Source organism: Lepisosteus platostomus, unplaced genomic scaffold, assembly GCF_059453375.1.
Source record: "Lepisosteus platostomus isolate fLepPlt1 unplaced genomic scaffold, fLepPlt1.hap1 Scaffold_46_H1, whole genome shotgun sequence".
Taxonomy (NCBI): domain Eukaryota; kingdom Metazoa; phylum Chordata; class Actinopteri; order Semionotiformes; family Lepisosteidae; genus Lepisosteus; species Lepisosteus platostomus.
Window position 1 is genome coordinate 391,034 of NW_028291666.1, and position 273,967 is coordinate 665,000.

General features: G+C 47.2%; 89 non-coding genes and 2 pseudogenes across 89 annotated transcripts; 43 read left to right on the forward strand and 48 right to left on the reverse strand.

Moving 5' to 3' along the window:
- The first annotated feature begins 11,941 nt into the window (after nt 1-11,941).
- Nucleotides 11,942-12,023, forward strand: trnas-aga (transfer RNA serine (anticodon AGA)). Its single transcript has one exon. It is a non-coding gene; the product is annotated as a tRNA-Ser (tRNA).
- A 213-nt stretch (nt 12,024-12,236) lies between these two features.
- trnag-gcc (transfer RNA glycine (anticodon GCC)) lies at nt 12,237-12,307 on the forward strand. The gene has a single exon. It is a non-coding gene; the product is annotated as a tRNA-Gly (tRNA).
- Nucleotides 12,308-17,431: 5,124 nt separating this feature from the next.
- Nucleotides 17,432-17,573, reverse strand: LOC148633634 (U4 spliceosomal RNA). The gene has a single exon (XR_015933932.1). It is a non-coding gene; the product is annotated as a U4 spliceosomal RNA (small nuclear RNA).
- A 1,292-nt stretch (nt 17,574-18,865) lies between these two features.
- LOC148633635 (5S ribosomal RNA) lies at nt 18,866-18,984 on the forward strand. Its single transcript, XR_015933896.1, has one exon. It is a non-coding gene; the product is annotated as a 5S ribosomal RNA (ribosomal RNA).
- Nucleotides 18,985-19,621: 637 nt separating this feature from the next.
- LOC148633636 (U1 spliceosomal RNA) lies at nt 19,622-19,785 on the reverse strand. The gene has a single exon (XR_015933891.1). It is a non-coding gene; the product is annotated as a U1 spliceosomal RNA (small nuclear RNA).
- Nucleotides 19,786-21,591: 1,806 nt separating this feature from the next.
- On the forward strand, nt 21,592-21,710 carry LOC148633637 (5S ribosomal RNA). Its single transcript, XR_015933903.1, has one exon. It is a non-coding gene; the product is annotated as a 5S ribosomal RNA (ribosomal RNA).
- Nucleotides 21,711-22,347: 637 nt separating this feature from the next.
- On the reverse strand, nt 22,348-22,511 carry LOC148633638 (U1 spliceosomal RNA). Its single transcript, XR_015933904.1, has one exon. It is a non-coding gene; the product is annotated as a U1 spliceosomal RNA (small nuclear RNA).
- Nucleotides 22,512-24,318: 1,807 nt separating this feature from the next.
- LOC148633639 (5S ribosomal RNA) lies at nt 24,319-24,437 on the forward strand. Its single transcript, XR_015933894.1, has one exon. It is a non-coding gene; the product is annotated as a 5S ribosomal RNA (ribosomal RNA).
- Nucleotides 24,438-30,469: 6,032 nt separating this feature from the next.
- LOC148633640 (U5 spliceosomal RNA) lies at nt 30,470-30,586 on the forward strand. Its single transcript, XR_015933911.1, has one exon. It is a non-coding gene; the product is annotated as a U5 spliceosomal RNA (small nuclear RNA).
- Nucleotides 30,587-31,074: 488 nt separating this feature from the next.
- On the reverse strand, nt 31,075-31,145 carry trnag-gcc (transfer RNA glycine (anticodon GCC)). The gene has a single exon. It is a non-coding gene; the product is annotated as a tRNA-Gly (tRNA).
- A 3,838-nt stretch (nt 31,146-34,983) lies between these two features.
- Nucleotides 34,984-35,054, reverse strand: trnag-gcc (transfer RNA glycine (anticodon GCC)). Its single transcript has one exon. It is a non-coding gene; the product is annotated as a tRNA-Gly (tRNA).
- A 957-nt stretch (nt 35,055-36,011) lies between these two features.
- trnas-cga (transfer RNA serine (anticodon CGA)) lies at nt 36,012-36,093 on the reverse strand. Its single transcript has one exon. It is a non-coding gene; the product is annotated as a tRNA-Ser (tRNA).
- A 5,767-nt stretch (nt 36,094-41,860) lies between these two features.
- On the reverse strand, nt 41,861-42,002 carry LOC148633644 (U4 spliceosomal RNA). The gene has a single exon (XR_015933935.1). It is a non-coding gene; the product is annotated as a U4 spliceosomal RNA (small nuclear RNA).
- Nucleotides 42,003-42,732: 730 nt separating this feature from the next.
- trnas-cga (transfer RNA serine (anticodon CGA)) lies at nt 42,733-42,814 on the reverse strand. The gene has a single exon. It is a non-coding gene; the product is annotated as a tRNA-Ser (tRNA).
- An 8,128-nt stretch (nt 42,815-50,942) lies between these two features.
- trnas-uga (transfer RNA serine (anticodon UGA)) lies at nt 50,943-51,024 on the forward strand. Its single transcript has one exon. It is a non-coding gene; the product is annotated as a tRNA-Ser (tRNA).
- A 1,562-nt stretch (nt 51,025-52,586) lies between these two features.
- On the reverse strand, nt 52,587-52,659 carry trnar-ucg (transfer RNA arginine (anticodon UCG)). The gene has a single exon. It is a non-coding gene; the product is annotated as a tRNA-Arg (tRNA).
- Nucleotides 52,660-61,610: 8,951 nt separating this feature from the next.
- On the reverse strand, nt 61,611-61,724 carry LOC148633648 (U5 spliceosomal RNA). The gene has a single exon (XR_015933908.1). It is a non-coding gene; the product is annotated as a U5 spliceosomal RNA (small nuclear RNA).
- Nucleotides 61,725-69,888: 8,164 nt separating this feature from the next.
- trnag-ucc (transfer RNA glycine (anticodon UCC)) lies at nt 69,889-69,960 on the forward strand. Its single transcript has one exon. It is a non-coding gene; the product is annotated as a tRNA-Gly (tRNA).
- An 833-nt stretch (nt 69,961-70,793) lies between these two features.
- Nucleotides 70,794-70,935, reverse strand: LOC148633650 (U4 spliceosomal RNA). The gene has a single exon (XR_015933929.1). It is a non-coding gene; the product is annotated as a U4 spliceosomal RNA (small nuclear RNA).
- Nucleotides 70,936-75,644: 4,709 nt separating this feature from the next.
- On the reverse strand, nt 75,645-75,717 carry trnak-cuu (transfer RNA lysine (anticodon CUU)). Its single transcript has one exon. It is a non-coding gene; the product is annotated as a tRNA-Lys (tRNA).
- A 1,430-nt stretch (nt 75,718-77,147) lies between these two features.
- On the forward strand, nt 77,148-77,220 carry trnav-aac (transfer RNA valine (anticodon AAC)). The gene has a single exon. It is a non-coding gene; the product is annotated as a tRNA-Val (tRNA).
- A 2,852-nt stretch (nt 77,221-80,072) lies between these two features.
- On the forward strand, nt 80,073-80,146 carry trnat-agu (transfer RNA threonine (anticodon AGU)). The gene has a single exon. It is a non-coding gene; the product is annotated as a tRNA-Thr (tRNA).
- Nucleotides 80,147-86,072: 5,926 nt separating this feature from the next.
- On the forward strand, nt 86,073-86,144 carry trnad-guc (transfer RNA aspartic acid (anticodon GUC)). The gene has a single exon. It is a non-coding gene; the product is annotated as a tRNA-Asp (tRNA).
- A 634-nt stretch (nt 86,145-86,778) lies between these two features.
- Nucleotides 86,779-86,851, reverse strand: trnav-cac (transfer RNA valine (anticodon CAC)). Its single transcript has one exon. It is a non-coding gene; the product is annotated as a tRNA-Val (tRNA).
- Nucleotides 86,852-87,302: 451 nt separating this feature from the next.
- Nucleotides 87,303-87,374, reverse strand: trnae-uuc (transfer RNA glutamic acid (anticodon UUC)). The gene has a single exon. It is a non-coding gene; the product is annotated as a tRNA-Glu (tRNA).
- A 201-nt stretch (nt 87,375-87,575) lies between these two features.
- trnah-gug (transfer RNA histidin (anticodon GUG)) lies at nt 87,576-87,647 on the forward strand. Its single transcript has one exon. It is a non-coding gene; the product is annotated as a tRNA-His (tRNA).
- A 574-nt stretch (nt 87,648-88,221) lies between these two features.
- Nucleotides 88,222-88,294, reverse strand: trnav-aac (transfer RNA valine (anticodon AAC)). Its single transcript has one exon. It is a non-coding gene; the product is annotated as a tRNA-Val (tRNA).
- A 1,197-nt stretch (nt 88,295-89,491) lies between these two features.
- trnad-guc (transfer RNA aspartic acid (anticodon GUC)) lies at nt 89,492-89,563 on the forward strand. The gene has a single exon. It is a non-coding gene; the product is annotated as a tRNA-Asp (tRNA).
- Nucleotides 89,564-90,197: 634 nt separating this feature from the next.
- Nucleotides 90,198-90,270, reverse strand: trnav-cac (transfer RNA valine (anticodon CAC)). Its single transcript has one exon. It is a non-coding gene; the product is annotated as a tRNA-Val (tRNA).
- Nucleotides 90,271-90,721: 451 nt separating this feature from the next.
- On the reverse strand, nt 90,722-90,793 carry trnae-uuc (transfer RNA glutamic acid (anticodon UUC)). The gene has a single exon. It is a non-coding gene; the product is annotated as a tRNA-Glu (tRNA).
- Nucleotides 90,794-90,994: 201 nt separating this feature from the next.
- trnah-gug (transfer RNA histidin (anticodon GUG)) lies at nt 90,995-91,066 on the forward strand. Its single transcript has one exon. It is a non-coding gene; the product is annotated as a tRNA-His (tRNA).
- Nucleotides 91,067-92,882: 1,816 nt separating this feature from the next.
- On the forward strand, nt 92,883-92,954 carry trnad-guc (transfer RNA aspartic acid (anticodon GUC)). The gene has a single exon. It is a non-coding gene; the product is annotated as a tRNA-Asp (tRNA).
- Nucleotides 92,955-94,099: 1,145 nt separating this feature from the next.
- Nucleotides 94,100-94,171, reverse strand: trnae-uuc (transfer RNA glutamic acid (anticodon UUC)). The gene has a single exon. It is a non-coding gene; the product is annotated as a tRNA-Glu (tRNA).
- Nucleotides 94,172-94,372: 201 nt separating this feature from the next.
- On the forward strand, nt 94,373-94,444 carry trnah-gug (transfer RNA histidin (anticodon GUG)). Its single transcript has one exon. It is a non-coding gene; the product is annotated as a tRNA-His (tRNA).
- Nucleotides 94,445-97,510: 3,066 nt separating this feature from the next.
- trnae-uuc (transfer RNA glutamic acid (anticodon UUC)) lies at nt 97,511-97,582 on the reverse strand. Its single transcript has one exon. It is a non-coding gene; the product is annotated as a tRNA-Glu (tRNA).
- A 2,354-nt stretch (nt 97,583-99,936) lies between these two features.
- trnam-cau (transfer RNA methionine (anticodon CAU)) lies at nt 99,937-100,009 on the forward strand. The gene has a single exon. It is a non-coding gene; the product is annotated as a tRNA-Met (tRNA).
- A 6,253-nt stretch (nt 100,010-106,262) lies between these two features.
- On the reverse strand, nt 106,263-106,344 carry trnaf-aaa (transfer RNA phenylalanine (anticodon AAA)). The gene has a single exon. It is a non-coding gene; the product is annotated as a tRNA-Phe (tRNA).
- A 9,168-nt stretch (nt 106,345-115,512) lies between these two features.
- trnar-ccu (transfer RNA arginine (anticodon CCU)) lies at nt 115,513-115,585 on the reverse strand. Its single transcript has one exon. It is a non-coding gene; the product is annotated as a tRNA-Arg (tRNA).
- Nucleotides 115,586-116,882: 1,297 nt separating this feature from the next.
- On the forward strand, nt 116,883-116,999 carry LOC148633670 (U5 spliceosomal RNA). The gene has a single exon (XR_015933920.1). It is a non-coding gene; the product is annotated as a U5 spliceosomal RNA (small nuclear RNA).
- A 230-nt stretch (nt 117,000-117,229) lies between these two features.
- On the forward strand, nt 117,230-117,309 carry LOC148633671 (U4 spliceosomal RNA; annotated as a pseudogene).
- A 6,320-nt stretch (nt 117,310-123,629) lies between these two features.
- On the forward strand, nt 123,630-123,711 carry trnas-aga (transfer RNA serine (anticodon AGA)). Its single transcript has one exon. It is a non-coding gene; the product is annotated as a tRNA-Ser (tRNA).
- A 214-nt stretch (nt 123,712-123,925) lies between these two features.
- On the forward strand, nt 123,926-123,996 carry trnag-gcc (transfer RNA glycine (anticodon GCC)). Its single transcript has one exon. It is a non-coding gene; the product is annotated as a tRNA-Gly (tRNA).
- Nucleotides 123,997-124,553: 557 nt separating this feature from the next.
- Nucleotides 124,554-124,627, forward strand: trnai-aau (transfer RNA isoleucine (anticodon AAU)). Its single transcript has one exon. It is a non-coding gene; the product is annotated as a tRNA-Ile (tRNA).
- A 211-nt stretch (nt 124,628-124,838) lies between these two features.
- Nucleotides 124,839-124,957, reverse strand: LOC148633675 (5S ribosomal RNA). Its single transcript, XR_015933901.1, has one exon. It is a non-coding gene; the product is annotated as a 5S ribosomal RNA (ribosomal RNA).
- A 12,349-nt stretch (nt 124,958-137,306) lies between these two features.
- trnag-gcc (transfer RNA glycine (anticodon GCC)) lies at nt 137,307-137,377 on the reverse strand. The gene has a single exon. It is a non-coding gene; the product is annotated as a tRNA-Gly (tRNA).
- Nucleotides 137,378-144,184: 6,807 nt separating this feature from the next.
- LOC148633677 (U4 spliceosomal RNA) lies at nt 144,185-144,326 on the reverse strand. Its single transcript, XR_015933937.1, has one exon. It is a non-coding gene; the product is annotated as a U4 spliceosomal RNA (small nuclear RNA).
- A 730-nt stretch (nt 144,327-145,056) lies between these two features.
- trnas-cga (transfer RNA serine (anticodon CGA)) lies at nt 145,057-145,138 on the reverse strand. Its single transcript has one exon. It is a non-coding gene; the product is annotated as a tRNA-Ser (tRNA).
- An 8,123-nt stretch (nt 145,139-153,261) lies between these two features.
- On the forward strand, nt 153,262-153,343 carry trnas-uga (transfer RNA serine (anticodon UGA)). Its single transcript has one exon. It is a non-coding gene; the product is annotated as a tRNA-Ser (tRNA).
- A 1,562-nt stretch (nt 153,344-154,905) lies between these two features.
- On the reverse strand, nt 154,906-154,978 carry trnar-ucg (transfer RNA arginine (anticodon UCG)). The gene has a single exon. It is a non-coding gene; the product is annotated as a tRNA-Arg (tRNA).
- An 8,951-nt stretch (nt 154,979-163,929) lies between these two features.
- Nucleotides 163,930-164,043, reverse strand: LOC148633681 (U5 spliceosomal RNA). The gene has a single exon (XR_015933909.1). It is a non-coding gene; the product is annotated as a U5 spliceosomal RNA (small nuclear RNA).
- An 8,164-nt stretch (nt 164,044-172,207) lies between these two features.
- Nucleotides 172,208-172,279, forward strand: trnag-ucc (transfer RNA glycine (anticodon UCC)). The gene has a single exon. It is a non-coding gene; the product is annotated as a tRNA-Gly (tRNA).
- An 833-nt stretch (nt 172,280-173,112) lies between these two features.
- On the reverse strand, nt 173,113-173,254 carry LOC148633683 (U4 spliceosomal RNA). The gene has a single exon (XR_015933930.1). It is a non-coding gene; the product is annotated as a U4 spliceosomal RNA (small nuclear RNA).
- A 4,709-nt stretch (nt 173,255-177,963) lies between these two features.
- Nucleotides 177,964-178,036, reverse strand: trnak-cuu (transfer RNA lysine (anticodon CUU)). Its single transcript has one exon. It is a non-coding gene; the product is annotated as a tRNA-Lys (tRNA).
- Nucleotides 178,037-179,466: 1,430 nt separating this feature from the next.
- Nucleotides 179,467-179,539, forward strand: trnav-aac (transfer RNA valine (anticodon AAC)). The gene has a single exon. It is a non-coding gene; the product is annotated as a tRNA-Val (tRNA).
- A 2,852-nt stretch (nt 179,540-182,391) lies between these two features.
- trnat-agu (transfer RNA threonine (anticodon AGU)) lies at nt 182,392-182,465 on the forward strand. Its single transcript has one exon. It is a non-coding gene; the product is annotated as a tRNA-Thr (tRNA).
- A 5,926-nt stretch (nt 182,466-188,391) lies between these two features.
- trnad-guc (transfer RNA aspartic acid (anticodon GUC)) lies at nt 188,392-188,463 on the forward strand. The gene has a single exon. It is a non-coding gene; the product is annotated as a tRNA-Asp (tRNA).
- Nucleotides 188,464-189,097: 634 nt separating this feature from the next.
- Nucleotides 189,098-189,170, reverse strand: trnav-cac (transfer RNA valine (anticodon CAC)). The gene has a single exon. It is a non-coding gene; the product is annotated as a tRNA-Val (tRNA).
- A 451-nt stretch (nt 189,171-189,621) lies between these two features.
- On the reverse strand, nt 189,622-189,693 carry trnae-uuc (transfer RNA glutamic acid (anticodon UUC)). Its single transcript has one exon. It is a non-coding gene; the product is annotated as a tRNA-Glu (tRNA).
- Nucleotides 189,694-189,894: 201 nt separating this feature from the next.
- On the forward strand, nt 189,895-189,966 carry trnah-gug (transfer RNA histidin (anticodon GUG)). Its single transcript has one exon. It is a non-coding gene; the product is annotated as a tRNA-His (tRNA).
- A 574-nt stretch (nt 189,967-190,540) lies between these two features.
- trnav-aac (transfer RNA valine (anticodon AAC)) lies at nt 190,541-190,613 on the reverse strand. The gene has a single exon. It is a non-coding gene; the product is annotated as a tRNA-Val (tRNA).
- Nucleotides 190,614-191,810: 1,197 nt separating this feature from the next.
- On the forward strand, nt 191,811-191,882 carry trnad-guc (transfer RNA aspartic acid (anticodon GUC)). Its single transcript has one exon. It is a non-coding gene; the product is annotated as a tRNA-Asp (tRNA).
- Nucleotides 191,883-193,040: 1,158 nt separating this feature from the next.
- trnae-uuc (transfer RNA glutamic acid (anticodon UUC)) lies at nt 193,041-193,112 on the reverse strand. The gene has a single exon. It is a non-coding gene; the product is annotated as a tRNA-Glu (tRNA).
- A 201-nt stretch (nt 193,113-193,313) lies between these two features.
- On the forward strand, nt 193,314-193,385 carry trnah-gug (transfer RNA histidin (anticodon GUG)). The gene has a single exon. It is a non-coding gene; the product is annotated as a tRNA-His (tRNA).
- A 1,816-nt stretch (nt 193,386-195,201) lies between these two features.
- trnad-guc (transfer RNA aspartic acid (anticodon GUC)) lies at nt 195,202-195,273 on the forward strand. Its single transcript has one exon. It is a non-coding gene; the product is annotated as a tRNA-Asp (tRNA).
- A 1,158-nt stretch (nt 195,274-196,431) lies between these two features.
- Nucleotides 196,432-196,503, reverse strand: trnae-uuc (transfer RNA glutamic acid (anticodon UUC)). The gene has a single exon. It is a non-coding gene; the product is annotated as a tRNA-Glu (tRNA).
- An 847-nt stretch (nt 196,504-197,350) lies between these two features.
- On the reverse strand, nt 197,351-197,423 carry trnav-aac (transfer RNA valine (anticodon AAC)). The gene has a single exon. It is a non-coding gene; the product is annotated as a tRNA-Val (tRNA).
- Nucleotides 197,424-198,620: 1,197 nt separating this feature from the next.
- On the forward strand, nt 198,621-198,692 carry trnad-guc (transfer RNA aspartic acid (anticodon GUC)). Its single transcript has one exon. It is a non-coding gene; the product is annotated as a tRNA-Asp (tRNA).
- A 634-nt stretch (nt 198,693-199,326) lies between these two features.
- Nucleotides 199,327-199,399, reverse strand: trnav-cac (transfer RNA valine (anticodon CAC)). Its single transcript has one exon. It is a non-coding gene; the product is annotated as a tRNA-Val (tRNA).
- Nucleotides 199,400-199,850: 451 nt separating this feature from the next.
- On the reverse strand, nt 199,851-199,922 carry trnae-uuc (transfer RNA glutamic acid (anticodon UUC)). Its single transcript has one exon. It is a non-coding gene; the product is annotated as a tRNA-Glu (tRNA).
- Nucleotides 199,923-200,123: 201 nt separating this feature from the next.
- trnah-gug (transfer RNA histidin (anticodon GUG)) lies at nt 200,124-200,195 on the forward strand. Its single transcript has one exon. It is a non-coding gene; the product is annotated as a tRNA-His (tRNA).
- A 1,816-nt stretch (nt 200,196-202,011) lies between these two features.
- On the forward strand, nt 202,012-202,083 carry trnad-guc (transfer RNA aspartic acid (anticodon GUC)). The gene has a single exon. It is a non-coding gene; the product is annotated as a tRNA-Asp (tRNA).
- Nucleotides 202,084-203,241: 1,158 nt separating this feature from the next.
- On the reverse strand, nt 203,242-203,313 carry trnae-uuc (transfer RNA glutamic acid (anticodon UUC)). The gene has a single exon. It is a non-coding gene; the product is annotated as a tRNA-Glu (tRNA).
- Nucleotides 203,314-205,667: 2,354 nt separating this feature from the next.
- On the forward strand, nt 205,668-205,740 carry trnam-cau (transfer RNA methionine (anticodon CAU)). Its single transcript has one exon. It is a non-coding gene; the product is annotated as a tRNA-Met (tRNA).
- A 6,253-nt stretch (nt 205,741-211,993) lies between these two features.
- trnaf-aaa (transfer RNA phenylalanine (anticodon AAA)) lies at nt 211,994-212,075 on the reverse strand. Its single transcript has one exon. It is a non-coding gene; the product is annotated as a tRNA-Phe (tRNA).
- Nucleotides 212,076-216,337: 4,262 nt separating this feature from the next.
- trnar-acg (transfer RNA arginine (anticodon ACG)) lies at nt 216,338-216,410 on the reverse strand. Its single transcript has one exon. It is a non-coding gene; the product is annotated as a tRNA-Arg (tRNA).
- Nucleotides 216,411-222,330: 5,920 nt separating this feature from the next.
- On the reverse strand, nt 222,331-222,403 carry trnar-ccu (transfer RNA arginine (anticodon CCU)). Its single transcript has one exon. It is a non-coding gene; the product is annotated as a tRNA-Arg (tRNA).
- Nucleotides 222,404-223,700: 1,297 nt separating this feature from the next.
- Nucleotides 223,701-223,817, forward strand: LOC148633708 (U5 spliceosomal RNA). The gene has a single exon (XR_015933921.1). It is a non-coding gene; the product is annotated as a U5 spliceosomal RNA (small nuclear RNA).
- Nucleotides 223,818-224,047: 230 nt separating this feature from the next.
- Nucleotides 224,048-224,127, forward strand: LOC148633709 (U4 spliceosomal RNA; annotated as a pseudogene).
- Nucleotides 224,128-230,447: 6,320 nt separating this feature from the next.
- Nucleotides 230,448-230,529, forward strand: trnas-aga (transfer RNA serine (anticodon AGA)). The gene has a single exon. It is a non-coding gene; the product is annotated as a tRNA-Ser (tRNA).
- Nucleotides 230,530-230,743: 214 nt separating this feature from the next.
- trnag-gcc (transfer RNA glycine (anticodon GCC)) lies at nt 230,744-230,814 on the forward strand. The gene has a single exon. It is a non-coding gene; the product is annotated as a tRNA-Gly (tRNA).
- A 557-nt stretch (nt 230,815-231,371) lies between these two features.
- trnai-aau (transfer RNA isoleucine (anticodon AAU)) lies at nt 231,372-231,445 on the forward strand. The gene has a single exon. It is a non-coding gene; the product is annotated as a tRNA-Ile (tRNA).
- Nucleotides 231,446-231,656: 211 nt separating this feature from the next.
- Nucleotides 231,657-231,775, reverse strand: LOC148633713 (5S ribosomal RNA). Its single transcript, XR_015933902.1, has one exon. It is a non-coding gene; the product is annotated as a 5S ribosomal RNA (ribosomal RNA).
- Nucleotides 231,776-234,720: 2,945 nt separating this feature from the next.
- trnag-gcc (transfer RNA glycine (anticodon GCC)) lies at nt 234,721-234,791 on the reverse strand. Its single transcript has one exon. It is a non-coding gene; the product is annotated as a tRNA-Gly (tRNA).
- A 2,196-nt stretch (nt 234,792-236,987) lies between these two features.
- On the reverse strand, nt 236,988-237,058 carry trnag-gcc (transfer RNA glycine (anticodon GCC)). Its single transcript has one exon. It is a non-coding gene; the product is annotated as a tRNA-Gly (tRNA).
- Nucleotides 237,059-249,465: 12,407 nt separating this feature from the next.
- trnas-uga (transfer RNA serine (anticodon UGA)) lies at nt 249,466-249,547 on the forward strand. The gene has a single exon. It is a non-coding gene; the product is annotated as a tRNA-Ser (tRNA).
- Nucleotides 249,548-251,109: 1,562 nt separating this feature from the next.
- Nucleotides 251,110-251,182, reverse strand: trnar-ucg (transfer RNA arginine (anticodon UCG)). Its single transcript has one exon. It is a non-coding gene; the product is annotated as a tRNA-Arg (tRNA).
- A 6,869-nt stretch (nt 251,183-258,051) lies between these two features.
- On the reverse strand, nt 258,052-258,165 carry LOC148633718 (U5 spliceosomal RNA). Its single transcript, XR_015933910.1, has one exon. It is a non-coding gene; the product is annotated as a U5 spliceosomal RNA (small nuclear RNA).
- An 8,164-nt stretch (nt 258,166-266,329) lies between these two features.
- trnag-ucc (transfer RNA glycine (anticodon UCC)) lies at nt 266,330-266,401 on the forward strand. Its single transcript has one exon. It is a non-coding gene; the product is annotated as a tRNA-Gly (tRNA).
- An 833-nt stretch (nt 266,402-267,234) lies between these two features.
- LOC148633720 (U4 spliceosomal RNA) lies at nt 267,235-267,376 on the reverse strand. The gene has a single exon (XR_015933931.1). It is a non-coding gene; the product is annotated as a U4 spliceosomal RNA (small nuclear RNA).
- Nucleotides 267,377-272,085: 4,709 nt separating this feature from the next.
- On the reverse strand, nt 272,086-272,158 carry trnak-cuu (transfer RNA lysine (anticodon CUU)). Its single transcript has one exon. It is a non-coding gene; the product is annotated as a tRNA-Lys (tRNA).
- A 1,430-nt stretch (nt 272,159-273,588) lies between these two features.
- Nucleotides 273,589-273,661, forward strand: trnav-aac (transfer RNA valine (anticodon AAC)). The gene has a single exon. It is a non-coding gene; the product is annotated as a tRNA-Val (tRNA).
- Nucleotides 273,662-273,967: the final 306 nt, after the last annotated feature.

Below are 273,967 nucleotides of genomic sequence, written 5' to 3' on the forward strand. Positions count from 1 at the left end.
ATTCCTAGACTTAGATAATGTCTCCTACCGTGTTTATACATACTCCAGATGTTATTCATCCTGTTTGTATCCAACGCTGGTTCCGGTATGAATTCTCGAGGAGTAATGTGGACATTTAAGATTAATGTTCTAATGGCAAGGGACATCACTTAACTCTGTTTTGTTTTGAAGGCAACAACGCCTCAGGACCTCGTGACCTTCAAAAAGGGGGGATATGTAGCGGCGAGGCTTATTAATAAGGCAGAATTAAGTGTTCTGAGCCTTCCCAAATGAGGCCCCATTTCTCTGTTCATCTCTGTGGTGCAGCCACAGAGAAACTGTTCTGCAGGGTGATTTAAGGTCCTAGGACAGCTCCCAAAGGGGGATGCACTTAGCTAAGCCTGGCTATCATGATCAATGGTCATCCATTGGCGCCTATCTGTCTAGGGAGTGCCAGTTGGACATCTGGACTGCATTACTAAGTGTCAGGACTAAGTGACTCATATCTCACCTTGATCAATCAATCAGGGACTGGTAGGGCCGAGTAACCCACGTGGGACTCTGATGCCCATGGAACTTTCAGCCAATCAATGAGCTGAAGTTCCTCCAGGTAAAAACAGGCAACACAGAGAGCCTGTGAGATTCAGTAAGATTCAGAAGGGAGGATTCAGAGGATTCTGTGGACAATTCTAAAGGGAATTCAAAGGAGAATTCCAGGGCAGGACGGCCCAGGAGCAGAAGGCTCCCAAGGGCAGGACATTCTCGCAGCGTGCCTCCTGACCATCCTGAGACTCAGCCCGGACAACCACGGAACGGCCAGTGTGTACGAGTGCCAGAACTTTCCTTTGTTCTAAGAGTCTAGAGCGGAGGTTGCCAGAGAATAACCAGAGGATCCACCCGAGGTTAGCACCAGCAGCAGGCCTTGTGAACAGGTCAGAACTGTGGACAGCTGAATCACTATTCAGAACTAGCTCTTCATCAGAAACGAACCGGTCCTCTTCCTGACTTGCTGGGACCCACAGTCATCTTTTCTCCTGTGCACAAACTTTGCTAGTTAAAGCCAACAGTGAGCATCAGCAGTGCAGCGTCGCAAGCCGCACAGCACAGCCTGGCACGGAGCCAGAGAGCGCGGATTGGACAGCAACAGCCTGCAACTGTTTCTTTGTGCCCGCAGGAAGATCTGAATCCCCAAAGATTGGATGAGTATTCAACTTCAATGCATTACAGCTCGAGAATTCAATTGTTATCCCAACCAGTTGATATCAATTTAATTCCTAAGAGTTATGTACTTGTTTGAGTATCTAATGTAGAAGTTATAACCAAGTTCATTAACGAAACGGTCTTAATGAATGATATACTGAACGTATGTCCTCTTGATATGTGTAACACTTCGTAACTGACTGAATATATATCTTTTGTATTCTGATAACCCTCTTGATAAGATCTGTTAGGTTTACATGCATATTTTATGTATTAATAAATGTATCCTCGTGTATTAGTACCTGTGTGTGCGCGTTGTTTGAGTTGTATCACATGGTTGGATTGTAAAGCTATCAAAAGAATCAACTTTGTGATTTACTGCTACAATTAATAATTGTCTCAGTAAATGCCCAAACCCTACAGAACTGGTGCCTTCAGAGAGCCACTACATTTAATTTTGCTATGGCAACATTACATATTTGGCGTCCCTGAGCCGGTTTTCTTACATGTGAAAATAACATTTTAGCATCATATTATTACATACAGGTCTCTAGCTTCAACACAGTGATATATATATATACTCAGTGATTTATTGGTACATGCCCAGGTCAATAATCAGAATGAGGATTTATTTCCAGACGGGCTACAGGTAGTGTTGTGAAATACTTCAACACACTGGATCGCAGATTTAGACCCCCTGCACTCTTACTCCTTAAAAGACAAAGAAATGAAGATATGTAGCAATTACATTGCAGCAGGGCTGACAGTGACTTAATGCTTATACTAGTGGACTTCTGGTACCTTTAGGGTACGGTGTTCCCTGAAGGGCTCTCAAACCCCGCATTTCAGATGCCTAGCTGTTTCGCTGATGTGTTGCACCTCAGAATCACTTTTAAACCTTACCTCTGGTATCTTTAATCCCTATTGCTCAACGCATGGTGAAAGTATTGCATAAATGTGTCTGAAAATGAGCAATGGGCACCTGAGAGACTCATTTGCCTGTTTCACAAATGATCATATTTGACTAGAGATTCTGTTTGGGATTCAGTTGTGCATTCTGACAGCAATCGCTTTCAAAAAACGATACATTCTGGATGAGGTCAAGGTGCAGGAACACTGTATTTAGGATGTGTTTGCACTTATTCTGTGTCTCTAGCTTCAACACAGCGATATATGTATATGCTCACTGATTTTTTGGTACATGCCCAGGGCAATAATCATTATGAGGATTTATTTCCATATGTGCTAGAGGTAGTGTTGTGAAATTCTTCAACACACTGGATCGCAGGTTTAAACCCCCTGCACTCTTACTCCTTAAATACCAACAAATGCAGATATGTAGCAATCATATTGTAGCGGACACTCATTTGCCTGTTTCACAAATGATCATATTTTACTAGAGATTCTGTTTGGGATACGGATGTGCATTCTGACAACAATCTCTTTCAAAATATGATTTTACCTTATCGCAGCTTTGCCCTTCTTGCCTCTTTGGAAAATATCTCCATCTTGTGGTCGTTGTTGGTAATGTCTAGACAATATCTCCATCTTGTGGTCGTTGTTGGTAATGTCTAGACAACATCTCCATCTTGTGGTCGTTGTTGGTAATGTCTTCTTATGCCCTTTTTTATTTTAATTCTCTATTAGTTGATTCTAGTATCTCTACAATGGAGCTGAAAATTTTCCAGAAAGTGGTTGCAAGCCCGATATCATGCGAAGAAACTTCAGGATTCGGGGATCAGTCAATGGATTTTCTTCAAAGTTGGATTTTTGCACTCTGTGGACCAAGAGATGTTGTTCTATAATGTTTTTTTTTTTCAAATTTAAAAATATCATTTTTTCATGGAGCTTTGAATGGGATGGATTCACCCTCCTTTAGCCAGGACAGAGCTCCAGGAGCCTGGGTAGGATTCTAGCTTTCTCCCCTTGCAGGCACCTGGCACAGAAGACAATATTTTTTTCCTTAAAATCTTTTTTTTGTGTGTTCCTTGTTGTTCCAAACTTAATTTTAATCACTTTTAATTAGAGATTTTATTAAAAATAGTGCAATAAATGACTAATTTCACAAAAATTAATGTAATATAAAACGGATGTTTTCAACTTTATTGTAGTGTTTTAGAAACTAATATGTCTTCAAAAATGGTTGTTTTTCACTCCTATGAATGAAAACTGTTGTTATATGATGTTTTTTTTTTTCAAATTTTAAATGATCATTTTTTCATGGAGCTTTGAAGGGGATGGATTCACCCTCCTTTAGCCAGGACAGAGCTCCAGGAGCCTGGGTAGGATTCTAGCTTTCTCCCCTTGCAGGCACCTGGCACAGAAGACATCATTTTTTTCCTTAAAATCTTTTTTTTTTGTGTTCCTTGTTGCTCCAAACTTAATTCTATTCACTTTTAATTAGAGATTATATTAAAAATAGTGCAATAAATGACTAATTTCACTAAAAATACTAAAAGTAATATAAAACGGATGTTTTTAACTTTATTGTAGTGTTTTAGAAACTAATATGTCTTCAAAAATGGTTATTTTTCACTCCTAGGAATGAAAGCTGTTGTTATATGATGTTTATTTTCAAATTTTGAAAAAGCAAAGGATTCTAGCTTTCTCCCCTTGCAGGCATCGGACACAGAGAACCTCATGGTTTTCCTAAAAATCATTTTTTATGTTCCCTGGTGTTCCAAACTTAGTTTTAATCCATTTTAATTTGTTATGTTACAAACAGGGTAATAAAGTCTTAATTGGACTATAACTAATGTCATATTGTCTGCTACAAAACTGATATTTTCAGCTCTATTGTAGAGATTCTAGAATCAACTAATAAAGAATTGAAATAAAAAAGGGCATAAGAAGACATTACCAACAACGACCACATGATGGAGATATTGTCTAGACATTACCAACAACGACCACAAGATGGAGATATTGTCTAAACACTACCAACAACGACCACAAGATGGAGATATTTTCCAAAGAGGCAAGAGGGGCAAAGCTGCGATAAGGTAAAATCATTTTTTGAAAGAGATTGTTGTCAGAATGCACATCCGTATCCCAAACAGAATCTCTAGTAAAATATGATCATTTGTGAAACAGGCAAATGAGTGTCCGCTACAATATGATTGCTACATATCTGCATTTGTTGGTATTTAAGGAGTAAGAGTGCAGGTTTAAACCTGCGATCCAGTGTGTTGAAGAATTTCACAACACTACCTCTAGCACATATGGAAATAAATCCTCATAATGATTATTGCCCTGGGCATGTACCAAAAAATCAGTGAGCATATATATATATATCACTGGGTTGAAGCTAGAAACACAGAATAACTGCAAACACATCCTAAATACAGTGTTCCAGCACCTTTGACCTCATCCAGAACGTATCATTTCTTGAAAGGGATTGCTGTCCGAATGCACATCTGAATCCCAAACAGAATCTCTAGTAAAATACGATCATTTGTGAAACAGGCAAATGACTGTCTCAGGGGCCCATTTCTCATTGTCAGACACATGTATGCAATGCTTTCACTGTGCATTGAGCAATAGGGATCAAAAACACAGCAGGTAAGGTTAGAAGTCATGTTCTATGATCATTTCTTTCAGCATTAGGGACTAAATATACTAAACGTATGATGCTAAAATGTTATTTTTACATATATTAATGTAATAAATGATTGCTTATGCTTTATAAACAAATCTAATTATAATAAAAGCTTAAGTTTTGTATTTATCTTGTACCATAGAACATGATTTTCTTTGTATTTCAAGCCCACAAAGTGTCCAAATGATGAACCTTTGACCTCATCCAGAACGTATCATTTCTTGAAAGGGATTGCTGTCCGAATGCACATCTGAATCCCAAACAGAATCTCTAGTAAAATACGATCATTTGTGAAACAGGCAAATGACTGTCTCAGGGGCCCATTTCTCATTGTCAGACACATGTATGCAATGCTTTCACTGTGCATTGAGCAATAGGGATCAAAAACAGAATGGAAACAGACATGGAAACCAACAAGGATGGGATTTGAACCCATGCGTGCAAAGCACAATGGACTAGCAATCCATCGCCTTAACCACTCGGCCACCTCGTCAACAAAACTGGGCTGTCCCAACTGGGTTGGCGCGCTCCAGATGATCTTTTTCTTTTTTTTCCCTCGTACTCGAGGGTCATTTTCCTGTTCCACATGCGATTTCAACATTTTCCTTGGGAGATGTCAAGCCAGCAAGCCACTGCTGTGGTTCAGTGGCCAGCTTGGAGTTCAGTGGCCCTGTTGTACACAGAAAGCACATTGAGCTCCTTGGACATGAAAAGTTCCAGATAAAAGCCATTTGTCATCCTTTCTCTTGGTGTCGATGTTGCTATTGTATGTAAAGGTGGCAACTTGCTCAGCGAGCAGGCGGAGCACACACCGAATGCAGATGTGTCTGAGTGGTGTGTCCAAGTGGCTGCAAAAGGACAGCACTCCCGGGGTGCTGTGGCTTAGTTGGTTAAAGCGCCTGTCTAGTAAACAGGAGACCCTGGGTCTGAATCCCAGTGGATAACTGCCTGCGGCTAGACTTAATTAAATGCAAGTATTCATTTCCTGTCTTTAACACGACTTGTTTTTCTTAAAATGGATGCAACTTGCAAAACATGAAATACAAACCTTGCTAATCAGCGCTAGCAGCTGGCAAAAAAAAAAGAAGTCAGCAATGTTTTTTTTCTTTAACCTTAACCCTGCTAATGGAGAAGAGTTAAACGACCGAGTCTATGCAGCTTAAACGGTGCGCACGTCGGGTTCTTAGCTGAAAGGGTGGTAAATCACGCTCACCCCACTCCTTAATCTTTTAAAGAGGATACAAAATTGAACCTAGTCGCCACATCACATACATCCTGTTCAATGATAAAAAGGTAACATCTATCCTCGCTCCAGAGTAAATCTCACGTTGAGGGCATATTTTTTTTTTCACTTTACCGTGAATCGGGCTCGGCTGCACAGAGGAGAGAGCAGAGCAATGAGGTCACGGGGACAGGGGAGTCACACGCTGGCGGTTTGAATACGCGGAAGATCACTGAGGGATCCACAGTATATGGACCCTCCGTGCGCAATCAGTCCGCACTCCGAACTCTGAATCCTGCCATCCGAGTTAAGATCTCGGCAGAACCTGAAGCGCAGTTCCTTCTTAAAACGTAATCTGGTGAGCATTTCTAGAATCGTACTTGTATAGATGCAGCCTTTAATGTGTTGCTAGGTTAAAATTGATGACTTCTTGTATTTCAATAGGCAACTGCCCTCTTGATTTCAGATTGAATTTCTTTATTACAGGGGCGCTTTTATGATGACAGAGTCATGTTCAGGTACTTTGCTTGATGGAGGAAGCTCATTTCGGACTCTGTGATCTGCTCACCTGGAAAGGTCTGCTGTACTACTACAAGAGAGAAGTAGAGTCTGGAAGAAGGGACAATTTTATGATGCTTTGGAAGGTAGTTTTTTTTTTCTTTGAAATCGAAATGAATCAGAATATCAGAGCAAAAGACAAACTCTTGGTTTGGTTTAAAGAGATATGGTTTTAAAACAGACAAAATGTAGAAAACAGGTGTTTCTCACTTTTGGAAAAGAATGGACCGGGGGTATTTTACTAGTTGCAGTGCTGAGCTCACCGGGTTGCAGTCCTGCAGTGTTGCACCAGGGTCAGTGGTGCAATGGATAACACGTCTGACTACGGATCAGGAGATTGTAGGTTCGACTTCTGCCTGGCTCGGGTCGTTTTTAAACGCATCAGGCTACTCCCTAAGTAGCCTGTGCTACTTACTGTATTGTAATCGTACCCAGTAAGAGATTTCCTTCATGTAAATGAACTGCACCTGACAGCTTTAGAAAAACACCTGGGCTCAGTACGGTGCTGAGAGCTCAGCGTTGCTGTTGTTCTAATTAGCACGCACTGCATCGGCTATGAACCCGAACTTTTCAATTATTCCGATCAGTAAGTCAACACGTAGTCCACATGAAAGGTAGAAATATTCTCTTGTCTGTCTCTTGTTTGTATAGAACTGAATGTCCCTGACAATGTACTGTTAGTTTTAATTGAAGAACGGCATTTGTGTTCAAATATACCAGACAAGTTTACGTAACTGCTCATGCGACACTCAGTTGTAATTAGTCAAGAAATAAAGTCGAACAACAGCTGCGGGTTTGATTCTGAACGTATGAGATTGCAGCGCCTTTTACTTCCATTGACAAATGATAGAGATTCGAAGAGAGATCCTTCAGACCAACAAGCAAACCCACGGCTATTTCGGTTTTCTATCTAGGCAACGTTGGTGTCTGCGATAGGATACATGAAAGCGTGATGCAATTTCTGTGGCTACATTTGTTGCACATCATGCACAGTAAGAGTGTTTCTAACACCAAATAAAAAGTCAACAATTAGCGATCACGCCTTCTCCTCAGTTAACCCACTGAAACCCTTGCTGTTAACAGTTCTTTAATGCGTGCTTTACGAGCACCTACATATCGTGTCGGTTCTTTCAGCTTTATTCATTAGGTTTTCAAAGGCATAAGTAGAGCACCAGAGGTGCGATCGCAGAATGTGTGGTAATCTGAAGACCTGCTTTCCATGGCAGCGGGTCCAAGCGATTTAGCATTTTTATAGTACCGGGAAAGGAGAAGCGGCACTTTGCCTTTGCCGCGCAGGCACAAGGCGACGTGCGGCAGACGCCGGAGTCGGCAAGTTCCGAACCTGCGCGGGGAAGCCCCAACGCATTTCGAGTCCATCGCCTTAACCACTCGGCCGTGACAAAAGCGAGCTCGCTGCCGCCGCATTCCTCCTATAATCTAACACGGAGTGCGAAGTCGCTGCGGAAACCTTTTTAAAGTCGCTCTCCGTTAAAAAAAAAAATACCTTTCACAAGATTCGTGCCGGCAGACAGACATGCCTCAGAGGGTTTAAGGCTGGCTTCACGTTCAAATGATGAAGTCCCCCAGTCCGGATGTCAAAATGCAACTTTGGCAGACAGAAAAAACATCAACAAACCACAAATGTGGACAAGGATTTTACAAGCTGCACCACACTGCACTTTCCAAAGCATTTACATTCGTGTTAGACGCAGGAATTGCCTTTGATTTGCGCGCTTACGAACGCCATGGAAAACGAAACAAAACTAAAGCCCTCAGCTCCTGCACTTGATTATAATGCCGTTACGTGTCGAAGCAGGAATTTACGTCATCCTACCACTGCAACACGGGGAATAGAGGGAAATGAGAACAATCTACGAATTGTCTCTAAACAGTCCCTACAGTTGTAAGACGCCTGGAAGCGTGCACCCCCATCATTAATCTTTGCGCATCTGTGCAAGGTAAACTCTGGAGCAGTCTCTGAAACGGCTCAAAGGAAACACGTGATTGATTCCATGTGCATCTGGGGTTCATTTCTTATTTACATTTAATTCAAGGGAAAGGCTTGGGTCAGTTTCAGACGGCCTCCAACAGCGAGATTCAAGCGTCCCACCTTCAGCCCAATCTGCGCCGCCAGAACGCCAATGGCTCCTCTGGTCTCCGGGGTGCGGTTGTGACTCCGTAACCTAAAGTGTTGGTGGCAGACAAATGGAGACTAACAGGTGATGTCCTAGGACATGACTACATTGTGACACTCGGTGGGGATGGTGACCATTGCTTGGAAAAGAGTGCGAGGCCCCTTTAGAAAAACATTTTGTTAACAGGCATTCTGCCTCAGCCTAAACACCTATAGCTTGCAAAGCACATGCTATTAGACAGGCACCTCTGCAAGACCTTAAGAGTCTCTTAAACTAGTGATAGAAAGGTGTTCCCAATAGGCGATGTTCGGCTTTCAAATCATCTCTCCGTGGAAGCGCCGAGATGCAGCTGTTTAAGGCTTAGAAGCAGCTGACTGTTTCACTACCTAGCTGATCACTGTCAGTCAGGGAGCTCAGAGGTGAAAAGCCTGTCTGAGAGACAATTGGTCGTCGATCAGTTCAATATGTTCCGTACCAGCTCGGCGCACCTGAGATCATCTTGGTAGCCGTGTAGCTCAGATGAGTGAGAGCGTGTGTGTGTGTACCACCGTGATTGGATGCCGGTCCTTCTCAGGTCACAGTAAACCTTCTGCTGCCTAACTTCCCTAATTTTGGGGATCCCTTTGAAAAAGCAAAGGAAAAAAAAAACTGGCTCTCATCAGCGTGATTGACCCTCCCCAGTGTGCCCCAGTGGCCTAATGGCTAAGACACTGGCCTCCTAAAACAGCGATTGTGGGTTTGAGTCCCATCTGGGGTGCTCCTGTCCCATTTTGAGCGTACAAATGTCCTTGTGATTTGCAAAGCTACAACCCCACCTTACTCAGTGAGCGTCTCTGCTTTTCTCTCACATACAGTTGGGAGAAAAACTTTTGTAAACAGCCCTTCGGAATGATGTGGATTTCTGCATGAATGGCTCCTAACATGTGATCTTATCTTTATCTAAGTCATAATAATTAATAAAGAGAGTCTGATTTCACAAACAACACACGCCCAACATTTGACATTGCTGTTTCTTTATTGACCAAATGGTTTAAACAATCAAGGTCATTGATGGAAAAAGTATGTGAACCCTTATATTAAGGAGCTAGTGGAACCTCCTTTATGACAAAAACCTCAATCCCCACTTTCTGTAGCGGCTGGTCAGACCTGAGCAGCGGTTAGGAAGTATTTTGGCCTATTCCTCTATGCAAAACTGTTTCAGTTCATGTATATTTTTGGGATGTCTTGCGCTGAACGGCCTGCTTCAGATCACGCCACAGCACTTCAATGGGATTGGGGTCAGGACTCTTACTTGGCCATCCCAAAATATGGAATTTCTTCTGTTTCAGCCACTCTGTTGTTGATGTACTCCTTTGTTTTTGTCATGCTGCATGACCCAGCGTCTTTCGAGTTTTAGATCACAGGCAGACACCCTGACATTCTGCTGTAGAATTTCCTGATACATCTTGGAATTCATCGGTCCCTCGATGATTGCAAGCCGTACAGCCTCCGCCATGCTTCCCAGGTGGGATGAGGTTTTGGAGTTGGTATACAGTGTTTTGTTATCTCCAAACATAACGCTGTGCACATTTACCAACAAGTTCAACTTTTGTCACGTCTGTCCACAGAACATTGTTCCAGGACTTGCTGTGGAACATCCATGTGGTCTTTAGCAAACTTGAGAGGGGCAGTGGTGGTTTTTTTTGGGGGGAGAGCAGTGGTTTCCTCCGTGGTGACCTCGCATGATCACCACTCAGATTTCTGTTCAGATTTCTTCTTATGGTGGACTCATGGACACAGACGTAAGACAAAGTCAACCACCTGTTCGCTAGATCCCATACCCACTCAGCTAGTCAAAGATTCCCTCGAAGGACTGGCAGGACCTATAATTAGTATGATGAATGCATCGCTTGCGTCAGGCGTTGTACCTGATCAATTTAAGGTAGCGGTTGTTAGACCGCTCCTTAAGAAGTCAAATTTGGATCCACAAGTTCTTAACAACTACAGGCCTGTCTCAAAGGTCCCATTTCAATCTAAAAGTTTTGAGAGAATAGTTGTTGCCCAACGTCAATCGTATCTGGATTCAAATAATATACTTGAGAAATTTCAGTCTGGTTTCTGAAACAGCATTAACAAGAGCCTTAAATGATATTCTCTTAGCTACTGATGCGCGGAATGCAACAGTGCTAGGTTGCAACAGTGCTAGGAATGCAAACGTTAGGTTGCGCTTCTTCATGCTGCATGGTCGGCATGAGTGGAGCTTTTTAAACGTCTGTACTTAGTGCGCCTCATAAGAAATCGTTTGTCCCCGTTCAAAAGAGATTGTGCGATGTCCTGCAGCGTTCGCAAAGCAAACCTTTGACAGTTTGAAAAGAGGAATTTATTCTGCTTCCTGTGCGTGCAGTAGTTACAAAGTTGAACGTCTTTACACGATCTGCTGCAGTTTTCAGTGGGCGGGCTTTGTCAGATGGCTTGGAAAAACGCACTGTGTTTCGGCTCGGGAAACATCATGAGCAGTGTCCTGCATGTTTTCTGTGTATAGCTGTCTTTTAACGCATACAGAATTCATTCGAAATCATTGATTTCTCCAATTAACAAAGGTCCCTTAAAGGATGAGTCAAAGTAACGTCTAATCGGATTAGTTTCCTTAGAGCTGGTTTAGAGTTTGCTCAAGAGTTTACCTTTCACAGATGCGCAAAGAAGAATGTTGGCGGTGCACGCTTCAAGCCGCCTTACAGCTGTAGGGAGTGATTCGAGACGATTCGTGGCGTGTGCTCGTTCCCATATACCGTACACCCCGGGGTGCAGTGCTAGGATGACGTATAATACCGCTTGGGCAAGTAACGGCGTTATACGCAAGTGCGGGACGTGAGGGTTTTCGTTTGTTCGTTTTGTTTTGCTCTGCTTTGCTTTGTTTTGCTTTCCATCGCGTTGGTAAGAGCGTAAATAAAAAGGTGATTCCTGCGTCTACCACTAATGTAAGAGCTATTTCAAGTGCGACGTGGTGCGGCTTTTCAAATGCTTGTGGGCATTTCTCTGTTGTTGATTCTTTTTTTGTGTGTAACAAAGTGGCATTTTCATGTCCGGACGGGGAGACTTTATCATTCCGACATGAAGCCACCCTTAAGTCCTCTGAGGCGTGTCTGTCTGCAAGGCTTGTATTTTGGAAATGTTTTTTTGAAACGGAGAACGACTTTGAAATAGGCTTCCGCCGGCGCCTCGCGATCCAGGTAAGATTGTAGCAAGAACGCAGCGGCAGTGGGGCTTGCTGTAGTCGTGGCCGAGTGGTTAAGGCGATGGACTAGAAATCCATTGGGGTCTCCCCGCGCATGTTCGAATCCTGCCGACTACGTTATCCGCCTCCAGGCGGTGTGTTTCGGCGCAAGCAAAGAAGCGCGCCTCTTTGCTGTTCCTGGTGGTTTTAAAACGCCCAATCGCTTGTACCCGCTGCCTTGGAAATAAGTTCTTCAGCGTCCGCGAATGGCATTTTGCAGCTGGAAGCAGATGTCGACGCGTTTTGCACAGAGCACCAAAAAAGCGTCTTTTTTGAAGGCCCAGGCACTGAGCATTGGTGGTTCAGTGGTAGAATTCTCGCCTGCCATGCGGGAGGCTCGGGTTCGATTCCCGGCCAATGCAGTGGCTTTTGCAGCGAGCGGCTCCATCACTTGCATCCCCTTGCAACTCGCAACTCAAAAAACCCACTGAAGCTAAGCAGGTGTGAGCCAGGTCAGTACCCGGATGAGGGTGAGCTACAGGGGAAAACAAAGCTTCCAGCTGGAAGCGGTGTTAATGGTGCCGGCGGTGGGGCGCTCACCCTGAGGTCTGTGCGGGTCCCAATGCCCCAGTATAGTGACGGAGATGCTGTGTTGTAAAAGGGCGCTGTCTTTTGGATGAGATGTAAAACCGAGGTCACAGCGCTCTGTGGTCATTCAAAATGACCACCAAAACCTTTGACAAAAGCTCTTGGTAATTGATGGTCTTCAATAATGCTTCTCCTTTAGGTACATTTTAAATCAGCTGAAAAATGCTGTGAAATGGGGGGGCACTTCAGGCCAGTGTAGGATTTGGGTTACAAGAACCATGAAACTGCACGAGAAAGCCCGTACACTGAATTACATGGCTTTCTATTCAAAGGAGGACAAAAGAAATTCCCTGAGTTTGATTTTTTGCAGCACAGAGAGGAGCACTGTCGTGAGGCCGGTTAGCTCAGTTGGTTAGAGCGTGGTGCTAATAACGCCAAGGTCGCGGGTTTGACCCTGTACGGGCCAAGTCTAGGTCCAGGTCCCTGTTTGTGAAACAGGCAAATGACTGTCTCAGGGGCCCATTCCTCATTCTCAAGACACATGTATGCAGTATGTACACCGTGCATTGAGCAACAGGGACTGAATACACCACAGGTAAGGTTAGAAGTCATTCTGAGGTGCCACATGTGAGGGATACAGCTAGGCATCCGAAATGTAGGGTTTGAGACCCTTCAGGAGTACTGCATCCTTTGAGACAGACCCGTGCATGTTAAACAAATGATCATTTCTTTCGGCATTAGGGACTAAATATACTAAACATATGATGCTAAAATGTTATTTTCACATATATTAATGTAATAAATGATTGCTTATGCTTTATAAACAAATCTAATTAAAATAAAAGCTTAAGTTTTGTATTTATCTTGTACCATAGAACATGATTTTCTTTGTATTTCAAGCCCACAAAGTGTCCAAATGACGCACTACATGATATAAGGAAGATTATCACATGCATATCGGTATTATCTTTCTTATGAAAATGCATTCCTTTCATTACCTTTTACTTTTTAAAATGAACTCAAATTGAGTATAATGTAATAATTTAAGTAGAATAGATAGTAATAATATAATGATCCAGTGTTTTGCACTACTTCACTGCTTCACTGCTCTATGCCATCTGGAAATAAATCCTCAGACTGCTTACTGCCCTGGGCATGTACCAATAAATTAAAGGAGCACATCTGTTTATCACTGCGTTGAAGCAGGAGACACACAGTCTCTGCAAACACATCCTAGATACAGTGTTCCAGCACCTTTGACCTCATCCAGAACGTATCATTTCTTGAAACGGATTGCTGTCCGAATGCACATCTGAATCCCAAACAGAATCTCTAGTAAAATACGATCATTTGTGAAACAGGCAAATGACTGTCTCAGGGGCCCATTCCTCATTGTCAGACACATGTATGGAATGCTTTCACCGTGCATTGAGCAATAGGGATTAAAAACACCGCAGGTAAGGTTAGATGTCATGTTCTATGATCATTTCTTTCAGCATTAGGGACTAAATATACTAAATGTATGATGCTAAAATGTTATTTTCACATATATTAATGTAATAAATGATTGCTTATGCTTCATAAACAAATCTAATTAAAATAAAAGCTTAAGTTTTGTATTTATCTTGTACCATAGAACATGATTTGCTTTGTATTTCAAGCCCACAAAGTGTCCAAATGTTCTATGATCATTTCTTTCAGCATTAGGGACTAAATATACCAAACGTATGATGCTAAAATCCTGAAAAAAGGATGTGCTCCATCTCGTCAGTAGATTGGATTCCAAAACTGATTTGGGTCAATATACATTACCTTTGAAATTAAAGTACAGTCTACTGTAGGGAACCATCAACTTAGAAAGCATTGGCCTTCCCTGGGGGTCAGGTAGGTGCAAAAGATAAACCTTTATCCTATCTTTATCTTAAGATAAGCGGCCAAGCAGTATTTTTCCAAGTTTCACCAAGCACATCATGTTGCCATAGTAGACAAAGTTCTATAAAATGTTAAATAACTTTTAAAAAAAGCATCTTGGTCTTACAGTACTGTACAAGGTGAATTAAACTGTCCCTGGTAATAAAAAGTAATTAGAAGAATCTCAGAAACTTTATCTCTAGAAACATTAGCTGTTTTATATCATGTAATTTAGTGTGATGTTGTCAGAATTCAAGGACATTATCACACACAGAAATTGGTTCAGTTAAATCTAAAAAACACAGCTAAACATGGGTTTAAATGTAACAGAAGTCTTACCTCTTGTCAAAAGATTTAATTCAAGAAGCGATGTAATAAATGATTGCTTATGCTTTATAAAGAAATCTAATTAAAATAAAAGCTTAAGTTTTGTATTTATCTTGTACCATAGAACATGATTTTCTTTGTATTTCAAGCCCACAAAGTGTCCAAATGATGCACTACATGATATAAGGAAGATTATCACATGCATATCGGTATTATCTTTCTTATGAAAATGCATTCCTTTCATTACCTTTTACTTTTTAAAATGAACTCAAATTGTGTATAATGTAATAATTTAAGTAGAATAGATTCAGGTAGGAAATATAGAGTCATGATGTTTATGGCTGACATCATTTCACATGGGTGAATTTTAAGCTAAGAAATAAAAACATTTACAATGAAGATACCATTGCTTAATTTTAAATGCCTTTAAAAAATAAATACCTCCTGAGAATAATTTGCCACTCCCAGATCCTTGGTAAGCTACTGTTTGAATCCAATCAGGAGAGGAGCATCCAGGGAGTGCTTTCTATAGAGTCCAGCTTGGGCCACTCTCTTCCGGCCTGCTGATACTTTTTAACTACTCAGGGCCTGTAAGGATATAAAACACCGGTTTAAACATTTTATACCTATAAGACAAATTAGAATTTTAGAAAAAATAGATACATCTGAAAAATAAAAAGTCTTACTGCTGATAGAGTTCTTCAGAGCTCACATCTTCCCCTTCCTTATCCGCTTCTGTTTCAGTTTCTAGAGCAGCCTCTGGCATCTCTTCCTCCTGGACAGCGGCCTCTTGCTCAGGGCCGCTGGAATGCAGGTAGATTCTTTTCAACATGCTTTTACATAATATGTTGTAACAATGATTTCAAAAAGAAACTACAGAAGCCTTACAGATTAAAAATATCTCACCTTGCCAATGTGTCTTCAGGCTTCCCATGTACAAAAAGGCCCAAGGACTCTAGCAGTCTTACAACCACTATCCTGTTTGCCTCACCAGACACGATCTCTATTCTGTGGTAATCCACGATGACCCCGTTCTTCAGGTGATTCATCATGTCCTCCCTCGCCTGTTGAGAGGCCATCCTGATCTTTTCTGCCGTGGCGTGCTTCATACACGCCCTCTTCAAGTGAGCAGGAAGCTGATCAAGAGTATTCAGGCACATCTTGCACACCAGGGGAATCCTCGCGGGTTTCCTTTGAAAATAAATAATACCATCTGTGTATAGAAACAAGCTAAGACTGATTTCTTAAATTATCCTTAATTTTCTCTCTCATAGTTTGAGCATAAATATTTTATTGCATTTATATAAGAATTGCTCATTGCTCCTAAATAAATAATGGTTTCATAAAAAAGTGAACACTTACTTGGTCTCAGTCACAGACTTTCCAATAGAAGCCATTGTGGAGTTCAGCAACTGCAGGTCCTAGAAGTGGGGAAGGAATTTTAAAAGAGAAATTGAATTACAATACAGAAGGAATGGCTGAGGGATCACTGAAATATATATATACAAATTCCAAAGACTGAGTCCATATAGAAACAACTACCTTTCATTTTCAGTATAAGAAAAAAAAAACATTATCTTCCAAAGCATCATAAAATTGTCCCTTCTTCCAGACTCTACTTCTCTCTTGTAGTAGTATAGCAGACCTTTCCAGGTGAGCAGATCACAGAGTCCGAAATGAGCTTCCTCCATCAAGCAAAGTACCTGAACATGACACTGTCTTCATAAAAGCGCCCCTGTAATAAAGAAATTAAATCCGAAATCAAGAGGGCAGTTGCCTACTGAAATACAAGAAGTCATCAATTTTAACCTAGCAACACATTAAAGGCTGCATCTATACAAGTACGATTCTAGAAATGCTCACCAGATTACGTTTTAAGAAGGAACTGCGCCTCAGGTTCCGCCGAGATCTTAACTCGGATGGCAGGATTCAGAGTCCGGAGTGCGGACTGATGGCGCACGGAGGGTCCATATACTGTGGATCCCTCAGTGATCTTCCGCGTATTCAAACCGCCAGCGTGTGACTCCCCTGTCCCCGTGACCTCATTGCTCTGCTCTCTCCTCTGTGCAGCTGAGCCTGACTCACGGTAAAATGGAAAAAAATATGCCCTCGACGTGAGACCCTTGTTAATTGGAGAAATCAATGATTTCGAATGAATTCTGTATGCGTTAAAAGACAGCTATACACAGAAAACATGCAGGACACTGCTCATGATGTTTCCCGAGCCGAAACACAGTGCGTTTTTCCAAGCCATTTGACAAAGCCCACCCACTGAAAACTGCAGCAGATCGTGTAAAGACGTTCAACTTTGTAACTACTGCACGCACAGGAAGCAGAATAAATTCCTCTTTTCAAACTGTCAAAGGTTTGCTTTGCGAACGCTGCAGGACATCGCACAATCTCTTTTGAATGGGGACAAACGATTTCTTATGGGGCGCAGTAAGTACAGACGTTTAAAATGCTCCACTCATGCCGACGATGCAGCATGAAGAAGCGCAACCTAACGTTTGACAGACAAAAGCCAGGCGCCGCTACGAGCAATATGAAATCATACTGACAGCACACGGCGTATCGCGCTGACACAAAAGTAATCTCGACAGACGCTGTTCTCTGCATAAAGCTGAAAGAGCTAAAGAGCATTTCTGTTGACACGTAACAAGCTCGTTTCTTTCTACCATGATATCACCGTGACCAAATCTGTCTTTAAACACCTTGCTCAGTCTCTGACGAGACTGTCAAAAATTGCTTTCGCCGATTGTATTGCAAACCGGCGGAAGCGGGGTATTGGGAAAAGTTTTCAACTAGCAATAATCGCGCCTCGGCTAAACCTCACAGGCTACGATACTACCACTGCGCAAAGCTGACGGTTGCCAGGCAACCGCGGGGATCCTATGGAAATCGTTATCGATCGTGTCATGGCATGTCGTTGCTATAACGCTTCATATTTGTCGTCTTCTTCTTCTTCTAGCTTGAGGTTTTGAAGAATTTCATGACAGACAAGGGCTCCGTTGGGAACAAAGGGCGTTGTGAGAAAACCGTTGCTTATTTTCAGCAGCAGAAATACAACCCTTTAAATACAAGATGACAGAACAATGACGAAGGGCGTGCCGGGAGGAACTCATGCACTACAGAGGAAAGGGGGCGGGCACGTACAGTTCACATTCAAGCCACAAGTACTCTTCTTGGATGTTGCACAAACAAATCCTAACGTCTTGAAAGCATTGCAGCATGTTTGTGTCCCACTTCCCGTGGCTTCGGGACGACTGACAAGAACGGACAAACACAATCTGTGGCGTTTAGCGTGACATAGTCTTGCAGGCATCGTGCTGTCTCACTGCAATACTATACCGCTGGAGGAAACAGTCCATCTGGCCATGAAACTCATTTGAACGTCTAGCTACAGCAACTAAGAATATCATGATTTATTCAGGATGTGTGGAATCAGCACATCCCGGAGACAGCTTCCGAAATCGTGAGCATTCTCTGGTGGTAGGGGCGTTCAAGATGGCGCTCAGGTGGGAGGTAAAGTTTAGTGGTTGGGGAGTTTTTTTGAGTTTTTCATGACCTGAATGTTAATTTTTGCTTTTTTTGACTACAGAAAAATAAGGACTTAACACTAGTTGTTTAAACTTCAGTTATAATTGAAAGAAAAAAAAACGATTTTTTTTTAGGTTTAAAAAGTCCGATATGAGTAACACTGGGAAAAGAAAAGAGAGTGCTGGGTCTTCGAAGGAGAACTCTAAGATACCTCAATCGTATATGTATAGCACTACAAAAAAATCGATGGCAACTAAAGGGAAAAGTGAAGCAGCTGCAGGGGCAGCAAGAGGGCGGAGGCGCCGCGCGCCCGGCCGACATGTTGGACCGGTGCGCTTTATGTGCTGAAATAAACACGCGACAGCCCCGAAATGTTTCCAGAGTGCTGTGCACTGAAGACTTGCCTGGTGCTCCTCCGTGCAGATTGTTTGTCCTCCTCCAGTGCGGGACGAGCCAACACAAGGGAGCGCATTCGCCAACATCCAGGCACGCAATGCGATTTGGAAAGCAGCTCCTTTCCAAAGAGTTGCACACGAACGATCCTTCAGTCCCGCTTGGGGGGCACGGAGCCCCCGCCACACACAGCTTCAAGTAGCGAGTCAGGCGACAGCGCTTTCGCTTACGGCCACACCACCCTGAACACGCCTGATCTCGTCTGATCTCGGAAGCTAAGCAGGGTCGGGCCTGGTTAGTACTTGGATGGGAGACTGCCTGGGAATACCAGGTGCTGTAAGCTTTTGCTCTCCCGGCCAGCAGGGGTCGCCGTTGGTGCCGTAGGCTTTGGGAGGAAAACCTGCAGGATGGAAAGGTGAGCTATAGCCTCATCTCTAGAGATGTTTTGTTGCTGTGGCATGTGTGTGACCCATATTCAAAAAAAAAAAACCCGTCTGTAAAACGAATATCGAAGCTGCCTCTAAATCTGCAAATGAAGATGAGTCGATAAACCACTCGTTTTTCGTATAACTAGACATATATTCATTTGTTACCGATTTCATTCATTGAGCACGGATACAATAGAGGTACAGCCATTCACTGTTTGACATGTCTGCACTGGTACAGAACCGAGCAATCAGAAAACGGGTGAAACTGTCTTTAGACTCAGCATACAGTACCAAGGCCCCCCATGACCAAATAAAGGCTAACCTCGATAATCAGCCTAAAGAACGCAGACTACAGCAAAACGACTGACTTTGAAAAGGGAATGAACGTCCGGAAGGAGTAGTGGAACTAGCTTGAGATGCTTTTCCGGACCCCTAACTAAAAGCCAGCGAGAACCAGCAGCGGCGTCCACTCCTGTCGAACCGGGATCCTTCCGCAGCCACGCAGCTCGTGGTGTCCTAACCCTCCCGTATCTGATTTTGGACCAAGCACATCAGGGGAGTGCGCGAACGCAGTCCCCCACTACCAGAAATTATGCAGTCGAGATTCCCACATTTGGGGAATTCGCAGGGGTCAGCACAGCCGGAGTGCAATGGCCGAGCCTCGCCCTGGGTGAACCTCTTTCTTGATCAAGGTATCTCCCCTGCCAGGTAAGTATGAGTTGTACAGGCCCTGCAAGCGGCCCGCACCCACAGCACAAATCGCACAGCCTAGGCCACCTCCTCGCCCCGCACGCCACCGCCTCCTGCTGGGCCCACTCTTTCGCACACTCACACGCCACACTAACACTCAAAAGTGTGGGCAAAACGAGAAAACGAGCGCGCCGTTTCCTACACATCTGCAGTCGCCGTTGCGCATTCGCAGCATGTCCCGGGATGCAATTCGGCCTCATTTGCATAACTCCAGACCGGCAGATCGCCACGCAAGCTCGCGACGTGCGCCTGCCACACACCGAACAAACCTTTTCAGCAATTTCCAAAAAACGGGCCTGCTCGCCTGCCCACAAGGCTCCGTCTCTTACCTGCTCTCCTGAGCCTGCTGCCTTCTGTGCTTTTCTCTCGGCACCGCTGCAGTGCACACAACTCCTGCAGCGGGAGGGGGGGAGAAAGTTCCCGCGCTCCGCCGCAGGGAAGGCTCGCTCCGTGCGCACACGTCCTTTCGATGCCAGTCCAACAAGTGCTCCGCATTAGCTGCGTCGGGGCTCCGGCGTGTCGCACCTCACCTCACCTCGCACTGCCCCCTCCTTGAATGTCTGCCGCTGGGCATGCCCCGTTCTCCTCCGCCTTATCTTATCGCGTGTGAGCACCGACAATGGCCACAATGCCGGGGAATGGCACCTGTAAAGTGTTAATTGGGGCACAGGAACAGCCCGTCTCGTCTCGGGGGGGCCGGCTTCAGAGACAATACAGCAAACACAGCGGGGCGGGGGAAGAACACGACACCACACATGCGGGTACATTCAGCTCCGGCGGGAACGAGACATTTGTCGGTCTTTTCAAGTGCCGAGAGCCGAGCAATCCTTCACTTGTATCGTTTCTCCCCGGTGACTAGATCTGGCCCTGCGACTCTCGACTGGGCTCACCCCCGGGGCAGCCCAGCAGGTGTCAGCCTGGCCGGCACCCGGATGGGAGATTCCCCCCCGGAAAAGCTCCGGTTGCTGCTGGTCCTGCAAGAGGTGTGACTGGGACCAGTAGGGAGCGCTCACCCTGCGGGCTGTGTGGCTCTCTTACGCCCCAGCCTCCTGATGGGGACACTCTGCTGCACAAACAGGCGCCGTCCTTCGGGGGAGGCGTCAAACCGAGGTCCCGACCCTCCTTGGCCATTAGGAAACCCCAGGGCGTCTCTCAAAAAGAGACGCCGGGGGTGTCCCTCTGGTGTTAGTGCTCCCCTTTACCCATCAGTCGGGGTCTCCTCCTAATCCCCGTCTCACCTGTAACAATCAATGACGAGGCCCCCCTGTCCGTGAGATTTAGTACTCGCGCAAGAGACCGGGGGCAGAGCGCGAACGCGGTCCCCCGCCCCCCACAAAGTGCGCGCTCCGGGTTCCCTCTCGGGGCCCTGCAACACAGCGGAAGGGCAGCGAGAAGGAGCCTCTTGCTCTGACGCCGCAAGGCCACAAGAGGGCGGAGGCGCCGCGCGCCCGGCCGACGTGTTGGACCGGTGCGCTTTACGTGCTGAAATAAACACGCGAAAGCCCTGAAATGTTTCCAGAGTGCTGTGCACTGGAGGTTTTTGTCTGGTGAAGACTTGCCTGGTGCTCCTCCGTGCAGATTGTTTGTCCTCCTCCAGTGTGGGACGAGCCAACACAAGGGAGCGCATTCGCCAACATCCAGGCACGCAATGCGATTTGGAAAGCAGCTCCTTTCCAAAGAGTTGCACACGAACGATCCTTCAGTCCCACTCGGGGGGCACGGAGCTCCTGCCACACACAGCTTTAAGTAGCGAGTCAGGCGCCGGGGCTTTCGCTTACGGCCACACCACCCTGAACACGCCTGATCTCGTCTGATCTCGGAAGCTAAGCAGGGTCAGGCCTGGTTAGTACTTGGATAGGAGACCGCCTGGGAATACCAGGTGCTGTAAGCTTTTGCTCTCCCGGCCAGCAGGGGTCGCCGTTGGTGCCGTAGGCTTTGGGAGGAAAACCTGCAGGATGGAAAGGTGATCTATAGCCTCATCTCTAGAGATGTTTTGTTGCTGTGGCATGTGTGTGACCCATATTCAAAAAAAAAAAACCCATCTGTAAAACGAATATCGAAGCTGCCTCTAAATCTGCAAATGAAGATGAGTCGATAAACCACTCGTTTTTCGTATAACTAGACATATATTCATTTGTTACCGATTTCATTCATTGAGCACAGATACAATAGAGGTACAGCCATTCACTGTTTGACATGTCTGCACTGGTACAGAACCGAGCAATCAGAAAACGGGTGAAACTGTCTTTAGACTCAGCATACAGTACCGAGGCCCCCCATGACCAAATAAAGGCTAACCTCGATAATCAGCCTTAAGAACGCAGACTACAGCAAAACGACTGACTTTGAAAAGGGAATGAATGTCCGGAAGGAGTAGTGGAACTAGCTTGAGATGCTTCTCCGGACCCCTAACTAAAAGCCAGCAAGAACCAGCAGCGGCGTCCACTCCTGTCGAACCGCGATCCTTCCGCAGCCACGCAGCTCGTGGTGTCCTAACCCTCCCGTATCTAATTTTGGACCAAGCACATCAGGGGAGAGCACGAACGCAGTCCCCCACTACCAGAAATTATGCAGTCGAGATTCCCACATTTGGGGAATTCGCAGGGGTCAGCACAGCCGGAGTGCAATGGCCGAGCCTCGCCCTGGGTGAACCTCCTTCTTGATCAAGGTATCTCCCCTGCCAGGTAAGTATGAGTTAAACAGGCCCCTGCAAGCGGCCCGCACCCACAGCACAAATCGCGCAGCCTAGGCCACCTCCTCGCCCCGCACGCCACCGCCTCCTGCTAGGCCCACTCTTTCACACACTCACACGCCACACTAACACTCAAAAGTGTGGGCAAAACGAGAAAACGAGCGCGCCGTTTCCTACACATCTGCAGTCGCCGTTGCGCATTCGCAGCATGTCCCGGGATGCAATTCGGCCTCATTTGCATAACTCCAGACCGGCAGATCGCCACGCAAGCTCGCGACGTGCGCCTGCCACACACCGAACAAACCTTTTCAGCAATTTCCAAAAAACGGGCCTGCTCGCCTGCCCACAAGGCTCCGTCTCTTACCTGCTCTCCAGAGCCTGCTGCCTTCTGTGCTTTTCTCTCGGCACCGCTGCAGTGCACACAACTCCTGCAGCGGGAGGGGGGGAGAAAGTTCCCGCGCTCCGCCGCAGGGAAGGCTCGCTCCGTGCGCACACGTCCTTTCGATGCCACTCCAACAAGTGCTCCGCATTAGCTGCGTCGGGGCTCCGGCGTGTCGCACCTTACCTCACCTCGCACTGCCCCCTCCTTGAATGTCTGCCGCTGGGCATGCCCCGCTCTCCTCCGCCTTATCTTATCGCGTGTGAGCACCGACAATGGCCACAATGCCGGGGAATGGCACCTGTAAAGTGTTAATTGGGGCACAGGAACAGCCCGTCTCGTCTCGGGGGGGCCGGCTTCAGAGACAATACAGCAAACACAGCGGGGCGGGGGAAGAAGACGACACCACACATGCGGGTACATTCAGCTCCGGCGGGAACGAGACATTTGTCGGTCTTTTCAAATGCCGAGAGCCGAGCAATCCTTCACTTGTATCGTTTCTCCCCGGTGACTAGATCTGGCCCTGCGACTCTCGACTGGGCTCACCCCCGGGGCACCCCAGCAGGTGTGAGCCTGTCCGGCACCCGGATGGGAGATTCCCCCCCGGAAAAGCTCCGGTTGCTGCTGCTCCTGCAAGAGGTGTGACTGGGACCAGTAGGGAGCGCTCACCCTGTGGGCTGTGTGGCTCTCTTACGCCCCAGCTTCCTGATGCCGACACTCTGCTGCACAAACAGGCGCCGTCCTTCGGGGGAGGCGTCAAACCGAGGTCCCGACCCTCCTTGGCCAATAGGAAACCCCAGGGCGTCTCTCAAAAAGAGACGCCGGGGGTGTCCCTCTGGTGTTAGTGCTTCCCTTTACCCATCAGTCGGGGTCTCCTCCTAATCCCCGTCTCACCTGTAACAATCAATGACGAGGCCCCCCTGTCCGTGAGATTTAGTACTCGCGCAAGAGACCGGGGGCAGAGCGCGAACGCGGTCCCCCGCCCCCCACAAAGTGCGCGCTCCGGGTTCCCTCTCGGGGCCCTGCAACACAGCGGAAGGGCAGCGAGAAGGAGCCTCTTGCTCTGACGCTGCAAGGCCACAAGAGGGCGGAGGCGCCACGCGCCCGGCCGACGTGTTGGACCGGTGCGCTTTACGTGCTGAAATAAACACGCGAAAGCCCCGAAATGTTTCCAGAGTGCTGTGCACTGGAGGTTTTTGTCTGGTGAAGACTTGCCTGGTGCTCCTCCGTGCAGATTGTTTGTCCTCCTCCAGTGCGGGACGAGCCAACACAAGGGAGCGCATTCGCCAACATCCAGGCACGCAATGCGATTTGGAAAGCAGCTCCTTTCCAAAGAGTTGCACACGAACGATCCTTCAGTCCCGCTCGGGGGGCACGGAGCCCCCGCCACACACAGCTTCAAGTAGCGAGTCAGGCGGTGGGGCTTTTGCTTACGGCCACACCACCCTGAACACACCTGATCTCGTCTGATCTCGGAAGCTAAGCAGGGTTGGGCCTGGTTAGTACTTGAATGGGAGACCGCCTGGGAATACCAGGTGCTGTAAGCTTTTGCTCTCCCGGCCAGCAGGGGTCGCCGTTGGTGCCGTAGGCTTTGGGAGGAAAACCTGCAGGATGGAAAGGTGATCTATAGCCTCATCTCTAGAGATGTTTTGTTGCTGTGGCATGTGTGTGACCCATATTCAAAAAAAAAAACCCGTCTGTTAAACGAATATCGAAGCTGCCTCTAAATCTGCAAATGAAGATGAGTCGATAAACCACTCGTTTTTCGTATAACTAGACATATATTCATTTGTTACCGATTTCATTCATTGAGCACGGATACAATAGAGGTACAGCCATTCACTGTTTGACATGTCTGCACTGGTACAGAACCGAGCAATCAGAAAACGGGTGAAACTGTCTTTAGACTCAGCATACAGTACCGAGGCCCCCCATGACCAAATAAAGGCTAACCTCGATAATCAGCCTAAAGAACGCAGACTACAGCAAAACGACTGACTTTGAAAAGGGAATGAACGTCCGGAAGGAGTAGTGGAACTAGCTTGAGATGCTTCTCCGGACCCCTAACTAAAAGCCAGCGAGAACCAGCAGCGGCGTCCACTCCTGTCGAACCGGGATCCTTCCGCAGCCACGCAGCTCGTGGTGTCCTAACGCAGTCCCCCACTACCAGAAATTATGCAGTCGAGATTCCCACATTTGGGGAATTCGCAGGGGTCAGCACAGCCGGAGTGCAATGGCCGAGCCTCGCCCTGGGTGAACCGATTTTGATTTTTCGATTTTTAAGAACTTTATTTTCTTTTCACAATAAAATACAGGACATCACAAATCAGAAAGCTTTACATTAATATACATACTTAAAACAGTGTATATGATCACATCTCATTACATTTTGACACGGTAACAGTTACATAGTAACAATTTCTTTTTTTCTGATGCAAATCACATTCTTTACTTAAACATGATAATGTTTTTCACAGTCTCTTGAGATATTGACCTATGCTCTCTATTTCCCACAGATTTTCTGCTTCCTCCCTCCCTTCTCTCCACAGATCTCTGAGGTAATAGTTCTCTCGGGTGATGAACAGGGCCAGGCTACCTGCTGCCTTGACTGGGACCTCGATGCCTTTGAACAGCCCCATGTTCCTCAGTCTCCACAGGGCGACTTTCCCACTGTTCACCACGGCCCAGATCCTGTCAAACACGTCAGGAGGAAGTTTGACAGGAGAGATGCCGTATATGACGAAAGCAGCGGTCAGGGTAAATTGGGGCGAGAGTGCCTGCAACCAATCTTCAAACTGTGCCCAGAAGGCCTTAGCAAAAAAACAGGACCACAGGAGATGGGTCACAGTCTCCTCCTCGCCGCAGCCCACCCTAATGCAGCGAGGGCTGGGGGTGAGGCCCCTACGGTACAAGAAAGTTCGTACCGGTAAGCACTGGTGGACGACACTCCAGGCTAAATCTCTGTGAATGTTGCACAGAAACTTAGAGGATGTGTGTTTCCACACCTTCCTTGTTTGGGCTGATGTTAAAATGCCCACAGGGGTGTGCCTATTATTCTGGGGTGCAACGAAATCTTCCAGTTTTTGGACGCTGACATCTCGGAGGGGAATATGGCCAATTGGGTGAGATCTTAGAAAACTTTTAACTGTCCCATAAATTGCAGGGCATGTGTCAGAGAGTGGGACATCCAGCTTGGGTCTGACACCCCACACTCTGAACACCTCCCTACCTACCCAGAGCCTGGAAAAATAAGTCCAGGTACGCGCTGCAGGTGCTGTTGCAAAGCCTCTCAGCACAGAGGCCAGGAAAATGCACAGCAGCTTCGTAGCAATATCTGGGACAGACTTCCCCCCTGAGGGTAGCGGCCTGTACATTATTTCCCTTCTGAGTCTTTCCTGCTTCCCACCCCATAGAAATTGAAACATCAATCTCCTCAGCACCGCCGCAACACGGTGTGGGATTGGGAAGGTAGAAGCCAGAAAAATCAAGACAGGCAAGAGCTCGGCTTTGATGACCAGCAGCTTCCCTGTCATGGTGAGGTCTCGGTCCTTCCATTGCATCAGTTTTTTGTTTAAGATTGGCAATTTGTTCTGCCAATTTACTGTTCCCATCTCTTCTCCAAAATACACCCCCAGGACCTTAATTCTCTTCTCTTGCAGCCTGAGATCATGTCCTTCTTTTGGCTCCCTCCAGTTCTGATAAAAAATCTCACTCTTAGATTTGTTAATTTTTGCAGAGGAAGCCAAGGAGAAACGATCACAGCACTGCAGAGCTCTGCTAATTGAGGCATTGTCAGAGAGGAGCAGGGTGACGTCATCCATGTATAGAGATGTCTTTACCTCTCCTCCCCCACTTCCAGGCACTGGTATCCCATTAATGGCCTGATCCTGGCGCAAGGCACAGGCTAAGGGCTCCATAGCCAAAACGAATAACAAGGGGGATAATGGGCAGCCCTGCCTCACCCCTGAACAGACTTCAAAGGGGCGTGATCTATTGCCATTAACCATTACTCTGCTGTTGCTACCTGTGTACAGCAGGTTAATCCACTTTCTCATGATGGGGCCAAACTTCATGTGCTCAAGTACCGATGTTAAGTACTGCCGGTTTAGGCGGTCAAAGGCCTTTTCTAGGTCTACACCTAAAATGCACAGAGGGAAGGAGCGATCCTCTGAGTACAGACAGACATCCCTCAACAAGGAAAGGTTGTCGCTCATCAGGCGTCCTGCTATCCCACAAGTCTGTTCTTTCCCTACCAGTGAGGCCACTACATTTTGTAGGCGCAGGAAAAGGGCTTTGGACAGGATCTTAGTGTCCACGCCTAACAGGCTGAGGGGTCTCCAGTTCTTTATGTCATTCTTTGCTCCTTTCTTAAACAAGAGAGAGATAGTGCCTTCTCTTAAGGAGTCAGGCAGCAATTCTGTCTTATAGCTTTCCTCGAATAGGAGCAGTAGCGGATCCTGAAGCAGATCCCAAAAGGTGCAATAAAATTCTTTAGGGAGCCCGTCAGCACCCGGAGTTTTCCCCTTCTGTAAGCTCTCCATAGCCTGTCTCAGCTCTTCTACTGTCAAATCCCTCTCAAGTACTTCCCTATCTTCTTCACTCAAAACGTTTTCTAGCTTTGAGGTAAAAAAATGAATTTCTTCATCCTTTACCTCTGTAGAGCTGTACAGTCTTGAGTAGAAGGCCTCGGTGCAGGAGAGGATAGCACTCGGCTCTGTTCTCTCTCGTCCCTCCTCATCAACTACACTTTCCATGACAGACTTGGAGCCTACCACTTTCCTGAAAAAGAGGCAAGTACACTTCTCATTTTCTTCCAAGAACTGCACTCTGCTTCTTAACAGCACTCTTCGACTACTTTCTTCGGCTATGCTCCGGATGTCCTTTTTTAAAAGGGTGATATCCTCAAGCACATCGAAGCCACTGTGCAGCATCGTGTAGAGACGCTGCAGCTGCCTCTGTTTCCTGGCTAGCACTCCTCTCCGTCTGGCAGCAGCCTTCCTTCCCTCAGCCATGAAAAAGACCTTTGTCCTCATCTTCACCTCCTCCCACCACTCTCCTACTGACCCGTACAGACACTGCAAGGACAGCCACTGTGATAGTTTCTCCTTGTAGCGGGATACTACCCCCTCGTTCTCTAGCAGCTTTGTGTTGAGTTTCCAGAGGCCTGGGCCAAAGACAGTCCCGCCCTGGAGTTCCACTCTACACCCTAAAGTCTGATGATCTGAGAAGAAGACAGGCTGAAGAGTGACCCCAACAACTTTCACTCTCTCTGAGACAAAGCAAGAGTCAATTCTGGAGCTGCTATTCCTCCCTGACCATGTATATCCTGCTGTTGTGGGATATATACATCTATATGTGTCTGAGAGTTTAAAGTCTTGAACTAAGTTTTGCAGGGCCAGTGAGCTGGAATCCAATTTTATCGGAGAGCTAGACTGCCTGTCTGTGTGCTCTAAGATACAATTAAAATCCCCTCCCACTATCACGTCTGTGCTACTTAACAATAGGGGAGAGAGTGCCTTGAGTAGCTCCACCCTTCCTCCCACGTCAGTAGGACAATACACATTGATTAGCCGCAGGTTAACGGTCCCCCATTCCACATCCACACACAGCAACCTGCCATCTATGACCCTCTGAATACTTTTCAATTTGAAAGCCCATCCTTTGAAAAGAATGGCCACGCCAGAGGCTCTGTTGTTATTGTCCCCTGACCAAACAGAAGGCCCTTTATCCCACCTATCTTCAAAGCTTTTATACCTCTCTTGATAGGCTAAAGCACACTCCTGCAACATCAACACATCTCCCTCTCTCTGCTGGAGGTAATCAAAGACACACTGGCATTTAACTCTGTCATTGATACCTCTGGTGTTAAGAGAAATTATGTTTAGAGCCATATTACATAAGAAAGTGGAACCAGTCTTTACAAAACACATTTCTCTTCGGTCTCACCTGTTACCTTCTTCTTTTTTCTTTTTCTTCTTACCAATTTCCTGCCAGCCATCCTCTGAATGAGCCTTCATCAGGGTGGCAGCAGTAAAAGCGTTCACGGAGTCCATTTCAAGGAAGGGGGTAGAGGGAGGGGTGGAGGGGTTCCAGCTGTCCCCATCGCCATGCTCTCCTTCCTCCTCGCTCGGGGAGAAAACAGAGTCATTTTTCCTTTTCCTCAAGTCCAGCTCCTGGGAGCACTGAGGGGAAAGGGGTGCAGCCGATGCACCAGTCTCCTCTTCCCCCTCACCCACCAGCTGTTGCAGATCCTCCGTGACGGACTGGATGGAGGAGAGGAGGGCATCTGTAGCACTTGCAGAGTCTGAGAAAAGCAGCTCCGCTGAATCCTGGGTATCGTCGCTGGACCCGCTCCACTGGTGGGGGCCCCGCACTGGCCCTCGTTCTGAGGAGCAGGAGTGGGGGAGGGGTCCTCGCTGTTCTCGGGGGTTTTCAAACCCTTGTGCTTGTCTGGTGCAGTCTGCGGTTGTGGGAGCGTAGTGGATTTCTCTTCCACCGGCCCCGGAGCCACAGCAGGACTGATCCTGGCTGGAGGCTGAGACTCTTTGTCCAACAAGGGTTCTTTGTTTGACTTGTTGTTTGCTTTGGCTTTTCGGGCCGGTTTGGCTGAAACAAGCACTGCCTCATCCTTTCTCATTTTGAGTTTATTGGCGTAGGCGTGAGGGCAGTTCTTAAAAACGTGTCCTTCCGAGCCACATAAATTGCACTTTGGCAGCATTGAACAGTCAGAGGCTAAATGTCCCTGTTTGCCACAAGTCTTGCAGCATTTCACAGTGCAGGACGATGCCAGGTGTCCCACAGCACCACAGTGCCGACACACCTTTGGTTGTCCCACATAAAAAACATAGCCATTGCAGGCGCCCAGCCGGATTGTAGAGGGCAGGTGCCTTAAGCCTCCATTTACATTGTCCGGTAGCAAGCGAACCTCAAATTTTCTTGCTCCTGTTTTTATACCGTCAACATCTCTAACCTCAGTTCCATGGTGGACAGTGCAGTACTGCTTAAGCCAGGTGTGAATGTCCTCCGTCTTTGCCATTTCCGAGAACATAACAACATGCACCGTTTTCCTCTCTCTCTGTGTCAGAGGCTGCAAGTTGATCTTCTCAAGGGCAGGAACTTTCCCTCTTTTTGCCTCAAACACATCCACACATTGTTCAAACAGAGAATAGGTAGCAAAAACAACCTCAAATGCTTTCTGACCTGGGAGAGCGAAGATGAAATACAAGTGCCGAGGTTCAAAGCCAAGTTCCTTCTGTAACACTTTTCTGCTGAACTGCATACGATCCATGAAGAGGTCATCCAAAAGCTCAAAACGTACAGCATTCTTACGGGATCCAAAGGTTGCCATCTCAAACTGCAAAACAAACACTGCTTCCACAAAACAAGAAAACAATCCAACTACTCCAACTACAGGCTGATCAAGGTATCTCCCCTGCCAGGTAAGCCGAGAGCTCCAGGCGATGAGCCCGGAGCTGAACGGGCCCCACTGGCTCGTTTGTAAGGCCAGGTGCATTGCCAACCACGACCGGCAGGGCAGAGGACTTGAAGGCGGCCTGGGCTCCTGCAGCTGTCCAGCCACGCACTCTGGTTTCTCTTCATCTCGTACAAATCTTTTGCCTTTTACTAAAGATTTCCATGGAGAGGAGCATGAATGAGTTCCATACAATTTTTGTGCTTCCCTGCCTTCGGGTGGGGCGCAGCTGGGCTGGTCAAAGAGAGAAAACAAAACCACTCACAATCGCTCTTACAATGCAGTAAGTACCACAGGCTACTTAAACACATGAATGCAAAACAGCATTTTTCAGCTGATTTAAAATGTACCTAAAGGAGAAGCATTATTGAAGACCATCAATTACCAAGAGCTTTTGTCAAAGGTTTTGGTGGTCATTTTGAATGACCACAGAGCGCTGTGACCTCGTTTTTACATCTCATCCAAAAGACAGCGCCCTTTTACAACACAGCATCTCCGTCACTATACTGGGGCATTGGGACCCGCACAGACCTCAGGGTGAGCGACCCACCGCCGGCACCATTAACACTGCTTCCAGCTGGAAGCTTTGTTTTTCCCTGTAGCTCACCCTCATCCGGGTACTGACCTGGCTCACACCTGCTTAGCTTCAGTGGGTTTTCAGTTGCGAGTTGCAAGGGGATGCAAGTGATGGAGCCGCTCGCTGCAAAAGCCACTGCATTGGCCGGGAATCGAACCCGAGCCTCCCGCATGGCAGGCGAGAATTCTACCACTGAACCACCAATGCTCAGTGTCTGGGCCTTCAAAAAAGACGCTTTTTTGGTGCTCTGTGCAAAACACATTGACATCTGCTTCCAGCTGCAAAATGCCATTCGCGGACGCTGAAGAACTTATTTCCAATGCAGCGGGTACAAGCGATTGGGCGTTTTAAAACCACCAGGAACAGCAAAGAGGCGCGCTTCTTTGCTTGTGCCGAAACACACCGACTGGAGGCGGACAACGTAGTCGGCAGAATTGGAACCAGCGCGGGGAAACCCCGATGGATTTCTAGTCCATCGCCTTAACCACTCGGCCACGACTACAGCAAGCCCCACCGCCGCTGCGTTCTTGCTACAATCTTACCTGGATCGCGAGGCGCCAGCGGAAGCCTATATCAAAGTCGTTCTCCGTTTCAAAAAAACATTTCCAAAATACAAGCCTTGCAGACAGACACGCCTCAGAGGACTTAAGGGTGGCTTCATGTCGGAATGATAAAGTCTCCCCGTCCGGACATGAAAATGCCACTTTGTTACACACAAAAAAAGAATCAACAACAGAGAAATGCCCACAAGCATTTGAAAAGCCGCACCACGTCGCACTTGAAATAGCTCTTACATTAGTGGTAGACACAGGAATCGCCTTTTTATTTACGCTCTTACCAACGCGATGGAAAGCAAAACAAAGCAAAGCAGAGCAAAACAAAACGAACAAACGAAAACCCTCACGTCCCGCACTCGCATATAACGCTGTTACGTGCCCAAGCGGTATTGTACGTCATCCTAGCACTGCACCCCGGGTCGTACGGTATATGGGAACGAGCACACGCCACGAATCGTCTCGAATCACTCCCTACAGCTGTAAGGCACCTTGAAGCGTGCACCCCCAACATTCTTCTTTGCGCATCTGTGAAAGGTAAACTCTTGAGCAAACTCAGAACCAGCTCTAAGGAAACTAATCCGATTAGACGTTACTTTGACTCATCTTTTTAAGCTCAGTGCTGGATTGCTCAAACTCCAGCTAGGGTTAGGGTTAGCATTCCCACGCTACTTAGACACTTTGTTTACGCTCAGTGCTGGATTTTGGGAACTTCAGGACGAGTGGGAATTTTCTCCTATCTGTCAATTCTGTATTGTTTTGGAGACTCTTGGCTGCCTATGTTGTACAGTGCAGCGTGAAGGAAACATTTTCCAAAACTGTCAGCTCAAAAGTTGTAAGAAAACCTCTCCAGCTGCTTTAACTCTTCATTTTCGTCATTTAATGTGACACTCGATGTACAGTGCCTTGCGAAAGTATTCGGCCCCCTTGAACTTTTCAACCTTTTGCCACATTTCAGGCTTCAAACATAAAGATATAAATTTTTTATTTTATGTGAAGAATCACCAACAAGTGGGACACAATTGTGAAGTGGAACGAAATCTATTGGATTTTTGAAACTTTTTTAACTAATAAAAAAATGAAAAGTGGGGCGTGCAAAATTATTCGGCCCCCTTGCGTTAATACTTTGTAGAGCCACCTTTTGCTGCGATTACAGCTGCAAGTCGCTTGGGGTATGTCTCTATCAGTTTTGCACATCGAGAGACTGAAATTCTTGCCCATTCTTCCTTGCAAAACAGCTCGAGCTCAGTGAGGTTGGATGGAGAGCGTTTGTGAACAGCAGTTTTCAGCTCTTTCCACAGATTCTCGATTGGATTCAGGTCTGGACTTTGACTTGGCCATTCAAACACCTGGATACGTTTATTTGTGAACCATTCCTTTGTAGATTTTGCTGTATGTTTGGGATCATTGTCTTGTTGGAAGATAAATCTCCGTCCCAGTTTCAGGTCTTTTGCAGACTCCAACAGGTTTTCATCCAGAATGGTCCTGTATTTGCCTGCATCCATCTTCCCCTCAATTTTAACCATCTTCCCTGTCCCTGCTGAAGAAAAGCAGGCCCAAACCATGATGCTGCCACCACCATGTTTGACAGTGGGGATGGTGTGTTGAGGGTGATGAGCTGTGTTGCTTTTACGCCAAACATATCGTTTTGCATTGTGGGCAAAAAGTTCGATTTTGGTTTCATCTGACCAGAGCACCTTCTTCCACATGTTTGGGGTGTCTCCCAGGTGGCTTGTGGCAAACTTTAGACGAGACTTTTTATGGATATCTTTGAGAAATGGCTTTCTTCTTGCCACTCTTCCATAAAGGCCAGATTTGTGCAGTGTAAGACTGATTGTTGTCCTATGGACAGACTCTCCCACCTCAGCTGTAGTTCTCTGCAGTTCATCCAGAGTGATCATGGGCCTCTTGGCTGCATCTCTGATCAGTCTTCTCCTTGTCTGAGCTGAAAGTTTAGAGGGACGGCCAGGTCTTGGTAGATTTGCAGTGGTCTGATACTCCTTCCATTTCAAGATGATCGCTTGCACAGTGCTCCTTGGGATGTTTGAAGCTTGGGAAATCTTTTTGTATCCAAATCCGGCTTTAAACTTCTCCACAACAGTATTACGGACCTGCCTGGTGTGTTCCTTGGTCTTCATGATGCTCTCTGCGCTTTCAACAGAACCTTGAGACTATCACAGAGCAGGTGCATTTATACAGAGACTTGATTACACACAGGTGGATTCTATTTATCACCATCAGTCATTTAGGACAACATTGGATCATTCAGAGATCCTCGCTGAACTTCTGGAGTGAGTTTGCTGCACTGAAAGTAAAGGGGCCGAATAATTTTGCACGCCCCACTTTTCATTTTTTTATTAGTTAAAAAAGTTTCAAAAATCCAATAGATTTCGTTCCACTTCACAATTGTGTCCCACTTGTTGGTGATTCTTCACATAAAATAAAAAATTTATATCTTTATGTTTGAAGCCTGAAATGTGGCAAAAGGTTGAAAAGTTCAAGGGGGCCGAATACTTTCGCAAGGCACTGTATAACTGGAGCCTCACATATGCAAATGGTGAGGCTCCAGTTCGACACCCAGTTCGACACCACTTTACAGTATATGACAAAAGCATGGCAGACTGTGCCGGACCGGCAGATAAGTTCCGCTTATTTTTACCATATTAAACATTGGAAATCCTCCCACTTGCATTTGTGACACTTGATTTTGGCTCCACCTAAGACACTCTTAAATCTTCAAACACTTTTCTCTTCTCCTGCAACACTCTTGTCTGTCAGCACTATGTGGCAGCGTTGCATGACAACCCCTCTCACCACGGAAAGGAACCTAACAGCTTCGGTAAGAGAGAAGAAAAGGACCTGGCCCGTACGAGGCTCAAACCCATGACCTTGGCGTTATTAGCACCACGCTCTAACCAACTGAGCTAACCAGCCTCATAACAGTGCTCCTCTCTGTGCTGCAAGAAATCGAACTCAGGGAATTTCTTTTGTCCTCCTTTGAATAGAAAGCCGTGTAATTCAGTGTACGGGCTTTCTCGCGCAGTTTCATGGTTCTTGTAACCCAAATCCTACACTGGCCTGAAGTGCCCCCCCATTTCACAGCATTTTTCAGCTGATTTAAAATGTACCTAAAGGAGAAGCATTATTGAAGACCATCAATTACCAAGAGCTTTTGTCAAAGGTTTTGGTGGTCATTTTGAATGACCACAGAGCGCTGTGACCTCGGTTTTACATCTCATCCAAAAGACAGCGCCCTTTTACAACACAGCATCTCCATCACTATACTGGGGCATTGGGACCCACACAGACCTCAGGGTGAGCGCCCCCCCGCCGGCACCATTAACACCGCTTCCAGCTGGAAGCTTTGTTTTTCCCTGTAGCTCACCCTCATCTGGGTACTGACCTGGCTCACACCTGCTTAGCTTCAGTGGGTTTTCAGTTGCGAGTTGCAAGGGGATGCAAGTGATGGAGACGCTCGCTGCAAAAGCCACTGCATTGGCCGGGAATCGAACCCGACCCTCCCGCGTGGCAGGCGAGAATTCTACCACTGAACCACCAATGCTCAGTGCCTGGGCCTTCAAAAAAGACGCTTTTTTGGTGCTCTGTGCAAAACGCGTCGACATCTGCTTCCAGCTGCAAAATGCCATTCGCGGACGCTGAAGAACTTATTTCCAAGGCAGCGGGTACAAGCGATTGGGCGTTTTAAAACCACCAGGAACACCAAACAGGCGCGCTTCTTTGCTTGCGCCGAAACACAACGACAGGAGGTGGACAACGTAGTCGGCAGGATTCGAACCTCTTTCTGTCTATTATATACTAAATATTCTCGTCTGTCTCTTGTTTGTATAGAACTGAATGTCCCTGACAATGTACTGTTAGTTTTAATTGAAGAACCGCATTTGTGTTCAAATATATCAGACAAGTTTACGTAACTGCTCATGCGACACTCAGTTGTAATTAGTCAAGAAATAAAGTCGAACAACAGCTGCGGGTTTGATTCTGAACGTATCAGATTGCAGCACCTTTTACTTCAATTGACAAATGATAGAGATTCGAAGAGAGATCCTTCCGACCAGCAAGCAAACCCACGGCTATTTCGGTTTTATATCTAGGCAACGTTGGTGTCTGCAATAGCATACATGAAAGCGTGATGCAATTTCTGTGGCTACATTTGTTGCACGTCATGCACAGTAAGAGTGTTTCTAACACCAAATAAAAAGTCAACAATTAGCGATCACGCCTTCTCCTCAGTTAACCCACTGAAACCCTTGCTGTTAACAGTTCTTTAATGCGTGCTTTACGAGCACCTACATATTGTGTCGGTTCTTTCAGTTTTATTCTTTAGGTTTTCAAAGGCATAAGTAGAACACCAGAGGTGCGAACGCAAGATGTGTGGTTATCTGAAGAACTCATTTCCATGGCAGCGGGGCCAAGCAATTCAGCGTTTTTATAGTACCAGGAAAGGAGAAGCAGCACTTCGCCTTTGCCGCGCAGGCACAAGGAGACGTGCGGCAGATGCCATAGTCGGCAGGATTCCAAACTGCGCGGGGAGTCCCCAATGGATTTCGAGTCCATCGCCTTAACCACTCGGCCACGACTACAGCGAGTTCGCCATCGCCGCATTCCTCCTTTAATCTAACACGGCGTGCGACGTGGCTGCGGAAACCTTTTCAAAGTCGCTCTCCGTTAAAAAAAATAAATACCTTTGACAAAATACGTGCCGGCAGACAGACACGCCTCAGAGGGTTTAAGGCTGGCTTCACGTTCAAATGATAAAGTCTCCCCGTCCGGATGTCAAAATGCAGCTGAAAAGTATTGCATGTTCATGTGTATTGCATGTGAAAGTATTGCATAATTGTGTCTGAAAATGAGCAATGGGCACCTGAGAGACTCATTTGCCTGTTTCACAAATGATCATATTTGACTAGAGATTCTGTTTGGGATTCAGTTGTGCATTCTGACAGCAATCCCTTTCAAAAAATGATACATTCTGGATGAGGTCAAAGGTGCAGGAACACTGTATTTAGGATGTGTTTGCACTTATTCTGTGTCTCTAGCTTCAACACAGTGATATATATATATATGCTCAGTGATTTTTTGGTACATGCCCAGGGCAATAATCATTATGAGGATTTATTTCCAGATGTGCTAGGGGTAGTGTTGTGAAATACTTCAACACACTGGATTGCAGGTTTAGACCCCCTGCACTCTTACTCCTTAAAAACCTGAAGCGTCTGGTGTCTCGCCGACGTCGAAAACCCCCCTCAGGCTGTACTCATACTCGGCTAACTGCTGTGGAACCCTGCGTGAGCAGCCGCTGCGCCACGGTGACGGCTGGCGACCCACGGATGCCCCACTATCGGCCGGCTCCAGCCCCGGCTGGTCCTCTAGAGCCTCCCCACACGGCTCCTCCTCCCGGGTCGGTAGGGGGCCAGGCGGTCTCGGTGCAGGACCACCACTCTCCCCCGTGTTTGCAACCGGACATGGTAGCAGACCTCGCCCACCACCCAGAGTACCTCAGCGGGCCCCTCCCACGACGGCGCCAGCTTAGGGCTGAGGCATTTGCGGCGGCACGGGTTGTACACCCAAACCGAGTCCCCGGGCTGGAAGGCAGGCCCCCTGCAGCGCAGGTCGTAGTGCCGCTTCTACCGGACCCCCGCCTGTGTCAAGTGGGTCCGTGCAAAGCTGTGCACCTGCTGCATCCGCTGCCGCAGGTCCCACTCGTAGTCCGGTCCAGCCAGCGGTGCCGACCCGTCTCCGGGCAGCGGGCCGTAGACCAGGTCCACCGGGGTTCACATTTCCCGGCCCAGCATGAGCGAGGCCGGGGTGCACCCGGTGGATTCCTGGACCGCGGTCCGATACGCCCAGAGCGCAAGGGGGAGGTGGCGGTCCCAGTCCCGTTGGTGCCGGGACACCAGGGTGGCCAGCTGGGTGGTGAGGGTACGATTAAACCGCTCCACCAACCCGTTGCTCTGGGGATGCAGCGGTGTGGTCCGCGTCTTGTGATCCCCAGGCGCTGGCACACTCTGGCGAAGACCTGGGACTCGACGTTACGCCCCTGGTCACTATGTAACTCCTCCGGCACCCCCAGCCTGGCAAACATCCCCTCCAGCAGTGCATCGGCCACCATGGGGGCACTCTAGTCCGGTAGGGCGAAGGCCTCCAGCCACTTCATAAAATAATCCATGGCCACCAAGACGTAGAGGTTCCCGGCCTCGGTGCGCAGAAACGGGCCCAAAACGTCCACCCACACCCGCTCCATAGGAGCCCCCGCCTGGTGTTGTTGGAGGGGGGCCCGAGACCGCTCGGGGGGACCCTTCTGCGCCACGCACACTGCACACGTTCGGCAGTACCGCTCCACGTCCCGGTGGCAAAGACCCCAATAAAAATGGCCTCGGAGGCGCTGCAGGGTATTTTTACCGCCGAAGTGCCCCACGCCCGGCTGGCCATGCACTGCTCGGAGCACCGCCCCGCGGAGCGACCAAGGCAACATCAGCTGCCACCGTACCTCGCCACTGGAGGGTACCCGCCACCCCCGGCACAGCACCCCGTCCTTTACCTCCAAGGCCTCCCACAGGATGCACAGGGCCTTGACAGACTTTGGGTGTGGGGCGAGCTTCTCTCGCTTAGGCCGCACTCCGGCTACCACTCCCAGCATGCCCAGCGGTACTACGAGTGCCTGGGGGAGCTTCCTCCTCACCACCAGGCGAGGGCGTTACAATACATAGAATATGCATGTAAAACGAACAGATCTTATCGAGAGGGTTATCAGAATACAAAAGGTATATATTCAGTCAGTTACAAAGTGTTACACATATCAAGAGGACATACGTTCAGTATATCATTCATTTAGACCATTTCATAAATGAACCTGGTTATAACTTCTACATTAGATACTGAAAACAAGTACATAACTCTTAGGAATTAAATTGATATCAACTGGTTGGGATAACAATTGAATTCTCGAGCAGTAATGCAGTGAAGTTGAATACTCATCCAATCTCTGGGGATTCAGATCTCCTGCGGGCACAAAGAAGCAGTTGCAGGCTTGTTGTTGTCCAATCCACGCTCTCTGTCTAGGTGCCAGGCTGTGCTGTGCGGGTTGCGACGGTGCGCTGCTGATGCTCACTGACCGGCTAGTTAGTGTTGGCTTTAACTAGCAAAGTTTGTGCACAGGAGAAAAGATGACTGTGGGTCCCAGCAAGTCAAGAAGAAGACCGGTTCGTTCCTGATGAAGAGCTAGTTCTGAATAGTGATTCAACTGTCCACAGTTCCGACCTGTTCTCGAGGCCTGCTGCTGGTGCTAACCTCGGGTGGATCCTCTGGTTATTCTCTGGCAACCTCCGCTCTAGACCCTTAGAACAAAGGAAAGTTCTGGCACTCGGACACACTGGCCGTTCCGTGGTTGTCCGGGCTGAGTCTCAGGATGGTCAGGAGGCGCGCTGTGAGAATGTCCTGCCCTTGAGAGCCTTCTGCTCCTGGGCTGTCCTGCCCTGGAATTCTCCTTTGAATTCCCTTTAGAAAACTCCACAGAATTCTCTACTGAATTCCCACTGAATCTCTCAGGCTCTCTGTGTTGCCTGTTTTTACCTGGAGGAACTTCAGCTCGTTGATTGGCTGAAAGTTCCATGGGCATCAGAGTCCCACGTGGGTTACTCGGCCCTACCAGTCCCTGATTGGTTGATCAAGGTGAGATATGAGTCACTTACTCCTGACACTTAGGAATGCAGTCCAGATGTCCATCTGGCACTCCCTAGACAGATAGGCACCAATGGATGACCATTGATCATGATAGCCAGGCTTAGCTAAGTGCATCCCCCTTTGGGAGCTGTCCCTTATCAAGGGAAACCTTAAATCAGCCTGCATGAATAGTTTCTCTGTGGCTGCACCACAGAGATGAACAGAGAGATAAGGCCTAATTTGGGAAAGCTCAGAAACACTTAATTCTTTCTTATTAATAAGCATCGCCGCTACACCGCCCAAAGCACTTCTAAAACAGGAGATTCGCGTTTGGGAATGCGCCCTGCCCTACAAATAAAACAGGTCTACGGGTCTGAAACCTGCTCCACGGAAAACAGCTCTGTTGCACTTTTGATCAAAGGGAGATTCGCTGTTCTTACTTTTTGATGACATAACACCCAAAGGGGCTTCTTTGGAGCTGGATTCCAACCAGCATCCTTAAGTTTCTTGGCAGTATCCTTTACAGTCCTCTGTTCGGTCGACAAGGGACTGAAGGGGGCAGCTTTCCTCACACATACAGTGCAATGTACTGTAGTGTTCCCGTTCATCGAATTCGCAGTTCTGCATCAGACCTCTAACTCGTTTCCTTAGCTTGGATTTAAGCCACGAAGCAGGCTTCTACTGTATAAACGTCTAGGGGAATCACAAACTATTTGAGAGGCCATCATCCCAGGGGGAACTGACAAAGTCTATCCCTAAACACCTAGCGCAGTCTCTCGAGAGACTGTCAAAAATCGCTTTCTCCGTTTGCGTTGCAAGTAAGTGAAAACGCGGTCTCAACCCAGAGCCACTTGGCAGCAGCGGCACGTAAATACTGTCACTGCTCGATACCAACGTTAGCCTACTATACCATGTTCAGCCACCGCTAGAAAATGTACGGCTCTAGAACCGGAGCAAACAACAGGATGGCCAACGTCAAACATGGAGAGCGACGAGAAAGGGATTCGAACCAATGCGTGCAGAGCACAATGGATCAGCAGTCCATCTCCTTAACCACTCGGCCACCTCGTCGAGGAAGCTAGGCTGTCCGGACATGGCTTGGCGCACTACAGATGATCTTTGTCTTTTTTTTCCCTTGTACTCGAGGGTCATTTTCCTGTTCCACATGCGATTTCAACATTTTCCTTGGGAGATGTCAAGCCAGCAAGCCACTGCTGTGGTTCAGTGGCCAGTGTGCAGTTCAGTGGCCCTGTTGTACACAGAAAGCACATTGAGCTCCTTGGACATGAAAAGTTCCAGATAAAAGCCATTTGTCATCCTTTCTCTTGGTGTCGATGTTGCTATTGTATGTAAAGGTGGCAACTTGCTCCGCGAGCAGGCGGAGCACACACCGAATGCAGATGTGTCTGAGTGGTGTGTCCAAGTGGCTGCAAAAGGACAGTGCTCCCGGGGTGCCGTGGCTTAGTTGGTTAAAGCACTTGTCTAGTAAACAGGAGACCCTGGGTCTGAATCCCAGTGGTGCCTTTTTTGTTCCGTCTTCTCGAACAGAACGGGTCATTATGGACAACCGCCTACGGCTAGACTTAATTAAATGCAAGTATTCATTTCCTGTCTTTAACGCGACTTTTTTTTTCATAAAATGGATGCAACTTGCAAAACATGAAATACAAACCTTGCTAATCAGCGCTAGCGGCTGGCAAAAAAAAAAGAAGTCAGCAATGTTTTTTTTTCTTTAACCTTAACCCTGCTAATGGAGAAGAGTTAAACGGCCGAGTCTAGGCAGCTTAAACGGTGCGCACGTCGGGTACTTTGCTGAAAGGTTGGTAAATCACGCTCAACCCAGTCCTTTATCTTTTAAAGAGGATACAAAATTGAACCTAGTCACCACATCACATACATCCTGTTCAATGATAAAAAGGTAACATCTATCCTCGCTCCAGAGTAAATCTCACGTTGAGGGCATATTTTTTTTCACTTAAACCGTGAGTCGGGCTCGGCTGCACAGAGGACAGAGCAGAGCAATGAGGTCACGGGGACAGGGGAGTCACACGCTGGCGGTTTGAATACGCGGAAGATCACTGAGGGATCCACAGTATATGGACCCTCTGTGCGCCATCAGTCCGCACTTCGGACTCTGAATCCTTTCCCCGGAGTAAATCTGTTACATTGAAAGAATGCTTCTCGCAGGTTAAAAGAGGGACCCTTGTTAATTGGAGAAATCAATGATTTCGAATGAATTCTGTATGCTTTAAAAGACAGCTATACACAGAAAACATGCAGGACACTGGTCATGATGTTTCCCGAGCCGAAACACTCTTTTCAAACTGTCAAAGGTTTGCTTTGCGAACGCTGCAGGACATCGCACAATCTCTTTTGAACGGGGACAAACGATTTCTTAGGGGGCGCAGTAAGTACAGACGTTTAAAAAGCTCCACTCATGCCGACGATGCAGCATGAAAAAGCGCAACCTAACGTTTGACAGACATAAGCCGGGGGCCGCTACGAGCAATACGAAATCAAACTGACAGCACACGGCGTTTCGCGCTGACTCAAAAGTGATCTCGACAGACGCTGTTCTCTGCATAACGCTGAAAGAGCTAAAGAGCGTTTCTGTTGAGACGTAACAAGCTCGTTTTTTTCTACCATGATGTCACCATGACAAAATCTGTCTTTAAACACCTTGCTCAGTCTCTGACGAGACTGTCAAAAATTGCTTTCGCCGATTGTATTGCAAACCGGTGGAAGCGGGGTATTGGGAAAAGTTTTCAACTAGCAAGAATCGCGCCTCGGCTAAACCTCACAGGCTACGATACTGCCACTGCGCAAAGCTGACGGTTGCCAGGCAACCGCGGGGATCCTATGGAAATCGTTATCGATCGTCTCATGGCATGTCGTTGCTGTAACGCTTCATATTTGTCGTCTTCTTCTTCTTCTAGCTTGAGGTTTTGAAGAATTTCATGACAGACAAGGGCTCCGTCGGGAACAAAGGGCGTTGTGAGAAAACCGTTGCTTATTTTCAGCAGCAGAAATACAACCCTTTAAATACAAGATGACAGAACAATGACGAAGGGCATGCCGGGAGGAACTCATGCACTACAGAGGAAAGGGGGCGGGCACGTACAGTTCACATTCAAGCCACAAGTACTCTTCTCGGATGTTGCACAAACAAATCCTAACGTCATGAAAGCGTGATGCAATTTCTGTGGCTACATTTGTTGCACGTCATGCACAGTAAGAGTGTTTCTAACACCAAATAAAAAGTCAACAATTAGCGATCACGCCTTCTCCTCAGTTAACCCACTGAAACCCTTGCTGTTAACAGTTCTTTACTGCGTGCTTTACGAGCACCTACATATCATGTCGGTTCTTTCAGCTTTATTCATTAGGTTTTCAAAGGCATAAGTAGAGCACCAGAGGTGCGAACGCAAAATGTGTGGTTATCTGAAGAATTGATTTCCATGGCAGCGGGGCCAAGCGATTTAGCATTTCTATAGTACCAGGAAAGGAGAAGCGGCCCTTCGCCTTTGTCGCGCAGGCACAAGGCGACATGCGGCAGACGCCGTAGTCGGCAGGATTCGAACCTGCGCAGGGAGTCCCCAACGGATTTCGAGTCCATCGCCTTAACCACTCGGCCACGACTACAGCGAGCTCGCCGCCGCCGCATTCCTCCTATAATCTAACACGGAGTGCGAGGTGGCTGCGGAAACTTTTTCAAAGTCGCTCTCCGTTAAAAAAACAAAATACCTTTCACAAAATACGTGCCGGCAGACAGACACGCCTCAGAGGGTTTAAGGCTGGCTTCACGTTCAAATGCTAAAGTCTCCCCGTCCGGATGTCAAAATGCAACTTTGGCAGACAGAAAAAACATCAACAAACCACAAATGTGGACAAGGATTTTACAAGCTGCACCACACTGCACTTTCAAAAGCATTTACATTCCTATTAGACGCAGGAATTTCCTTTGATTTGCGCGCTTACGAACGCCATGGAAAACGAAACAAAACAAAAGCCCTCAGCTCCTGCACTTGATTATAATGCCATTACGTGTCGAAGCAGTAATTTACGTCATCCTACCACTGCAACACGGGGAATAGAGGGAAATGAGCACACGCTACGAATCGTCTCAATCACTCCCTAGAGTCGTTAGGCGCATTGAAGGGTGCACCCCCATCATTAATCGTTGCGCCTCTGTGAAAGGAAAGCTCTTGGGCAGTCTTTGAAACAGCTCGGATGAAACACTTGATTGCTTCCATGTGCACCTGGAGCCCATTTCTTATTTTCACTTCACGCCGCCCAAAGCATTTCTAAAACAGGAGATTCGCATTTGGGAATGTGCCCTGCCCTACAAATAAAACAGGTCTACGGGTCTGAAACCTGCTCCACAGAAAACAGTTCTGTTGCGCTTTTGATCAAAGGGAGATTCGCTGTTCTACTTTTTGATGACATAACACCCAAAGGGGCTTCGCTGGAGCTGGGATGGGATTTGAACCCATGCGTGCAGAGCACAATGGATTAGCAGTCCATCGCCTTAACCACTCGGCCACCTCGTCGACAAAAGTGGGCCGTCCGGACATGGGTTGGCGCGCTCCAGATGATCTTTTTCTTTTTTTTCCCTCGTACTCGAGGGTCATTTTCCTGTTCCACATGCGATTTCAACATTTTCCTTGGGAGATGTCAAGCCAGCAAGCCACTGCTGTGGTTCAGTGGCCAGTGTGGAGATCAGTGGCCCTGTTGTACACAGAAAGCACATTGAGCTCCTTGGACATGAAAAGTTCCAGATAAAAGCCATTTGTCACCCTTTCTCTTGGTGTTGATGTTGCTATTGTATGTAAAGGTGGCAACTTGCTCAGCGAGCCGGCGGAGCACACACCGAATGCAGATGTGTCTGAGTGGTGTTTCCAAGTGGCTGCAAAAGGACAGCGCTCCTGGGGCGCCGTGGCTTAGTTGCTTAAAGCGCCTGCCTAGTAAACAGGAGACCCTGGCTCTGAATCCCAGCTGTGCCTTTTTTGTTCTTCTCGAACAGAACTGGTCATTATGGACAACCGCCTACGGCTAGACTTAATTAAATGCAAGCATTCATTTCCTGTCTTTAACGCGACTTGTTTTTCTTAAAATGGATGCAACTTGCAAAACATGAAATACAAATCTTGCTAATCTGCGCTCGCGGCTGGCAAAAAAAAAAAGAAGTCAGCAATGTTTTTTTCTTTAACCTTAACCCTGCTAATGGAGAAGAGTTAAACGACCGAGTCTATGCAGCTTAAACGGTCCGCACGTCGGGTTCTTAGCTGAAAGGGTGGTAAATCACACTCACCCCAGTCCTTAATCTTTTAAAGAGGATACAAAATTGAACCTAGTCGCCACATCACATACATCCTGTTCAACGATAAATAGGTAACATCTGTAGTGTGCTCTCTGAAGGCACTAGTTCTGTAGGATTTGGGATTTACTGGGACAATTATTCATTGTAGCAGTAAATCACAAAATGATTCTTTTAATGGCTTTAGAATCCAACCTTGCGATATAACTCAAACAACGCACACACACAGGTACTAATACATGAGGATACATTTATTAATACATAGAATATGCATGTAAACCTAACAGATCTTATCGAGAGGGTTATCAGAATACAAAAGGTATATATTCAGTCAGTTACAAAGAGTTACATATATCAAGAGGACATACGTTCAGTATATCATTCATTTAGACCGTTTCGTAAATGAACTTGGTTATAACTTCTACACTAGATACTCAAAACAAGTACATAACTCTTAGGAATTAAATTGATATCAAATGGTTGGGATAACAATTGAATTCTCGAGCTGTCATGCAGTGAAGTTGAATACTCATCCAATCTCTGGGGATTCAGATCTCCTGCGGGCACAAAGAAGCAGTTGCAGGCTTGTTGCTGTCTAATCCGCGCTCTCTGGCTCTATGCCAGGCTTTGCTGTTCAGCTTGCGACGGTGCTCTGGTGATGCTGACCTTGGGGTTGTAGACCACTTGGATGAGGCTCTCTCTTGGAATCTTGCAGACCTTTAGGCGCCAATGGATGACCATTGATCATGATAGCCAGGCTTAGCTAAGTGCATCCCCATTTGGGAGCTGTACCTTATCAAAAGAAAACATCTTTAAATCAGTCTGCATGAATAGCTTCTCTGTGACTGCACCACAGAGATGAAGAGGGAGATGGGGCCTCATTTGGGAAAGCACAGCAACACTTAATTCTGTCTTATTAATAAGCCTCGCCGCTACAGTACGTACAGTTATAATTCAATCTGAATTAAAAACTACATGTCCCAGTTACCATGGTGGTGCTTGTGATCATTGCGTTTAACCAACGAAACAGGGCGAAAAATCAGTCACATGACTTTGTGGCTGAGTTTAGAAAGCTTAATGTATCAGCAAGACAGCAAAGACATTTTTCCAAGAAAGTTTAGCCTTTGTCACTAATGAAACCGCTAAATAAAGACATAAATATGGAAATTGACAATTAATTGACTTTTATATTTCTAAATATCACAACATGTTCGAATCCAAGTCATTTTTAATAACAATGGGTAAACTGGGTAAACTATCACAAAGCTTTAAAAAACTTAACATTTTTATTATCAACAAATTGTAAATACGATGTTTACATTGGCATTATTAATTTTTCACTTGAGTATATGGAGGATTGTGAGAGCAGACCCCCCCTCTTAGGCTACATTTTTAATAAGAAATGGAGGCTGTATGCGTTACAATATAAACATTTACTGTCAAACTTTAAATCAACAGTTGATTTAAAGACAATCTGTCAAAGTGCAATGAAACACAATATTGTTGTTGTTGTTGTTGTTGTTGTTATTGTTGTTTTTATCCTGTAAAGCGTTTTGAGAAGCCACCTTTAAAGGCGCTATATAAAGGCGCTGATTCTTATGGAATGTGTTTTCTTTCTTCTTTTTTTTTCAGCATAGAATAAACCTGTTACAGTACTTGATTCTTATGGATGCCCGGTTCCGCCGGGGATTCAAAATAAAACATGGAATCACGTGTCTAAGGAAATAGCATTATAACTATATCCATGCACAAACAGTAGCATGTTACATTATTAATTTGGGTGTCTCCTCTTGCCAGAAAGCGCTAAATTGCATTTTGAGTGCGGTTTTTGACTTTTTTTAAAATACAACCCATACATAAGCTGATACTGTTTAGACTTTTAATTATTTTAAACTGTATTACAGCAGCACAATGTGCTTTTTCACGAAACCTAGAATACTGAAATGTCTTGCGTTGTACAGCTTTTCAGCTAAATATATTTATCGCTTACACCTGACACTTGATGTGCCCGACAAAAACCAGTTGAACAGCTCTGTTGGAGGTTTGCAGATCAGATCAGATTCCCTTCCCCCCACAGAAAGACAGACTTATTAGTCGCTATTCACTGCGACAGCAGCTCCAATTTCAGGCGTAAGCGATAGATCCCAGTTTAGCCGATCTTGTACAGCATGTTCCAGTTTACTCTTATTAACCATATTAATTTTAAGTGCTTAATGCCATTTTTTGACCACGCACGAATATTCTTATGTCCATACCTTTTCAAGGGAATCAGTGTGAATTGTAATACTAATTAAATAACCGCGGGCACTTTCCACCCCCTCTGACAGCAGGAACATAACCCATTCTCAGCTCAGCAGCTCATTACAATATAGGGTGTTCAAATCTTTTGCTGCCTCAAAAAGCTTTAGAGAACTTAATATTTCTATTATCAACAAATTGTAAATACCACGTTTACATTGGCATTACTAATTTTTCACTTGAGTGTATGGAGGATTGTCAGCTGTCACTGAGAGCAGTTAATTAAATGTATTTTTTGATTCACAATCAGACAAATGCAACATAAATTGTTATCTTTGTCTTCTAAGTATATTAATAAACTTTCAGCATAGCTTTCTCCTAGTTTAGATTAATTTTTCTTGGGATTTTGGGATCAAACGTGGAAAGATTAGATTAGTAATCGTTTTTATTTTTTAAATACATTTTAGAAAAGTGTAATCTATACTTAAAAGCTGTATAAAAGCTGTATAAAAGACACTCGATATTAATGGAGTTTAGTTGATACTTTTTAAACTTTTAATTATTTTAAATTGTATTACAGCATTGTACACATGCTTAAAAGAGAAGAAAACGCAAGCCTTCTTCAGGTGTGAGGGCATTCTGCTCAGAATGAAACACTAAAATGTAATGTAGGCTCTGAATGGGTTCAATTATGATTTGGGCTTGATTAAGGTCGCTGCCTTTCATCCAAAATCCTGCTTGAATCCTTCTAAACTAAAAATTAGACATGAGCAGGGGCTCTGGTGAAATTTCTCTTTTTTTAATTTCTCTTTTTTTCTTGGAAAAATATCTTACCCGCTGCAATCCGGGCACAGAAGGATTAAAAGAAGCCAGACAGGCAGGGGGAAGAGTGAGTTCTAGATAAAGAGGTATCCAGGTAACAGTGAAGGTAACAGCCGCAGACGTGGCCTACTTAGCCCGCCAGGGTTACCCTACTCTTCCGGAGGAGGCCCACCGGGAAATAGCGCTCCAGGCGTTCCTGGCCCCGGCGCCGACTGAGGTGCAGTGCCACGTGATGCTGGCCGCACTGGTCCCCTTGGAGCAGGCCCTGGCTCTGGCTGAGCACACTGTTGCCGTATTCGAGGAGACCGGTGGGCACCAACGGAGGGGCGCACGGGGAATCAGATGGGGAGGAGGAGACGCCCAGCGCGACGATGTTGGGGGAGCGACGACGGCTGGTCATCTGCCACTGCTGTGGGGAGAGGGGACACATCGCAGGCAACATGAAATTGTCAGGGACATTCAGCTATATACAAAGAAGAGACAGACAAAGTAATAATTCTATATTAACGTGGCCTACATATTGACGCAATGATCAAACTAACTGACATGTTCTGATTCAGATCCCCTGCAGTTCATAATAATTAGAACAATAGCAATGCTGAGTCCTCCCCACCCTACTGAGCACAAATTCAGCTGCTCTCCAGTTCTGTTCTGCATGCAATTTTCACAGCAAGAAACTTGTGTTTCCTACTATTTTTATCAGGTTTAAAATATCATCTCCTTAAAATTGAAAAAGTGTTGATGTGTCGTGCTGAAATTCCGATTGATTTTGAATTCAAAGAAAAAAGGTTTTCTTCCAAAACACCATGAAATTGTCACATCTTGCAGACAATAGGTGTATTCCATGTTGAAAAGAGAAGAAAGAAAACCATGGAGCCTTTTACAGGTGTGAGACTTCTTCAGGTGTGAGAAGACCTCACAGTCGAAACGCTGTGTTTCCGTTCTTCTCTTTTCAGCATGCAATAAACCTATTACTTGTTCCTTTGCAGCCGAGGCATGCTGACGTAGCTACCCAGCTGAACATCTTGCAGACTCTACAGTACTTCTCTCCTGTAGAAGTAAAGCAGGGCTTGCTGGGTGAGCTTTTGCTCCGGTAAATTAGGTCACGTGTCATGTTAAATCACTTCTTCTAAACACAACATTTGCTGGTGCTAGCTTTCCCCATGAAAAGAGACATTTCCCTTACAGTACATGACATATCGTTTTTATTCTATCAATAAGTATAGAAATTAAACAAAAGAAAAAATGGTGTCGCCAAAGAATGCACAGCTCTGTCGCCTTGGGGAGGTGTCAAGGGCATTGAGCTCCTTGGACATGAAAAGTGCCCGATAAATGCCATTTCTCATCATTTCTCTTGGCGTCAGTTCTGCTATTAAATGGGACGGAGGCAACGGGCTCAGAGAGCAGGTTAAGTGCACACCGAACGCAGATGTGTCCAAGTGTCTGTAAAAGCGCGGTGCTCCGCTGGCGCTGTTCCCTAGTGGCTTAAAGTGCCCACCTAGTCAGCAGGCGATCCTGGGTCTGAATACCAGCGGTGCCTCTCTCCGTGTCTTGTTGTGCCGAATGTCTCATTTCAGACAAACATGTACAGCTTGGTTCAGTTTAATGCAAGAATTCATTTCCTTTCTGGAATAACTTGTTTTTGAAGAAATCCATACAGCTTGTGAAAGATGAAATCCATTTCTTGGTTGTCAGTGGAAAAAGATTGCCGGCTGCAAGAAGCGCAAGTGATTGTTTTCTTTGACCATAAACCTGCAAATGTAGGGAGTGCAAGCGGCCGTCAGTCTCTGTGGCGCAATCGGTTAGCGCGTTAGGCTGTTAACCGACAGGTTGGGGGTTCAAGCCCACCCAGGGACGCATGTCTCAGTTTTTCCAATGTAAACATCATCACCGCTAAAGAAGATGGCGCAGAAGGCTCCACAGTCGAAATGTTGTGCTTCTTTTCTTCTCTTTTCAGCATGGAGTAAACCTTTGCTTGATCCTTTGCAGCCTACGCATGCTGACACAGCTGCCTTTCTCTTAACGCGCCTCAATCATTATTCACCAAAACCATCAGCAGAATGTGTCGCCTTTGTGGTGATGTCACTCCTCTGCTTCACAAATGTCCTTAGTGACGGACCATTTCTTTCTGCCATTTTTCCGGAGCGGTTATTGATTGCTCCATCATTTCCCTCATACTTTCCATCCCTAGATTGAAAAAAAAAAACAGAAACAGGCTGACAGGACGACAATCAAATTGCAAAAACTCATCAAAGCACTCGATAGAGTATTTGAATCCACAAGTAGCTATGAGCAACTTTGTCCTGGCTTGCATGAAAGTCGGAAAATGTCAAAAAGAAAAAGATGGTGGCTTTTTCGTATCTGTTCTTTTATTTTTAGTTCGTTGGCTCTTCTGTCCATTGTCCTCCTGCCTGGCTCTTGACCTGTGACTGTCTGAACGCACACATTAGACTTTCAGGCGGGGGATTTGTCCTGAGCCTCTGTGAAAGACCCACCCACCCCCATAAATCACTGCTCTAGAAACACATGAATGCAAAACTAAACCACAGCTTAAAGAGGAGCTCCAACTCAGTGCCATACTAATGTAAACGAAGTAATACTAAGACATGTTCTTATGGATTTGTCTTACCTTGAGATATGTAATTGGATTTCAGGATTAACTTCCTCATTCAATGTACTGGTGATTCTTTGCCTGGTCAGTACCTGGGTGGGAGACCTCCAGCGAACAATTAAGCTTGCTGCTGGAAGTGGTGTTAAGAGACTCTTAGGATCTTCCAGAGGTGTCTGTCCAATAGCACTAGTTGCCTTAGAGCTGGCTCAAACATTGCTCAAGAGTCTACCTTTCACAGATGCGCAAAGATGAATGATGGGGGTGCACGCTTCAAGGAGCCTTCCAGCTGTAGGGACCGATTAGAGACGATCCGTAGCATGTGTTCGTTTCCATATACGCCCCGTGTCTCAACGGTAGGACAGAGTCAAATACTGCCTCGACACGTAACAGCGTTATATTAAACCGCAGGACTTGAGGGCTGTTTTGTTTGAATGTTCAAGGCATTGGTAAGAGCGTAGGTCAAGGGCCATTGGTGCATCTCCTGTAACTGGAGTAAAAATGCTATTCAAAGTGCAGTGACTAAAATCGTCGTCCACATGTCTCCGTTGTTGATTGCTTTCTGTCTAAGAACGTTCTGTTTTCATGTCCGAACGGGGAGATTTTATCATTCCAACTTGAAGCCACCCTTAAGTCCTCTGAGGTGTGTGTGTGTGTGCTTGCACGTATGGCGTAAAAGGTTTCTTAAACGGAGAGCGAACTTGAAAAAAGTTGCCTCAGCTGCCGCCGCCGCCTCGCACTCCCTGTTCGATTGTAGCAAGAAGGCAGCGGCCGCGGCGTTCGCTGTAGTCGTGCCCGATTGGTTAAGGTGACGGACTTGAAATCCGTTGGGGTCTCCCCGCGCAGGTTCAAATCCTGCCGACTACGGCGTCCTTTGCATTTGTTTGCGTGCGTGCGTGTAAAAGGACCAGCGCCGTTTCGTTTTCGCTGGGACCTTTAACACTCTAAATCGCCTGGACCCGCAGCCTGTGAAATCGGTTCTTCAGCACCCACGAAGGACGCTTTGCCGCTGGACACAGATACCGATGCTTTTCTGCAACGAGCTTTCCAGCTGAATTTTCTCGGCAGCTCCGTACTGAACCTGTTCTCCATTGCAACATAGCGGAGGCTCATCACGTCTATAGCAAGGCTGTGTAGGACCGCATACGCCACAGTGACTTGTACACAGACCACATGAAAGGCAAGCGAAATACACTTTTAAAATTCCAAAGAATCACAAGGTCAGAGGAACAGCGATGACCTGAACAGATCTGTTACAGAAGTCTAGGTTGACCTATTTAGAGCTGTAATTGCATTTTTGTTTAATAGAAGATCAAATCTACTCGCATGTACCAGCACCTTACAGTTTATTGATGTTAATTCTGTTTAAGTAATAAGATTGCTAACGATGTTGGACTTAAGCCGGTGTTTTTTAGAACAAATTGCTTACACTTCTGTAAGGAATACGCAGTACGTGCCTTTGTCAGTCATTGCTCACCATACCTGTAACTTTCTTATCTAACTCACTTCCTCAAATGGTGAAGGTCCACAAACATAAATGAAAAAAAAAAACCCTTGTTGTAGATGAGGTGCACAAAAAAGCAGCCCCTGATAGTGTATAACACATTTGTACTATTGCAGAGACACATGTAACATGTATATATATATACTGTATATATATATGAAACAGAAATAGAAACAGAAACAGGAATCGCTTACTCACCTGGAGAATCTCTGTAGGAATATCTAGCATTTATCAATGGAAATAAAAGCTGCTTTAATACAGTGCATGTTCAAACTCAAACCCTCAGCTGCTGTTCTTGTTTGTTTTGGGTCAAATTGCAACTGAGCATCGCATGAGCCGTTACGTACCCTTATCTGTTAGGGAATTTCAAGGGAGGAGTTAGGTCAGAATGGGTAGGCTGCAAAACAACAAGTAAAGATTTATTCCAAGATGAAACGTTGTGGCGGTTTTCTTATCTTTTCAGCATGGACTAAACTTTTACGTGTTCCTTATATGCTATATATGTATATATTAGCACCAATGTCGTTCTTAAAAACTAACATGAAATTGTCAGGGACATTCAGCTATATACAAAGACGAGACAGACAAAGTAATAATTCTGTATTAACGTGGCCTACATATTGACGCAATGATCGAACTAACTGACATGTTCTGATTCAGATCCCCTGCAGTTCATGCCAATTAGAACAATAGGAATGCTGAGTCCTCCCCACCCTACTGAGCACAAATTCAGCTGCTCTCCAGTTCTGTTCTGCATGTTTTTTCATTGCAATTGAGCTCGGAACTGGAGATGATCTCCATACAGTTCTGTGTTCACTAGCCCACACTTGCGTGCTAATTTACGGGTTGTGGCAAATGCTTTTCTATAGTTCATATACATGACGGCAACCTGTTACCGAGGAACCTGAGAGGTTTAAAAGCCTTGCAAGCCAGGTAGGACTCAAACCTACAATCTTCTGATCCGAAGTCAGACGCGTTATCCATTACGCCACTGGCCCATAGAACATGCGCTTGAACTCCACCACAGAGAGCTCTACACTGCTACTAGTAGTACACTTCCCCATCTAAAGCTGATTGCAGCTGTCAATCATTTCGCAGCCACCCCCCCTCTTCATCTTCTCTCTGCCTTAAGCGTCTCCGCCACTCTCTCTTGACATTTCATGTCAGCATGTCAGAAGTCCGAGTGACGTTTTTAATGGCTGAGTGAGGGCACGATGCTGAAGCAGAGAGGCCACTTCAGCCAGAGAGACTTGTGCTAGGTGAGATCTGAAAAACGGACTCGCAACAGAAACAGACCAAAAAAGTATCGGTGAGATCAAAAGGCAAATGCAACATCCAGCAGAGGGCGTCTAAAGATTAGGGAACGGGCGACTGAAATCCATATGAGGCAAACTTTCCGGCTGTGTACTGCAGCTGGCCTCGTTGGCGTAGTTGGTAGCGCGTCAGTTTCATCGTCTGAAGGTCCTGAGTTTGATCCTCACACGGGGCAGGGCTGCTTCCTCTCTTGCTCTTTTCAAACACTTGCGGCAACTGTTCGCTCATAACCACGTCTGGAATGCGTGACCTTTACACGGGGGAGAAGCAACGCCGCATCCCTTTTCTAAAGAACATTCACATTCAGAAATAAGTCAAGAAATTTGCCATTACTTTAGCTCGCGCTGCTGTCAGCCTGCCCATGTTGCCAAAGAAAGATTCACTCGGCGTCAACATGACAGAACAGCGATCACTTGAAAACACTGTTCCACACTCCGTAAGCAAGAACTTCAGTGTTTGCAGTCACCCGATATGCCGATAGTCAAAGGAGCACAAAACACGAAGCGTCAAAGACAAGATGAGTTGATGGAAAGAGCGTTGAATTGATGAGCACAAAAGTTCAGCTCGTACAATAGGCAACGAAGGTCCCGGCGTCATCATCGCACTTGAAAGGACTGCCTTGCAGACTAAGGGCAGTGGGAGGTTGCTGTTTTGAGATGGAGGCATTGGGATGGTGGGCCGAGATCTATTCTTCTTAAGGAATTCTTCATCGTGAAAGATCGGTCCACAGGTCATCCAAAGAACTTACTAATTTTTGGGACTCAGGGAATCACGTGCTTCCGGAAGGGAGTGAAGTGCTCAAACACATGACATGCCCCCTTGATCTCACATGCACAATTCTGCTGCAACATGCACAGCTACCGTCCACACCAGGCAGTGGGGCTTCAGCAGAATTTGCAACGCCACCTGCAATTACATATCCAGCTGCACACATATACATGGCCCCTCTGTCCTTTTCAGGATCTCAAAAAAAAGCATAGCGTGGTTTTCCTGCAACCTGATTGACCGCATCTCCCTCAGAATGTGCCCCGTTGCATTCATTGGTGAAGCAGGACGGAGGCTAACGGGCATGCCAGAACAGTTAGGCTCAGCGATCTCTCCAAAATATTGTGGTTGTAGTGGAAGAAATATGGTTTAAATTGTACCTTGGTATTTCAAACTCTCTCTAGAATGTTATCCATTTCTATTTTATTTTGACAGGAACTGGCTAATGACACTGGATGAAAAGAGAAGAAAGAAAACACAACGTTTCGGCCGTGGAGCCTTCTTCAGGTGTGAGGGCTCCACGGCTGAAATGTTGTGTTTTCTTTCTTCTCTTTTAAGCATGGAATAGACCTATTACTTGTTCCTTTGCAGCCTACGCATGCTGACACAGCTCCCCACCTGAACTGCTAATGATGCCTGGTAGTTTGTGGTACTTGGGTATTGTCTTATGTTTGCTCAAACTGCATATGTGTGATTGCATATTTTTGGGAATTTTCATATGTCAATATTTAATTCACTGACATTCCTGTATGCTTGGAAGAAAGGTAGATTGGATTTGGCACAGGACGCCTGCCCATATTTGTTGATCATTGTTGGGCTGGAAAAACAATGATAAAAAGTGTATGAAAAAAGCTCTCTCCAATATTTCCCTTCTCTTCGCCATGGTTACACTGCCCGTTCTTTCCGTCTTTTGTCCTTCTACAAAGATTCCAGGGCTCTTTTTCCACCATAATATCAGAATTTGTTTTTTTCTCTTTTAAAGGCTGTAGGTGGGGTGTGATGGACTGTACCACTATCATAGAAGATTTTTTCAGGACACATCGCAGTTCCATAGTAGAATTTATCAATAGTAGAATTCCATAGGACATTATTTACCAACGTATTACCCAGTGTGAGACTCTGCCAGTAAACCTCAGAGCATTGAGTTCTCCACTGATAAAGATGGCTGTCTGAAGTCATGAAATCCACTGCTGGGATGCCTGAGAGACAGTAATTGAATCTTGGCTGGAATTAGGCTTTCTATTAGTGTTGATCTTTGGGAATTATGTGGTAAAAAGGGAAAACTCCTTTACTTTAGTCACTTTGAATGTTCAAATGTACAGAACCTGTAAAACTAAGCAATGAAAAAAATCCATCACCACTCTCATGATAGCATAACTCATAGTCTCTGCTGTTGTGTAACAATACACACTTTCAATTTTCTTATCGCCTGTCTCCAGAGAGAATGTTGTTAGTGCTGATGACCTTGAATTAGACCTTGTTGACTCTGTAAAACAATCTTCCTCTGCTTAGATTTTCACTCAGATTGATTTTGTTCTCAGATTATTCCTGGCAGGACTGAGTTTCTAGGAAATGAAAAGTGAAAGAAAAAGTACAGAAGATCAGCCCTTGAATATACAACATTGTGCAGTGAGATTGTTAAATGTATTAGCTGCTATCCTGTGCTAGAGCCTGTCGTGGTAAGCAGTGGATGACAGGATCTAGCACAGATACTAATGAAACACTGTTAATGAAAGATAAAACACTTGAGTCTTATTTTAGTTTTCCATTTCCCTTTCATTTGTGATGTACTGTACAACAGGCCACAGAACATGCACAAAAACAGATATGCACACATTCACACCAGGCAATGACAGTCTGCCCAGTCAGAATCTGAGCTGAGGTATCAGAATTCTGAATTCCCTGAATTCTGTCATGGATCATCCACAATAAGGGCAATGTTTGAACACGAGGATCCCCAGGAGAGAGCCTAGTAACATAAATCTTGGAGCAAAAGCAGATGATTAACTTCATAGTTTGTGTGGTTGAGCCAAAGTTGAGCATGAGGATATGTGAGTCACCATTCTTAGAAATGGATCCAACTTCAGACAGGCGTCAAAAGTAAGAGTATACAGTGCTGGGGCAATGACACTTCAATGATCAGAAGGATAACAAGAGTTTTAATGCATTGAAATTGATTTTCTGGTGATGCACACTGTCATGGAACTATTAATTTTTTAAGGATCACTTACTGACGTCAGACAGCTGCCAATTCTCCAGACTGGAAGGATGAACAGTTTATCCCCCTAGGTACCATATTTCCATATTTCGAAGCATTGGAATAATACATGTCATACAGCAACATAAAAACAGGAAGACAAGTATCACAGCCCCTATAATCGGTGTTAGTAACTTAAAAGAAAAACATTCCCCCTGGCCCAAACAGTGATTCTAACCAGGAGAGAAAAGCCGGTGTATCTTTTATGCCTCTCTCTTTATTCACCTTGTCTTTTAGTTCTTTCAAATGCTGAATAGCGAGCGTAAGATTTCCGTAATCATAGTCATTAGCTGGAATATATGTACAACAGGAGTCTCCTACTAAAGCATAGACTCCTCCAGATGCTGCATTTTGAAGGTCCAGCACGAACCTGTTCTGAAGTGCCATTAATCTAACTCCCCTTAATTCTTGTTTGATAGCGTCTAAGCCTTCTAACGTGATATTAATAAAAGAGTACATTTCATAAAAAGTCGCATGGGTGAGGCTGTAGAATGAGGCATTAAAGCACATATATAACAAGATGCATTAAATTTCTTTAACTTTACAGTATGATTTATAAATTTATACCACAAATTACTCATATCCCCCTCATTATCAGTTTCATTCAGCCAGTTTGTATACAAAGAGGCTTCGTGTTTAGATTCTTCCTCTTTTGGGGTGGTGACAGGCTTCTACATAAAAAGGAAAAGGGCTGTGCACATCAGTCCCAAGCAGGTTATCCCCATCTGTCCTTGTGGAGACATCACTCCTGCGCTTTGCTCAGTTCGTTTGTGACCTTTTTACAGTGGGAAGCATGAATCCAGGGCACCATTTCTGTGACCTTCACAGCAGTGGCAGTGGTCAGCAGCACCTGGTACAGCCCCCTCCACCTGAGTGAACACCATTTCTTTTTCCTGAAGTCTTTCACCAGAATCCAGTCTCCTTATTCACTCATTAGTTCTTACAGCACAGGTAAATCCCTGTGGGCTGGAGCCCAGCATAATCTTAGGCTTTTTTGGTCAACATTGGTCAACAGATTGGTCAACAACTGGGTAATAACTCTTAGAAAAATCTACACATTGTTCCCCTGCCTCAGCTGTGACGTTTTGCAGAACAATTCTAGCTGAAGTTGTAAAATTTCTCTTTGTTCCGTTCCTGCAAAACATCTTATTATGAACAAACAAACCACAATAATCATTTGCATCTAGGGGAATCACTCCCAAGGGTAACCCCCCTTAAAGCTATATTGTTCTACCCATCAGGTTCTGCCACTAGATAAGAGAACCTTTCCCATGAAATCATTTTTTGACCTTGAATTAGACCTTGTTGACTCTGTAAAACAATCTTCCTCTGCTTAGATTTTCACTCAGATTGATTTTGTTCTCAGATTATTCCTGGCAGGACTGAGTTTCTAGGAAATGAAAAGTGAAAGAAAAAGTACAGAAGATCAGCCCTTGAATATACAACATTGTGCAGTGAGATTGTTAAATGTATTAGCTGCTATCCTGTGCTAGAGCCTGTCGTGGTAAGCAGTGGATGACAGGATCTAGCACAGATACTAATGAAACACTGTTAATGAAAGATAAAACACTTGAGTCTTATTTTAGTTTTCCATTTCCCTTTCATTTGTGATGTACTGTACAACAGGCCACAGAACATGCACAAAAACAGATATGCACACATTCACACCAGGCAATGACAGTCTGCCCAGTCAGAATCTGAGCTGAGGTATCAGAATTCTGAATTCCCTGAATTCTGTCATGGATCATCCACAATAAGGGCAATGTTTGAACACGAGGATCCCCAGGAGAGAGCCTAGTAACATAAATCTTGGAGCAAAAGCAGATGATTAACTTCATAGTTTGTGTGGTTGAGCCAAAGTTGAGCATGAGGATATGTGAGTCACCATTCTTAGAAATGGATCCAACTTCAGACAGGCGTCAAAAGTAAGAGTATACAGTGCTGGGGCAATGACACTTCAATGATCAGAAGGATAACAAGAGTTTTAATGCATTGAAATTGATTTTCTGGTGATGCACACTGTCATGGAACTATTAATTTTTTAAGGATCACTTACTGACGTCAGACAGCTGCCAATTCTCCAGACTGGAAGGATGAACAGTTTATCCCCCTAGGTACCATATTTCCATATTTCGAAGCATTGGAATAATACATGTCATACAGCAACATAAAAACAGGAAGACAAGTATCACAGCCCCTATAATCGGTGTTAGTAACTTAAAAGAAAAACATTCCCCCTGGCCCAAACAGTGATTCTAACCAGGAGAGAAAAGCCGGTGTATCTTTTATGCCTCTCTCTTTATTCACCTTGTCTTTTAGTTCTTTCAAATGCTGAATAGCGAGCGTAAGATTTCCGTAATCATAGTCATTAGCTGGAATATATGTACAACAGGAGTCTCCTACTAAAGCATAGACTCCTCCAGATGCTGCATTTTGAAGGTCCAGCACGAACCTGTTCTGAAGTGCCATTAATCTAACTCCCCTTAATTCTTGTTTGATAGCGTCTAAGCCTTCTAACGTGATATTAATAAAAGAGTACATTTCATAAAAAGTCGCATGGGTGAGGCTGTAGAATGAGGCATTAAAGCACATATATAACAAGATGCATTACATTTCTTTAACTTTACAGTATGATTTATAAATTTATACCACAAATTACTCATATCCCCCTCATTATCAGTTTCATTCAGCCAGTTTGTATACAAAGAGGCTTCGTGTTTAGATTCTTCCTCTTTTGGGGTGGTGACAGGCTTCTACATAAAAAGGAAAAGGGCTGTGCACATCAGTCCCAAGCAGGTTATCCCCATCTGTCCTTGTGGAGACATCACTCCTGCGCTTTGCTCAGTTCGTTTGTGACCTTTTTACAGTGGGAAGCATGAATCCAGGGCACCATTTCTGTGACCTTCACAGCAGTGGCAGTGGTCAGCAGCACCTGGTACAGCCCCCTCCACCTGAGTGAACACCATTTCTTTTTCCTGAAGTCTTTCACCAGAATCCAGTCTCCTTATTCACTCATTAGTTCTTACAGCACAGGTAAATCCCTGTGGGCTGGAGCCCAGCATAATCTTAGGCTTTTTTGGTCAACATTGGTCAACAGATTGGTCAACAACTGGGTAATAACTCTTAGAAAAATCTACACATTGTTCCCCTGCCTCAGCTGTGACGTTTTGCAGAACAATTCTAGCTGAAGTTGTAAAATTTCTCTTTGTTCCGTTCCTGCAAAACATCTTATTATGAACAAACAAACCACAATAATCATTTGCATCTAGGGGAATCACTCCCAAGGGTAACCCCCCTTAAAGCTATATTGTTCTACCCATCAGGTTCTGCCACTAGATAAGAGAACCTTTCCCATGAAATCATTTTTTGACCTTCATGATCCCTTCAGGGCGTACAATTAGCACAGAAGCAGCAGCTTTAGTCCACATGTTTTTCAAACAGGATATTAACGATATGATCATAACGAATAATACCAGACCCACAAATATGTATTGAACCAGAGACCCTCTCAATGTTCCTAGCACAGACTGTAGCCATGCACCAATGCCCCAATCGTCTGGATTATAATTATGATATATATTTTTCTTCATCATAGTGCTTTGCTAAGTCCTAGCAACCTACAATACTACAATAGAGAATTAGCAAATTCAACAATCCATTCGTCCAGCTAAATTCGTCCCCCCAGGAAGTTTCATTGATTGGCCCGTGATGATATCAAACAGGCTGTTACACAGTTCTGTTTGATCCAGCCCGCATCCCATGGTGTTCCTTCAGTCTGATGTCTAGTCGATCTTTCAGAGATCTGTTCCTTCATTCCACTGTTCCAGCAGACTGAGGGTGATCTCAGTCCATCTCACTCCGAACAATGCAGCCACAGCCTGACACACCTTCCCTGTGAAGTGTGTTCCTTGATCATAATACAAGGGGCAGGGCAGTGCCCACCGAGGGCTTATCTCTGTTATCAAGTGTTTGGTAGACACAGAGGCAGTGGCAGCAACCCACTGGGAAAACAGATTATAAGAGCCCAGGTTTCCCTTTACAATTTTCAATTTCCCAGGTTTGAAAGGTTCCTCAGGAGCAGGCCTTTTGAGCTGTTGCACCCGCACCTGAACTGTAGTTGAGTTCCTTTGATAAACATTACATCCACATTAGATACCACATAAGTGGTTACTGCTTCAAACCCAGTTCTCACCCAGTTTTGGGTAACCGGCACACCATTTGACTCCCACCTGGGTGTCCAACAGAGTGCATTTGTCGGGCTATAAAGGGCATTAGGCTGTGAGGGCATGCAGGGCGTCTGGTGTGCTGTCAGCTCCACACCCCATCATCCTGCAGCCCCATAATCTTTTCTAACCATGTCCATTTCTCTGCTTCACAGAGGTCTCAGACTACTGTTCTACAAGTATTGCTCACCTGACAGTTGCATCTGCAAAGTTGTTCCCTCGAGTTACTGGAAACATTTCTTTATTATGTGATTTACACATTACCACAGCTACTTCAGTCAGTAGCTGCAAAGCTTCTAATAGTTCAGAGATAAACCCAGCATTCTTAACTGGAGTCCCTGCCGTGTTGAGAAAATCCCTATTCCTCCACCACCATCCAAAATTGTGGCATGCACCAAATGTATATATAGAGTCTATATACATATGCAGCCATTCAAAACAAGCGGGGTATGCTGCGGTATAACACGGTGGGAGTGTCGCAGTATACCGCATCATACCGGACGCAAATTAGATTATGTTAATAGTATCCGGAATCACCTTGTAAAATCGCCAGGTGGAGCTAATAAAGGTTAACCTCTCCTGTACAGCATTTGAGCTGTCACCAGAAAACGTCAGTTTTGAATCCTGATCACTGCTGAGGGACAATCTTTATTCAATTAAGAATTTAAGGTGTATACTCTTTAGACTTTTAAATTTAAACAGTGTATTACAGCATGTTAATCATTAAACATTAAAAAGGCGGTATATTTTATAAAAGCAAGATTGTTCTGTTGGACAAAAGTACACAACCTACCACCTTTATCATAAATATTTTAAATATGCAGGAATATTTTATGCATCAAAGTCTTTACTGAAGATATTACTAAGAGTATTAATAATGAATGACCTTGGACAAGCTGTAAGCTCAAAGTATTACCCTGGTCCACATTCTTTGTAACCGTCTTTGTAAACGAAAAGAGTTTATTTTTTCATTGACAAAAAGTAACACCACAGCATTTAGTTGATCCGATCACGCAAGCCCAGGCCGCCTTCAAGGCCTCTGCCCTGCCGGTCGTGGTTGGCAATACACCTGGCCTTACAAACGAGCCAGTGGGGCCCGTTCAGCTCCGGGCTCATCGCCTGCGGCTCACGGCTTGCGAGCGTGCCCAATCCGTGCGATAACTCGGAAAACACCCGGCCACACTGTGCCGGAAACGACGCACTCTGGGAAGCCGCTATGCAGGCAAGGTCCCAAGATCCCCTGCGGCCGGACACTTCCCGCCCCCCAAAGAAAAGCACGCCAATCAGACGGCCGGAGACCGAGGACTCGCGGAGCAGACGACCACAATCACCATTACAAGAGCGATTGCGAACGTGCTTGTTTTCTCTCTTTGACCAACCCAGCTGCGACCCACCCGAAGGCAGGGAAGCACAAAAATTGCATGGAACTCATTCATGCTCCTCTCCACGGAAATCTTTAGTAAAAGGCGAAAGATTTGTACGAGATGAAAAGAAACCAGAGTGCATGGCTGATTAAGGCCATTTAAGGCCTTAATCTGGCAATTAAGGCCCACACCGATCCTGAGCCTCAGAACTCCGGGCGCAATTAAGGCCCAAACCAGTTCTGACCTTCAGAACTCCGGGCGCAATTAAGGCCCACACCAGTCCTGAACTTCACGGTAAGGGTCCAAAACCCGTTCAAAAACTCCACGCGCAATTAAGGCATAAACCAGCTTCGAACGCCTGTACACAATACCGCGGAACCCCTGCCAGACCAAATTCTGGGCTTACAGCAAACAACCCATTACATACACCGGTGTCTTCCCCGGGCCAGAGGAATTCAGAAACTCACGTTTACTCCGTCATCTCGGGCGATTCTCGCAGGGAGCAGAGATTTCCCAATCGGTCAGAGAGAGTCGGGACTTTTAAATAAAAGAGGAGTCCTTACCTCTTAGTTATGTGCGCGCTGACCATCTCTCCTGCCGATGGGAAGTTCTGCGCCTTCTGGAGCATCCGCCGACTACGCCAAATTTGTTGTAACAGAAGAAATAAGGTTCTTGATCCCGAGATGAAGTAAAACAGATGAGTTTATTGCATGCAAGGAACAATAAAGCCAAAGTCTTGTTTCCCGCAAGAAACAACAAAACCGAAGTATTGTTCCCCGTACTGTTACAAACTTTTGGGTTATATAGTGTTTTCTTCTCCGTTTCTGACGTCACTCGGTCTGATGGTAAAGAGGGGGGTTCATGGTATTTGGCCAGTTTACGATGTTCTGGACAAATGGTCAGTTTAACATTACACCCAGGGGGGTTCCTAGCTTGCATCTGCAATCCTTATCAGTTAACCCCCCTTTCCTGCCATAAACCCCAGTTTGTGACTTGAAAGTCTAAACCCCCTACAGAAAGGATTAAATTCAAACCCCCGTCTCCACATCTTTCTTCAGTATCTTAATAAAGTGAAGGAGCTGCCCCTTCGCCAAGGCGGTGTGGGGCAGAATGGACAACATAATGCAACTCCTGGAAACGAATGCGGTGCTCAGCTACCAGTACATTCTGCTGGGGCTGGCACCTACCGGACTGGACAGGGGGACGCAGTTCCTGATGTGGCTGCTGCTGTCCCTCACAAAGAAAGGCCTGTGGGACGCGAGAAACAATCTCATCCGGCACAACAACAAGTGGGGAGCGAGGGAGCTGGAAGAGAGGATCCTGGCGGACCTCAGGAGGAGGATGAAGCGCGACGTTGCTAAATGGGGTTTCCCCACGGCAAAGGAGCACTGGAAAGGCCTATGGACCCTGTACAGGGATTAATGGTTTACAGCAAGCGGTAGGGTTTGGAGGGACTCTCATAATAGCGCAAATCCGCCCACCCTTGCAAGGATTGATAACGGACAATCACCGCCGTTCCGCCGATGTTTTAATTTTGTGGAGTGTTATCGTGTGAGACGTTTCCCTTTGAGATGTGTTTTTTTTCGGAATAAAGTATATTTTATAAGAAAAAAAAAAGATTGTACCATAAAGATTTCCATGGAGAGGACTATGGTTTCCTGCAGGACTATGCCGGTAGGAGGACCAGGTTCCACAACTTCAAGGGGCTGTGTCGAGGCGATCCACAGTACTGTCAGGACCAGCCCTGGCAGTTTTAGGATTCCCATTCTGGAACATAGATGAGGCACATGGTACAGTTCCACTATAATTTTGAATATATTTTCCTAGCAGGACCTACAGTACAGTACCTAACTACCTGCAGCTACAAAGGGGCACCCCCCTCTTTGATCGGGTTTGGACGTTTAACCCTATTCTGTGTTCTCCGGCGCCATTTGAGGTGGGCGATACAACCGGAGGTGGTTGCGATGCACCCACTTGTAGACCAGAGATTGCCTTCCCTTCTCAATCTGAATTCGATAAGCTACCGGTGATACCTACCTTATCGACAATCTCGTGGGGTCCTGTCCAACTGGGTAAGAACTTCCGGGCCACCCCTGTGGGTTTGGCAAATTGGAAGTACAGGACCTTGTCTCCTACTTGGAGTTCCTGGTTAACTGCCTTTCGGTCATAGTATGCTTTCCTACCCTCTGCACTCCTTCCCAGATTGTTCTGGGCAAAAGCAAAGGTTGCCTGCAGATGTGCTCGCAGGTCTGACACATACTGATGGGCCGTAGCAGCCCCCGTCGTGCTCAGGTCCTCCACCCCATAAAGACAGTGTAGGGGAAGAGTCATCTTCCGACCTGTCATCATCTCAAAAGGTGGGACCCCCGTAGAGCAATGGGGCTTACCTCGGATGGCCATCAGAACCAGGGGCAGCTTAATGTCTCAGTCCCTACTGCTGTTGGAGACAAACTTTTTGAGCATACTAACCACCGTTCGGTTTGCCCTTTCTGCCTGGCCCGAGGATTGAGGGTGGTAGGAGATATGCAACTGGGTCTTGACCCCAAGCATATTCCACAGGGTTGCCATTACTGTAGCTGTGAAATGGGTTCCCCGATCCGAGACCACGGTCAGGGGGAATCCCCATCGACTGAACACATGGTTCACCAACAGCACTGCAGTTGTCTCTGCCGTGTCGTTGGGTGCTGAGAGGCACTCAATCCATTTTGTGAATGCACACGTAACAGTGAGGAAATATTTGTTCCCTCTGGATGACCTCACCAGTGGCCCCACCCAATCCATTTGAAGATTGGACCAGGTGAATGTCATGCCCTTTTTCTGGAGTGGTGCACGGTGCAAGGGCCGTGATGGTTGGAACTGGCTACACGTCAGACACCCCTTTACATACGCGGCGATGTCTTGGCCCATGTGAGGCCAGAATGCCACCTGCTGGATAGTGTCGTATGTAGCCTTGATTCCCCGGTGACCCCCACAGGGTTCGTCATGAGCGTGTTGGATCATGACCCCCCGATGACAGTGGGGAACTACCCACTTTGGGACACCTTGTGCAACTGGTACACAAACCAACAACCCCTTTATAATTTTTAGGTTGTCTTTCACCTCTGCCAGCTCCTTCAGCTCCAGAGACTGGCTCAGCACCTGCTCCGAAAGAGGTTGACGCACTGGGTCAGCGATATGCTGATACATTTGCCCAATTGCTGGGTCCTGTTTCTGCATTTCCGCAAGATCGGTGTTAAAACCCTGTGACCCAAGCACTACAGATTGAGGGTCAGCTCCGACATCCTGTCTAGCCCTGCTTCGGGTAACCGCCTTGACCTCAGCCACGAATTCTGGGGGTAGCCATTCCTGCTGGAACTGCCAGGGTTCACCCTCTAAGGCGCCAGATTTGGCCAACCGGTCGGCCTCATCATTCCCGTCTTTGCCGGGTCCCTTCACCTGGGAGTGTCCCTTCACCTTCCTCCAGTAAACCATCATTCCAGCCTCGGTCGTGAGCTTGTCACTGGCCAGGAACAACTCTTTGTTCTTTACTTCCTTGCCCCGGGCATTTTTCATGCCGTTACCCTTCCAATACGGAACGTGAGACACGAAGCTATGTCGGGCGTAGTTCGAGTCACTACAGATGACAAACTGTTTAAGGCCATGTGTCAGGGCCTGCTGGAGGGTGATCAGCACCCCAGCTACTTCCGCATACTGACTAGTCTTTGGTCCTAGCTTATAGCGGGTCGGCCCACAGGGAGTATTGTCTTGCCAGACTACTCCTACCCCTGCTAGCACCTGCTGTTCGTGGCGAAAAGAGCAACCGTCAACATAGGCCATGGGTAAGCCCTGGCCCACGTTCTCATCGTAGTACCGATGATTGTTCGGTAGCTCAGCAGCGGGAATTGTTTCTGGAGCTTCCATGTCAGTGTCACAGCCGTGACACACTTGGCCCAAAGCCAGGCCCTGTCCCAGGTACATTTTCTTGCTCTGTGCATAACGTACCTCTATCTCATAGCCTTGTAGGGCCATCATTCATGCCACAATCCTGCTATTTGACACCCTGCCCGCTTTCAGTCTCTGGCTATGCAGGAATGTCACAGGTTGGTGGCAGGTTTCGATGATGATCTTTTGTCCCCCAACATAACTACGGAAGTGTTCTACCGACCAGACCGTAGACAACAGGGCCTTCTCGCAGTCCAAGAACTTTTGCTCCACTGGGCTCAGGGCTCGACTGGCATATGCCACCACCCTTCACTCTTGGTTATATTCCTGACTCAGAGCAGCCCCAAGGCAGTGCTCTGAGAACCCTGCTTCAAGGTAGAAGACCTTATTTTTGTCAGGGTAGGCCAAGCTCGGCGCACTACCGAGTCTGCGCTTCAGCTCCATCACAGCCTGTTCTGGGGAAGGCCCCCACTCAAAGGGCACGTCTTTCTGCAACAGCTTGTGGAGGGGCCTTGCTATTTCAGCGTAATCCTCAATGAACTGCTGGGAATAATTACATACTCCCAGAAAGCTGCGCAGTTCAGACAGGTTAGTGGGCGACTTCATATTCTGGATAGCTTGGACTCTGCTGGACTGTGGCTGTATGCCTTGGGCTCCAACCAACAGTCCCACGTACTCCACTTGGGTCCTACACCACTGTCCCTTAGCCAGGGACAGTTTGGCCCCTGCACAGGAGAGCTGGGTCAACACATGCCTGATCTCGGCCATGTGTTCTTCCCAGGTCTGACTCCTCATCAGAATATCGTCCACATAGACCAGGTTGCCCCTGGCGGCTGCATCACTCATGGCTTTGTGCAGAAATATGTTGAACTCCGCTGGGGAGTTGGAATACCCAAAGGGGCATCGATTCCAGGTGAACTGCCTGTTTCCAAAGGAAAAGGCCAGTTTGTACTGGTCTGTTGGTTCTACCTTAAGGGTCCAGAACCCATTGGCCACATCCACTGTGGTGAAATATTTCGCTGTTGTCACCTTGGATAACTCCTGATCTAGGTAGATCATTGGCCATCGTGACAAAGGAACCTGTTTATTCAGCTGCCGGTAGTCAATGGTCAGACGCCATTTACCATTGGGTTTCAGCACCGGCCACAGTGGGGAGTTATAAGTGGAGTTACACTCCCTTATGATCTGACGCTCTAGTAGAGCATCCAACGTCTGCTTTATGGACTCGTATGCCGTGAGGGGAATGCGATACTGCCTGACATAGGTTGGGCGGGCGCCAGGGGCCGTTGGAATGCGCACTGTGTTCAAATCCGTCACCCCGCAGTCATAGGCGTCCCGTGCAAACACTTCCCGGAAATCCTGGAAATTCTGACGCAGCTGCTGACGCTGGCTTTCCGTTTCCAGGGCATCTGCCTTGCCAACCTGTTCCTGTACCTGCTCTAGGAACCCCGCTTTTGACGGCATGGCGGTATCCCGGGTCGTACTCTCGGCTGAGTGGTCCATCGGAACACCTGCGTGTACTGTGTACACAACCATCTCATCCTTATCGCTAAGGTCCACCCTGCACACCTCCTGGTTGCAGAATCCCTCTATTGGCATAATTGCAATCATCCGCCGGGGGTAGGTGTAGTACACCTGCTCGGTTCCCCCCTCCCTGGCCAAGGGACCAGGGAGCTGCCCCAGTACTGGGATGGCTAGTTCGAAATCATAGAAACCATTGTCAATTACCAGTCCCATGTCAGTGCGAGCAGGGATTTTGACATCTTGTTTTGCTATGTTCTGCACCAACAGGCAGGTGGCTCGGCCATTCCGTTCCAGTCTGGGGGTACAACAGACTGCTAGGTTCAGTCTGATAAACTGAGCTGATGGTTGGAAGAAAACCATCTCAGCGTCCATTCTCTGTCCCTTCTTTAGGACAAGGCGTACTGGAAACCCTGCTGTTGACGCAGGAACGATCAGGTCCGATTCGTTTACTACCTGGCAGGCCTGAGGAATCGTCTGACCTGACCGAATGTTCTCGGGGTCACCGCTTAGAGAGTGGGCATCTGGGTCCACCCGTGTCCACAGCACACTGTTTACTGTGTCCAGCTGGGCGCCCAGTCGAACCAATAGGTACTTCCAATAGGAAGTAGTGAGCAAACTTCCTTTTTCCGATGGAGATGGAAGCTACACAGCTTCCTTTGCTCCAAATGGACCTATGAGATGGGGGTGCCCACCACAGAACCTGTGACTGCGTCACCAGGGTCACTTGACAGCTTGGCGACAGGTCCTCGAACAGACCTTCACTGATTATGGACTTCTCAGAGCTGAGGCTAAGAATTACATCATCAACCTGCACTTCTGCCACCTGGACCCCCTCCCACCACCATGGGGTGGTATTCCTGGACCCCCTGAGGTACCAGGGTGCACAGAAAGGACTCCCATTCATTACCGGACAGGGAGATCCACTCTTCTTCAGGGATGAAAAGGGGGTGTGCTTTACCTGGCGGGTCAAGCAGCTGCTTGGAGCACTGCTCCTGTAGTTGGGAGACCGTGGGAGTGCTGGCCTGGGCAGGACTTCCCTGTAGTTTTGGAAAGCAAGAAGAGACATTTATTCTCGTCCAGAGGAACCAGGAGGAACCTCCAACTCAGCTATAGTGTTCAGTGGGCACTGTGTGATCACAGCATAACCACTGAATCCCCCTTTTTGCTGTGCAACAGGCTTAGGGTTTTTGACCTGAGCCCACAATTTTCCACGCTGGCAGTCCACCAGAGGCTCCAGCCTGTCAAGCAGGTCTTGGCCAATGAGTAGTGGCTCTGTTTTAAACCTAGAGATGTAAACAGGATGCACCACGTTCATTGGCCCGAAGCTAAGTGCCACCCACACTCGGTGTGTGATCCTGGCATGATCCTGGGTATAGCTGGAAATATCTATCTTACACGGTTCTACCTTAAGTCTGATGCCTTTTCCTTTCGCTACTCGTTTGAGCTCGCTGAGTAGATCGGCTGACATCAAACTAATTTCAGCCCCAGTGTCAATCAGTGCTTCTCTATCTAAGACGTTTTCAAGAGAAACCTTGATATAAATACGCCTTGCTTTGCCTTTCTGGCTGAGATTCCCTAAGAATTGTTGGAAGCCTGCCTCTTCTTTGACTTCAGGGGCGGGGTCAGCGCCCAACTCAGAGTCACAGCCTTCTTCCAGGCAGGAACCCTCCCACCCAATCAGATAGACTGAGGGAGGGGCTTGGGACGGATCCCCGCCTCCTCCAGTGAGAAGGGGCGTGGTCCCCCTAAGCTCATTCACACTTCCGGCATTCGGTGCGGAAGGTTTACCCTGTCCTGATCTCTCAGGCAGGGCTTGTTCAAGCCTGGCCAGGCGGGCTGCAGTCGACTCCCTTCGTCCAGTCTTATGATAGACTCTGCCTGAGCCCTTGCCTTCCCCGTAGCGCTCACGGTGGCTCTGACGCTTAGTGCGGTCCTGCCTGCCTATTTTGCGCCGGGGCTTAGCGAGCTCAGGAACCTCAGCTGCCTCGAGCTGAGGCGAGTCGTCAACCCTGCTGGCTTTAGTGGCGAACACGGCCGTTTTAGCAGGTTTTCGCTCTGAGGAAGCAGAGACTTCAGCTCCCCAGGCTTTTTGAGCCAACCTTCTAATGTCAGCCATTTTCATCGCTTTTGCATCAGTGTGCATCACAATCATTTTCCTGACTGAGGGATGCAGATTAGCAATGAATAAACCTTTGAAATTCACATTCTCTTCGCAACCCTCTTCATTCCGCCCTGCAAAATAAGTGCGCCTAAGCCTCTGATAATAGTCGCGAGGGGCTTCAGCTTTTTCGTGCTTAATATGGTGCACAGCGGCCACGGCAGCTATGGGATCGATAAAAGCCGAAAATTCTCCGATCATTGCCTGACACAGCTCCTCAAAGCTATTACAGACCTCCGGTCCTTGTCTAGACATCCACGCAGGTCAGTCGTTGCTCCGAGGGGATCTACCAGCAGTCCGGCTGGCTGGTAGAAAGTCTCTATGCACAGAGTGGGACCGCGAGTCCTCACAAGTCACTCTTGTGCCTGGGAAGAAGCTGGTTCGTTCCCGGTCCAGCACTGCTTCTGAATAAGCTATTCAGGTTGTCTATGAGGGTCCAGCTGTAGGGTCCAACTGTCCAACACAAACACAATCTGTAGCGTTTAGCGTGACATAGTCTTGCAGGCATCGTGCTGTCTCACTGCAATACTATACCGCTGGAGGAAACAGTCCATCTGGCCATGAAACTCATTTGAACGTCTAGCTACAGCAACTAACAATATCATGATTTATTCAGGATTTGTGGAATCAGCACGTCCCGGAGACAGCTTCCGAAATCGTGAGCATTCTCTGGTGGTGTCCTGCAGGGCTTTTGCGGGTGTGTGTTGGTGGTATAGTGGTGAGCATAGCTGCCTTCCAAGCAGTTGACCTGGGTTCGATTCCCGGCCAACGCAGTGGCGATTGGTTTTAAATGCTGTCATGAGCCTTGGATTGTGAATAGCAAAGTGAAGCCTTTTGAAAGAGCCAAAGCACTGCAAAACGGAATTGAAGGAGAATCTTAAAGGGGATTCTGAGCGGTGTCTGCATACACGCAGTCCGATACGGGTGCTGAAAGCTTGAGCTACTCTCAATGTCATGCTGCCTTTCCCCGGAGTAAATCTGTTACATTGAAAGAATGCTTCTGGCAGGTTCAAAAAGGGACCCTTGTTAATTGGAGAAATCAATGATTTCGAATGAATTCTGTATGCGTTAAAAGACAGCTATACACAGAAAACATGCAGGACACTGCTCATGATGTCTCAGTGCGTTTTTCCAAGCCATCTGACAAAGCCCGCCCACTGAAAACTGCAGCAGATCGTGTAAAGACGTTCAACTTTGTAACTACTGCACGCACAGGAAGCAGAATAAATTCCTCTTTTCAAACTGTCAAAGGTTTGCTTTGCGAACGCTGCAGGACATCGCACAATCTCTTTTGAACGGGGACAAACCATTTCTTATGGGGCGCAGTAAGTACAGACGTTTAAAAAGCTCCACTCATGCCGACGATGCAGCATGAAGAAGCGCAACCTAACTTTTGACAGACAAAAGCCGGGCGCCGCTACGAGCAATATGAAATCAAACTGACAGCACACGGCGTTTCGCGCTAACTCAAAAGTGATCTCGACAGACGCTGTTCTCTGCATAACGCTGAAAGAGCTAAAGAGCGTTTCTGTTGAGACGTAACAAGCTCGTTTCTTTCTACCATGATGTCACCATGACCAAATCTGTCTTTAAACACCTTGCTCAGTCTCTGACGAGACTATCAAAAATTGCTTTCGCCGATTGTATTGCAAACCGGCGGAAGCGGGGTATTGGGAAAAGTTTTCAACTAGCAATAATCGCGCCTCGGCTAAACCTCACAGGCTACGATACTGCCACTGCGCAAAGCTGACGGTTGCCAGGCAACCGCGGGGATCCTATGGAAATCGTTATCGATCGTCTCATGGCATGTCGTTGCGGTAACGCTTCATATTTGTCGTCTTCTTCTTCTTCTAGCTTGAGGTTTTGAAGAATTTCATGACAGACAAGGGCTCCGTTGGGAACAAAGGGCGTTGTGAGAAAACCGTTGCTTATTTTCAGCAGCAGAAATACAACCCTTTAAATACAAGATGACAGAACAATGACGAAGGGCGTGCCGGGAGGAACTCATGCACTACAGAGGAAAGGGGGCGGGCACGTACAGTTCACATTCAAGCCACAAGTACTCTTCTCGGATGTTACACAAACAAATCCTAACGTCTTGAAAGCATTGCAGCATGTTTGTGTCCCACTTCCCGTGGCTGCAGGACGACTGACACGAACGGACAAACACAATCTGTGGCGTTTAGCGTGACATAGTCTTGCAGGCATCGTGCTGTCTCACTGCAATACTATACCGCTGGAGGAAACAGCCCGGGTTCGATGAGCCTTGGAATGTGACTAGGAAAGTGAAGCCTTTTGAAAGAGGTAAAACACTGCTCAAAGGAACTGAGGGAGAATCTTACAGGGGATTCTGAGCGGTGTCTAAATAAATAAATTCTTCAGTGTCTGCGGATGGCATTTTGCAGCTGGAAACAGATGTCGACGCTTTTTGAACAGAGCACCAAAAAAGCGTCTTTTTTGAAGGTACAGGTATTGAGCATTGGTGGTTCAGTGGAAGAATTCTTGCCTGCCAAGTAAGAGGCTCGGGTTCGATTCCTGGCCAATGCAGTGGCTTTTGCATGCTCACCACTATACCACCAACACACGCCCACAGGATCCCAGCAGGACACCACCAGAGAATGCTCACGATTTCGGAAGCTGTCTCCGGGATGTTCTGATTCCACACATCCTGAATAAATCATGATATTGTTAGTTGCTGTAGCTAGACGTTCAAATGAGTTTCATGGCCAGATGGACTGTTTCCTCCAGTGGTATAGTATTGCAGTGAGACAGCACGATGCCTGCAAGACTATGTCACGCTAAACGCCACAGATTGTGTTTGTCCAAATTTGAACTTTCACAATAGCATGCTAGCAGACAAATGCGCCTCAGAGGACTTAAGGCTGGCTGTTATATGCTGGAATTACCTTTTTTTGACGCTGTTACGAATGCGATGTCAACGAAAACAGAACAAAGCACAAAAAAACCCTCAAGTCCTGCAGTTGGATAGAATGCCGTTACACGTCCAAGCCGTATTTGACTTCATCCTACCATTGCAACACGGGGCGTATATGGAAACGAACACACGCTACGAATTGTCTCTAATCAGTCCCTACAGTTGTAAGGCGCCTGGAAGCATGCACCCCCATCATTAATCTTTGCGCATCTGTGCAAGGTAAACTCTGGAGCAGTCTTTGAAACGGCTCAAAGGAAACACGTGATTGATTCCATGTGCATCTGGGGTTCATATCTTATTTACATTTAATTCAAGGGAAAGGCTTGGGTCAGTTTCAGACGGCCTCCAACAGCGAGATTCAAGCGCCCCACCTTCAGCCCAATCTGCGCCACCAGAACGCCAACGGCTCCTCTGCGCTCCGGGGTGCGGTTGTGACCCCGTAACCTAAAGTGTTGGTGGCAGACAAATGGAGACTAACAGGTGACGTCCTAGGACATGACTACATTGTGACACTCGGTGGGGATGGTGACCATTGCTTGGAAAAGAGTGCGAGGCCCCTTTAGAAAAACATTTTGTTAACAGGCATTCTGCCTCAGCCTAAACACCTATAGCTTGAAAAGCGCATGCTATTAGACAGGCACCTCTGCAAGACCTTAAGAGTCTCTTAAACTAGTGATAGTAAGGTGTTCCCAATGGGCGATGTTCGGCTTTCAAATCATCTCTCCTTGGAAGCGCCGAGATGCAGCTGTTTAAGGCTTAGAAGCACCTGACTGTTTCACTACCTAGCTGATCACTGTCAGTCAGGGAGCTCAGAGGTGAAAAGCCTGTCTGAGAGACAATTCGCCGTCGATCAGTTCAATATGTTCCGTACCAGCTCGGCGCACCTGAGATCATCTTGGTAGCCGTGTAGCTCAGATGATTGAGAGCGTGTGTGTGTGTACCACCGTGATTGGATGCCGGTCCTTCTCAGGTCACAGTAAACCTTCTGCTGCCTAACTTCCCTTATTTTTGGGGATCCCTTTGAAAAAGCAAAGGAAAAAAAAACTGTCTCTTCATCAGCGTGATCAACCTCACCCAGTGTGGCGCAGTGGCCTAATGGCTAAGGCACTGGCACTCTAAGCCAGGGATTGTGGGTTCGAGTCCCATCTGGGGTGCTCCTGTCCCCTTTTGAGAGTACAAATGTCCTTGCAATTTGCGAAGCTACAACCCCACCTTACTCAGTGAGCGGCTCTGCTTTTCTCTCACATACAGTTGGAAGAAAAACTTTTGTAAACAGCCCTTCGGAATGATGTGGATTTCTGCATGAATGGCTCCTAACATGTGATCTTATCTTTATCTAAGTCATAATAATCAATAAAGAGAGTCTGATTTAACAAACAACACACGCCCAACATTTGACATTGCTGTTTTAACAAATGTTTTAAACAATCAAGGTCATTGATGGAAAAAGTACGTGAACCCTTATATTAAGGAGCTAGTGGAACCTCCTTTATTGAAAAAAACCTCAACCCCCACTTTCTGTAGCGGCTGGTCAGACCTGAGCAGCGGTTAGGAGGTATTTTGGCCTATTCCTCTATGCAAAACTGTTTCAGTTCATGTATATTTTTGGGATGTCTTGCGCTGAACGGCCTGCTTCAGATCATGCCACAGCACTTCAATGGGATTGGGGTCAGGACTCTTACTTGGCCATCCCAAAATACGGAATTTCTTCTGTTTCAGCCACTCTGTTGTTGATGTACTCCTTTATTTTTGTCATGCTGCATGACCCAGCGTCTTTCGAGTTTTAGATCACAGGCAGACACCCTGACATTCTGCTGTAGAATTTCCTGATACATCTTGGAATTCATCGGTCCCTCGATGATTGCAAGCCGTACAGCCTCCGCCATGCTTCCCAGGTGGGATGAGGTTTTGGAGTTGGTATGCAGTGTTTTGTTATCTCCAAACATAACGCTGTGCACATTTACCAACAAGTTCAACTTTTGTCACGTCTGTCCACAGAACATTGTTCCAGGAGTTGCTGTGGAACATCCATGTGGTCTTTAGCAAACTTGAGAGGGGCAGTGGTGGTTTTTTTGTTGGGGAGAGCAGTGGTTTCCTCCGTGGTGACCTCGGATGATCACCACTCCTGTTCAGATTTCTTCTTATGGTGGACTCATGAACACAGACGTAAGACAAAGTCAACCACCTGTTCGCTAGATCCCATCCCCACTCAGCTAGTCAAAGATTCCCTCGAAGGACTGGCAGGACCTATAATTAGTATGATGAATGCATCGCTTGCGTCAGGTGTTGTACCTGATCAATTTAAGGTAGCAGTTGTTAGACCGCTCCTTAAGAAGTCAAATTTGGATCCACAAGTTCTTAACAACTACAGGCCTGTCTCAAAGGTCCCATTTCAATCTAAAAGTCTTGAGAGAATAGTTGTTGCCCAACGTCAATCGTATCTGGATTCAAATAATATAATTGAGAAATTTCAGTCTGGTTTCTGAAACTGCATTAACGAGAGTCGTAAATGATATTCTCTTAGCTACTGATGCGGGGAATGCAACAGTGCTTGTGCTTCTAGATCTTAGAGCTGCCTTTGACACGGTTGACCTCTCTGTTTTGTTACACAGGCTTGAGTTTGAGGTTGGCTTATCTGGAACCGTCCTTCAGTGGTTTACTTCACATTTTACTCATCGTTTTCATTATGTTCAAATATCTAATAATTGTACTGCTTCATCAACGTCACCAGTTCAATTTGGGGTACCAGATGGATCAGTGCCGGGACCAATATTGCTCTCTCTCTCTACATGCTGCTGCTAGGTAGGATAATAAGAAAAAATAATATGAACTTTCATTCATATGCTGATGACACTCAAATAAACATTTTGTTTCCACCAAATGACAACTCTTCTATTATCACTTTAGTTAAATGCATTAATGAAGGAAAGACTTGGATGTGTGAAAACTTTTTGTAACTCAACTCTGAGAAAACTGAGGATCTGTTGATCGGAGGCAACAATACTTAAGAATTCCTTAAGAAGAATAGATCTCGGCCCACCATCCCAATGCCTCCATCTCAAAACAGCAACCTCCCACTGCCCTTAGTCTGCAAGGCAGTCCTTTCAAGTGCGATGATGACGCCGGGACCTTCGTTGCCTATTGTACGAGCTGAACTTTTGTGCTCATCAATTCAACGCTCTTTCCATCAACTCATCTTGTCTTTTGACGCTTCGTGTTTTGTGCTCCTTTGACTATCGGCATATCGGGTGACTGCAAACACTGAAGTTCTTGCTTACGGAGTGTGGAACAGTGTTTTCAAGTGATCGCTGTTCTGTCATGTTGACGCCGAGTGAATCTTTCTTTGGCAACATGGGCAGGCTGACAGCAAAAGTAATGGCAAATTTCTTGACTTATTTCTGAATATGAATGTTCTTTAGAAAAGGGATGCGGCGTTGCTTCTCCCCCGTGTAAAGGTCACGCATTCCAGACGTGGTTATGAGCGAACAGTTGCCGCAAGTGTTTGAAAAGAGCAAGCAGCCATGCCCCGTGTGAGGATCAAACTCAGGACCTTCAGATAAAGAGACTGATGCGCTACCAACTACGCCAACGAGGCCAGCTGCAGTGCACAGCCGGAAAGTTTGCCTCATATGGATTTCAGTCGCCCGTTCCCTAATCTTCAGACGCCCTCTGCTGGATGTTGCATTTGCCTTTTGATCTCACCGATACTTTTTTGGTCTGTTTCTGTTGCGAGTCTGTTTTTCAGATCTCACCTAGCACAAGTCTCTCTGGCTGAAGTGGCCTCTCTGCTTCAGCATCGTGCCCTCACTCAGCCATTAAAAACGTCACTCGGACTTCTGACATGCTGACATGAAATGTCAAGAGAGAGTGGCGGAGACGCTTAAGGCAGAGAGAAGATGAAGAGGGGGCGTGGCTGTGAAATGATTGACAGCTGCATGACGCTCTCCATGCAAGGTGTGACCACAGGCTAAAGGACACCTTTCGGCACATCAAGCTCTAAGCACACACCTGGAGGACGTGGGAAACGATCCCGCTACCTCTCGCATGCAAAGCGAGCGCCGTACCATGCAAGCTAACCCCCCTCGCTGGGGCTCATGCCTCGGTGTCGCCTAGTGCCGCTTGTTCCCCTCTTACCGGGTGCAGTTCACTGCCCTTCGTCTGCAAGGCAGTCGTGTAATTGCGGCTTTCTTGACTTATTGATGAAGGTCTGACTGGACGAGCGAATGACGCCTCTCCCCCGTCCTCAAGCTCGCTGACAGGATAAAATAGAAAGTGCTGCTGTGGCTCATTGGTTTAGGGGTATGATTCTCACTTAGGGTGTGGGAGGTCCCGGGTTCAACTCCCGGCTGAGCCCTTGTGTGCTCTTTTTGTCCTCGTGACTGGGAACTGATATCCACATCACCTTGCAGCATCTGCTTATGGCAAATGATGGAATGTGACTAATGACTGAACGAGCCTGGTGAATACTCATCACGTGGCACAATGAGAGCGTGCAGTCAGCTGTCCAAGGCAGCAACCTCATTGCTTGTTCAAAAGAACACGTACTGAAAACTCATCACCACTATGTCGTAAATGAGCACCGCAATCGCTTGTTGTCATGCGTCCTTACTTGGGAAATGCAGAAGCAAAAACTGCCCTCTCTCAGCCACCGAAACGTGTGCGGCTCGCCTTGCACTCTCTGCGCCTCGCATATTTATGGAGCTGTCTGCTCTTCTTTCTGTTGAAGTACGCAAGTTACGGGGCGTACTGCAGACTATGATGTGCTCAATGACAGCTTTCAAGATTTGAAAACTATGAGCTTGATGGCTCAAGTCGAACGAATGTGGTTGTTACGCAATTGATGATCAAACGCACATATTCTAACGATTCGTGAGAGTATGTTCTAAAGATCCTTGGCTCAATCCCGGGTTTCGGCATTTTGTTTCATCGCTCCCTTTGTTCCTCTCTCCAGCGCCCCCTGCCTAAAATGACGCGTCCCTTTCTCAGCCCGAAACGCAAGCGATACACCAGCAGCAAATACTACAGGTTTCCGTAGTGTAGTGGTTATCACGTTCGCCTAACACGCGAAAGGTCCCCGGTTCGAGACCGGGTGGAAACAGCCTCGATTTGCACGCTCCTGTACTTCACAGAGGTATTGAGCGACCGGTCATTTGTTCCCAATGTATTTCCGGTGCCTTCATGCACTCTTGTACCAAACGCACGTTCCTTCTCTACGCGGAGCCGATCATTTGCAATTGGGCTGTGCCGACAGACCAGGACGAGCTCTGTCGGCTCAAAAGCAGCGCAGGACCTGCAAGAACAACAGAAAGATTAGCATCCAGCGGGGGCTTCTTAGTGAGCCCAAGATCTCATCAAGAATCGGCTCCAGCAACAGGGCTGGGCGCATTGTTCCATTCTCCGACCACTCTCGGTGTAAACAAGTCCCTCCTGGTCTCTGCTTGAATTGCACTTTCCTGCGTTTGCTTTGGTGTAACTGGCTTCCCCTGCATGGGCGAATGTGAAGAAGATCCTTAGTAAGTCATTGAAGAAACCCGAGAAGAGGTCGGAGTGGCCTCTGTCGTTCATCAACGATCCAGTCAGGCAGTACTCCTCTGTAAAGCGCCGTTCGTTCACATCGATTGGCTTTTTTTTGCCTTCATTCGTGCAAGTAGTAAAAGCAGACGCCCCTATTCTGCCGTGACCCCGATTCGAACCGGGGTTGTTGCGGCCACAACGCAAAGTACTGACCACTATACGATCACGGCGAGTTACCGATACACACGTGGCAGGGCGGAAAAGGCTGTGCTCTCTTCATGTGACATAATTCGGAAAAGTCCTGACGTTGCATTTCAACTGAGTCCCAGTATACATCGACCCTTCGACACTCTGAGTGACAACTCTCTTGCGTGTTTTCTAATATTTCTGTAGTTTGCTTGCATGATGCCCGGAACAGCAGGGTTGTGCGCTCCTATATGGTCTAGCGGTTAGGATTCCTGGTTTTCACCCAGGCGGCCAGAGCTGACCATCGCTGCAGGAGGTGGGAGGGTTACTCTGGTAGACAGGGCTGACCTTTGGCAATAGGATTTATACTCTCCAAGATGATATTTGCACTTTCTGGAGAGGCGATTTTCTCCACTTCAGTAGCCCGATTTCGTCGATTGCGTGGAGAGGGCTGTAGAATGTGGCGCCGCCTTTCCTGCTCCGTCCATGACAGGCGTGCTGGACTCTGGAGAGAGAACACGGTCCATCAGCGCACACCAATAAAGGCACTGGAAGCCGCTGAATCGCATTGGCGAAGCTCAGCACTGGGCCGCTGGGCACATCTGACCACTGTTTCCGTAGTGTAGTGGTTATCACGTTCGCCTCACACGCGAAAGGTCCCCGGGTGGAAACGGACTTCAGACTTCTTTTGTCGCCACGCACAAAAGGGGATTGGGGATTCGCCTAGCGCTGTTATCGAACAGACCCACTCACCTCTTAGTGTGGCGGGATCTGCACAGTGCATGTCGCAGCGCATCCTGCTTTCACTTCAATGCGCGTCCTGATGTACCCCTGTCTCCCGCGTGACAGGTGGGGACAGGTGACAGGTCCTATACTAATGAGGAAGACATCGCTCTCTCCGACCCCCCGGCATCGTGTCCCGACCCACCGTGCTGGAAGCCGACGCGTGCTGTGATTCCTTTACGGAGCAGAAATGACAACCGAGGAGCCGAGAGATCATTTCAGCATTTCGCGTCTGAACAGAAAACACAAACGACCAACTCAGAATGACTTGCCTTTGACGCTTTTCAAAGCGTTCTTTGTGCACGACGACTGCGCCGCCTAGCAGATACAAATGGGTTGTACAACTTTGAACTAGTAAATGGAAGAGGGCTAAGCCTCCTCTCTTTTAGCCCAGGTTCGATCTGTCTCCCAGAATCACCAGGGCGCACACACACACACCCGTGCCGTTGAAGTGCTCTGCTTCATTTCTAAGGGCAACTCAACATTCACTCCTACCCCGAGTGCAGAAAAGACAGCGTCCGCAGCAACAACAGCTCAGGTCTCTGCACAGGAGCTAAGCTGCCCCCATCTCCTCTGCTCTGCGGCTCCTGCAGAGCGGAGTCCTGCCTGGAGCTGTGTTTGCAGGCGGCGGCTCCCTACGCTCTGTCTGTGCGTCGTGAAATTAATTAATAACGTTAATAAATTTATAAAGTTAATTTATAAAGTTAATAAAGTTATAAATTAGAAATTAATAACGATATAATTATATTCATGTACCGCAACACAAGAATAGTACACGCTGTACATTGTCTGTCGATAATGTTTCTGTAGTGCTTTAGTGGGTTAGGTTCCTGACTTCCATGTCACACGGTCTATGATTGAATCCCATGGAACTATGACTTTATTTTTTAACAAACATTTCTTTGAAAAAATGAAACGTTTCCCTTGGTCAGAGATTAAATAAAACCTCACTTTTTTAGGTTTTACTGTGCAGAGTGAGGTTTTACCTCACTTTTTTTGAGCAGAAGGTTTACTGTGACCTGAGAAGGGCCGGCATCCAATCACGGTGGTAAATACACACAAGCTCTCACTCATCTGAGCTACACGGCTACCAAGATGATCTCGGGTGCGCCGAGCTGGTACGGAACATATTGAACTGATCGATGGCGAATTGTCTCTCAGACAGGCTTTTCACCTCTAAGCTCCCTGACTGACAGTGATCAGCTAGGTAGTGAAACAGTCAGCTGCTTCTAAGCCTTAAACAGCTGCATCTCGGCGCTTCCACGGATGAGATGATTTGAAAGCCGAACATCACCCATTGGGAACACCTTACTATCACTAGTTTAAGAGACTCTTAAGGTCTTGCAGAGGTGCCTGTCTAATAGCATGCGCTTTGCAAGCTATAGGTGTTTAGGCTGAGGCAGAATGCCTAACAAAATGTTTTTCTAAAGGTGTGTCCAAGTGGCTGCAAAAGGACAACACTCCCGGGGCACTGTGGCTTAGTTGGTTAAAGCGCCTGTCTAGTAAACAGGAGATCCTGGGTTCGAATCCCAGCGGTGCCTTCTTTGTTCTGTCTTCTTGAACAGTACTGGTCATTATGGACAACCGCCTACGGCTAGACTTAATTAAATGCAAGTATTCATTTCCTGTCTTTAACGCGACTTGTTTTTCTTAAAATGGATGCAACTTGCAAAACATGAAATACAAACCTTGCTAATCAGCGCTAGCGGCTGGCAAAAACAAAAGAAGTCAGCAATGTTTTTTTCTTTAACCTTAACCCTACTAATGGAGAAGAGTTAAACGACCGAGTCTATGCAGCTTAAACGGTGCGCACGTCGGGTTCTTAGCTGGTAAATCACGCTCACCCCAGTCCTTAATCTTTTAAAGAGGATACAAAATTGAACCTAGTCGCCACATCACATACATCCTGTTCAATGATAAAAAGGTAACATCTATCCTCGCTCCAGACTAAATCTCACGTTGAGGGCATATTTTTTTTCACTTTACCGTGAGTCGGGCTCGGCTGCACAGAGGAGAGAGCAGACCAATGAGGTCACGGGGACAGGGGAGTCACACGCTGGTGGTTTGAATACGCGGAAGATCACTGAGGGATCCACAGTATATGGACCCTCCGTGCGCCATCAGTCCGCACTCCGGACTCTGAATCCTGCCATCCGAGTTAAGATCTCGGCGGAACCTGAGGCACAGTTCCTTCTTAAAACGTAATCTGGTGAGCATTTCTAGAATCGTACTTGTATAGATGCAGCCTTTAATGTGTTGCTAGGTTAAAATTGATGACTTCTTGTATTTCAGTAGGCAACTGCCCTCTTGATTTCGGATTTAATTTCTTTATTACAGGGGCGCTTTTATGATGACAGAGTCATGTTCAGGTACTTTGCTTGATTGAGGAAGCTCATTTCGGACTCTGTGATCTGCTCACCTGGAAAGGTCTGCTGTACTACTACAAGAGAGAAGTAGAGTCTGGAAGAAGGGACAATTTTATGATGCTTTGGAAGGTAATGTTTTTTTTTTCTTTGAAATCGAAATGAATCAGAATAGCAGTGCAAAAGACAAACTCTTTGGTTTGGTTTAAAGAGATATGGTTTTAAAACAGACAACATGTAGAAAACAGGTGTTTCTCACTTTTGGAAAAGAATGGACCGGGGGTAATATTTTACTAGTTGCAGGGCTGAGCTCACTGGGTTACAGTCCTGCAGTGTTACACCAGGTCCAGTGGCGCAATGGATAAGGCGTCTGATTACGAATCAGGAGATTGTAGGTTCGACTCTTACCTGGCTCGGGTCATTTTTAAACACATCGGGCTGCTCCCTAAGTAGTCTGTGCTACTTACTGCATTGTAATCGTACCCAGTAAGAGATTTCCTTCATGTAAATGAACTGCACCTGACAGCTTTAGAAAAACACCTGGGCTCAGTACGGTGCTGAGAGCTCAGCGTTGCTGTTCTAATTAGCACGCACTGCATCGGCTATGAGCCCGAACCTTTCAATTATTCCGATCAGTAAGTCAACACGTAGTCCACATGAACGGTAGAAATATTCTCTTGTCTGTCTCTTGTTTGTATAGAACTGAATGTCCCTGACAATGTACTGTTAGTTTTAATTGAAGAACGGCATTTGTGTTCAAATATACCAGACAAGTTTATGTAACTGCTCATGCGACACTCAGTTGTAATTAGTCAAGAAATAAAGTCGAACAACAGCTGCGGGTTTGATTCTGAACGTATCAGATTGCAGCGCCTTTTACTTCCATTGACAAATGATAGAGATTCGAAGAGAGATCCTTCAGACCAGCAAGCAAACCCACGGCTATTTCGGTTTTCTATCTAGGCAACGTTGGTGTTTGCAATAGCATACATGAAAGCGTGATGCAATTTCTGTGGCTACATTTGTTGCACGTCATGCACAGTAAGAGTGTTTCTAACACCAAATAAAAAGTCAACAATTAGCGATCACGCCTTCTCCTCAGTTAACCCACTGAAACCCTTGCTGTTAACAGTTCTTTACTGCGTGCTTTACCAGCACCTACATATCGTGTCGGTTCTTTCAGCTTTATTCATTAGGTTTTCAAAGGCATAAGCAGAGCACCAGAGGTGCGAAGGCAAAGTGTGTGGTTATCTGAAGAATTGATGTCCATGGCAGCAGGTCCAAGCGATTTCGCGTTGTTATAGTACCAGGAAAGGAGAAGCGGCACTTCGCCTCTGCCGCGCAGGCACAAGGCGACATGCGGCAGACGCCGGAGTCGGCAGGTTTCGAACCTGCGCGGGGAGTCCCCAACGCATTTCGATCCCATCGCCTTAAACACTCGAGCACGACAAATGCGAGCTCGCCGCCGCCGCATTCCTCCTATAATCAAACACGGACTGCGAGGTGGCTGCGGATACCTTTTTAAAGTTGCTCTCCGTTAAAAAAAAAAAACCTTTCACAAGATACGTGCCGGCAGACAGACACACCTCAGAGGGTTTAAGGCTGGCTTCACGTTCAAATGATAAAGTCCCCCCGTCCGGATGTCAAAATGCAACTTTGGCAGACAGAACAAACATCAACAAACCACAAATGTGGACAAGGATTTTACAAGCTGCACCACACTGCACTTTCAAAAGCATTTACGTTCGTGTTAGACGCAGGACTTGCCTTTGATTTGCGCGCTTACGAACGTCATGGAAAACGAAACAAAACTAAAGCCCTCAGCTCCTGCACGTGATTATAATGGCGTTACGTGTCGAAGCAGTAATTTACGTCATCCTACCACTGCAACACGGGGAATAGAGAGAAATGAGCACACGCTACGAATCGTCTCAATCACTCCCTAGAGTCGTAAGGCGCATTGAAGGGTGCACCCCCATCATTAATCGTTGCGCCTCTGTGAAAGGAAAGCTCTTGGGCAGTCTTTGAAACAGCTCGGATGAAACACTTGATTGCTTCCATGTGCATCTGGAGCCCACCCAGTGGGCAAAAGACGTATAATATACGTCTATTAAACGCATACCTTATACGTCTAAATGTGGTCTACAATTCGTCTAGAATGAAATTCTAATATACGTCTAAAGTTATACGTCAATTATACGTCTATGTTTAGACGTTCATTATACATAAATGGTTGGAGTTCTATTATACGGATAAATTTAGAGGACTATTATACATATATGGTTGGAGTTCCGGATAACTTTAGAGGTCTATTATACGGATAACTTTAGAGGACTATTATACGTATATGGTTAGAGGTCTATTATACGTATAACTTTAGAGGTCTATTATACGTATATGGTTAGAGGTCTATTATACGTATAACTTTAGAGGTCTATTATACGTATATGGGTAGAGGTCTATTATACATCAAAGATAGATTTTATAGGTGTAGAAACAAGTAAACCAAGCCAATGATTAGATTTAGAAATGTATTCTGAAAATACACATTCACACCTGAAACATATGTATTTCAAATTATACATTGTATACAATCAATCAACAATCAACATATGGGCAATAATCATAAAAAAAACACAACTAGTCTTAAACTTCAGCTACAAATTCTGGTAACATGGCAATATACAGTATAGTAATGACAAACACAAAACTAATTACATTAACACACTAACTCAAAACCACATTTTGATTCAAATATACATTTTAAAATGTACAACTTCTATATTTCCAAGAAAAAAAAATATTACAATGGAAGTTAAGATGATTTTTTTCCACTATTTGCAAACCCTGTCTAATTGTCCTAACAGTTAGAACCAAAAACCTATTATTTTCAGTGTCCAGATCTCCTGGCCCCCTGTCTTTCATATGCATTCTTCAAGTAACACATTGCATGCTCCTTTATTTCTTTTTCTGTTGATGTAGGGTGGGACTTCAGCACCGCAGCTAGGAGAAAATTATATAATATTACTTCCCAAATAAATGATGATTAATATCTTCTTTAGTATAATCTAAAAAGTGAACGGTTTACTAAGCTCAAAACTGAAATAAATGTATAAAATTTGGCTTGCATCATAGCAGTTGAGCAATAAAGTCTGTCCTAATTAAAGAGTACCCAAAGTTTGAAAGTACAACATAGAATAAGAATAGAGAAACGGCAAAACGATTTTGTGTCATCTTCCCCATTCACACTATTTTATGTGCCATTTTTTGCTTATTCACGTACTATTTTAATCAAAATAATATTAAGAAAGATCTGTATGTATTCAGATAGTATTATTATTGTTCATACTTACTCGTCAAAAGAGGATTGCTGAGATATTTGCGGATATACTTCTACGTTTGAAAAACGTGTCCAAAATTGTGACCAACGAATACTAGCAATGCATTGTGGTATATAACCGGAAAATATGTTGGGTTCGATATTTTCTCAACGTATGCGTTTATTAATGTTGTCGATATTATGGTTGAAATATAACATTGATAATACATCGCGGCTATGTGCCCCCTGCTATGAGCTGATGTGCAATTTTAACGCATGTAGTTAGTAAGGATCGGTCACTGTTGTATGGTATTATATATAATGACATTATGGAATAGGATGGGGACAGGCCTGGCATCACGGGGGGAGGGGGGAATGTTGCCCCTTCAGTTTTGGGCAAAAAGATTTACCTAACTTAATTTGCGCCCTAAAAAAATAGTTGTACTTTGTCAATGGTCAGACAACACTAAATGACAGGAACAGTCACTCAGTCTGTTTGATGGGCAGGAGGGCTATCCGTCCAGGAACTGCACATATCAGTGTCGTTATTGAGTGTCAACATTACGATCCTGTTTGCTCAGGTGGACCGATTCCTTGCAGTAGTTTATCATTATACTTAAAATCGTTATATAACTAGGACTAGTTATAGCAGTCTGTGCTTTCTGTTGGTTTTACAACATTTTTTCTTAACGATTCAGAACGTCCATGTAGCTGCAAAAATGAACGCTTATGGTACTTTTCGCTCCAGGCAATACTCTCCAGTGAGAGTGACGAAAAATGTGAAACTGAACTTCATCGCAAATACCAGATTGCTAGTCGATATCTTCTATCATAAAGCACTAATTAATGGCATAGCTGCGAGATTTCATTTGGGTAGCTGCACCGTACAGCTCCGTTTCAACCGAAATATCACCCCCGCTCAGAATTTCAGACGCCCCCCTACAGATTTTTCCCCGGGCACCGCGCACTGATGGGGGACGGGGTTTCCAGGAAATGGTATCAACTTTTCTCAAGAAAATAAAAATAGAAACTCTATAGGCACTCAAACATTTTACTGTTTTTTTTCAGGCAGGTGGCAAGACCCCTCCGCAAAACCCTTGTATGCCAAGCTGTGGGCATTGATTCGTCGAATATACGTATATTCACGGCGAAAATACGGCTATACGTATATATACGTCGCCTCGACGTATAATCAACGTCGAATTGCAACCGTAAAATCGACGACATTAATAAACGCATATATAACGTCGAAAACACATCTAACACTAGGAGTATACGGCACTCTGCACAGTGTACGAAGTAAATTATTTTCGCAGTAATTAATTTACACGTGTATAATAAATATAGTAAATATAATTAATTACTGCGAAAATAATTTACTTCGTACACTGTGCAGAGTGCTGTATACTCCTAGTGTTAGATGTGTTTTCGACGTTATATATGCGTTTATTAATGTTTATTTCACAGTGTCGTGCACCTTTTCATTGCTCTCGCTTTCAGAGCCTCCGCACGGCACACGACTCGACATCAGGAAGCACATTGAAGTGAAAGCAGGGAGCGCTGCAACATGCACTGTGCAGATCCCGCCACACTAAGAGGTATATAAGCGTCAAAGGCAAGTCATTCCGAGTTGGTCGTTTGTGTTTTCCGTTCAGACGCGAAATGCTGAAATGATCTCTCGGCTCCTCGGTTGTCATTTCTGCTCCGTAAAGGAATCACAGCACGCGTCGCCTTCCAGCACGCTGGGTCGGGACACGATGCCGGGGGTCGGAGCGTGTGATGTCTTCCTCGTTAGTATAGTGGCAAGTATCCCCGCCTGTCACGCGGGAGACCGGGGTTCGATTCCCCGACGGGGAGTAGCTTTTCTTTTACCTCCTTAGAGAAAGGACTGCCTTTCACTTCTCTGTTTTCTAACACAGCGTCGTGCACCTTTTCATTGCTCTCGCTTTCAGAGCCTCCGCACGGCACAAGACTCGACATCAGGAAGCACATTGAAGTGAAAGCAGGGAGCGCTGCGACATGCACTGTGCAGATCCCGCCACACTAAGAGGTGAGTGGGTCTGTTCGATGCACAAAGAACGCTTTGATAAGCGTCAAAGGCAAATCATTCCGAGTTGGTCGTTTGTGTTTTTCGTTCAGACGCGAAATGCTGAAATGATCTCTCGGCTCCTCGGTTGTCATTTCTGCTCCGTAAAGGAATCACAGCACGAGTCGGCTTCCAGCACGGTGGGTCGGGACACGATGCCGGGGGTCGGAGAGAGTGATGTCTTCCTCGTTAGTATAGGACCTGTCACGTGGACCTGTCACCTGTCCCCACCTGTCACGCGGGAGACCGGGGTACATCAGGACGCGCATTGAAGTGAAAGCAGGATGCGCTGCGACATGCACTGTGCAGATCCCGCCACACTAAGAGGTGAGTGGGTCTGTTCGATCACAGCGCTAGGCGAATCCCCAATCCCCTTTTGTGCGTGGCGACAGAAGAAGTCTGGTCTGTTTCCGCCCGGTTTCGATCCGGGGACCTTTCGCGTGTGAGGCGAACGTGATAACCACTACACTACGGAAACTGTGGTCAGATGTGCCCAGCGGCCCAGCGCTGAGCTTCGCCAATGCGATTCAGCTGCTTCCAGTGCCTTTATTGGGGTGCGCTGATGGACCGTGCTCTCTCTCCAGAGACCAGCACGCCTGTCATGGACGGAGCAGGAAAGACGGCGCCACATTCTACAGCCCTCTCCACGCAATCGACGAAATCGGGCTACTGAAGTGGAGAAAATCGCCTCTCCAGAAAGTGCAAATATCATCTTGGAGAGTATAAATCCTATTGCCGAAGGTCAGCCCTGTCTACCAGAGTGACCCTCCCACCTCCTGCAGCGATGGTCAGCTCGTCTCACACGCGAGAAGTTTCGGCTGGAAACAAGCGCCCCCTCTTCTCGCACGTTTTGCACGTTGAGTAGTTTTAATGCGGCTCCTTCGTACACAGTGCTGATCTTTTGGAAAGCAGGAGGCAAAATTGACACGTTCCCATACCGGGAGTCGAACCCGGGCCGCCTGGGTGAAAACCAGGAATCCTAACCGCTAGACCATATGGGAGTGCACAACCCTGCTGTTCCGGGCATCATGCAAGCAAACTACATAAATATGAGAAAACACTCAAGAGAGTTGTCACTCAGAGTGTCGAAGGGTCGATGTATACTGGGGCTCAGTTGAAATGCAACGTCAGGACTTTCCCGAATTATGTCACACGAAGAGAGCACAGCCTTTTCCGCCCTGCCACGTGTGTATCGGTAACTCGCCGTGATCGTATAGTGGTCAGTACTTTGCGTTGTGGCCGCAACAACCCCGGTTCGAATCCGGGTCACGGCAGAATAGGGGCGTCTGCTTTTACTACTTGCACGAATGAAGGCAAAAAAAAGCCAATTGATGTGAACGAACGGCGCTTTACAGAGGAGTACTGCCTGACTGGATCGTTGATGAACGACAGAGACCACTCCGACCTCTTCTCGGGTTTCTTCAATGACTTACTAAGGATCTTCTTCACATTCGCCCATGCAGGGGAAGCCAGTTACACCAAAGCAAACGCAGGAAAGTGCAATTCAAGCAGAGTCCAGGAGGGACTTGTTTACACCGAGAGTGGTCGGAGAATGGAACAATGCGCCTAGCCCTGTTGCTGGAGCCGATTCTTGATGAGATCTTGGGCTCACTAAGAAGCCCCCGCTGGATGCTAATCTTTCTGTTGTTCTTGCAGGTCCTGCGCTGCTTTTGAGCCGACAGAGCTCGTCCTGATCTGTCGGCACAGCCCAATTGCAAATGATCGGCTCCGCATACAGAAGGAACGTGCGTTTGGTACAAGAGTGCATGAAGGCACCTGAAATACATTGGGAACAAATGACCGGTCGCTCAATACCTCTGTGAAGTACAGGAGCGTGCAAAACGAGGCTGTTTCCGCCCGGTCTCGAACCGGGGACCTTTCGCGTGTTAGGCGAACGTGATAGCCGCTACACCACGGAAACCTGCAGGGACTGCTGCTGGTGTCTCGCTTGCGTTTCGGGCTGAGAAAGGGACGCGTCACTTTAGGCAGGGGGCGCTGGAGAGAGGAACAAAGGGCGCGATGAAACAAAACACCGAAACCCGGGATCTTTAGATCTTCAGTCTAACGCTCTCCCAGCTGAGCTATTTCGGCGGTGCACAGAGCCCACAGCCACCTGCTCCAGCCTTCCTGTGTTGCGGCATGAGCGCACCAAGAGTAGCGGGAGAGTGTTGCAGGAACGTCACTCAGAAGGAAAGCCACCCAGGTGCGCCCTCTGAGCTCTGTCCAGCGCATCTTCCTCGCATGGACTCCTGCCTGCGACGGGCAGGAAACAATTAGCAAGAACAGAACAACACCCCATGGGTGTCTCATGACCACACCTTAGGTTGTGACACGTGCAGGTGTGAGGGGTTGCCGGGCTACTTTGGAGCAGAGCTTGGGCGGAGGGAGGGCGGGAAAGCAGACAAAGAGGTGACACCTCAAGGTCTGCACGATCACAGCTCTCCGCCGCCCCAGGCTTCCGCTCGATAAGCTGCTGGACACACTCGCCCCTCCTCACACAGACCGTGGAAAAGCCCCCGAGTCGGAGGGCTCTCTCTTCCTCCCAGGAGCTCTTGGACACGACGCACAGACAGGGTGCGGGGAGCCGCCGCCTGCAAACACGGCTCCAGGCAGGACTCCACTCCGTAGGAGCCGCAGAGCAGAGGAGATGGGGGCAGCTTAGCTCCTGTGCAGAGACCTGAGCTGCTGTTGCTGCAGACGCTGTCTTTTCTGCACTCGGGGTAGGAGTGAATGTTGAGTTGCCCTTAGAAATGAAGCAGAGTACTTCAACGGCACGGGTGTGTGTGTGTGCGTGCGCCCTGGTGATTCTGGGAGACAGATCGAACCTGGGCTAAAAGAGAGGAGGCTTAGCCCTCTTCCATTTGCTACTTCAAAGTTGTACAACCCATTTGTATTTGCTAGGCGGCGCAGTTTATCGTGCACAAAGAACGCTTTGAAAAGCGTCCAAAGCAAGTCATTCCGAGTTGGTCGTTTGTGTTTTCCGTTCAGACGCGAAATGCTGAAATGATCTCTCGGCTCCTCGGTTGTCATTTCTGCTCCGTAAAGGAATCACAGCACGCGTCGCCTTCCAGCACGCTGGGTCGGGACACGATGCCGGGGGTCGGAGCGTGTGATGTCTTCCTCGTTAGTATAGTGGTAAGTATCCCCGCCTGTCATGCGGGAGACCGGGGTTCGATTCCCCGACGGGGAGTAGCTTTTCTTTTACCTCCTTAGAGAAAGGACTGCCTTTCACTTCTCTGTTTTCTAACACAGCGTCGTGCACCTTTTCATTGCTCTCGCTTTCAGAGCCTCCGCACGGCACAAGACTCGACATCAGGAAGCACATTGAATTGAAAGCAGGGAGCGCTGCGACATGCACTGTGCAGATCCCGCCACACTAAGAGGTGAGTGGGTCTGTTCGATGCACAAAGAACGCTTTGATAAGCGTCAAAGGCAAATCATTCCGAGTTGGTCGTTTGTGTTTTCCGTTCAGACGCGAAATGCTGAAATGATCTCTCGGCTCCTCGGTTGTCATTTCTGCTCCGTAAAGGAATCACAGCACGAGTCGGCTTCCAGCACGGTGGGTCGGGACACGATGCCGGGGGTCGGAGAGAGTGATGTCTTCCTCGTTAGTATAGGACCTGTCACGTGGACCTGTCACCTGTCCCCACCTGTCACGCGGGAGACCGGGGTACATCAGGACGCGCATTGAAGTGAAAGCAGGATGCGCTGCGACATGCACTGTGCAGATCCCGCCACACTAAGAGGTGAGTGGGTCTGTTCGATCACAGCGCTAGGCGAATCCCCAATCCCCTTTTGTGCGTGGCGACAGAAGAAGTCTGGTCTGTTTCCGCCCGGTTTCGATCCGGGGACCTTTCGCGTGTGAGGCGAACGTGATAACCACTACACTACGGAAACTGTGGTCAGATGTGCCCAGCGGCCCAGCGCTGAGCTTCGCCAATGCGATTCAGCTGCTTCCAGTGCCTTTATTGGGGTGCGCTGATGGACCGTGCTCTCTCTCCAGAGACCAGCACGCCTGTCATGGACGGAGCAGGAAAGACGGCGCCACATTCTACAGCCCTCTCCACGCAATCGACGAAATCGGGCTACTGAAGTGGAGAAAATCGCCTCTCCAGAAAGTGCAAATATCATCTTGGAGAGTATAAATCCTATTGCCGAAGGTCAGCCCTGTCTACCAGAGTGACCCTCCCACCTCCTGCAGCGATGGTCAGCTCGTCTCACACGCGAGAAGTTTCGGCTGGAAACAAGCGCCCCCTCTTCTCGCACGTTTTGCACGTTGAGTAGTTTTAATGCGGCTCCTTCGTACACAGTGCTGATCTTTTGGAAAGCAGGAGGCAAAATTGACACGTTCCCATACCGGGAGTCGAACCCGGGCCGCCTGGGTGAAAACCAGGAATCCTAACCGCTAGACCATATGGGAGTGCACAACCCTGCTGTTCCGGGCATCATGCAAGCAAACTACATAAATATGAGAAAACACGCAAGAGAGTTGTCACTCAGAGTGTCGAAGGGTCGATGTATACTGGGGCTCAGTTGAAATGCAACGTCAGGACTTTCCCGAATTATGTCACACGAAGAGAGCACAGCCTTTTCCGCCCTGCCACGTGTGTATCGGTAACTCGCCGTGATCGTATAGTGGTCAGTACTTTGCGTTGTGGCCGCAACAACCCCGGTTCGAATCCGGGTCACGGCAGAATAGGGGCGTCTGCTTTTACTACTTGCACGAATGAAGGCAAAAAAAAGCCAATTGATGTGAACGAACGGCGCTTTACAGAGGAGTACTGCCTGACTGGATCGTTGATGAACGACAGAGACCACTCCGACCTCTTCTCGGGTTTCTTCAATGACTTACTAAGGATCTTCTTCACATTCGCCCATGCAGGGGAAGCCAGTTACACCAAAGCAAACGCAGGAAAGTGCAATTCAAGCAGAGACCAGGAGGGACTTGTTTACACCGAGAGTGGTCGGAGAATGGAACAATGCGCCCAGCCCTGTTGCTGGAGCCGATTCTTGATGAGATCTTGGGCTCACTAAGAAGCCCCCGCTGGATGCTAATCTTTCTGTTGTTCTTGCAGGTCCTGCGCTGCTTTTGAGCCGACAGAGCTCGTCCTGATCTGTCGGCACAGCCCAATTGCAAATGATCGGCTCCGCATACAGAAGGAACGTGCGTTTGGTACAAGAGTGCATGAAGGTACCGGAAATACATTGGGAACAAATGACCGGTCGCTCAATACCTCTGTGAAGTACAGAAGCGTGCAAAACGAGGCTGTTTCCGCCCGGTCTCGAACCGGGGACCTTTCGCGTGTTAGGCAAACGTGATAGCCGCTACACCACGGAAACCTGCAGGGACTGCTGCTGGTGTCTCGCTTGCGTTTCGGGCTGAGAAAGGGACGCGTCACTTTAGGCAGGGGGCGCTGGAGAGAGGAACAAAGGGCGCGATGAAACAAAACACCGAAACCCGGGATCTTTAGATCTTCAGTCTAACGCTCTCCCAGCTGAGCTATTTCGGCGGTGCACAGAGCCCACAGCCACCTGCTCCAGCCTTCCTGTGTTGCGGCATGAGCGCACCAAGAGTAGCGGGAGAGTGTTGCAGGAACGTCACTCAGAAGGAAAGCCACCCAGGTGCGCCCTCTGAGCTCTGTCCAGCGCATCTTCCTCGCATGGACTCCTGCCTGCGACGGGCAGGAAACAATTAGCAAGAACAGAACAACACCCCATGGGTGTCTCATGACCACACCTTAGGTTGTGACACGTGCAGGTGTGAGGGGTTGCCGGGCTACTTTGGAGCAGAGCTTGGGCGGAGGGAGGGCGGGAAAGCAGACAAAGAGGTGACACCTCAAGGTCTGCACGATCACAGCTCTCCGCCGCCCCAGGCTTCTGCTCGATAAGCTGCTGGACACACCCGCCCCTCCTCACACAGACCGTGGAAAAGCCCCCGAGTCGGAGGGCTCTCTCTTCCTCCCAGGAGCTCTTGGACACGACGCACAGACAGGGTGCGGGGAGCCGCCGCCTGCAAACACGGCTCCAGGCAGGACTCCACTCCGTAGGAGCCGCAGAGCAGAGGAGATGGGGGCAGCTTAGCTCCTGTGCAGAGACCTGAGCTGCTGTTGCTGCAGACGCTGTCTTTTCTGCACTCGGGGTAGGAGTGAATGTTGAGTTGCCCTTAGAAATGAAGCAGAGTACTTCAACGGCACGGGTGTGTGTGTGTGCGTGCGCCCTGGTGATTCTGGGAGACAGATCGAACCTGGGCTAAAAGAGAGGAGGCTTAGCCCTCTTCCATTTGTATCTGCTAGGCGGCGCAGTTGTCGTGCACAAAGAACGCTTTGAAAAGCGTCCAAAGCAAGTCATTCCGAGTTGGTCGTTTGTGTTTTCCGTTCAGACGCGAAATGCTGAAATGATCTCTCGGCTCCTCGGTTGTCATTTCTGCTCCGTAAAGGAATCACAGCACGCGTCGCCTTCCAGCACGCTGGGTCGGGACACGATGCCGGGGGTCGGAGCGTGTGATGTCTTCCTCGTTAGTATAGTGGCAAGTATCCCCGCCTGTCACGCGGGAGACCGGGGTTCGATTCCCCGACGGGGAGTAGCTTTTCTTTTACCTCCTTAGAGAAAGGACTGCCTTTCACTTCTCTGTTTTCTAACACAGCGTCGTGCACCTTTTCATTGCTCTCGCTTTCAGAGTCTCCGCACGGCACACGACTCGACATCAGGAAGCACATTGAAGTGAAAGCAGGGAGCGCTGCGACATGCACTGTGCAGATCCCGCCACACTAAGAGGTGAGTGGGTCTGTTCGATGCACAAAGAACGCTTTGATAAGTGTCAAAGGCAAATCATTCCGAGTTGGTCGTTTGTGTTTTCCGTTCAGACGCGAAATGCTGAAATGATCTCTCGGCTCCTCGGTTGTCATTTCTGCTCCGTAAAGGAATCACAGCACGAGTCGGCTTCCAGCACGGTGGGTCGGGACACGATGCCGGGGGTCGGAGAGAGTGATGTCTTCCTCGTTAGTATAGGACCTGTCACCTGTCCCCACCTGTCACGCGGGAGACCGGGGTACATCAGGACGCGCATTGAAGTGAAAGCAGGATGCGCTGCGACATGCACTGTGCAGATCCCGCCACACTAAGAGGTGAGTGGGTCTGTTCGATCACAGCACTAGGCGAATCCCCAATCCCCTTTTGTGCGTGGCGACAGAAGAAGTCTGGTCTGTTTCCACCCGGTTTCGATCCGGGGATCTTTCGCGTGTGAGGCGAACGTGATAACCACTACACTACGGAAACTGTGGTCAGATGTGCCCAGCGGCCCAGTGCTGAGCTTCGCCAATGCGATTCAGCTGCTTCCAGTGCCTTTATTGGGGTGCGCTGATGGACCGTGCTCTCTCTCCAGAGACCAACACGCCTGTCATGGACGGAGCAGGAAAGACGGCGCCACATTCTACAGCCCTCTCCACGCAATCGACGAAATCGGGCTACTGAAGTGGAGAAAATCGCCTCTCCAGAAAGTGCAAATATCATCTTGGAGAGTATAAATCCTATTGCCGAAGGTCAGCCCTGTCTACCAGAGTGACCCTCCCACCTCCTGCAGCGATGGTCAGCTCGTCTCACACGCGAGAAGTTTCGGCTGGAAACAAGCGCCCCCTCTTCTCGCACGTTTTGCACGTTGAGTAGTTTTAATGCGGCTCCTTCGTACACAGTGCTGATCTTTTGGAAAGCAGGAGGCAAAATTGACACGTTCCCATACCGGGAGTCGAACCCGGGCCGCCTGGGTGAAAACCAGGAATCCTAACCGCTAGACCATATGGGAGTGCACAACCCTGCTGTTCCGGGCATCATGCAAGCAAACTACATAAATATGAGAAAACACGCAAGAGAGTTGTCACTCAGAGTGTCGAAGGGTCGATGTATACTGGGGCTCAGTTGAAATGCAACGTCAGGACTTTCCCGAATTATGTCACACGAAGAGAGCACAGCCTTTTCCGCCCTGCCACGTGTGTATCGGTAACTCGCCGTGATCGTATAGTGGTCAGTACTTTGCGTTGTGGCCGCAACAACCCCGGTTCGAATCCGGGTCACGGCAGAATAGGGGAGTCTGCTTTTACTACTTGCACGAATGAAGGCAAAAAAAAGCCAATTGATGTGAACGAACGGCGCTTTACAGAGGAGTACTGCCTGACTGGATCGTTGATGAACGACAGAGACCACTCCGACCTCTTCTCGGGTTTCTTCAATGACTTACTAAGGATCTTCTTCACATTCGCCCATGCAGGGGAAGCCAGTTACACCAAAGCAAACGTAGGAAAGTGCAATTCAAGCAGAGACCAGGAGGGACTTGTTTACACCAAGAGTGGTCGGAGAATGGAACAATGCGCCCAGCCCTGTTGCTGGAGCCGATTCTTGATGAGATCTTGGGCTCACTAAGAAGCCCCCGCTGGATGCTAATGTTTCTGTTGTTCTTGCAGGTCCTGCGCTGCTATTGAGCCGACAGAGCTCGTCCTGATCTGTCGGCACAGCCCAATTGCAAATGATCGGCTCCGCATACAGAAGGAACGTGCGTTTGGTACAAGAGTGCATGAAGGCACCGGAAATACATTGGGAACAAATGACCGGTCGCTCAATACCTCTGTGAAGTACAGGAGCGTGCAAAACGAGGCTGTTTCCACCCGGTCTCGAACCGGGGACCTTTCACGTGTTAGGCGAACGTGATAGCCGCTACACCACGGAAACCTGCAGGGACTGTTGCTGCTTGCGTTTCGGGCTGAGAAAGGGACGCGTCACTTTAGGCAGGGGGCGCTGGAGAGAGGAACAAAGGGCGCGATGAAACAAAACACCGAAACCCGGGATCTTTAGATCTTCAGTCTAACGCTCTCCCAGCTGAGCTATTTCGGCGGTGCACAGAGCCCACAGCCACCTGCTTCAGCCTTCCTGTGTTGCGGCATGAGCGCACCAAGAGTAGCGGGAGAGTGTTGCAGGAACGTCACTCAGAACGAAAGCCACCCAGGTGCGCCCTCTGAGCTCTGTCCAGCGCATCTTCCTCGCATGGACTCCTGCCTGCGACGGGCAGGAAACAATTAGCAAGAACAGAACAACACCCCATGGGTGTCTCATGACCACACCTTAGGTTGTGACACGTGCAGGTGTGAGGGGTTGCCGGGCTACTTTGGAGCAGAGCTTGGGCGGAGGGAGGGCGGGAAAGCAGACAAAGAGGTGACACCTCAAGGTCTGCACGATCACAGCTCTCCGCCGCCTCAGGCTTCCGCTCGATAAGCTGCTGGACACACCCGCCCCTCCTCACACAGACCGTGGAAAAGCCTCCGAGTCGGAGGGCTCTCTCTTCCTCCCAGGAGCTCTTGGACACAACGCACAGACAGGTAGCGGGGAGCCGCCGCCTGCAAACACGGCTCCAGGCAGGACTCCACTCCGTAGGAGCCGCAGAGCAGAGGAGATGGGGGCAGCTTAGCTCCTGTGCAGAGACCTGAGCTGCTGTTGCTGCAGACGCTGTCTTTTCTGCACTCGGGGTAGGAGTGAATGTTGAGTTGCCCTCAGAAATGAAGCAGAGTACTTCAACGGCACGGGTGTGTGTGTGTGCGTGCGCCCTGGTGATTCTGGGAGACAGATCGAACCTGGGCTAAAAGAGAGGAGGCTTAGCCCTCTTCCATTTGCTACTTCAAAGTTGTACAACCCATTTGTATCTGCTAGGCGGCGCAGTTTATCGTGGACAAAGAACGCTTTGAAAAGCGTCCAAAGCAAGTCATTCCGAGTTGGTCGTTTGTGTTTTCCGTTCAGACGCGAAATGCTGAAATGATCTCTCGGCTCCTCGGTTGTCATTTCTGCTCCGTAAAGGAATCACAGCACGCGTCGCCTTCCAGCACGCTGGGTCGGGACACGATGCCGGGGGTCGGAGCGTGTGATGTCTTCCTCGTTAGTATAGTGGCAAGTATCCCCGCCTGTCACGTGGGAGACCGGGGTTCGATTCCCCGACGGGGAGTAGCTTTTCTTTTACCTCCTTAGAGAAAGGACTGCCTTTCACTTCTCTGTTTTCTAACACAGCGTCGTGAACCTTTTCATTGCTCTCGCTTTCAGAGCCTCCGCACGGCACACGACTCGACATCAGGAAGCACATTGAAGTGAAAGCAGGGAGCGCTGCGACATGCACTGTGCAGATCCCGCCACACTAAGAGGTGAGTGGGTCTGTTCGATGCACAAAGAACGCTTTGATAAGCGTCAAAGGCAAATCATTCCGAGTTGGTCGTTTGTGTTTTCCGTTCAGACGCGAAATGCTGAAATGATCTCTCGGCTGCTCGGTTGTCATTTCTGCTCCGTAAAGGAATCACAGCACGAGTCGGCTTCCAGCACGGTGGGTCGGGACACGATGCCGGGGGTCGGAGAGAGCGATGTCTTCCTCGTTAGTATAGGACCTGTCACGTGGACCTGTCACCTGTCCCCACCTGTCATGCGGGAGACCGGGGTACATCAGGACGCGCATTGAAGTGAAAGCAGGATGCGCTGCGACATGCACTGTGCAGATCCCGCCACACTAAGAGGTGAGTGGGTCTGTTCGATCACAGCACTAGGCGAATCCCCAATCCCCTTTTGTGCGTGGCGACAGAAGAAGTCTGGTCTGTTTCCGCCCGGTTTCGATCCGGGGATCTTTCGCGTGTGAGGCGAACGTGATAACCACTACACTACGGAAACTGTGGTCAGATGTGCCCAGCGGCCCAGCGCTGAGCTTCGCCAATGCGATTCAGCTGCTTCCAGTGCCTTTATTGGGGTGCGCTGATGGACCGTGCTCTCTCTCCAGAGACCAGCACGCCTGTCATGGACAGAGCAGGAAAGACGGCGCCACATTCTACAGCCCTCTCCACGCAATCGACGAAATCGGGCTACTGAAGTGGAGAAAATCGCCTCTCCAGAAAGTGCAAATATCATCTTGGAGAGTATAAATCCTATTGCCGAAGGTCAGCCCTGTCTACCAGAGTGACCCTCCCACCTCCTGCAGCGATGGTCAGCTCGTCTCACACGCGAGAAGTTTCGGCTGGAAACAAGCGCCCCCTCTTCTCGCACGTTTTGCACGTTGAGTAGTTTTAATGTGGCTCCTTCGTACACAGTGCTGATCTTTTGGAAAGCAGGAGGCAAAATTGACACGTTCCCATACCGGGAGTCGAACCCGGGCCGCCTGGGTGAAAACCAGGAATCCTAACCGCTAGACCATATGGAAGTGCACAACCCTGCTGTTCCGGGCATCATGCAAGCAAACTACATAAATATGAGAAAACACGCAAGAGAGTTGTCACTCAGAGTGCCGAAGGGTCGATGTATACTGGGGCTCAGTTGAAATGCAACGTCAGGACTTTCCCGAATTATGTCACACGAAGAGAGCACAGCCTTTTCCGCCCTGCCACGTGTGTATCGGTAACTCGCCGTGATCGTATAGTGGTCAGTACTTTGCGTTGTGGCCACAACAACCCTGGTTCAAATCCGGGTCACGGCAGAATAGGGGCGTCTGCTTTTACTACTTGCATGAATGAAGGCAAAAAAAAGCCAATCGATGTGAACGAACAGCGCTTTACAGAGGAGTACTGCCTGACTGGATCGTTGATGAACGACAGAGGCCACTCCGACCTCTTCTCGGGTTTCTTCAATGACTTACTAAGGATCTTCTTCACATTCGCCCATGCATGGGAAGCCAGTTACACCAAAGCAAACGCAGGAAAGTGCATTTCATGCAGAGACCAGGAGGGACCTGTTTACACCAAGAGTGGTCGGAGTATGGAACAATGCGCCAAGCCCTGTTTCTGGAGTCGATTCTTGATTAGATCTTGGGCTCACTAAGAGGCCCCCGCTGGGTACTAATCTTTCTGTTGTTCTCGCAGGTGTTGCGCTGCTTTTGAGCCGACAGAGCTCGTCTTGGTCTGTAGGGATAGCCCAATTGCAAATGATCGGCTCCAGGTACAGAAAAAACGTGCGTTTGGAACAAGAGTGCATGAAGGCACCGGAAATACATTGGGAACAAATGACTGGTGGTTCAAGACCTCTGTGAAGTGCAGGAGCGTGCAAGAAGAGGCTGTTTGCACCCAGTCTCGAACCGGGGACCTTTCGCGTGTTAGGCGAACGTGATAGCCGCTACACTACAGAAACCTGTAGGGACTGCTGCTGGTGTCTCGCTTGCGTTTCGGGCTGAGAAAGGGACGCGTCACTTTAGGCAGAGGGCGCTGGAGATAGGAACAAAGGGCGCGATGAAACAAAATGCCGAAACCCGGGATCGAGCCAGGGACCTTTAGAACATACTCTCACGAATCGTTAGAATACGTGCGTTTGATCATCAATTGCGTAACAACCACATTCGTTCGACTTGAGCCATCAAGCTCATAGTTTTCAAATCTTGAAAGCTGTCATTGAGCACATCATAGTCTGCAGTACGCCCCGTAACTTGCGTACTTCAACAGAAAGAAGAGCAGACAGCTCCATAAATATGCGAGGCGCAGAGAGTGCAAGGCGAGCCGCACACGTTTCGGTGACTGAGAGAGGGCAGTTTTTGCTTCTGCATTTCCCAAGTAAGGACGCATGACAACAAGCGATCGCGGTGCTCATTTACGACATAGTGGTGATGAGTTTTCAGTACGTGTTCTTTTGAACGAGCAATGAGGTTGCTGCCTTGGACAGCTGACTGCACGCTCTCATTGTGCCACGTGATGAGTATTCACCAGGCTCGTTCAGTCATTAGTCACATTCCATCGTTTGCCATAAGCAGATGCTGCAAGGTGATGTGGATATCAGTTCCCAGTCTTGTGGACGAGGACAAAAAGAACACACAAGGGCTCATCCGCAAGTTGAACCCAGGACCTCCCACACCCTAAGTGAGAATCATACCCCTAAACCAATGAGCCACGGAAGCACTTTCCATTTTATTCTGTCAGCGAGCTTGAGGACGGGGGAGAGGCGTCATTCGCTCGTCCAGTCAGACCTTCATCAATAAGTCAAGAAAGCCGCAATTACACGACTGCCTTGCAGATGAAGGGCAGTGAACTGCACCCGGTAAGAGGGGAACAAGCGGCACTAGGCGACACCGAGGCATGAGCCCCAGCGAGGGGGGTTAGCTTGCATGGTACAGCGGTCGCTTTGCATGCGAGAGGTAGCGGGATCATTTCCCACGTCCTCCAGGTGTGTGCTTAGAGCTTGATGTGCCGAAAGGTGTCCTTTAGCCTGTGGTCACACCTTGCATGGAGAGCGTCATGCAGCTGTCAATCATTTCGCAGCCACGCCCCCTCTTCATCTTCTCTCTGCCTTAAGCGTCTCCGCCACTCTCTCTTGACATTTCATGTCAGCATGTCAGAAGTCCGAGTGACGTTTTTAATGGCTGAGTGAGGGCACGATGCTGAAGCAGAGAGGCCACTTCAGCCAGAGAGACTTGTGCTAGGTGAGATCTGAAAAACAGACTCGCAACAGAAACAGACCAAAAAAGTATCGGTGAGATCAAAAGGCAAATGCAACATCCAGCAGAGGGCGTCTAAAGATTAGGGAACGGGCGACTGAAATCCATGAGGCAAACTTTCCGGCTGTGTACTGCAGCTGGCCTCGTTGGCGTAGTTGGTAGCGCGTCAGTCTCATCATCTGAAGGTCCTGAGTTTGATCCTCACACGGGGCAGGGCTGCTTCCTCTCTTGCTCTTTTCAAACACTTGCGGCAACTGTTCGCTCATAACCACGTCTGGAATGCGTGACCTTTACACGGGGGAGAAGCAACGCCGCATCCCTTTTCTAAAGAACATTCACATTCAGAAATAAGTCAAGAAATTTGCCATTACTTTCGCTCGCGCTGCTGTCAGCCTGCCCATGTTGCCAAAGAAAGATTCACTCGGCGTCAACATGACAGAACAGCGATCACTTGAAAACACTATTCCACACTCCGTAAGCAAGAACTTCAGTGTTTGCAGTCACCCGATATGCCGATAGTCAAAGGAGCACAAAACACGAAGCGTCAAAAGACAAGATGAGTTGATGGAAAGAGCGTTGAATTGATGAGCACAAAAGTTCAGCTCGTACAATAGGCAACGAAGGTCCCGGCGTCATCATCGCACTTGAAAGGACTGCCTTGCAGACTAAGGGCAGTGGGAGGTTGCTGTTTTGAGATGGAGGCATTGGGATGGTGGGCCGAGATCTATTCTTCTTAAGGAATTCTTCATCGTGAAAGATCGGTCCACAGGTCATCCAAAGAACTTACAAATTTTTTGGACTCAGGGAATCACGTGCTTCCAGAAGGGAGTGAAGTGCTCAAACACATGACATGCCCCCTTGATCTCACATGCACAATTCTGCTGCAACATGCACAGCTACCGTCCACACCAGGCAGTGGGGCTTCAGCAGAATTTGCTACGCCACCTGCAATTACATATCCAGCTGCACACATATACATGGCCCCTCTGTCCTTTTCAGGATCTCAAAAAAAAGCATAGCGTGGTTTTCCTGCAACCTGATTGACCGCATCTCCCTCAGAATGTGCCCCGTTGCATTCATTGGTGAAGCAGGACGGAGGCTAACGGGCATGCCAGAACAGTTAGGCTCAGCGATCTCTCCAAAATATTGTGGTTGTAGTGGAAGAAATATGGTTTAAATTGTACCTTGGTATTTCAAACTCTCTCTAGAATGTTATCCATTTCTATTTTATTTTGACAGGAACTGGCTAATGACACTAGATGAAAAGAGAAGAAAGAAAACACAACGTTTCGGCCGTGGAGCCTTCTTCAGGTGTGAGGGCTCCACGGCTGAAATGTTGTGTTTTCTTTCTTCTCTTTTAAGCATGGAATAGACCTATTACTTGTTCCTTTGCAGCCTACGCATGCTGACACAGCTCCCCACCTGAACTGCTAATGATGCCTGGTAGTTTGTGGTACTTGGGTATTGTCTTATGTTTGCTCAAACTGCATATGTGTGATTGCATATTTTTGGGTATTTTCATATGTCAATATTTAATTCACTGACATTCCTGTATGCTTGGAAGAAAGGTAGATTGGATTTGGCACAGGACGCCTGCCCATATTTGTTGATCATTGTTGGGCTGGAAAAACAATGATAAAAAGTGTATGAAAAAAGCTCTCTCCAATATTTCCCTTCTCTTCGCCATGGTTACACTGCCCGTTCTTTCCGTCTTTGGTCCTTCTACAAAGATTCCAGGGCTCTTTTTCCACCATAATATCAGAATATTTTTTTCTCTTTTAAAGGCTGTAGGTGGGGTGTGATGGACTGTACCACTATCATAGAAGATTTTTTCAGGACACATCGCAGTTCCATAGTAGAATTTATCAATAGTAGAATTCCATAGGACATTATTTACCAACATATTACCCAGTGTGAGACTCTGCCAGTAAACCTCAGAGCATTGAGTTCTCCACTGATAAAGATGGCTGTCTGAAGTCATGAAATCCACTGCTGGGATGCCTGAGAGACAGTAATTGAATCTTGGCTGGAATTAGGCTTTCTATTAGTGTTGATCTTTGGGAATTATGTGGTAAAAAGGGAAAACTCCTTTACTTTAGTCACTTTGAATGTTCAAATGTACAGAACCTGCAAAACTAAGCAATGAAAAAAATCCATCACCACTCTCATGATAGCATAACTCATAGTCTCTGCTGTTATGTAACAATACACACTTTCAATTTTCTTATCGCCTGTCTCCAGAGAGAATGTTGTTAGTGCTGATGACCTTGAATTAGACCTTGTTAACTCTGTAAAACAATCTTCCTCTGCTTAGATTTTCACTCAGATTGATTTTGTTCTCAGATTATTCCTGGCAGGACTGAGTTTCTAGGAAATGAAAAGTGAAAGAAAAAGTACAGAAGATCAGCCCTTGAATATACAACATTGTGCAGTGAGATTGTTAAATGTATTAGCTGCTATCCTGTGCTAGAGCCTGTCGTGGTAAGCAGTGGATGACAGGATCTAGCACAGATACTAATGAAACACTGTTAATGAAAGCTAAAACACTTGAGTCTTATTTTAGTTTTCCATTTCCCTTTCATTTGTGATGTACTGTACAACAGGCCACAGAACATGCACAAAAACAGATATGCACACATTCACACCAGGCAATGACAGTCTGCCCAGTCAGAATCTGAGCTGAGGTATCAGAATTCTGAATTCCCTGAATTCTGTCATGGATCATCCACAATAAGGGCAAAGTTTGAACACGAGGATCCCCAGAGCCTAGTAACATAAATCTTGGAGCAAAAGCAGATGATTAACTTCATAGTTTGTGTGGTTGAGCCAAAGTTGAGCATGAGGATATGTGAGTCACCATTCTTAGAAATGGATCCAACTTCAGACAGGCGTCAAAAGTAAGAGTATACAGTGCTGGGGCAATGACACTTCAATGATCAGAAGGATAACAAGAGTTTTAATGCATTGAAATTGATTTTCTGGTGATGCACACTGTCATGGAACTATTAATTTTTTAAGGATCACTTACTGACGTCAGACAGCTGCCAATTCTCCAGACTGGAAGGATGAACAGTTTATCCCCCTAGGTACCATATTTCCATATTTCGAAGCATTGGAATAATACATGTCATACAGCAACATAAAAACAGGAAGACAAGTATCACAGCCCCTATAATCGGTGTTAGTAACTTAAAAGAAAAACATTCCCCCTGGCCCAAACAGTGATTCTAACCAGGAGAGAAAAGCCGGTGTATCTTTTATGCCTCTCTCTTTATTCACCTTGTCTTTTAGTTCTTTTAAATGCTGAATAGCGAGTGTAAGATTTCCGTAATCATAGTCATTAGCTGGAATATATGTACAACAGGAGTCTCCTACTAAAGCATAGACTCCTCCAGATGCTGCATTTTGAAGGTCCAGCACGAACCTGTTCTGAAGTGCCATTAATCTAACTCCCCTTAATTCTTGTTTGATAGCGTCTAAGCCTTCTAACATGATATTAATAAAAGAGTACATTTCATAAAAAGTCGCATGGGTGAGGCTGTAGAATGAGGCATTAAAGCACATATATAACAAGATGCATTAAATTTCTTTAACTTTACAGTATGATTTATAAATTTATACCACAAATTACGCATATCCCCCTCATTATCAGTTTCATTCAGCCAGTTTGTATACAAAGAGGCTTCGTGTTTAGATTCTTCCTCTTTTGGGGTGGTGACAGGCTTCTACATAAAAAGGAAAAAGGCTGTGCACATCAGTCCCAAGCAGGTTATCCCCATCTGTCCTTGTGGAGACATCACTCCTGCGCTTTGTTCAGTTCGTTTGTGACCTTTTTACAGTGGGAAGCATGAATCCAGGGCACCATTTCTGTGACCTTCACAGCAGTGGCAGTGGTCAGCAGCACCTGGTACAGCCCCCTCCACCTGAGTGAACACCATTTCTTTTTCCTGAAGTCTTTCACCAGAATCCAGTCTCCTTATTCACTCATTAGTTCTTACAGCACAGGTAAATCCCTGTGGGCTGGAGCCCAGCATAATCCTAGGCTTTTTTGGTCAACATTGGTCAACAGATTGGTCAACAACTGGGTAATAACTCTTAGAAAAATCTACACATTGTTCCCCTGCCTCAGCTGTGACGTTTTGTAGAACAATTCTAGCTGAAGTTGTAAAATTTCTCTTTGTTCCGTTCCTGCAAAACATCTTATTATGAACAAACAAACCACAATAATCATTTGCATCTAGGGGAATCACTCCCAAGGGTAACCCCCCTTAAAGCTATATTGTTCTACCCATCAGGTTCTGCCACTAGATAAGAGAACCTTTCCCATGAAATCATTTTTTGACCTTCATGATCCCTTCAGGGCGTACAATTAGCACAGAAGCAGCAGCTTTAGTCCACATGTTTTTCAAACAGGATATTAACGATATGATCATAACGAATAATACCAGACCCACAAATATGTATTGAACCAGAGACCCTCTCCATGTTCCTAGCACAGACTGTAGCCATGCACCAATACCCCAATCATCTGGATTGCAGGATTTACGAAGAAAATTATTTTCGCAGTAATTAATTTATTATATTTACTATATTTATTATACACGTGTAAATTAATTACTGCGGAAATAATTTACTTCGTACACTGTGCAGAGTGCCGTATACTCCTAGTTGCGGCACACACGATACATACAGTAAAAAGCCTCAGGCACTGTGTTAGATGTGTTTTCGACGTTATATATGCGTTTATTAATGTCGTCGATTTTACGGTTGCAATTCGACGTTGATTATACGTCGAGGCGACGTATATATACGTATAGCCGTATTTTCGCCGTGAATATACGTATATTCGACGAATCAATGCCCACTGGGTAAACTCTTGAGCAAACTCTGAACCAGCTCTAAGGAAACTAATCCGATTAGACGTTACTTTGACTCATCTTTTTACGCTCAGTGCTGGATTGCTCAAACTCCAGCTAGGGTTAGGGTTAGCATTCCCACGCTACTTAGACACTTTGTTTACGCTCAGTGCTGGATTTTGGGAACTTCAGGACGAGTGGGAATTTTCTCCTATCTGTCAATTCTGTTTTGTTTTGGAGACTCTTGGCTGCCTATGTTGTACAGTGCAGCGTGAAGGAAACATTTTCCAAAACTGTGTCAGCTCAAAAGTTGTAAGAAAACCTCTCCAGCTGCTTTAACTCTCTTCATTTTTGTCATTTAATGTGACACTCGATGTATAACTGGAGCCTCACATATGCAAATGGTGAGGCTCCAGTTCGACACCACTTTACAGTATCTGACAAAAGCATGGCAGACTGTGCCATGACCGGCAGATAACTTCTGCTTATTTTTACCATATTAAACATTGGAAATCCTCCCACTTGCATTTGTGACACTTGATTTTGACTCCACCTAAGACACTCTTAAATCTTCAAACACTTTTCTCTTCTCCCGCAACACTCTTGTCTGTCGGCACTATGTGGCAGCATTGCATGACAACCCATCTCACCACAGAAAGGAACCTAACAGCTTTGGTAAGAGAGGAGAAAAGAACATAGCCCGTACGGGGATTGAACCCATGACCTTGGCGTTATTAGCACCCCGCTCTAACCAACTGAACTAACCGGCCTCACGACGGTGGTCCTCTCTGTGCTGCAAAAAATCGAACTCAGGGAATTTCTTTTGCCCTCCTTTGAATAGAAAGCCGTGTAATTCAGTGTACGGGCTTTCTCGTGCAGTTTCATGGTTCTTGTAACCCAAATCCTACACTGGCCTGAAGTGTCCCCCCATTTCACAGCATTTTTCAGCTGATTTAAAATGTACCTAAAGGAGAAGCATTATTGAAGACCATCAATTACCAAGAGCTTTTGTCAAAGGTTTTGGTGGTCATTTTTAATGACCACAGAGCACTATGACCTCGGTTTTACATCTCATCCGAAAGACAGCGCCCTTTTACAACACAGCGTCTCCGTCACTATGCTGGGACATTGGGACCCGCACAGACCTCAGGGTGAGCGCCCCCCCGCCGGCACCATTAACACCGCTTCCAGCTGGAAGCTTTGTTTTTCCCTGTAGCTTACCCTCATCCGGGTACTGACCTGGCTCACACCTGCTTAGCTTCAGTGGGTTTTCAGTTGCGAGTTGCAAGGGGATGCAAGTGATGGAGCCGCTCGCTGCAAAAGCCACTGCATTGGCCGGGAATCAAACCCAAGCCTCCCGCGTGGCAGGCAAGAATTCTACCACTGAAACACCAATGCTAAGTGTCTGGGCCTTCAAAAAAGACGCTTTTTTGGTGCTCTGTGCAAAAAGCGTCGACATATGCTTCCAGCTGCAAAATGCCATTCGCGGATGCTGAAGAATTTATTTCAAGGCAGCGGGTACAAGCGATTGGGCGTTTTAAAACCACCAGGAACAACAAAGAGGCGCGCTTCTTTGCTTGCGCCGGAACACACCGACTGGAGGCGGACAACGTAGTCGGCAGGATTCGAACATGCGCAGGGAGACCCCAATGGATTTTTAGTCCATCGCCTTAACCACTCGGCCACGACTACAGCAAGCCCCACAGCCGCTGCGTTCTTGCTACAATCTTACCTGGATCGCGAGGCGCCGGCGGAAGCCTATTTCAAAGTCGTTCTCCGTTTCAAAAAAACATTTCCAAAATACAAGCCTTGCAGACAGACACGCCTCAGAGGACTTAAGGGTGGCTTCATGTCGGAATGATAAAGTCTCCCCGTCCGGACATGAAAATGCCACTTTGTTACACACAAAAAAAGAATCAACAACAGAGAAATGCCCACAAGCATTTGAAAAGCCGCACCACGTCGCACTTGAAATAGCTCTTACATTAGTGGTAGACGCAGGAATCGCCTTTTTATTTACGCTCTTACCAACGCGATGGAAAGCAAAACAAAGCAAAGCAGAGCAAAACAAAACGAACAAACGAAAACCCTCACGTCCCGCACTTGCATATAACGCCGTTACGTGCCCAAGCGGTATTGTACGTCATCCTAGCACTGCACGCCGGTGCGTATGGTATATGGGAACGAGCACACGCCACGAATCGTCTCGAATCACTCCCTACAGCTGTAAGGTGCCTTGAAGCGTGCACCCCCAACATTCTTCTTTGCTCATCTGTGAAAGGTAAACTCTTGAGCAAACTCTGAACCAGCTCTAAGGAAACTAATCCGATTAGATGTTACTTTGACTCATCATTTAAGGGATCCTTGTTAATTGGAGAAATCAATGATTTCGAATGAATTCTGTATGCGTTAAAAGACAGCTATACACAGAAAACATGCAGGACACTGCTCATGATGTTTCCCGAGCCGAAACACAGTGCGTTTTTCCAAGCCATCTGACCAAGCCTGCCCACTGAAAACTGCAGGAGATCGTGTAAAGACGTTCAAGTTTGTAACTACTGCACGCACAGGAAGCAGAATAAATTCCTCTATTCAAACTGTCAAAGGTTTGCTTTGCGAACGCTGCAGGACATCGCACAATCTCTTTTGAACAGGGACAAACGATTTCTTATGGGGCGCAGTAAGTACAGACGTTTAAAAAGCTCCACTCATGCCAATGATGCAGCATGAAGAAGCGCAACCTAAAGTTTGCATTCCTAGCACTGTTGCAACCTAGCACTGTTGCATTCCCCGCATCAGTAGCTAAGAGAATATAATTTACGACTCTTGTTAATGCAGTTTCAGAAACCAGACTGAAATTTCTCAAGTATATTATTTGAATCCATTTGATGTTGGGCAACAACTATTCTTTCAAGACTTTTAGATTGAAATGGGACCTTTGAGACAGGCCTGTAGTTGTTAAGAACTTGTGGATCCAAATTTGACTTCTTAAGGAGCGGTCTAAGAACCACTACCTTAAATTGATCATGTACGACGCCTGACGCAAGCGATGCATTCATCATACTAATTATAGGTCCTGCCAGTCCTTCGAGGGAATCTTTGACTAGCTGAGTGGGGATGGGATCTAGCACACAGGTGGTTTACTTTGTCTTACGTCTGTGTTCATGAGTCCACCATAAGAAGAAATCTGAACAGGAGTGGTGATCATGCGAGGTCACCATGGAGGAAACCACTGCTCTCCCCAACAAAAAAACCACCACTGCCCCTCTCAAGTTTGCTAAAGACCACATGGATGTTCCACAGCAACTCCTGGAACAATGTTCTGTGGACAGACGTGACAAAAGTTGAACTTGTTGGTAAATGTGCACAGCGTTATGTTTGGAGATAACAAAACACTGCATACCAACTCCAAAACCTCATCCCACCTGGGAAGCATGGCGGAGGCTGTACGGCTTGCAATCATCGAGGGACCGATGAATTCCGAGATGTATCAGGAAATTCTACAGCAGAATGTCAGGGTGTCTGCCTGTGATCTAAAACTCAAAAGACGCTGGGTCTTGCAACATGACAAAAACAAAGGAGTACATCAACAACAGAGTGGCTGAAACAGAAGAAATTCCGTATGTTGGGATGGCCAAGTAAGAGTCCTGACACACACGCTTTCACTCATATGAGCTACACGGCTACCAAGATGATCTCAGGTGCGCCGAGCTTGTACGGAACATATTGAACTGATCGACGGCGAATTGTCTCTCAGACAGGCTTTTCACCTCTAAGCTCCCTGACTGACAGTGATCAGCTAGGTAGTAAAACAGTCAGCTGCTTCTAAGCCTTAAACAGCTGCATCTCGGCGCTTCCACGGAGAGATGATTTGAAAGCCGAACATCGCCCATTGGGAACACCTTACTATCACTAGTTTAAGAGACTCTTAAGGTTTTGCAGAGGTGCCTGTCTAATAGCATGCGCTTTGCAAGCTATAGGTGTTTAGGCTGAGGCAGAATGCCTGTTAACAAAATGTTTTTCTAAAGGGGCCTCGCACTCTTTTCCAAGCAATGGTCACCATCCCCACCGAGTGTCACAATGTAGTCATGTCCTAGGACATCACCTGTTAGTCTCCATTTGTCTGCCACCAACACTTTAGGTTACGGGGTCACAACCGCACCCCGGAGACCAGAGGAGCCGTTGGCGTTCTGGCGGCGCAGATTGGGCTGAAGGTGGGGCGCTTGAATCTCGCTGTTGGAGGCCGTCTGAAACTGACCCAAGCCTTTCCCTTGAATTAAATGTAAATAAGAAATGAACCCCAGATGCACATGGAATCAATCACGTGTTTCCTTTGAGCCGTTTCAGAGACTGCTCCAGAGTTTACCTTGCACAGATGCGCAAAGATTCATGATGGGGGTGCACGCTTCCAGGCGTCTTACAACTGTAGGGACTGATTAGAGACAATTCGTAGCTTGTGCTCATTTCCCTCTATTCCCCGTGTTGCAGTGGTAGGATGACTTAAATTCCTGCTTCGACACGTAACGGGATTATAATCAAGTGCAGGAGCTGAGGGCTTTAGTTTTGTTTCGTTTTCCATGGCGTTCGTAAGCGCGCAAATCAAAGGCAATTCCTGCGTCTAACACGAATGTAAATGCTTTTGAAAGTGCAGTGTGGTGCAGCTTGTAAAATCCTTGTCCACATTTTTGGTTCGTTGATGTTTTTTCTGTCTGCCAAAGTTGCATTTTGACATCCGGACTGGGGGACTTTATCATTTGAACGTGAAGCCAGCCTTAAACCCTCTGAGGCGTGTCTGTCTGCCGGCACGAATCTTGTGAAAGGTATTTTTTTTAACGGAGAGCAACTTTAAAAAGGTTTCCGCAGCCACCTCGCAGTCCGTGTTTGATTATAGGAGGAATGCGGCGGCGGGGAGCTCGCATTTGTCGTGCTCGAGTGGTTAAGGCGATGGGCTCGAAATGCGTTGGGGTTTCCCCGCGCAGGTTCGAAACCTGCCGACTCCGGCGTCTGCCGAACGTCACCTTGTGCCTGCGCGGCAGAGGCGGAGTGCCGCTTCTCCTTTCCTGGTACTATAAAAACGCTAAATCGCTTGGCCCCGCTGCCATGGAAAGCAATTCTTCAGATAACCACACATTTTGCGTTCGCACCTCTGGTGCTCTACTTATGCCTTTGAAAACCTAATGAATAAAGCTGTAAGAACCGACACGATGTGTAGGTGCTCTTAAAGCACGCAGTAAAGAACTGTTAACAGCAAGGGTTTCAGTGGGTTAACTGAGGAGAAGGCGTGATCGCTATTTGTTGACTTTTTATTTGGTGTTAGAAACACTCTTACTGTGCATGACGTGCAACAAATGTAGCCACAGAAATTGCATCACGCTTTCATGTATGCTATTGCAGACACCAACGTTGCCTAGATAGAAAACCGAAATAGCCGTGGGTTTGCTTGCTGGTCTGAAGGATCTCTCTTCAAATCTCTATCATTTGTCAATGGAAGTAAAAGGCGCTGCAATCTGATACGTTCAGAATCAAACCCGCAGCTGTTGTTCGACTTTATTTCTTGACTAATTACAACTGAGTGTCGCATGAGCAGTTACATAAACTTGTCTGGTATATTTGAACACAAATGCCGTTCTTCAATTAAAACTAACAGTACATTGTCAGGGACATTCAGTTCTATACAAACAAGAGACAGACAAGAGAATATTTCTACCGTTCATGTGGACTACGTGTTGACTTACTGATCGGAATAATTGAAAAGTTCGGGTCATAGCCGATGCAGTGCGTGCTAATAAGAACAACAGCAACGCTGAGCTCTCAGCACCGTACTGAGCCCAGGTGTTTTTCTAAAGCTGTCAGGTGCAGTTCATTTACAGTACGCCCCCTGTCTCAACGGTAGGACGGAGTCAAATACTGCCTCGACACGCAACAGCATTATAATAAACCGCAGGACTTGAGGGCTGTTCTCTTTGAATGTTCCAAGTCATTCGTAAGAGCGTAGGTCAAGGGCCATTCGGGCATCTCCTGTAACTCGAGTAAAAATGCTATTCAAAGTGCAGTGACTGAAATCGTCATCCACATGTCTCCGTTGTTGATTTCTTTCTGTCTAAGAAAGTTCTATTTTCATGTCCGAACGGGGAGACTTTATCATTCCAACTTGAAGCCACCCTTAAGTACTCTGAGGTGTGTGTCTGCTTACACGTATGGCGTAAAAGGTTTCTTAAACGGAGAGCGAACTTGAAAAAAGTTGCCGCCGCCGCCTTGCACTCCTTGTTCGATTGTAGCAAGAAGCCAACAGCTGGCGTACTTACTGTAATCGTGGCCGAGTGGTTAAGGCAACACACTTAAAATCTGTTTGGGTCTCCCTGCGCAGGTTCAAATCCTTTGCATTTGCTCTCGTGCGTGCATGAAAAAGGACCAGCGCTGTTTTGTTTTCGCTGGGACCTTTAACACTCTAAATCGCCTATACCCGCAGCCTGTGAAATCGATTCTTCAGCACCCACGAGTGACGCTTTGCAGCTGGACGCAGATAACGATGCTTTTCTGCAACGAGCTTTCCAGCTGAATTTTCTCGGCAGCTCCGTACTGAACCTGTTCTCCATTGCAACATAGCGGAGGCTCGTCACGTCTATAGCAAGGCTGTGTAGGACCGCATACGCCACAGTGACTTGTACACAGACCACATGAAAGGCAAGCAAAATACACTTTTAAAATTCCAAAGACTCACAAGGTCAGAGGAACAGCGATGACCTGAACAGATCTGTTACAGAAGTCTAGGTTGACCTTTTTAGAGCTGTAATTGCATTTTTGTTTAATAGAAGATCAAATCTACTCGCATGTACCAGCACCTTACAGTTTATTGATGTTTATTCTATTTAAGTAATAAGATTGCTAACGATGTTGGACTTTAGCCGGTGTTTTTTAGAACAAATTGCTTACTCTTCTGTAAGGAATATGCAGTACGTGCCTTTGTTAGTCATTGCTCACCATACCTGTAACTTTCTTATCTAACTCACTTCCTCAAATGGTGAAGGTCCACAAACATAAATGAAAAAAACCCAAATCCAAGTGTCTGTAAAAGCGCGGTGCTCCGCTGGCGCTGTTCCCTAGTGGCTTAAAGTGCCTGCCTAGTAAGCAGGCGATCCCTGGTCTGAATACCAGCGGTGCCTCTCTCCGTGTCTTGTTGTGCCGAATGTCTCATTTCAGACAAACATGTACAGCTTGGTTCAGTTTAATGCAAGAATTCATTTCCTTTCTGGAATAACTTGTTTTTGAAGAAATCCATACAGCTTGTGAAAGATGAAATCCATTTCTTGGTTGTCAGTGGAAAAAGATTGCCGGCTGCAAGAAGCGCAAGTGATTGTTTTCTTTGACCATAAACCTGCAAATGTAGGGCGCACAAAAGACTGTCAGACTCTGTGGTGCTGAAAAGTTGGTGGTTCAAGCCCCTCCAGTATGCGTGTCTCAGTTTTTCCAATGTAAACATCATCACCATCGCTAAAGAAGATGGCACAGAAGACTCCACAGCCGAAACGTTGTGCTTCTTTTCTTCTCTTTTCAGCATGGAGTAAACCTTTGCTTTATCCTTTGCAGCCTACGCATGCTGACACAGCTACCTTTCTCTTAACGCGCCTCAATCATTATTCACCAAAACCATCAGCAGAATGTGTCGCCTTTGTGGTGATGTCACTCCTCTGCTTCACAAATGTCCTTAGTGACGGGCCATTTCTTTCTGCCATTTTTCCGGAGCAGTTATTGATTGCTCCATCATTTCCCTCTTACTTTCCATCACTAGATTGAAAAGAAAAACAGAAACAGGCTGACAGGACGACAATCAAATTGCAAAAACTCATCAAAGCACTCGATAGAGTATTTGAATCCACAAGTAGCTACGAGCAACTTTGTCCTGGCTTGCATGAAAGTCGGAAAATGTCAAAAAGAAAAAGATGGTGGCTTTTTCATATTCGTTCTTTTATTTTTAGTTCGTTGCTTCTTCTGTCCATTGTCCTCCTGCCTGGCTCTTGACCTGTGACTGTTTGAACGCACACAGTAGACTTTCATGCAGGGGATTTGTCCTGAGCCTCTGTGAAAGACCCACCCACCCCCATAAATAACTGCTCTAGAAACACATGAATGCAAAACTAAACCACAGCTTAAAGAGGAGCTTGTCATGACCGCCAGGCAGTTAAGACCAACTCTTAAGCAATCTAAACAGCACCAGCAGCGGGTGATTATTAACAAACGCCGCCGCACGAGTTAACCCACCTGCACACACTCCACCGTGCGGTACGCAGTGCTATTTTTACCATCTTTACCTGCTTCCCGCTGGTATTGAGTCTACTCCTTGAGAGCTCTACCTGGCGTTTTTTCCATTACCTCGTTTATTCTGGATATTGGACTCCCCTTCTGCCTTTTTGACTTTGGACCTCGCCTCTCACCTTGGACTGTTTGCCACCAGTGTTCTCCCTGGATTACGACTTACCTTACGCCTCTTGACCATGAAACAAAGCAAAGCAGAGCAAAACAAAATGAACAAACGAAAACCCTCACGTCCCGCACTTGCATATAACGCCGTTATGTGCCCAAGCGGTATTGTACGTCATCCTAGCACTGCACCCCGGGGCGTACGGTATATGGGAACGAGCACACGCCACGAATCATCTCGAATCACTCCCTACAGCTGTAAGGCACCTTGAAGCGTGCACCCCCAACATTCTTCTTTGCGCATCTGTGTAAGGTAAACTCTTGAGGAAACTCTGAACCAGCTCTAAGGAAACTAATCCGATTAGACGTTACTTTGACTCATCCTTTAAGGGACCCTTGTTAATTGGAGAAATCAATGATTTCGAATGAATTCTGTATGCGTTAAAAGACAGCTATACACAGAAAACATGCAGGACACTTCTCATGATGTTTCCCAAGCCGAAACACAGTGCGTTTTTCCAAGCCATCTGACAAAGCCCGCCCACTGAAAACTGCAGCAAATCGTGTAAAGACGTTCAACTTTGTAACTACTGCACACACAGGAAGCAGAATAAATTCCTCTTTTCAAACTGTCAAAGGTTTGCTTTGCGAACACTGCAGGACATCGCACAATCTCTTTTGAACGGGGACAAACGATTTCTTATGGGGCACAGTAAGTACAGATGTTTAAAAAGCTCCACTCATGCCGACGATGCAGCATGAAGAAGCGCAACCAAACGTTTGCATTCCTAGCAAATTCCTTTTATTTTTTGATAAATAAAGACAGTCTTGTTTAACAAACAACACACAACATTTTACATTGTCAATTCAATTCAAATCAATGTATTTCTATATAGCGCCTTTCACAACAAGGTTGTCCCAAGGCACTTAACAATGCAAGTTGTTAAGAGCCTTGTGTCTAATATGCCGCCTAGGTTACGTGCTGTCTCTTTGAGGCAAATGTTTAAATCCTCTGAGTTAAGTGCTGAAGTTATAGTAGTCCTATCAGTATTGTTGCCTCCGATCAACAGATCCTCATTTTTCTCAGAGTTGAGTAACAAAAAGTTTTCACACATCCAAGTATTTCCTTCCTTAATGCATTTAACTAAACTGATAATAGAAGAGTTGTCGTTTGGTGTAAACAAAATGTTTATTTGAGTGTCATCAGCATATGAATGAAAGTTCATATTATTTTTTCATATTATCCTACCTAGCAGCAGCATGTAGAGAGAGAGAGCAATATTGGTCCCAGCACTGATCTTCTGGTACCCCAAATTGAACTGGTGACATTGATGAAGCAGTACAATTATTAGATATTTGAACATAATGAAAACGATGAGTTAAATGTGAAGTAAACCACTGAAGGACGGTTCCAGATAAGCCAACCTCAAACTCAAGCCTGTGTAACAAAACAGAGAGGTCAACCGTGTCAAAGGCAGCTCTAAGATCTAGAAGCACAAGCACTGTTGCATTCCCCGCATCAGTAGCTAAGAGAATATCATTTACGACTCTTGTTAATGCAGTTTCAGAAACCAGACTGAAATTTCTCAAGTATATTATTTGAATCCAGATACGATTGACGTTGGGCAACAACTATTCTCCCAAGACTTTTAGATTGAAATGGGACCTTTGAGACAGGCCTGTAGTTGTTAAGAACTTGTGGATCCAAATTTGACTTCTTAAGGAGCGGTCTAACAACCGCTACCTTAAATTGATCAGGTACAACGCCTGACGCAAGCGATGCATTCATCATACTAATTATAGGTCCTGCCAGTCCTTCGAGGGAATCTTTGACTAGCTGAGTGGGGATGGGATCTAGCGAACAGGTGGTTGACTTTGTCTTATGTCTGTGTTTATGAGTCCACCATAAGAAGAAATCTGAACAGGAGAACATTGAAGTGCTGTGCCGTGATCTGAAGCAGGCCGTTCAGTGCAAGACATCCCAAAAATATACATGAACTGAAACAGTTTTTCATAGAGGAATAGGCCAAAATACCTCCTAACCGCTGCTCAGGTCTGACCAGCCGCTACAGAAAGTGGGGGTTGAGGTTTTTGTCATAAAGGAGGTTCCACTAGCTCCTTAATATAAGGGTTCACGTACTTTTTCCATCAATGACCTTGATTGTTTAAACCATTTGGTCAATAAAGAAACAGCAATGTCAAATGTTGGGCGTGTGTTGTTTGTTAAATCAGACTCTCTTTATTAATTATTATGACTTAGATAAAGATAAGATCACATGTTAGGAGCCATTCATGCAGAAATCCACATCATTCCAAAGGGCTGTTTACAAAAGTTTTTCTCCCAACTGTATGTGAGAGAAAAGCAGAGACGCTCACTGAGTAAGGTGGGGTTGCAGCTTCACAAATCACAAGGACATTTGTACACTCAAAAAGGGACAGGAGCACCCCAGATGGGACTCGAACCCACAATCCCTGGCTTAGGAGGCCAGTGCCTTATCCATTAGGCCACTGGGGCACACTGGGTTGGGTCAATCACGCTGATGAAGAGCCAGTTTTTTTTTTCCTTTGCTTTTTCAAAGGGATCCCCAAAATTAGGAAAGTTAGGCAGCAGAAGGTTTACTGTGACCTGAGAAGGACCGGCATCCAATCACGGTGGTACACACACACACGCTCTCACTCATCTGAGCTACACGGCTACCAAGATGATCTCAGGTGCGCCGAGCTGGTACGGAACATATTGAACTGATTGACGGCGAATTGTCTCTCAGACAGGCTTTTCACCTCTGAGCTCCCTGACTGACAGTAATCAGCTAGGTAGTGAAACAGTCAGCTGCTTCTAAGCCTTAAACAGCTGCATCTCGGCGCTTCCACAGAGAGATGATTTGAAAGCCAAACATCGCCCATTGGGAACACCTTACTATCACTAGTTTAAGAGACTCTTAAGGTCTTGCAGAGGTGCCTGTCTAATAGCATGCGCTTTGCAAGCTATAGGTGTTTAGGCTGAGGCAGAATGCCTGTTAACAAAATGTTTTTCTAAAGGGGCCTCGCACTCTTTTCCAAGCAATGGTCACCATCCCCACCGAGTGTCACAATGTAGTCATGTCCTAGGACATCACCTGTTAGTCTCCATTTGTCTGCCACCAACACTTTAGGTTACGGGGTCACAACCGCACCCCGGAGACCAGAGGAGCCGTTGGCGTTCTGGCGGCGCAGATTGGGCTGAAGGTGGGGCGCTTGAATCTCGCTGTTGGAGGCCGTCTGAAACTGACCCAAGCCTTTCCCTTGAATTAAATGTAAATAAGAAATGAACCCCAGATGCACATGGAATCAATCACGTGTTTCCTTTGAGCAGTTTCAGAGACTGCTCCAGAGTTTACCTTGCACAGATGCGCAAAGATTAATGATGGGGGTGCACGCTTCCAGGCGTCTTACTACTGTAGGGAGTGATTGAGACAATTCGTAGCTTGTGCTCATTTCCCTCTATTCCCCGTGTTACAGTGGTAGGATGACGTAAATTCCTGCTTCGACACGTAACGGGATTATAATCAAGTGGAGGAGCCGAGGGCTTTAGTTTTGTTTCGTTTTCCATGGCGTTCGTAAGCGCGCAAAACAAAACAAGAAAACAATCCAACTACTCCAACTACAGGCTGATCAAGGTATCTCCCCTGCCAGGTAAGCCGAGAGCCGCAGGCGATGAGCCCGGAGCTGAACGGGCCCCACTGGCTCGTTTGTAAGGCCAGGTGCATTGCCAACCACGACCGGCAGGGCAGAGGCCTTGAAGGCGGCCTGGGCTCCTGCAGCTGTCCAGCCACGCACTCTGGTTTCTCTTCATCTCGTACAAATCTTTTGCCTTTTACTAAAGATTTCCAAGTAAAGGAGCATGAATGAGTTCCATACAATTTTTGTGCTTCCCTGCCTTCGGGTGGGGCGCAGCTGGGCTGGTCAAAGAGAGAAAACAAAACCGCTCACAATCGCTCTTATTACGGCGACTGTGGCCATCTGCTCTGCGAGTCCTCGGTCTCCGCCTGTCTGATTGGCGCTCTTTCCTCTGGGAGGCGGGAAGTGTCCGGCCGCAAATATGAAGCGTTACAGCAACGACATGCCATGAGACGATTGATAACGATTTCCATAGGATCCCCGCGGTTGCCTGGCAACCGTCAGCTTTGTGCAGTGGCAGTATCGTAGCCTGTGAGGTTTAGCCGAGGCACGATTATTGCTAGTTGAAAACTTTTCTCGTCAGAGCGTGACATAGTCTTGCAGGCATCGTGCTGTCTAACTGCAATACTATACCGCTGGAGGAAACAGCCCGGGTTCAATGAGCCTTGGAATGTGACTAGGAAAGTGAAGCCTTTTGAAAGAGGTAATGTCGACGCTTTTTTAACAGAGCACCAAAAAAACGTCTTTTTTGAAGGACTGGGCAGTGAGCATTGTTGGTTCAGTGGTAGAATTCTCGCTTCCCATGCGGGAAGCTCTGGTTCGATTCCCAGCCAAAGCAGTGGCTTTTGCAGCGAGTGGCTCCATCACTTGCATCCCCTTGCAACTCGCAACTGAAAACCCACTGAAGCAAAACAGGTGTTAGCCAGGTCAGTACCCGGATGAGGGTGAGCTACAGGGAAAAACAAAGTTTCCAGCTGGAAGCGGTGTTAATGGTGCCGGTGGGGGGGCGCTCACCCTGAGGTCTGTGCGGGTCCCAATCCCCCAGCATAGTGACGGAGACGCTGTGTTGTAAAAGGGCGCTGTCTCTTGGATGAGATGTAAAACCGAGGTCACAGCGCTCTGTGGTCATTAAAAATGACCACCAAAACCTTTGACAAAAGCTCTTGGTAATTGATGGTCTTCAATAATGCTTCTCCTTTAGGTACATTTTAAATCAGCTGAAAAATGCTGTGAAATGGGGGGTCACTTCACGCCAGTGTAGGATTTGGGTTACAAGAACTATAAAACTGCACGAGAAAGCCCGTACACTGAATTACACGGCTTTCAATTCAAAGGAGGGCAAAAGAAATTCCCTGAGTTCGATTTTTTGCAGCACAGAGAGGATTGCTGTCGTGAGGCTGGTTAGCTCAGTTGGTTAGAGCTAATAACACCAAGGTTGTGGGTTCGAGTCCTGTACGGGCCAGGTCCTTTTCTCCTCTCTTACAAAAGCTGTTAGGTTCCTTTCCGTGGTGAGATGGGTTGTCATGCAATGCTGCTACATAGTGCCGACAGACAATTAAATGACAAAAATGAAGAGAGTTAAAGCAGCTGGAAAGGTTTTCTTACAACTTTTGAGCTGACACAGTTTTGGAAAATGTTTTCTTCACGCTGCACTGTACCACATAGGCAGCCAAGAGTCTCCAAAACAAAACAGAATTGACAGTCATATAATGTCCATTAACCCCGGTTTTAAACACAGCATCATGTCTGCCATCATAAGAATATGAGTCCAAAATTTTAGAATATAGTCAGAATGTCTTCTAACCTTACCTGTGGTGTCTTTAATCCCTATTGCTCAATGCATGGTGTACGTACTGCATACATGTGTCTTGAGAATGAGGAATGGGCCCCTAAGACATTTACCTGTTTCACAAATGATCGTATTTTACTAGAGATTCTGTTTGGGATTCAGATGTGCATTCGGACAGCAATTCCTTTCAAGAAATGATACGTTCTGGATGAGGTCAAAGGTGCTGGAACACTGTATTTAGGATGTGTTTGCAGTGATTGTGTCTCCTGCTTCAACGCAGTGATATATAGATGTGCTCCTGTAATTTATTGGTACATGCCCAGGGCAGTAAGTAGTCTGAGGATTTATTTCCAGACGGCATAGAGCAGTGAAACAGTGAAGTAGTGCAGCACACTGGATCATTATATTATTAGAATCTATTCTACCTAAATTATTACATTATACACAACTTGAGCTCTCAGCACCGTACTGAGCCCAGGTGTTTTTCTAAAGCTGTCAGGTGCAGTTCATTTACATGAAGGAAATCTCTTACTGGGTACGATTACAATGCAGTAAGTAGCACAGGCTACTTAGGGAGTAGGCTGATGTGTTTAAAAACAACCAGCGCCAGGCAGGAGTCAAACCTCCAAACTCCTAATCCATAGTCAGACACATTATCCATTGCACCACTGGCCCTGGTGTAACACTGCAGGACTGTAACCCAGTGAGCTTAGCACTGCAACTAGTAAAATATTACCCCCGGTCCATTCTTTTCCAAAAGTGAGAAACACCTGTTTTCTACATTTTGTCTGTTTTAAAACCATATCTCTTTAAACCAAACCAAGAGTTTGTCTTTTGCACTGATATTCTGATTCATTTCGATTTCAAAGAAAAAAAAAACATTACCTTCCAAAGCATCATAAAATTGTCCCTTCCTCCAGACTCTACTTCTCTCTTGTAGTAGTACAGCAGACCTTTCCAGGTGAGCAGATCACAGAGTCCGAAATGAGCTTCCTCCATCAAGCAAAGTACCTGAACATGACTCTGTCATCATAAAAGCGCCCCTGTAATAAATAAATTAAATCCGAAATCAAGAGGGCAGTTGCCTACTGAAGTTCAAGAAGTCATAAATTTTAACCTAGCAACACATTAAAGGCTGCATCTATACAAGTACGATTCTAGAAATGCTCACCAGATTACGTTTTAAGAAAGAACTGCGCCTCCGGTTCCGCCGAGATCTTAACTCGGATGGCAGGATTCAGAGTCTGGAGTGTGGAATGATGGCGCATGGAGGGTCCACATACTGTGGATCCCTCAGTGATCTTCCGCGTGTTCAAACCGCCAGCGTGTGACTCCCCTGTCCCCCTGACCTCATTGCTCTGCTCTCGCCTCTCTGCAGCTGAGCCCGACTCATGGTAAAGTGGAAAAAAATATGCCCTCAACGTGAGATTTACTCTGGAGTGAGGATAGTTGTTACCTTCTTATCGTTAAAACGGATGTATGTGATGTGGCGACTAGTTTCTTCTCCATTAGCAGGCTTAAGGTTAAAGAAAAAAACATTGCTGACTTCTTTTTTTTTTGCCAGCCGTGAGCGCTGATTAGCGAGGTTTGTATTTCATGTTTTGCAAGTTGCATCCATTTTAAGAAAAACAAGTCGTTCAAGACAGGAAATGAATACTTGCATTTAATTAAGTCTAGACGTATGCGGTTGTCCATACTGACCAGTTCTGTTCGAGAACACAGAACAAAAAAAGGCACCGCTGGGATTCGGACCCAGGATTTTCTGTTTACTAGACAGGCGCTTTAACCAACTAAGCCACGGCACCCCAGGAGTGCTGTCCTTTTGCAGCCACTTGGACACACCACTCAGACACATCTGCATTCGGTGTGTGCTCCGCCTGCTCGCTGAGCAAGTTGCCACCTTTACATACAATAGCAACATCGACACCAAGAGAAAGGATGACAAATGGCTTTTATCTGGAACTTTTCATGTCCAAGGAGCTCAATGTGCTTTCTGTGTACAACAGGGCCACTGAACTCCACACTGGCCACTGAACCACAGCAGTGGCTTGCTGGCTTGACATCTCCCAAGGAAAATGTTGAAATCGCATGTGGAACAGGAAAATGACCCTCGAGTATGAGGGAAAAAAAAGAAAAAGATCAACTGGAGTGCGCCAACCCATGTCAGGACAGCCCAGTTTCGTTGATGAGTTGGCCGAGTGGTTAAGGCGATGGACTGCTAATCCGTTGTGCTCCACACACATGGGGTTGAATCCCATCCTTGTCGCTCTCCATGTCTGACACGTGTGCCTGTGCGCCTTTGGCCCTCCTGTTGTTTGCTCCGGTACTAGAGCCGTACATTTCCTAGCGGTGGCTGAACATGGTATAGTAGGCTAATGTCAGTATCGAGCAGTGACAGTAACAGTATTTACGTGCCGCTGCTCCCAAGTGGCTCTGGTTTGAGACTGTGTTTTCACTTACTTGCAACGCAAACGGAGAAAGCGATTTTTGACAGTCTCTCGAGAGACTGCGCTAGGTGTTTAGGGATAGACTTTGTCAGTTCCCCCTGGGATGATGGCCTCTCAATTAGTTTGTGATTCCTCTAGACGTTTATACACTAGAAGCCTGCTTCATGGCTTAAATCCAAGCTAAGGAAACGAGTTAGAGGTCTGATGCAGAACTGCGAATTCAATGAACGGGAACACTACAGTACATTGCACTGTGTGTGTTAGGAAAGCTGCCCCCTTCTGTCCCTTGTCGACCGAACAGAGGACTGTAAAGGATACCGCCAAGAAACTTTAGGATGCTGGTTGGAATCCAGCTCCAAAGAAGCCCCTTTGGGTGTTATGTCATCAAAAAGTAAGAACAGCGAATCTCCCTTTAATCAAAAGCGCAACAGAACTGTTTTCCGTGGAGGAGGTTTCAGACCCGTAGACCTGTTTTATTCGTAGGGCAGGGCGCATTCCCAAACGCGAATCTCATGTTTTAGAAATGCTTTGGGCGGCGTGAAGTGAAAATAAGAAATGGGCTCCAGATGCACATGGAAGCAATCAAGTGTTTCATCCGAGCTGTTTCAAAGACTGCTCAAGAGCTTTCCTTTCACAGAGGCGCAACGATTAATGATGGGGGTGCACCCTTCAATGCGCCTTATGACTCTAGGGCGTGATTGAGACGTACGTAGCGTGTGCTCATTTCCCTCTATTCCCCGTGTTGCAGTGGTAGGATGACGTAAATTCCTGCTTCGACACGTAACGGCATTATAATCAAGTGTAGGAGCTGAGGGCTTTAGTTTTGTTTCGTTTTCCATGGCGTTCGTAAGCGCGCAAATCAAAGGCAATTCCTGCGTCTAACAGGAATGTAAATGCTTTGGAAAGTGCAGTGTGATGCAGCTTGTAAAATCCTTGTCCACATTTGTGGTTTGTTGATGTTTTTTCTGTCTGCCAAAGTTGCATTTTGACATCCGGACGGGGAGACTTTATCATTTGAACGTGAAGCCAGCCTTAAACCCTCTGAGGCGTGTCTGTCTGCCGGCATGTATCTTGCGAAAGGTATTTTGTTTTTAACGGAGAGCGACTTTAAAAAAGTTTCCGCAGCCACCTCGCACTCCGTGTTAGATTATAGGAGGAATGCGGTGGCGGTGAGCTCGCTGTAGTCGTGGTCGAGTAGTTAAGGCGATGGACTTGAAATCCTATGGGGACTCCCCGCTCAGGTTCGAATCCTGCCGACTACGGCGTCTGCCACATGTCGCCTTGTGCCTGTGCGGCAAAGGCGAAGTGCTGCTTCTCCTTTCCTGGTACTATAAAAATGCTACATCGCTTGGTCCTGCTTCCATGGAAAGCAGTTCTTCAGGTAATTCTACTCTCTTACCAAAGCTGTTAGGTGCCTTTCCGTGATGAGATGGGTTGTCATGCAACGCTGCCACATAGTGCCGACAGACAAGAGTGTTGCGGGAGAAGAGAAAAGTGTTTGAAGTTTTAAGAGTGTCTTAGGTGGAGCCAAAATCAAGTGTCACAAATGCAAGTGGTTGGATTTCCAATGTTTAATATGGTAAAAATAAGCGGAAGTTATCTGCCGGTCCGGCACAGTCTGCCATGCTTTTGTCATATACTGTAAAGTGGTGTCGAACTGGGTGTCGAACTGGAGCCTCACCATTTGCATATGTGAGGCTCCAGTTATACATCGAGTGTCACATTAAATGACAATAATGAAGAGAGTTAAAGCAGCTGGAGAGGTTTTCTTACAACTTTTGAGCTGACACAGTTTTGGAAAATGTTTCCTTCACGCTGGCTGCACTGAACAACACAGGCAGCCAAGAGTCTCCAAAACAAAACAGAATGGACAGTTAGGAGAAAATTCCCACTCGTCCTGAAGTTCCCAAAATCCAGCACTGAGCGTAAACAAAGTGTCTAAGTAGCGTGGGAATGCTAACCCTAAACCTAGCTGGAGTTTGAGCAATCCAGCACTGAGCGTAAAAAGATGAGTCAAAGTAACGTCTAATCGGATTAGTTTCCTTAGAGCTGGTTCAGAGTTTGCTCAAGAGTTTACCTTTCACAGATGCGCAAAGAAGAATGTTGGGGGTGCACGCTTCAAGGTGCCTTACAGCTGTAGGGAGTGATTCGAGACGATTCGTGGCGTGTGCTCGTTCCCATATACCGTACGCCCCGGGCTGCAGTGCTAGGATGACATACAATACCGCTTGGGCACGTAATGGCCTTATATGCAAGTGTGGGACGTGAGGGTTTTCGTTTGTTCGTTTTGTTTTGCTCTGCTTTGCTTTGTTTTGCTTTCCATCGCGTTGGTAAGAGCGTAAATAAAAAGGCGATTCCTGCGTCTACCACTAATGTAAGAGCTATTTCAAGTGCGACGTGGTGCGGCTTTTCAAATGCTTGTGGGCATTTCTCTGTTGTTGATTCTTTTTTTGTGTGTAACAAAGTGGCATTTTCATGTCCGGACGGGGAGACTTTATCATTCCGACATGAAGCCACCCTTAAGTCCTCTGAGGCGTGTCTGTCTGCAAGGCTTGTATTTTGGAAATGTTTTTTTGAAACGGAGAACGACTTTGAAATAGGCTTCCGCCGGCGCCTCTTGATCCAGGTAAGATTGTAGCAAGAACGCAGGGGCGGTGAGGCTTGGTGTAGTCGTGGCCGAGTGGTTAAGGCGATGGACTAGAAATCCATTGGGGTCTCCCCGCGCAGGTTCGAATCCTGCCGACTACGTTGTCCGCCTCCAGTCGGTGTGTTTCGGCGCAAGCAAAGAAGCGCGCCTCTTTGCTGTTCCTGGTGGTTTTAAAACGCCCAATCGCTTGTACCCGCTGCCTTGGAAATAAGTTCTTCAGCGTCCGTGAATGGCATTTTGCAGCTGGAAGCGGATGTCGACGCGGTTTGCACAGAGCACCAAAAAAGCGTCTTTTTTTGAAGGCCCAGGCACTGAGCATTGGTGGTTCAGTGGTAGAATTCTCGCCTGCCACGCGGGAGGCTCGGGTTCGATTCCCGGCCAATGCAGTGGCTTTTGCAGCAAGCGGCTCCATCACTTGCATCCCCTTGCAACTCGCAACTGAAAACCCACTGAAGCTAAGCAGGTGTGAGCCAGGTCAGTACCCGGATGAGGGTGAGCTACAGGGAAAAACAAAGCTTCCAGCTGGAAGCGGTGTTAATGGTGCCGGCGGGGGGGCGCTCACCCTGAGGTCTGTGCGGGTCCCAATGCCCCAGTATAGTGACGGAGATGCTGTGTTGTAAAAGGGCGCTGACTTTTGGATGAGATGTAAAACCGAGGTCACAGCGCTCTGTGGTCATTCAAAATGACCACCAAAACCTTTGACAAAAGCTCTTGGTAATTGATGGTCTTCAATAATGCTTCTCCTTTAGGTACATTTTAAATCAGCTGAAAAATGCTGTGAAATGGGGGGGCACTTCAGGCCAATGCAGGATTTGGGTTACAAGAACCATGAAACTGCACGAGAAAGCCCGTACACTGAATTACACGGCTTTCTATTCAAAGGAGGGCAAAAGAAATTCCCTGAGTTTGATTTTTTGCAGCACAGAGAGGAGTATTGTCGTGAGGCCGGTTAGCTCAGTTGGTTAGAGCGTGGTGCTAATAACGCCAAGGTCACGGGTTCAAGCCCCGTACGGGCCAGAAGATTATCAACTCATCTTCATTTGCAGATTTAGAGGCAGCTTCGATATTCGTTTTACAGACTGGTTTTTTTTTTTTAATATGGGTCACACACATGCCACAGCAACAAAACATCTCTAGAGATGAGGCTATAGATCACCTTTCCATCCTGCAGGTTTTCCTCCCAAAGCCTACGGCACCAACGGCGACCCCTGCTGGCCGGGAGAGCAAAAGCTTACAGCACCTGGTATTCCCAGGCGGACTCCCATCCAAGTACTAACCAGGCCCGACCCTGCTTAGCTTCCGAGATCAGACGAGATCAGGCTTGTTCAGGGTGGTGTGGCCGTAAGCGAAAGCCCCGGCGCCTGACTCGCTACTTGAAGCTGTGTGTGGCGGGGGCTCCGTGCCCCCCGAGCGGGACTGAAGGATCGTTCGTGTGCAACTCTTTGGAAAGGAGCTGCTTTCCAAATCGCATTGCGTGCCTGGATGTTGGCGAATGCGCTCCCTTGTGTTGGCTCGTCCCGCACTGGAGGAGGACAAACAATCTGCACGGAGGAGCACCAGGCAAGTCTTCACCAGACAAAAACCTCCAGTGCACAGCACTCTGGAAACATTTCGGGGCTTTCGCGTGTTTATTTCAGCACGTAAAGCGCACCGGTCCAACACGTCGGCCGGGCGCGCGGCGCCTCCGCCCTCTTGTGGCCTTGCGCCGTCAGAGCAAGAGGCTCCTTCTCGCTGCCCTTCCGCTGTGTTGCAGGGCCCCGAGAGGGAACCCGGAGCGCGCACTTTGTGGGGGGCGGGGGACCGCGTTCGCGCTCTTCCCCCGGTCTCTTGCGCGAGTACTAAATCTCACGGACAGGGGGGCCTCGTCATTGATTGTTACAGGTGAGACGGGGATTAGGAGGAGACCCCGACTGATGGGTAAAGGGGAGCACTAACACCAGAGGGACACCCCCGGCGTCTCTTTTTGAGAGACACCCTGGGGTTTCCTAATGACCAAGGAGGGTCGGGACCTCGGTTTGACGCCTCCCCCGAAGGACGGCGCCTGTTTGTGCAGCAGAGTGTCGCCATCAGGAGGCTGGGGCGTAAGAGAGCCACACAGCCCGCAGGGTGAACGCTCCCTACTGGTCCCAGTCACACCTCTTGCAGGAGCAGCAGCAACCGGAGCTTTTCCGGGGTGGAATCTCCCATCCGGGTGCCGGCCAGGCTCACACCTGCTGGGCTGCCCCGGGGGTGAGCCCAGTCGAGAGTCGCAGGGCCAGATCTAGTCACCGGGGAGAAACGATACAAGTGAAGGATTGCTCGGCTCTTGGCACTTGAAAAGACCGACAAATGTCTCGTTCCCGCCGGAGCTGAATGTACCCGCATGTGTGGTGTCGTCTTCTTCCCCCGCCCCGCTGTGTTTGCTGTATTGTCTCTGAAGCCGCCCCCCCCGAGACGAGACGGGCTGTTCCTGTGCCCCAATTAACACTTTACAGGTGCCATTCCCCGGCATTGTGGCCATTGTCGGTGCTCACACGCGATAAGATAAGGCGGAGGAGAGCAGGGCATGCCCAGCGGCAGACATTCAAGGAGGGGGCAGTGCGAGGTGAGGTGAGGTGCGACACGCCGGAGCCCCGACGCAGCTAATGCGGAGCACTTGTTGGACTGGCATCGAAAGGACGTGTGCGCACGGAGCGAGCCTTCCCTGCGGCTCGCTCCGTACCCTAAAGGTACCAAAAGTCCACTAGTATAAGCATTAAGTCACTGTCACTGTCACCCCTGTTACAATGTGATTGCTACATATCTTCATTTCTTTGGTTTTTATCCAGTGTGTTGAAGTATTTCACAACACTACCTGTAGCCCGTCTGGAAATAAATCCTCATTCTGATTATTGACCTGGGCATGTACCAATAAATCACTGAGCATATATATATATCACTGTGTTGAAGCTAGAGACCTTTATGTAATATTATGATGCTAAAATGTCATTTTCACATATATTAATGTAATAAATGATTGCTTATGCTTTATAAACAAATCTAATAAAAATAAAAGCTTACGTTTTGTATTTATCTTGTACCATAGAACATGATTTTCTTTGTATTTCAAGCCCATAAAGTGTCCAAATGACACACTACATGATATAAGGAAGATTATCACATGCATATCGGTATTATCTTTCTTATGAAAATGCATTCCTTTCATTACCTTTTACTTTTTAAAATGAACTCAAATTGTGTATAATGTAATAATTTAAGTAGAATAGATTCTAATAATATAATGAACCAGTGTGTTGCACTACTTCACTGCTTCACTGCTCTATGCCGTCTGGAAATAAATCCTCAGACTGCTTACTGCCCTGGGCTTGTACCAATAAATTACAGGAGCACATCTATATATCACTGCGTTGAAGCAGGAGACACACAATCACTGCAAACACATCCTAAATACAGTGTTCCAGCACCTTTGACCCCATCCAGAACGTATCATTTCTTGAAAGGGATTGCTGTCCGAATGCACATCTGAATCCCAAACAGAATCTCTAGTAAAATACGATCATTTGTGAAACAGGTAAATGACCGTCTCAGGGGCCCATTCCTCATTCTCAAGACACATCTATGCAGTACGTACACCATGCATTGAGCAATAGGGATTAAAGACACCACAGGTAAGGTTAGAAGTCATTCTGACTATATTCTAAAATACTGGACTCATATTCTTATGATGGCAGTCACTTATGATAGTGACAGAGACGCTGTGTTGCAAAAGGGCGCTGTCTTTAGGATGAAATGTAAAACAGAGGTCACAGCGAGCTGAAAAACACGTTTTGAAAAGTGTGCTTTTCCTGCCCCAGAAGTTAAATGGGGGTGACCAAAGTTGCCCAAACGTGTTTATTTCTGCTGAAAAACCCGTTTTGACAACTTCTGCACAGTGGGGTTAAGGGCTGACTCAGTGGGCTCTAATGAGCCAGGCAGTTACATTGGGATTCCAAGGTTTGAAAAAACACGTTTATTTCGAGCTGAAAAACAAGTTTTGAAAAGTGTGCTTTTCCTGCCCCAGAAGTTAATTGGGGGTGCCCAAACAAGTTTATTTCTCTGTCACTATACTGGGGCATTGGGACCCGCACAGACCTCAGGGTGAATGCCCCCCCGCCGGCACCATTAACACCGCTTCCAGCTGGAAGCTTTGTTTTTCCCTGTAGCTCACCCTTATCCGGGTACTGACCTGGCTCACACCTGCTTAGCTTCAGTGGGTTTTCAGTTGCGAGTTCCAAGGGGATGCAAGTGATGGAGCCGCTCGCTGCAAAAGCCGCTGTATTGGCCGGGAATCGAACCCAATCCTCCCGCGTGGCAGGCGAGAATTCTACCACTGAACCACCAATGCTCAGTGCCTGGGCCTTCAAAAAAGACGCTTTTTTGGTGCTCTGTGCAAAACGCGTCGACATCTGCAAAATGCCATTCGCGGACACTGAAGAACTTATTTCCAAGGCAGCGGGTACAAGCGATTGGGCGTTTTAAAACCACCAGGAACAGCAAAGAGGCGCGCTTCTTTGCTTCTGCCGAAACACACCGACTGAAGGCGGACAACGTAGTCGGCAGGATTGGAACCTGTGCTGGGAGACCCCAATGGATTTCTGGTCCATCGCCTTAACCACTCAGCCACGACTACAGCAAGCCCCACCGCCGCTGCGTTCTTGCTACAATCTTACCTGGATCGCGAGGCGCCGGCGGAAGCCTATTTCAAAGTCGTTCTCCCTTTCAAAAAAACATTTCCAAAATACAAGCCTTGCAGACAGACACGCCTCAGAGGACTTAAGGGTGGCTTCATGTCGGAATGATAAAGTCTCCCCGTCCGGACATGAAAATGCCACTTTGTTACACACAAAAAAAGAATCAACAACAGAGAAATGCCCACAAGCATTTGAAAAGCCGCACCACGTCGCACTTGAAATAGCTCTTACATTAGTGGTAGACGCAGGAATCGCCTTTTTATTTACGCTCTTACCAACGCGATGGAAAGCAAAACAAAGCAAAGCAGAGCAAAACAAAACGAACAAACGAAAACCCTCACGTCCCGCACTTGCATATAACGCCGTTACGAGCCCAAGCGGTATTGTACGTCATCCTAGCACTGCACCCCGGGGCGTACGGTATATGGGAACGAGCACACGCCACGAATCGTCTCGAATCACTCCCTACAGCTGTAAGGCACCTTGAAGCGTGCACCCCCAACATTCTTCTTTGCGCATCTGTGAAAGGTAAACTCTTGAGCAAACTCAGAACCAGCTCTAAGGAAACTAATCCGATTAGACGTTACTTTGACTCATCTTTTTACGCTCAGTGCTGGATTGCTCAAACTCCAGCTAGGGTTAGGGTTAGCATTCCCACGCTACTTAGACACTTTGTTTACGCTCAGTGCTGGATTTTGGGAACTTCAGGACGAGTGGGAATTTTCTCCTATCTGTCAATTCTGTATTGTTTTGGAGACTCTTGGCTGCCTATGTTGTACAGTGCAGCGTGAAGGAAACATTTTCCAAAACTGTCAGCTCAAAAGTTGTAAGAAAACCTCTCCAGCTGCTTTAACTCTTCATTTTCGTCATTTAATGTGACACTCGATGTATAACTGGAGCCTCACATATGCAAATGGTGAGGCTCCAGTTCGACACCCAGTTCGACACCACTTTACAGTATATGACTGTAGTGATTCATAGCCGGTTCAGGGACGCCAAATATGTAATCATAGTGGCTCTCTGAAGGCACCAGTTCTGTAGGGTTTGGGCATTTACTGAGACAATTATTAATTGTAGCAGTAAATCACAAAGTTGATTCTTTTGATGGCTTTAGAATCCAACCATGCGACATAACTCAAACAACGCGCTCACACAGGTACTAATACACGAGGATACATTTATTAATACATAGAATATGCCTTAAACTAACAGATCTTATCGAGAGGGTTATCAGAATACAAAAGATATATATATTCAATCAGTTACGAAGTGTTACATATATCAAGAGGACATACGTTCAGTATATCATTCATTAAGACCGTTTCATAAATGAACTTGGTTATAACTTCTACATTAGATACTCGAAACAAGTACATAACTCTTAGGAATTAAATTTATATCAACTGGTTGGGATAACAATTGAATTCTCGAGCTGTAATGCATTGAAGTTGAATACTCATCCAATCTCTGGGGATTCAGATCTCCTGCGGGCACAAAGAAACAGTTGCAGGCTGTTGCTGTCCAATCCGCGCTCTCTGGCTCGGTGCCAGGCTGTGCTGTGCGGCTTGCGACGGTGCGCTGCTGATGCTCACTGACCGGCTAGTTAGTGTTGGCTTTAACTAGCAAAGTTTGTGCACAGGAGAAAAGATGACTGTGGGTCCCAGCAAGTCAGGAAGAGGACCAGTTCGTTTATGATGAAGAGCTAGTTCTGAATAGTGATTCAGCTGTCCACAGTTCCGACCTGTTCACGAGGCCTGCTGCTGGTTACTCTCTGGCAACCTCCACTCTAGACTCTTAGAACAAAGGAAAGTTCTGGCACTCGGACACACTGGCCGTTCCGTGGTTGTCCGGGCTGAGTCTCAGGATGGTCAGGAGGCGCGCTGCGAGAATGTCCTGCCCTTGGGAGCCTTCTTCTCCTGGGCCGTCCTGCCCTGGAATTCTCACAGAATCTTGTTGAATCTGAATCTGAATCTGAATCTTGTCTGAATCTCCCTTTCTGAATCTCCCAGGCTCTCTGTGTTGCCTGTTTTTACCTGGAGGAACTTCAGCTCATTGATTGGTTGAAAGTTCCATGGGCATCAGAGTCCCACGTGGGTTACTCGGCCCTACCAGTCCCTGATTGGTTGATCAAGGTGAGATATGAGTCACTTAGTCCTGACACTTAGGAATGCAATCCAGATGTCCAACTCGCACTCCCTAGACAGATAGGCACCAATGGATGACCATTGATCATGATAGCCAGGCTTAGCTAAGTGCATCCCCCTTTGGGAGCTGTCCTTGGACCTTAAATCACCTTGCATGAATGGTTTCTCTGTGGCTGCACCACAGAGATGAACAGAGAAATGAGGCCTAATTTGGGAAAGCTCAGAAACACTTAATTCTGCCTTATTATTAAGCCTCGCCGCTACATATCCCCCCTTTTTGAAGGCCACGAGGTCCCGAGGCATTGTTGCCTTCAAAACAAAACAGAGTTAAGTGATGTCCCTTGCCATTAGAACATTAACCTTAAATGTCCACATTACTCCTCGAGAATTCATACCGGAACCAGCATTGGATACAAACAGGATGAATAACATCTGGAGTATGTATAAACACGGTAGGAGACACTATCTCAGTCTAGGAATTACACATCAGGAAGTTCACTGTCAATATCTGATACCTCTGTGGTAGATATTTGGGGAGAAGTCACTTCCTTTCTTTTGACATGCTACCTTTGACTCATTCATGCTACCCAGAGTACATCTTGATGTGAGACTACATCATTCAGAGTACACTGTCAGTCATGATCCAGCTACCTGGCAGTAGTGTTACAATAACACCAGTTCCTGTTCCCAGCCCCCCGATAAACCACAACACCTGTGTTGGGTATCTGCTAGGGTGATTTGGAGGTTTGTTCCATTAAAGCAAACTCAACTACCTGTACCTCTTCAGGGCTTACTGTTTCTTGGATTTCTATCCAATTCAATAGTGTGGCACCTGAAGGCATCCATGACCTCAAGTTTGGTCTTATGTTGTCTGGTTCCAGACCGTACAGAGTTAAGTTCATGCTGTACTATGGCCTCCTCGGGAACTTACAGGAAAATTATTGGTTAGATAGCTGCATTGTGGTAGCTGTATCATGCCCGTCACAAGTCATAGTGTCAGTTAAATGTGGTGTGCTGACCAGCCATTTACTTCCCACCTGCTCTTCATGGGGTTCATTAACCTCCCTCTGCTCGTTAGTAGCTTTACACCCTTCATTGGTGAATCGTTTAGACACAGCCAATGGATAGCTTTGGTAGCCATACCCATCTCAAGATTTGGAACCAAATTCAATCTTGGATTGCCTTCTGGGTGAGCTATGAACGATGAGGTTAAAGTCACATGCTCCTCTACTGAGAAGAGTGGAATCAAGTGGGTTGGGATTTGTGCCATGGTTAGACTGGCTACAGTGGCACTAAACTCCCTTAACAGGTCTTGTGTCAACATTCTGGCCTGTTGCACACAAGCATAAACCCACTGTATAACACCAACAATCATGTCCACTGTTTGGGGAATAAGGTTTAACCCTGTTGCATAGGAAGTTGCCTGTAGGGTTTTCCCTAAGCTTTCCAACTTTTGCTGCTGTCGATACAGTCTGTCACTACCCTCTGGCCTCTCTGACACCTGCCTTCTTGGGGCAGTCAGGGTGAGAGTGCCAGTAGCACACAAACCTACCAGAAAAAGCAAACGTGCAACAGTGGCGGCAGCAATCAGTCCTCCCAAAAGTCTTTTCGGGTGGCTGATCCCAGTCATCTCCTTCTGAGTGACTGTTGCCTTTCTAAGCTGGCGCAGCGTGTACATGGTGTCTTTCTCAGTATGCCCTGTGGCATCTTGGGCACCAACATCCTGGAAATCTGGGGAGATCTGACGCAGCGGCTGATGCTGCTCATCCGTTTCCAGGACATTTGCTTTTTCGATTTGTTCATGCCTGTGCTCTAGGAACCCTGCAGGGGGTGGTGCAGTGGTGGAGCATGCCTGACCCTCGGCTGAGTGGTCATCTGGAGCACCTGAGTGATCTGGGATTGTTATCCTATTCTCACTGTTCAGGTCCACCCTGCACACTTCCTGATTGAGGAATCCCTCTATCGGCATGTTTCCAATCGTTTGCTGGGGGTAGGTGTAGGACACCTGCTCGCTCCCCCCTTCCCTCGCTAGGGGTTCAGGGAGCTGCCCCAGCACTGGGATAGCTAGTTCACTGTCTTTGAACTTACTATCACTCACCAGGCCCATGTCAGTGCAGGCGGGGATTCTGACACCTCTCTTTGCGATGTCCTGCACTGGCAGGCGGGTGACTTGACCATCCAGCTCCAGTCTGGCTGAACCACTGTTGGTCAGACTCAGACTGACAGACTGAGCTGGTGGCTGTAAGAAAACCGGCTCGGCTTTCATTCCCTGTCCCTTCTGGGGGACTGGGTGTGTTGGAAACCCTGCCGTTGAGGCAGGAACAATCAGGTCAGTCTCACTCACTACCTGGTAGTCGTGAGAAATAATGTTACCTGACTGCAGGTTCCCTGGGTCAAAGCAGAGGGAATCAGCATCTGGGATCAGGTGTGTCCACAGCGCAGTAGTCTCAGCGTCCAGCTGGACCTCCTGTCTAACCTGTGAATGTTGCACCAGGGGCACCTGGCGGTGGCCCTGTGACAGCTGCTCAAGCAGATCCTCACTAATAGAGGACCTCTCAGGGCTAAGGGTGGGGGCTACATCACCAACCTGCTCTCCTGCCATCTGGATGCTTTCCACCACTGCGGGGTGGTGGTCCTGACCCCTCTTGGGTGCCAGGGTGCACAGGGAAAGCTCCTTTTCATCGCCAGGTGGGGAGATCTGCTCCTCTTTAGGGATGTAAAAGGTGTGTGCTTTACCTGGTGGATCAGGCGGCTGCTTGGAGCACCGCTCCTGTGGCAGGGAGGCTGTTGAGACCTCGGCCGGGACACGACTTCCCTGTATATTCGGGGAACAAGAAAATATTTGTATTTCTTGTCCAGAGGGAACAGAAGGAATCTCCGCATGGGCTTCTGTGTTCGGTGGGCACTGTGTGAGCACAGTCTGCCTCTTGGCCCCCCTTTCCTTCTGTACAGAAGGCTTAGGAGCCTTGACCTGTTTCCACACTTTGCCTTTCTGGTGATCCACCAAAGGTTCCTCTCTGAGTCGCATGCCCTTTTCTTTTTCTACCCGTTTGAGCTTGCCGTGTGACATCAAACACCTTTCAACCTCAGTGTCAATCAGTGCCTCACTGGGTAAGACATCTCCCATGGCAGCCTTGAGGTAAAAGCTTCTTGCTTTTCCTCTGCGTTTTACTGCCTGCTCTGTGACTTCAGGGGTGGAGTCAGCACTCGCTTGGGAGTGGCTGACCTTATCCAGGCAGGAACTCTTCCGCTCAATCAGATAGACTGAGGGAGGGAGAGGGGGCGGGTCTCCGCCTCCTCCAGTGGAGAGTATCAGCTCATTCACGCTTCCGGCAGCCTTGGGGAGCGGTTGTCCCTGTCTTAATAAAGCTTGTTCAAGCCTGGCCAGGCGGGCAGCTACTGAATCCTTTTGTTCAGCTTTTTCTAGCCCTTTCCCTCCCCCGGTGTTCTCATGGCACTTAGGACGCTGGGTGCGGTCCTGTGTGAGTGCTTTGGAACGGGGCTTAGCCAGCTCAGGAGCCTGTGCTCCTTCGAGCAGGAGGGAATTAACCCTGCTGGCTCTGACGGCGAACACAGTCGCTTTAGCAGCTTTTTGCTCAGAGCGACTTTGGACATCATACTCCCAGGCTTTCTGCACGAATCTCTTAATATCAGTCATTTTCATGGTCTGTGCATCTGTATGCATTAAGATCATCTTTCTGACTGACGGGTGGAGATTCGCAATGAATAAACCCTTGAAATGTGTGTTCTCTTCGCAACCCTCATCATTTCGCCCTGCAAAATAAGTTCGTCTAAGTCTCTCGTAATATTCGCGAGGGGACTCTGCTCTCTCGTGCTTAATGTTAAGAGCGGCGGCTATCGCAGCAGTCGGGTCAATAAACGCACTGTATTCTTCGATAAGTGCTTGACATAGCTGCTCAAAGTCATTACAGACTTCTTTCATCTGCCTAGCCATCCACTCATGTACAGCTCTGCTGGTAGTTTTCCTGACCAGAAACACTTTCTCCTGTTCTGTGGCGTTTGGCAGGTACTGCAGGTTATACCTGAGGTCCTGAATATAACTCTCGATATTATTCTCTGACACTGCCGGGTCAAATCTCTCTATGTCCTTCGCTAGCTCTCTCAGAGAATGGAGATTTATCCTTCTAGCTTCTCCGCTGACGGAGATATGGAAGAGATCGTGGTCAGACCTGTCGCTGCTAGAGAGAGTGCTTAATAGCGACTCGAACTCAGACCTTTTAGCAACCATCGTTAAACTTAAAGAGTATTACTTTTAAGTACGAAATCACAGTTTTACCACAGAAAACCACAAGATCAAGTATGCAATCAACCCGGTAGATTGCAAAAGATCACAAAACAATCAAGCACTGCTTAAAGAGCAAGGGGAACTTTTTTCCTTTCGGCTTTCAGCACACTGTATTGTCGTGTATGAAACCCGCGGCGTTTTATATTGAATTATTCCGCTTGGTTGACTCATTTCAGTCTTGCCACGCCCGTGCCAGGGACGCCAAATAAATGTAGAGAAAACCGGTTCAGGGACGCCAAATATGTAATCATAGTGGCTCTCTGAAGGCACCAGTTCTGTAGGGTTTGGGCATTTACTGAGACAATTATTAATTGTAGCAGTAAATCACAAAGTTGATTCTTTTGATGGCTTTAGAATCCAACCATGCGACATAACTCAAACAACGCGCTCACACAGGTACTAATACACGAGGATACATTTATTAATACATAGAATATGCCTTAAACTAACAGATCTTATCGAGAGGGTTATCAGAATACAAAAGATATATATATTCAATCAGTTACGAAGTGTTACATATATCAAGAGGACATACGTTCAGTATATCATTCATTAAGACCGTTTCATAAATGAACTTGGTTATAACTTCTACATTAGATACTCGAAACAAGTACATAACTCTTAGGAATTAAATTTATATCAACTGGTTGGGATAACAATTGAATTCTCGAGCTGTAATGCATTGAAGTTGAATACTCATCCAATCTCTGGGGATTCAGATCTCCTGCGGGCACAAAGAAACAGTTGCAGGCTGTTGCTGTCCAATCCGCGCTCTCTGGCTCGGTGCCAGGCTGTGCTGTGCGGCTTGCGACGGTGCGCTGCTGATGCTCACTGACCGGCTAGTTAGTGTTGGCTTTAACTAGCAAAGTTTGTGCACAGGAGAAAAGATGACTGTGGGTCCCAGCAAGTCAGGAAGAGGACCAGTTCGTTTATGATGAAGAGCTAGTTCTGAATAGTGATTCAGCTGTCCACAGTTCCGACCTGTTCACGAGGCCTGCTGCTGGTTACTCTCTGGCAACCTCCACTCTAGACTCTTAGAACAAAGGAAAGTTCTGGCACTCGGACACACTGGCCGTTCCGTGGTTGTCCGGGCTGAGTCTCAGGATGGTCAGGAGGCGCGCTGCGAGAATGTCCTGCCCTTGGGAGCCTTCTTCTCCTGGGCCGTCCTGCCCTGGAATTCTCACAGAATCTTGTTGAATCTGAATCTGAATCTGAATCTTGTCTGAATCTCCCTTTCTGAATCTCCCAGGCTCTCTGTGTTGCCTGTTTTTACCTGGAGGAACTTCAGCTCATTGATTGGCTGAAAGTTCCATGGGCATCAGAGTCCCACGTGGGTTACTCGGCCCTACCGGTCCCTGATTGGTTGATCAAGGTGAGATATGAGTCACTTAGTCCTGACACTTAGGAATGCAATCCAGATGTCCAACTCGCACTCCCTAGACAGATAGGCACCAATGGATGACCATTGATCATGATAGCCAGGCTTAGCTAAGTGCATCCCCCTTTGGGAGCTGTCCTTGGACCTTAAATCACCTTGCATGAATGGTTTCTCTGTGGCTGCACCACAGAGATGAACAGAGAAATGAGGCCTAATTTGGGAAAGCTCAGAAACACTTAATTCTGCCTTATTATTAAGCCTCGCCGCTACATGACAAAAGCATGGCAGACTGTGCCGGACCGGCAGATAACTTCCGCTTATTTTTACCATATTAAACATTGGAAATCCTCCCACTTGCATTTGTGACACTTGATTTTGGCTCCACCTAAGACACTCTTAAATCTTCAAACACTTTTCTCTTCTCCTGCAACACTCTTGTCTGTCGGCACTATGTGGCAGCGTTGCATGACAACCCCTCTCACCACGGAAAGGAACCTAACAGCTTCGGTAAGAGAGGAGAAAAGGACCTGGCCCGTACGAGGCTCAAACCCATGACCTTGGCGTTATTAGCACCACGCTCTAACCAACTGAGCTAACCAGCCTCATAACAGTGCTCCTCTCTGTGCTGCAAGAAATCGAACTCAGGGAATTTCTTTTGTCCTCCTTTGAATAGAAAGCCGTGTAATTCAGTGTACGGGCTTTCTCGCGCAGTTTCATGGTTCTTGTAACCCAAATCCTACACTGGCCTGAAGTGCCCCCCCATTTCACAGCATTTTTCAGCTGATTTAAAATGTACCTAAAGGAGAAGCATTATTGAAGACCATCAATTACCAAGAGCTTTTGTCAAAGGTTTTGGTGGTCATTTTGAATGACCACAGAGCGCTGTGACCTCGGTTTTACATCTCATCCAAAAGACAGCGCCCTTTTACAACACAGCATCTCCGTCACTATACTGGGGCATTGGGACCCACACAGACCTCGGGGTGAGCGCCCCCCCGCCGGCACCATTAACACCGCTTCCAGCTGGAAGGTTTGTTTTTCCCTGTAGCTCACCCTCATCCGGGTACTGACCTGGCTCACACCTACTTAGCTTCAGTGGGTTTTCAGTTGCGAGTTGCAAGGGGATGCAAGTGATGGAGACGCTCGCTGCAAAAGCCACTGCATTGGCCGGGAATCGAACCCGAGCCTCCCGCGTGGCAGGCGAGAATTCTACCACTGAACCACCAATGCTCAGTGCCTGGGCCTTCAAAAAAGACGCTTTTTTGGTGCTCTGTGCAAAACGCGTCGACATCTGCTTCCAGCTGCAAAATGCCATTCGCGGACGCTGAAGAACTTATTTCCAAGGCAGCGGGTACAAGCGATTGGGCGTTTTAAAACCACCAGGAACACCAAACAGGCGCGCTTCTTTGCTTGCGCCGAAACACAAAGACAGGAGGTGGACAACGTAGTCGGCAGGATTCGAACCTCTTTCTGTCTATTATATACTAAATATTCTCGTCTGTCTCTTGTTTGTATAGAACTGAATGTCCCTGACAATGTACTGTTAGTTTTAATTGAAGAACGGCATTTGTGTTCAAATATATCAGACAAGTTTACGTAACTGCTCATGCGACACTCAGTTGTAATTAGTCAAGAAATAAAGTCGAACAACAGCTGCGGGTTTGATTCTGAACGTATCAGATTGCAGCACCTTTTACTTCAATTGACAAATGATAGAGATTCGAAGAGAGATCCTTCAGACCAGCAAGCAAACCCACGGCTATTTCGGTTTTATATCTAGGCAACGTTGGTGTCTGCAATAGCATACATGAAAGCGTGATGCAATTTCTGTGGCTACATTTGTTGCACGTCATGCACAGTAAGAGTGTTTCTAACACCAAATAAAAAGTCAACAATTAGCGATCACGCCTTCTCCTCAGTTAACCCACTGAAACCCTTGCTGTTAACAGTTCTTTAATGCGTGCTTTACGAGCACCTACATATTGTGTCGGTTCTTTCAGTTTTATTCTTTACGTTTTCAAAGGCATAAGTAGAACACCAGAGGTGCGAACGCAAGATGTGTGGTTATCTGAAGAACTCATTTCCATGGCAGCGGGGCCAAGCAATTCAGCGTTTTTATAGTACCAGGAAAGGAGAAGCAGCACTTCGCCTTTGCCGCGCAGGCACAAGGAGACGTGCGGCAGATGCCGTAGTCGGCAGGATTCGAACCTGCGCAGGGAGTCCCCAATGGATTTAGAGTCCATCGCCTTAACCACTCGGCCACGACTACAGCGAGTTCGCCATCGCCGCATTCCTCCTTTAATCTAACACGGCGTGCGACGTGGCTGCGGAAACCTTTTCAAAGTCGCTCTCCGTTAAAAAAAATAAATACCTTTGACAAAATACGTGCCGGCAGACAGACACGCCTCAGAGGGTTTAAGGCTGGCTTCACGTTCAAATGATAAAGTCTCCCCGTCCGGATGTCAAAATGCAGCTGAAAAGTATTGCATGTTCATGTGTATTGCATGTGAAAGTATTGCATAATTGTGTCTGAAAATGAGCAATGGGCACCTGAGAGACTCATTTGCCTGTTTCACAAATGATCATATTTGACTAGAGATTCTGTTTGGGATTCAGTTGTGCATTCTGACAGCAATCCCTTTCAAAAAATGATACATTCTGGATGAGGTCACAGGTGCAGGAACACTGTATTTAGGATGTGTTTGCACTTATTCTGTGTCTCTAGCTTCAACACAGTGATATATATATATATATGCTCAGTGATTTTTTGGTACATGCCCAGGGCAATAATCATTATGAGGATTTATTTCCAGATGTGCTAGGGGTAGTGTTGTGAAATACTTCAACACACTGGATTGCAGGTTTAGACCCCCTGCACTCTTACTCCTTAAAAACCTGAAGCGTCTGGCGTCTCGCCGACGTCGAAAACCCCCCTCAGGCTGTACTCGTACTCGGCTAACTGCTGTGGAACCCTGCGTGAGCAGCCGCTGCGCCACGGTGACGGCTGGCGACCCACGGATGCCCCACTATCGGCCGGCTCCAGCCCCGGCTGGTCCTCTAGAGCCTCCCCACACGGCTCCTCCTCCCGGGTCGGTAGGGGGCCAGGCGGTCTCGGTGCAGGACCACCACTCTCCCCCGTGTTTGCAACCGGACATGGTAGCAGACCTCGCCCACCACCCAGAGTACCTCAGCGGGCCCCTCCCATGATGGCGCCAGCTTAGGGCTGAGGCATTTGCGGCGGCACGGGTTGTACACCCAAACCGAGTCCCCGGGCTGGAAGGCAGGCCCCCTGCAGCGCAGGTCGTAGTGCCGCTTCTACCGGACCCCCGCCTGTGTCAAGTGGGTCCGTGCAAAGCTGTGCACCTGCTGCATCCGCTGCCGCAGGTCCCACTCGTAGTCCGGTCCAGCCAGCGGTGCCGACCCGTCTCCGGGCAGCGGGCCGGAGACCAGGTCCACCGGGGTTCACATTTCCCGGCCCAGCATGAGCGAGGCCGGGGTGCACCCGGTGGATTCCTGGACCGCGGTCCGATACGCCCAGAGCGCAAAGGGGAGGTGGCGGTCCCAGTCCCGTTGGTGCCGGGACACCAGGGTGGCCAGCTGGGTGGTGAGGGTACGATTAAACCGCTCCACCAACCCGTTGCTCTGGGGATGCAGCGGTGTGGTCCGCGTCTTGTGATCCCCAGGCGCTGGCACACTCTGGCGAAGACCTGGGACTCGACGTTACGCCCCTGGTCACTATGTAACTCCTCCGGCACCCCCAGCCTGGCAAACATCCCCTCCAGCAGTGCATCGGCCACCATGGGGGCACTCTAGTCCGGTAGGGCGAAGGCCTCCAGCCACTTCATAAAATAATCCATGGCCACCAAGACGTAGAGGTTCCCGGCCTCGGTGCGCGGAAACGGGCCCAAAACGTCCACCCACACCCGCTCCATAGGAGCCCCCGCCTGGTGTTGTTGGAGGGGGGCCCGAGACCGCTCGGGGGGACCCTTCTGCGCCACGCACACTGCACACGTTCGGCAGTACCGCTCCACGTCCCGGTGGCAAAGACCCCAATAAAAATGGCCTCAGAGGCGCTGCAGGGTATTTTTACCGCCGAAGTGCCCCACGCCCGGCTGGCCATGCACTGCTCGGAGCACCGCCCCGCAGAGCGACCAAGGCAACATCAGCTGCCACCGTACCTCGCCACTGGAGGGTACCCACCACCCCCGGCACAGCACCCCGTCCTTTACCTCCAAGGCCTCCCACAGGATGCACAGGGCCTTGACAGACTTTGGGTGTGGGGCGAGCTTCTCTCGCTTAGGCCGCACTCCGGCTACCACTCCCAGCATGCCCAGCGGTACTACGAGTGCCTGGGGGCGCTTCCTCCTCACCACCAGGCGAGGGCGTTACAATACATAGAATATGCATGTAAAACGAACAGATCTTATCGAGAGGGTTATCAGAATACAAAAGGTATATATTCAGTCAGTTACAAAGTGTTACACATATCAAGAGGACATACGTTCAGTATATCATTCATTTAGACCATTTCATAAATGAACCTGGTTATAACTTCTACATTAGATACTGAAAACAAGTACATAACTCTTAGGAATTAAATTGATATCAACTGGTTGGGATAACAATTGAATTCTCGAGCAGTAATGCAGTGAAGTTGAATACTCATCCAATCTCTGGGGATTCAGATCTCCTGCGGGCACAAAGAAACAGTTGCAGGCTTGTTGTTGTCCAATCCACGCTCTCTGTCTAGGTGCCAGGCTGTGCTGTGCGGGTTGCGACGGTGCGCTGCTGATGCTCACTGACCGGCTAGTTAGTGTTGGCTTTAACTAGCAAAGTTTGTGCACAGGAGAAAAGATGACTGTGGGTCCCAGCAAGTCAAGAAGAAGACCGGTTCGTTCCTGATGAAGAGCTAGTTCTGAATAGTGATTCAACTGTCCACAGTTCCGACCTGTTCTCGAGGCCTGCTGCTGGTGCTAACCTCGGGTGGATCCTCTGGTTATTCTCTGGCAACCTCCGCTCTAGACCCTTAGAACAAAGGAAAGTTCTGGCACTCGGACACACTGGCCGTTCCGTGGTTGTCCGGGCTGAGTCTCAGGATGGTCAGGAGGCGCGCTGTGAGAATGTCCTGCCCTTGAGAGCCTTCTGCTCCTGGGCTGTCCTGCCCTGGAATTCTCCTTTGAATTCCCTTTAGAAAACTCCACAGAATTCTCTACTGAATTCCCACTGAATCTCTCAGGCTCTCTGTGTTGCCTGTTTTTACCTGGAGGAACTTCAGCTCGTTGATTGGCTGAAAGTTCCATGGGCATCAGAGTCCCACGTGGGTTACTCGGCCCTACCAGTCCCTGATTGGTTGATCAAGGTGAGATATGAGTCACTTACTCCTGACACTTAGGAATGCAGTCCAGATGTCCATCTGGCACTCCCTAGACAGATAGGCACCAATGGATGACCATTGATCATGATAGCCAGGCTTAGCTAAGTGCATCCCCCTTTGGGAGCTGTCCCTTATCAAGGGAAACCTTAAATCAGCCTGCATGAATAGTTTCTCTGTGGCTGCACCACAGAGATGAACAGAGAGATAAGGCCTAATTTGGGAAAGCTCAGAAACACTTAATTCTTTCTTATTAATAAGCATCGCCGCTACACCGCCCAAAGCACTTCTAAAACAGGAGATTCGCGTTTGGGAATGCGCCCTGCCCTACAAATAAAACAGGTCTACGGGTCTGAAACCTGCTCCACGGAAAACAGCTCTGTTGCACTTTTGATCAAAGGGAGATTCGCTGTTCTTACTTTTTGATGACATAACACCCAAAGGGGCTTCTTTGGAGCTGGATTCCAACCAGCATCCTTAAGTTTCTTGGCAGTATCCTTTACAGTCCTCTGTTCGGTCGACAAGGGACTGAAGGGGGCAGCTTTCCTCACACATACAGTGCAATGTACTGTAGTGTTCCCGTTCATCGAATTCGCAGTTCTGCATCAGACCTCTAACTCGTTTCCTTAGCTTGGATTTAAGCCACGAAGCAGGCTTCTACTGTATAAACGTCTAGGGGAATCACAAACTATTTGAGAGGCCATCATCCCAGGGGGAACTGACAAAGTCTATCCCTAAACACCTAGCGCAGTCTCTCGAGAGACTGTCAAAAATCGCTTTCTCCGTTTGCGTTGCAAGTAAGTGAAAACGCGGTCTCAACCCAGAGCCACTTGGCAGCAGCGGCACGTAAATACTGTCACTGCTCGATACCAATGTTAGCCTATTATACCATGTTCAGCCACCGCTAGAAAATGTACGGCTCTAGAACCGGAGCAAACAACAGGATGGCCAACGTCAAACATGGAGAGCGACGAGAAAGGGATTCGAACCAATGCGTGCAGAGCACAATGGATCAGCAGTCCATCTCCTTAACCACTCGGCCACCTCGTCGAGGAAGCTAGGCTGTCCGGACATGGCTTGGTGCACTCCAGATGATCTTTTTCTTTTTTTTCCCTCGTACTCGAGGGTCATTTTCCTGTTCCACATGCGATTTCAACATTTTCCTTGGGAGATGTCAAGCCAGCAAGCCACTGCTGTGGTTCAGTGGCCAGTGTGCAGTTCAGTGGCCCTGTTGTACACAGAAAGCACATTGAGCTCCTTGGACATGAAAAGTTCCAGATAAAAGCCATTTGTCATCCTTTCTCTTGGTGTCGATGTTGCTATTGTATGTAAAGGTGGCAACTTGCTCCGCGAGCAGGCGGAGCACACACCGAATGCAGATGTGTCTGAGTGGTGTGTCCAAGTGGCTGCAAAAGGACAGTGCTCCCAGGGTGCCGTGGCTTAGTTGGTTAAAGCACTTGTCTAGTAAACAGGAGACCCTGGGTCTGAATCCCAGTGGTGCCTTTTTTGTTCCGTCTTCTCGAACAGAACGGGTCATTATGGACAACCGCCTACGGCTAGACTTAATTAAATGCAAGTATTCATTTCCTGTCTTTAACGCGACTTTTTTTTCATAAAATGGATGCAACTTGCAAAACATGAAATACAAACCTTGCTAATCAGCGCTAGCGGCTGGCAAAAAAAAAAGAAGTCAGCAATGTTTTTTTTTCTTTAACCTTAACCCTGCTAATGGAGAAGAGTTAAACGGCCGAGTCTAGGCAGCTTAAACGGTGCGCACGTCGGGTACTTTGCTGAAAGGTTGGTAAATCACGCTCAACCCAGTCCTTTATCTTTTAAAGAGGATACAAAATTGAACCTAGTCACCACATCACATACATCCTGTTCAATGATAAAAAGGTAACATCTATCCTCGCTCCAGAGTAAATCTCACGTTGAGGGCATATTTTTTTTCACTTAAACCGTGAGTCGGGCTCGGCTGCACAGAGGACAGAGCAGAGCAATGAGGTCACGGGGACAGGGGAGTCACACGCTGGCGGTTTGAATACGCGGAAGATCACTGAGGGATCCACAGTATATGGACCCTCTGTGCGCCATCAGTCCGCACTTCGGACTCTGAATCCTTTCCCCGGAGTAAATCTGTTACATTGAAAGAATGCTTCTCGCAGGTTAAAAGAGGGACCCTTGTTAATTGGAGAAATCAATGATTTCGAATGAATTCTGTATGCTTTAAAAGACAGCTATACACAGAAAACATGCAGGACACTGGTCATGATGTTTCCCGAACCGAAACACTCTTTTCAAACTGTCAAAGGTTTGCTTTGCGAACGCTGCAGGACATCGCACAATCTCTTTTGAACGGGGACAAACGATTTCTTAGGGGGCGCAGTAAGTACAGACGTTTAAAAAGCTCCACTCATGCCGACGATGCAGCATGAAGAAGCGCAACCTAACGTTTGACAGACATAAGCCGGGGGCCGCTACGAGCAATACGAAATCAAACTGACAGCACACGGCGTTTCGCACTGACTCAAAAGTGATCTCGACAGACGCTGTTCTCTGCATAACGCTGAAAGAGCTAAAGAGCGTTTCTGTTGAGACGTAACAAGCTCGTTTTTTTCTACCATGATGTCACCATGACAAAATCTGTCTTTAAACACCTTGCTCAGTCTCTGACGAGACTGTCAAAAATTGCTTTCGCCGATTGTATTGCAAACCGGTGGAAGCGGGGTATTGGGAAAAGTTTTCAACTAGCAAGAATCGCGCCTCGGCTAAACCTCACAGGCTACGATACTGCCACTGCGCAAAGCTGACGGTTGCCAGGCAACCGCGGGGATCCTATGGAAATCGTTATCGATCGTCTCATGGCATGTCGTTGCTGTAACGCTTCATATTTGTCGTCTTCTTCTTCTTCTAGCTTGAGGTTTTGAAGAATTTCATGACAGACAAGGGCTCCGTCGGGAACAAAGGGCGTTGTGAGAAAACCGTTGCTTATTTTCAGCAGCAGAAATACAACCCTTTAAATACAAGATGACAGAACAATGACGAAGGGCATGCCGGGAGGAACTCATGCACTACAGAGGAAAGGGGGCGGGCACGTACAGTTCACATTCAAGCCACAAGTACTCTTCTCGGATGTTGCACAAACAAATCCTAACGTCATGAAAGCGTGATGCAATTTCTGTGGCTACATTTGTTGCACGTCATGCACAGTAAGAGTGTTTCTAACACCAAATAAAAAGTCAACAATTAGCGATCACGCCTTCTCCTCAGTTAACCCACTGAAACCCTTGCTGTTAACAGTTCTTTACTGCGTGCTTTACGAGCACCTACATATCATGTCGGTTCTTTCAGCTTTATTCATTAGGTTTTCAAAGGCATAAGTAGAGCACCAGAGGTGCGAACGCAAAATGTGTGGTTATCTGAAGAATTGATTTCCATGGCAGCGGGGCCAAGCGATTTAGCATTTCTATAGTACCAGGAAAGGAGAAGCGGCCCTTCGCCTTTGTCGCGCAGGCACAAGGCGACATGCGGCAGACGCCGTAGTCGGCAGGATTCGAACCTGCGCAGGGAGTCCCCAACGGATTTCGAGTCCATCGCCTTAACCACTCGGCCACGACTACAGCGAGCTCGCCGCCGCCGCATTCCTCCTATAATCTAACACGGAGTGCGAGGTGGCTGCGGAAACTTTTTCAAAGTCGCTCTCCGTTAAAAAAACAAAATACCTTTCACAAAATACGTGCCGGCAGACAGACACGCCTCAGAGGGTTTAAGGCTGGCTTCACGTTCAAATGCTAAAGTCTCCCCGTCCGGATGTCAAAATGCAACTTTGGCAGACAGAAAAAACATCAACAAACCACAAATGTGGACAAGGATTTTACAAGCTGCACCACACTGCACTTTCAAAAGCATTTACATTCCTATTAGACGCAGGAATTTCCTTTGATTTGCGCGCTTACGAACGCCATGGAAAACGAAACAAAACAAAAGCCCTCAGCTCCTGCACTTGATTATAATGCCATTACGTGTCGAAGAAGTAATTTACGTCATCCTACCACTGCAACACGGGGAATAGAGGGAAATGAGCACACGCTACGAATCGTCTCAATCACTCCCTAGAGTCGTTAGGCGCATTGAAGGGTGCACCCCCATCATTAATCGTTGCGCCTCTGTGAAAGGAAAGCTCTTGGGCAGTCTTTGAAACAGCTCGGATGAAACACTTGATTGCTTCCATGTGCACCTGGAGCCCATTTCTTATTTTCACTTCACGCCGCCCAAAGCATTTCTAAAACAGGAGATTCGCATTTGGGAATGTGCCCTGCCCTACAAATAAAACAGGTCTACGGGTCTGAAACCTGCTCCACGGAAAACAGTTCTGTTGCGCTTTTGATCAAAGGGAGATTCGTTGTTCTACTTTTTGATGACATAACACCCAAAGGGGCTTCGCTGGAGCTGGGATGGGATTTGAACCCATGCGTGCAGAGCACAATGGATTAGCAGTCCATCGCCTTAACCACTCGGCCACCTCGTCGACAAAAGTGGGCCGTCCGGACATGGGTTGGCGCGCTCCAGATGATCTTTTTCTTTTTTTTCCCTCGTACTCGAGGGTCATTTTCCTGTTCCACATGCGATTTCAACATTTTCCTTGGGAGATGTCAAGCCAGCAAGCCACTGCTGTGGTTCAGTGGCCAGTGTGGAGATCAGTGGCCCTGTTGTACACAGAAAGCACATTGAGCTCCTTGGACATGAAAAGTTCCAGATAAAAGCCATTTGTCACCCTTTCTCTTGGTGTTGATGTTGCTATTGTATGTAAAGGTGGCAACTTGCTCAGCGAGCCGGCGGAGCACACACCGAATGCAGATGTGTCTGAGTGGTGTTTCCAAGTGGCTGCAAAAGGACAGGGCTCCTGGGGCGCCGTGGCTTAGTTGCTTAAAGCGCCTGCCTAGTAAACAGGAGACCCTGGCTCTGAATCCCAGCTGTGCCTTTTTTGTTCTTCTCGAACAGAACTGGTCATTATGGACAACCGCCTACGGCTAGACTTAATTAAATGCAAGCATTCATTTCCTGTCTTTAACGCGACTTGTTTTTCTTAAAATGGATGCAACTTGCAAAACATGAAATACAAATCTTGCTAATCTGCGCTCGCGGCTGGCAAAAAAAAAAAAGAAGTCAGCAATGTTTTTTTCTTTAACCTTAACCCTGCTAATGGAGAAGAGTTAAACGACCGAGTCTATGCAGCTTAAACGGTCCGCACGTCGGGTTCTTAGCTGAAAGGGTGGTAAATCACACTCACCCCAGTCCTTAATCTTTTAAAGAGGATACAAAATTGAACCTAGTCGCCACATCACATACATCCTGTTCAACGATAAATAGGTAACATCTGTAGTGTGCTCTCTGAAGGCACTAGTTCTGTAGGATTTGGGATTTACTGGGACAATTATTCATTGTAGCAGTAAATCACAAAATGATTCTTTTAATGGCTTTAGAATCCAACCTTGCGATATAACTCAAACAACGCACACACACAGGTACTAATACATGAGGATACATTTATTAATACATAGAATATGCATGTAAACCTAACAGATCTTATCGAGAGGGTTATCAGAATACAAAAGGTATATATTCAGTCAGTTACAAAGAGTTACATATATCAAGAGGACATACGTTCAGTATATCATTCATTTAGACCGTTTCGTAAATGAACTTGGTTATAACTTCTACACTAGATACTCAAAACAAGTACATAACTCTTAGGAATTAAATTGATATCAAATGGTTGGGATAACAATTGAATTCTCGAGCTGTCATGCAGTGAAGTTGAATACTCATCCAATCTCTGGGGATTCAGATCTCCTGCGGGCACAAAGAAGCAGTTGCAGGCTTGTTGCTGTCTAATCCGCGCTCTCTGGCTCTATGCCAGGCTTTGCTGTTCAGCTTGCGACGGTGCTCTGGTGATGCTGACCTTGGGGTTGTAGACCACTTGGATGAGGCTCTCTCTTGGAATCTTGCAGACCTTTAGGCGCCAATGGATGACCATTGATCATGATAGCCAGGCTTAGCTAAGTGCATCCCCATTTGGGAGCTGTACCTTATCAAAAGAAAACATCTTTAAATCAGTCTGCATGAATAGCTTCTCTGTGACTGCACCACAGAGATGAAGAGGGAGATGGGGCCTCATTTGGGAAAGCACAGCAACACTTAATTCTGTCTTATTAATAAGCCTCGCCGCTACAGTACGTACAGTTATAATTCAATCTGAATTAAAAACTACATGTCCCAGTTACCATGGTGGTGCTTGTGATCATTGCGTTTAACCAACGAAACAGGGCGAAAAATCAGTCACATGACTTTGTGGCTGAGTTTAGAAAGCTTAATGTATCAGCAAGACAGCAAAGACATTTTTCCAAGAAAGTTTAGCCTTTGTCACTAATGAAACCGCTAAATAAAGACATAAATATGGAAATTGACAATTAATTGACTTTTATATTTCTAAATATCACAACATGTTCGAATCCAAGTCATTTTTAATAACAATGGGTAAACTGGGTAAACTATCACAAAGCTTTAAAAAACTTAACATTTTTATTATCAACAAATTGTAAATACGATGTTTACATTGGCATTATTAATTTTTCACTTGAGTATCTGGAGGATTGTGAGAGCAGACCCCCCCTCTTAGGCTACATTTTTAATAAGAAATGGAGGCTGTATGCGTTACAATATAAACATTTACTGTCAAACTTTAAATCAACAGTTGATTTAAAGACAATCTGTCAAAGTGCAATGAAACACAATATTGTTGTTGTTGTTGTTGTTATTGTTGTTTTTATCCTGTAAAGCGTTTTGAGAAGCCACCTTTAAAGGCGCTATATAAAGGCGCTGATTCTTATGGAATGTGTTTTCTTTCTTCTTTTTTTTTCAGCATAGAATAAACCTGTTACAGTACTTGATTCTTATGGATGCCCGGTTCCGCCGGGGATTCAAAATAAAACATGGAATCACGTGTCTAAGGAAATAGCATTATAACTATATCCATGCACAAACAGTAGCATGTTACATTATTAATTTGGGTGTCTCCTCTTGCCAGAAAGCGCTAAATTGCATTTTGAGTGCGGTTTTTGACTTTTTTTAAAATACAACCCATACATAAGCTGATACTGTTTAGACTTTTAATTATTTTAAACTGTATTACAGCAGCACAATGTGCTTTTTCACGAAACCTAGAATACTGAAATGTCTTGCGTTGTACAGCTTTTCAGCTAAATATATTTATCGCTTACACCTGACACTTGATGTGCCCGACAAAAACCAGTTGAACAGCTCTGTTGGAGGTTTGCAGATCAGATCAGATTCCCTTCCCCCCACAGAAAGACAGACTTATTAGTCGCTATTCACTGCGACAGCAGCTCCAATTTCAGGCGTAAGCGATAGATCCCAGTTTAGCCGATCTTGTACAGCATGTTCCAGTTTACTCTTATTAACCATATTAATTTTAAGTGCTTAATGCCATTTTTTGACCACGCACGAATATTCTTATGTCCATACCTTTTCAAGGGAATCAGTGTGAATTGTAATACTAATTAAATAACCGCGGGCACTTTCCACCCCCTCTGACAGCAGGAACATAACCCATTCTCAGCTCAGCAGCTCATTACAATATAGGGTGTTCAAATCTTTTGCTGCCTCAAAAAGCTTTAGAGAACTTAACATTTCTATTATCAACAAATTGTAAATACCACGTTTACATTGGCATTACTAATTTTTCACTTGAGTGTATGGAGGATTGTCAGCTGTCACTGAGAGCAGTTAATTAAATGTATTTTTTGATTCACAATCAGACAAATGCAACATAAATTGTTATCTTTGTCTTCTAAGTATATTAATAAACTTTCAGCATAGCTTTCTCCTAGTTTAGATTAATTTTTCTTGGGATTTTGGGATCAAACGTGGAAAGATTAGATTAGTAATCGTTTTTATTTTTTAAATACATTTTAGAAAAGTGTAATCTATACTTAAAAGCTGTATAAAAGCTGTATAAAAGACACTCGATATTAATGGAGTTTAGTTGATACTTTTTAAACTTTTAATTATTTTAAATTGTATTACAGCATTGTACACATGCTTAAAAGAGAAGAAAACGCAAGCCTTCTTCAGGTGTGAGGGCATTCTGCTCAGAATGAAACACTAAAATGTAATGTAGGCTCTGAATGGGTTCAATTATGATTTGGGCTTGATTAAGGTCGCTGCCTTTCATCCAAAATCCTGCTTGAATCCTTCTAAACTAAAAATTAGACATGAGCAGGGGCTCTGGTGAAATTTCTCTTTTTTTAATTTCTCTTTTTTTCTTGGAAAAATATCTTACCCGCTGCAATCCGGGCACAGAAGGATTAAAAGAAGCCAGACAGGCAGGGGGAAGAGTGAGTTCTAGATAAAGAGGTATCCAGGTAACAGTGAAGGTAACAGCCGCAGACGTGGCCTACTTAGCCCGCCAGGGTTACCCTACTCTTCCGGAGGAGGCCCACCGGGAAATAGCGCTCCAGGCGTTCCTGGCCCCGGCGCCGACTGAGGTGCAGTGCCACGTGATGCTGGCCGCACTGGTCCCCTTGGAGCAGGCCCTGGCTCTGGCTGAGCACACTGTTGCCGTATTCGAGGAGACCGGTGGGCACCAACGGAGGGGCGCACGGGGAATCAGATGGGGAGGAGGAGACGCCCAGCGCGACGATGTTGGGGGAGCGACGACGGCTGGTCATCTGCCACTGCTGTGGGGAGAGGGGACACATCGCAGGCAACATGAAATTGTCAGGGACATTCAGCTATATACAAAGAAGAGACAGACAAAGTAATAATTCTATATTAACGTGGCCTACATATTGACGCAATGATCAAACTAACTGACATGTTCTGATTCAGATCCCCTGCAGTTCATAATAATTAGAACAATAGCAATGCTGAGTCCTCCCCACCCTACTGAGCACAAATTCAGCTGCTCTCCAGTTCTGTTCTGCATGCAATTTTCACAGCAAGAAACTTGTGTTTCCTACTATTTTTATCAGGTTTAAAATATCATCTCCTTAAAATTGAAAAAGTGTTGATGTGTCGTGCTGAAATTCCGATTGATTTTGAATTCAAAGAAAAAAGGTTTTCTTCCAAAACACCATGAAATTGTCACATCTTGCAGACAATAGGTGTATTCCATGTTGAAAAGAGAAGAAAGAAAACCATGGAGCCTTTTACAGGTGTGAGACTTCTTCAGGTGTGAGAAGACCTCACAGTCGAAACGCTGTGTTTCCGTTCTTCTCTTTTCAGCATGCAATAAACCTATTACTTGTTCCTTTGCAGCCGAGGCATGCTGACGTAGCTACCCAGCTGAACATCTTGCAGACTCTACAGTACTTCTCTCCTGTAGAAGTAAAGCAGGGCTTGCTGGGTGAGCTTTTGCTCCGGTAAATTAGGTCACGTGTCATGTTAAATCACTTCTTCTAAACACAACATTTGCTGGTGCTAGCTTTCCCCATGAAAAGAGACATTTCCCTTACAGTACATGACATATCGTTTTTATTCTATCAATAAGTATAGAAATTAAACAAAAGAAAAAATGGTGTCGCCAAAGAATGCACAGCTCTGTCGCCTTGGGGAGGTGTCAAGGGCATTGAGCTCCTTGGACATGAAAAGTGCCCGATAAATGCCATTTCTCATCATTTCTCTTGGCGTCAGTTCTGCTATTAAATGGGACGGAGGCAACGGGCTCAGAGAGCAGGTTAAGTGCACACCGAACGCAGATGTGTCCAAGTGTCTGTAAAAGCGCGGTGCTCCGCTGGCGCTGTTCCCTAGTGGCTTAAAGTGCCCACCTAGTCAGCAGGCGATCCTGGGTCTGAATACCAGCGGTGCCTCTCTCCGTGTCTTGTTGTGCCGAATGTCTCATTTCAGACAAACATGTACAGCTTGGTTCAGTTTAATGCAAGAATTCATTTCCTTTCTGGAATAACTTGTTTTTGAAGAAATCCATACAGCTTGTGAAAGATGAAATCCATTTCTTGGTTGTCAGTGGAAAAAGATTGCCGGCTGCAAGAAGCGCAAGTGATTGTTTTCTTTGACCATAAACCTGCAAATGTAGGGAGTACAAGCGGCCGTCAGTCTCTGTGGCGCAATCGGTTAGCGCGTTAGGCTGTTAACCGACAGGTTGGGGGTTCAAGCCCACCCAGGGACGCATGTCTCAGTTTTTCCAATGTAAACATCATCACCGCTAAAGAAGATGGCGCAGAAGGCTCCACAGTCGAAACGTTGTGCTTCTTTTCTTCTCTTTTCAGCATGGAGTAAACCTTTGCTTGATCCTTTGCAGCCTACGCATGCTGACACAGCTGCCTTTCTCTTAACGCGCCTCAATCATTATTCACCAAAACCATCAGCAGAATGTGTCGCCTTTGTGGTGATGTCACTCCTCTGCTTCACAAATGTCCTTAGTGACGGACCATTTCTTTCTGCCATTTTTCCGGAGCGGTTATTGATTGCTCCATCATTTCCCTCATACTTTCCATCACTAGATTGAAAAAAAAAAACAGAAACAGGCTGACAGGACGACAATCAAATTGCAAAAACTCATCAAAGCACTCGATAGAGTATTTGAATCCACAAGTAGCTCTGAGCAACTTTGTCCTGGCTTGCATGAAAGTCGGAAAATGTCAAAAAGAAAAAGATGGTGGCTTTTTCGTATCTGTTCTTTTATTTTTAGTTCGTTGGCTCTTCTGTCCATTGTCCTCCTGCCTGGCTCTTGACCTGTGACTGTCTGAACGCACACATTAGACTTTCAGGCGGGGGATTTGTCCTGAGCCTCTGTGAAAGACCCACCCACCCCCATAAATCACTGCTCTAGAAACACATGAATGCAAAACTAAACCACAGCTTAAAGAGGAGCTCCAACTCAGTGCCATACTAATGTAAACGAAGTAATACTAAGACATGTTCTTATGGATTTGTCTTACCTTGAGATATGTAATTGGATTTCAGGATTAACTTCCTCATTCAATGTACTGGTGATTCTTTGCCTGGTCAGTACCTGGGTGGGAGACCTCCAGCGAACAATTAAGCTTGCTGCTGGAAGTGGTGTTAAGAGACTCTTAGGATCTTCCAGAGGTGTCTGTCCAATAGCACTAGTTGCCTTAGAGCTGGCTCAAACATTGCTCAAGAGTCTACCTTTCACAGATGCGCAAAGATGAATGATGGGGGTGCACGCTTCAAGGAGCCTTCCAGCTGTAGGGACCGATTAGAGACGATCCGTAGCATGTGTTCGTTTCCATATACGCCCCGTGTCTCAACGGTAGGACAGAGTCAAATACTGCCTCGACACGTAACAGCGTTATATTAAACCGCAGGACTTGAGGGCTGTTTTGTTTGAATGTTCAAGGCATTGGTAAGAGCGTAGGTCAAGGGCCATTGGTGCATCTCCTGTAACTGGAGTAAAAATGCTATTCAAAGTGCAGTGACTAAAATCGTCGTCCACATGTCTCCGTTGTTGATTGCTTTCTGTCTAAGAACGTTCTGTTTTCATGTCCGAACGGGGAGATTTTATCATTCCAACTTGAAGCCACCCTTAAGTCCTCTGAGGTGTGTGTGTGTGTGCTTGCACGTATGGCGTAAAAGGTTTCTTAAACGGAGAGCGAACTTGAAAAAAGTTGCCTCAGCTGCCGCCGCCGCCTCGCACTCCCTGTTCGATTGTAGCAAGAAGGCAGCGGCCGCGGCGTTCGCTGTAGTCGTGCCCGATTGGTTAAGGTGACGGACTTGAAATCCGTTGGGGTCTCCCCGCGCAGGTTCAAATCCTGCCGACTACGGCGTCCTTTGCATTTGTTTGCGTGCGTGCGTGTAAAAGGACCAGCGCCGTTTCGTTTTCGCTGGGACCTTTAACACTCTAAATCGCCTGGACCCGCAGCCTGTGAAATCGGTTCTTCAGCACCCACGAAGGACGCTTTGCCGCTGGACACAGATACCGATGCTTTTCTGCAACGAGCTTTCCAGCTGAATTTTCTCGGCAGCTCCGTACTGAACCTGTTCTCCATTGCAACATAGCGGAGGCTCATCACGTCTATAGCAAGGCTGTGTAGGACCGCATACGCCACAGTGACTTGTACACAGACCACATGAAAGGCAAGCGAAATACACTTTTAAAATTCCAAAGAATCACAAGGTCAGAGGAACAGCGATGACCTGAACAGATCTGTTACAGAAGTCTAGGTTGACCTATTTAGAGCTGTAATTGCATTTTTGTTTAATAGAAGATCAAATCTACTCGCATGTACCAGCACCTTACAGTTTATTGATGTTAATTCTGTTTAAGTAATAAGATTGCTAACGATGTTGGACTTAAGCCGGTGTTTTTTAGAACAAATTGCTTACACTTCTGTAAGGAATACGCAGTACGTGCCTTTGTCAGTCATTGCTCACCATACCTGTAACTTTCTTATCTAACTCACTTCCTCAAATGGTGAAGGTCCACAAACATAAATGAAAAAAAAAAACCCTTGTTGTAGATGAGGTGCACAAAAAAGCAGCCCCTGATAGTGTATAACACATTTGTACTATTGCAGAGACACATGTAACATGTATATATATATACTGTATATATATATGAAACAGAAATAGAAACAGAAACAGGAATCGCTTACTCACCTGGAGAATCTCTGTAGGAATATCTAGCATTTATCAATGGAAATAAAAGCTGCTTTAATACAGTGCATGTTCAAACTCAAACCCTCAGCTGCTGTTCTTGTTTGTTTTGGGTCAAATTGCAACTGAGCATCGCATGAGCCGTTACGTACCCTTATCTGTTAGGGAATTTCAAGGGAGGAGTTAGGTCAGAATGGGTAGGCTGCAAAACAACAAGTAAAGATTTATTCCAAGATGAAACGTTGTGGCGGTTTTCTTATCTTTTCAGCATGGACTAAACTTTTACGTGTTCCTTATATGCTATATATGTATATATTAGCACCAATGTCGTTCTTAAAAACTAACATGAAATTGTCAGGGACATTCAGCTATATACAAAGACGAGACAGACAAAGTAATAATTCTGTATTAACGTGGCCTACATATTGACGCAATGATCGAACTAACTGACATGTTCTGATTCAGATCCCCTGCAGTTCATGCCAATTAGAACAATAGGAATGCTGAGTCCTCCCCACCCTACTGAGCACAAATTCAGCTGCTCTCCAGTTCTGTTCTGCATGTTTTTTCATTGCAATTGAGCTCGGAACTGGAGATGATCTCCATACAGTTCTGTGTTCACTAGCCCACACTTGCGTGCTAATTTACGGGTTGTGGCAAATGCTTTTCTATAGTTCATATACATGACGGCAACCTGTTACCGAGGAACCTGAGAGGTTTAAAAGCCTCGCAAGCCAGGTAGGACTCAAACCTACAATCTTCTGATCCGAAGTCAGACGCGTTATCCATTACGCCACTGGCCCATAGAACATGCGCTTGAACTCCACCACAGAGAGCTCTACACTGCTACTAGTAGTACACTTCCCCTTCTAAAGCTGATTGCAGCTGTCAATCATTTCGCAGCCACCCCCCCTCTTCATCTTCTCTCTGCCTTAAGCGTCTCCGCCACTCTCTCTTGACATTTCATGTCAGCATGTCAGAAGTCCGAGTGACGTTTTTAATGGCTGAGTGAGGGCACGATGCTGAAGCAGAGAGGCCACTTCAGCCAGAGAGACTTGTGCTAGGTGAGATCTGAAAAACGGACTCGCAACAGAAACAGACCAAAAAAGTATCGGTGAGATCAAAAGGCAAATGCAACATCCAGCAGAGGGCGTCTAAAGATTAGGGAACGGGCGACTGAAATCCATATGAGGCAAACTTTCCGGCTGTGTACTGCAGCTGGCCTCGTTGGCGTAGTTGGTAGCGCGTCAGTTTCATCGTCTGAAGGTCCTGAGTTTGATCCTCACACGGGGCAGGGCTGCTTCCTCTCTTGCTCTTTTCAAACACTTGCGGCAACTGTTCGCTCATAACCACGTCTGGAATGCGTGACCTTTACACGGGGGAGAAGCAACGCCGCATCCCTTTTCTAAAGAACATTCACATTCAGAAATAAGTCAAGAAATTTGCCATTACTTTAGCTCGCGCTGCTGTCAGCCTGCCCATGTTGCCAAAGAAAGATTCACTCGGCGTCAACATGACAGAACAGCGATCACTTGAAAACACTGTTCCACACTCCGTAAGCAAGAACTTCAGTGTTTGCAGTCACCCGATATGCCGATAGTCAAAGGAGCACAAAACACGAAGCGTCAAAGACAAGATGAGTTGATGGAAAGAGCGTTGAATTGATGAGCACAAAAGTTCAGCTCGTACAATAGGCAACGAAGGTCCCGGCGTCATCATCGCACTTGAAAGGACTGCCTTGCAGACTAAGGGCAGTGGGAGGTTGCTGTTTTGAGATGGAGGCATTGGGATGGTGGGCCGAGATCTATTCTTCTTAAGGAATTCTTCATCGTGAAAGATCGGTCCACAGGTCATCCAAAGAACTTACAAATTTTTGGGACTCAGGGAATCACGTGCTTCCGGAAGGGAGTGAAGTGCTCAAACACATGACATGCCCCCTTGATCTCACATGCACAATTCTGCTGCAACATGCACAGCTACCGTCCACACCAGGCAGTGGGGCTTCAGCAGAATTTGCAACGCCACCTGCAATTACATATCCAGCTGCACACATATACATGGCCCCTCTGTCCTTTTCAGGATCTCAAAAAAAAGCATAGCGTGGTTTTCCTGCAACCTGATTGACCGCATCTCCCTCAGAATGTGCCCCGTTGCATTCATTGGTGAAGCAGGACGGAGGCTAACGGGCATGCCAGAACAGTTAGGCTCAGCGATCTCTCCAAAATATTGTGGTTGTAGTGGAAGAAATATGGTTTAAATTGTACCTTGGTATTTCAAACTCTCTCTAGAATGTTATCCATTTCTATTTTATTTTGACAGGAACTGGCTAATGACACTGGATGAAAAGAGAAGAAAGAAAACACAACGTTTCGGCCGTGGAGCCTTCTTCAGGTGTGAGGGCTCCACGGCTGAAATGTTGTGTTTTCTTTCTTCTCTTTTAAGCATGGAATAGACCTATTACTTGTTCCTTTGCAGCCTACGCATGCTGACACAGCTCCCCACCTGAACTGCTAATGATGCCTGGTAGTTTGTGGTACTTGGGTATTGTCTTATGTTTGCTCAAACTGCATATGTGTGATTGCATATTTTTGGGAATTTTCATATGTCAATATTTAATTCACTGACATTCCTGTATGCTTGGAAGAAAGGTAGATTGGATTTGGCACAGGACGCCTGCCCATATTTGTTGATCATTGTTGGGCTGGAAAAACAATGATAAAAAGTGTATGAAAAAAGCTCTCTCCAATATTTCCCTTCTCTTCGCCATGGTTACACTGCCCGTTCTTTCCGTCTTTTGTCCTTCTACAAAGATTCCAGGGCTCTTTTTCCACCATAATATCAGAATTTGTTTTTTTCTCTTTTAAAGGCTGTAGGTGGGGTGTGATGGACTGTACCACTATCATAGAAGATTTTTTCAGGACACATCGCAGTTCCATAGTAGAATTTATCAATAGTAGAATTCCATAGGACATTATTTACCAACGTATTACCCAGTGTGAGACTCTGCCAGTAAACCTCAGAGCATTGAGTTCTCCACTGATAAAGATGGCTGTCTGAAGTCATGAAATCCACTGCTGGGATGCCTGAGAGACAGTAATTGAATCTTGGCTGGAATTAGGCTTTCTATTAGTGTTGATCTTTGGGAATTATGTGGTAAAAAGGGAAAACTCCTTTACTTTAGTCACTTTGAATGTTCAAATGTACAGAACCTGTAAAACTAAGCAATGAAAAAAATCCATCACCACTCTCATGATAGCATAACTCATAGTCTCTGCTGTTGTGTAACAATACACACTTTCAATTTTCTTATCGCCTGTCTCCAGAGAGAATGTTGTTAGTGCTGATGACCTTGAATTAGACCTTGTTGACTCTGTAAAACAATCTTCCTCTGCTTAGATTTTCACTCAGATTGATTTTGTTCTCAGATTATTCCTGGCAGGACTGAGTTTCTAGGAAATGAAAAGTGAAAGAAAAAGTACAGAAGATCAGCCCTTGAATATACAACATTGTGCAGTGAGATTGTTAAATGTATTAGCTGCTATCCTGTGCTAGAGCCTGTCGTGGTAAGCAGTGGATGACAGGATCTAGCACAGATACTAATGAAACACTGTTAATGAAAGATAAAACACTTGAGTCTTATTTTAGTTTTCCATTTCCCTTTCATTTGTGATGTACTGTACAACAGGCCACAGAACATGCACAAAAACAGATATGCACACATTCACACCAGGCAATGACAGTCTGCCCAGTCAGAATCTGAGCTGAGGTATCAGAATTCTGAATTCCCTGAATTCTGTCATGGATCATCCACAATAAGGGCAATGTTTGAACACGAGGATCCCCAGGAGAGAGCCTAGTAACATAAATCTTGGAGCAAAAGCAGATGATTAACTTCATAGTTTGTGTGGTTGAGCCAAAGTTGAGCATGAGGATATGTGAGTCACCATTCTTAGAAATGGATCCAACTTCAGACAGGCGTCAAAAGTAAGAGTATACAGTGCTGGGGCAATGACACTTCAATGATCAGAAGGATAACAAGAGTTTTAATGCATTGAAATTGATTTTCTGGTGATGCACACTGTCATGGAACTATTAATTTTTTAAGGATCACTTACTGACGTCAGACAGCTGCCAATTCTCCAGACTGGAAGGATGAACAGTTTATCCCCCTAGGTACCATATTTCCATATTTCGAAGCATTGGAATAATACATGTCATACAGCAACATAAAAACAGGAAGACAAGTATCACAGCCCCTATAATCGGTGTTAGTAACTTAAAAGAAAAACATTCCCCCTGGCCCAAACAGTGATTCTAACCAGGAGAGAAAAGCCGGTGTATCTTTTATGCCTCTCTCTTTATTCACCTTGTCTTTTAGTTCTTTCAAATGCTGAATAGCGAGCGTAAGATTTCCGTAATCATAGTCATTAGCTGGAATATATGTACAACAGGAGTCTCCTACTAAAGCATAGACTCCTCCAGATGCTGCATTTTGAAGGTCCAGCACGAACCTGTTCTGAAGTGCCATTAATCTAACTCCCCTTAATTCTTGTTTGATAGCGTCTAAGCCTTCTAACGTGATATTAATAAAAGAGTACATTTCATAAAAAGTCGCATGGGTGAGGCTGTAGAATGAGGCATTAAAGCACATATATAACAAGATGCATTACATTTCTTTAACTTTACAGTATGATTTATAAATTTATACCACAAATTACTCATATCCCCCTCATTATCAGTTTCATTCAGCCAGTTTGTATACAAAGAGGCTTCGTGTTTAGATTCTTCCTCTTTTGGGGTGGTGACAGGCTTCTACATAAAAAGGAAAAGGGCTGTGCACATCAGTCCCAAGCAGGTTATCCCCATCTGTCCTTGTGGAGACATCACTCCTGCACTTTGCTCAGTTCGTTTGTGACCTTTTTACAGTGGGAAGCATGAATCCAGGGCACCATTTCTGTGACCTTCACAGCAGTGGCAGTGGTCAGCAGCACCTGGTACAGCCCCCTCCACCTGAGTGAACACCATTTCTTTTTCCTGAAGTCTTTCACCAGAATCCAGTCTCCTTATTCACTCATTAGTTCTTACAGCACAGGTAAATCCCTGTGGGCTGGAGCCCAGCATAATCTTAGGCTTTTTTGGTCAACATTGGTCAACAGATTGGTCAACAACTGGGTAATAACTCTTAGAAAAATCTACACATTGTTCCCCTGCCTCAGCTGTGACGTTTTGCAGAACAATTCTAGCTGAAGTTGTAAAATTTCTCTTTGTTCCGTTCCTGCAAAACATCTTATTATGAACAAACAAACCACAATAATCATTTGCATCTAGGGGAATCACTCCCAAGGGTAACCCCCCTTAAAGCTATATTGTTCTACCCATCAGGTTCTGCCACTAGATAAGAGAACCTTTCCCATGAAATCATTTTTTGACCTTGAATTAGACCTTGTTGACTCTGTAAAACAATCTTCCTCTGCTTAGATTTTCACTCAGATTGATTTTGTTCTCAGATTATTCCTGGCAGGACTGAGTTTCTAGGAAATGAAAAGTGAAAGAAAAAGTACAGAAGATCAGCCCTTGAATATACAACATTGTGCAGTGAGATTGTTAAATGTATTAGCTGCTATCCTGTGCTAGAGCCTGTCGTGGTAAGCAGTGGATGACAGGATCTAGCACAGATACTAATGAAACACTGTTAATGAAAGATAAAACACTTGAGTCTTATTTTAGTTTTCCATTTCCCTTTCATTTGTGATGTACTGTACAACAGGCCACAGAACATGCACAAAAACAGATATGCACACATTCACACCAGGCAATGACAGTCTGCCCAGTCAGAATCTGAGCTGAGGTATCAGAATTCTGAATTCCCTGAATTCTGTCATGGATCATCCACAATAAGGGCAATGTTTGAACACGAGGATCCCCAGGAGAGAGCCTAGTAACATAAATCTTGGAGCAAAAGCAGATGATTAACTTCATAGTTTGTGTGGTTGAGCCAAAGTTGAGCATGAGGATATGTGAGTCACCATTCTTAGAAATGGATCCAACTTCAGACAGGCGTCAAAAGTAAGAGTATACAGTGCTGGGGCAATGACACTTCAATGATCAGAAGGATAACAAGAGTTTTAATGCATTGAAATTGATTTTCTGGTGATGCACACTGTCATGGAACTATTAATTTTTTAAGGATCACTTACTGACGTCAGACAGCTGCCAATTCTCCAGACTGGAAGGATGAACAGTTTATCCCCCTAGGTACCATATTTCCATATTTCGAAGCATTGGAATAATACATGTCATACAGCAACATAAAAACAGGAAGACAAGTATCACAGCCCCTATAATCGGTGTTAGTAACTTAAAAGAAAAACATTCCCCCTGGCCCAAACAGTGATTCTAACCAGGAGAGAAAAGCCGGTGTATCTTTTATGCCTCTCTCTTTATTCACCTTGTCTTTTAGTTCTTTCAAATGCTGAATAGCGAGCGTAAGATTTCCGTAATCATAGTCATTAGCTGGAATATATGTACAACAGGAGTCTCCTACTAAAGCATAGACTCCTCCAGATGCTGCATTTTGAAGGTCCAGCACGAACCTGTTCTGAAGTGCCATTAATCTAACTCCCCTTAATTCTTGTTTGATAGCGTCTAAGCCTTCTAACGTGATATTAATAAAAGAGTACATTTCATAAAAAGTCGCATGGGTGAGGCTGTAGAATGAGGCATTAAAGCACATATATAACAAGATGCATTACATTTCTTTAACTTTACAGTATGATTTATAAATTTATACCACAAATTACTCATATCCCCCTCATTATCAGTTTCATTCAGCCAGTTTGTATACAAAGAGGCTTCGTGTTTAGATTCTTCCTCTTTTGGGGTGGTGACAGGCTTCTACATAAAAAGGAAAAGGGCTGTGCACATCAGTCCCAAGCAGGTTATCCCCATCTGTCCTTGTGGAGACATCACTCCTGCGCTTTGCTCAGTTCGTTTGTGACCTTTTTACAGTGGGAAGCATGAATCCAGGGCACCATTTCTGTGACCTTCACAGCAGTGGCAGTGGTCAGCAGCACCTGGTACAGCCCCCTCCACCTGAGTGAACACCATTTCTTTTTCCTGAAGTCTTTCACCAGAATCCAGTCTCCTTATTCACTCATTAGTTCTTACAGCACAGGTAAATCCCTGTGGGCTGGAGCCCAGCATAATCTTAGGCTTTTTTGGTCAACATTGGTCAACAGATTGGTCAACAACTGGGTAATAACTCTTAGAAAAATCTACACATTGTTCCCCTGCCTCAGCTGTGACGTTTTGCAGAACAATTCTAGCTGAAGTTGTAAAATTTCTCTTTGTTCCGTTCCTGCAAAACATCTTATTATGAACAAACAAACCACAATAATCATTTGCATCTAGGGGAATCACTCCCAAGGGTAACCCCCCTTAAAGCTATATTGTTCTACCCATCAGGTTCTGCCACTAGATAAGAGAACCTTTCCCATGAAATCATTTTTTGACCTTCATGATCCCTTCAGGGCGTACAATTAGCACAGAAGCAGCAGCTTTAGTCCACATGTTTTTCAAACAGGATATTAACGATATGATCATAACGAATAATACCAGACCCACAAATATGTATTGAACCAGAGACCCTCTCAATGTTCCTAGCACAGACTGTAGCCATGCACCAATGCCCCAATCGTCTGGATTATAATTATGATATATATTTTTCTTCATCATAGTGCTTTGCTAAGTCCTAGCAACCTACAATACTACAATAGAGAATTAGCAAATTCAACAATCCATTCGTCCAGCTAAATTCGTCCCCCCAGGAAGTTTCATTGATTGGCCCGTGATGATATCAAACAGGCTGTTACACAGTTCTGTTTGATCCAGCCCGCATCCCATGGTGTTCCTTCAGTCTGATGTCTAGCCGATCTTTCAGAGATCTGTTCCTTCATTCCACTGTTCCAGCAGACTGAGGGTGATCTCAGTCCATCTCACTCCGAACAATGCAGCCACAGCCTGACACACCTTCCCTGTGAAGTGTGTTCCTTGATCATAATACAAGGGGCAGGGCAGTGCCCACCGAGGGCTTATCTCTGTTATCAAGTGTTTGGTAGACACAGAGGCAGTGGCAGCAACCCACCGGGAAAACAGATTATAAGAGCCCAGGTTTCCCTTTACAATTTTCAATTTCCCAGGTTTGAAAGGTTCCTCAGGAGCAGGCCTTTTGAGCTGTTGCACCCGCACCTGAACTGTAGTTGAGTTCCTTTGATAAACATTACATCCACATTAGATACCACATAAGTGGTTACTGCTTCAAACCCAGTTCTCACCCAGTTTTGGGTAACCGGCACACCATTTGACTCCCACCTGGGTGTCCAACAGAGTGCATTTGTCGGGCTATAAAGGGCATTAGGCTGTGAGGGCATGCAGGGCGTCTGGTGTGCTGTCAGCTCCACACCCCATCATCCTGCAGCCCCATAATCTTTTCTAACCATGTCCATTTCTCTGCTTCACAGAGGTCTCAGACTACTGTTCTACAAGTATTGCTCACCTGACAGTTGCATCTGCAAAGTTGTTCCCTCGAGTTACTGGAAACATTTCTTTATTATGTGATTTACACATTACCACAGCTACTTCAGTCAGTAGCTGCAAAGCTTCTAATAGTTCAGAGATAAACCCAGCATTCTTAACTGGAGTCCCTGCCGTGTTGAGAAAATCCCTATTCCTCCACCACCATCCAAAATTGTGGCATGCACCAAATGTATATATAGAGTCTATATACATATGCAGCCATTCAAAACAAGCGGGGTATGCTGCGGTATAACACGGTGGGAGTGTCGCAGTATACCGCATCATACCGGACGCAAATTAGATTATGTTAATAGTATCCGGAATCACCTTGTAAAATCGCCAGGTGGAGCTAATAAAGGTTAACCTCTCCTGTACAGCATTTGAGCTGTCACCAGAAAACGTCAGTTTTGAATCCTGATCACTGCTGAGGGACAATCTTTATTCAATTAAGAATTTAAGGTGTATACTCTTTAGACTTTTAAATTTAAACAGTGTATTACAGCATGTTAATCATTAAACATTAAAAAGGCGGTATATTTTATAAAAGCAAGATTGTTCTGTTGGACAAAAGTACACAACCTACCACCTTTATCATAAATATTTTAAATATGCAGGAATATTTTATGCATCAAAGTCTTTACTGAAGATATTACTAAGAGTATTAATAATGAATGACCTTGGACAAGCTGTAAGCTCAAAGTATTACCCTGGTCCACATTCTTTGTAACCGTCTTTGTAAACGAAAAGAGTTTATTTTTTCATTGACAAAAAGTAACACCACAGCATTTAGTTGATCCGATCACGCAAGCCCAGGCCGCCTTCAAGGCCTCTGCCCTGCCGGTCGTGGTTGGCAATACACCTGGCCTTACAAACGAGCCAGTGGGGCCCGTTCAGCTCCGGGCTCATCGCCTGCGGCTCACGGCTTGCGAGCGTGCCCAATCCGTGCGATAACTCGGAAAACACCCGGCCACACTGTGCCGGAAACGACGCACTCTGGGAAGCCGCTATGCAGGCAAGGTCCCAAGATCCCCTGCGGCCGGACACTTCCCGCCCCCCAAAGAAAAGCACGCCAATCAGACGGCCGGAGACCGAGGACTCGCGGAGCAGACGACCACAATCACCATTACAAGAGCGATTGCGAACGTGCTTGTTTTCTCTCTTTGACCAACCCAGCTGCGACCCACCCGAAGGCAGGGAAGCACAAAAATTGCATGGAACTCATTCATGCTCCTCTCCACGGAAATCTTTAGTAAAAGGCGAAAGATTTGTACGAGATGAAAAGAAACCAGAGTGCATGGCTGATTAAGGCCATTTAAGGCCTTAATCTGGCAATTAAGGCCCACACCGATCCTGAGCCTCAGAACTCCGGGCGCAATTAAGGCCCAAACCAGTTCTGACCTTCAGAACTCCGGGCGCAATTAAGGCCCACACCAGTCCTGAACTTCACGGTAAGGGTCCAAAACCCGTTCAAAAACTCCACGCGCAATTAAGGCATAAACCAGCTTCGAACGCCTGTACACAATACCGCGGAACCCCTGCCAGACCAAATTCTGGGCTTACAGCAAACAACCCATTACATACACCGGTGTCTTCCCCGGGCCAGAGGAATTCAGAAACTCACGTTTACTCCGTCATCTCGGGCGATTCTCGCAGGGAGCAGAGATTTCCCAATCGGTCAGAGAGAGTCGGGACTTTTAAATAAAAGAGGAGTCCTTACCTCTTAGTTATGTGCGCGCTGACCATCTCTCCTGCCGATGGGAAGTTCTGCGCCTTCTGGAGCATCCGCCGACTACGCCAAATTTGTTGTAACAGAAGAAATAAGGTTCTTGATCCCGAGATGAAGTAAAACAGATGAGTTTATTGCATGCAAGGAACAATAAAGCCAAAGTCTTGTTTCCCGCAAGAAACAACAAAACCGAAGTATTGATCCCCGTACTGTTACAAACTTTTGGGTTATATAGTGTTTTCTTCTCCGTTTCTGACGTCACTCGGTCTGATGGTAAAGAGGGGGGTTCATGGTATTTGGCCAGTTTACGATGTTCTGGACAAATGGTCAGTTTAACATTACACCCAGGGGGGTTCCTAGCTTGCATCTGCAATCCTTATCAGTTAACCCCCCTTTCCTGCCATAAACCCCAGTTTGTGACTTGAAAGTCTAAACCCCCTACAGAAAGGATTAAATTCAAACCCCCGTCTCCACATCTTTCTTCAGTATCTTAATAAAGTGAAGGAGCTGCCCCTTCGCCAAGGCGGTGTGGGGCAGAATGGACAACATAATGCAACTCCTGGAAACGAATGCGGTGCTCAGCTACCAGTACATTCTGCTGGGGCTGGCACCTACCGGACTGGACAGGGGGACGCAGTTCCTGATGTGGCTGCTGCTGTCCCTCACAAAGAAAGGCCTGTGGGACGCGAGAAACAATCTCATCCGGCACAACAACAAGTGGGGAGCGAGGGAGCTGGAAGAGAGGATCCTGGCGGACCTCAGGAGGAGGATGAAGCGCGACGTTGCTAAATGGGGTTTCCCCACGGCAAAGGAGCACTGGAAAGGCCTATGGACCCTGTACAGGGATTAATGGTTTACAGCAAGCGGTAGGGTTTGGAGGGACTCTCATAATAGCGCAAATCCGCCCACCCTTGCAAGGATTGATAACGGACAATCACCGCCGTTCCGCCGATGTTTTAATTTTGTGGAGTGTTATCGTGTGAGACGTTTCCCTTTGAGATGTGTTTTTTTTCGGAATAAAGTATATTTTATAAGAAAAAAAAAAGATTGTACCATAAAGATTTCCATGGAGAGGACTATGGTTTCCTGCAGGACTATGCCGGTAGGAGGACCAGGTTCCACAACTTCAAGGGGCTGTGTCGAGGCGATCCACAGTACTGTCAGGACCAGCCCTGGCAGTTTTAGGATTCCCATTCTGGAACATAGATGAGGCACATGGTACAGTTCCACTATAATTTTGAATATATTTTCCTAGCAGGACCTACAGTACAGTACCTAACTACCTGCAGCTACAAAGGGGCACCCCCCTCTTTGATCGGGTTTGGACGTTTAACCCTATTCTGTGTTCTCCGGCGCCATTTGAGGTGGGCGATACAACCGGAGGTGGTTGCGATGCACCCACTTGTAGACCAGAGATTGCCTTCCCTTCTCAATCTGAATTCGATAAGCTACCGGTGATACCTACCTTATCGACAATCTCGTGGGGTCCTGTCCAACTGGGTAAGAACTTCCGGGCCACCCCTGTGGGTTTGGCAAATTGGAAGTACAGGACCTTGTCTCCTACTTGGAGTTCCTGGTTAACTGCCTTTCGGTCATAGTATGCTTTCCTACCCTCTGCACTCCTTCCCAGATTGTTCTGGGCAAAAGCAAAGGTTGCCTGCAGATGTGCTCGCAGGTCTGACACATACTGATGGGCCGTAGCAGCCCCCGTCGTGCTCAGGTCCTCCACCCCATAAAGACAGTGTAGGGGAAGAGTCATCTTCCGACCTGTCATCATCTCAAAAGGTGGGACCCCCGTAGAGCAATGGGGCTTACCTCGGATGGCCATCAGAACCAGGGGCAGCTTAATGTCTCAGTCCCTACTGCTGTTGGAGACAAACTTTTTGAGCATACTAACCACCGTTCGGTTTGCCCTTTCTGCCTGGCCCGAGGATTGAGGGTGGTAGGAGATATGCAACTGGGTCTTGACCCCAAGCATATTCCACAGGGTTGCCATTACTGTAGCTGTGAAATGGGTTCCCCGATCTGAGACCACGGTCAGGGGGAATCCCCATCGACTGAACACATGGTTCACCAACAGCACTGCAGTTGTCTCTGCCGTGTCGTTGGGTGCTGAGAGGCACTCAATCCATTTTGTGAATGCACACGTAACAGTGAGGAAATATTTGTTCCCTCTGGATGACCTCACCAGTGGCCCCACCCAATCCATTTGAAGATTGGACCAGGTGAATGTCATGCCCTTTTTCTGGAGTGGTGCACGGTGCAAGGGCCGTGATGGTTGGAACTGGCTACACGTCAGACACCCCTTTACATACGCGGCGATGTCTTGGCCCATGTGAGGCCAGAATGCCACCTGCTGGATAGTGTCGTATGTAGCCTTGATTCCCCGGTGACCCCCACAGGGTTCGTCATGAGCGTGTTGGATCATGACCCCCCGATGACAGTGGGGAACTACCCACTTTGGGACACCTTGTGCAACTGGTACACAAACCAACAACCCCTTTATAATTTTTAGGTTGTCTTTCACCTCTGCCAGCTCCTTCAGCTCCAGAGACTGGCTCAGCACCTGCTCCGAAAGAGGTTGACGCACTGGGTCAGCGATATGCTGATACATTTGCCCAATTGCTGGGTCCTGTTTCTGCATTTCCGCAAGATCGGTGTTAAAACCCTGTGACCCAAGCACTACAGATTGAGGGTCAGCTCCGACATCCTGTCTAGCCCTGCTTCGGGTAACCGCCTTGACCTCAGCCACGAATTCTGGGGGTAGCCATTCCTGCTGGAACTGCCAGGGTTCACCCTCTAAGGCGCCAGATTTGGCCAACCGGTCGGCCTCATCATTCCCGTCTTTGTCGGGTCCCTTCACCTGGGAGTGTCCCTTCACCTTCCTCCAGTAAACCATCATTCCAGCCTCGGTCGTGAGCTTGTCACTGGCCAGGAACAACTCTTTGTTCTTTACTTCCTTGCCCCGGGCATTTTTCATGCCGTTACCCTTCCAATACGGAACGTGAGACACGAAGCTATGTCGGGCGTAGTTCGAGTCACTACAGATGACAAACTGTTTAAGGCCATGTGTCAGGGCCTGCTGGAGGGTGATCAGCACCCCAGCTACTTCCGCATACTGACTAGTCTTTGGTCCTAGCTTATAGCGGGTCGGCCCACAGGGAGTATTGTCTTGCCAGACTACTCCTACCCCTGCTAGCACCTGCTGTTCGTGGCGAAAAGAGCAACCGTCAACATAGGCCATGGGTAAGCCCTGGCCCACGTTCTCATCGTAGTACCGATGATTGTTCGGTAGCTCAGCAGCGGGAATTGTTTCTGGAGCTTCCATGTCAGTGTCACAGCCGTGACACACTTGGCCCAAAGCCAGGCCCTGTCCCAGGTACATTTTCTTGCTCTGTGCATAACGTACCTCTATCTCATAGCCTTGTAGGGCCATCATTCATGCCACAATCCTGCTATTTGACACCCTGCCCGCTTTCAGTCTCTGGCTATGCAGGAATGTCACAGGTTGGTGGCAGGTTTCGATGATGATCTTTTGTCCCCCAACATAACTACGGAAGTGTTCTACCGACCAGACCGTAGACAACAGGGCCTTCTCGCAGTCCAAGAACTTTTGCTCCACTGGGCTCAGGGCTCGACTGGCATATGCCACCACCCTTCACTCTTGGTTATATTCCTGACTCAGAGCAGCCCCAAGGCAGTGCTCTGAGAACCCTGCTTCAAGGTAGAAGACCTTATTTTTGTCAGGGTAGGCCAAGCTCGGCGCACTACCGAGTCTGCGCTTCAGCTCCATCACAGCCTGTTCTGGGGAAGGCCCCCACTCAAAGGGCACGTCTTTCTGCAACAGCTTGTGGAGGGGCCTTGCTATTTCAGCGTAATCCTCAATGAACTGCTGGGAATAATTACATACTCCCAGAAAGCTGCGCAGTTCAGACAGGTTAGTGGGCGACTTCATATTCTGGATAGCTTGGACTCTGCTGGACTGTGGCTGTATGCCTTGGGCTCCAACCAACAGTCCCACGTACTCCACTTGGGTCCTACACCACTGTCCCTTAGCCAGGGACAGTTTGGCCCCTGCACAGGAGAGCTGGGTCAACACATGCCTGATCTCGGCCATGTGTTCTTCCCAGGTCTGACTCCTCATCAGAATATCGTCCACATAGACCAGGTTGCCCCTGGCGGCTGCATCACTCATGGCTTTGTGCAGAAATATGTTGAACTCCGCTGGGGAGTTGGAATACCCAAAGGGGCATCGATTCCAGGTGAACTGCCTGTTTCCAAAGGAAAAGGCCAGTTTGTACTGGTCTGTTGGTTCTACCTTAAGGGTCCAGAACCCATTGGCCACATCCACTGTGGTGAAATATTTCGCTGTTGTCACCTTGGATAACTCCTGATCTAGGTAGATCATTGGCCATCGTGACAAAGGAACCTGTTTATTCAGCTGCCGGTAGTCAATGGTCAGACGCCATTTACCATTGGGTTTCAGCACCGGCCACAGTGGGGAGTTATAAGTGGAGTTACACTCCCTTATGATCTGACGCTCTAGTAGAGCATCCAACGTCTGCTTTATGGACTCGTATGCCGTGAGGGGAATGCGATACTGCCTGACATAGGTTGGGCGGGCGCCAGGGGCCGTTGGAATGCGCACTGTGTTCAAATCCGTCACCCCGCAGTCATAGGCGTCCCGTGCAAACACTTCCCGGAAATCCTGGAAATTCTGACGCAGCTGCTGACGCTGGCTTTCCGTTTCCAGGGCATCTGCCTTGCCAACCTGTTCCTGTACCTGCTCTAGGAACCCCGCTTTTGACGGCATGGCGGTATCCCGGGTCGTACTCTCGGCTGAGTGGTCCATCGGAACACCTGCGTGTACTGTGTACACAACCATCTCATCCTTATCGCTAAGGTCCACCCTGCACACCTCCTGGTTGCAGAATCCCTCTATTGGCATAATTGCAATCATCCGCCGGGGGTAGGTGTAGTACACCTGCTCGGTTCCCCCCTCCCTGGCCAAGGGACCAGGGAGCTGCCCCAGTACTGGGATGGCTAGTTCGAAATCATAGAAACCATTGTCAATTACCAGTCCCATGTCAGTGCGAGCAGGGATTTTGACATCTTGTTTTGCTATGTTCTGCACCAACAGGCAGGTGGCTCGGCCATTCCGTTCCAGTCTGGGGGTACAACAGACTGCTAGGTTCAGTCTGATAAACTGAGCTGATGGTTGGAAGAAAACCATCTCAGCGTCCATTCTCTGTCCCTTCTTTAGGACAAGGCGTACTGGAAACCCTGCTGTTGACGCAGGAACGATCAGGTCCGATTCGTTTACTACCTGGCAGGCCTGAGGAATCGTCTGACCTGACCGAATGTTCTCGGGGTCACCGCTTAGAGAGTGGGCATCTGGGTCCACCCGTGTCCACAGCACACTGTTTACTGTGTCCAGCTGGGCGCCCAGTCGAACCAATAGGTACTTCCAATAGGAAGTAGTGAGCAAACTTCCTTTTTCCGATGGAGATGGAAGCTACACAGCTTCCTTTGCTCCAAATGGACCTATGAGATGGGGGTGCCCACCACAGAACCTGTGACTGCGTCACCAGGGTCACTTGACAGCTTGGCGACAGGTCCTCGAACAGACCTTCACTGATTATGGACTTCTCAGAGCTGAGGCTAAGAATTACATCATCAACCTGCACTTCTGCCACCTGGACCCCCTCCCACCACCATGGGGTGGTATTCCTGGACCCCCTGAGGTACCAGGGTGCACAGAAAGAACTCCCATTCATTACCGGACAGGGAGATCCACTCTTCTTCAGGGATGAAAAGGGGGTGTGCTTTACCTGGCGGGTCAAGCAGCTGCTTGGAGCACTGCTCCTGTAGTTGGGAGACCGTGGGAGTGCTGGCCTGGGCAGGACTTCCCTGTAGTTTTGGAAAGCAAGAAGAGACATTTATTCTCGTCCAGAGGAACCAGGAGGAACCTCCAACTCAGCTATAGTGTTCAGTGGGCACTGTGTGATCACAGCATAACCACTGAATCCCCCTTTTTGCTGTGCAACAGGCTTAGGGTTTTTGACCTGAGCCCACAATTTTCCACGCTGGCAGTCCACCAGAGGCTCCAGCCTGTCAAGCAGGTCTTGGCCAATGAGTAGTGGCTCTGTTTTAAACCTAGAGATGTAAACAGGATGCACCACGTTCATTGGCCCGAAGCTAAGTGCCACCCACACTCGGTGTGTGATCCTGGCATGATCCTGGGTATAGCTGGAAATATCTATCTTACACGGTTCTACCTTAAGTCTGATGCCTTTTCCTTTCGCTACTCGTTTGAGCTCGCTGAGTAGATCGGCTGACATCAAACTAATTTCAGCCCCAGTGTCAATCAGTGCTTCTCTATCTAAGACGTTTTCAAGAGAAACCTTGATATAAATACGCCTTGCTTTGCCTTTCTGGCTGAGATTCCCTAAGAATTGTTGGAAGCCTGCCTCTTCTTTGACTTCAGGGGCGGGGTCAGCGCCCAACTCAGAGTCACAGCCTTCTTCCAGGCAGGAACCCTCCCACCCAATCAGATAGACTGAGGGAGGGGCTTGGGACGGATCCCCGCCTCCTCCAGTGAGAAGGGGCGTGGTCCCCCTAAGCTCATTCACACTTCCGGCATTCGGTGCGGAAGGTTTACCCTGTCCTGATCTCTCAGGCAGGGCTTGTTCAAGCCTGGCCAGGCGGGCTGCAGTCGACTCCCTTCGTCCAGTCTTATGATAGACTCTGCCTGAGCCCTTGCCTTCCCCGTAGCGCTCACGGTGGCTCTGACGCTTAGTGCGGTCCTGCCTGCCTATTTTGCGCCGGGGCTTAGCGAGCTCAGGAACCTCAGCTGCCTCGAGCTGAGGCGAGTCGTCAACCCTGCTGGCTTTAGTGGCGAACACGGCCGTTTTAGCAGGTTTTCGCTCTGAGGAAGCAGAGACTTCAGCTCCCCAGGCTTTTTGAGCCAACCTTCTAATGTCAGCCATTTTCATCGCTTTTGCATCAGTGTGCATCACAATCATTTTCCTGACTGAGGGATGCAGATTAGCAATGAATAAACCTTTGAAATTCACATTCTCTTCGCAACCCTCTTCATTCCGCCCTGCAAAATAAGTGCGCCTAAGCCTCTGATAATAGTCGCGAGGGGCTTCAGCTTTTTCGTGCTTAATATGGTGCACAGCGGCCACGGCAGCTATGGGATCGATAAAAGCCGAAAATTCTCCGATCATTGCCTGACACAGCTCCTCAAAGCTATTACAGACCTCCGGTCCTTGTCTAGACATCCACGCAGGGCAGTCGTTGCTCCGAGGGGATCTACCAGCAGTCCGGCTGGCTGGTAGAAAGTCTCTATGCACAGAGTGGGACCGCGAGTCCTCACAAGTCACTCTTGTGCCTGGGAAGAAGCTGGTTCGTTCCCGGTCCAGCACTGCTTCTGAATAAGCTATTCAGGTTGTCTATGAGGGTCCAGCTGTAGGGTCCAACTGTCCAACACAAACACAATCTGTAGCGTTTAGCGTGACATAGTCTTGCAGGCATCGTGCTGTCTCACTGCAATACTATACCGCTGGAGGAAACAGTCCATCTGGCCATGAAACTCATTTGAACGTCTAGCTACAGCAACTAACAATATCATGATTTATTCAGGATTTGTGGAATCAGCACGTCCCGGAGACAGCTTCCGAAATCGTGAGCATTCTCTGGTGGTGTCCTGCAGGGCTTTTGCGGGTGTGTGTTGGTGGTATAGTGGTGAGCATAGCTGCCTTCCAAGCAGTTGACCTGGGTTCGATTCCCGGCCAACGCAGTGGCGATTGGTTTTAAATGCTGTCATGAGCCTTGGATTGTGAATAGCAAAGTGAAGCCTTTTGAAAGAGCCAAAGCACTGCAAAACGGAATTGAAGGAGAATCTTAAAGGGGATTCTGAGCGGTGTCTGCATACACGCAGTCCGATACGGGTGCTGAAAGCTTGAGCTACTCTCAATGTCATGCTGCCTTTCCCCGGAGTAAATCTGTTACATTGAAAGAATGCTTCTGGCAGGTTCAAAAAGGGACCCTTGTTAATTGGAGAAATCAATGATTTCGAATGAATTCTGTATGCGTTAAAAGACAGCTATACACAGAAAACATGCAGGACACTGCTCATGATGTCTCAGTGCGTTTTTCCAAGCCATCTGACAAAGCCCGCCCACTGAAAACTGCAGCAGATCGTGTAAAGACGTTCAACTTTGTAACTACTGCACGCACAGGAAGCAGAATAAATTCCTCTTTTCAAACTGTCAAAGGTTTGCTTTGCGAACGCTGCAGGACATCGCACAATCTCTTTTGAACGGGGACAAACCATTTCTTATGGGGCGCAGTAAGTACAGACGTTTAAAAAGCTCCACTCATGCCGACGATGCAGCATGAAGAAGCGCAACCTAACTTTTGACAGACAAAAGCCGGGCGCCGCTACGAGCAATATGAAATCAAACTGACAGCACACGGCGTTTCGCGCTAACTCAAAAGTGATCTCGACAGACGCTGTTCTCTGCATAACGCTGAAAGAGCTAAAGAGCGTTTCTGTTGAGACGTAACAAGCTCGTTTCTTTCTACCATGATGTCACCATGACCAAATCTGTCTTTAAACACCTTGCTCAGTCTCTGACGAGACTATCAAAAATTGCTTTCGCCGATTGTATTGCAAACCGGCGGAAGCGGGGTATTGGGAAAAGTTTTCAACTAGCAATAATCGCGCCTCGGCTAAACCTCACAGGCTACGATACTGCCACTGCGCAAAGCTGACGGTTGCCAGGCAACCGCGGGGATCCTATGGAAATCGTTATCGATCGTCTCATGGCATGTCGTTGCGGTAACGCTTCATATTTGTCGTCTTCTTCTTCTTCTAGCTTGAGGTTTTGAAGAATTTCATGACAGACAAGGGCTCCGTTGGGAACAAAGGGCGTTGTGAGAAAACCGTTGCTTATTTTCAGCAGCAGAAATACAACCCTTTAAATACAAGATGACAGAACAATGACGAAGGGCGTGCCGGGAGGAACTCATGCACTACAGAGGAAAGGGGGCGGGCACGTACAGTTCACATTCAAGCCACAAGTACTCTTCTCGGATGTTACACAAACAAATCCTAACGTCTTGAAAGCATTGCAGCATGTTTGTGTCCCACTTCCCGTGGCTGCAGGACGACTGACACGAACGGACAAACACAATCTGTGGCGTTTAGCGTGACATAGTCTTGCAGGCATCGTGCTGTCTCACTGCAATACTATACCGCTGGAGGAAACAGCCCGGGTTCGATGAGCCTTGGAATGTGACTAGGAAAGTGAAGCCTTTTGAAAGAGGTAAAACACTGCTCAAAGGAACTGAGGGAGAATCTTACAGGGGATTCTGAGCGGTGTCTAAATAAATAAATTCTTCAGTGTCTGCGGATGGCATTTTGCAGCTGGAAACAGATGTCGACGCTTTTTGAACAGAGCACCAAAAAAGCGTCTTTTTTGAAGGTACAGGTATTGAGCATTGGTGGTTCAGTGGAAGAATTCTTGCCTGCCAAGTAAGAGGCTCGGGTTCGATTCCTGGCCAATGCAGTGGCTTTTGCATGCTCACCACTATACCACCAACACACGCCCACAGGATCCCAGCAGGACACCACCAGAGAATGCTCACGATTTCGGAAGCTGTCTCCGGGATGTTCTGATTCCACACATCCTGAATAAATCATGATATTGTTAGTTGCTGTAGCTAGACGTTCAAATGAGTTTCATGGCCAGATGGACTGTTTCCTCCAGTGGTATAGTATTGCAGTGAGACAGCACGATGCCTGCAAGACTATGTCACGCTAAACGCCACAGATTGTGTTTGTCCAAATTTGAACTTTCACAATAGCATGCTAGCAGACAAATGCGCCTCAGAGGACTTAAGGCTGGCTGTTATATGCTGGAATTACCTTTTTTTGACGCTCTTACGAATGCGATGTCAACGAAAACAGAACAAAGCACAAAAAAACCCTCAAGTCCTGCAGTTGGATAGAATGCCGTTACACGTCCAAGCCGTATTTGACTTCATCCTACCATTGCAACACGGGGCGTATATGGAAACGAACACACGCTACGAATTGTCTCTAATCAGTCCCTACAGTTGTAAGGCGCCTGGAAGCATGCACCCCCATCATTAATCTTTGCGCATCTGTGCAAGGTAAACTCTGGAGCAGTCTTTGAAACGGCTCAAAGGAAACACGTGATTGATTCCATGTGCATCTGGGGTTCATATCTTATTTACATTTAATTCAAGGGAAAGGCTTGGGTCAGTTTCAGACGGCCTCCAACAGCGAGATTCAAGCGCCCCACCTTCAGCCCAATCTGCGCCACCAGAACGCCAACGGCTCCTCTGCGCTCCGGGGTGCGGTTGTGACCCCGTAACCTAAAGTGTTGGTGGCAGACAAATGGAGACTAACAGGTGACGTCCTAGGACATGACTACATTGTGACACTCGGTGGGGATGGTGACCATTGCTTGGAAAAGAGTGCGAGGCCCCTTTAGAAAAACATTTTGTTAACAGGCATTCTGCCTCAGCCTAAACACCTATAGCTTGAAAAGCGCATGCTATTAGACAGGCACCTCTGCAAGACCTTAAGAGTCTCTTAAACTAGTGATAGTAAGGTGTTCCCAATGGGCGATGTTCGGCTTTCAAATCATCTCTCCTTGGAAGCGCCGAGATGCAGCTGTTTAAGGCTTAGAAGCACCTGACTGTTTCACTACCTAGCTGATCACTGTCAGTCAGGGAGCTCAGAGGTGAAAAGCCTGTCTGAGAGACAATTCGCCGTCGATCAGTTCAATATGTTCCGTACCAGCTCGGCGCACCTGAGATCATCTTGGTAGCCGTGTAGCTCAGATGATTGAGAGCGTGTGTGTGTGTACCACCGTGATTGGATGCCGGTCCTTCTCAGGTCACAGTAAACCTTCTGCTGCCTAACTTCCCTTATTTTTGGGGATCCCTTTGAAAAAGCAAAGGAAAAAAAAACTGTCTCTTCATCAGCGTGATCAACCTCACCCAGTGTGGCGCAGTGGCCTAATGGCTAAGGCACTGGCACTCTAAGCCAGGGATTGTGGGTTCGAGTCCCATCTGGGGTGCTCCTGTCCCCTTTTGAGAGTACAAATGTCCTTGCAATTTGCGAAGCTACAACCCCACCTTACTCAGTGAGCGGCTCTGCTTTTCTCTCACATACAGTTGGAAGAAAAACTTTTGTAAACAGCCCTTCGGAATGATGTGGATTTCTGCATGAATGGCTCCTAACATGTGATCTTATCTTTATCTAAGTCATAATAATCAATAAAGAGAGTCTGATTTAACAAACAACACACGCCCAACATTTGACATTGCTGTTTTAACAAATGTTTTAAACAATCAAGGTCATTGATGGAAAAAGTACGTGAACCCTTATATTAAGGAGCTAGTGGAACCTCCTTTATTGACAAAAACCTCAACCCCCACTTTCTGTAGCGGCTGGTCAGACCTGAGCAGCGGTTAGGAGGTATTTTGGCCTATTCCTCTATGCAAAACTGTTTCAGTTCATGTATATTTTTGGGATGTCTTGCGCTGAACGGCCTGCTTCAGATCATGCCACAGCACTTCAATGGGATTGGGGTCAGGACTCTTACTTGGCCATCCCAAAATACGGAATTTCTTCTGTTTCAGCCACTCTGTTGTTGATGTACTCCTTTATTTTTGTCATGCTGCATGACCCAGCGTCTTTCGAGTTTTAGATCACAGGCAGACACCCTGACATTCTGCTGTAGAATTTCCTGATACATCTTGGAATTCATCGGTCCCTCGATGATTGCAAGCCGTACAGCCTCCGCCATGCTTCCCAGGTGGGATGAGGTTTTGGAGTTGGTATGCAGTGTTTTGTTATCTCCAAACATAACGCTGTGCACATTTACCAACAAGTTCAACTTTTGTCACGTCTGTCCACAGAACATTGTTCCAGGAGTTGCTGTGGAACATCCATGTGGTCTTTAGCAAACTTGAGAGGGGCAGTGGTGGTTTTTTTGTTGGGGAGAGCAGTGGTTTCCTCCGTGGTGACCTCGGATGATCACCACTCCTGTTCAGATTTCTTCTTATGGTGGACTCATGAACACAGACGTAAGACAAAGTCAACCACCTGTTCGCTAGATCCCATCCCCACTCAGCTAGTCAAAGATTCCCTCGAAGGACTGGCAGGACCTATAATTAGTATGATGAATGCATCGCTTGCGTCAGGTGTTGTACCTGATCAATTTAAGGTAGCAGTTGTTAGACCGCTCCTTAAGAAGTCAAATTTGGATCCACAAGTTCTTAACAACTACAGGCCTGTCTCAAAGGTCCCATTTCAATCTAAAAGTCTTGAGAGAATAGTTGTTGCCCAACGTCAATCGTATCTGGATTCAAATAATATAATTGAGAAATTTCAGTCTGGTTTCTGAAACTGCATTAACGAGAGTCGTAAATGATATTCTCTTAGCTACTGATGCGGGGAATGCAACAGTGCTTGTGCTTCTAGATCTTAGAGCTGCCTTTGACACGGTTGACCTCTCTGTTTTGTTACACAGGCTTGAGTTTGAGGTTGGCTTATCTGGAACCGTCCTTCAGTGGTTTACTTCACATTTTACTCATCGTTTTCATTATGTTCAAATATCTAATAATTGTACTGCTTCATCAACGTCACCAGTTCAATTTGGGGTACCAGATGGATCAGTGCCGGGACCAATATTGCTCTCTCTCTCTACATGCTGCTGCTAGGTAGGATAATAAGAAAAAATAATATGAACTTTCATTCATATGCTGATGACACTCAAATAAACATTTTGTTTCCACCAAATGACAACTCTTCTATTATCACTTTAGTTAAATGCATTAATGAAGGAAAGACTTGGATGTGTGAAAACTTTTTGTAACTCAACTCTGAGAAAACTGAGGATCTGTTGATCGGAGGCAACAATACTTAAGAATTCCTTAAGAAGAATAGATCTCGGCCCACCATCCCAATGCCTCCATCTCAAAACAGCAACCTCCCACTGCCCTTAGTCTGCAAGGCAGTCCTTTCAAGTGCGATGATGACGCCGGGACCTTCGTTGCCTATTGTACGAGCTGAACTTTTGTGCTCATCAATTCAACGCTCTTTCCATCAACTCATCTTGTCTTTTGACGCTTCGTGTTTTGTGCTCCTTTGACTATCGGCATATCGGGTGACTGCAAACACTGAAGTTCTTGCTTACGGAGTGTGGAACAGTGTTTTCAAGTGATCGCTGTTCTGTCATGTTGACGCCGAGTGAATCTTTCTTTGGCAACATGGGCAGGCTGACAGCAAAAGTAATGGCAAATTTCTTGACTTATTTCTGAATATGAATGTTCTTTAGAAAAGGGATGCGGCGTTGCTTCTCCCCCGTGTAAAGGTCACGCATTCCAGACGTGGTTATGAGCGAACAGTTGCCGCAAGTGTTTGAAAAGAGCAAGCAGCCATGCCCCGTGTGAGGATCAAACTCAGGACCTTCAGATAAAGAGACTGATGCGCTACCAACTACGCCAACGAGGCCAGCTGCAGTGCACAGCCGGAAAGTTTGCCTCATATGGATTTCAGTCGCCCGTTCCCTAATCTTCAGACGCCCTCTGCTGGATGTTGCATTTGCCTTTTGATCTCACCGATACTTTTTTGGTCTGTTTCTGTTGCGAGTCTGTTTTTCAGATCTCACCTAGCACAAGTCTCTCTGGCTGAAGTGGCCTCTCTGCTTCAGCATCGTGCCCTCACTCAGCCATTAAAAACGTCACTCGGACTTCTGACATGCTGACATGAAATGTCAAGAGAGAGTGGCGGAGACGCTTAAGGCAGAGAGAAGATGAAGAGGGGGCGTGGCTGTGAAATGATTGACAGCTGCATGACGCTCTCCATGCAAGGTGTGACCACAGGCTAAAGGACACCTTCCGGCACATCAAGCTCTAAGCACACACCTGGAGGACGTGGGAAACGATCCCGCTACCTCTCGCATGCAAAGCGAGCGCCGTACCATGCAAGCTAACCCCCCTCGCTGGGGCTCATGCCTCGGTGTCGCCTAGTGCCGCTTGTTCCCCTCTTACCGGGTGCAGTTCACTGCCCTTCGTCTGCAAGGCAGTCGTGTAATTGCGGCTTTCTTGACTTATTGATGAAGGTCTGACTGGACGAGCGAATGACGCCTCTCCCCCGTCCTCAAGCTCGCTGACAGGATAAAATAGAAAGTGCTGCTGTGGCTCATTGGTTTAGGGGTATGATTCTCACTTAGGGTGTGGGAGGTCCCGGGTTCAACTCCCGGCTGAGCCCTTGTGTGCTCTTTTTGTCCTCGTGACTGGGAACTGATATCCACATCACCTTGCAGCATCTGCTTATGGCAAATGATGGAATGTGACTAATGACTGAACGAGCCTGGTGAATACTCATCACGTGGCACAATGAGAGCGTGCAGTCAGCTGTCCAAGGCAGCAACCTCATTGCTCGTTCAAAAGAACACGTACTGAAAACTCATCACCACTATGTCGTAAATGAGCACCGCAATCGCTTGTTGTCATGCGTCCTTACTTGGGAAATGCAGAAGCAAAAACTGCCCTCTCTCAGCCACCGAAACGTGTGCGGCTCGCCTTGCACTCTCTGCGCCTCGCATATTTATGGAGCTGTCTGCTCTTCTTTCTGTTGAAGTACGCAAGTTACGGGGCGTACTGCAGACTATGATGTGCTCAATGACAGCTTTCAAGATTTGAAAACTATGAGCTTGATGGCTCAAGTCGAACGAATGTGGTTGTTACGCAATTGATGATCAAACGCACATATTCTAACGATTCGTGAGAGTATGTTCTAAAGATCCTTGGCTCAATCCCGGGTTTCGGCATTTTGTTTCATCGCTCCCTTTGTTCCTCTCTCCAGCGCCCCCTGCCTAAAATGACGCGTCCCTTTCTCAGCCCGAAACGCAAGCGATACACCAGCAGCAAATACTACAGGTTTCCGTAGTGTAGTGGTTATCACGTTCGCCTAACACGCGAAAGGTCCCCGGTTCGAGACCGGGTGGAAACAGCCTCGATTTGCACGCTCCTGTACTTCACAGAGGTATTGAGCGACCGGTCATTTGTTCCCAATGTATTTCCGGTGCCTTCATGCACTCTTGTACCAAACGCACGTTCCTTCTCTACGCGGAGCCGATCATTTGCAATTGGGCTGTGCCGACAGACCAGGACGAGCTCTGTCGGCTCAAAAGCAGCGCAGGACCTGCAAGAACAACAGAAAGATTAGCATCCAGCGGGGGCTTCTTAGTGAGCCCAAGATCTCATCAAGAATCGGCTCCAGCAACAGGGCTGGGCGCATTGTTCCATTCTCCGACCACTCTCGGTGTAAACAAGTCCCTCCTGGTCTCTGCTTGAATTGCACTTTCCTGCGTTTGCTTTGGTGTAACTGGCTTCCCCTGCATGGGCGAATGTGAAGAAGATCCTTAGTAAGTCATTGAAGAAACCCGAGAAGAGGTCGGAGTGGCCTCTGTCGTTCATCAACGATCCAGTCAGGCAGTACTCCTCTGTAAAGCGCCGTTCGTTCACATCGATTGGCTTTTTTTTGCCTTCATTCGTGCAAGTAGTAAAAGCAGACGCCCCTATTCTGCCGTGACCCCGATTCGAACCGGGGTTGTTGCGGCCACAACGCAAAGTACTGACCACTATACGATCACGGCGAGTTACCGATACACACGTGGCAGGGCGGAAAAGGCTGTGCTCTCTTCATGTGACATAATTCGGAAAAGTCCTGACGTTGCATTTCAACTGAGTCCCAGTATACATCGACCCTTCGACACTCTGAGTGACAACTCTCTTGCGTGTTTTCTAATATTTCTGTAGTTTGCTTGCATGATGCCCGGAACAGCAGGGTTGTGCGCTCCTATATGGTCTAGCGGTTAGGATTCCTGGTTTTCACCCAGGCGGCCAGAGCTGACCATCGCTGCAGGAGGTGGGAGGGTTACTCTGGTAGACAGGGCTGACCTTTGGCAATAGGATTTATACTCTCCAAGATGATATTTGCACTTTCTGGAGAGGCGATTTTCTCCACTTCAGTAGCCCGATTTCGTCGATTGCGTGGAGAGGGCTGTAGAATGTGGCGCCGCCTTTCCTGCTCCGTCCATGACAGGCGTGCTGGACTCTGGAGAGAGAACACGGTCCATCAGCGCACACCAATAAAGGCACTGGAAGCCGCTGAATCGCATTGGCGAAGCTCAGCACTGGGCCGCTGGGCACATCTGACCACTGTTTCCGTAGTGTAGTGGTTATCACGTTCGCCTCACACGCGAAAGGTCCCCGGGTGGAAACGGACTTCAGACTTCTTTTGTCGCCACGCACAAAAGGGGATTGGGGATTCGCCTAGCGCTGTTATCGAACAGACCCACTCACCTCTTAGTGTGGCGGGATCTGCACAGTGCATGTCGCAGCGCATCCTGCTTTCACTTCAATGCGCGTCCTGATGTACCCCTGTCTCCCGCGTGACAGGTGGGGACAGGTGACAGGTCCTATACTAATGAGGAAGACATCGCTCTCTCCGACCCCCCGGCATCGTGTCCCGACCCACCGTGCTGGAAGCCGACGCGTGCTGTGATTCCTTTACGGAGCAGAAATGACAACCGAGGAGCCGAGAGATCATTTCAGCATTTCGCGTCTGAACAGAAAACACAAACGACCAACTCAGAATGACTTGCCTTTGACGCTTTTCAAAGCGTTCTTTGTGCACGACGACTGCGCCGCCTAGCAGATACAAATGGGTTGTACAACTTTGAACTAGTAAATGGAAGAGGGCTAAGCCTCCTCTCTTTTAGCCCAGGTTCGATCTGTCTCCCAGAATCACCAGGGCGCACACACACACACCCGTGCCGTTGAAGTGCTCTGCTTCATTTCTAAGGGCAACTCAACATTCACTCCTACCCCGAGTGCAGAAAAGACAGCGTCCGCAGCAACAACAGCTCAGGTCTCTGCACAGGAGCTAAGCTGCCCCCATCTCCTCTGCTCTGCGGCTCCTGCAGAGCGGAGTCCTGCCTGGAGCTGTGTTTGCAGGCGGCGGCTCCCTACGCTCTGTCTGTGCGTCGTGAAATTAATTAATAACGTTAATAAATTTATAAAGTTAATTTATAAAGTTAATAAAGTTATAAATTAGAAATTAATAACGATATAATTATATTCATGTACCGCAACACAAGAATAGTACACGCTGTACATTGTCTGTCGATAATGTTTCTGTAGTGCTTTAGTGGGTTAGGTTCCTGACTTCCATGTCACACGGTCTATGATTGAATCCCATGGAACTATGACTTTATTTTTTAACAAACATTTCTTTGAAAAAATGAAACGTTTCCCTTGGTCAGAGATTAAATAAAACCTCACTTTTTTAGGTTTTACTGTGCAGAGTGAGGTTTTACCTCACTTTTTTTGAGCAGAAGGTTTACTGTGACCTGAGAAGGGCCGGCATCCAATCACGGTGGTAAATACACACAAGCTCTCACTCATCTGAGCTACACGGCTACCAAGATGATCTCGGGTGCGCCGAGCTGGTACGGAACATATTGAACTGATCGATGGCGAATTGTCTCTCAGACAGGCTTTTCACCTCTAAGCTCCCTGACTGACAGTGATCAGCTAGGTAGTGAAACAGTCAGCTGCTTCTAAGCCTTAAACAGCTGCATCTCGGCGCTTCCACGGATGAGATGATTTGAAAGCCGAACATCACCCATTGGGAACACCTTACTATCACTAGTTTAAGAGACTCTTAAGGTCTTGCAGAGGTGCCTGTCTAATAGCATGCGCTTTGCAAGCTATAGGTGTTTAGGCTGAGGCAGAATGCCTAACAAAATGTTTTTCTAAAGGTGTGTCCAAGTGGCTGCAAAAGGACAACACTCCCGGGGCACTGTGGCTTAGTTGGTTAAAGCGCCTGTCTAGTAAACAGGAGATCCTGGGTTCGAATCCCAGCGGTGCCTTCTTTGTTCTGTCTTCTTGAACAGTACTGGTCATTATGGACAACCGCCTACGGCTAGACTTAATTAAATGCAAGTATTCATTTCCTGTCTTTAACGCGACTTGTTTTTCTTAAAATGGATGCAACTTGCAAAACATGAAATACAAACCTTGCTAATCAGCGCTAGCGGCTGGCAAAAAAAAAAGAAGTCAGCAATGTTTTTTTCTTTAACCTTAACCCTACTAATGGAGAAGAGTTAAACGACCGAGTCTATGCAGCTTAAACGGTGCGCACGTCGGGTTCTTAGCTGGTAAATCACGCTCACCCCAGTCCTTAATCTTTTAAAGAGGATACAAAATTGAACCTAGTCGCCACATCACATACATCCTGTTCAATGATAAAAAGGTAACATCTATCCTCGCTCCAGACTAAATCTCACGTTGAGGGCATATTTTTTTTCACTTTACCGTGAGTCGGGCTCGGCTGCACAGAGGAGAGAGCAGACCAATGAGGTCACGGGGACAGGGGAGTCACACGCTGGTGGTTTGAATACGCGGAAGATCACTGAGGGATCCACAGTATATGGACCCTCCGTGCGCCATCAGTCCGCACTCCGGACTCTGAATCCTGCCATCCGAGTTAAGATCTCGGCGGAACCTGAGGCACAGTTCCTTCTTAAAACGTAATCTGGTGAGCATTTCTAGAATCGTACTTGTATAGATGCAGCCTTTAATGTGTTGCTAGGTTAAAATTGATGACTTCTTGTATTTCAGTAGGCAACTGCCCTCTTGATTTCGGATTTAATTTCTTTATTACAGGGGCGCTTTTATGATGACAGAGTCATGTTCAGGTACTTTGCTTGATTGAGGAAGCTCATTTCGGACTCTGTGATCTGCTCACCTGGAAAGGTCTGCTGTACTACTACAAGAGAGAAGTAGAGTCTGGAAGAAGGGACAATTTTATGATGCTTTGGAAGGTAATGTTTTTTTTTTCTTTGAAATCGAAATGAATCAGAATAGCAGTGCAAAAGACAAACTCTTTGGTTTGGTTTAAAGAGATATGGTTTTAAAACAGACAACATGTAGAAAACAGGTGTTTCTCACTTTTGGAAAAGAATGGACCGGGGGTAATATTTTACTAGTTGCAGGGCTGAGCTCACTGGGTTACAGTCCTGCAGTGTTACACCAGGTCCAGTGGCGCAATGGATAAGGCGTCTGATTACGAATCAGGAGATTGTAGGTTCGACTCTTACCTGGCTCGGGTCATTTTTAAACACATCGGGCTGCTCCCTAAGTAGTCTGTGCTACTTACTGCATTGTAATCGTACCCAGTAAGAGATTTCCTTCATGTAAATGAACTGCACCTGACAGCTTTAGAAAAACACCTGGGCTCAGTACGGTGCTGAGAGCTCAGCGTTGCTGTTCTAATTAGCACGCACTGCATCGGCTATGAGCCCGAACCTTTCAATTATTCCGATCAGTAAGTCAACACGTAGTCCACATGAACGGTAGAAATATTCTCTTGTCTGTCTCTTGTTTGTATAGAACTGAATGTCCCTGACAATGTACTGTTAGTTTTAATTGAAGAACGGCATTTGTGTTCAAATATACCAGACAAGTTTATGTAACTGCTCATGCGACACTCAGTTGTAATTAGTCAAGAAATAAAGTCGAACAACAGCTGCGGGTTTGATTCTGAACGTATCAGATTGCAGCGCCTTTTACTTCCATTGACAAATGATAGAGATTCGAAGAGAGATCCTTCAGACCAGCAAGCAAACCCACGGCTATTTCGGTTTTCTATCTAGGCAACGTTGGTGTTTGCAATAGCATACATGAAAGCGTGATGCAATTTCTGTGGCTACATTTGTTGCACGTCATGCACAGTAAGAGTGTTTCTAACACCAAATAAAAAGTCAACAATTAGCGATCACGCCTTCTCCTCAGTTAACCCACTGAAACCCTTGCTGTTAACAGTTCTTTACTGCGTGCTTTACCAGCACCTACATATCGTGTCGGTTCTTTCAGCTTTATTCATTAGGTTTTCAAAGGCATAAGCAGAGCACCAGAGGTGCGAAGGCAAAGTGTGTGGTTATCTGAAGAATTGATGTCCATGGCAGCAGGTCCAAGCGATTTCGCGTTGTTATAGTACCAGGAAAGGAGAAGCGGCACTTCGCCTCTGCCGCGCAGGCACAAGGCGACATGCGGCAGACGCCGGAGTCGGCAGGTTTCGAACCTGCGCGGGGAGTCCCCAACGCATTTCGATCCCATCGCCTTAAACACTCGAGCACGACAAATGCGAGCTCGCCGCCGCCGCATTCCTCCTATAATCAAACACGGACTGCGAGGTGGCTGCGGATACCTTTTTAAAGTTGCTCTCCGTTAAAAAAAAAAAACCTTTCACAAGATACGTGCCGGCAGACAGACACACCTCAGAGGGTTTAAGGCTGGCTTCACGTTCAAATGATAAAGTCCCCCCGTCCGGATGTCAAAATGCAACTTTGGCAGACAGAACAAACATCAACAAACCACAAATGTGGACAAGGATTTTACAAGCTGCACCACACTGCACTTTCAAAAGCATTTACGTTCGTGTTAGACGCAGGACTTGCCTTTGATTTGCGCGCTTACGAACGTCATGGAAAACGAAACAAAACTAAAGCCCTCAGCTCCTGCACGTGATTATAATGGCGTTACGTGTCGAAGCAGTAATTTACGTCATCCTACCACTGCAACACGGGGAATAGAGAGAAATGAGCACACGCTACGAATCGTCTCAATCACTCCCTAGAGTCGTAAGGCGCATTGAAGGGTGCACCCCCATCATTAATCGTTGCGCCTCTGTGAAAGGAAAGCTCTTGGGCAGTCTTTGAAACAGCTCGGATGAAACACTTGATTGCTTCCATGTGCATCTGGAGCCCACCCAGTGGGCAAAAGACGTATAATATACGTCTATTAAACGCATACCTTATACGTCTAAATGTGGTCTACAATTCGTCTAGAATGAAATTCTAATATACGTCTAAAGTTATACGTCAATTATACGTCTATGTTTAGACGTTCATTATACATAAATGGTTGGAGTTCTATTATACGGATAAATTTAGAGGACTATTATACATATATGGTTGGAGTTCCGGATAACTTTAGAGGTCTATTATACGGATAACTTTAGAGGACTATTATACGTATATGGTTAGAGGTCTATTATACGTATAACTTTAGAGGTCTATTATACGTATATGGTTAGAGGTCTATTATACGTATAACTTTAGAGGTCTATTATACGTATATGGGTAGAGGTCTATTATACATCAAAGATAGATTTTATAGGTGTAGAAACAAGTAAACCAAGCCAATGATTAGATTTAGAAATGTATTCTGAAAATACACATTCACACCTGAAACATATGTATTTCAAATTATACATTGTATACAATCAATCAACAATCAACATATGGGCAATAATCATAAAAAAAACACAACTAGTCTTAAACTTCAGCTACAAATTCTGGTAACATGGCAATATACAGTATAGTAATGACAAACACAAAACTAATTACATTAACACACTAACTCAAAACCACATTTTGATTCAAATATACATTTTAAAATGTACAACTTCTATATTTCCAAGAAAAAAAAATATTACAATGGAAGTTAAGATGATTTTTTTCCACTATTTGCAAACCCTGTCTAATTGTCCTAACAGTTAGAACCAAAAACCTATTATTTTCAGTGTCCAGATCTCCTGGCCCCCTGTCTTTCATATGCATTCTTCAAGTAACACATTGCATGCTCCTTTATTTCTTTTTCTGTTGATGTAGGGTGGGACTTCAGCACCGCAGCTAGGAGAAAATTATATAATATTACTTCCCAAATAAATGATGATTAATATCTTCTTTAGTATAATCTAAAAAGTGAACGGTTTACTAAGCTCAAAACTGAAATAAATGTATAAAATTTGGCTTGCATCATAGCAGTTGAGCAATAAAGTCTGTCCTAATTAAAGAGTACCCAAAGTTTGAAAGTACAACATAGAATAAGAATAGAGAAACGGCAAAACGATTTTGTGTCATCTTCCCCATTCACACTATTTTATGTGCCATTTTTTGCTTATTCACGTACTATTTTAATCAAAATAATATTAAGAAAGATCTGTATGTATTCAGATAGTATTATTATTGTTCATACTTACTCGTCAAAAGAGGATTGCTGAGATATTTGCGGATATACTTCTACGTTTGAAAAACGTGTCCAAAATTGTGACCAACGAATACTAGCAATGCATTGTGGTATATAACCGGAAAATATGTTGGGTTCGATATTTTCTCAACGTATGCGTTTATTAATGTTGTCGATATTATGGTTGAAATATAACATTGATAATACATCGCGGCTATGTGCCCCCTGCTATGAGCTGATGTGCAATTTTAACGCATGTAGTTAGTAAGGATCGGTCACTGTTGTATGGTATTATATATAATGACATTATGGAATAGGATGGGGACAGGCCTGGCATCACGGGGGGAGGGGGGAATGTTGCCCCTTCAGTTTTGGGCAAAAAGATTTACCTAACTTAATTTGCGCCCTAAAAAAATAGTTGTACTTTGTCAATGGTCAGACAACACTAAATGACAGGAACAGTCACTCAGTCTGTTTGATGGGCAGGAGGGCTATCCGTCCAGGAACTGCACATATCAGTGTCGTTATTGAGTGTCAACATTACGATCCTGTTTGCTCAGGTGGACCGATTCCTTGCAGTAGTTTATCATTATACTTAAAATCGTTATATAACTAGGACTAGTTATAGCAGTCTGTGCTTTCTGTTGGTTTTACAACATTTTTTCTTAACGATTCAGAACGTCCATGTAGCTGCAAAAATGAACGCTTATGGTACTTTTCGCTCCAGGCAATACTCTCCAGTGAGAGTGACGAAAAATGTGAAACTGAACTTCATCGCAAATACCAGATTGCTAGTCGATATCTTCTATCATAAAGCACTAATTAATGGCATAGCTGCGAGATTTCATTTGGGTAGCTGCACCGTACAGCTCCGTTTCAACCGAAATATCACCCCCGCTCAGAATTTCAGACGCCCCCCTACAGATTTTTCCCCGGGCACCGCGCACTGATGGGGGACGGGGTTTCCAGGAAATGGTATCAACTTTTCTCAAGAAAATAAAAATAGAAACTCTATAGGCACTCAAACATTTTACTGTTTTTTTTCAGGCAGGTGGCAAGACCCCTCCGCAAAACCCTTGTATGCCAAGCTGTGGGCATTGATTCGTCGAATATACGTATATTCACGGCGAAAATACGGCTATACGTATATATACGTCGCCTCGACGTATAATCAACGTCGAATTGCAACCGTAAAATCGACGACATTAATAAACGCATATATAACGTCGAAAACACATCTAACACTAGGAGTATACGGCACTCTGCACAGTGTACGAAGTAAATTATTTTCGCAGTAATTAATTTACACGTGTATAATAAATATAGTAAATATAATTAATTACTGCGAAAATAATTTACTTCGTACACTGTGCAGAGTGCTGTATACTCCTAGTGTTAGATGTGTTTTCGACGTTATATATGCGTTTATTAATGTTTATTTCACAGTGTCGTGCACCTTTTCATTGCTCTCGCTTTCAGAGCCTCCGCACGGCACACGACTCGACATCAGGAAGCACATTGAAGTGAAAGCAGGGAGCGCTGCAACATGCACTGTGCAGATCCCGCCACACTAAGAGGTATATAAGCGTCAAAGGCAAGTCATTCCGAGTTGGTCGTTTGTGTTTTCCGTTCAGACGCGAAATGCTGAAATGATCTCTCGGCTCCTCGGTTGTCATTTCTGCTCCGTAAAGGAATCACAGCACGCGTCGCCTTCCAGCACGCTGGGTCGGGACACGATGCCGGGGGTCGGAGCGTGTGATGTCTTCCTCGTTAGTATAGTGGCAAGTATCCCCGCCTGTCACGCGGGAGACCGGGGTTCGATTCCCCGACGGGGAGTAGCTTTTCTTTTACCTCCTTAGAGAAAGGACTGCCTTTCACTTCTCTGTTTTCTAACACAGCGTCGTGCACCTTTTCATTGCTCTCGCTTTCAGAGCCTCCGCACGGCACAAGACTCGACATCAGGAAGCACATTGAAGTGAAAGCAGGGAGCGCTGCGACATGCACTGTGCAGATCCCGCCACACTAAGAGGTGAGTGGGTCTGTTCGATGCACAAAGAACGCTTTGATAAGCGTCAAAGGCAAATCATTCCGAGTTGGTCGTTTGTGTTTTTCGTTCAGACGCGAAATGCTGAAATGATCTCTCGGCTCCTCGGTTGTCATTTCTGCTCCGTAAAGGAATCACAGCACGAGTCGGCTTCCAGCACGGTGGGTCGGGACACGATGCCGGGGGTCGGAGAGAGTGATGTCTTCCTCGTTAGTATAGGACCTGTCACGTGGACCTGTCACCTGTCCCCACCTGTCACGCGGGAGACCGGGGTACATCAGGACGCGCATTGAAGTGAAAGCAGGATGCGCTGCGACATGCACTGTGCAGATCCCGCCACACTAAGAGGTGAGTGGGTCTGTTCGATCACAGCGCTAGGCGAATCCCCAATCCCCTTTTGTGCGTGGCGACAGAAGAAGTCTGGTCTGTTTCCGCCCGGTTTCGATCCGGGGACCTTTCGCGTGTGAGGCGAACGTGATAACCACTACACTACGGAAACTGTGGTCAGATGTGCCCAGCGGCCCAGCGCTGAGCTTCGCCAATGCGATTCAGCTGCTTCCAGTGCCTTTATTGGGGTGCGCTGATGGACCGTGCTCTCTCTCCAGAGACCAGCACGCCTGTCATGGACGGAGCAGGAAAGACGGCGCCACATTCTACAGCCCTCTCCACGCAATCGACGAAATCGGGCTACTGAAGTGGAGAAAATCGCCTCTCCAGAAAGTGCAAATATCATCTTGGAGAGTATAAATCCTATTGCCGAAGGTCAGCCCTGTCTACCAGAGTGACCCTCCCACCTCCTGCAGCGATGGTCAGCTCGTCTCACACGCGAGAAGTTTCGGCTGGAAACAAGCGCCCCCTCTTCTCGCACGTTTTGCACGTTGAGTAGTTTTAATGCGGCTCCTTCGTACACAGTGCTGATCTTTTGGAAAGCAGGAGGCAAAATTGACACGTTCCCATACCGGGAGTCGAACCCGGGCCGCCTGGGTGAAAACCAGGAATCCTAACCGCTAGACCATATGGGAGTGCACAACCCTGCTGTTCCGGGCATCATGCAAGCAAACTACATAAATATGAGAAAACACGCAAGAGAGTTGTCACTCAGAGTGTCGAAGGGTCGATGTATACTGGGGCTCAGTTGAAATGCAACGTCAGGACTTTCCCGAATTATGTCACACGAAGAGAGCACAGCCTTTTCCGCCCTGCCACGTGTGTATCGGTAACTCGCCGTGATCGTATAGTGGTCAGTACTTTGCGTTGTGGCCGCAACAACCCCGGTTCGAATCCGGGTCACGGCAGAATAGGGGCGTCTGCTTTTACTACTTGCACGAATGAAGGCAAAAAAAAGCCAATTGATGTGAACGAACGGCGCTTTACAGAGGAGTACTGCCTGACTGGATCGTTGATGAACGACAGAGACCACTCCGACCTCTTCTCGGGTTTCTTCAATGACTTACTAAGGATCTTCTTCACATTCGCCCATGCAGGGGAAGCCAGTTACACCAAAGCAAACGCAGGAAAGTGCAATTCAAGCAGAGTCCAGGAGGGACTTGTTTACACCGAGAGTGGTCGGAGAATGGAACAATGCGCCTAGCCCTGTTGCTGGAGCCGATTCTTGATGAGATCTTGGGCTCACTAAGAAGCCCCCGCTGGATGCTAATCTTTCTGTTGTTCTTGCAGGTCCTGCGCTGCTTTTGAGCCGACAGAGCTCGTCCTGATCTGTCGGCACAGCCCAATTGCAAATGATCGGCTCCGCATACAGAAGGAACGTGCGTTTGGTACAAGAGTGCATGAAGGCACCTGAAATACATTGGGAACAAATGACCGGTCGCTCAATACCTCTGTGAAGTACAGGAGCGTGCAAAACGAGGCTGTTTCCGCCCGGTCTCGAACCGGGGACCTTTCGCGTGTTAGGCGAACGTGATAGCCGCTACACCACGGAAACCTGCAGGGACTGCTGCTGGTGTCTCGCTTGCGTTTCGGGCTGAGAAAGGGACGCGTCACTTTAGGCAGGGGGCGCTGGAGAGAGGAACAAAGGGCGCGATGAAACAAAACACCGAAACCCGGGATCTTTAGATCTTCAGTCTAACGCTCTCCCAGCTGAGCTATTTCGGCGGTGCACAGAGCCCACAGCCACCTGCTCCAGCCTTCCTGTGTTGCGGCATGAGCGCACCAAGAGTAGCGGGAGAGTGTTGCAGGAACGTCACTCAGAAGGAAAGCCACCCAGGTGCGCCCTCTGAGCTCTGTCCAGCGCATCTTCCTCGCATGGACTCCTGCCTGCGACGGGCAGGAAACAATTAGCAAGAACAGAACAACACCCCATGGGTGTCTCATGACCACACCTTAGGTTGTGACACGTGCAGGTGTGAGGGGTTGCCGGGCTACTTTGGAGCAGAGCTTGGGCGGAGGGAGGGCGGGAAAGCAGACAAAGAGGTGACACCTCAAGGTCTGCACGATCACAGCTCTCCGCCGCCCCAGGCTTCCGCTCGATAAGCTGCTGGACACACTCGCCCCTCCTCACACAGACCGTGGAAAAGCCCCCGAGTCGGAGGGCTCTCTCTTCCTCCCAGGAGCTCTTGGACACGACGCACAGACAGGGTGCGGGGAGCCGCCGCCTGCAAACACGGCTCCAGGCAGGACTCCACTCCGTAGGAGCCGCAGAGCAGAGGAGATGGGGGCAGCTTAGCTCCTGTGCAGAGACCTGAGCTGCTGTTGCTGCAGACGCTGTCTTTTCTGCACTCGGGGTAGGAGTGAATGTTGAGTTGCCCTTAGAAATGAAGCAGAGTACTTCAACGGCACGGGTGTGTGTGTGTGCGTGCGCCCTGGTGATTCTGGGAGACAGATCGAACCTGGGCTAAAAGAGAGGAGGCTTAGCCCTCTTCCATTTGCTACTTCAAAGTTGTACAACCCATTTGTATTTGCTAGGCGGCGCAGTTTATCGTGCACAAAGAACGCTTTGAAAAGCGTCCAAAGCAAGTCATTCCGAGTTGGTCGTTTGTGTTTTCCGTTCAGACGCGAAATGCTGAAATGATCTCTCGGCTCCTCGGTTGTCATTTCTGCTCCGTAAAGGAATCACAGCACGCGTCGCCTTCCAGCACGCTGGGTCGGGACACGATGCCGGGGGTCGGAGCGTGTGATGTCTTCCTCGTTAGTATAGTGGCAAGTATCCCCGCCTGTCACGCGGGAGACCGGGGTTCGATTCCCCGACGGGGAGTAGCTTTTCTTTTACCTCCTTAGAGAAAGGACTGCCTTTCACTTCTCTGTTTTCTAACACAGCGTCGTGCACCTTTTCATTGCTCTCGCTTTCAGAGCCTCCGCACGGCACAAGACTCGACATCAGGAAGCACATTGAAGTGAAAGCAGGGAGCGCTGCGACATGCACTGTGCAGATCCCGCCACACTAAGAGGTGAGTGGGTCTGTTCGATGCACAAAGAACGCTTTGATAAGCGTCAAAGGCAAATCATTCCGAGTTGGTCGTTTGTGTTTTCCGTTCAGACGCGAAATGCTGAAATGATCTCTCGGCTCCTCGGTTGTCATTTCTGCTCCGTAAAGGAATCACAGCACGAGTCGGCTTCCAGCACGGTGGGTCGGGACACGATGCCGGGGGTCGGAGAGAGTGATGTCTTCCTCGTTAGTATAGGACCTGTCACGTGGACCTGTCACCTGTCCCCACCTGTCACGCGGGAGACCGGGGTACATCAGGACGCGCATTGAAGTGAAAGCAGGATGCGCTGCGACATGCACTGTGCAGATCCCGCCACACTAAGAGGTGAGTGGGTCTGTTCGATCACAGCGCTAGGCGAATCCCCAATCCCCTTTTGTGCGTGGCGACAGAAGAAGTCTGGTCTGTTTCCGCCCGGTTTCGATCCGGGGACTTTTCGCGTGTGAGGCGAACGTGATAACCACTACACTACGGAAACTGTGGTCAGATGTGCCCAGCGGCCCAGCGCTGAGCTTCGCCAATGCGATTCAGCTGCTTCCAGTGCCTTTATTGGGGTGCGCTGATGGACCGTGCTCTCTCTCCAGAGACCAGCACGCCTGTCATGGACGGAGCAGGAAAGACGGCGCCACATTCTACAGCCCTCTCCACGCAATCGACGAAATCGGGCTACTGAAGTGGAGAAAATCGCCTCTCCAGAAAGTGCAAATATCATCTTGGAGAGTATAAATCCTATTGCCGAAGGTCAGCCCTGTCTACCAGAGTGACCCTCCCACCTCCTGCAGCGATGGTCAGCTCGTCTCACACGCGAGAAGTTTCGGCTGGAAACAAGCGCCCCCTCTTCTCGCACGTTTTGCACGTTGAGTAGTTTTAATGCGGCTCCTTCGTACACAGTGCTGATCTTTTGGAAAGCAGGAGGCAAAATTGACACGTTCCCATACCGGGAGTCGAACCCGGGCCGCCTGGGTGAAAACCAGGAATCCTAACCGCTAGACCATATGGGAGTGCACAACCCTGCTGTTCCGGGCATCATGCAAGCAAACTACATAAATATGAGAAAACACGCAAGAGAGTTGTCACTCAGAGTGTCGAAGGGTCGATGTATACTGGGGCTCAGTTGAAATGCAACGTCAGGACTTTCCCGAATTATGTCACACGAAGAGAGCACAGCCTTTTCCGCCCTGCCACGTGTGTATCGGTAACTCGCCGTGATCGTATAGTGGTCAGTACTTTGCGTTGTGGCCGCAACAACCCCGGTTCGAATCCGGGTCACGGCAGAATAGGGGCGTCTGCTTTTACTACTTGCACGAATGAAGGCAAAAAAAAGCCAATTGATGTGAACGAACGGCGCTTTACAGAGGAGTACTGCCTGACTGGATCGTTGATGAACGACAGAGACCACTCCGACCTCTTCTCGGGTTTCTTCAATGACTTACTAAGGATCTTCTTCACATTCGCCCATGCAGGGGAAGCCAGTTACACCAAAGCAAACGCAGGAAAGTGCAATTCAAGCAGAGACCAGGAGGGACTTGTTTACACCGAGAGTGGTCGGAGAATGGAACAATGCGCCCAGCCCTGTTGCTGGAGCCGATTCTTGATGAGATCTTGGGCTCACTAAGAAGCCCCCGCTGGATGCTAATCTTTCTGTTGTTCTTGCAGGTCCTGCGCTGCTTTTGAGCCGACAGAGCTCGTCCTGATCTGTCGGCACAGCCCAATTGCAAATGATCGGCTCCGCATACAGAAGGAACGTGCGTTTGGTACAAGAGTGCATGAAGGTACCGGAAATACATTGGGAACAAATGACCGGTCGCTCAATACCTCTGTGAAGTACAGAAGCGTGCAAAACGAGGCTGTTTCCGCCCGGTCTCGAACCGGGGACCTTTCGCGTGTTAGGCAAACGTGATAGCCGCTACACCACGGAAACCTGCAGGGACTGCTGCTGGTGTCTCACTTGCGTTTCGGGCTGAGAAAGGGACGCGTCACTTTAGGCAGGGGGCGCTGGAGAGAGGAACAAAGGGCGCGATGAAACAAAACACCGAAACCCGGGATCTTTAGATCTTCAGTCTAACGCTCTCCCAGCTGAGCTATTTCGGCGGTGCACAGAGCCCACAGCCACCTGCTCCAGCCTTCCTGTGTTGCGGCATGAGCGCACCAAGAGTAGCGGGAGAGTGTTGCAGGAACGTCACTCAGAAGGAAAGCCACCCAGGTGCGCCCTCTGAGCTCTGTCCAGCGCATCTTCCTCGCATGGACTCCTGCCTGCGACGGGCAGGAAACAATTAGCAAGAACAGAACAACACCCCATGGGTGTCTCATGACCACACCTTAGGTTGTGACACGTGCAGGTGTGAGGGGTTGCCGGGCTACTTTGGAGCAGAGCTTGGGCGGAGGGAGGGCGGGAAAGCAGACAAAGAGGTGACACCTCAAGGTCTGCACGATCACAGCTCTCCGCCGCCCCAGGCTTCTGCTCGATAAGCTGCTGGACACACCCGCCCCTCCTCACACAGACCGTGGAAAAGCCCCCGAGTCGGAGGGCTCTCTCTTCCTCCCAGGAGCTCTTGGACACGACGCACAGACAGGGTGCGGGGAGCCGCCGCCTGCAAACACGGCTCCAGGCAGGACTCCACTCCGTAGGAGCCGCAGAGCAGAGGAGATGGGGGCAGCTTAGCTCCTGTGCAGAGACCTGAGCTGCTGTTGCTGCAGACGCTGTCTTTTCTGCACTCGGGGTAGGAGTGAATGTTGAGTTGCCCTTAGAAATGAAGCAGAGTACTTCAACGGCACGGGTGTGTGTGTGTGCGTGCGCCCTGGTGATTCTGGGAGACAGATCGAACCTGGGCTAAAAGAGAGGAGGCTTAGCCCTCTTCCATTTGTATCTGCTAGGCGGCGCAGTTGTCGTGCACAAAGAACGCTTTGAAAAGCGTCCAAAGCAAGTCATTCCGAGTTGGTCGTTTGTGTTTTCCGTTCAGACGCGAAATGCTGAAATGATCTCTCGGCTCCTCGGTTGTCATTTCTGCTCCGTAAAGGAATCACAGCACGCGTCGCCTTCCAGCACGCTGGGTCGGGACACGATGCCGGGGGTCGGAACGTGTGATGTCTTCCTCGTTAGTATAGTGGCAAGTATCCCCGCCTGTCACGCGGGAGACCGGGGTTCGATTCCCCGACGGGGAGTAGCTTTTCTTTTACCTCCTTAGAGAAAGGACTGCCTTTCACTTCTCTGTTTTCTAACACAGCGTCGTGCACCTTTTCATTGCTCTCGCTTTCAGAGTCTCCGCACGGCACACGACTCGACATCAGGAAGCACATTGAAGTGAAAGCAGGGAGCGCTGCGACATGCACTGTGCAGATCCCGCCACACTAAGAGGTGAGTGGGTCTGTTCGATGCACAAAGAACGCTTTGATAAGCGTCAAAGGCAAATCATTCCGAGTTGGTCGTTTGTGTTTTCCGTTCAGACGCGAAATGCTGAAATGATCTCTCGGCTCCTCGGTTGTCATTTCTGCTCCGTAAAGGAATCACAGCACGAGTCGGCTTCCAGCACGGTGGGTCGGGACACGATGCCGGGGGTCGGAGAGAGTGATGTCTTCCTCGTTAGTATAGGACCTGTCACGTGGACCTGTCACCTGTCCCCACCTGTCACGCGGGAGACCGGGGTACATCAGGACGCGCATTGAAGTGAAAGCAGGATGCGCTGCGACATGCACTGTGCAGATCCCGCCACACTAAGAGGTGAGTGGGTCTGTTCGATCACAGCACTAGGCGAATCCCCAATCCCCTTTTGTGCGTGGCGACAGAAGAAGTCTGGTCTGTTTCCACCCGGTTTCGATCCGGGGATCTTTCGTGTGTGAGGCGAACGTGATAACCACTACACTACGGAAACTGTGGTCAGATGTGCCCAGCGGCCCAGTGCTGAGCTTCGCCAATGCGATTCAGCTGCTTCCAGTGCCTTTATTGGGGTGCGCTGATGGACCGTGCTCTCTCTCCAGAGACCAGCACGCCTGTCATGGACGGAGCAGGAAAGACGGCGCCACATTCTACAGCCCTCTCCACGCAATCGACGAAATCGGGCTACTGAAGTGGAGAAAATCGCCTCTCCAGAAAGTGCAAATATCATCTTGGAGAGTATAAATCCTATTGCCGAAGGTCAGCCCTGTCTACCAGAGTGACCCTCCCACCTCCTGCAGCGATGGTCAGCTCGTCTCACACGCGAGAAGTTTCGGCTGGAAACAAGCGCCCCCTCTTCTCGCACGTTTTGCACGTTGAGTAGTTTTAATGCGGCTCCTTCGTACACAGTGCTGATCTTTTGGAAAGCAGGAGGCAAAATTGACACGTTCCCATACCGGGAGTCGAACCCGGGCCGCCTGGGTGAAAACCAGGAATCCTAACCGCTAGACCATATGGGAGTGCACAACCCTGCTGTTCCGGGCATCATGCAAGCAAACTACATAAATATGAGAAAACACGCAAGAGAGTTGTCACTCAGAGTGTCGAAGGGTCGATGTATACTGGGGCTCAGTTGAAATGCAACGTCAGGACTTTCCCGAATTATGTCACACGAAGAGAGCACAGCCTTTTCCGCCCTGCCACGTGTGTATCGGTAACTCGCCGTGATCGTATAGTGGTCAGTACTTTGCGTTGTGGCCGCAACAACCCCGGTTTGAATCCGGGTCACGGCAGAATAGGGGCGTCTGCTTTTACTACTTGCACGAATGAAGGCAAAAAAAAGCCAATTGATGTGAACGAACGGCGCTTTACAGAGGAGTACTGCCTGACTGGATCGTTGATGAACGACAGAGACCACTCCGACCTCTTCTCGGGTTTCTTCAATGACTTACTAAGGATCTTCTTCACATTCGCCCATGCAGGGGAAGCCAGTTACACCAAAGCAAACGCAGGAAAGTGCAATTCAAGCAGAGTCCAGGAGGGACTTGTTTACACCGAGAGTGGTCGGAGAATGGAACAATGCGCCTAGCCCTGTTGCTGGAGCCGATTCTTGATGAGATCTTGGGCTCACTAAGAAGCCCCCGCTGGATGCTAATCTTTCTGTTGTTCTTGCAGGTCCTGCGCTGCTTTTGAGCCGACAGAGCTCGTCCTGATCTGTCGGCACAGCCCAATTGCAAATGATCGGCTCCGCATACAGAAGGAACGTGCGTTTGGTACAAGAGTGCATGAAGGCACCTGAAATACATTGGGAACAAATGACCGGTCGCTCAATACCTCTGTGAAGTACAGGAGCGTGCAAAACGAGGCTGTTTCCGCCCGGTCTCGAACCGGGGACCTTTCGCGTGTTAGGCGAACGTGATAGCCGCTACACCACGGAAACCTGCAGGGACTGCTGCTGGTGTCTCGCTTGCGTTTCGGGCTGAGAAAGGGACGCGTCACTTTAGGCAGGGGGCGCTGGAGAGAGGAACAAAGGGCGCGATGAAACAAAACACCGAAACCCGGGATCTTTAGATCTTCAGTCTAACGCTCTCCCAGCTGAGCTATTTCGGCGGTGCACAGAGCCCACAGCCACCTGCTCCAGCCTTCCTGTGTTGCGGCATGAGCGCACCAAGAGTAGCGGGAGAGTGTTGCAGGAACGTCACTCAGAAGGAAAGCCACCCAGGTGCGCCCTCTGAGCTCTGTCCAGCGCATCTTCCTCGCATGGACTCCTGCCTGCGACGGGCAGGAAACAATTAGCAAGAACAGAACAACACCCCATGGGTGTCTCATGACCACACCTTAGGTTGTGACACGTGCAGGTGTGAGGGGTTGCCGGGCTACTTTGGAGCAGAGCTTGGGCGGAGGGAGGGCGGGAAAGCAGACAAAGAGGTGACACCTCAAGGTCTGCACGATCACAGCTCTCCGCCGCCCCAGGCTTCCGCTCGATAAGCTGCTGGACACACTCGCCCCTCCTCACACAGACCGTGGAAAAGCCCCCGAGTCGGAGGGCTCTCTCTTCCTCCCAGGAGCTCTTGGACACGACGCACAGACAGGGTGCGGGGAGCCGCCGCCTGCAAACACGGCTCCAGGCAGGACTCCACTCCGTAGGAGCCGCAGAGCAGAGGAGATGGGGGCAGCTTAGCTCCTGTGCAGAGACCTGAGCTGCTGTTGCTGCAGACGCTGTCTTTTCTGCACTCGGGGTAGGAGTGAATGTTGAGTTGCCCTTAGAAATGAAGCAGAGTACTTCAACGGCACGGGTGTGTGTGTGTGCGTGCGCCCTGGTGATTCTGGGAGACAGATCGAACCTGGGCTAAAAGAGAGGAGGCTTAGCCCTCTTCCATTTGCTACTTCAAAGTTGTACAACCCATTTGTATTTGCTAGGCGGCGCAGTTTATCGTGCACAAAGAACGCTTTGAAAAGCGTCCAAAGCAAGTCATTCCGAGTTGGTCGTTTGTGTTTTCCGTTCAGACGCGAAATGCTGAAATGATCTCTCGGCTCCTCGGTTGTCATTTCTGCTCCGTAAAGGAATCACAGCACGCGTCGCCTTCCAGCACGCTGGGTCGGGACACGATGCCGGGGGTCGGAGCGTGTGATGTCTTCCTCGTTAGTATAGTGGCAAGTATCCCCGCCTGTCACGCGGGAGACCGGGGTTCGATTCCCTGACGGGGAGTAGCTTTTCTTTTACCTCCTTAGAGAAAGGACTGCCTTTCACTTCTCTGTTTTCTAACACAGCGTCGTGCACCTTTTCATTGCTCTCGCTTTCAGAGCCTCCGCACGGCACAAGACTCGACATCAGGAAGCACATTGAAGTGAAAGCAGGGAGCGCTGCGACATGCACTGTGCAGATCCCGCCACACTAAGAGGTGAGTGGGTCTGTTCGATGCACAAAGAACGCTTTGATAAGCGTCAAAGGCAAATCATTCCGAGTTGGTCGTTTGTGTTTTCCGTTCAGACGCGAAATGCTGAAATGATCTCTCGGCTCCTCGGTTGTCATTTCTGCTCCGTAAAGGAATCACAGCACGAGTCGGCTTCCAGCACGGTGGGTCGGGACACGATGCCGGGGGTCGGAGAGAGTGATGTCTTCCTCGTTAGTATAGGACCTGTCACGTGGACCTGTCACCTGTCCCCACCTGTCACGCGGGAGACCGGGGTACATCAGGACGCGCATTGAAGTGAAAGCAGGATGCGCTGCGACATGCACTGTGCAGATCCCGCCACACTAAGAGGTGAGTGGGTCTGTTCGATCACAGCGCTAGGCGAATCCCCAATCCCCTTTTGTGCGTGGCGACAGAAGAAGTCTGGTCTGTTTCCGCCCGGTTTCGATCCGGGGACCTTTCGCGTGTGAGGCGAACGTGATAACCACTACACTACGGAAACTGTGGTCAGATGTGCCCAGCGGCCCAGCGCTGAGCTTCGCCAATGCGATTCAGCTGCTTCCAGTGCCTTTATTGGGGTGCGCTGATGGACCGTGCTCTCTCTCCAGAGACCAGCACGCCTGTCATGGACGGAGCAGGAAAGACGGCGCCACATTCTACAGCCCTCTCCACGCAATCGACGAAATCGGGCTACTGAAGTGGAGAAAATCGCCTCTCCAGAAAGTGCAAATATCATCTTGGAGAGTATAAATCCTATTGCCGAAGGTCAGCCCTGTCTACCAGAGTGACCCTCCCACCTCCTGCAGCGATGGTCAGCTCGTCTCACACGCGAGAAGTTTCGGCTGGAAACAAGCGCCCCCTCTTCTCGCACGTTTTGCACGTTGAGTAGTTTTAATGCGGCTCCTTCGTACACAGTGCTGATCTTTTGGAAAGCAGGAGGCAAAATTGACACGTTCCCATACCGGGAGTCGAACCCGGGCCGCCTGGGTGAAAACCAGGAATCCTAACCGCTAGACCATATGGGAGTGCACAACCCTGCTGTTCCGGGCATCATGCAAGCAAACTACATAAATATGAGAAAACACGCAAGAGAGTTGTCACTCAGAGTGTCGAAGGGTCGATGTATACTGGGGCTCAGTTGAAATGCAACGTCAGGACTTTCCCGAATTATGTCACACGAAGAGAGCACAGCCTTTTCCGCCCTGCCACGTGTGTATCGGTAACTCGCCGTGATCGTATAGTGGTCAGTACTTTGCGTTGTGGCCGCAACAACCCCGGTTCGAATCCGGGTCACGGCAGAATAGGGGCGTCTGCTTTTACTACTTGCACGAATGAAGGCAAAAAAAAGCCAATTGATGTGAACGAACGGCGCTTTACAGAGGAGTACTGCCTGACTGGATCGTTGATGAACGACAGAGACCACTCCGACCTCTTCTCGGGTTTCTTCAATGACTTACTAAGGATCTTCTTCACATTCGCCCATGCAGGGGAAGCCAGTTACACCAAAGCAAACGCAGGAAAGTGCAATTCAAGCAGAGACCAGGAGGGACTTGTTTACACCGAGAGTGGTCGGAGAATGGAACAATGCGCCCAGCCCTGTTGCTGGAGCCGATTCTTGATGAGATCTTGGGCTCACTAAGAAGCCCCCGCTGGATGCTAATCTTTCTGTTGTTCTTGCAGGTCCTGCGCTGCTTTTGAGCCGACAGAGCTCGTCCTGATCTGTCGGCACAGCCCAATTGCAAATGATCGGCTCCGCATACAGAAGGAACGTGCGTTTGGTACAAGAGTGCATGAAGGTACCGGAAATACATTGGGAACAAATGACCGGTCGCTCAATACCTCTGTGAAGTACAGAAGCGTGCAAAACGAGGCTGTTTCCGCCCGGTCTCGAACCGGGGACCTTTCGCGTGTTAGGCAAACGTGATAGCCGCTACACCACGGAAACCTGCAGGGACTGCTGCTGGTGTCTCACTTGCGTTTCGGGCTGAGAAAGGGACGCGTCACTTTAGGCAGGGGGCGCTGGAGAGAGGAACAAAGGGCGCGATGAAACAAAACACCGAAACCCGGGATCTTTAGATCTTCAGTCTAACGCTCTCCCAGCTGAGCTATTTCGGCGGTGCACAGAGCCCACAGCCACCTGCTCCAGCCTTCCTGTGTTGCGGCATGAGCGCACCAAGAGTAGCGGGAGAGTGTTGCAGGAACGTCACTCAGAAGGAAAGCCACCCAGGTGCGCCCTCTGAGCTCTGTCCAGCGCATCTTCCTCGCATGGACTCCTGCCTGCGACGGGCAGGAAACAATTAGCAAGAACAGAACAACACCCCATGGGTGTCTCATGACCACACCTTAGGTTGTGACACGTGCAGGTGTGAGGGGTTGCCGGGCTACTTTGGAGCAGAGCTTGGGCGGAGGGAGGGCGGGAAAGCAGACAAAGAGGTGACACCTCAAGGTCTGCACGATCACAGCTCTCCGCCGCCCCAGGCTTCTGCTCGATAAGCTGCTGGACACACCCGCCCCTCCTCACACAGACCGTGGAAAAGCCCCCGAGTCGGAGGGCTCTCTCTTCCTCCCAGGAGCTCTTGGACACGACGCACAGACAGGGTGCGGGGAGCCGCCGCCTGCAAACACGGCTCCAGGCAGGACTCCACTCCGTAGGAGCCGCAGAGCAGAGGAGATGGGGGCAGCTTAGCTCCTGTGCAGAGACCTGAGCTGCTGTTGCTGCAGACGCTGTCTTTTCTGCACTCGGGGTAGGAGTGAATGTTGAGTTGCCCTTAGAAATGAAGCAGAGTACTTCAACGGCACGGGTGTGTGTGTGTGCGTGCGCCCTGGTGATTCTGGGAGACAGATCGAACCTGGGCTAAAAGAGAGGAGGCTTAGCCCTCTTCCATTTGTATCTGCTAGGCGGCGCAGTTGTCGTGCACAAAGAACGCTTTGAAAAGCGTCCAAAGCAAGTCATTCCGAGTTGGTCGTTTGTGTTTTCCGTTCAGACGCGAAATGCTGAAATGATCTCTCGGCTCCTCGGTTGTCATTTCTGCTCCGTAAAGGAATCACAGCACGCGTCGCCTTCCAGCACGCTGGGTCGGGACACGATGCCGGGGGTCGGAGCGTGTGATGTCTTCCTCGTTAGTATAGTGGCAAGTATCCCCGCCTGTCACGCGGGAGACCGGGGTTCGATTCCCCGACGGGGAGTAGCTTTTCTTTTACCTCCTTAGAGAAAGGACTGCCTTTCACTTCTCTGTTTTCTAACACAGCGTCGTGAACCTTTTCATTGCTCTCGCTTTCAGAGCCTCCGCACGGCACACGACTCGACATCAGGAAGCACATTGAAGTGAAAGCAGGGAGCGCTGCGACATGCACTGTGCAGATCCCGCCACACTAAGAGGTGAGTGGGTCTGTTCGATGCACAAAGAACGCTTTGATAAGCGTCAAAGGCAAATCATTCCGAGTTGGTCGTTTGTGTTTTCCGTTCAGACGCGAAATGCTGAAATGATCTCTCGGCTGCTCGGTTGTCATTTCTGCTCCGTAAAGGAATCACAGCACGAGTCGGCTTCCAGCACGGTGGGTCGGGACACGATGCCGGGGGTCGGAGAGAGCGATGTCTTCCTCGTTAGTATAGGACCTGTCACGTGGACCTGTCACCTGTCCCCACCTGTCATGCGGGAGACCGGGGTACATCAGGACGCGCATTGAAGTGAAAGCAGGATGCGCTGCGACATGCACTGTGCAGATCCTGCCACACTAAGAGGTGAGTGGGTCTGTTCGATCACAGCACTAGGCGAATCCCCAATCCCCTTTTGTGCGTGGCGACAGAAGAAGTCTGGTCTGTTTCCGCCCGGTTTCGATCCGGGGATCTTTCGCGTGTGAGGCGAACGTGATAACCACTACACTACGGAAACTGTGGTCAGATGTGCCCAGCGGCCCAGCGCTGAGCTTCGCCAATGCGATTCAGCTGCTTCCAGTGCCTTTATTGGGGTGCGCTGATGGACCGTGCTCTCTCTCCAGAGACCAGCACGCCTGTCATGGACGGAGCAGGAAAGACGGCGCCACATTCTACAGCCCTCTCCACGCAATCGACGAAATCGGGCTACTGAAGTGGAGAAAATCGCCTCTCCAGAAAGTGCAAATATCATCTTGGAGAGTATAAATCCTATTGCCGAAGGTCAGCCCTGTCTACCAGAGTGACCCTCCCACCTCCTGCAGCGATGGTCAGCTCGTCTCACACGCGAGAAGTTTCGGCTGGAAACAAGCGCCCCCTCTTCTCGCACGTTTTGCACGTTGAGTAGTTTTAATGTGGCTCCTTCGTACACAGTGCTGATCTTTTGGAAAGCAGGAGGCAAAATTGACACGTTCCCATACCGGGAGTCGAACCCGGGCCGCCTGGGTGAAAACCAGGAATCCTAACCGCTAGACCATATGGGAGTGCACAACCCTGCTGTTCCGGGCATCATGCAAGCAAACTACATAAATATGAGAAAACACGCAAGAGAGTTGTCACTCAGAGTGCCGAAGGGTCGATGTATACTGGGGCTCAGTTGAAATGCAACGTCAGGACTTTCCCGAATTATGTCACACGAAGAGAGCACAGCCTTTTCCGCCCTGCCACGTGTGTATCGGTAACTCGCCGTGATCGTATAGTGGTCAGTACTTTGCGTTGTGGCCACAACAACCCTGGTTCAAATCCGGGTCACGGCAGAATAGGGGCGTCTGCTTTTACTACTTGCATGAATGAAGGCAAAAAAAAGCCAATCGATGTGAACGAACAGCGCTTTACAGAGGAGTACTGCCTGACTGGATCGTTGATGAACGACAGAGGCCACTCCGACCTCTTCTCGGGTTTCTTCAATGACTTACTAAGGATCTTCTTCACATTCGCCCATGCATGGGAAGCCAGTTACACCAAAGCAAACGCAGGAAAGTGCATTTCATGCAGAGACCAGGAGGGACCTGTTTACACCAAGAGTGGTCGGAGTATGGAACAATGCGCCAAGCCCTGTTTCTGGAGTCGATTCTTGATTAGATCTTGGGCTCACTAAGAGGCCCCCGCTGGGTACTAATCTTTCTGTTGTTCTCGCAGGTGTTGCGCTGCTTTTGAGCCGACAGAGCTCGTCTTGGTCTGTAGGGATAGCCCAATTGCAAATGATCGGCTCCAGGTACAGAAAAAACGTGCGTTTGGAACAAGAGTGCATGAAGGCACCGGAAATACATTGGGAACAAATGACTGGTGGTTCAAGACCTCTGTGAAGTGCAGGAGCGTGCAAGAAGAGGCTGTTTGCACCCAGTCTCGAACGGGGGACCTTTCGCGTGTTAGGCGAACGTGATAGCCGCTACACTACAGAAACCTGTAGGGACTGCTGCTGGTGTCTCGCTTGCGTTTCGGGCTGAGAAAGGGACGCGTCACTTTAGGCAGAGGGCGCTGGAGATAGGAACAAAGGGCGCGATGAAACAAAATGCCGAAACCCGGGATCGAGCCAGGGACCTTTAGAACATACTCTCACGAATCGTTAGAATACGTGCGTTTGATCATCAATTGCGTAACAACCACATTCGTTCGACTTGAGCCATCAAGCTCATAGTTTTCAAATCTTGAAAGCTGTCATTGAGCACATCATAGTCTGCAGTACGCCCCGTAACTTGCGTACTTCAACAGAAAGAAGAGCAGACAGCTCCATAAATATGCGAGGCGCAGAGAGTGCAAGGCGAGCCGCACACGTTTCGGTGACTGAGAGAGGGCAGTTTTTGCTTCTGCATTTCCCAAGTAAGGACGCATGACAACAAGCGATCGCGGTGCTCATTTACGACATAGTGGTGATGAGTTTTCAGTACGTGTTCTTTTGAACGAGCAATGAGGTTGCTGCCTTGGACAGCTGACTGCACGCTCTCATTGTGCCACGTGATGAGTATTCACCAGGCTCGTTCAGTCATTAGTCACATTCCATCGTTTGCCATAAGCAGATGCTGCAAGGTGATGTGGATATCAGTTCCCAGTCTTGTGGACGAGGACAAAAAGAACACACAAGGGCTCATCCGCAAGTTGAACCCAGGACCTCCCACACCCTAAGTGAGAATCATACCCCTAAACCAATGAGCCACGGAAGCACTTTCCATTTTATTCTGTCAGCGAGCTTGAGGACGGGGGAGAGGCGTCATTCGCTCGTCCAGTCAGACCTTCATCAATAAGTCAAGAAAGCCGCAATTACACGACTGCCTTGCAGATGAAGGGCAGTGAACTGCACCCGGTAAGAGGGGAACAAGCGGCACTAGGCGACACCGAGGCATGAGCCCCAGCGAGGGGGGTTAGCTTGCATGGTACAGCGGTCGCTTTGCATGCGAGAGGTAGCGGGATCATTTCCCACGTCCTCCAGGTGTGTGCTTAGAGCTTGATGTGCCGAAAGGTGTCCTTTAGCCTGTGGTCACACCTTGCATGGAGAGCGTCATGCAGCTGTCAATCATTTCGCAGCCACGCCCCCTCTTCATCTTCTCTCTGCCTTAAGCGTCTCCGCCACTCTCTCTTGACATTTCATGTCAGCATGTCAGAAGTCCGAGTGACGTTTTTAATGGCTGAGTGAGGGCACGATGCTGAAGCAGAGAGGCCACTTCAGCCAGAGAGACTTGTGCTAGGTGAGATCTGAAAAACAGACTCGCAACAGAAACAGACCAAAAAAGTATCGGTGAGATCAAAAGGCAAATGCAACATCCAGCAGAGGGCGTCTAAAGATTAGGGAACGGGCGACTGAAATCCATGAGGCAAACTTTCCGGCTGTGTACTGCAGCTGGCCTCGTTGGCGTAGTTGGTAGCGCGTCAGTCTCATCATCTGAAGGTCCTGAGTTTGATCCTCACACGGGGCAGGGCTGCTTCCTCTCTTGCTCTTTTCAAACACTTGCGGCAACTGTTCGCTCATAACCACGTCTGGAATGCGTGACCTTTACACGGGGGAGAAGCAACGCCGCATCCCTTTTCTAAAGAACATTCACATTCAGAAATAAGTCAAGAAATTTGCCATTACTTTCGCTCGCGCTGCTGTCAGCCTGCCCATGTTGCCAAAGAAAGATTCACTCGGCGTCAACATGACAGAACAGCGATCACTTGAAAACACTATTCCACACTCCGTAAGCAAGAACTTCAGTGTTTGCAGTCACCCGATATGCCGATAGTCAAAGGAGCACAAAACACGAAGCGTCAAAAGACAAGATGAGTTGATGGAAAGAGCGTTGAATTGATGAGCACAAAAGTTCAGCTCGTACAATAGGCAACGAAGGTCCCGGCGTCATCATCGCACTTGAAAGGACTGCCTTGCAGACTAAGGGCAGTGGGAGGTTGCTGTTTTGAGATGGAGGCATTGGGATGGTGGGCCGAGATCTATTCTTCTTAAGGAATTCTTCATCGTGAAAGATCGGTCCACAGGTCATCCAAAGAACTTACAAATTTTTTGGACTCAGGGAATCACGTGCTTCCAGAAGGGAGTGAAGTGCTCAAACACATGACATGCCCCCTTGATCTCACATGCACAATTCTGCTGCAACATGCACAGCTACCGTCCACACCAGGCAGTGGGGCTTCAGCAGAATTTGCTACGCCACCTGCAATTACATATCCAGCTGCACACATATACATGGCCCCTCTGTCCTTTTCAGGATCTCAAAAAAAAGCATAGCGTGGTTTTCCTGCAACCTGATTGACCGCATCTCCCTCAGAATGTGCCCCGTTGCATTCATTGGTGAAGCAGGACGGAGGCTAACGGGCATGCCAGAACAGTTAGGCTCAGCGATCTCTCCAAAATATTGTGGTTGTAGTGGAAGAAATATGGTTTAAATTGTACCTTGGTATTTCAAACTCTCTCTAGAATGTTATCCATTTCTATTTTATTTTGACAGGAACTGGCTAATGACACTAGATGAAAAGAGAAGAAAGAAAACACAACGTTTCGGCCGTGGAGCCTTCTTCAGGTGTGAGGGCTCCACGGCTGAAATGTTGTGTTTTCTTTCTTCTCTTTTAAGCATGGAATAGACCTATTACTTGTTCCTTTGCAGCCTACGCATGCTGACACAGCTCCCCACCTGAACTGCTAATGATGCCTGGTAGTTTGTGGTACTTGGGTATTGTCTTATGTTTGCTCAAACTGCATATGTGTGATTGCATATTTTTGGGTATTTTCATATGTCAATATTTAATTCACTGACATTCCTGTATGCTTGGAAGAAAGGTAGATTGGATTTGGCACAGGACGCCTGCCCATATTTGTTGATCATTGTTGGGCTGGAAAAACAATGATAAAAAGTGTATGAAAAAAGCTCTCTCCAATATTTCCCTTCTCTTCGCCATGGTTACACTGCCCGTTCTTTCCGTCTTTGGTCCTTCTACAAAGATTCCAGGGCTCTTTTTCCACCATAATATCAGAATATTGTTTTCTCTTTTAAAGGCTGTAGGTGGGGTGTGATGGACTGTACCACTATCATAGAAGATTTTTTCAGGACACATCGCAGTTCCATAGTAGAATTTATCAATAGTAGAATTCCATAGGACATTATTTACCAACATATTACCCAGTGTGAGACTCTGCCAGTAAACCTCAGAGCATTGAGTTCTCCACTGATAAAGATGGCTGTCTGAAGTCATGAAATCCACTGCTGGGATGCCTGAGAGACAGTAATTGAATCTTGGCTGGAATTAGGCTTTCTATTAGTGTTGATCTTTGGGAATTATGTGGTAAAAAGGGAAAACTCCTTTACTTTAGTCACTTTGAATGTTCAAATGTACAGAACCTGCAAAACTAAGCAATGAAAAAAATCCATCACCACTCTCATGATAGCATAACTCATAGTCTCTGCTGTTATGTAACAATACACACTTTCAATTTTCTTATCGCCTGTCTCCAGAGAGAATGTTGTTAGTGCTGATGACCTTGAATTAGACCTTGTTAACTCTGTAAAACAATCTTCCTCTGCTTAGATTTTCACTCAGATTGATTTTGTTCTCAGATTATTCCTGGCAGGACTGAGTTTCTAGGAAATGAAAAGTGAAAGAAAAAGTACAGAAGATCAGCCCTTGAATATACAACATTGTGCAGTGAGATTGTTAAATGTATTAGCTGCTATCCTGTGCTAGAGCCTGTCGTGGTAAGCAGTGGATGACAGGATCTAGCACAGATACTAATGAAACACTGTTAATGAAAGCTAAAACACTTGAGTCTTATTTTAGTTTTCCATTGCCCTTTCATTTGTGATGTACTGTACAACAGGCCACAGAACATGCACAAAAACAGATATGCACACATTCACACCAGGCAATGACAGTCTGCCCAGTCAGAATCTGAGCTGAGGTATCAGAATTCTGAATTCCCTGAATTCTGTCATGGATCATCCACAATAAGGGCAAAGTTTGAACACGAGGATCCCCAGAGCCTAGTAACATAAATCTTGGAGCAAAAGCAGATGATTAACTTCATAGTTTGTGTGGTTGAGCCAAAGTTGAGCATGAGGATATGTGAGTCACCATTCTTAGAAATGGATCCAACTTCAGACAGGCGTCAAAAGTAAGAGTATACAGTGCTGGGGCAATGACACTTCAATGATCAGAAGGATAACAAGAGTTTTAATGCATTGAAATTGATTTTCTGGTGATGCACACTGTCATGGAACTATTAATTTTTTAAGGATCACTTACTGACGTCAGACAGCTGCCAATTCTCCAGACTGGAAGGATGAACAGTTTATCCCCCTAGGTACCATATTTCCATATTTCGAAGCATTGGAATAATACATGTCATACAGCAACATAAAAACAGGAAGACAAGTATCACAGCCCCTATAATCGGTGTTAGTAACTTAAAAGAAAAACATTCCCCCTGGCCCAAACAGTGATTCTAACCAGGAGAGAAAAGCCGGTGTATCTTTTATGCCTCTCTCTTTATTCACCTTGTCTTTTAGTTCTTTTAAATGCTGAATAGCGAGTGTAAGATTTCCGTAATCATAGTCATTAGCTGGAATATATGTACAACAGGAGTCTCCTACTAAAGCATAGACTCCTCCAGATGCTGCATTTTGAAGGTCCAGCACGAACCTGTTCTGAAGTGCCATTAATCTAACTCCCCTTAATTCTTGTTTGATAGCGTCTAAGCCTTCTAACATGATATTAATAAAAGAGTACATTTCATAAAAAGTCGCATGGGTGAGGCTGTAGAATGAGGCATTAAAGCACATATATAACAAGATGCATTAAATTTCTTTAACTTTACAGTATGATTTATAAATTTATACCACAAATTACGCATATCCCCCTCATTATCAGTTTCATTCAGCCAGTTTGTATACAAAGAGGCTTCGTGTTTAGATTCTTCCTCTTTTGGGGTGGTGACAGGCTTCTACATAAAAAGGAAAAAGGCTGTGCACATCAGTCCCAAGCAGGTTATCCCCATCTGTCCTTGTGGAGACATCACTCCTGCGCTTTGTTCAGTTCGTTTGTGACCTTTTTACAGTGGGAAGCATGAATCCAGGGCACCATTTCTGTGACCTTCACAGCAGTGGCAGTGGTCAGCAGCACCTGGTACAGCCCCCTCCACCTGAGTGAACACAATTTCTTTTTCCTGAAGTCTTTCACCAGAATCCAGTCTCCTTATTCACTCATTAGTTCTTACAGCACAGGTAAATCCCTGTGGGCTGGAGCCCAGCATAATCCTAGGCTTTTTTGGTCAACATTGGTCAACAGATTGGTCAACAACTGGGTAATAACTCTTAGAAAAATCTACACATTGTTCCCCTGCCTCAGCTGTGACGTTTTGTAGAACAATTCTAGCTGAAGTTGTAAAATTTCTCTTTGTTCCGTTCCTGCAAAACATCTTATTATGAACAAACAAACCACAATAATCATTTGCATCTAGGGGAATCACTCCCAAGGGTAACCCCCCTTAAAGCTATATTGTTCTACCCATCAGGTTCTGCCACTAGATAAGAGAACCTTTCCCATGAAATCATTTTTTGACCTTCATGATCCCTTCAGGGCGTACAATTAGCACAGAAGCAGCAGCTTTAGTCCACATGTTTTTCAAACAGGATATTAACGATATGATCATAACGAATAATACCAGACCCACAAATATGTATTGAACCAGAGACCCTCTCCATGTTCCTAGCACAGACTGTAGCCATGCACCAATACCCCAATCATCTGGATTGCAGGATTTACGAAGAAAATTATTTTCGCAGTAATTAATTTATTATATTTACTATATTTATTATACACGTGTAAATTAATTACTGCGGAAATAATTTACTTCGTACACTGTGCAGAGTGCCGTATACTCCTAGTTGCGGCACACACGATACATACAGTAAAAAGCCTCAGGCACTGTGTTAGATGTGTTTTCGACGTTATATATGCGTTTATTAATGTCGTCGATTTTACGGTTGCAATTCGACGTTGATTATACGTCGAGGCGACGTATATATACGTATAGCCGTATTTTCGCCGTGAATATACGTATATTCGACGAATCAATGCCCACTGGGTAAACTCTTGAGCAAACTCTGAACCAGCTCTAAGGAAACTAATCCGATTAGACGTTACTTTGACTCATCTTTTTACGCTCAGTGCTGGATTGCTCAAACTCCAGCTAGGGTTAGGGTTAGCATTCCCACGCTACTTAGACACTTTGTTTACGCTCAGTGCTGGATTTTGGGAACTTCAGGACGAGTGGGAATTTTCTCCTATCTGTCAATTCTGTTTTGTTTTGGAGACTCTTGGCTGCCTATGTTGTACAGTGCAGCGTGAAGGAAACATTTTCCAAAACTGTGTCAGCTCAAAAGTTGTAAGAAAACCTCTCCAGCTGCTTTAACTCTCTTCATTTTTGTCATTTAATGTGACACTCGATGTATAACTGGAGCCTCACATATGCAAATGGTGAGGCTCCAGTTCGACACCACTTTACAGTATCTGACAAAAGCATGGCAGACTGTGCCATGACCGGCAGATAACTTCTGCTTATTTTTACCATATTAAACATTGGAAATCCTCCCACTTGCATTTGTGACACTTGATTTTGACTCCACCTAAGACACTCTTAAATCTTCAAACACTTTTCTCTTCTCCCGCAACACTCTTGTCTGTCGGCACTATGTGGCAGCATTGCATGACAACCCATCTCACCACAGAAAGGAACCTAACAGCTTTGGTAAGAGAGGAGAAAAGAACATAGCCCGTACGGGGATTGAACCCATGACCTTGGCGTTATTAGCACCCCGCTCTAACCAACTGAACTAACCGGCCTCACGACGGTGGTCCTCTCTGTGCTGCAAAAAATCGAACTCAGGGAATTTCTTTTGCCCTCCTTTGAATAGAAAGCCGTGTAATTCAGTGTACGGGCTTTCTCGTGCAGTTTCATGGTTCTTGTAACCCAAATCCTACACTGGCCTGAAGTGTCCCCCCATTTCACAGCATTTTTCAGCTGATTTAAAATGTACCTAAAGGAGAAGCATTATTGAAGACCATCAATTACCAAGAGCTTTTGTCAAAGGTTTTGGTGGTCATTTTTAATGACCACAGAGCACTATGACCTCGGTTTTACATCTCATCCGAAAGACAGCGCCCTTTTACAACACAGCGTCTCCGTCACTATGCTGGGACATTGGGACCCGCACAGACCTCAGGGTGAGCGCCCCCCCGCCGGCACCATTAACACCGCTTCCAGCTGGAAGCTTTGTTTTTTCCTGTAGCTTACCCTCATCCGGGTACTGACCTGGCTCACACCTGCTTAGCTTCAGTGGGTTTTCAGTTGCGAGTTGCAAGGGGATGCAAGTGATGGAGCCGCTCGCTGCAAAAGCCACTGCATTGGCCGGGAATCAAACCCAAGCCTCCCGCGTGGCAGGCAAGAATTCTACCACTGAAACACCAATGCTAAGTGTCTGGGCCTTCAAAAAAGACGCTTTTTTGGTGCTCTGTGCAAAAAGCGTCGACATATGCTTCCAGCTGCAAAATGCCATTCGCGGATGCTGAAGAATTTATTTCAAGGCAGCGGGTACAAGCGATTGGGCGTTTTAAAACCACCAGGAACAACAAAGAGGCGCGCTTCTTTGCTTGCGCCGGAACACACCGACTGGAGGCGGACAACGTAGTCGGCAGGATTCGAACATGCGCAGGGAGACCCCAATGGATTTTTAGTCCATCGCCTTAACCACTCGGCCACGACTACAGCAAGCCCCACAGCCGCTGCGTTCTTGCTACAATCTTACCTGGATCGCGAGGCGCCGGCGGAAGCCTATTTCAAAGTCGTTCTCCGTTTCAAAAAAACATTTCCAAAATACAAGCCTTGCAGACAGACACGCCTCAGAGGACTTAAGGGTGGCTTCATGTCGGAATGATAAAGTCTCCCCGTCCGGACATGAAAATGCCACTTTGTTACACACAAAAAAAGAATCAACAACAGAGAAATGCCCACAAGCATTTGAAAAGCCGCACCACGTCGCACTTGAAATAGCTCTTACATTAGTGGTAGACGCAGGAATCGCCTTTTTATTTACGCTCTTACCAACGCGATGGAAAGCAAAACAAAGCAAAGCAGAGCAAAACAAAACGAACAAACGAAAACCCTCACGTCCCGCACTTGCATATAACGCCGTGTCGTGCCCAAGCGGTATTGTACGTCATCCTAGCACTGCACGCCGGTGCGTATGGTATATGGGAACGAGCACACGCCACGAATCGTCTCGAATCACTCCCTACAGCTGTAAGGTGCCTTGAAGCGTGCACCCCCAACATTCTTCTTTGCTCATCTGTGAAAGGTAAACTCTTGAGCAAACTCTGAACCAGCTCTAAGGAAACTAATCCGATTAGATGTTACTTTGACTCATCATTTAAGGGATCCTTGTTAATTGGAGAAATCAATGATTTCGAATGAATTCTGTATGCGTTAAAAGACAGCTATACACAGAAAACATGCAGGACACTGCTCATGATGTTTCCCGAGCCGAAACACAGTGCGTTTTTCCAAGCCATCTGACCAAGCCTGCCCACTGAAAACTGCAGGAGATCGTGTAAAGACGTTCAAGTTTGTAACTACTGCACGCACAGGAAGCAGAATAAATTCCTCTATTCAAACTGTCAAAGGTTTGCTTTGCGAACGCTGCAGGACATCGCACAATCTCTTTTGAACAGGGACAAACGATTTCTTATGGGGCGCAGTAAGTACAGACGTTTAAAAAGCTCCACTCATGCCAATGATGCAGCATGAAGAAGCGCAACCTAAAGTTTGCATTCCTAGCACTGTTGCAACCTAGCACTGTTGCATTCCCCGCATCAGTAGCTAAGAGAATATAATTTACGACTCTTGTTAATGCAGTTTCAGAAACCAGACTGAAATTTCTCAAGTATATTATTTGAATCCATTTGATGTTGGGCAACAACTATTCTTTCAAGACTTTTAGATTGAAATGGGACCTTTGAGACAGGCCTGTAGTTGTTAAGAACTTGTGGATCCAAATTTGACTTCTTAAGGAGCGGTCTAAGAACCACTACCTTAAATTGATCATGTACGACGCCTGACGCAAGCGATGCATTCATCATACTAATTATAGGTCCTGCCAGTCCTTCGAGGGAATCTTTGACTAGCTGAGTGGGGATGGGATCTAGCACACAGGTGGTTTACTTTGTCTTACGTCTGTGTTCATGAGTCCACCATAAGAAGAAATCTGAACAGGAGTGGTGATCATGCGAGGTCACCATGGAGGAAACCACTGCTCTCCCCAACAAAAAAACCACCACTGCCCCTCTCAAGTTTGCTAAAGACCACATGGATGTTCCACAGCAACTCCTGGAACAATGTTCTGTGGACAGACGTGACAAAAGTTGAACTTGTTGGTAAATGTGCACAGCGTTATGTTTGGAGATAACAAAACACTGCATACCAACTCCAAAACCTCATCCCACCTGGGAAGCATGGCGGAGGCTGTACGGCTTGCAATCATCGAGGGACCGATGAATTCCGAGATGTATCAGGAAATTCTACAGCAGAATGTCAGGGTGTCTGCCTGTGATCTAAAACTCAAAAGACGCTGGGTCTTGCAACATGACAAAAACAAAGGAGTACATCAACAACAGAGTGGCTGAAACAGAAGAAATTCCGTATGTTGGGATGGCCAAGTAAGAGTCCTGACACACACGCTTTCACTCATATGAGCTACACGGCTACCAAGATGATCTCAGGTGCGCCGAGCTTGTACGGAACATATTGAACTGATCGACGGCGAATTGTCTCTCAGACAGGCTTTTCACCTCTAAGCTCCCTGACTGACAGTGATCAGCTAGGTAGTAAAACAGTCAGCTGCTTCTAAGCCTTAAACAGCTGCATCTCGGCGCTTCCACGGAGAGATGATTTGAAAGCCGAACATCGCCCATTGGGAACACCTTACTATCACTAGTTTAAGAGACTCTTAAGGTTTTGCAGAGGTGCCTGTCTAATAGCATGCGCTTTGCAAGCTATAGGTGTTTAGGCTGAGGCAGAATGCCTGTTAACAAAATGTTTTTCTAAAGGGGCCTCGCACTCTTTTCCAAGCAATGGTCACCATCCCCACCGAGTGTCACAATGTAGTCATGTCCTAGGACATCACCTGTTAGTCTCCATTTGTCTGCCACCAACACTTTAGGTTACGGGGTCACAACCGCACCCCGGAGACCAGAGGAGCCGTTGGCGTTCTGGCGGCGCAGATTGGGCTGAAGGTGGGGCGCTTGAATCTCGCTGTTGGAGGCCGTCTGAAACTGACCCAAGCCTTTCCCTTGAATTAAATGTAAATAAGAAATGAACCCCAGATGCACATGGAATCAATCACGTGTTTCCTTTGAGCCGTTTCAGAGACTGCTCCAGAGTTTACCTTGCACAGATGCGCAAAGATTCATGATGGGGGTGCACGCTTCCAGGCGTCTTACAACTGTAGGGACTGATTAGAGACAATTCGTAGCTTGTGCTCATTTCCCTCTATTCCCCGTGTTGCAGTGGTAGGATGACTTAAATTCCTGCTTCGACACGTAACGGGATTATAATCAAGTGCAGGAGCTGAGGGCTTTAGTTTTGTTTCGTTTTCCATGGCGTTCGTAAGCGCGCAAATCAAAGGCAATTCCTGCGTCTAACACGAATGTAAATGCTTTTGAAAGTGCAGTGTGGTGCAGCTTGTAAAATCCTTGTCCACATTTTTGGTTCGTTGATGTTTTTTCTGTCTGCCAAAGTTGCATTTTGACATCCGGACTGGGGGACTTTATCATTTGAACGTGAAGCCAGCCTTAAACCCTCTGAGGCGTGTCTGTCTGCCGGCACGAATCTTGTGAAAGGTATTTTTTTTAACGGAGAGCAACTTTAAAAAGGTTTCCGCAGCCACCTCGCAGTCCGTGTTTGATTATAGGAGGAATGCGGCGGCGGGGAGCTCGCATTTGTCGTGCTCGAGTGGTTAAGGCGATGGGCTCGAAATGCGTTGGGGTTTCCCCGCGCAGGTTCGAAACCTGCCGACTCCGGCGTCTGCCGAACGTCACCTTGTGCCTGCGCGGCAGAGGCGGAGTGCCGCTTCTCCTTTCCTGGTACTATAAAAACGCTAAATCGCTTGGCCCCGCTGCCATGGAAAGCAATTCTTCAGATAACCACACATTTTGCGTTCGCACCTCTGGTGCTCTACTTATGCCTTTGAAAACCTAATGAATAAAGCTGTAAGAACCGACACGATGTGTAGGTGCTCTTAAAGCACGCAGTAAAGAACTGTTAACAGCAAGGGTTTCAGTGGGTTAACTGAGGAGAAGGCGTGATCGCTATTTGTTGACTTTTTATTTGGTGTTAGAAACACTCTTACTGTGCATGACGTGCAACAAATGTAGCCACAGAAATTGCATCACGCTTTCATGTATGCTATTGCAGACACCAACGTTGCCTAGATAGAAAACCGAAATAGCCGTGGGTTTGCTTGCTGGTCTGAAGGATCTCTCTTCAAATCTCTATCATTTGTCAATGGAAGTAAAAGGCGCTGCAATCTGATACGTTCAGAATCAAACCCGCAGCTGTTGTTCGACTTTATTTCTTGACTAATTACAACTGAGTGTCGCATGAGCAGTTACATAAACTTGTCTGGTATATTTGAACACAAATGCCGTTCTTCAATTAAAACTAACAGTACATTGTCAGGGACATTCAGTTCTATACAAACAAGAGACAGACAAGAGAATATTTCTACCGTTCATGTGGACTACGTGTTGACTTACTGATCGGAATAATTGAAAGGTTCGGGCTCATAGCCGATGCAGTGCGTGCTAATTAGAACAGCAACGCTGAGCTCTCAGCACCGTACTGAGCCCAGGTGTTTTTCTAAAGCTGTCAGGTGCAGTTCATTTACATGAAGGAAATCTCTTACTGGGTACGATTACAATGCAGTAAGTAGCACAGACTACTTAGGGAGTAGCCCGATGCGTTTAAAAACGACCCGAGCCAGGCAGGAGTCGAACCTGCAATCTCCTGATCCGTAGTCAGACGCGTTATCCATTGCGCCACTGGCCCTGGTGTGACACTGCAGGACTGTAACCCAGTGAGATCAGCACTGCAACTAGTAAAATATTACCCCCGGTCCATTCTTTTCCAAAAGTGAGAAACACCTGTTTTCTACATTTTGTCTGTGTTAAAACCATATCTCTTTAAACCAAACCAAGAGTTTGTCTTTTGCTCTGATATTCTGATTCATTTCGATTTCAAAGAAAAAAAAAACTACCTTCCAAAGCATCATAAAATTGTCCCTTCTTCCAGACTCTACTTCTCTCTTGTAGTAGTACAGCAGACCTTTCCAGGTGAGCAGATCACAGAGTCCGAAATGAGCTTCCTCCATCAAGCAAAGTACCTGAACATGACTCTGTCATCATAAAAGCGCCCCTGTAATAAAGAAATTCAATCTGAAATCAAGAGGGCAGTTGCCTACTGAAATACAAGAAGTCATCAATTTTAACCTAGCAACACATTAAAGGCTGCATCTATACAAGTACGATTCTAGAAATGCTCACCAGATTACGTTTTAAGAAGGAACTGCGCCTCAGGTTCCGCCGAGATCTTAACTTGGATGGTAGGATTCAGAGTCCGGAGTGCGGACTGATGGCGCACGGAGGGTCCACATACTGTGGATCCCTCAGTTTTCTTCCGCGTGTTTAAACCGCCAGCGTTTTTTTTATATTTTTTATATTTGAACACAGATGCCGTTCTTCAATTAAAACTAACAGTACATTGTCAGGGACATTCAGTTCTATAAAAACATGAGACAGACAAGAGAATATTTCTACCTTTCATGTGGACTACGTGTTGACTTACTGATCGGAATAATTGAAAAGTTCGGGTCATAGCCGATGCAGTGCGTGCTAATAAGAACAACAGCAACGCTGAGCTCTCAGCACCGTACTGAGCCCAGGTGTTTTTCTAAAGCTGTCAGGTGCAGTTCATTTACAGTACGCCCCCTGTCTCAACGGTAGGACGGAGTCAAATACTGCCTCGACACGCAACAGCATTATAATAAACCGCAGGACTTGAGGGCTGTTCTCTTTGAATGTTCCAAGTCATTCGTAAGAGCGTAGGTCAAGGGCCATTCGGGCATCTCCTGTAACTCGAGTAAAAATGCTATTCAAAGTGCAGTGACTGAAATCGTCATCCACATGTCTCCGTTGTTGATTTCTTTCTGTCTAAGAAAGTTCTATTTTCATGTCCGAACGGGGAGACTTTATCATTCCAACTTGAAGCCACCCTTAAGTACTCTGAGGTGTGTGTCTGCTTACACGTATGGCGTAAAAGGTTTCTTAAACGGAGAGCGAACTTGAAAAAAGTTGCCGCCGCCGCCTTGCACTCCTTGTTCGATTGTAGCAAGAAGCCAACAGCTGGCGTACTTACTGTAATCGTGGCCGAGTGGTTAAGGCAACACACTTAAAATCTGTTTGGGTCTCCCTGCGCAGGTTCAAATCCTTTGCATTTGCTCTCGTGCGTGCATGAAAAAGGACCAGCGCTGTTTTGTTTTCGCTGGGACCTTTAACACTCTAAATCGCCTATACCCGCAGCCTGTGAAATCGATTCTTCAGCACCCACGAGTGACGCTTTGCAGCTGGACGCAGATAACGATGCTTTTCTGCAACGAGCTTTCCAGCTGAATTTTCTCGGCAGCTCCGTACTGAACCTGTTCTCCATTGCAACATAGCGGAGGCTCGTCACGTCTATAGCAAGGCTGTGTAGGACCGCATACGCCACAGTGACTTGTACACAGACCACATGAAAGGCAAGCAAAATACACTTTTAAAATTCCAAAGACTCACAAGGTCAGAGGAACAGCGATGACCTGAACAGATCTGTTACAGAAGTCTAGGTTGACCTTTTTAGAGCTGTAATTGCATTTTTGTTTAATAGAAGATCAAATCTACTCGCATGTACCAGCACCTTACAGTTTATTGATGTTTATTCTATTTAAGTAATAAGATTGCTAACGATGTTGGACTTTAGCCGGTGTTTTTTAGAACAAATTGCTTACTCTTCTGTAAGGAATATGCAGTACGTGCCTTTGTTAGTCATTGCTCACCATACCTGTAACTTTCTTATCTAACTCACTTCCTCAAATGGTGAAGGTCCACAAACATAAATGAAAAAAACCCAAATCCAAGTGTCTGTAAAAGCGCGGTGCTCCGCTGGCGCTGTTCCCTAGTGGCTTAAAGTGCCTGCCTAGTAAGCAGGCGATCCCTGGTCTGAATACCAGCGGTGCCTCTCTCCGTGTCTTGTTGTGCCGAATGTCTCATTTCAGACAAACATGTACAGCTTGGTTCAGTTTAATGCAAGAATTCATTTCCTTTCTGGAATAACTTGTTTTTGAAGAAATCCATACAGCTTGTGAAAGATGAAATCCATTTCTTGGTTGTCAGTGGAAAAAGATTGCCGGCTGCAAGAAGCGCAAGTGATTGTTTTCTTTGACCATAAACCTGCAAATGTAGGGCGCACAAAAGACTGTCAGACTCTGTGGTGCTGAAAAGTTGGTGGTTCAAGCCCCTCCAGTATGCGTGTCTCAGTTTTTCCAATGTAAACATCATCACCATCGCTAAAGAAGATGGCACAGAAGACTCCACAGCCGAAACGTTGTGCTTCTTTTCTTCTCTTTTCAGCATGGAGTAAACCTTTGCTTTATCCTTTGCAGCCTACGCATGCTGACACAGCTACCTTTCTCTTAACGCGCCTCAATCATTATTCACCAAAACCATCAGCAGAATGTGTCGCCTTTGTGGTGATGTCACTCCTCTGCTTCACAAATGTCCTTAGTGACGGGCCATTTCTTTCTGCCATTTTTCCGGAGCAGTTATTGATTGCTCCATCATTTCCCTCTTACTTTCCATCACTAGATTGAAAAGAAAAACAGAAACAGGCTGACAGGACGACAATCAAATTGCAAAAACTCATCAAAGCACTCGATAGAGTATTTGAATCCACAAGTAGCTACGAGCAACTTTGTCCTGGCTTGCATGAAAGTCGGAAAATGTCAAAAAGAAAAAGATGGTGGCTTTTTCATATTCGTTCTTTTATTTTTAGTTCGTTGCTTCTTCTGTCCATTGTCCTCCTGCCTGGCTCTTGACCTGTGACTGTTTGAACGCACACAGTAGACTTTCATGCAGGGGATTTGTCCTGAGCCTCTGTGAAAGACCCACCCACCCCCATAAATAACTGCTCTAGAAACACATGAATGCAAAACTAAACCACAGCTTAAAGAGGAGCTTGTCATGACCGCCAGGCAGTTAAGACCAACTCTTAAGCAATCTAAACAGCACCAGCAGCGGGTGATTATTAACAAACGCCGCCGCACGAGTTAACCCACCTGCACACACTCCACCGTGCGGTACGCAGTGCTATTTTTACCATCTTTACCTGCTTCCCGCTGGTATTGAGTCTACTCCTTGAGAGCTCTACCTGGCGTTTTTTCCATTACCTCGTTTATTCTGGATATTGGACTCCCCTTCTGCCTTTTTGACTTTGGACCTCGCCTCTCACCTTGGACTGTTTGCCACCAGTGTTCTCCCTGGATTACGACTTACCTTACGCCTCTTGACCATGAAACAAAGCAAAGCAGAGCAAAACAAAATGAACAAACGAAAACCCTCACGTCCCGCACTTGCATATAACGCCGTTATGTGCCCAAGCGGTATTGTACGTCATCCTAGCACTGCACCCCGGGGCGTACGGTATATGGGAACGAGCACACGCCACGAATCATCTCGAATCACTCCCTACAGCTGTAAGGCACCTTGAAGCGTGCACCCCCAACATTCTTCTTTGCGCATCTGTGTAAGGTAAACTCTTGAGGAAACTCTGAACCAGCTCTAAGGAAACTAATCCGATTAGACGTTACTTTGACTCATCCTTTAAGGGACCCTTGTTAATTGGAGAAATCAATGATTTCGAATGAATTCTGTATGCGTTAAAAGACAGCTATACACAGAAAACATGCAGGACACTTCTCATGATGTTTCCCAAGCCGAAACACAGTGCGTTTTTCCAAGCCATCTGACAAAGCCCGCCCACTGAAAACTGCAGCAAATCGTGTAAAGACGTTCAACTTTGTAACTACTGCACACACAGGAAGCAGAATAAATTCCTCTTTTCAAACTGTCAAAGGTTTGCTTTGCGAACACTGCAGGACATCGCACAATCTCTTTTGAACGGGGACAAACGATTTCTTATGGGGCACAGTAAGTACAGATGTTTAAAAAGCTCCACTCATGCCGACGATGCAGCATGAAGAAGCGCAACCAAACGTTTGCATTCCTAGCAAATTCCTTTTATTTTTTGATAAATAAAGACAGTCTTGTTTAACAAACAACACACAACATTTTACATTGTCAATTCAATTCAAATCAATGTATTTCTATATAGCGCCTTTCACAACAAGGTTGTCCCAAGGCACTTAACAATGCAAGTTGTTAAGAGCCTTGTGTCTAATATGCCGCCTAGGTTACGTGCTGTCTCTTTGAGGCAAATGTTTAAATCCTCTGAGTTAAGTGCTGAAGTTATAGTAGTCCTATCAGTATTGTTGCCTCCGATCAACAGATCCTCATTTTTCTCAGAGTTGAGTAACAAAAAGTTTTCACACATCCAAGTATTTCCTTCCTTAATGCATTTAACTAAACTGATAATAGAAGAGTTGTCGTTTGGTGTAAACAAAATGTTTATTTGAGTGTCATCAGCATATGAATGAAAGTTCATATTATTTTTTCATATTATCCTACCTAGCAGCAGCATGTAGAGAGAGAGAGCAATATTGGTCCCAGCACTGATCTTCTGGTACCCCAAATTGAACTGGTGACATTGATGAAGCAGTACAATTATTAGATATTTGAACATAATGAAAACGATGAGTTAAATGTGAAGTAAACCACTGAAGGACGGTTCCAGATAAGCCAACCTCAAACTCAAGCCTGTGTAACAAAACAGAGAGGTCAACCGTGTCAAAGGCAGCTCTAAGATCTAGAAGCACAAGCACTGTTGCATTCCCCGCATCAGTAGCTAAGAGAATATCATTTACGACTCTTGTTAATGCAGTTTCAGAAACCAGACTGAAATTTCTCAAGTATATTATTTGAATCCAGATACGATTGACGTTGGGCAACAACTATTCTCCCAAGACTTTTAGATTGAAATGGGACCTTTGAGACAGGCCTGTAGTTGTTAAGAACTTGTGGATCCAAATTTGACTTCTTAAGGAGCGGTCTAACAACCGCTACCTTAAATTGATCAGGTACAACGCCTGACGCAAGCGATGCATTCATCATACTAATTATAGGTCCTGCCAGTCCTTCGAGGGAATCTTTGACTAGCTGAGTGGGGATGGGATCTAGCGAACAGGTGGTTGACTTTGTCTTATGTCTGTGTTTATGAGTCCACCATAAGAAGAAATCTGAACAGGAGAACATTGAAGTGCTGTGCCGTGATCTGAAGCAGGCCGTTCAGTGCAAGACATCCCAAAAATATACATGAACTGAAACAGTTTTTCATAGAGGAATAGGCCAAAATACCTCCTAACCGCTGCTCAGGTCTGACCAGCCGCTACAGAAAGTGGGGGTTGAGGTTTTTGTCATAAAGGAGGTTCCACTAGCTCCTTAATATAAGGGTTCACGTACTTTTTCCATCAATGACCTTGATTGTTTAAACCATTTGGTCAATAAAGAAACAGCAATGTCAAATGTTGGGCGTGTGTTGTTTGTTAAATCAGACTCTCTTTATTAATTATTATGACTTAGATAAAGATAAGATCACATGTTAGGAGCCATTCATGCAGAAATCCACATCATTCCAAAGGGCTGTTTACAAAAGTTTTTCTCCCAACTGTATGTGAGAGAAAAGCAGAGACGCTCACTGAGTAAGGTGGGGTTGCAGCTTCACAAATCACAAGGACATTTGTACACTCAAAAAGGGACAGGAGCACCCCAGATGGGACTCGAACCCACAATCCCTGGCTTAGGAGGCCAGTGCCTTATCCATTAGGCCACTGGGGCACACTGGGTTGGGTCAATCACGCTGATGAAGAGCCAGTTTTTTTTTTCCTTTGCTTTTTCAAAGGGATCCCCAAAATTAGGAAAGTTAGGCAGCAGAAGGTTTACTGTGACCTGAGAAGGACCGGCATCCAATCACGGTGGTACACACACACACGCTCTCACTCATCTGAGCTACACGGCTACCAAGATGATCTCAGGTGCGCCGAGCTGGTACGGAACATATTGAACTGATTGACGGCGAATTGTCTCTCAGACAGGCTTTTCACCTCTGAGCTCCCTGACTGACAGTAATCAGCTAGGTAGTGAAACAGTCAGCTGCTTCTAAGCCTTAAACAGCTGCATCTCGGCGCTTCCACAGAGAGATGATTTGAAAGCCAAACATCGCCCATTGGGAACACCTTACTATCACTAGTTTAAGAGACTCTTAAGGTCTTGCAGAGGTGCCTGTCTAATAGCATGCGCTTTGCAAGCTATAGGTGTTTAGGCTGAGGCAGAATGCCTGTTAACAAAATGTTTTTCTAAAGGGGCCTCGCACTCTTTTCCAAGCAATGGTCACCATCCCCACCGAGTGTCACAATGTAGTCATGTCCTAGGACATCACCTGTTAGTCTCCATTTGTCTGCCACCAACACTTTAGGTTACGGGGTCACAACCGCACCCCGGAGACCAGAGGAGCCGTTGGCGTTCTGGCGGCGCAGATTGGGCTGAAGGTGGGGCGCTTGAATCTCGCTGTTGGAGGCCGTCTGAAACTGACCCAAGCCTTTCCCTTGAATTAAATGTAAATAAGAAATGAACCCCAGATGCACATGGAATCAATCACGTGTTTCCTTTGAGCAGTTTCAGAGACTGCTCCAGAGTTTACCTTGCACAGATGCGCAAAGATTAATGATGGGGGTGCACGCTTCCAGGCGTCTTACTACTGTAGGGAGTGATTGAGACAATTCGTAGCTTGTGCTCATTTCCCTCTATTCCCCGTGTTACAGTGGTAGGATGACGTAAATTCCTGCTTCGACACGTAACGGGATTATAATCAAGTGGAGGAGCCGAGGGCTTTAGTTTTGTTTCGTTTTCCATGGCGTTCGTAAGCGCGCAAAACAAAACAAGAAAACAATCCAACTACTCCAACTACAGGCTGATCAAGGTATCTCCCCTGCCAGGTAAGCCGAGAGCCGCAGGCGATGAGCCCGGAGCTGAACGGGCCCCACTGGCTCGTTTGTAAGGCCAGGTGCATTGCCAACCACGACCGGCAGGGCAGAGGCCTTGAAGGCGGCCTGGGCTCCTGCAGCTGTCCAGCCACGCACTCTGGTTTCTCTTCATCTCGTACAAATCTTTTGCCTTTTACTAAAGATTTCCAAGTAAAGGAGCATGAATGAGTTCCATACAATTTTTGTGCTTCCCTGCCTTCGGGTGGGGCGCAGCTGGGCTGGTCAAAGAGAGAAAACAAAACCGCTCACAATCGCTCTTATTACGGCGACTGTGGCCATCTGCTCTGCGAGTCCTCGGTCTCCGCCTGTCTGATTGGCGCTCTTTCCTCTGGGAGGCGGGAAGTGTCCGGCCGCAAATATGAAGCGTTACAGCAACGACATGCCATGAGACGATTGATAACGATTTCCATAGGATCCCCGCGGTTGCCTGGCAACCGTCAGCTTTGTGCAGTGGCAGTATCGTAGCCTGTGAGGTTTAGCCGAGGCACGATTATTGCTAGTTGAAAACTTTTCTCGTCAGAGCGTGACATAGTCTTGCAGGCATCGTGCTGTCTAACTGCAATACTATACCGCTGGAGGAAACAGCCCGGGTTCAATGAGCCTTGGAATGTGACTAGGAAAGTGAAGCCTTTTGAAAGAGGTAATGTCGACGCTTTTTTAACAGAGCACCAAAAAAACGTCTTTTTTGAAGGACTGGGCAGTGAGCATTGTTGGTTCAGTGGTAGAATTCTCGCTTCCCATGCGGGAAGCTCTGGTTCGATTCCCAGCCAAAGCAGTGGCTTTTGCAGCGAGTGGCTCCATCACTTGCATCCCCTTGCAACTCGCAACTGAAAACCCACTGAAGCAAAACAGGTGTTAGCCAGGTCAGTACCCGGATGAGGGTGAGCTACAGGGAAAAACAAAGTTTCCAGCTGGAAGCGGTGTTAATGGTGCCGGTGGGGGGGCGCTCACCCTGAGGTCTGTGCGGGTCCCAATCCCCCAGCATAGTGACGGAGACGCTGTGTTGTAAAAGGGCGCTGTCTCTTGGATGAGATGTAAAACCGAGGTCACAGCGCTCTGTGGTCATTAAAAATGACCACCAAAACCTTTGACAAAAGCTCTTGGTAATTGATGGTCTTCAATAATGCTTCTCCTTTAGGTACATTTTAAATCAGCTGAAAAATGCTGTGAAATGGGGGGTCACTTCACGCCAGTGTAGGATTTGGGTTACAAGAACTATAAAACTGCACGAGAAAGCCCGTACACTGAATTACACGGCTTTCAATTCAAAGGAGGGCAAAAGAAATTCCCTGAGTTCGATTTTTTGCAGCACAGAGAGGATTGCTGTCGTGAGGCTGGTTAGCTCAGTTGGTTAGAGCTAATAACACCAAGGTTGTGGGTTCGAGTCCTGTACGGGCCAGGTCCTTTTCTCCTCTCTTACAAAAGCTGTTAGGTTCCTTTCCGTGGTGAGATGGGTTGTCATGCAATGCTGCTACATAGTGCCGACAGACAATTAAATGACAAAAATGAAGAGAGTTAAAGCAGCTGGAAAGGTTTTCTTACAACTTTTGAGCTGACACAGTTTTGGAAAATGTTTTCTTCACGCTGCACTGTACCACATAGGCAGCCAAGAGTCTCCAAAACAAAACAGAATTGACAGTCATATAATGTCCATTAACCCCGGTTTTAAACACAGCATCATGTCTGCCATCATAAGAATATGAGTCCAAAATTTTAGAATATAGTCAGAATGTCTTCTAACCTTACCTGTGGTGTCTTTAATCCCTATTGCTCAATGCATGGTGTACGTACTGCATACATGTGTCTTGAGAATGAGGAATGGGCCCCTAAGACATTTACCTGTTTCACAAATGATCGTATTTTACTAGAGATTCTGTTTGGGATTCAGATGTGCATTCGGACAGCAATTCCTTTCAAGAAATGATACGTTCTGGATGAGGTCAAAGGTGCTGGAACACTGTATTTAGGATGTGTTTGCAGTGATTGTGTCTCCTGCTTCAACGCAGTGATATATAGATGTGCTCCTGTAATTTATTGGTACATGCCCAGGGCAGTAAGTAGTCTGAGGATTTATTTCCAGACGGCATAGAGCAGTGAAACAGTGAAGTAGTGCAGCACACTGGATCATTATATTATTAGAATCTATTCTACCTAAATTATTACATTATACACAACTTGAGCTCTCAGCACCGTACTGAGCCCAGGTGTTTTTCTAAAGCTGTCAGGTGCAGTTCATTTACATGAAGGAAATCTCTTACTGGGTACGATTACAATGCAGTAAGTAGCACAGGCTACTTAGGGAGTAGGCTGATGTGTTTAAAAACAACCAGCGCCAGGCAGGAGTCAAACCTCCAAACTCCTAATCCATAGTCAGACACATTATCCATTGCACCACTGGCCCTGGTGTAACACTGCAGGACTGTAACCCAGTGAGCTTAGCACTGCAACTAGTAAAATATTACCCCCGGTCCATTCTTTTCCAAAAGTGAGAAACACCTGTTTTCTACATTTTGTCTGTTTTAAAACCATATCTCTTTAAACCAAACCAAGAGTTTGTCTTTTGCACTGATATTCTGATTCATTTCGATTTCAAAGAAAAAAAAAACATTACCTTCCAAAGCATCATAAAATTGTCCCTTCCTCCAGACTCTACTTCTCTCTTGTAGTAGTACAGCAGACCTTTCCAGGTGAGCAGATCACAGAGTCCGAAATGAGCTTCCTCCATCAAGCAAAGTACCTGAACATGACTCTGTCATCATAAAAGCGCCCCTGTAATAAAGAAATTAAATCCGAAATCAAGAGGGCAGTTGCCTACTGAAGTTCAAGAAGTCATAAATTTTAACCTAGCAACACATTAAAGGCTGCATCTATACAAGTACGATTCTAGAAATGCTCACCAGATTACGTTTTAAGAAAGAACTGCGCCTCCGGTTCCGCCGAGATCTTAACTCGGATGGCAGGATTCAGAGTCTGGAGTGTGGAATGATGGCGCATGGAGGGTCCACATACTGTGGATCCCTCAGTGATCTTCCGCGTGTTCAAACCGCCAGCGTGTGACTCCCCTGTCCCCCTGACCTCATTGCTCTGCTCTCGCCTCTCTGCAGCTGAGCCCGACTCATGGTAAAGTGGAAAAAAATATGCCCTCAACGTGAGATTTACTCTGGAGTGAGGATAGTTGTTACCTTCTTATCGTTAAAACGGATGTATGTGATGTGGCGACTAGTTTCTTCTCCATTAGCAGGCTTAAGGTTAAAGAAAAAAACATTGCTGACTTCTTTTTTTTTTGCCAGCCGTGAGCGCTGATTAGCGAGGTTTGTATTTCATGTTTTGCAAGTTGCATCCATTTTAAGAAAAACAAGTCGTTCAAGACAGGAAATGAATACTTGCATTTAATTAAGTCTAGACGTATGCGGTTGTCCATACTGACCAGTTCTGTTCGAGAACACAGAACAAAAAAAGGCACCGCTGGGATTCGGACCCAGGATTTTCTGTTTACTAGACAGGCGCTTTAACCAACTAAGCCACGGCACCCCAGGAGTGCTGTCCTTTTGCAGCCACTTGGACACACCACTCAGACACATCTGCATTCGGTGTGTGCTCCGCCTGCTCGCTGAGCAAGTTGCCACCTTTACATACAATAGCAACATCGACACCAAGAGAAAGGATGACAAATGGCTTTTATCTGGAACTTTTCATGTCCAAGGAGCTCAATGTGCTTTCTGTGTACAACAGGGCCACTGAACTCCACACTGGCCACTGAACCACAGCAGTGGCTTGCTGGCTTGACATCTCCCAAGGAAAATGTTGAAATCGCATGTGGAACAGGAAAATGACCCTCGAGTATGAGGGAAAAAAAAGAAAAAGATCAACTGGAGTGCGCCAACCCATGTCAGGACAGCCCAGTTTCGTTGATGAGTTGGCCGAGTGGTTAAGGCGATGGACTGCTAATCCGTTGTGCTCCACACACATGGGGTTGAATCCCATCCTTGTCGCTCTCCATGTCTGACACGTGTGCCTGTGCGCCTTTGGCCCTCCTGTTGTTTGCTCCGGTACTAGAGCCGTACATTTCCTAGCGGTGGCTGAACATGGTATAGTAGGCTAATGTCAGTATCGAGCAGTGACAGTAACAGTATTTACGTGCCGCTGCTCCCAAGTGGCTCTGGTTTGAGACTGTGTTTTCACTTACTTGCAACGCAAACGGAGAAAGCGATTTTTGACAGTCTCTCGAGAGACTGCGCTAGGTGTTTAGGGATAGACTTTGTCAGTTCCCCCTGGGATGATGGCCTCTCAATTAGTTTGTGATTCCTCTAGACGTTTATACACTAGAAGCCTGCTTCATGGCTTAAATCCAAGCTAAGGAAACGAGTTAGAGGTCTGATGCAGAACTGCGAATTCAATGAACGGGAACACTACAGTACATTGCACTGTGTGTGTTAGGAAAGCTGCCCCCTTCTGTCCCTTGTCGACCGAACAGAGGACTGTAAAGGATACCGCCAAGAAACTTTAGGATGCTGGTTGGAATCCAGCTCCAAAGAAGCCCCTTTGGGTGTTATGTCATCAAAAAGTAAGAACAGCGAATCTCCCTTTAATCAAAAGCGCAACAGAACTGTTTTCCGTGGAGGAGGTTTCAGACCCGTAGACCTGTTTTATTCGTAGGGCAGGGCGCATTCCCAAACGCGAATCTCATGTTTTAGAAATGCTTTGGGCGGCGTGAAGTGAAAATAAGAAATGGGCTCCAGATGCACATGGAAGCAATCAAGTGTTTCATCCGAGCTGTTTCAAAGACTGCTCAAGAGCTTTCCTTTCACAGAGGCGCAACGATTAATGATGGGGGTGCACCCTTCAATGCGCCTTATGACTCTAGGGCGTGATTGAGACGTACGTAGCGTGTGCTCATTTCCCTCTATTCCCCGTGTTGCAGTGGTAGGATGACGTAAATTCCTGCTTCGACACGTAACGGCATTATAATCAAGTGTAGGAGCTGAGGGCTTTAGTTTTGTTTCGTTTTCCATGGCGTTCGTAAGCGCGCAAATCAAAGGCAATTCCTGCGTCTAACAGGAATGTAAATGCTTTGGAAAGTGCAGTGTGATGCAGCTTGTAAAATCCTTGTCCACATTTGTGGTTTGTTGATGTTTTTTCTGTCTGCCAAAGTTGCATTTTGACATCCGGACGGGGAGACTTTATCATTTGAACGTGAAGCCAGCCTTAAACCCTCTGAGGCGTGTCTGTCTGCCGGCATGTATCTTGCGAAAGGTATTTTGTTTTTAACGGAGAGCGACTTTAAAAAAGTTTCCGCAGCCACCTCGCACTCCGTGTTAGATTATAGGAGGAATGCGGTGGCGGTGAGCTCGCTGTAGTCGTGGTCGAGTAGTTAAGGCGATGGACTTGAAATCCTATGGGGACTCCCCGCTCAGGTTCGAATCCTGCCGACTACGGCGTCTGCCACATGTCGCCTTGTGCCTGTGCGGCAAAGGCGAAGTGCTGCTTCTCCTTTCCTGGTACTATAAAAATGCTACATTGCTTGGTCCTGCTTCCATGGAAAGCAGTTCTTCAGGTAATTCTACTCTCTTACCAAAGCTGTTAGGTGCCTTTCCGTGATGAGATGGGTTGTCATGCAACGCTGCCACATAGTGCCGACAGACAAGAGTGTTGCGGGAGAAGAGAAAAGTGTTTGAAGTTTTAAGAGTGTCTTAGGTGGAGCCAAAATCAAGTGTCACAAATGCAAGTGGTTGGATTTCCAATGTTTAATATGGTAAAAATAAGCGGAAGTTATCTGCCGGTCCGGCACAGTCTGCCATGCTTTTGTCATATACTGTAAAGTGGTGTCGAACTGGGTGTCGAACTGGAGCCTCACCATTTGCATATGTGAGGCTCCAGTTATACATCGAGTGTCACATTAAATGACAATAATGAAGAGAGTTAAAGCAGCTGGAGAGGTTTTCTTACAACTTTTGAGCTGACACAGTTTTGGAAAATGTTTCCTTCACGCTGGCTGCACTGAACAACACAGGCAGCCAAGAGTCTCCAAAACAAAACAGAATGGACAGTTAGGAGAAAATTCCCACTCGTCCTGAAGTTCCCAAAATCCAGCACTGAGCGTAAACAAAGTGTCTAAGTAGCGTGGGAATGCTAACCCTAAACCTAGCTGGAGTTTGAGCAATCCAGCACTGAGCGTAAAAAGATGAGTCAAAGTAACGTCTAATCGGATTAGTTTCCTTAGAGCTGGTTCAGAGTTTGCTCAAGAGTTTACCTTTCACAGATGCGCAAAGAAGAATGTTGGGGGTGCACGCTTCAAGGTGCCTTACAGCTGTAGGGAGTGATTCGAGACGATTCGTGGCGTGTGCTCGTTCCCATATACCGTACGCCCCGGGCTGCAGTGCTAGGATGACATACAATACCGCTTGGGCACGTAATGGCCTTATATGCAAGTGTGGGACGTGAGGGTTTTCGTTTGTTCGTTTTGTTTTGCTCTGCTTTGCTTTGTTTTGCTTTCCATCGCGTTGGTAAGAGCATAAATAAAAAGGCGATTCCTGCGTCTACCACTAATGTAAGAGCTATTTCAAGTGCGACGTGGTGCGGCTTTTCAAATGCTTGTGGGCATTTCTCTGTTGTTGATTCTTTTTTTGTGTGTAACAAAGTGGCATTTTCATGTCCGGACGGGGAGACTTTATCATTCCGACATGAAGCCACCCTTAAGTCCTCTGAGGCGTGTCTGTCTGCAAGGCTTGTATTTTGGAAATGTTTTTTTGAAACGGAGAACGACTTTGAAATAGGCTTCCGCCGGCGCCTCTTGATCCAGGTAAGATTGTAGCAAGAACGCAGGGGCGGTGAGGCTTGGTGTAGTCGTGGCCGAGTGGTTAAGGCGATGGACTAGAAATCCATTGGGGTCTCCCCGTGCAGGTTCGAATCCTGCCGACTACGTTGTCCGCCTCCAGTCGGTGTGTTTCGGCGCAAGCAAAGAAGCGCGCCTCTTTGCTGTTCCTGGTGGTTTTAAAACGCCCAATCGCTTGTACCCGCTGCCTTGGAAATAAGTTCTTCAGCGTCCGTGAATGGCATTTTGCAGCTGGAAGCGGATGTCGACGCGGTTTGCACAGAGCACCAAAAAAGCGTCTTTTTTTGAAGGCCCAGGCACTGAGCATTGGTGGTTCAGTGGTAGAATTCTCGCCTGCCACGCGGGAGGCTCGGGTTCGATTCCCGGCCAATGCAGTGGCTTTTGCAGCAAGCGGCTCCATCACTTGCATCCCCTTGCAACTCGCAACTGAAAACCCACTGAAGCTAAGCAGGTGTGAGCCAGGTCAGTACCCGGATGAGGGTGAGCTACAGGGAAAAACAAAGCTTCCAGCTGGAAGCGGTGTTAATGGTGCCGGCGGGGGGGCGCTCACCCTGAGGTCTGTGCGGGTCCCAATGCCCCAGTATAGTGACGGAGATGCTGTGTTGTAAAAGGGCGCTGACTTTTGGATGAGATGTAAAACCGAGGTCACAGCGCTCTGTGGTCATTCAAAATGACCACCAAAACCTTTGACAAAAGCTCTTGGTAATTGATGGTCTTCAATAATGCTTCTCCTTTAGGTACATTTTAAATCAGCTGAAAAATGCTGTGAAATGGGGGGGCACTTCAGGCCAATGCAGGATTTGGGTTACAAGAACCATGAAACTGCACGAGAAAGCCCGTATACTGAATTACACGGCTTTCTATTTAAAGGAGGGCAAAAGAAATTCCCTGAGTTTGATTTTTTGCAGCACAGAGAGGTGTATTGTCGTGAGGCCGGTTAGCTCAGTTGGTTAGAGCGTGGTGCTAATAACGCCAAGGTCACGGGTTCAAGCCCCGTACGGGCCAGAAGATTATCAACTCATCTTCATTTGCAGATTTAGAGGCAGCTTCGATATTCGTTTTACAGACTGGTTTTTTTTTTTTAATATGGGTCACACACATGCCACAGCAACAAAACATCTCTAGAGATGAGGCTATAGATCACCTTTCCATCCTGCAGGTTTTCCTCCCAAAGCCTACGGCACCAACGGCGACCCCTGCTGGCCGGGAGAGCAAAAGCTTACAGCACCTGGTATTCCCAGGCGGACTCCCATCCAAGTACTAACCAGGCCCGACCCTGCTTAGCTTCCGAGATCAGACGAGATCAGGCTTGTTCAGGGTGGTGTGGCCGTAAGCGAAAGCCCCGGCGCCTGACTCGCTACTTGAAGCTGTGTGTGGCGGGGGCTCCGTGCCCCCCGAGCGGGACTGAAGGATCGTTCGTGTGCAACTCTTTGGAAAGGAGCTGCTTTCCAAATCGCATTGCGTGCCTGGATGTTGGCGAATGCGCTCCCTTGTGTTGGCTCGTCCCGCACTGGAGGAGGACAAACAATCTGCACGGAGGAGCACCAGGCAAGTCTTCACCAGACAAAAACCTCCAGTGCACAGCACTCTGGAAACATTTCGGGGCTTTCGCGTGTTTATTTCAGCACGTAAAGCGCACCGGTCCAACACGTCGGCCGGGCGCGCGGCGCCTCCGCCCTCTTGTGGCCTTGCGCCGTCAGAGCAAGAGGCTCCTTCTCGCTGCCCTTCCGCTGTGTTGCAGGGCCCCGAGAGGGAACCCGGAGCGCGCACTTTGTGGGGGGCGGGGGACCGCGTTCGCGCTCTTCCCCCGGTCTCTTGCGCGAGTACTAAATCTCACGGACAGGGGGGCCTCGTCATTGATTGTTACAGGTGAGACGGGGATTAGGAGGAGACCCCGACTGATGGGTAAAGGGGAGCACTAACACCAGAGGGACACCCCCGGCGTCTCTTTTTGAGAGACACCCTGGGGTTTCCTAATGACCAAGGAGGGTCGGGACCTCGGTTTGACGCCTCCCCCGAAGGACGGCGCCTGTTTGTGCAGCAGAGTGTCGCCATCAGGAGGCTGGGGCGTAAGAGAGCCACACAGCCCGCAGGGTGAACGCTCCCTACTGGTCCCAGTCACACCTCTTGCAGGAGCAGCAGCAACCGGAGCTTTTCCGGGGTGGAATCTCCCATCCGGGTGCCGGCCAGGCTCACACCTGCTGGGCTGCCCCGGGGGTGAGCCCAGTCGAGAGTCGCAGGGCCAGATCTAGTCACCGGGGAGAAACGATACAAGTGAAGGATTGCTCGGCTCTTGGCACTTGAAAAGACCGACAAATGTCTCGTTCCCGCCGGAGCTGAATGTACCCGCATGTGTGGTGTCGTCTTCTTCCCCCGCCCCGCTGTGTTTGCTGTATTGTCTCTGAAGCCGCCCCCCCCGAGACGAGACGGGCTGTTCCTGTGCCCCAATTAACACTTTACAGGTGCCATTCCCCGGCATTGTGGCCATTGTCGGTGCTCACACGCGATAAGATAAGGCGGAGGAGAGCAGGGCATGCCCAGCGGCAGACATTCAAGGAGGGGGCAGTGCGAGGTGAGGTGAGGTGCGACACGCCGGAGCCCCGACGCAGCTAATGCGGAGCACTTGTTGGACTGGCATCGAAAGGACGTGTGCGCACGGAGCGAGCCTTCCCTGCGGCTCGCTCCGTACCCTAAAGGTACCAAAAGTCCACTAGTATAAGCATTAAGTCACTGTCACTGTCACCCCTGTTACAATGTGATTGCTACATATCTTCATTTCTTTGGTTTTTATCCAGTGTGTTGAAGTATTTCACAACACTACCTGTAGCCCGTCTGGAAATAAATCCTCATTCTGATTATTGACCTGGGCATGTACCAATAAATCACTGAGCATATATATATATCACTGTGTTGAAGCTAGAGACCTTTATGTAATATTATGATGCTAAAATGTCATTTTCACATATATTAATGTAATAAATGATTGCTTATGCTTTATAAACAAATCTAATTAAAATAAAAGCTTACGTTTTGTATTTATCTTGTACCATAGAACATGATTTTCTTTGTATTTCAAGCCCATAAAGTGTCCAAATGACACACTACATGATATAAGGAAGATTATCACATGCATATCGGTATTATCTTTCTTATGAAAATGCATTCCTTTCATTACCTTTTACTTTTTAAAATGAACTCAAATTGTGTATAATGTAATAATTTAAGTAGAATAGATTCTAATAATATAATGAACCAGTGTGTTGCACTACTTCACTGCTTCACTGCTCTATGCCGTCTGGAAATAAATCCTCAGACTGCTTACTGCCCTGGGCTTGTACCAATAAATTACAGGAGCACATCTATATATCACTGCGTTGAAGCAGGAGACACACAATCACTGCAAACACATCCTAAATACAGTGTTCCAGCACCTTTGACCCCATCCAGAACGTATCATTTCTTGAAAGGGATTGCTGTCCGAATGCACATCTGAATCCCAAACAGAATCTCTAGTAAAATACGATCATTTGTGAAACAGGTAAATGACCGTCTCAGGGGCCCATTCCTCATTCTCAAGACACATCTATGCAGTACGTACACCATGCATTGAGCAATAGGGATTAAAGACACCACAGGTAAGGTTAGAAGTCATTCTGACTATATTCTAAAATACTGGACTCATATTCTTATGATGGCAGTCACTTATGATAGTGACAGAGACGCTGTGTTGCAAAAGGGCGCTGTCTTTAGGATGAAATGTAAAACAGAGGTCACAGCGAGCTGAAAAACACGTTTTGAAAAGTGTGCTTTTCCTGCCCCAGAAGTTAAATGGGGGTGACCAAAGTTGCCCAAACGTGTTTATTTCTGCTGAAAAACCCGTTTTGACAACTTCTGCACAGTGGGGTTAAGGGCTGACTCAGTGGGCTCTAATGAGCCAGGCAGTTACATTGGGATTCCAAGGTTTGAAAAAACACGTTTATTTCGAGCTGAAAAACAAGTTTTGAAAAGTGTGCTTTTCCTGCCCCAGAAGTTAATTGGGGGTGCCCAAACAAGTTTATTTCTCTGTCACTATACTGGGGCATTGGGACCCGCACAGACCTCAGGGTGAATGCCCCCCCGCCGGCACCATTAACACCGCTTCCAGCTGGAAGCTTTGTTTTTCCCTGTAGCTCACCCTTATCCGGGTACTGACCTGGCTCACACCTGCTTAGCTTCAGTGGGTTTTCAGTTGCGAGTTCCAAGGGGATGCAAGTGATGGAGCCGCTCGCTGCAAAAGCCGCTGTATTGGCCGGGAATCGAACCCGAGCCTCCCGCGTGGCAGGCGAGAATTCTACCACTGAACCACCAATGCTCAGTGCCTGGGCCTTCAAAAAAGACGCTTTTTTGGTGCTCTGTGCAAAACGCGTCGACATCTGCAAAATGCCATTCGCGGACACTGAAGAACTTATTTCCAAGGCAGCGGGTACAAGCGATTGGGCGTTTTAAAACCACCAGGAACAGCAAAGAGGCGCGCTTCTTTGCTTCTGCCGAAACACACCGACTGAAGGCGGACAACGTAGTCGGCAGGATTGGAACCTGTGCTGGGAGACCCCAATGGATTTCTGGTCCATCGCCTTAACCACTCAGCCACGACTACAGCAAGCCCCACCGCCGCTGCGTTCTTGCTACAATCTTACCTGGATCGCGAGGCGCCGGCGGAAGCCTATTTCAAAGTCGTTCTCCCTTTCAAAAAAACATTTCCAAAATACAAGCCTTGCAGACAGACACGCCTCAGAGGACTTAAGGGTGGCTTCATGTCGGAATGATAAAGTCTCCCCGTCCGGACATGAAAATGCCACTTTGTTACACACAAAAAAAGAATCAACAACAGAGAAATGCCCACAAGCATTTGAAAAGCCGCACCACGTCGCACTTGAAATAGCTCTTACATTAGTGGTAGACGCAGGAATCGCCTTTTTATTTACGCTCTTACCAACGCGATGGAAAGCAAAACAAAGCAAAGCAGAGCAAAACAAAACGAACAAACGAAAACCCTCACGTCCCGCACTTGCATATAACGCCGTTACGAGCCCAAGCGGTATTGTACGTCATCCTAGCACTGCACCCCGGGGCGTATGGTATATGGGAACGAGCACACGCCACGAATCGTCTCGAATCACTCCCTACAGCTGTAAGGCACCTTGAAGCGTGCACCCCCAACATTCTTCTTTGCGCATCTGTGAAAGGTAAACTCTTGAGCAAACTCAGAACCAGCTCTAAGGAAACTAATCCGATTAGACGTTACTTTGACTCATCTTTTTACGCTCAGTGCTGGATTGCTCAAACTCCAGCTAGGGTTAGGGTTAGCATTCCCACGCTACTTAGACACTTTGTTTACGCTCAGTGCTGGATTTTGTGAACTTCAGGACGAGTGGGAATTTTCTCCTATCTGTCAATTCTGTATTGTTTTGGAGACTCTTGGCTGCCTATGTTGTACAGTGCAGCGTGAAGGAAACATTTTCCAAAACTGTCAGCTCAAAAGTTGTAAGAAAACCTCTCCAGCTGCTTTAACTCTTCATTTTCGTCATTTAATGTGACACTCGATGTATAACTGGAGCCTCACATATGCAAATGGTGAGGCTCCAGTTCGACACCCAGTTCGACACCACTTTACAGTATATGACAAAAGCATGGCAGACTGTGCCGGACCGGCAGATAACTTCCGCTTATTTTTACCATATTAAACATTGGAAATCCTCCCACTTGCATTTGTGACACTTGATTTTGGCTCCACCTAAGACACTCTTAAATCTTCAAACACTTTTCTCTTCTCCTGCAACACTCTTGTCTGTCGGCACTATGTGGCAGCGTTGCATGACAACCCCTCTCACCACGGAAAGGAACCTAACAGCTTCGGTAAGAGAGGAGAAAAGGACCTGGCCCGTACGAGGCTCAAACCCATGACCTTGGCGTTATTAGCACCACGCTCTAACCAACTGAGCTAACCAGCCTCATAACAGTGCTCCTCTCTGTGCTGCAAGAAATCGAACTCAGGGAATTTCTTTTGTCCTCCTTTGAATAGAAAGCCGTGTAATTCAGTGTACGGGCTTTCTCGCGCAATTTCATGGTTCTTGTAACCCAAATCCTACACTGGCCTGAAGTGCCCCCCCATTTCACAGCATTTTTCAGCTGATTTAAAATGTACCTAAAGGAGAAGCATTATTGAAGACCATCAATTACCAAGAGCTTTTGTCAAAGGTTTTGGTGGTCATTTTGAATGACCACAGAGCGCTGTGACCTCGGTTTTACATCTCATCCAAAAGACAGCGCCCTTTTACAACACAGCATCTCCGTCACTATACTGGGGCATTGGGACCCACACAGACCTCGGGGTGAGCGCCCCCCCGCCGGCACCATTAACACCGCTTCCAGCTGGAAGGTTTGTTTTTCCCTGTAGCTCACCCTCATCCGGGTACTGACCTGGCTCACACCTGCTTAGCTTCAGTGGGTTTTCAGTTGCGAGTTGCAAGGGGATGCAAGTGATGGAGACGCTCGCTGCAAAAGCCACTGCATTGGCCGGGAATCGAACCCGAGCCTCCCGCGTGGCAGGCGAGAATTCTACCACTGAACCACCAATGCTCAGTGCCTGGGCCTTCAAAAAAGACGCTTTTTTGGTGCTCTGTGCAAAACGCGTCGACATCTGCTTCCAGCTGCAAAATGCCATTCGCGGACGCTGAAGAACTTATTTCCAAGGCAGCGGGTACAAGCGATTGGGCGTTTTAAAACCACCAGGAACACCAAACAGGCGCGCTTCTTTGCTTGCGCCGAAACACAAAGACAGGAGGTGGACAACGTAGTCGGCAGGATTCGAACCTCTTTCTGTCTATTATATACTAAATATTCTCGTCTGTCTCTTGTTTGTATAGAACTGAATGTCCCTGACAATGTACTGTTAGTTTTAATTGAAGAACGGCATTTGTGTTCAAATATATCAGACAAGTTTACGTAACTGCTCATGCGACACTCAGTTGTAATTAGTCAAGAAATAAAGTCGAACAACAGCTGCGGGTTTGATTCTGAACGTATCAGATTGCAGCACCTTTTACTTCAATTGACAAATGATAGAGATTCGAAGAGAGATCCTTCAGACCAGCAAGCAAACCCACGGCTATTTCGGTTTTATATCTAGGCAACGTTGGTGTCTGCAATAGCATACATGAAAGCGTGATGCAATTTCTGTGGCTACATTTGTTGCACATCATGCACAGTAAGAGTGTTTCTAACACCAAATAAAAAGTCAACAATTAGCGATCACGCCTTCTCCTCAGTTAACCCACTGAAACCCTTGCTGTTAACAGTTCTTTAATGCGTGCTTTACGAGCACCTACATATTGTGTCGGTTCTTTCAGTTTTATTCTTTACGTTTTCAAAGGCATAAGTAGAACACCAGAGGTGCGAACGCAAGATGTGTGGTTATCTGAAGAACTCATTTCCATGGCAGCGGGGCCAAGCAATTCAGCGTTTTTATAGTAGCAGGAAAGGAGAAGCAGCACTTCGCCTTTGCCGCGCAGGCACAAGGAGACGTGCGGCAGATGCCGTAGTCGGCAGGATTCGAACCTGCGCAGGGAGTCCCCAATGGATTTAGAGTCCATCGCCTTAACCACTCGGCCACGACTACAGCGAGTTCGCCATCGCCGCATTCCTCCTTTAATCTAACACGGCGTGCGACGTGGCTGCGGAAACCTTTTCAAAGTCGCTCTCCGTTAAAAAAAATAAATACCTTTGACAAAATACGTGCCGGCAGACAGACACGCCTCAGAGGGTTTAAGGCTGGCTTCACGTTCAAATGATAAAGTCTCCCCGTCCGGATGTCAAAATGCAGCTGAAAAGTATTGCATGTTCATGTGTATTGCATGTGAAAGTATTGCATAATTGTGTCTGAAAATGAGCAATGGGCACCTGAGAGACTCATTTGCCTGTTTCACAAATGATCATATTTGACTAGAGATTCTGTTTGGGATTCAGTTGTGCATTCTGACAGCAATCCCTTTCAAAAAATGATACATTCTGGATGAGGTCACAGGTGCAGGAACACTGTATTTAGGATGTGTTTGCACTTATTCTGTGTCTCTAGCTTCAACACAGTGATATATATATATATGCTCAGTGATTTTTTGGTACATGCCCAGGGCAATAATCATTATGAGGATTTATTTCCAGATGTGCTAGGGGTAGTGTTGTGAAATACTTCAACACACTGGATTGCAGGTTTAGACCCCCTGCACTCTTACTCCTTAAAAACCTGAAGCGTCTGGCGTCTCGCCGACGTCGAAAACCCCCCTCAGGCTGTACTCGTACTCGGCTAACTGCTGTGGAACCCTGCGTGAGCAGCCGCTGCGCCACGGTGACGGCTGGCGACCCACGGATGCCCCACTATCGGCCGGCTCCAGCCCCGGCTGGTCCTCTAGAGCCTCCCCACACGGCTCCTCCTCCCGGGTCGGTAGGGGGCCAGGCGGTCTCGGTGCAGGACCACCACTCTCCCCCGTGTTTGCAACCGGACATGGTAGCAGACCTCGCCCACCACCCAGAGTACCTCAGCGGGCCCCTCCCATGATGGCGCCAGCTTAGGGCTGAGGCATTTGCGGCGGCACGGGTTGTACACCCAAACCGAGTCCCCGGGCTGGAAGGCAGGCCCCCTGCAGCGCAGGTCGTAGTGCCGCTTCTACCGGACCCCCGCCTGTGTCAAGTGGGTCCGTGCAAAGCTGTGCACCTGCTGCATCCGCTGCCGCAGGTCCCACTCGTAGTCCGGTCCAGCCAGCGGTGCCGACCCGTCTCCGGGCAGCGGGCCGGAGACCAGGTCCACCGGGGTTCACATTTCCCGGCCCAGCATGAGCGAGGCCGGGGTGCACCCGGTGGATTCCTGGACCGCGGTCCGATACGCCCAGAGCGCAAAGGGGAGGTGGCGGTCCCAGTCCCGTTGGTGCCGGGACACCAGGGTGGCCAGCTGGGTGGTGAGGGTACGATTAAACCGCTCCACCAACCCGTTGCTCTGGGGATGCAGCGGTGTGGTCCGCGTCTTGTGATCCCCAGGCGCTGGCACACTCTGGCGAAGACCTGGGACTCGACGTTACGCCCCTGGTCACTATGTAACTCCTCCGGCACCCCCAGCCTGGCAAACATCCCCTCCAGCAGTGCATCGGCCACCATGGGGGCACTCTAGTCCGGTAGGGCGAAGGCCTCCAGCCACTTCATAAAATAATCCATGGCCACCAAGACGTAGAGGTTCCCGGCCTCGGTGCGCGGAAACGGGCCCAAAACGTCCACCCACACCCGCTCCATAGGAGCCCCCGCCTGGTGTTGTTGGAGGGGGGCCCGAGACCGCTCGGGGGGACCCTTCTGCGCCACGCACACTGCACACGTTCGGCAGTACCGCTCCACGTCCCGGTGGCAAAGACCCCAATAAAAATGGCCTCGGAGGCGCTGCAGGGTATTTTTACCGCCCAAGTGCCCCACGCCCGGCTGGCCATGCACTGCTCGGAGCACCGCCCCGCAGAGCGACCAAGGCAACATCAGCTGCCACCGTACCTCGCCACTGGAGGGTACCCACCACCCCCGGCACAGCACCCCGTCCTTTACCTCCAAGGCCTCCCACAGGATGCACAGGGCCTTGACAGACTTTGGGTGTGGGGCGAGCTTCTCTCGCTTAGGCCGCACTCCGGCTACCACTCCCAGCATGCCCAGCGGTACTACGAGTGCCTGGGGGCGCTTCCTCCTCACCACCAGGCGAGGGCGTTACAATACATAGAATATGCATGTAAAACGAACAGATCTTATCGAGAGGGTTATCAGAATACAAAAGGTATATATTCAGTCAGTTACAAAGTGTTACACATATCAAGAGGACATACGTTCAGTATATCATTCATTTAGACCATTTCATAAATGAACCTGGTTATAACTTCTACATTAGATACTGAAAACAAGTACATAACTCTTAGGAATTAAATTGATATCAACTGGTTGGGATAACAATTGAATTCTCGAGCAGTAATGCAGTGAAGTTGAATACTCATCCAATCTCTGGGGATTCAGATCTCCTGCGGGCACAAAGAAACAGTTGCAGGCTTGTTGTTGTCCAATCCACGCTCTCTGTCTAGGTGCCAGGCTGTGCTGTGCGGGTTGCGACGGTGCGCTGCTGATGCTCACTGACCGGCTAGTTAGTGTTGGCTTTAACTAGCAAAGTTTGTGCACAGGAGAAAAGATGACTGTGGGTCCCAGCAAGTCAAGAAGAAGACCGGTTCGTTCCTGATGAAGAGCTAGTTCTGAATAGTGATTCAACTGTCCACAGTTCCGACCTGTTCTCGAGGCCTGCTGCTGGTGCTAACCTCGGGTGGATCCTCTGGTTATTCTCTGGCAACCTCCGCTCTAGACCCTTAGAACAAAGGAAAGTTCTGGCACTCGGACACACTGGCCGTTCCGTGGTTGTCCGGGCTGAGTCTCAGGATGGTCAGGAGGCGCGCTGTGAGAATGTCCTGCCCTTGAGAGCCTTCTGCTCCTGGGCTGTCCTGCCCTGGAATTCTCCTTTGAATTCCCTTTAGAAAACTCCACAGAATTCTCTACTGAATTCCCACTGAATCTCTCAGGCTCTCTGTGTTGCCTGTTTTTACCTGGAGGAACTTCAGCTCGTTGATTGGCTGAAAGTTCCATGGGCATCAGAGTCCCACGTGGGTTACTCGGCCCTACCAGTCCCTGATTGGTTGATCAAGGTGAGATATGAGTCACTTACTCCTGACACTTAGGAATGCAGTCCAGATGTCCATCTGGCACTCCCTAGACAGATAGGCACCAATGGATGACCATTGATCATGATAGCCAGGCTTAGCTAAGTGCATCCCCCTTTGGGAGCTGTCCCTTATCAAGGGAAACCTTAAATCAGCCTGCATGAATAGTTTCTCTGTGGCTGCACCACAGAGATGAACAGAGAGATAAGGCCTAATTTGGGAAAGCTCAGAAACACTTAATTCTTTCTTATTAATAAGCATCGCCGCTACACCGCCCAAAGCACTTCTAAAACAGGAGATTCGCGTTTGGGAATGCGCCCTGCCCTACAAATAAAACAGGTCTACGGGTCTGAAACCTGCTCCACGGAAAACAGCTCTGTTGCACTTTTGATCAAAGGGAGATTCGCTGTTCTTACTTTTTGATGACATAACACCCAAAGGGGCTTCTTTGGAGCTGGATTCCAACCAGCATCCTTAAGTTTCTTGGCAGTATCCTTTACAGTCCTCTGTTCGGTCGACAAGGGACTGAAGGGGGCAGCTTTCCTCACACATACAGTGCAATGTACTGTAGTGTTCCCGTTCATCGAATTCGCAGTTCTGCATCAGACCTCTAACTCGTTTCCTTAGCTTGGATTTAAGCCACGAAGCAGGCTTCTACTGTATAAACGTCTAGGGGAATCACAAACTATTTGAGAGGCCATCATCCCAGGGGGAACTGACAAAGTCTATCCCTAAACACCTAGCGCAGTCTCTCGAGAGACTGTCAAAAATCGCTTTCTCCGTTTGCGTTGCAAGTAAGTGAAAACGCGGTCTCAACCCAGAGCCACTTGGCAGCAGCGGCACGTAAATACTGTCACTGCTCGATACCAACGTTAGCCTATTATACCATGTTCAGCCACCGCTAGAAAATGTACGGCTCTAGAACCGGAGCAAACAACAGGATGGCCAACGTCAAACATGGAGAGCGACAAGAAAGGGATTTGAACCAATGCGTGCAGAGCACAATGGATCAGCAGTCCATCTCCTTAACCACTCAGCCACCTCGTCGAGGAAGCTAGGTTGTCCGGACATGGCTTGGTGCACTCCAGATGATCTTTTTCTTTTTTTTCCCTCGTACTCGAGGGTCATTTTCCTGTTCCACATGCGATTTCAACATTTTCCTTGGGAGATGTCAAGCCAGCAAGCCACTGCTGTGGTTCAGTGGCCAGTGTGCAGTTCAGTGGCCCTGTTGTACACAGAAAGCACATTGAGCTCCTTGGACATGAAAAGTTCCAGATAAAAGCCATTTGTCATCCTTTCTCTTGGTGTCGATGTTGCTATTGTATGTAAAGGTGGCAACTTGCTCCGCGAGCAGGCGGAGCACACACCGAATGCAGATGTGTCTGAGTGGTGTGTCCAAGTGGCTGCAAAAGGACAGTGCTCCCAGGGTGCCGTGGCTTAGTTGGTTAAAGCACTTGTCTAGTAAACAGGAGACCCTGGGTCTGAATCCCAGTGGTGCCTTTTTTGTTCCGTCTTCTCGAACAGAACGGGTCATTATGGACAACCGCCTACGGCTAGACTTAATTAAATGCAAGCATTCATTTCCTGTCTTTAACGCGACTTGTTTTTCTTAAAATGGATGCAACTTGCAAAACATGAAATACAAATCTTGCTAATCTGCGCTCGCGGCTGGCAAAAAAAAAAAAGAAGTCAGCAATGTTTTTTTCTTTAACCTTAACCCTGCTAATGGAGAAGAGTTAAACGACCGAGTCTATGCAGCTTAAACGGTCCGCACGTCGGGTTCTTAGCTGAAAGGGTGGTAAATCACACTCACCCCAGTCCTTAATCTTTTAAAGAGGATACAAAATTGAACCTAGTCGCCACATCACATACATCCTGTTCAACGATAAATAGGTAACATCTGTAGTGTGCTCTCTGAAGGCACTAGTTCTGTAGGATTTGGGATTTACTGGGACAATTATTCATTGTAGCAGTAAATCACAAAATGATTCTTTTAATGGCTTTAGAATCCAACCTTGCGATATAACTCAAACAACGCACACACACAGGTACTAATACATGAGGATACATTTATTAATACATAGAATATGCATGTAAACCTAACAGATCTTATCGAGAGGGTTATCAGAATACAAAAGGTATATATTCAGTCAGTTACAAAGAGTTACATATATCAAGAGGACATACGTTCAGTATATCATTCATTTAGACCGTTTCGTAAATGAACTTGGTTATAACTTCTACACTAGATACTCAAAACAAGTACATAACTCTTAGGAATTAAATTGATATCAAATGGTTGGGATAACAATTGAATTCTCGAGCTGTCATGCAGTGAAGTTGAATACTCATCCAATCTCTGGGGATTCAGATCTCCTGCGGGCACAAAGAAGCAGTTGCAGGCTTGTTGCTGTCTAATCCGCGCTCTCTGGCTCTATGCCAGGCTTTGCTGTTCAGCTTGCGACGGTGCTCTGGTGATGCTGACCTTGGGGTTGTAGACCACTTGGATGAGGCTCTCTCTTGGAATCTTGCAGACCTTTAGGCGCCAATGGATGACCATTGATCATGATAGCCAGGCTTAGCTAAGTGCATCCCCATTTGGGAGCTGTACCTTATCAAAAGAAAACATCTTTAAATCAGTCTGCATGAATAGCTTCTCTGTGACTGCACCACAGAGATGAAGAGGGAGATGGGGCCTCATTTGGGAAAGCACAGCAACACTTAATTCTGTCTTATTAATAAGCCTCGCCGCTACAGTACGTACAGTTATAATTCAATCTGAATTAAAAACTACATGTCCCAGTTACCATGGTGGTGCTTGTGATCATTGCGTTTAACCAACGAAACAGGGCGAAAAATCAGTCACATGACTTTGTGGCTGAGTTTAGAAAGCTTAATGTATCAGCAAGACAGCAAAGACATTTTTCCAAGAAAGTTTAGCCTTTGTCACTAATGAAACCGCTAAATAAAGACATAAATATGGAAATTGACAATTAATTGACTTTTATATTTCTAAATATCACAACATGTTCGAATCCAAGTCATTTTTAATAACAATGGGTAAACTGGGTAAACTATCACAAAGCTTTAAAAAACTTAACATTTTTATTATCAACAAATTGTAAATACGATGTTTACATTGGCATTATTAATTTTTCACTTGAGTATATGGAGGATTGTGAGAGCAGACCCCCCCTCTTAGGCTACATTTTTAATAAGAAATGGAGGCTGTATGCGTTACAATATAAACATTTACTGTCAAACTTTAAATCAACAGTTGATTTAAAGACAATCTGTCAAAGTGCAATGAAACACAATATTGTTGTTGTTGTTGTTGTTATTGTTGTTTTTATCCTGTAAAGCGTTTTGAGAAGCCACCTTTAAAGGCGCTATATAAAGGCGCTGATTCTTATGGAATGTGTTTTCTTTCTTCTTTTTTTTTCAGCATAGAATAAACCTGTTACAGTACTTGATTCTTATGGATGCCCGGTTCCGCCGGGGATTCAAAATAAAACATGGAATCACGTGTCTAAGGAAATAGCATTATAACTATATCCATGCACAAACAGTAGCATGTTACATTATTAATTTGGGTGTCTCCTCTTGCCAGAAAGCGCTAAATTGCATTTTGAGTGCGGTTTTTGACTTTTTTTAAAATACAACCCATACATAAGCTGATACTGTTTAGACTTTTAATTATTTTAAACTGTATTACAGCAGCACAATGTGCTTTTTCACGAAACCTAGAATACTGAAATGTCTTGCGTTGTACAGCTTTTCAGCTAAATATATTTATCGCTTACACCTGACACTTGATGTGCCCGACAAAAACCAGTTGAACAGCTCTGTTGGAGGTTTGCAGATCAGATCAGATTCCCTTCCCCCCACAGAAAGACAGACTTATTAGTCGCTATTCACTGCGACAGCAGCTCCAATTTCAGGCGTAAGCGATAGATCCCAGTTTAGCCGATCTTGTACAGCATGTTCCAGTTTACTCTTATTAACCATATTAATTTTAAGTGCTTAATGCCATTTTTTGACCACGCACGAATATTCTTATGTCCATACCTTTTCAAGGGAATCAGTGTGAATTGTAATACTAATTAAATAACCGCGGGCACTTTCCACCCCCTCTGACAGCAGGAACATAACCCATTCTCAGCTCAGCAGCTCATTACAATATAGGGTGTTCAAATCTTTTGCTGCCTCAAAAAGCTTTAGAGAACTTAACATTTCTATTATCAACAAATTGTAAATACCACGTTTACATTGGCATTACTAATTTTTCACTTGAGTGTATGGAGGATTGTCAGCTGTCACTGAGAGCAGTTAATTAAATGTATTTTTTGATTCACAATCAGACAAATGCAACATAAATTGTTATCTTTGTCTTCTAAGTATATTAATAAACTTTCAGCATAGCTTTCTCCTAGTTTAGATTAATTTTTCTTGGGATTTTGGGATCAAACGTGGAAAGATTAGATTAGTAATCGTTTTTATTTTTTAAATACATTTTAGAAAAGTGTAATCTATACTTAAAAGCTGTATAAAAGCTGTATAAAAGACACTCGATATTAATGGAGTTTAGTTGATACTTTTTAAACTTTTAATTATTTTAAATTGTATTACAGCATTGTACACATGCTTAAAAGAGAAGAAAACGCAAGCCTTCTTCAGGTGTGAGGGCATTCTGCTCAGAATGAAACACTAAAATGTAATGTAGGCTCTGAATGGGTTCAATTATGATTTGGGCTTGATTAAGGTCGCTGCCTTTCATCCAAAATCCTGCTTGAATCCTTCTAAACTAAAAATTAGACATGAGCAGGGGCTCTGGTGAAATTTCTCTTTTTTTAATTTCTCTTTTTTTCTTGGAAAAATATCTTACCCGCTGCAATCCGGGCACAGAAGGATTAAAAGAAGCCAGACAGGCAGGGGGAAGAGTGAGTTCTAGATAAAGAGGTATCCAGGTAACAGTGAAGGTAACAGCCGCAGACGTGGCCTACTTAGCCCGCCAGGGTTACCCTACTCTTCCGGAGGAGGCCCACCGGGAAATAGCGCTCCAGGCGTTCCTGGCCCCGGCGCCGACTGAGGTGCAGTGCCACGTGATGCTGGCCGCACTGGTCCCCTTGGAGCAGGCCCTGGCTCTGGCTGAGCACACTGTTGCCGTATTCGAGGAGACCGGTGGGCACCAACGGAGGGGCGCACGGGGAATCAGATGGGGAGGAGGAGACGCCCAGCGCGACGATGTTGGGGGAGCGACGACGGCTGGTCATCTGCCACTGCTGTGGGGAGAGGGGACACATCGCAGGCAACATGAAATTGTCAGGGACATTCAGCTATATACAAAGAAGAGACAGACAAAGTAATAATTCTATATTAACGTGGCCTACATATTGACGCAATGATCAAACTAACTGACATGTTCTGATTCAGATCCCCTGCAGTTCATAATAATTAGAACAATAGCAATGCTGAGTCCTCCCCACCCTACTGAGCACAAATTCAGCTGCTCTCCAGTTCTGTTCTGCATGCAATTTTCACAGCAAGAAACTTGTGTTTCCTACTATTTTTATCAGGTTTAAAATATCATCTCCTTAAAATTGAAAAAGTGTTGATGTGTCGTGCTGAAATTCCGATTGATTTTGAATTCAAAGAAAAAAGGTTTTCTTCCAAAACACCATGAAATTGTCACATCTTGCAGACAATAGGTGTATTCCATGTTGAAAAGAGAAGAAAGAAAACCATGGAGCCTTTTACAGGTGTGAGACTTCTTCAGGTGTGAGAAGACCTCACAGTCGAAACGCTGTGTTTCCGTTCTTCTCTTTTCAGCATGCAATAAACCTATTACTTGTTCCTTTGCAGCCGAGGCATGCTGACGTAGCTACCCAGCTGAACATCTTGCAGACTCTACAGTACTTCTCTCCTGTAGAAGTAAAGCAGGGCTTGCTGGGTGAGCTTTTGCTCCGGTAAATTAGGTCACGTGTCATGTTAAATCACTTCTTCTAAACACAACATTTGCTGGTGCTAGCTTTCCCCATGAAAAGAGACATTTCCCTTACAGTACATGACATATCGTTTTTATTCTATCAATAAGTATAGAAATTAAACAAAAGAAAAAATGGTGTCGCCAAAGAATGCACAGCTCTGTCGCCTTGGGGAGGTGTCAAGGGCATTGAGCTCCTTGAACATGAAAAGTGCCCGATAAATGCCATTTCTCATCATTTCTCTTGGCGTCAGTTCTGCTATTAAATGGGACGGAGGCAACGGGCTCAGAGAGCAGGTTAAGTGCACACCGAACGCAGATGTGTCCAAGTGTCTGTAAAAGCGCGGTGCTCCGCTGGCGCTGTTCCCTAGTGGCTTAAAGTGCCCACCTAGTCAGCAGGCGATCCTGGGTCTGAATACCAGCGGTGCCTCTCTCCGTGTCTTGTTGTGCCGAATGTCTCATTTCAGACAAACATGTACAGCTTGGTTCAGTTTAATGCAAGAATTCATTTCCTTTCTGGAATAACTTGTTTTTGAAGAAATCCATACAGCTTGTGAAAGATGAAATCCATTTCTTGGTTGTCAGTGGAAAAAGATTGCCGGCTGCAAGAAGCGCAAGTGATTGTTTTCTTTGACCATAAACCTGCAAATGTAGGGAGTACAAGCGGCCGTCAGTCTCTGTGGCGCAATCGGTTAGCGCGTTAGGCTGTTAACCGACAGGTTGGGGGTTCAAGCCCACCCAGGGACGCATGTCTCAGTTTTTCCAATGTAAACATCATCACCGCTAAAGAAGATGGCGCAGAGGGCTCCACAGTCGAAACGTTGTGCTTCTTTTCTTCTCTTTTCAGCATGGAGTAAACCTTTGCTTGATCCTTTGCAGCCTACGCATGCTGACACAGCTGCCTTTCTCTTAACGCGCCTCAATCATTATTCACCAAAACCATCAGCAGAATGTGTCGCCTTTGTGGTGATGTCACTCCTCTGCTTCACAAATGTCCTTAGTGACGGACCATTTCTTTCTGCCATTTTTCCGGAGCGGTTATTGATTGCTCCATCATTTCCCTCATACTTTCCATCACTAGATTGAAAAAAAAAAACAGAAACAGGCTGACAGGACGACAATCAAATTGCAAAAACTCATCAAAGCACTCGATAGAGTATTTGAATCCACAAGTAGCTCTGAGCAACTTTGTCCTGGCTTGCATGAAAGTCGGAAATGTCAAAAAGAAAAAGATGGTGGCTTTTTCGTATCTGTTCTTTTATTTTTAGTTCGTTGGCTCTTCTGTCCATTGTCCTCCTGCCTGGCTCTTGACCTGTGACTGTCTGAACGCACACATTAGACTTTCAGGCGGGGGATTTGTCCTGAGCCTCTGTGAAAGACCCACCCACCCCCATAAATCACTGCTCTAGAAACACATGAATGCAAAACTAAACCACAGCTTAAAGAGGAGCTCCAACTCAGTGCCATACTAATGTAAACGAAGTAATACTAAGACATGTTCTTATGGATTTGTCTTACCTTGAGATATGTAATTGGATTTCAGGATTAACTTCCTCATTCAATGTACTGGTGATTCTTTGCCTGGTCAGTACCTGGGTGGGAGACCTCCAGCGAACAATTAAGCTTGCTGCTGGAAGTGGTGTTAAGAGACTCTTAGGATCTTCCAGAGGTGTCTGTCCAATAGCACTAGTTGCCTTAGAGCTGGCTCAAACATTGCTCAAGAGTCTACCTTTCACAGATGCGCAAAGATGAATGATGGGGGTGCACGCTTCAAGGAGCCTTCCAGCTGTAGGGACCGATTAGAGACGATCCGTAGCATGTGTTCGTTTCCATATACGCCCCGTGTCTCAACGGTAGGACAGAGTCAAATACTGCCTCGACACGTAACAGCGTTATATTAAACCGCAGGACTTGAGGGCTGTTTTGTTTGAATGTTCAAGGCATTGGTAAGAGCGTAGGTCAAGGGCCATTGGTGCATCTCCTGTAACTGGAGTAAAAATGCTATTCAAAGTGCAGTGACTAAAATCGTCGTCCACATGTCTCCGTTGTTGATTGCTTTCTGTCTAAGAACGTTCTGTTTTCATGTCCGAACGGGGAGATTTTATCATTCCAACTTGAAGCCACCCTTAAGTCCTCTGAGGTGTGTGTGTGTGTGCTTGCACGTATGGCGTAAAAGGTTTCTTAAACGGAGAGCGAACTTGAAAAAAGTTGCCTCAGCTGCCGCCGCCGCCTCGCACTCCCTGTTCGATTGTAGCAAGAAGGCAGCGGCCGCGGCGTTCGCTGTAGTCGTGCCCGATTGGTTAAGGTGACGGACTTGAAATCCGTTGGGGTCTCCCCGCGCAGGTTCAAATCCTGCCGACTACGGCGTCCTTTGCATTTGTTTGCGTGCGTGCGTGTAAAAGGACCAGCGCCGTTTCGTTTTCGCTGGGACCTTTAACACTCTAAATCGCCTGGACCCGCAGCCTGTGAAATCGGTTCTTCAGCACCCACGAAGGACGCTTTGCCGCTGGACACAGATACCGATGCTTTTCTGCAACGAGCTTTCCAGCTGAATTTTCTCGGCAGCTCCGTACTGAACCTGTTCTCCATTGCAACATAGCGGAGGCTCATCACGTCTATAGCAAGGCTGTGTAGGACCGCATACGCCACAGTGACTTGTACACAGACCACATGAAAGGCAAGCGAAATACACTTTTAAAATTCCAAAGAATCACAAGGTCAGAGGAACAGCGATGACCTGAACAGATCTGTTACAGAAGTCTAGGTTGACCTATTTAGAGCTGTAATTGCATTTTTGTTTAATAGAAGATCAAATCTACTCGCATGTACCAGCACCTTACAGTTTATTGATGTTAATTCTGTTTAAGTAATAAGATTGCTAACGATGTTGGACTTAAGCCGGTGTTTTTTAGAACAAATTGCTTACACTTCTGTAAGGAATACGCAGTACGTGCCTTTGTCAGTCATTGCTCACCATACCTGTAACTTTCTTATCTAACTCACTTCCTCAAATGGTGAAGGTCCACAAACATAAATGAAAAAAAAAAACCCTTGTTGTAGATGAGGTGCACAAAAAAGCAGCCCCTGATAGTGTATAACACATTTGTACTATTGCAGAGACACATGTAACATGTATATATATATACTGTATATATATATGAAACAGAAATAGAAACAGAAACAGGAATCGCTTACTCACCTGGAGAATCTCTGTAGGAATATCTAGCATTTATCAATGGAAATAAAAGCTGCTTTAATACAGTGCATGTTCAAACTCAAACCCTCAGCTGCTGTTCTTGTTTGTTTTGGGTCAAATTGCAACTGAGCATCGCATGAGCCGTTACGTACCCTTATCTGTTAGGGAATTTCAAGGGAGGAGTTAGGTCAGAATGGGTAGGCTGCAAAACAACAAGTAAAGATTTATTCCAAGATGAAACGTTGTGGCGGTTTTCTTATCTTTTCAGCATGGACTAAACTTTTACGTGTTCCTTATATGCTATATATGTATATATTAGCACCAATGTCGTTCTTAAAAACTAACATGAAATTGTCAGGGACATTCAGCTATATACAAAGACGAGACAGACAAAGTAATAATTCTGTATTAACGTGGCCTACATATTGACGCAATGATCGAACTAACTGACATGTTCTGATTCAGATCCCCTGCAGTTCATGCCAATTAGAACAATAGGAATGCTGAGTCCTCCCCACCCTACTGAGCACAAATTCAGCTGCTCTCCAGTTCTGTTCTGCATGTTTTTTCATTGCAATTGAGCTCGGAACTGGAGATGATCTCCATACAGTTCTGTGTTCACTAGCCCACACTTGCGTGCTAATTTACGGGTTGTGGCAAATGCTTTTCTATAGTTCATATACATGACGGCAACCTGTTACCGAGGAACCTGAGAGGTTTAAAAGCCTCGCAAGCCAGGTAGGACTCAAACCTACAATCTTCTGATCCGAAGTCAGACGCGTTATCCATTACGCCACTGGCCCATAGAACATGCGCTTGAACTCCACCACAGAGAGCTCTACACTGCTACTAGTAGTACACTTCCCCATCTAAAGCTGATTGCAGCTGTCAATCATTTCGCAGCCACCCCCCCTCTTCATCTTCTCTCTGCCTTAAGCGTCTCCGCCACTCTCTCTTGACATTTCATGTCAGCATGTCAGAAGTCCGAGTGACGTTTTTAATGGCTGAGTGAGGGCACGATGCTGAAGCAGAGAGGCCACTTCAGCCAGAGAGACTTGTGCTAGGTGAGATCTGAAAAACGGACTCGCAACAGAAACAGACCAAAAAAGTATCGGTGAGATCAAAAGGCAAATGCAACATCCAGCAGAGGGCGTCTAAAGATTAGGGAACGGGCGACTGAAATCCATATGAGGCAAACTTTCCGGCTGTGTACTGCAGCTGGCCTCGTTGGCGTAGTTGGTAGCGCGTCAGTTTCATCGTCTGAAGGTCCTGAGTTTGATCCTCACACGGGGCAGGGCTGCTTCCTCTCTTGCTCTTTTCAAACACTTGCGGCAACTGTTCGCTCATAACGACGTCTGGAATGCGTGACCTTTACACGGGGGAGAAGCAACGCCGCATCCCTTTTCTAAAGAACATTCACATTCAGAAATAAGTCAAGAAATTTGCCATTACTTTCGCTCGCGCTGCTGTCAGCCTGCCCATGTTGCCAAAGAAAGATTCACTCGGCGTCAACATGACAGAACAGCGATCACTTGAAAACACTGTTCCACACTCCGTAAGCAAGAACTTCAGTGTTTGCAGTCACCCGATATGCCGATAGTCAAAGGAGCACAAAACACGAAGCGTCAAAGACAAGATGAGTTGATGGAAAGAGCGTTGAATTGATGAGCACAAAAGTTCAGCTCGTACAATAGGCAACGAAGGTCCCGGCGTCATCATCGCACTTGAAAGGACTGCCTTGCAGACTAAGGGCAGTGGGAGGTTGCTGTTTTGAGATGGAGGCATTGGGATGGTGGGCCGAGATCTATTCTTCTTAAGGAATTCTTCATCGTGAAAGATCGGTCCACAGGTCATCCAAAGAACTTACAAATTTTTGGGACTCAGGGAATCACGTGCTTCCGGAAGGGAGTGAAGTGCTCAAACACATGACATGCCCCCTTGATCTCACATGCACAATTCTGCTGCAACATGCACAGCTACCGTCCACACCAGGCAGTGGGGCTTCAGCAGAATTTGCAACGCCACCTGCAATTACATATCCAGCTGCACACATATACATGGCCCCTCTGTCCTTTTCAGGATCTCAAAAAAAAGCATAGCGTGGTTTTCCTGCAACCTGATTGACCGCATCTCCCTCAGAATGTGCCCCGTTGCATTCATTGGTGAAGCAGGACGGAGGCTAACGGGCATGCCAGAACAGTTAGGCTCAGCGATCTCTCCAAAATATTGTGGTTGTAGTGGAAGAAATATGGTTTAAATTGTACCTTGGTATTTCAAACTCTCTCTAGAATGTTATCCATTTCTATTTTATTTTGACAGGAACTGGCTAATGACACTGGATGAAAAGAGAAGAAAGAAAACACAACGTTTCGGCCGTGGAGCCTTCTTCAGGTGTGAGGGCTCCACGGCTGAAATGTTGTGTTTTCTTTCTTCTCTTTTAAGCATGGAATAGACCTATTACTTGTTCCTTTGCAGCCTACGCATGCTGACACAGCTCCCCACCTGAACTGCTAATGATGCCTGGTAGTTTGTGGTACTTGGGTATTGTCTTATGTTTGCTCAAACTGCATATGTGTGATTGCATATTTTTGGGAATTTTCATATGTCAATATTTAATTCACTGACATTCCTGTATGCTTGGAAGAAAGGTAGATTGGATTTGGCACAGGACGCCTGCCCATATTTGTTGATCATTGTTGGGCTGGAAAAACAATGATAAAAAGTGTATGAAAAAAGCTCTCTCCAATATTTCCCTTCTCTTCGCCATGGTTACACTGCCCGTTCTTTCCGTCTTTTGTCCTTCTACAAAGATTCCAGGGCTCTTTTTCCACCATAATATCAGAATTTGTTTTTTTCTCTTTTAAAGGCTGTAGGTGGGGTGTGATGGACTGTACCACTATCATAGAAGATTTTTTCAGGACACATCGCAGTTCCATAGTAGAATTTATCAATAGTAGAATTCCATAGGACATTATTTACCAACGTATTACCCAGTGTGAGACTCTGCCAGTAAACCTCAGAGCATTGAGTTCTCCACTGATAAAGATGGCTGTCTGAAGTCATGAAATCCACTGCTGGGATGCCTGAGAGACAGTAATTGAATCTTGGCTGGAATTAGGCTTTCTATTAGTGTTGATCTTTGGGAATTATGTGGTAAAAAGGGAAAACTCCTTTACTTTAGTCACTTTGAATGTTCAAATGTACAGAACCTGTAAAACTAAGCAATGAAAAAAATCCATCACCACTCTCATGATAGCATAACTCATAGTCTCTGCTGTTGTGTAACAATACACACTTTCAATTTTCTTATCGCCTGTCTCCAGAGAGAATGTTGTTAGTGCTGATGACCTTGAATTAGACCTTGTTGACTCTGTAAAACAATCTTCCTCTGCTTAGATTTTCACTCAGATTGATTTTGTTCTCAGATTATTCCTGGCAGGACTGAGTTTCTAGGAAATGAAAAGTGAAAGAAAAAGTACAGAAGATCAGCCCTTGAATATACAACATTGTGCAGTGAGATTGTTAAATGTATTAGCTGCTATCCTGTGCTAGAGCCTGTCGTGGTAAGCAGTGGATGACAGGATCTAGCACAGATACTAATGAAACACTGTTAATGAAAGATAAAACACTTGAGTCTTATTTTAGTTTTCCATTTCCCTTTCATTTGTGATGTACTGTACAACAGGCCACAGAACATGCACAAAAACAGATATGCACACATTCACACCAGGCAATGACAGTCTGCCCAGTCAGAATCTGAGCTGAGGTATCAGAATTCTGAATTCCCTGAATTCTGTCATGGATCATCCACAATAAGGGCAATGTTTGAACACGAGGATCCCCAGGAGAGAGCCTAGTAACATAAATCTTGGAGCAAAAGCAGATGATTAACTTCATAGTTTGTGTGGTTGAGCCAAAGTTGAGCATGAGGATATGTGAGTCACCATTCTTAGAAATGGATCCAACTTCAGACAGGCGTCAAAAGTAAGAGTATACAGTGCTGGGGCAATGACACTTCAATGATCAGAAGGATAACAAGAGTTTTAATGCATTGAAATTGATTTTCTGGTGATGCACACTGTCATGGAACTATTAATTTTTTAAGGATCACTTACTGACGTCAGACAGCTGCCAATTCTCCAGACTGGAAGGATGAACAGTTTATCCCCCTAGGTACCATATTTCCATATTTCGAAGCATTGGAATAATACATGTCATACAGCAACATAAAAACAGGAAGACAAGTATCACAGCCCCTATAATCGGTGTTAGTAACTTAAAAGAAAAACATTCCCCCTGGCCCAAACAGTGATTCTAACCAGGAGAGAAAAGCCGGTGTATCTTTTATGCCTCTCTCTTTATTCACCTTGTCTTTTAGTTCTTTCAAATGCTGAATAGCGAGCGTAAGATTTCCGTAATCATAGTCATTAGCTGGAATATATGTACAACAGGAGTCTCCTACTAAAGCATAGACTCCTCCAGATGCTGCATTTTGAAGGTCCAGCACGAACCTGTTCTGAAGTGCCATTAATCTAACTCCCCTTAATTCTTGTTTGATAGCGTCTAAGCCTTCTAACGTGATATTAATAAAAGAGTACATTTCATAAAAAGTCGCATGGGTGAGGCTGTAGAATGAGGCATTAAAGCACATATATAACAAGATGCATTACATTTCTTTAACTTTACAGTATGATTTATAAATTTATACCACAAATTACTCATATCCCCCTCATTATCAGTTTCATTCAGCCAGTTTGTATACAAAGAGGCTTCGTGTTTAGATTCTTCCTCTTTTGGGGTGGTGACAGGCTTCTACATAAAAAGGAAAAGGGCTGTGCACATCAGTCCCAAGCAGGTTATCCCCATCTGTCCTTGTGGAGACATCACTCCTGCGCTTTGCTCAGTTCGTTTGTGACCTTTTTACAGTGGGAAGCATGAATCCAGGGCACCATTTCTGTGACCTTCACAGCAGGGGCAGTGGTCAGCAGCACCTGGTACAGCCCCCTCCACCTGAGTGAACACCATTTCTTTTTCCTGAAGTCTTTCACCAGAATCCAGTCTCCTTATTCACTCATTAGTTCTTACAGCACAGGTAAATCCCTGTGGGCTGGAGCCCAGCATAATCTTAGGCTTTTTTGGTCAACATTGGTCAACAGATTGGTCAACAACTGGGTAATAACTCTTAGAAAAATCTACACATTGTTCCCCTGCCTCAGCTGTGACGTTTTGCAGAACAATTCTAGCTGAAGTTGTAAAATTTCTCTTTGTTCCGTTCCTGCAAAACATCTTATTATGAACAAACAAACCACAATAATCATTTGCATCTAGGGGAATCACTCCCAAGGGTAACCCCCCTTAAAGCTATATTGTTCTACCCATCAGGTTCTGCCACTAGATAAGAGAACCTTTCCCATGAAATCATTTTTTGACCTTCATGATCCCTTCAGGGCGTACAATTAGCACAGAAGCAGCAGCTTTAGTCCACATGTTTTTCAAACAGGATATTAACGATATGATCATAACGAATAATACCAGACCCACAAATATGTATTGAACCAGAGACCCTCTCCATGTTCCTAGCACAGACTGTAGCCATGCACCAATACCCCAATCATCTGGATTATAATTATGATATATATTTTTCTTCATCATAGTGCTTTGCTAAGTCCTAGCAACCTACAATACTACAATAGAGAATTAGCAAATTCAACAATCCATTCGTCCAGCTAAATTCGTCCCCCCAGGAAGTTTCATTGATTGGCCCGTGATGATATCAAACAGGCTGTTACACAGTTCTGTTTGATCCAGCCCGCATCCCATGGTGTTCCTTCAGTCTGATGTCTAGTCGATCTTTCAGAGATCTGTTCCTTCATTCCACTGTTCCAGCAGACTGAGGGTGATCTCAGTCCATCTCACTCCGAACAATGCAGCCACAGCCTGACACACCTTCCCTGTGAAGTGTGTTCCTTGATCATAATACAAGGGGCAGGGCAGTGCCCACCGAGGGCTTATCTCTGTTATCAAGTGTTTGGTAGACACAGAGGCAGTGGCAGCAACCCACCGGGAAAACAGATTATAAGAGCCCAGGTTTCCCTTTACAATTTTCAATTTCCCAGGTTTGAAAGGTTCCTCAGGAGCAGGCCTTTTGAGCTGTTGCACCCGCACCTGAACTGTAGTTGAGTTCCTTTGATAAACATTACATCCACATTAGATACCACATAAGTGGTTACTGCTTCAAACCCAGTTCTCACCCAGTTTTGGGTAACCGGCACACCATTTGACTCCCACCTGGGTGTCCAACAGAGTGCATTTGTCGGGCTATAAAGGGCATTAGGCTGTGAGGGCATGCAGGGCGTCTGGTGTGCTGTCAGCTCCACACCCCATCATCCTGCAGCCCCATAATCTTTTCTAACCATGTCCATTTCTCTGCTTCACAGAGGTCTCAGACTACTGTTCTACAAGTATTGCTCACCTGACAGTTGCATCTGCAAAGTTGTTCCCTCGAGTTACTGGAAACATTTCTTTATTATGTGATTTACACATTACCACAGCTACTTCAGTCAGTAGCTGCAAAGCTTCTAATAGTTCAGAGATAAACCCAGCATTCTTAACTGGAGTCCCTGCCGTGTTGAGAAAATCCCTATTCCTCCACCACCATCCAAAATTGTGGCATGCACCAAATGTATATATAGAGTCTATATACATATGCAGCCATTCAAAACAAGCGGGGTATGCTGCGGTATAACACGGTGGGAGTGTCGCAGTATACCGCATCATACCGGACGCAAATTAGATTATGTTAATAGTATCCGGAATCACCTTGTAAAATCGCCAGGTGGAGCTAATAAAGGTTAACCTCTCCTGTACAGCATTTGAGCTGTCACCAGAAAACGTCAGTTTTGAATCCTGATCACTGCTGAGGGACAATCTTTATTCAATTAAGAATTTAAGGTGTATACTCTTTAGACTTTTAAATTTAAACAGTGTATTACAGCATGTTAATCATTAAACATTAAAAAGGCGGTATATTTTATAAAAGCAAGATTGTTCTGTTGGACAAAAGTACACAACCTACCACCTTTATCATAAATATTTTAAATATGCAGGAATATTTTATGCATCAAAGTCTTTACTGAAGATATTACTAAGAGTATTAATAATGAATGACCTTGGACAAGCTGTAAGCTCAAAGTATTACCCTGGTCCACATTCTTTGTAACCGTCTTTGTAAACGAAAATAGTTTATTTTTTCATTGACAAAAAGTAACACCACAGCATTTAGTTGATCCGATCACGCAAGCCCAGGCCGCCTTCAAGGCCTCTGCCCTGCCGGTCGTGGTTGGCAATACACCTGGCCTTACAAACGAGCCAGTGGGGCCCGTTCAGCTCCGGGCTCATCGCCTGCGGCTCACGGCTTGCGAGCGTGCCCAATCCGTGCGATAACTCGGAAAACACCCGGCCACACTGTGCCGGAAACGACGCACTCTGGGAAGCCGCTATGCAGGCAAGGTCCCAAGATCCCCTGCGGCCGGACACTTCCCGCCCCCCAAAGAAAAGCACGCCAATCAGACGGCCGGAGACCGAGGACTCGCGGAGCAGACGACCACAATCACCATTACAAGAGCGATTGCGAACGTGCTTGTTTTCTCTCTTTGACCAACCCAGCTGCGACCCACCCGAAGGCAGGGAAGCACAAAAATTGCATGGAACTCATTCATGCTCCTCTCCACGGAAATCTTTAGTAAAAGGCGAAAGATTTGTACGAGATGAAAAGAAACCAGAGTGCATGGCTGATTAAGGCCATTTAAGGCCTTAATCTGGCAATTAAGGCCCACACCGATCCTGAGCCTCAGAACTCCGGGCGCAATTAAGGCCCAAACCAGTTCTGACCTTCAGAACTCCGGGCGCAATTAAGGCCCACACCAGTCCTGAACTTCACGGTAAGGGTCCAAAACCCGTTCAAAAACTCCACGCGCAATTAAGGCATAAACCAGCTTCGAACGCCTGTACACAATACCGCGGAACCCCTGCCAGACCAAATTCTGGGCTTACAGCAAACAACCCATTACATACACCGGTGTCTTCCCCGGGCCAGAGGAATTCAGAAACTCACGTTTACTCCGTCATCTCGGGCGATTCTCGCAGGGAGCAGAGATTTCCCAATCGGTCAGAGAGAGTCGGGACTTTTAAATAAAAGAGGAGTCCTTACCTCTTAGTTATGTGCGCGCTGACCATCTCTCCTGCCGATGGGAAGTTCTGCGCCTTCTGGAGCATCCGCCGACTACGCCAAATTTGTTGTAACAGAAGAAATAAGGTTCTTGATCCCGAGATGAAGTAAAACAGATGAGTTTATTGCATGCAAGGAACAATAAAGCCAAAGTCTTGTTTCCCGCAAGAAACAACAAAACCGAAGTATTGTTCCCCGTACTGTTACAAACTTTTGGGTTATATAGTGTTTTCTTCTCCGTTTCTGACGTCACTCGGTCTGATGGTAAAGAGGGGGGTTCATGGTATTTGGCCAGTTTACGATGTTCTGGACAAATGGTCAGTTTAACATTACACCCAGGGGGGTTCCTAGCTTGCATCTGCAATCCTTATCAGTTAACCCCCCTTTCCTGCCATAAACCCCAGTTTGTGACTTGAAAGTCTAAACCCCCTACAGAAAGGATTAAATTCAAACCCCCGTCTCCACATCTTTCTTCAGTATCTTAATAAAGTGAAGGAGCTGCCCCTTCGCCAAGGCGGTGTGGGGCAGAATGGACAACATAATGCAACTCCTGGAAACGAATGCGGTGCTCAGCTACCAGTACATTCTGCTGGGGCTGGCACCTACCGGACTGGACAGGGGGACGCAGTTCCTGATGTGGCTGCTGCTGTCCCTCACAAAGAAAGGCCTGTGGGACGCGAGAAACAATCTCATCCGGCACAACAACAAGTGGGGAGCGAGGGAGCTGGAAGAGAGGATCCTGGCGGACCTCAGGAGGAGGATGAAGCGCGACGTTGCTAAATGGGGTTTCCCCACGGCAAAGGAGCACTGGAAAGGCCTATGGACCCTGTACAGGGATTAATGGTTTACAGCAAGCGGTAGGGTTTGGAGGGACTCTCATAATAGCGCAAATCCGCCCACCCTTGCAAGGATTGATAACGGACAATCACCGCCGTTCCGCCGATGTTTTAATTTTGTGGAGTGTTATCGTGTGAGACGTTTCCCTTTGAGATGTGTTTTTTTTCGGAATAAAGTATATTTTATAAGAAAAAAAAAAGATTGTACCATAAAGATTTCCATGGAGAGGACTATGGTTTCCTGCAGGACTATGCCGGTAGGAGGACCAGGTTCCACAACTTCAAGGGGCTGTGTCGAGGCGATCCACAGTACTGTCAGGACCAGCCCTGGCAGTTTTAGGATTCCCATTCTGGAACATAGATGAGGCACATGGTACAGTTCCACTATAATTTTGAATATATTTTCCTAGCAGGACCTACAGTACAGTACCTAACTACCTGCAGCTACAAAGGGGCACCCCCCTCTTTGATCGGGTTTGGACGTTTAACCCTATTCTGTGTTCTCCGGCGCCATTTGAGGTGGGCGATACAACCGGAGGTGGTTGCGATGCACCCACTTGTAGACCAGAGATTGCCTTCCCTTCTCAATCTGAATTCGATAAGCTACCGGTGATACCTACCTTATCGACAATCTCGTGGGGTCCTGTCCAACTGGGTAAGAACTTCCGGGCCACCCCTGTGGGTTTGGCAAATTGGAAGTACAGGACCTTGTCTCCTACTTGGAGTTCCTGGTTAACTGCCTTTCGGTCATAGTATGCTTTCCTACCCTCTGCACTCCTTCCCAGATTGTTCTGGGCAAAAGCAAAGGTTGCCTGCAGATGTGCTCGCAGGTCTGACACATACTGATGGGCCGTAGCAGCCCCCGTCGTGCTCAGGTCCTCCACCCCATAAAGACAGTGTAGGGGAAGAGTCATCTTCCGACCTGTCATCATCTCAAAAGGTGGGACCCCCGTAGAGCAATGGGGCTTACCTCGGATGGCCATCAGAACCAGGGGCAGCTTAATGTCTCAGTCCCTACTGCTGTTGGAGACAAACTTTTTGAGCATACTAACCACCGTTCGGTTTGCCCTTTCTGCCTGGCCCGAGGATTGAGGGTGGTAGGAGATATGCAACTGGGTCTTGACCCCAAGCATATTCCACAGGGTTGCCATTACTGTAGCTGTGAAATGGGTTCCCCGATCTGAGACCACGGTCAGGGGGAATCCCCATCGACTGAACACATGGTTCACCAACAGCACTGCAGTTGTCTCTGCCGTGTCGTTGGGTGCTGAGAGGCACTCAATCCATTTTGTGAATGCACACGTAACAGTGAGGAAATATTTGTTCCCTCTGGATGACCTCACCAGTGGCCCCACCCAATCCATTTGAAGATTGGACCAGGTGAATGTCATGCCCTTTTTCTGGAGTGGTGCACGGTGCAAGGGCCGTGATGGTTGGAACTGGCTACACGTCAGACACCCCTTTACATACGCGGCGATGTCTTGGCCCATGTGAGGCCAGAATGCCACCTGCTGGATAGTGTCGTATGTAGCCTTGATTCCCCGGTGACCCCCACAGGGTTCGTCATGAGCGTGTTGGATCATGACCCCCCGATGACAGTGGGGAACTACCCACTTTGGGACACCTTGTGCAACTGGTACACAAACCAACAACCCCTTTATAATTTTTAGGTTGTCTTTCACCTCTGCCAGCTCCTTCAGCTCCAGAGACTGGCTCAGCACCTGCTCCGAAAGAGGTTGACGCACTGGGTCAGCGATATGCTGATACATTTGCCCAATTGCTGGGTCCTGTTTCTGCATTTCCGCAAGATCGGTGTTAAAACCCTGTGACCCAAGCACTACAGATTGAGGGTCAGCTCCGACATCCTGTCTAGCCCTGCTTCGGGTAACCGCCTTGACCTCAGCCACGAATTCTGGGGGTAGCCATTCCTGCTGGAACTGCCAGGGTTCACCCTCTAAGGCGCCAGATTTGGCCAACCGGTCGGCCTCATCATTCCCGTCTTTGTCGGGTCCCTTCACCTGGGAGTGTCCCTTCACCTTCCTCCAGTAAACCATCATTCCAGCCTCGGTCGTGAGCTTGTCACTGGCCAGGAACAACTCTTTGTTCTTTACTTCCTTGCCCCGGGCATTTTTCATGCCGTTACCCTTCCAATACGGAACGTGAGACACGAAGCTATGTCGGGCGTAGTTCGAGTCACTACAGATGACAAACTGTTTAAGGCCATGTGTCAGGGCCTGCTGGAGGGTGATCAGCACCCCAGCTACTTCCGCATACTGACTAGTCTTTGGTCCTAGCTTATAGCGGGTCGGCCCACAGGGAGTATTGTCTTGCCAGACTACTCCTACCCCTGCTAGCACCTGCTGTTCGTGGCGAAAAGAGCAACCGTCAACATAGGCCATGGGTAAGCCCTGGCCCACGTTCTCATCGTAGTACCGATGATTGTTCGGTAGCTCAGCAGCGGGAATTGTTTCTGGAGCTTCCATGTCAGTGTCACAGCCGTGACACACTTGGCCCAAAGCCAGGCCCTGTCCCAGGTACATTTTCTTGCTCTGTGCATAACGTACCTCTATCTCATAGCCTTGTAGGGCCATCATTCATGCCACAATCCTGCTATTTGACACCCTGCCCGCTTTCAGTCTCTGGCTATGCAGGAATGTCACAGGTTGGTGGCAGGTTTCGATGATGATCTTTTGTCCCCCAACATAACTACGGAAGTGTTCTACCGACCAGACCGTAGACAACAGGGCCTTCTCGCAGTCCAAGAACTTTTGCTCCACTGGGCTCAGGGCTCGACTGGCATATGCCACCACCCTTCACTCTTGGTTATATTCCTGACTCAGAGCAGCCCCAAGGCAGTGCTCTGAGAACCCTGCTTCAAGGTAGAAGACCTTATTTTTGTCAGGGTAGGCCAAGCTCGGCGCACTACCGAGTCTGCGCTTCAGCTCCATCACAGCCTGTTCTGGGGAAGGCCCCCACTCAAAGGGCACGTCTTTCTGCAACAGCTTGTGGAGGGGCCTTGCTATTTCAGCGTAATCCTCAATGAACTGCTGGGAATAATTACATACTCCCAGAAAGCTGCGCAGTTCAGACAGGTTAGTGGGCGACTTCATATTCTGGATAGCTTGGACTCTGCTGGACTGTGGCTGTATGCCTTGGGCTCCAACCAACAGTCCCACGTACTCCACTTGGGTCCTACACCACTGTCCCTTAGCCAGGGACAGTTTGGCCCCTGCACAGGAGAGCTGGGTCAACACATGCCTGATCTCGGCCATGTGTTCTTCCCAGGTCTGACTCCTCATCAGAATATCGTCCACATAGACCAGGTTGCCCCTGGCGGCTGCATCACTCATGGCTTTGTGCAGAAATATGTTGAACTCCGCTGGGGAGTTGGAATACCCAAAGGGGCATCGATTCCAGGTGAACTGCCTGTTTCCAAAGGAAAAGGCCAGTTTGTACTGGTCTGTTGGTTCTACCTTAAGGGTCCAGAACCCATTGGCCACATCCACTGTGGTGAAATATTTCGCTGTTGTCACCTTGGATAACTCCTGATCTAGGTAGATCATTGGCCATCGTGACAAAGGAACCTGTTTATTCAGCTGCCGGTAGTCAATGGTCAGACGCCATTTACCATTGGGTTTCAGCACCGGCCACAGTGGGGAGTTATAAGTGGAGTTACACTCCCTTATGATCTGACGCTCTAGTAGAGCATCCAACGTCTGCTTTATGGACTCGTATGCCGTGAGGGGAATGCGATACTGCCTGACATAGGTTGGGCGGGCGCCAGGGGCCGTTGGAATGCGCACTGTGTTCAAATCCGTCACCCCGCAGTCATAGGCGTCCCGTGCAAACACTTCCCGGAAATCCTGGAAATTCTGACGCAGCTGCTGACGCTGGCTTTCCGTTTCCAGGGCATCTGCCTTGCCAACCTGTTCCTGTACCTGCTCTAGGAACCCCGCTTTTGACGGCATGGCGGTATCCCGGGTCGTACTCTCGGCTGAGTGGTCCATCGGAACACCTGCGTGTACTGTGTACACAACCATCTCATCCTTATCGCTAAGGTCCACCCTGCACACCTCCTGGTTGCAGAATCCCTCTATTGGCATAATTGCAATCATCCGCCGGGGGTAGGTGTAGTACACCTGCTCGGTTCCCCCCTCCCTGGCCAAGGGACCAGGGAGCTGCCCCAGTACTGGGATGGCTAGTTCGAAATCATAGAAACCATTGTCAATTACCAGTCCCATGTCAGTGCGAGCAGGGATTTTGACATCTTGTTTTGCTATGTTCTGCACCAACAGGCAGGTGGCTCGGCCATTCCGTTCCAGTCTGGGGGTACAACAGACTGCTAGGTTCAGTCTGATAAACTGAGCTGATGGTTGGAAGAAAACCATCTCAGCGTCCATTCTCTGTCCCTTCTTTAGGACAAGGCGTACTGGAAACCCTGCTGTTGACGCAGGAACGATCAGGTCCGATTCGTTTACTACCTGGCAGGCCTGAGGAATCGTCTGACCTGACCGAATGTTCTCGGGGTCACCGCTTAGAGAGTGGGCATCTGGGTCCACCCGTGTCCACAGCACACTGTTTACTGTGTCCAGCTGGGCGCCCAGTCGAACCAATAGGTACTTCCAATAGGAAGTAGTGAGCAAACTTCCTTTTTCCGATGGAGATGGAAGCTACACAGCTTCCTTTGCTCCAAATGGACCTATGAGATGGGGGTGCCCACCACAGAACCTGTGACTGCGTCACCAGGGTCACTTGACAGCTTGGCGACAGGTCCTCGAACAGACCTTCACTGATTATGGACTTCTCAGAGCTGAGGCTAAGAATTACATCATCAACCTGCACTTCTGCCACCTGGACCCCCTCCCACCACCATGGGGTGGTATTCCTGGACCCCCTGAGGTACCAGGGTGCACAGAAAGGACTCCCATTCATTACCGGACAGGGAGATCCACTCTTCTTCAGGGATGAAAAGGGGGTGTGCTTTACCTGGCGGGTCAAGCAGCTGCTTGGAGCACTGCTCCTGTAGTTGGGAGACCGTGGGAGTGCTGGCCTGGGCAGGACTTCCCTGTAGTTTTGGAAAGCAAGAAGAGACATTTATTCTCGTCCAGAGGAACCAGGAGGAACCTCCAACTCAGCTATAGTGTTCAGTGGGCACTGTGTGATCACAGCATAACCACTGAATCCCCCTTTTTGCTGTGCAACAGGCTTAGGGTTTTTGACCTGAGCCCACAATTTTCCACGCTGGCAGTCCACCAGAGGCTCCAGCCTGTCAAGCAGGTCTTGGCCAATGAGTAGTGGCTCTGTTTTAAACCTAGAGATGTAAACAGGATGCACCACGTTCATTGGCCCGAAGCTAAGTGCCACCCACACTCGGTGTGTGATCCTGGCATGATCCTGGGTATAGCTGGAAATATCTATCTTACACGGTTCTACCTTAAGTCTGATGCCTTTTCCTTTCGCTACTCGTTTGAGCTCGCTGAGTAGATCGGCTGACATCAAACTAATTTCAGCCCCAGTGTCAATCAGTGCTTCTCTATCTAAGACGTTTTCAAGAGAAACCTTGATATAAATACGCCTTGCTTTGCCTTTCTGGCTGAGATTCCCTAAGAATTGTTGGAAGCCTGCCTCTTCTTTGACTTCAGGGGCGGGGTCAGCGCCCAACTCAGAGTCACAGCCTTCTTCCAGGCAGGAACCCTCCCACCCAATCAGATAGACTGAGGGAGGGGCTTGGGACGGATCCCCGCCTCCTCCAGTGAGAAGGGGCGTGGTCCCCCTAAGCTCATTCACACTTCCGGCATTCGGTGCGGAAGGTTTACCCTGTCCTGATCTCTCAGGCAGGGCTTGTTCAAGCCTGGCCAGGCGGGCTGCAGTCGACTCCCTTCGTCCAGTCTTATGATAGACTCTGCCTGAGCCCTTGCCTTCCCCGTAGCGCTCACGGTGGCTCTGACGCTTAGTGCGGTCCTGCCTGCCTATTTTGCGCCGGGGCTTAGCGAGCTCAGGAACCTCAGCTGCCTCGAGCTGAGGCGAGTCGTCAACCCTGCTGGCTTTAGTGGCGAACACGGCCGTTTTAGCAGGTTTTCGCTCTGAGGAAGCAGAGACTTCAGCTCCCCAGGCTTTTTGAGCCAACCTTCTAATGTCAGCCATTTTCATCGCTTTTGCATCAGTGTGCATCACAATCATTTTCCTGACTGAGGGATGCAGATTAGCAATGAATAAACCTTTGAAATTCACATTCTCTTCGCAACCCTCTTCATTCCGCCCTGCAAAATAAGTGCGCCTAAGCCTCTGATAATAGTCGCGAGGGGCTTCAGCTTTTTCGTGCTTAATATGGTGCACAGCGGCCACGGCAGCTATGGGATCGATAAAAGCCGAAAATTCTCCGATCATTGCCTGACACAGCTCCTCAAAGCTATTACAGACCTCCGGTCCTTGTCTAGACATCCACGCAGGGCAGTCGTTGCTCCGAGGGGATCTACCAGCAGTCCGGCTGGCTGGTAGAAAGTCTCTATGCACAGAGTGGGACCGCGAGTCCTCACAAGTCACTCTTGTGCCTGGGAAGAAGCTGGTTCGTTCCCGGTCCAGCACTGCTTCTGAATAAGCTATTCAGGTTGTCTATGAGGGTCCAGCTGTAGGGTCCAACTGTCCAACACAAACACAATCTGTAGCGTTTAGCGTGACATAGTCTTGCAGGCATCGTGCTGTCTCACTGCAATACTATACCGCTGGAGGAAACAGTCCATCTGGCCATGAAACTCATTTGAACGTCTAGCTACAGCAACTAACAATATCATGATTTATTCAGGATTTGTGGAATCAGCACGTCCCGGAGACAGCTTCCGAAATCGTGAGCATTCTCTGGTGGTGTCCTGCAGGGCTTTTGCGGGTGTGTGTTGGTGGTATAGTGGTGAGCATAGCTGCCTTCCAAGCAGTTGACCTGGGTTCGATTCCCGGCCAACGCAGTGGCGATTGGTTTTAAATGCTGTCATGAGCCTTGGATTGTGAATAGCAAAGTGAAGCCTTTTGAAAGAGCCAAAGCACTGCAAAACGGAATTGAAGGAGAATCTTAAAGGGGATTCTGAGCGGTGTCTGCATACACGCAGTCCGATACGGGTGCTGAAAGCTTGAGCTACTCTCAATGTCATGCTGCCTTTCCCCGGAGTAAATCTGTTACATTGAAAGAATGCTTCTGGCAGGTTCAAAAAGGGACCCTTGTTAATTGGAGAAATCAATGATTTCGAATGAATTCTGTATGCGTTAAAAGACAGCTATACACAGAAAACATGCAGGACACTGCTCATGATGTCTCAGTGCGTTTTTCCAAGCCATCTGACAAAGCCCGCCCACTGAAAACTGCAGCAGATCGTGTAAAGACGTTCAACTTTGTAACTACTGCACGCACAGGAAGCAGAATAAATTCCTCTTTTCAAACTGTCAAAGGTTTGCTTTGCGAACGCTGCAGGACATCGCACAATCTCTTTTGAACGGGGACAAACCATTTCTTATGGGGCGCAGTAAGTACAGACGTTTAAAAAGCTCCACTCATGCCGACGATGCAGCATGAAGAAGCGCAACCTAACTTTTGACAGACAAAAGCCGGGCGCCGCTACGAGCAATATGAAATCAAACTGACAGCACACGGCGTTTCGCGCTAACTCAAAAGTGATCTCGACAGACGCTGTTCTCTGCATAACGCTGAAAGAGCTAAAGAGCGTTTCTGTTGAGACGTAACAAGCTCGTTTCTTTCTACCATGATGTCACCATGACCAAATCTGTCTTTAAACACCTTGCTCAGTCTCTGACGAGACTATCAAAAATTGCTTTCGCCGATTGTATTGCAAACCGGCGGAAGCGGGGTATTGGGAAAAGTTTTCAACTAGCAATAATCGCGCCTCGGCTAAACCTCACAGGCTACGATACTGCCACTGCGCAAAGCTGACGGTTGCCAGGCAACCGCGGGGATCCTATGGAAATCGTTATCGATCGTCTCATGGCATGTCGTTGCGGTAACGCTTCATATTTGTCGTCTTCTTCTTCTTCTAGCTTGAGGTTTTGAAGAATTTCATGACAGACAAGGGCTCCGTTGGGAACAAAGGGCGTTGTGAGAAAACCGTTGCTTATTTTCAGCAGCAGAAATACAACCCTTTAAATACAAGATGACAGAACAATGACGAAGGGCGTGCCGGGAGGAACTCATGCACTACAGAGGAAAGGGGGCGGGCACGTACAGTTCACATTCAAGCCACAAGTACTCTTCTCGGATGTTACACAAACAAATCCTAACGTCTTGAAAGCATTGCAGCATGTTTGTGTCCCACTTCCCGTGGCTGCAGGACGACTGACACGAACGGACAAACACAATCTGTGGCGTTTAGCGTGACATAGTCTTGCAGGCATCGTGCTGTCTCACTGCAATACTATACCGCTGGAGGAAACAGCCCGGGTTCGATGAGCCTTGGAATGTGACTAGGAAAGTGAAGCCTTTTGAAAGAGGTAAAACACTGCTCAAAGGAACTGAGGGAGAATCTTACAGGGGATTCTGAGCGGTGTCTAAATAAATAAATTCTTCAGTGTCTGCGGATGGCATTTTGCAGCTGGAAACAGATGTCGACGCTTTTTGAACAGAGCACCAAAAAAGCGTCTTTTTTGAAGGTACAGGTATTGAGCATTGGTGGTTCAGTGGAAGAATTCTTGCCTGCCAAGTAAGAGGCTCGGGTTCGATTCCTGGCCAATGCAGTGGCTTTTGCATGCTCACCACTATACCACCAACACACGCCCACAGGATCCCAGCAGGACACCACCAGAGAATGCTCACGATTTCGGAAGCTGTCTCCGGGATGTTCTGATTCCACACATCCTGAATAAATCATGATATTGTTAGTTGCTGTAGCTAGACGTTCAAATGAGTTTCATGGCCAGATGGACTGTTTCCTCCAGTGGTATAGTATTGCAGTGAGACAGCACGATGCCTGCAAGACTATGTCACGCTAAACGCCACAGATTGTGTTTGTCCAAATTTGAACTTTCACAATAGCATGCTAGCAGACAAATGCGCCTCAGAGGACTTAAGGCTGGCTGTTATATGCTGGAATTACCTTTTTTTGACGCTCTTACGAATGCGATGTCAACGAAAACAGAACAAAGCACAAAAAAACCCTCAAGTCCTGCAGTTGGATAGAATGCCGTTACACGTCCAAGCCGTATTTGACTTCATCCTACCATTGCAACACGGGGCGTATATGGAAACGAACACACGCTACGAATTGTCTCTAATCAGTCCCTACAGTTGTAAGGCGCCTGGAAGCATGCACCCCCATCATTAATCTTTGCGCATCTGTGCAAGGTAAACTCTGGAGCAGTCTTTGAAACGGCTCAAAGGAAACACGTGATTGATTCCATGTGCATCTGGGGTTCATATCTTATTTACATTTAATTCAAGGGAAAGGCTTGGGTCAGTTTCAGACGGCCTCCAACAGCGAGATTCAAGCGCCCCACCTTCAGCCCAATCTGCGCCACCAGAACGCCAACGGCTCCTCTGCGCTCCGGGGTGCGGTTGTGACCCCGTAACCTAAAGTGTTGGTGGCAGACAAATGGAGACTAACAGGTGACGTCCTAGGACATGACTACATTGTGACACTCGGTGGGGATGGTGACCATTGCTTGGAAAAGAGTGCGAGGCCCCTTTAGAAAAACATTTTGTTAACAGGCATTCTGCCTCAGCCTAAACACCTATAGCTTGAAAAGCGCATGCTATTAGACAGGCACCTCTGCAAGACCTTAAGAGTCTCTTAAACTAGTGATAGTAAGGTGTTCCCAATGGGCGATGTTCGGCTTTCAAATCATCTCTCCTTGGAAGCGCCGAGATGCAGCTGTTTAAGGCTTAGAAGCACCTGACTGTTTCACTACCTAGCTGATCACTGTCAGTCAGGGAGCTCAGAGGTGAAAAGCCTGTCTGAGAGACAATTCGCCGTCGATCAGTTCAATATGTTCCGTACCAGCTCGGCGCACCTGAGATCATCTTGGTAGCCGTGTAGCTCAGATGATTGAGAGCGTGTGTGTGTGTACCACCGTGATTGGATGCCGGTCCTTCTCAGGTCACAGTAAACCTTCTGCTGCCTAACTTCCCTTATTTTTGGGGATCCCTTTGAAAAAGCAAAGGAAAAAAAAACTGTCTCTTCATCAGCGTGATCAACCTCACCCAGTGTGGCGCAGTGGCCTAATGGCTAAGGCACTGGCACTCTAAGCCAGGGATTGTGGGTTCGAGTCCCATCTGGGGTGCTCCTGTCCCCTTTTGAGAGTACAAATGTCCTTGCAATTTGCGAAGCTACAACCCCACCTTACTCAGTGAGCGGCTCTGCTTTTCTCTCACATACAGTTGGAAGAAAAACTTTTGTAAACAGCCCTTCGGAATGATGTGGATTTCTGCATGAATGGCTCCTAACATGTGATCTTATCTTTATCTAAGTCATAATAATCAATAAAGAGAGTCTGATTTAACAAACAACACACGCCCAACATTTGACATTGCTGTTTTAACAAATGTTTTAAACAATCAAGGTCATTGATGGAAAAAGTACGTGAACCCTTATATTAAGGAGCTAGTGGAACCTCCTTTATTGACAAAAACCTCAACCCCCACTTTCTGTAGCGGCTGGTCAGACCTGAGCAGCGGTTAGGAGGTATTTTGGCCTATTCCTCTATGCAAAACTGTTTCAGTTCATGTATATTTTTGGGATGTCTTGCGCTGAACGGCCTGCTTCAGATCATGCCACAGCACTTCAATGGGATTGGGGTCAGGACTCTTACTTGGCCATCCCAAAATACGGAATTTCTTCTGTTTCAGCCACTCTGTTGTTGATGTACTCCTTTATTTTTGTCATGCTGCATGACCCAGCGTCTTTCGAGTTTTAGATCACAGGCAGACACCCTGACATTCTGCTGTAGAATTTCCTGATACATCTTGGAATTCATCGGTCCCTCGATGATTGCAAGCCGTACAGCCTCCGCCATGCTTCCCAGGTGGGATGAGGTTTTGGAGTTGGTATGCAGTGTTTTGTTATCTCCAAACATAACGCTGTGCACATTTACCAACAAGTTCAACTTTTGTCACGTCTGTCCACAGAACATTGTTCCAGGAGTTGCTGTGGAACATCCATGTGGTCTTTAGCAAACTTGAGAGGGGCAGTGGTGGTTTTTTTGTTGGGGAGAGCAGTGGTTTCCTCCGTGGTGACCTCGGATGATCACCACTCCTGTTCAGATTTCTTCTTATGGTGGACTCATGAACACAGACGTAAGACAAAGTCAACCACCTGTTCGCTAGATCCCATCCCCACTCAGCTAGTCAAAGATTCCCTCGAAGGACTGGCAGGACCTATAATTAGTATGATGAATGCATCGCTTGCGTCAGGTGTTGTACCTGATCAATTTAAGGTAGCAGTTGTTAGACCGCTCCTTAAGAAGTCAAATTTGGATCCACAAGTTCTTAACAACTACAGGCCTGTCTCAAAGGTCCCATTTCAATCTAAAAGTCTTGAGAGAATAGTTGTTGCCCAACGTCAATCGTATCTGGATTCAAATAATATAATTGAGAAATTTCAGTCTGGTTTCTGAAACTGCATTAACGAGAGTCGTAAATGATATTCTCTTAGCTACTGATGCGGGGAATGCAACAGTGCTTGTGCTTCTAGATCTTAGAGCTGCCTTTGACACGGTTGACCTCTCTGTTTTGTTACACAGGCTTGAGTTTGAGGTTGGCTTATCTGGAACCGTCCTTCAGTGGTTTACTTCACATTTTACTCATCGTTTTCATTATGTTCAAATATCTAATAATTGTACTGCTTCATCAACGTCACCAGTTCAATTTGGGGTACCAGATGGATCAGTGCCGGGACCAATATTGCTCTCTCTCTCTACATGCTGCTGCTAGGTAGGATAATAAGAAAAAATAATATGAACTTTCATTCATATGCTGATGACACTCAAATAAACATTTTGTTTCCACCAAATGACAACTCTTCTATTATCACTTTAGTTAAATGCATTAATGAAGGAAAGACTTGGATGTGTGAAAACTTTTTGTAACTCAACTCTGAGAAAACTGAGGATCTGTTGATCGGAGGCAACAATACTTAAGAATTCCTTAAGAAGAATAGATCTCGGCCCACCATCCCAATGCCTCCATCTCAAAACAGCAACCTCCCACTGCCCTTAGTCTGCAAGGCAGTCCTTTCAAGTGCGATGATGACGCCGGGACCTTCGTTGCCTATTGTACGAGCTGAACTTTTGTGCTCATCAATTCAACGCTCTTTCCATCAACTCATCTTGTCTTTTGACGCTTCGTGTTTTGTGCTCCTTTGACTATCGGCATATCGGGTGACTGCAAACACTGAAGTTCTTGCTTACGGAGTGTGGAACAGTGTTTTCAAGTGATCGCTGTTCTGTCATGTTGACGCCGAGTGAATCTTTCTTTGGCAACATGGGCAGGCTGACAGCAAAAGTAATGGCAAATTTCTTGACTTATTTCTGAATATGAATGTTCTTTAGAAAAGGGATGCGGCGTTGCTTCTCCCCCGTGTAAAGGTCACGCATTCCAGACGTGGTTATGAGCGAACAGTTGCCGCAAGTGTTTGAAAAGAGCAAGCAGCCATGCCCCGTGTGAGGATCAAACTCAGGACCTTCAGATAAAGAGACTGATGCGCTACCAACTACGCCAACGAGGCCAGCTGCAGTGCACAGCCGGAAAGTTTGCCTCATATGGATTTCAGTCGCCCGTTCCCTAATCTTCAGACGCCCTCTGCTGGATGTTGCATTTGCCTTTTGATCTCACCGATACTTTTTTGGTCTGTTTCTGTTGCGAGTCTGTTTTTCAGATCTCACCTAGCACAAGTCTCTCTGGCTGAAGTGGCCTCTCTGCTTCAGCATCGTGCCCTCACTCAGCCATTAAAAACGTCACTCGGACTTCTGACATGCTGACATGAAATGTCAAGAGAGAGTGGCGGAGACGCTTAAGGCAGAGAGAAGATGAAGAGGGGGCGTGGCTGTGAAATGATTGACAGCTGCATGACGCTCTCCATGCAAGGTGTGACCACAGGCTAAAGGACACCTTCCGGCACATCAAGCTCTAAGCACACACCTGGAGGACGTGGGAAACGATCCCGCTACCTCTCGCATGCAAAGCGAGCGCCGTACCATGCAAGCTAACCCCCCTCGCTGGGGCTCATGCCTCGGTGTCGCCTAGTGCCGCTTGTTCCCCTCTTACCGGGTGCAGTTCACTGCCCTTCGTCTGCAAGGCAGTCGTGTAATTGCGGCTTTCTTGACTTATTGATGAAGGTCTGACTGGACGAGCGAATGACGCCTCTCCCCCGTCCTCAAGCTCGCTGACAGGATAAAATAGAAAGTGCTGCTGTGGCTCATTGGTTTAGGGGTATGATTCTCACTTAGGGTGTGGGAGGTCCCGGGTTCAACTCCCGGCTGAGCCCTTGTGTGCTCTTTTTGTCCTCGTGACTGGGAACTGATATCCACATCACCTTGCAGCATCTGCTTATGGCAAATGATGGAATGTGACTAATGACTGAACGAGCCTGGTGAATACTCATCACGTGGCACAATGAGAGCGTGCAGTCAGCTGTCCAAGGCAGCAACCTCATTGCTCGTTCAAAAGAACACGTACTGAAAACTCATCACCACTATGTCGTAAATGAGCACCGCAATCGCTTGTTGTCATGCGTCCTTACTTGGGAAATGCAGAAGCAAAAACTGCCCTCTCTCAGCCACCGAAACGTGTGCGGCTCGCCTTGCACTCTCTGCGCCTCGCATATTTATGGAGCTGTCTGCTCTTCTTTCTGTTGAAGTACGCAAGTTACGGGGCGTACTGCAGACTATGATGTGCTCAATGACAGCTTTCAAGATTTGAAAACTATGAGCTTGATGGCTCAAGTCGAACGAATGTGGTTGTTACGCAATTGATGATCAAACGCACATATTCTAACGATTCGTGAGAGTATGTTCTAAAGATCCTTGGCTCAATCCCGGGTTTCGGCATTTTGTTTCATCGCTCCCTTTGTTCCTCTCTCCAGCGCCCCCTGCCTAAAATGACGCGTCCCTTTCTCAGCCCGAAACGCAAGCGATACACCAGCAGCAAATACTACAGGTTTCCGTAGTGTAGTGGTTATCACGTTCGCCTAACACGCGAAAGGTCCCCGGTTCGAGACCGGGTGGAAACAGCCTCGATTTGCACGCTCCTGTACTTCACAGAGGTATTGAGCGACCGGTCATTTGTTCCCAATGTATTTCCGGTGCCTTCATGCACTCTTGTACCAAACGCACGTTCCTTCTCTACGCGGAGCCGATCATTTGCAATTGGGCTGTGCCGACAGACCAGGACGAGCTCTGTCGGCTCAAAAGCAGCGCAGGACCTGCAAGAACAACAGAAAGATTAGCATCCAGCGGGGGCTTCTTAGTGAGCCCAAGATCTCATCAAGAATCGGCTCCAGCAACAGGGCTGGGCGCATTGTTCCATTCTCCGACCA